The following is a 254,688-nucleotide window of genomic DNA, read 5'->3' on the forward strand; positions in this document are numbered from 1 at the left end:
GGCATACGCGTGTTTTTCCTTAGATGCGAGCCGTCTCTCGGCTGATTTTTTTGCTTTGAACTGCTAGCTAAACTTTGGGTTAGGAGCTGCTATTTACAGGCAGGCATAGCCGAGGACGGTTATTTGGGGGCCTGTGTCAGCGAGAATGGATTGAAATAGCATTAGCAGTGCTAGCATTAGCAGTGTCCTAGCTAGTCACCGGGAAAGACATCATCACACATCAGTAAAACTTACATTATAGCGATCAAAGTTATGTTATTTATGATCCACCAGAGCCACCATGTAAAAGTATGACAGGAACAACATCAAATTAAAAGCACTAAATGAAGACAGAGCCACCAGGACCAGCCTGTACTTTGTTTTTCAGAGAGGTGCGCCACACAAATATACACATTAGAACTCAATAAGGTCGTCTGTATGCATTGCCACATAGTGTCAGCATTTAAGAAAGAAAAATGAGAAAAATACAGGATAGTGGATGGTGCATTCAAGGGCTGTATAACAAGTCGTCACTTGCATTAAACATGAAAATACTGGGGGATTTCTAAGTGTATATCACTTTTTGAAGAAAATAATGGCCCATATATCCCTTTAAAAAAATTTGATTTTTTAAATTTTCACTGAATGACACTGATCTAAACATAAACAATCAAATGCTGTAAATGGTATATTTTTTATATGAGTTCAATACAAATCATTTATTCAATTTTTAATTTTAAACATAATAATTTGCAAAAATGCTCATCGATCACGACAATGTGTATTTTTTGTTGGTGAAATACCTGGAACAAATATTTGTAAAAAAGGAAAAGGAATAGAATATTTGTGATATGAATCACATACAAGCCACATCACCTGCAAGGTGTCTTAAGGAAGTTCTACGGAGAGAAACGGGAGTGAGACAAAACCTTTGACTAAGCAAGCATGAAAGTGAAATCAAAAGTTGGAGACCAAAGCTAAAAAAAACAAAAAAAAAAGAAATGGACTGAGTCGCTGTGCCATCCTTGCTCCTGGCTTTGGGCATCTTGATGCCCGTGTTTCCCGAAGGCTGGGGGGGATTTTGCTTTATTGATTTACAGATGGATACTGAAATATCGCTACTTCCAATACCTAAAACCAATTCTGCCACCAAAATATCGCTACTTTGGATCCATCAGTCAACTGAGGTCATGTTTGTCACGAACAGGAGGGCAGTGGTGAGTAACGGCCCTGTCACACCTTCATGATTTAGCCAGCTTACGCCAGCATATGAAAAATTTGGCCAATACGCTGGCGTACATCCAATGAGTTATGTGTAAGTTTTGTATACGTTAACAGCACGCGGAAGCACGCCGGCATACGTGTAAGTCATCCAAAAATGTGCCTGCATAAAACCCTGCATCCGCGGGTAATAAGTTATACCATCGTTGACACCCGTTCACACATGTTATTTGTAAGTTATGCACAAGTCGTAATACGTCAACATGCCTTGAGACAGAACTATCTTAGCTTGATCAGTACAGGGCACTGTGACACTGGGAATGGAATTAACATTTATTTTTTATTTTTTTGCGCTTTGTCTGAGAGAAACAATGCACGACTTGTACGGAACTTACAAATAACGTGTGTGAACGGGTGTCAACGATCGCATAACTTATTGCCTGCGGATGCGGGACGTATGAATCATACGTTGACGTACGTTGAAAAGTTTTGTGCAGGCACAAAATTTTTGGATGACTTAGACGTACTATGACGTATGCCGGCGTGCTTCCGCGTGCTGTTAACTTATACAAAACTTACCCATAACTTATTGGACGTACGCCAGCGTATTGGCCAATTTTTTCATACGTTGGTGTAAGCTGGCTAAATCGTCAAGGTGTGCCAGGGCCCTAACGAAATGATTGAGAGCTTGTCGAAATGATGCACTACTGTTTCTTTGGCCTGAGTGAGTGCGTAATGCGTAAGCTGTGTGTGAATTATGTGTCACGCCGTGAAATTGGTTGGACCCAAAAAGGCAGACAGGCAGGGTGGTGTCAAAAAGGAAGTCCTTTAATAGTTCGTTCACCACAGCAAGAAAGAAGAAAAAAAGGGGTAACAACAAAAATCTATGGTGCAGGGCAAACAGTAACAAAATAGCACCACGAAGGAAGGGAACCGAACATAAAGACTACCAAACTCCAAACGGGAGAAGCTACCGAACTGGCAGGAAGGCAATAGAAAAAGACAGTATATATCTACCGTGTAAGTTTAAGGATGAAGACGGGCAGCAAGAATGCGTCTGGGAAGATGACGATGGCTTGTGGCGTGAGTCCATGAAGGTCAATCAAACGACGCCTTCCTGCTGCCACAGGTGTGAATATAAAGAGGCAGCTCTGATGAGGAACACCTGTGGCTCGTTCAGTAGCTTCACCCATCAAGGTGGCCCTGCAATGAGAAACACCTGAGAAACCAAATCCAAAACAAACAGAGACCAATAGGTAGCTCACCTGCAGCACCAGAGTGGTGTCACTGCAAAGCGTGACATTATGAATAATGATGTTCATTCTTCCAGTAGTTCTTAATAATGACTCACTTTTTTTTTTTTTTTTTTTTTTCCCTTGACGGGGAAGGATGTGTATGGCAGGAGCTCTGCTGATGATACTGGAAATTTTAACTATTTTGGTGCTTTCCTGACAACACTTCATGAGCACAGGATCAGCGCTGATGGCTGAATCCCCCATCTGAATTCCTTTAACTTGGAAAGTCGAGAGATACAGATACAAGTATCGATACCTGCTAGCAAGTCTAGCTAATTAGCGAACTGCTGAAGTTCAAAGAGGTTGCTTAGCAACAATGTCAAACACAAAGGAAAATGATACTGGCTCTGAACTCAAAGAGGAAAATGATTCAGGCTCTGACATGGACATAAAAATAGAAGCCCTTTTTCCAGGATACCTGGAGTTTAAGAAGGCTTCCAAGGAGTTCCTCGAGGGTAGAGAGATCACTCTACCACAAATAATGCAAGCAATTGAGAAACTGCATTCAATGGCAGAGAAACATTCAGCTTCAAATGCAATTATAAGGAATGGTATCACAAACATTATGGCAGAAAATAGAGTACAGAGTAAGTCAATCACAAACATTATGGAAGAAAATAGGGCACAAAACAAGTATATCAAAAAACTAAGAAAAGAGGTCAAGAAGTTGCAAGATGAAACTGCAGACCTGGGTGCTGCTCTTAAGGAGGTTAAATACCCTATGGAAGATATCAAGGCTCGGCAGGACGACATTAAGGTACTGCTGAATGACAATGCTGCCTTGCGCTCTGCTCTTCAGGAAGCGATAAACCGTAAAGAAAATACAGCATTTTGCAAGGATGTTAGGGTCCTGCAGGATGATATCAGGGCATTATTGGAAGATAACGCTGCCTTGCGCACTGTTCTCAAGGAGGCTATAAACCTTATGGAAGCCACCTCATGTACTGATCTTAAGGACGCTAAAGGCCCCAGGGAAGAAAATAGAGCATTATGCAATGATATCAACATTCTACAGGATGATATCAAGGCACTATTGAAGGACAATGCTGACTTCCGCACCACCCTTGAGGAAGAGAAAGAAGCAAAGGAGAATATCAAGGAGCAAATTAAAAACTTCATTGACGAGGTGGATCAGATGGCACGAATGAATGATGTGGTCCTCACAGGGCTCCAAATCCCACCCAAGTCAAGAGATGTTCCTTCAATAAAGCAGCAGATTGCTAACTTCCTACACTCGAAGGAGGTGGATGTCGATGTCAACAGTATTGACACGTGCGTCCCACTCCACGGCAGGAACAACACCACACCTGTCATCATTAAGTTCACCAACAGGGAATCCAAAGCTGCACTGCTGAAACAGGGAAAGGAGCTAAGAGGCACCAACGTCTACATGAATGAGCATCTGACAAAACGCAGTTCTGACATCGCCAAGGAAGCACGAGACCTGAGGAAGCAAGGAAAGATTCAAAACACTTGGAGCACTAACGGGAAAATCTACATCAAACTAAAAGGAAGTCCAGGAGTCGCAAGAGTGCTTGTTGTCCAAGATATCAGTGATGTGGATGCATATTAAAGATCATATTACTATGATAATAAGCATAATGGAGGAAACAGCCTACAAGACAGAGAAGGACTACATTCCATAGCAACAACCTTGGCATCATTCATAAAAGGAACTCTTGTATACAAACCCAGCGTCACTAGCAGTGCAACACTAAAGAGGATGTGGATATCAACAGGAGAGGAAGGACAGGATAAATAGAAAGGAAAAGGAAAGGAGAAGGAGGAAAAAATGGAGATAGGGAAAAAAATAATAATAATAAAAACTTTTTTTTTTTATCATTTGTGTACCTGTATACTGTATATGTAAAAATGTGCGTACTGGTGTAGGTGCAGATGTAGGTGTATATATATGTATGCACGTGTTTGTATGTACACACATGTATTAGCAATTGATGTGCTCTGAAGAGGGGGTAGGATTAAATAAGCTCTGCTTCTTCCTCCTCCTTTTCGGACATATGCGTGTTCGAAATAAATTAAACCAAACAACCACTTATTTCAACACTCTTATTTTACTTTTTTTTAACTGTATAAAATACTGTTTTCACATATTTTATAAGATTTTGTCCTCTGTTTTTTCTGTTGTTGAATATTTCAGTTGAATTTGGCTTATTTGAGAACATAATTGTCCACAAAGCACATGTAGACCAGTTGGGCAAACTCCCAAGTACCTTCCAGTACCCTCCAAGGGTGTAGAGATGGTCCAGTGGTCCACGACCGGGACCAAAACCACATTGCACCTCCTGTAGTCGAGGTTGGACTAATGGTGTTACCCTTCTCTCCAGCACCCTGGAATAGACTTTCCCAGGGAGGCTGCGGAGTGTGACCCCCCCCCTATAGTTGGAACACATCCTCATCCTCCGCTCACCCTTGTAGACCTGGAAAAGGCATTGGACCGTGTCCCTCGTGGTGTCCTGTGGCACGCTACTACGTATCATTCAGTCCTCGTAGAACCGGAGCAGGAGCCTGGTTGGCATTGCCAGCAGGCAGTCCAGCCTGTTTCCGTTGGCCTCCGCCAAGGCTGCCCTTTGTCACCTGTTCTGTTCATCATTTTCATGGACAGAATTTCTAGGCGCAGCCGAGGCATCGAGGGAGTCCAATCTGGTCTCTGCTATTTGCAGACGATGTGGTCCTGATGGCCTCATGGGGCTGTGACCTTCAGCGTTTACTGGGGGGGTTGCATCTGAGTGTGAAGCTTCTGGGATGAGACTCAGCACCTCCAAATCCCAGGCCATGGTTCTCAGTGGGTAAAGGGTGGGTTGGGAATGAGGTCCTGCCCCAGGTGGAGGAGTTCAAGTATCTCAGGGTCTTGTTCACGAGTGAGGGGAGGTTGGAGCGTGAGGTCGACAGGCGGATCGGCGCAGTGTCTGCAGTAATGCGGTCGCTGTACCGGACCGTCGTGGTGAAGAGAGAGCTGAGCCGGAAGCCAAAGCTCTCAATTTACCCCCCCATCTATGTTCCCACGCTCACCGATACTCATGAGCTTTGGGTCGTGACCAAAAGAAAGAGATGTTGGATACAAGCGGCTGAAATGAGTTTCCTCCGTAGGGTAGCTGGACTCACCCTAACAGATAGGGGCAGGTGGCTCGGGCATCTAGTCCGGATGCCTCCCAGATGGCTCCCTGGTGAGATGTTCTGGGCATGCCCGGCCGGGAGAAGGCCCCGGGGAAGACCCAGGACACGCTGGGGGGATTATGTCTCACAGCTGGCCTGGGAACGCCTTGGTGTCCTCCTGGTTGAAGTGGAGGAGGTAGTCAGGGACTGGGAAGTCTGGACTTCCCTACTGAGACTGCTGCACCCGAGACCCGGACCCGGATAAGCGGAGGGGAATGGAATATATTGTTGAAGTGTTCATCAAAGAGTATGACAAACCTGATGACAATTATGATGCTAACAGTGCGGGTCTTTTAAACACCTGATGATGGTGATCATGATATGTTTGTATGCACGTGATGTAACTATGACACATTAGAAGATACTAGGTGGTTGGACGAGGCAAATACTTGGAAATGTAGTAGCCTAGAGAAGGTACTACTGAGGGTCTTCAGATATCATTGTCACCACAAGTGTGAGAAGAGAAGGCGTACCACCACATACCTCTGGTATGTAACAACTTTATTGTTCCCAACTTACAACTGTGTCGTCATGAGCACCGCACGTTGCAATGATGAGATAAAATGTCATATTTACGACTTATGAGATAAGAAAGTCATCATGATGAGATACCAACTCTGCATTTGGTGTGGGTGTGGAATAGGACGCACTCTCTGATGTCATCTGGCAGCCTCTTCCTCCTTCTTCTTTTCTTCTGCCGTCGCTGCTGACCTGCATGCATCCCAGGTGAAATGTTCATGTCTGTCATGTCATGCTGTTCTTAGTTGACGCATCAATGCTTCCGTATGTGTCCACACAGGTCCAGGTCAGTCTTTTTTTGGATCAGAACCATGGAGAGACTGGACGCCATCCGGCAGTTTAATTTACTCAGCTGGCTCCGAGGGGAGAGACAATCTAGGAAACTCATTCTCGTCATTGTTTTTGTGGCTCTCTTGTTGGATAACATGCTGCTCACCGTGGTCGGTAGGTGCAAAGCTCACATTACTATTACTAGCATTTGTGGTGGGGGTTTATTTAAAAACAATGTAATGCCACACTTCAGTGCCCCGCGAGAATAACGTCCTTGTGGAAAGGCCCGTCATGAGAACGTTGGAGACCACCAGCATTTTAGAGCATTTGAATGTCGTGCAGCTCTGTGGGATCAACAAAGATTGATGCAACTGTGAATGCGCGTGTGCACCATCACCTAACCTAGAGTGAAACAAAGTTACATGCTAGCGCTAGCTGCCACGTCCATCGTCAACATACGCTACACGGCGCCACACTTCACTTCATACATTCACAAGTTCATGTCTTCATTCCAGTCTATTTGAAAGTGTTCCAAATAATGAGTTTAGTTGTAATTTGATGTTTAGCATGTTTTGAAAGCATGCTAAGCACTGTTCCATCGAGCGTAGTTCAGTCGCTTGTGTTCAGCGTTTCCTCGCCCCATCGTGGCTCACTTTTCACGGACTTATGGTTTCGCTGATTTTTTTGTGTGTGTGCAATTTTAGTGCCTTTTTTTTTAAACGCTGTTACAGGCCTGGCTCTTTAAGAAGAACTGCACGGTGGGAAGTTGAGTGCTGTAGTTCTGTGCTTTAGCAGTAGGTTGCTGTGTCTCGCTCTCTCCTCTCTCTCCTCTGTCTGCACCGCCCATTGTCTTCTGCATCCTGATTGATTGACAATGGTCAACAGCCAATCTCCTTCGTTGTGGTCATAGCTAGCTGCAATCTAGCTAACTGTGTGAGCTGCTTGCTAACCGCCAGTAAACAATAAAAGAAGAAGTAGCTAACCGGATGACTCTGAATGGTTGCAAGTTTTCTCCCCGACAAAACCATTGTGCACCCAAAAGGCAGAGGAAGCCAGCCAACCCACAACGAGTTTCTGAAAGAAGGGAGACGTTACGCGGCTGTAGGGCGCCATTCCTGAATAAACGAGGGAAAGGCTTCTTGAGACGTCATCTGTACTTCTGTGAAGAAGGTGTCAGACGTTTTGCTCCTCATCCGAAGAGCTTCATCAGCGAACTAACAAGTGCTGGTAGCCTAGGCCTTAAATACAGTAAGAGTGGGCGGAATTGGTGTGCCAACACCCTCCTCCTATTGGTTCCTTACACTAAGCCTGGGCGGAGCAGTGGTATAATCCTATCCTGTTATTCACACCTACGATAAAAGGGAAGTGTCGCTCCCTGAATTGGGTATGAACGACTCTGATACTGGCTCGTTAGCATCTATTGTTCTGGCTCGGCCCTGGCTCCACCTCATTTGCAAGACTAAGAGCTGTGGGTTTTGGTCTCAGTAACCTGCTGAACACAGGGTCCAAATTAAACCTCAAACCACCATTCCGATTCAATGATGGGTTCTGTTGTTTGACAAAAATAGCTTCTTTTTCTCCTCTTTCAAACCATCTGTTTTCTTTGGCCAAAATCTTTACCTCGCTGTCCTGAAAAGAGTGATTGGTTGCTTTAAGGTGTAGATGTACTGCTGATTGAGGCCCACTAGAATTGTCCCTGCGATGTTGATAAAGCCTTTTTTGGAGCATTTGCTTAGTTTCCCCAATGTAGTGCTCTTTGCATTCCTCATCTTTACAGTGGATGGAATAAATCTTCGGATGAGGAGCGAAACGTCCGACACCTTCTTCACAGAAGTACAGATGACGTCTCAAGAAGCCTTTCCCTCGTTGGACAACTCCTGTACGACTGAGAGCCTACACAGACGCATTCCTGAATAAATGAATCTTAGGTTCCAGGAGGAGAACAAGGAAGAAAATACGACGACAGGCGCGATATCTTTTAATAAGGATACAAAAACGCTACAGTACTGCCAAACGGCGCCAGGACGAGAAGCCACGGTCAGAGGAGTGAAATGCAAACGAGTCACTTCATTTCTTGAGTCCAATCTAGGATGTTGATCATTAAAATTCAAACCAAATGTGAACTTTTGAGAGTGTTTAAACAAGAGAGAAACGTGAGAAAATGTTCATGCCTGTCTGAGAAAAGTGTATCAAGTGAGCGGTGGGGGCTTTTCCAGCCTTAAAACACATAGAATCATTGGAAACAAACAAGGGTGGCTACTAAATGAGGGTGACAGATGAATGCCAGCTGTGCCCTGCAGCTCCTTCCAGCCCAGTCAGGGGGCAGCATTTGGAACCACAACAGGAAACAGATAACAACGTAAAAGGATATATATAAGGAAACGAAGAATACAGTCGTCCCTCAGCACATCATGGTTTGAATTTCGTGGTTTCACAGGTTTTCTAAATATCTTAAGAAAACATCATTACTTTGTTGTTGCCTTCGGTCTACTGTAAACGTGCATATTTAAGCTAATCTTATGTTTGCTTGGCCTAAATGAAGTACAAAAATGACCAAAAAGCGCATAGAAAGACACGTTGTGATATGAGGCATTGTACACCGGCCACTAGGTGTCAGCAATGTTACATTGATGAGACAACGGCCACAGCAGGACGCGCTCGTAGTTCAAACACAAACAAGACTATACTCTTCCAATGCTACATTATTATTATTTTCTCTTATTATGTCTACTATATTGGGTAATAGGAGTGTCAAGGTGACTATAGGGGTGTTATGTCATGTCTGGAGGGCTCTAATCATGTTAAAAACAGCATTTAGAAGGCTGTAAGCAGGTTTCTATGGGCTAACCACCAGAATATTCCATTTATAAAAAAGGACTCGTACTTTGATTACGGTAGGGTCTGCAACCAATTAACTGCGATAAACGAGGGCTTACTGGACGTAAAAGTCCAATCTGTCACGTGGAACATGACAATGTAGTTGTGTTTGTGTGTTTGCCAAATAAACAGCCAGAACATTTTGAGTTTTAAACATATTTTTTAGACCCCCAGGGGTTAAAGGGCAAGGCCCAGCCAGCCTTTTGTTCGGTCAGCTGTTGAAATAACGCCATGAGACCAAAAATGAAGTTGAACAATTGAATCTTGTATTGGAGGGAATAGAAGAGTCTGCCAGGGCACTGAACCAAATCAGCTGATCCCAACCGAAGCCCTCAGAAGCCGCTAGCGTTTCCTCCCGGTTTACATACTGGATCTCTCCTTCCATTACAACTCCTTCTCTCCTCCCATCGGGTGGCCGAGGTTGGCAACAAGTGCCTTTTCTCCCAAGACTGGAGACATGTCCTTCAACCAAGTGATCCAGATAAGAAGGAAGCCTTGAGTGGGAGGAGATACGGTGTGTCCTTTGATGAGAATGTGTGTGCGTGAACAGGAAGTGACATCCAGGTGATATATTGTGTCTTTTCTGAGGAGAAGAGAGCGTGCGTCCATTGAGGCGTAACACACCATTCCAGTGTTTCCTGTAGCAGCACACGTGTCGGCCTGAGCGATGGAGCGCTGCACTGGAGTGCAAACCACACTTGAACTTCACAGGCGGCTCCGGCTCGCCATTGTTGCGTCGGGTTCAAGTCGAGTTATTTCAACGGTTCTTTGAAATGAAACGGGCCCGCAGCTAACGATTGTCTTCATAGTGGATTCATCTGAAGCTGATGCTTCCAGTCATCGAGTAGGTGGTTAGGCCCTAGACCGGGGGCAGCAACCTTTGCTCTAAAACGAGCCATTTTAAATATCTTATTTTACTTAAAACATGACGCTAACAGGTCTGCTTTCATATATGACTACAGAAATAACAAAATGTGCACATTTGAGCAGCTGAAATCAGATGCTATTCATATTGTTTTAAATCTAAAGACAATTCATCAAATAGCAAAACAGTCGTCCATGATTTGGATCATGGATGAATGGATTACTGTAATTTCCAGCGTATCCTGGAAGCCGCCATGTTTGTCTCAGGCTTTGAACCCTGCGGCTTATACGGCGACACGGCTAACTTATGTGAAAAGAACCACAGTTCCCAGAGGGAAGTGGAAGCTAACATCACGTTTGGAAGTCTTGTGCTGCGATGGTGTTTTGATCACACAAATAAAAAAAAACCCTGTGTTGTGGGCACCAGGCCTGGGACGACAATAAATCAATTCATCACACAATACATAAAAATGAAGTACGTCGCCATGTGCACGAGCAGGCAGGAAGAGAGTTCACTCTGTGCATTGCTTTCCATAGAACAACGGTGTGAATGGAGTGAGCCCTCTTCTCAGTCATACATCTCTTTGGCTTCAGTGTAACGCAGTAGAAATGATTACATTGCAATGTTTTGTCATTGGACTTTTCTTAGAAGTAAAGTTAACATCTTCTCATCTCGCTCTCGTCGACCCAATGTGGTGAATCCCATCAGACTCCCTGATATGCCCAACAGTGCCCATCATCCCGAGCTACCTGTACAGCCTGGACGTGTCGGCAGCCGTGGTGTTGAACACCTCATCACAGCAGCAGACACCCCCAGCGAGGTCGTCAGGCTCCAACGTCACAGCCGGGTCGACAGACGCTCCGACTTTCACCACTGCCGCCGCCGAGCCGCCGGACAACTCTTCCGACTGCCCCAACTCGACCGGCAAGGTGGCGACCGAGAATGTCAAAGTGGGCTTGTTGTTCGCCTCCAAGGCCACAGTGCAGCTGATAATCAACCCCTTCATTGGACCGCTCACCAACAGGTCAGCCGTGTTCAAGCATTCCTTGGCTTCATTGCTTCTGTGGCAGCAGCTTCTTCCTGATTGGCTGTCTAAAAATAGAAATAAATCCAGATCGCCTCATCGTGTGAATGTTGGAACGTACCGCATGTTTTTTTCTGCACCAACGTATCCGATTTAGTTCATCAGTTGTTCTCAACTTGCGTCCCAAAGCAAACATTTCCATCAAAAGCGAATGAAAGCCACAAAATTAGGACTTTGCCCAGATTTTCCGAAACACAAAGTCTCAACCGATTGAAATGATGTCAACATGGAAATGTTCAGCACATTTCGAACATTCATGTCTATTTTTTTTTTTTACATTGTTTTTCCAAGGAGTCCACATTTTCAGGCACAAAAATGCCCATTGACATTTTTAGGATATTTGACAGTTTAATACAGGGGCGTCCAAACTTTTTCCAGTGAAAAATGAATTGGATATTTTGTCTTTGCCAAGAAGTTCTACATGTACATATGTCAAGAAAAGCTTCGTCATGAAGGTGAAAAAGCCACTTATGAGCATCAACTTTGGTCTTTGCTCTTCTTCTCCTTCCTTACATTTTTCTTTCTTCATAAATAATTTTCCAAAAATGTCTTCTCATATGATGACTTTGTCTCCATAACATTAGAACTTCATTGTTACGAACGGCCGAGGCCGTGATTCAGGAACCAGTAATGCAGAGTCAAGGCCGTGTAACAAAAGTATGTTAATAGAAAAAAGGCAAACGAAAGTACAAAACAAACACAAGAAGAAAAGTACAACAAAAATAACTCCGGACCTAGTCGCGGGAATAATAACTGAAAACACTGCTAGCACGGAAGACTAAGCAGGGAAAAACACTGGAATATAACAAAAAGAGCTGCTAAGAAAAAGTAGCAGGAGTACCAAGAATTAGGGCTCCTGCTGAAGAACGTCAAGCAGGCAAGGTGGTACTTACAGGGGAGATGGACGTGGGTCAGAAAGCCAAAAACGCAAGGCAATGAGAATGCTGGAGTGAGCATGACAAGGTGTAGCGAAGGGTAACAATCTGGCACCGGAACTGAGTCTACACACAGCTTAAGTAGCTCTTCTGGTCAGTCACAGGTGATGACAACCGGCTCATCAGGGTGCTCAGGAGTGTGCTGCAACAGAGGACAGGTAAAGGCAGTAACGCAGCACACAATCCTGACCTTCATTTTCCAAAAGCGACCATTTCATTCTGTTTACTTTGTTTCTCGTGATATTGACTTCAACCAAACTGAGGCAAAATAGATTGCCCAGTGACCTGAAAGTCCTCTGTGAATCATCACTTGTGGTGGAGGAGGGGTTTGACCCTAGGACCTACCGTATGTTCCCTGGGACTAGATGCATTGGGGGTTTTGTCGGCAACAAGCTTGCAAACATACAAAGACTGCAAGCTAGCGAGCTAGCGATGACACAGGAGACTTTTTAAAATAAAGCTAATAAAAATATACTTGTTTAATATACAAAAGCTCTTTTTACAGAAGGGCTTTCTAATCTCAGTGGGCGTGGTAAGCTCAACATTCAAGTAGTGAGAACCACTAGGAGAAGCTTGTGTGTGTATGAGACGTTAAACGTTGGAACAGACGGGGGGGCCACTGCTCAATGTCCAAATATTGGGAAAAAGTGATTTGCCCCCCCCCAGGGAAAACATATCTGTGGATTATGAGACCAAAAGATCCTCAAACGTTAGACATCATGCAGAGATCTAAAGAAATTCAGGAACAAATGAGAACATATGTAGTTGAGATCTATCAGTGTGGAAAAGGTTATAAAGCCATTACTAAAGCTTTGGGACTCCAGCCAACCAAAACGAGAGCCAAACTGTGGTGAAGCTTCCCAGGAGTGGCCGGCCAACCAAAATGACCCCAAGAGCGCAGCCAAGACTCATCTGAGAGGTCACAAAAGACCCCACAACAACATCTAAAGAAGTGCAGGCCTCACTTGCCTCAGTTAAGGTCAGAGTTCATGACTCCACCATAAGAAAGACACTGGGGAAAAACATGTTCCAAGACCAAAACCACTGCTGAATAAAAACAACTTTAAGGCTCCGAAAACGGGCCGCACGGTGGTTAGCACGTTGGCCAATACAGGAACAGCCTGGAGATGGGAAGACCTGGGTTCGATTCTCCCTTGGGCATTTCTGTGTGGAGTTTGCATGTTCTCCCCGTGTGTGCGTGGGTTTTCTCCGGGTACTCCGGCTTCCTCCCACATTCCCAAAAACATGCATGTTAGGTTAATTGGCGACTCTAAATTGTCCATAGGTATGAATGTGAGTGTGAATGGTTGTTTGTCTATATGTGCCCTGTGATTGGCTGGCCACCAGTCCAGGGTGTACCCCGCCTGTCGCTCGAAGTCAGCTGGGATAGGCTCCAGCATGCCCCGCGACCCTAATGAGGATGAAGCGGTATAGAAAATGGATGGATGGATGGGCTCCAAAAACATCTTGATGATCCCCAAGACCTTTGGGAAAATACTCAAAAGTTGAACTTTTTGGAAGGTGTGTGTCCCATTACATCATAGCAAGAGTAAAACACGGTGGTGGTAGTGTGATGGTCTTCAGGACCTGGAAGACCTGCTGTGATCAATGGAAGCATGAATTGTGCTGAAGGAGAATGTTGGTGACCTCAAGCTGAAAGCAACTTGGGTTCTGCAGCAGGACAATGATCCAAAACACACCAGCAAGTCCATTTCTGAATGGATGAAGACTTTGGAGTGGTCTAGTCCAAGTCCTGACCTGAATCCTATTGAGATGCTGAGGCATGACCTTCAAAAGGAAAAGCCTCCAATGTGGCTGAATGACAACAATTGTGCAAAATTCCTCCCCAGCACTGGAAGAGACTCATTGCAAGTTATCACAAACGCTTGATTGCAGTTGTTGCTGCTAAGGGGGGCCCAACCACTTATTAGCTTTAGGGGGCCATCACTTTTTCACACAGGGACATGTAGCTTTGGATGTTTTTATCCCTTCAGAATAAAAGGTTTCATGTAAAAAGTGCATCAAGTGTTAAATACATTCAAGATTCAAGATTGAAGAGTTTTATTGTCATATGCACAGTAGAACAGGTGGTTCTGCTATGCAATGAAATTCTTGTTCTGTTCATTCTCCCAGCAGAAAGAAAAAGAAAAACACAAGAAAATGAATAAGAACAGAAGAAACATTAATAACAATAAAGACATTAGCTTTTTCAAAATGGGGACTTGGAAGAGCCTTCAAAGCACCTTTCATGTTGCTGTAGACTTGGTCCAGGATGCTATTTGCCCTCGTGGGAAAGCCTACATGCTGGTAACATTCAGGGAGAACAGTCCCGAGGCTCTGTGTCCACAAGACGCCGAAGTCCAATCGTCCCGGCAAGCGGCAAATGTCCCCAACCGGACCGCCGAGTCCGGTAAATCCTCCGTCCAGCCAGGCCTCCGCGAGCACACAGCACTCTCTGATCTCCCGTAGCTGCAATCCTTGCTCTCACCTCGTCCATCCTGTCTTCGAGAGAGCGGACGCTGGCCAGCAGCAGGCTCGGCAGCGGTGGCCCAGTGGCTACAGCCTTTAGCCTAGCACGCAGGCCGCCCCTCCTGCCTCGCCTCCGTCCCGGACGCTCCTGGGCATTCAGCTCACCAGGCCCGCAGGCTGCTGCGTCCTCCCGACGCAGAAGAAAGCCAGTCCGAGAGGCTGAACGAAAGCGCATGGTGAACCCTGCCGATGTTCAAAAGTTGTCTCTGTGCTGCAATGCAACGCAGCACGTTGAATGTCCAACACGAACAACAAAATAGCAAAAAAATAGAAAGAAAACGGGAGAGTGAAACAGACGTCTGCCACGGAGGGCGCCATCTTGCTGTTTATACATTCGATAAATGCAAATACAAATAAATAAACAATAACAAATAACAATAAATAAATAATAAATAACAAATAAATACAAATACATTCGAGTGTATGTGTTTTTTGTTTGTGGGTACAATGTACACAGAAATGTACACGATATTTTTGCATGGCTTAAAGTAATGAAGTAACCAATCAATCAGTCATGAGATTTTGTATCCAGTATACTTTTAGGAAATGGGATTAGGATGTGGGACTACAGATGACAAATAGCCTTTGGGCTAATTCTGGCACACTGACAGAAATGTCTGTTAATCTGCACAGTCCCTGCGAATAAATAAATAAATAAATAAATAACGTACTTGTTTGGTGTAAGAACAATAACAATAACAATAATTTATCTGTAGCTTGGTGAATATGTATTTATGAAGAAGTCCCAAAGGAGACTGTACTTCCTGAGAAGACTGAGGAAATTTGGCATGTCCACCACAATCCTGAGTTGCTTCTACAGATGCACTATGGAAAGTGTCCTTACCGCCTCCATCACTGTTTGGTACGGTAACTGTACAACACGTGATAGGAAGGCACTCCAGCGGGTGATCAAGACCTCACAGAACATTGTTGGGGCAGCCCTCCCCTCACTGCAAGACATTTATAAAACTAGAGTCCTACGCAGAACACACAACCTCATCAAGGACAGCACACATCCACAACACTCATTATTCACACTCCTACCGTCAGGCAGACGCTACAGGAGTTTGAAGTCCAGGACCACAAGGCTGGCAAACAGCTTTTACCCACAGGCCATCAGGCTTCTCAACGAAGCACTCTCACACACGCCGCACGCAACACACGCACACACTCATAGCACTTTATTATTTATTTTATTTATTTATTTATTTATTTATTTGTATTATTTATTTGTATTAATGTCTCTTCTGTTGTTGTTGCTTAATTTATTGGTATTTATGTTTCTTATGTTCTTATTCTTTCTTGTGTTTTCTTTCTTTTCTTGGGAGAATGAACAGAATAAGAGTTTCATTGCATAGCAGAACTACCTGTTTTACTGTGCACATGACAATAAAACTCTTGAATCTTGAATGTAGGTCACATGATGTAAATGCAGCATTGATGTTGCTTTTTGGAGGTTTTTTCAGAATGCTTTAGAGGCAGAATAGGTGCGTCCCATTAAGTGCACTCTTAGCCCACTCTTTTCATCTCTAGGATTAGGGTTCGGGTTTTGGGTTTTTGTATCTTTAGAACACACAGGAAAGACAAAGACACGTGTCTTTGTGACATGTCTCACATGTCTCACATAAGGATTGTGGATGATGGGCAAAATGACTAAAAAAGTCATTTAATTCTCCTTTAAATATACAGTAGGTAACGTGGGTTAGTTTACAAAATGTAAAATACCAACGTGGCCCCCGCCTCTGTTTGGGCACCCCTCATGCACACCATATAGATGCAGAGAGATGGTGTCTTTTTGGAGAAACATTCTTTTTAAAAAATCCATTTTTATGTCCCTAGGATCGGATACCAGCTTCCGATATTCATTGGCTTCTGCATCATGTTTAGCTCTACAATCAGTAAGTTCCAAAACACGTTTCATATCGTCAAAATGAAGAGGAGGGGGAAAAGTGTCTGCTTCATATCTGATGTGTCGTCGCCTATTTTCTGTTTTCCTTCTTCTCGTCAAGTGTTTGCCTTCTCCTCGAGCTACGCGTTGCTGTTTGTGGCCAGATCCCTGCAAGGTGTGGGCTCCTCCTGCTCATCTGTGGCCGGTAAGACCATAATCCCGATTTATGGCTCTTATCTACACATTGGTTGGTATTTGAAAATGCATGACAGTGGGGGAAATAATGACTTGATCCCAAACAGATTTGGTAAGTTTACCCCCTGACAAAGACATGACTAGTCCATCATTTTTATGGTCCGTTTATTTTAACAGTGAAAGACAGAACATCCCCCCCAAAAAATCCAGAATCCACTTTGGTATTTAGTAAAGCAACACATGCAGACATGCTAACAACTTAACTCTTTGCTCTTTTTGCCCATTTTTGCTGTCATTTTTTTTCTTTCTTCAGAAATAGTTTTCATACATTTTCTTCTCATAGTATTATGACTTTATCACCATAATAGTTTGACTTCATTCCCATAATATGATCACTTTATTAAAAAAAAATATTTTGTTTTGTTTGTTTCCCATATTACGACTTAAAAACATTTTTTTTGGAATATTCAAACTTCATGCTACTAAAATGATTTCATGATTTTTTCCTCAAAGTATTATGATGATATTGTCATCAAATTTTCTTGTTAATTACAGCTTTTTTTTCTGAATATTTTGACTTTATTCTTGTAAAATGATTGCTTACTCAACCAAATTTTCCAAAAATTACAATTTTATTTTGTGTGGTTGTTTTTCCATAAATTTTTTTCTCTGAATAGTCATACTTTATGCTACTAAAACGATGTGATTTTTTTACCTCATAATATTACGATGATATTCTTGTAAAATTGTGAATGTGCTGTGGGCCAATAAAAAAACAGCCACGGGTCGCAAATGGCCCTCGTGCCGCACCCTGGTCGAATAGTTTCTCGTGACAAACACACACTCACACAGCACAACTACAGTTGCACAACACTGAAAGTTCCTGGGCTTTTGGTGGAAAAGCGTCTTTATGGGGTAAACTTACCAAATCAGAAGAGTTTTAAATAAATACTTTCCCCACACAGATAAAATTGTAGAATATGAGAATGAAATACTCCCATGTATTTGTGTGTATTTTCAGGGATGGGCATGCTTGCAAGTGTGTACACAGATGATAAGGAGAGAGGACATGCTCTAGGGATTGCCCTCGGAGGTCTGGCAATGGGAGTTTTAGGTATGCCGACATACAACTAAAACATTTCAAGTGTAACACGCCATACAAGTATCGGGATACTTGGCCTAGGATGTCCTTGAGTCTTTGCGCTTGGCTGATCATCCAGCAGGTGTTTGTTGAAGTCATGGCTGTCCGCAGGCCAGGCTGGCTCCTCCACACCAAATTCACCTTTGCCTTTATGTACGTTCATCAAGGGTTCCTAATTGGGGTGTCATGAGATCTTGTGTCATCTCACGAGATTAAAAAATGCCACTAGTCCTGGGACCATAATAAATAAATTCATCACACGATAAATGAAAATGAACTCAACAATTTTGCTGGCCTCGACACGTTACCATGTGCATGCGTGAGGGACGTCTCGATCCACAGCTTTTGGATTCACTTTTTTTATAGTCTTGCCGATCCGGTCCGCTAGTGATCCTTTTTTATATATTTTTAATCAGAAGCTTTTGTTACAAACATGAACTCGTGGAATTGAGTATGGTTATGAAAATATCTCTTCAAAGAATGCAAGCAAAGTGTTGCTGAACGTACTTTTTTATTCCACAGCGTGAGCAACAATATTGTTTGGCTTTTGGAACAAACCTCTGTGAGTCAGCTCCCTAATCCAATAAAAGATAAAACTGGGAAAAAAAGTGTGTGCTAAATACTGTTAGGGTAGGACTAATCATTTGACATGATTATAGATCAATTTGTGGTGTGATTTTGATTTTTTTTTTTAACAAACTCTCTTCAGCGCAATAGTAATTTATTGACAGTCCCTAGTATAAACAACCGGCAGTTAGTAGCAGCACAGAAATGTTTCATGGGGGTGCCAATAAGTTGATACCTGAAATGTCTGGATGACCATTGGCTTGATCTAAGTAGATCAAAGGCATTCAGCAACTACTTCGGCAGATTCCAACCGTTCAAACATCAAACCATTCAATAATTCAGGACATTTGTGCTATTATCCACATCACAGCAATTCCTGTTTTTACAAAATGCTGAATGCCTTTGATCTAATTAGATCAAAGGCATTCATTTCTCAACAGATTCCAACCATTCCAACATCAACATGGACACTTTCCTGCTCATTTGTGTTTGTTCACCCCCTCATCCAGCCTACGCATTCACACGAAATGTCTCGTGATATTGCAGTCATCTAATTCCTAATACTCTTGTCCATGTCCAAATAAGTAATGTCGCAGTTTGGTTTTCTTGTGCTATGAAAATGTTGAGGAGAGAAAGAAGGAAGGAGAAAGTGTCATAACTGATGATCCAGTTTGTTCTTTCCAGTTGGACCCCCATTTGGTAGCGTGATGTACGAGTTTGTGGGGAAGACTGCTCCTTTCCTCATTCTGGCATTCCTGGCGTTGTTTGATGGAGGTACACAAGCATTCCAATATTTCACACCACAAAAAACAAGAATGCTTCCTCCAGACGCTTCATGCTTTGTAGCTCTCCCACTGGATTTGATTTCATTCCATTTGAAACAAATGTTTCTTTACAGCTCTACAGCTCTTTGCACTTCAGCCCACCAAAGTAGAACCAGAGGTGAGCACGTTCACCTCATTGTTGGGAATCCAGGCTACTGGACTCTTCTGTTTGTTTGTTGAAGATGCTTCACGGTTGGTCCAAAAGCCTTCTTCACTTGGAAAATGCAGGTGTGGCGTTTGCTCATTTGAAAGAGGAGTGAAGGAAGTATGTCGAACCAAACCCCACAATTACGTTTTAGAATGGAATACTTTTGGACGAAATGTGAAACGTCTTCAACAAACAAGAAGAGCCCAGTTGCCTCGGTTCAGCCCTTTTGGTTGAACTAAACGTTGGAGCTTTTGTCTTTCACAGAGCCAAAAGGGGACCCCACTGTTGACCCTCATGAAGGATCCGTACATTTTAATTGCATCTGGTAAGAGCCTAAAACCTGGACAGTATTGGCACAAAATGACAGGAATGTTCTAGTATGGAAACATGCCTTTTGTTTCGGGTCGTGCATGAAAAGGTGCATTCAATTGTCATAGTTTATAACGGCGTTGTCGTGGGAAACATATCTTTCCAGACAAAGAGGAACATGTATCCATTGAATCCTTGATCTTACTTTGCAGGGGCCATTTGTTTTGGGAACATGGCCATCGCCATGCTGGAGCCAACCCTGCCAATCTGGATGATGGAGACCATGTGTTCCAGGAAATGGCAGCTAGGTACGGTAGTTTGTCATTTGGATACGATGCAAACACATCCATGTGCGGCTCACTTTGACATCTTCATCTGGATCCCATTGACAGAAAACACAGCACACTTCCAGGTTATGTTGTCCAAAATCTGCTCCTGATGACATATTCTCATCAAGTGACTCATATTAAACATACACTGATGCTTTTTGGAAACTTTCACTTTCAGTCTTGTTAGGTAGAAGTTTATCAGTGGGGTGCAGCTTTCCCTTTCGGCCTCGCAAAGTGGCTCCAAAAATATCATGTCCCAGCCCATCTTCAGGTCACCCCACCTTGTGTGCTGGTGACTTGTGTGGAAGCTGCTGTGTGTGCTTTCACTGGTTTGCTTGTCACGTCCCCCTCAAGGTGGGCACCTCTCTTTGTGCTGCAGCCCGTGATGGTCTTCATCCCCTGCCACACCTCCTTCATGTCGTTGTTCTGCATCCTCTCTTCTATTTTCCTTCTGTGCTGCTCCTTAGCTGGACTCTTAGTTCCTTCTGTACCCGCTTCAGATCTTGTGTACCACATGTCTTCTTCTTCAGGTCCAGAAGGTCTTTGATGTCACTTGATATTCAGGGCCTGTTGTTGGCAAAGCAGCGTACGGTCCTTGATGGCACAAGTTGATGCAGTCGACCATTTCTTCCATATTCTCACTAGGGACCACTTCCTGAATGCGTGTGCAGTTATTAGTAATTTCCTCACCCTTTTGTGTATGTTGAGGTTTGAGCAGGACCAGGATGTGGTGTGCCTTCCCCAGTGCTGGCATTATCTTTGATGTTTGCATACATTAGGTGTATAGTCCTGTTGCCCCTGGTGTTACCGTCCACATACTGGAAGAACAGAGATAAGCTCCTCACACTTGGCTTGTCACCCTCCCTCTGTAACTGGGTGTTTAACTTTCTAACAGGCAGGCCCCAGTCAGTCAGAGTCCACAATCGCACATCCAGCTCAAGAATTGTGAGCACTGGGACCCCACAGGGGTGTGTGCTGAGTCCGCTCCTCTACACGCTCTTCACCTACGATTGCGTGGCCTCCCAGAACAACACCAGCATCATTAAATTTGCAGATGACACTACAGTCATCGGACTGATCACTGGTGGTGTTGAAACATCATACAGAAGAGAGGTGGCGGACCTCATAGCTTGGTGCCGTGATAACAATCTCCTTCTCAATACAGATAAGACTAAAGAGATGATCATCGACCCAAGAACAAGGGAAAAGGAGCCGCATAGACCCCTGTTTATTGATGACACTGAGGTGGAGAGGGTGAAAACCTTCAAGTTCCTTGGCACACACATCAGCGAGGACCTCACCTGGTCTCACAACACCCAACAAATTCTGAAGAAGTCCCAAAGGAGACTGTACTTCCTGAGAAGACTGAGGAAATTTGGCATGTCCACCACAATCCTGAGTTGCTTCTACAGATGCACTATGGAAAGTGTCCTTACCGCCTCCATCACTGTTTGGTACGGTAACTGTACAACACGTGATAGGAAGGCACTCCAGCGGGTGATCAAGACCTCACAGAACATTGTTGGGGCAGCCCTCCCCTCACTGCAAGACATTTATAAAACTAGAGTCCTACGAAGAACACACAACCTCATCAAGGACAGCACACATCCACAACACTCATTATTCACACTCCTACCGTCAGGCAGACGCTACAGGAGTTTGAAGTCCAGGACCACAAGGCTGGCAAACAGCTTTTACCCACAGGCCATCAGGCTTCTCAACGAAGCACTCACACACGCCGCACGCAACACACACACACTCATAGCACTTTATTTATTTATTTTATTTATTGGTATTAATGTCTCTTCTGTTGTTGTTGCTTAATTTATTGGTATTTATGTTTCTTATGTTCTTATTCTTTTTCTTGTGTTTTCTTCCTTTTCTTGGGAGAATGAACAGAATAAGAGTTTCATTGCATAGTAGAACTGCTGTTTTACTGTGCATATGACAATAAAACTCTTGAATCTTGAAGACGGTAGGACTCTCCAAGCAGGACATTTATTGATCCAGTCACGGATCACACACACCTTTGTCAACTTGTTAGAGAACAGCACGTTGTGTAAAAAGTAGTAAACCATTCAAAAGTTTAGAGAAGGTCAAATGAAGTTCACCTGGGTTTTAGCTCCATCCTGAAATGTCACCCAGAAGCCCAATATCACAAACTTTTTGTGAGTAGTGTATGTTACTTTCCCAAGTTAGTTGAAGGTGCAGCGCTTCTACAAAACAAAAGATAGTAACCAAAATGTACACCTCCCCTGCCCCACCACCTTACTAAGATAAGTCTTTGTAGCTTCAGCAAACACACATTTTGCTAAATGAATAGTCAATTCCCGTTGCTTCCCTTGAGCGTTAAACAGTGTGTAGGAGATGTTCCTGCCAGGCGTCACGGTATCCAAATAGGCAGCACAACTTTCCAGCCCTCACTTAGCTGTTCATTCACAGCTGGAAAGTTACAAGGGCGTTACTTTAGAACGATGATTCCCAAACTTCTCACTGTCCCCAGACATGTACCCCCCTACTCCTGCACACTGAAAAAACATAAACCACAATAAGCACACATGAAAACATCTTAGTTTGATATAGTTGATCGATTATTATATGATTATATAATTGATTTTTTTGGAAAAGGAAAAGGAAATCTTCACGGCTGATAGATTGGTGCAGATTTCCTACATTTTGGGGGAATCCTTACATATGAAAGCAATCTTATCCACCGATCTTATTACCACCACAAAGGTCTGAATGTCAGCCATCGTCCCCTTTTGCTCTGCCAGACTGACAGCTAGCAATCGAGTTCAAGCTAAAGCTATCTTTGCTCATTGACTTCTACTTACTTTTGTTTGATGATCTGAAACACTTAAGTGAGACAAACATGCACAAAATAAGAAACCAGGAAGGGCCAAACCCTTTTTCACACCACTGGACTCAGACAGCCAGTCCACCTTAAAAGACCTTATTTTGGACTTGAGCTTGGTGGAGCCGCACAACCGGTTGTGACCTGGGCTTAATAGAACTTCTTCTGATCCTCCATTTATTTTGATGTAGATTTTGCAGGTGGCGTGCCCCTGCTTCCCTAAGTTGCGTTCTTTCTCAGCAATGCCAACTTTTGGTCGGATGCTGATTTTGATGTAGACCAGGGGTCTCCAAGGTTCTGTCTTTTGAGAGCCACTTTTGCCAAATGAAAATGTCATTTTTATGGGTGTCCCAGAACGGGGATCTACTGTAGGACGTTCCAGAATGCTGTTCATACCTTGAATTTTCCGTGTGTCGTTATTTTGCCATTTTGCTGTTGTTATCATTTTTATGTCACTATTTGTAATCTGTGCCACCGTTTGCCGAAACCGAACCCAAAGTGACGCTGTGGGGATGACGTGGATTTTGTGACAAAACGTCGTACTACACTGAAGGCACACAACTCAAAATGCAGACTAACATGATAGTCTGTATGTCCCGATGTTTGTGGGGGGGTAGCGACTTGTGTACTGTGTGTTGTGAACGAGCTGCACCGTAGAAACAACCACATTTGTCCATGTTTACATTTTTTATTGCTTTGCTCCTTTAGTCTGCCGCATATGAAGTCTTGGTCAGATAAAAGTAGGACGATGAACAGGATATTAGGGTGTCACAAGTCTTCATTAGAACCAAGGGAAGATGCACAGCAGCTCAATGATGAAACCCTGATACAATCTGCTTATCTTCCACACCTTCAGTCTTTGCCACCTCCTGGTTGTTCTCTCTGTGTGTCCAGGAGTCGCTTTCTTGCCGGCATCCATCTCCTACCTTCTTGGAACCTACATCTTTGGAACACTGGCAACCAAGATTGGGAGGTAGGAGGGAAACAGGCCTTATCTATCCTCAGTGGTTCGTTTGCTCCCTCGGGTGGGAAGCGATATCTGTTTCCGCTTTTCAAAATTAGATTTTGGTGTTTTTAATGCTAGTGAGCCTGGCCTGCGTGACGCTTCAGTGCATCCATGATGTCTGCGTGGAAAGGTTGGTTTTGAATACTTTAGACCTGCAGGGCTTATCAACTGGTGGGTCGTGGATCCATAGTGGGTGGATTGTAGACTACTACACGCAAAATATGTAATTCTACAGAGACCACACTTTCATTAGCACAAATGATACTTCAAGTTTACTCATAGATGTCATCGTCTCACAACGGTTAAACAATGTCTCCGCAGTGTAGGTAGAACATTATTATATTACAAAATACTAGCTAATAATCAAAGACACAAATTCTGATCACTCAACATCTTTTTATGTCTAAAATAATATCTCTTTGATGAGTTTCAGTGGTACAAAATAACTTGAAAATCTCTGGAATTAACGACTCATAGAAATACTGAAGATATCATAGATATCACCCTGTCAGAGAATAGACAGGGGTGTGAAAAAGTTTTTGCCCCCTTCCTAATTTCTATTTTTTAACTTCAATGTTTCAGATCATCAATCAAATGTAAATATTAGTCAACGACAACACAACTCAACACTTGATGCACTTTTTACATGAAACCTTTTATTCTGAAGGGATAAAAACATCCAAAGCTACATGTCCCTGTGTGAAAAAGTGATGGCCCCCTAAAGCTAATAAGTGGTTGGCCCCCCTTAGCAGCAACAACTGCAATCAAGCGTTTGTGATAACTTGCAATGAGTCTCTTCCAGTGCTGGGGAGGGATTTTGCACAATTGTTGTCATTCAGCCACATTGGAGGCTTTTCCTTGTGAAGGTCATGCCTCAGCATCTCAATAGGATTCAGGTCAGGACTTGGACTAGACCACTCCAAAGTCTTCATCCATTCAGAGGTGGACTTGCTGGTGTGTTTTGGATCATTGTCCTGCTGCAGAACCCAAGTTGCTTTCAGCTTGAGGTCACCAACATTCTCCTTCAGCACAATTCATGCTTCCATTTATCACAGCAAGTCTTCCAGGTGCTGAAGACCATCACACTACCACCACCGTATTTTACTCTTGCTATGATGTAATGGGACACACACCTTCCAAAAAGTTCAACTTTTGAGTATTTTCCCAAAGGTCTTGGGGATCATCAAGATGTTTTTGGAGCCTTAATGTTGTTTTTGTTCAGCAGTGGTTTTGGTCTTGGAACTCTGCCATGCAGGCCGTTTTTGCCCAGCATCCTTCTTATGGTGGAGTCATGAACACTGACCTTAACTGAGGCAAGTGAGGCCTGCACTTCTTTGGATGTTGTTGTGGGGTCTTTTGTGACCTCACGGATGAGTCTTGGCTGCGCTCTTGGGATCATTTTGGTTGGCCGGCCCCTCCTGGGAAGGTTCACCACTGTTCCATGTTTTGGAACAGGGGGGCTGTCACTTTTTCCACACAAGGACATGTAGGTTTGGCTTTTTTTTCCTCCCATAATATTAAAAAGTTTCATGTAAAAAGTGCATCAAGTGTTGAGTTGTGTTGTCATTGACTACTATTTACATTTGATTGATGATCTGAAACATTGAAGTGGGACAAACATCAGCAAGGGGGCAAATACTTTTTCACACCCCTGTAGCTCTCTTTTCAAGTCTTTCTGGACAAATAAATGACAAAAAAAATGCAATAATATTTACAAATCCAGCAGCCTCTCAGGGATGACATCACATGCAGCAGAGTGCACTCACGCATCACGTTTGCATCACTTTCTAAAAACATCAGATAAAAAACTCCTTCCTCATAAATGTAATATTTTTGTAGTTAGAGCATGGAAAACCTTTTTATGACCTTTTAAATACGCTTTGTACCATGATTAGAGCCCTCTAGACATGACATAACACCCCTATAGTCACCTTTACACTGTGTTGTTGCTTTTGTTAGCATCATTATGATTATTATGTTTTTGTTATTGTTATATCATTCAGACCTGCCGTAAAAGCCTGTTGTTCCAGCAACCAAGTTTGGTGCTTGTGTGTTTCACCTACTGACACCTAGTGAGCAGTGTAGAGTACTGCATATCCGATTTCAATGTGTCTTCTCAATGCCTCCTATTTGTATTTTACTTCGTTTAGCCATTTTTATGCTTGAAAGTGCTTAATTTAGGCAGGAAATATGTAAGGTTTGCCTCAATATGCGTATTTGTTGCTAATAATAGGCTGCATTTAACCACAAAACAGCATGATTTCATCTTTAATACAGTTTTGAAAAACCATGTTAGCGTGAAGCTGCAAAATTGGAGTTGTGATGTGGCTAGGGATGACGGTAATATTCAAAATGATTGGCATGCTTTGTTTTTTTTAAATTTGGAAGTGAAATTGAACAATATTCCAGTCATCTTCCTCCCCAGCACTGTTTCAAATCATTTTTAAGGTGATATCGAATTTTAATGTGTGCATTATTTGTACGCAGTTTGACATGTAATACTTCAATGTAATACTTCAATGTCATACTTCAATGTCATACTTCAATGTAATACTTCCATGTGATAATTCCATGTGATACTTCCATGTAATACTTCAATGTGATAATAGCAGACAAGGTTGTAAATTGCATGACCTGATCAATTTGTTGGGTCTCCTCCCAAACAGATGGCTTTCTGCCCTCATCGGAATGGCGTTGGTGGGGGTCTGTGCGATAGGGGTAAGTACCGCTGTTTCTTTACTATCCAGGTGGTCCTCGTGTTCCGGCATTTCGTGGTTTACGTACGCATTCCCACAAGTTATTAATACTGTACAAAAAGACAACGAGAAGTACTTACAGTGCCTCCCCCACCCCCACAAGTATTGCAACAGTGAGGCAGATTCCTTAGTTTTTACTGAAAACACTTGGGTTTGACATTAAAAATAATGACAAACATTTCAGCTCTTATTTGATCGGATGCACCACTTAGAAGATAGCACCGTTTGGTTGAACCCGCCCATTTTTCATGTGAGCAAAAGAATTGGTGTGTTTTGTTGCCAGGCGTGTCCTATTACATGACTTCTTCAATCAATAAGTAACACTGAACGCCTACTCAGCTTCAGATAGTGTAGGATAGGTTTTGTCTGCATTGACTGCATTTAGAGGTGAAAACAACATGAAAACCAGAGAGCCGTCTACGGGTGAAAAACAAGCAATTGTGAATGTGACAGAAGATGTCACATCAATCAGAACATCGGTCATAGCCGACCAGTTGGAAGCCTCGGGGAAGACCCAGGACACGTTGGAGAGACCATGTCTCTCAACTGGCCTGGGAACGCCTCAGGATCTGCTGGGAGGAGCTGGACGAAGTAGCCGGGGAGAGAGAGGGAAGTCTGGGTAGGCTGCTGCCCCCGCGACCTGACCTGGGATAAGCGGTAGAAGATGGATGGGTGGATAAGGGAAGCTTTTGCGTTAACTTTGACAACCCTGGTTTTCAGCCTTCAGTAAAAGTAAGGGAACTGGCCTCACTGTCCCAACACGTGTGGGCTCTGGAGGGTACTGCACGTGCATGCGGCAGAACAATACGTGGCGGCACCTCACTACGCTGAGGACGGACGACGTCAGTCTTGTTCTTTTTAGTGAAGTGAAATAAAGGCCCTGTCACACCTTGACGACTTAGCCAGCTTACGCCAACGTATGAAAAAATTGGCCAATACGCTGGCGTACGTCGAATAAATTATGTGTAAGTTTTGTATATGTTAGCACGCGGAAGCACGCCGGCATACCTCTATGTCGTCCAAAAATTTTGTGCCTGCATAAAACTTTTTGACGTATGTCAACGTATGATTCATACGTCCCGCATCCGCGGGCAATAAGTTATGCGATCGTTGACACCTGTTCACAGACGTTATTTGTAAGTTATGCACAAGTCGTAATACGGCAACATACCTTGAGACAGAACTATCTTAGCTTGACCAGTAGAGGGCACTGTGACACTGGGAATGGAACTAACATTTATTTTTTATTTTTTTGCGCTTCGTCTGAGAGAAACAATGCACGTTTTAATCAAGCATTATTGATCACGTCAACGTAAGTGCATAGGAGTATTTCCATTCATGTATGAATCATACGTTGATGTACGTCGAAAAGTTTTGTGCAGGCACAAAACTTTTGGATGACTTAGACGTACTATGACGTGTGCCGGCGTGCTTCCGCGTGCTGTTAACTTATACAAAACGTACCCATAACTTATTGGACGTACGCCAGCGTATTGGCCAAGTTTTTCATACGTTGGCGTAAGCTGGCTAAATCGTCAAGGTGTGCCAGGGCCCTAAGACATCAGTCAAATGTTCAGAAAGCGGAGAAATCAACATCAGTGGCATACCCGCTCCAAGCTGCTCCAACGCCCATCCTGAAGGATAAAGATGGCGTCTCTGAGCTCCTATGAAATAGACAGTGATAACTAAGCCGTGTGGAGCTCTCATTATTGAGACTTCCTCCTCCCTATAAGCCTGTCTCTCCCTCCCTTGCAACGCCCCCTTCCAGTGTGCAGGACAAGTAAGGAGTAGACTGAGGACCTCCTGTTCCTTTTTTATTTCCATTGGTTGTTTTCACTTGAGCCTTTTATTGTGTCCATATTGCAGGTTCCATTTGCAACAAGTATTTATGGTCTCATTCTCCCAATGTTCGGGATTGGTTTTGCTATCGGTAAGAATGCTACCTGTTTCCAAATAAGCTCCGTATTCCCCACTGAATGTTGACTGCTTGTTCCAGGCATGGTGGACTCTTCTATGATGCCAATCATGGGATACTTGGTGGATTTGCGGCACGTGTCAGTTTATGGAAGTGTGTATGCCATTGCTGATGTGGCTTTTTGCATGGGATTTGCTTTGGGTAAGAATGAAGGCCCACAACTTCCACGCTACAACATATGGCCTCATTTCTGGACACACTTTAGCATTTTGGCCCCCGGCAGTGGACGGGAACTACACAGATACATTATCGAGGGTCTTTCTGCATGGTGCTCGACAGCGGGCAAATGTGCAGCAACGTCCAGTTAGGCAGACTACCAGGAAGTTAGGCAGACTACCAGGACGTTAGGCAGACTACCAGGAAGTTAGGCAGACTACCAGGACGTTAGGCAGACTACCTGGAAGTTAGGCAGACTACCAGGACGTTAGACAGACTACCAGGACGTTAGGCAGACTACCAGGACGTTAGGCAGACTACCAGGACGTTAGGCAGACTACCAGGACGTTAGCCAGGCTACCAGGAAGTTAGCCAGACTACCAGGAAGTTAGACAGACTACCAGGAAGTTAGACAGGCTACCAGGAAGTTAGCCAGACTACCAGGAAGTTAGCCAGGCTACCAGGAAGTTAGCCAGGCTACCAGGACGTTAGCCAGGCTTACTTTCACCTTCATGCAAGAGAAACACGATTGAATTGAAGATGTCTGTGTTGACCTCGCTGCCATATCTGATTTGTACCGATTTGTTGGATTTCTTTGGGGAAAAATTGATTTGGTTAGCATCCGTTTTGGTTAGAGTCGGTTTAAGTTTAAGTTTGAGACTCTGCTGCGTCTCACAGTAACTATGGTGCATTCAAGGATTACCAAACAGCGTATGAAATCTCAAGACGTAAGGAAAAATACTTTATGTGGAGTGAAGTATAAAGACATCAACATAAAACTTGTGGGCTTGTTTTTAACCGTGGTACATATGCAGGGGTGTGGAAAAGTGTTGGCCCCCTTCCTGATTTCTTTTTTTTTTAACTCAATCAATCAAATGTAAATATTAGCCAGTGACAACACAACTCAACACTTGATGCACTTTTTACATGAAACCTTTTATTCTGAAGGGATAAAAACATCCAAAGCTACATGTTCCTGTGTGAAAAAGTGATGGCCCCCTAAAGCTAATAAGTGGTTGGGCCCCCCTTAGCAGCAACAAGTGCAATCAAGCGTTTGCCATAACTTGCAATGAGTCTCTTCCAGTGCTGGGGAGGAATTTTGCACAATTGTTGTCATTCAGCCACATTGGAGGCTTTTCCTTTTGAAGGTCATGCCACAGCATCTCAATAGGATTCAGGTCAGGACTTGGACTAGACCACTCCGAAGTCTTCATCCATTCATCCATTCATCCATTCATCCATTGATGCAAAAGTGCATCAAGTGTTGAGTTGTGTTGTCATTGACTAATATTTACATTTGATTGATCATCTGAAACATTGAAGTGGGACAAACATGCAAATAAAGAAGAAATCAGGAAGGGGGGCAAACACCTTCCCACCCAAGTATGTATTAGTCAAAGCCGCTGTTAGCAGTCTCCTCCAAACAGGCAGCTAGGATTCTTTGTGTTTCAGGCCCGTCTATCGGAGGATCCATCGCTGAGACTGTAGGCTTCCTCTGGCTGATGACCATCATTGGAATCGTGGACATTATCTTTGCTCCGCTTTGTCTCTTCCTCAGGAACCCCCCGGGACAACAGGAGCAAGCGGTAAGATTTCAATCGTTTTGAAAACCAACCAACGTTTCCATTCACACGCACGTTGGACGCTTACCTCTGCAATTTTCATCAGGGGTGTTTGAACAGACAGCAAATGGCAAGATGATATTTACTGTCCATTCATTTCTATTTGATTGACTGAAAGGAGATCCTCACCAGCAAGAATTCCGATTGTCTGTGTGACCCCGAATCACTCCCCCAAGGCCTGGAGGAATGTGACGTGACACCAAAATGGAGCTCTTTGGCATCGAGTGGAGCGGACGCGTTAGGAGGCGGACCAATGGGGAATATGAGTGAATGAAACCCTCAGAAGCTCTTTTTAGAAGGCTCTTGACATTTTTGATAAAAGGCCGCTTTTATCGCATCACTCCACTCTTTTGGGAAAACATCCATTTTTCACCTTTCATGACTTCATTAGAAAAAAGGCATGTTTTGTTTTGAAAGTTGTGCATGGAGCACAACTGCTAGATTCCAACTGTCATCCCCAGGCAGGCCACAGAGGGACGCCCCATTTTATTCAAGAAAAGGCCGTGAGGGGGGGTGGGCGCTGGACACGATCAGACTGGATGGAACACAACCAAGTCCGAGGCCACGTTTAGCCTGTGAGTGTTCTGGGTTTTGATGTTTGCTGTGCATTCTTTTATATTGTTCTTGTTGTTCCTCTGTTGCCTGCCCGCGGACGACAGCTGGAATCCAGCAGTTGTGCTATAATCTGACATACAGTGTTCCCTCGTTTATCACGGGGATAGGTTCCCAAAATGGCCCACAATAAGTGAGGTAGCAGTGGAACCCCTCACCAGACAATTTCACTCGAATTTTAAAGATCAACCTACTGGGTTGGACACAAGAAATAATGAAGTGGCTCACGCGTATTTCACTCCCCTGACCGTGCCTCGTCGTCCCGGTGCCGTGCAGCTGTGGCGTTTTCGCAATCCTTGTTCAAACATATCGCTCATGTGGTGGTGTTGTGCTCACATGGTTAGCTTCTTCTGTTGTTCTTGTGTTCATTGGCGGTTAGCTAGTTTGGTAGCCATGACCACACCAGGACACGGCTGGAAGGAGATTGACTGACAGTGGTCTCCAGCTAATCAGGACGCAGAAGACAATGGGCGGTGCAGACAGGAGAGAGTAGAGCGACACCGCCAACTACAACACTCAACTTCCCACAATGCAATTCTTAAAGGGCCAGCCTTGGCCTGTAACAGCGTTCATAGGCTGTAAAAAAAACCCAAACTGTGAAAGGTTAAGCGTGAACATCTGTACTGGTTGCAGATGTTCACTACTGTGCATTGTCCCTCATACATGAATGGAACGTTACTGACACCTGGTGACCAGTGTGGAATACTACCCTAATGCTGCTGTTTGTGGTTAAGGAGAGACTCACCATGCACTTCTGTGACTTTAACAACTTCTTGCAACGACAGGAGACCACCTCAACACCTGACCCACTACCTCCCTCCTCGCCTGGCCTACAGGTCGATGGATGATGCAGTCAACATGGGACTGCGCTACATCCTGCATCACCTCAGCTCCCAGGGACCTACGACTTCAGCTCGGCCCTCAACACCACCATCCCTAAGATTCTCCACCAAAAGCTCCCCCTGCCAATAAACCTGATTCTGATTCTCATTTACTAACAAGCAGAGAACACGCAGTGAATATTCACACAGGAGCTGCCGTCGCCCACAACTCACGCCAGTCGCTGCACTCTCCGCACTGCTAACACTCAGTCGTGACCTCCAGCGTTTACTGGGGGGGGTTTGCATCTGAGTGTGAAGCTTCTGGGATGAGACTCAGCACCTCCAAATCTGAGGCCATGGTTCCCAGTCGGAAAAGGGTGGATTGCTCCCTCCGGGTTGGGAATGAGGTCCTGCCCCAGGTGGAGGAGTTCAAGTATCTCGGGGTCTTGTTCTCGAGTGAGGGAAGGTTGGAGCGTGAGGTCGATAGACGGATCGGCGCAGCGTCTGCAGTAATGTGGTCGCTGTACCGGACCGTCGTGGTGAAGGGAGAGCTGAGCCGGAAGGCAAAGCTCTCAATTTACCGTTCGATCTATGCTCCCACCCTCACCTATGGTCATGAGCTTTGGGTCGTGACCAAAAGAACAAGATGGCGGATACAAGCGGCTGAAATGACAGGGTGAGGAGCTCGGTCATCCGGGAGGAGCTCAGAGTAGAGCCGCTGCTCCTTCACATCGAGAGGAGCCAGCTGAGGTGGCTCGGGCATCTAGTATGGATGCCTCACGGATGCCTCCCTGGTGAGGTGTTTCGGGCATGCCCAGCTGGGAGAAGGCCCCGGGGAAGACCTAGGACACGCTGGAGGGATTATGTCTCACAGCTGGCCTGGGAACGCCTTGGTGTCCTCCTGGTGGAGCTGGAGGAGGTGGTCGGGGACCGGGAAGTCTGGGCTTCCCTACTGAGACTGCTGCCCCCGCGACCCGGACCCGGATAAGCGGAGGAAAATGGAATGGAATGGAATGGAATAGATATCTATCTATATATATATATATATATATATATATGGATGGATGGATGGATGGATGGATAGATAGATACTGTAGATAGATAGATAGATAGATAGATAGAGATAGATAGATAGATAGAGATAGATAGATAGATAGAGATAGATAGATAGATAGATAGATAGATAGATATAGATAGATAGAGATAGATAGATAGAGATAGATAGATAGATAGATAGATAGATATAGATATAGATAGATAGATAGATAGATATAGATATAGATAGATAGATCAATCAAATGTAAATATTAGCCAATGACAACACAACTCAACACTTGATGCACTTTTTCCATGAAAGCTTTTATTCTGAAGGGATAAAAACATCCAAAGCTACATGTCCCTGTGTGAAAAAGTGATGCCCCCCCTTTAAAACAAAGAGATTAAAAAGCAAAGCACGTTGGTGAGCTCCCTCGTTTAAAGCATCCAAACTAACGAGCATCCCTCTGAAAAGAACGGCCATCAAGAACGCTCAGGAAGCGGAATGGCTCAAATTCCAAGGCTGCTGAGAAGACAGGAGAAAAAGCTTTGCACCCCCAGTGTGGCCATGTTGGGCAGGTCCAGGTGCTGTTCCATGTCCCGGGGGCTCGCCTTCCTTTTCCATATTTGGATGTGACGTCATTGAGCCGCTTGGATGCTCGCTGGAAAATGCTTCATTTAGGCTAAACGTCCTTTTTGGCTTGTAAAGAATGACGCTCCAGCTGACCAAGAATATTTTTTAAATGAATCTTTTTAATTCTTGCAAAATTCTACATCCACAAATGTAACTTTGCCAAAGTGAAACCCCTTTTTGATGTTTTCATGAAAGTGAAGCTGTCCCTCCAATCGATATCGTCGAAGAAGAAGCTTCAAGACTAGAAATGTGTGCTCCCACTTCATTCCTTCATTCTTTCATTCTCATTCTCCCCTGGCGCATCTCACTATCTTCATTTGATTTACTTTTCCTTCATCTTGATTTCTGTAGGATTTGGTTTTGTTATCCAACTTAGGCTGGTTTGATGAAAAACTTCAGCAAATGTGCTCCAATGTGAATTTATTGTTGAAAAATGTTCTTGTACTTCCTTCTAATGCCTTTTTCATCCATTGTAGCATCTTTCCAACTTCCTTCCTTACATTTTCTACTCATGACGTTTAACAACTTTCATTTACATTCTTTTGCACATCATTTTCATCTTTTATTTTCCAACCAGTTCAACTTTCTTCTTGGACATTTTCTTCTCGTCGCAACAATTTGTTCTGCCGACCAATTTGCCAAAAAGTCCGTTTTACAATATTGACACTTAGAATGACCACTTTATTCAACTCTATTGATGGAAAGTTGCTGTGTTGGACTATTTTTCTTTTTTTAGGCTTTTCCTGCTCTGCAGGGTGGAAGAGGAAAAAGAGGGAGGGGGGCTGCATGGGGGTGTTAGCCCAGTACCACCAACACAATCAGGCTGATGGCCATGAGGGAAGGCAGGCCCAAACCACCACGTAGCCCCCCCACACCACTGATGCACTCCCTGGCTGTGATGTTGGTGTCCTCGCCTTGGCAGGCCTTCATGGTTTCATTGACCTTAGTTCTGCATTTGTTGTCCGGGTGGATCCAGTTGCAGCCATCAGTCTTTTCACTGTTAGTCAGATTTCAGACTTTGTACCATGCAGCCCATGTGTAGGAGACTACTTTGGAGACCTTTAGAGGGCAGACAAGGACAAAGTCAGTTAGCGGTGGCTGTGTTTCAACATGGGTGGGGGGGGTCCACTGAGAATGCCAAGTAATTCTACTAGTGTGTGTTGGAAACGCCCCCCTAAGGCCGCCTTCCATGTTTCACACTGGAACTGAACATTAGCATGAATGTGAACATGTGGAAAGTATCCAGTAGCAGTAAATGTGATATCAAGATATCAATATACAACTTATTTCACTTGACTCGTGTCTAAACCTGCATGATATACTTGTGGATATGTAGAGTACAGCTATTGTATACTTGCAGGAGTTTTCTATGTACTTCATGGCTGACATGTGGAGCAGCTTTACACTTGCTTACTTGCCACTTTAGTGATGAAGCGTTTGTCTGCACAGGAGACGCTGACACAATTTGGTTTAAAGTTCCAGCCTTTCATGGCGGCGGCGTCAAGTACACCTTGACAGCAGTTCAGAGTACTTCCTGAGAATAAAAGGCAGGATGAAAACATGAGGTCAGTGGTGTAAACAAAGCCACGACATCAACAACAGGTCCAAGTCATGTTCTAGTCAGCAAAGCCACAGTAAAAGGGAAGTGGAAGTGTGAATCGGCCTTGAAAGTCCAATGGATGTATTTGTATGTGAAACGTGTTCCTTTCTCCAAACAAATGGAAGAATGGATCATCCACACACGCACTAACATACTTGGCAAAGCTCAACCAATGGATGTCATCTTGGCACACGGCTAACGACAGCTAAGCAGACTTGTTGCTGCCATGTCATGTCTTTAAAGAGCAAAGATGGACGGATGGAACACACCAGCTCCCTCTCTTGCAGGCAGCTAGCTTAGCTACACGTCAACACTAGCTAATCATTCGGGTGGAAAGGAATCCAATAGAGCATTAGCACTCATCAAAGCCTTACTTGGTGCGTGACTATGTTGTGGATGTTGGCTAAGCTGACATCCATCATGGACAACACCTCTCACCCGCTACATGACACTGTGGGTTCCCTTAGCAGCTCCTTCAGCAGCAGACTGTTACACCCACGGTGTAAGAAGGAGAGGTTCCGCAGGTCCTTCATACCGACCGCTGTCAGGCTCTACAACACCTGCACCACCTGAACCATGTTGTAGTCACTATGTATTCTTTACTTGCGTATCTTGCTTGCTGCTGTAACAAGTGAATTTCCCCGCTGTGGGATAAATAAAGTACAAATACAATACAATACTATGATCTGATGGACTCTTTTGGACGAGTCTTACTGATATTGAAAGGACGTCTTGGTCTTACCGATGGCACAGCAGGTGGCCAGCTGCACGAGCACAGGGATCATTTGAAGAAGAAGAAGAATGGATGATGATCGGGCGTGAAGAACGAGGCTGTCGGGCTCTTTCAGGCGAGATGTAGAGTGACTGTCCGACGGTGACGTCCCTTTTATAGGCTTCATCATCCCGCATCATTTCCAGCAACGCCATGTGATGCCATCACAAGGCAGCCCGAGTGCTTTGAGTGCTTAGATGGTCTTTGAAAGCGTCTTGGAGGTTGCCATGGCAACCAGCACACAAATAAACACTCCTTTGCCTTTTCTCACAAAGACAAAGAAATGCTGACAAAGTGGTTTCAGGTTTCCTGCACGGTTATGAAGGACGAATCCACTAGTCGTTCCTTTATTGGCTTTTCACATTAAAAGCAAACTAAGGAAAACAAAATAAGGCCTCGCTTTTTCAAGACTTCTTTTCAGAGCAAAACAAAGAAACGGATAACAAATCATTTTTCCAATGTTCTATTTTGGGCACAATTGGAAAACGGACAAAACGGGTCACGGACGACTCGGCGTGTGACTCGTTTATCGGTGTTTGACATGAAAGCCCAAAGTGAAAAAGAAGTGCTCCTATTTTCCATCCATGTTTTCAGAGCAAAAGCAAACAAGGAATAAGAAACGTTTGTTCCAAAGTTGAATGTTTGCTAGTTTGAGTCCATCAAGCATCTTCTTCTTCTTCTTCTTCTTGCGTTTAAATAAAACAATAAAACTCTTGAATCTGGAATGTGAATCTGGATTGTTCTTCCTGTTCCGTTCTATGCGGTGCAACTAGAAACATGACTTGCTTCATCAAGTGTTTTTCTCTCCGACTAAACCAAAGACGTTGGCGTCCATGTGAGGACAACAGGTGACCTTGAATGTGGAATGTGTGATGAAAGAAAGACAAATGCCATGAGACCAATCATCCACATGTCAGCACATGAAGAAGAATGAAATCATGAAAGCATCCATCCATCCACAGCTGGACTACAATGACTTGCTGTGCAAAATGATGCTCATGAAAGACGTTGGAAACGTGCTGACCGTGTTCAGTAAGTACATCGATATCTCACCACACCAGGAAATGACAAAGTCACCATGATTGGGTTGCTTTCATTTGATGCATGAAGGTTCCAATGGAAAACATCTCATGAATCATCCTTTCACACGTCCACACGTCCAAAAGGAGGAGGACGAAAGCAAAGCTGATTGAATCCTACCCCCCATCCATTCCACATCTAGTACAGTACTTATGATTCACTTCCTGCCTTCCATGGAATACTATTCCATATACCAATCAGTGGCATCATCAATCATCAGCCATAAAAACAATCATGGTGATGATCAAGACTCTTCTGCTTGGATTTAGCAAACATCACCTGCTTGTATTGTTTTTAATGTGCTCATCTCGCTACTTTGTTGGACTTCCTTATCAATCCGTTCCATCATTTCATTGGGCGTCCTGAAATGCTGTGGCTTCCCAGCCTTGTTCTGGCATACAAGTGCTTTCACTTTCCTTTTCCTCTAAGATCATATTTCTCCTCTCTTGTAGACAAATATGGTACTGGGTCCCAATATGGACCCCTGGGGTACTCCACATGTAGTATTTACACCAGATGTGTATTCTCCTAGCTTCACACTTTGCTTCCTGGTTGCTAGGTAGCGTTGAACCCAATTCAAGACTAATCCTGTGATTCCGTACCTTTCTACCCTCAACTCAAATGTAAACGCAACACTTTTGTGAAAGATGTAAACGTTGTTCCACATCCACAATATCAGCATTTCTCTCCTGTACTGGTGACAAATGTGTCTAAATGTGTGCTGGTGAGCTCATCCACCCCCCCTCACAGGTGTGCATATCAACATGCTGATTGGACGCCATGATTAGTGACAGGTGGGCCTTAGACTGCCCACAATAAAAGGCCACTCTGAAACGGTGGTTTTTGATCTTTGAGTTCATCTCATAAGAAATGGGAGCAAAAACAAAAGTGTTGGGTTGATATTTTTGTTGAGTGTCATTTTGTTGCTAAAATGTTGTGATGAATCATATGGAAGGCTTTTGGAACATCCATGAATCCTGCAGCTGCACACCTTCTGTGGTCTTCAGCAGTGGTCCCCAACACCCGGGCCGCCGTGGGTCATTTGGTACCGGGCCGCACAGAGAGAAAAAATCATTTCCATGATGTTTTATTTTGAAAAGTGGCCAGATTCTTATGACTTATTGAGTGCTAATGTGCACATTTGTCTCAAGCTAATTCATGCTAGCACTGCCTTTTAGCACACACGTCAAACAGCCATGTCATCATCTCTCTGGAAACACTTGAACTGGTGGATGGGGGGGGTCACCATTCATGTCTTAGTTTTACACAATACATCATAAAGAAGATACATTACATCACTATCATGGACGACCCCCCCTGTCATTTGTGATGTGAATAAAAAAGGAGTCGGGTCTACTGTATGTCTTTTTCACATCCAATTGTTGAAGTGTAAACAAAAAGTGTCCAATTGTAGATGTTCTTGTGACATGCTCAAGCTGTTTGCCTCCATGTTGGGACACCTCGGTGTTCTTCTAGGTCCTTGATGTCTTTGACAACAACAACTCTGGCCTTTGGTGAAGGTTTTGTGTCACGGGCTGGCATGTGGCCAGTAACAGGATTCCAAAATGAAGAGTGGTCTACAACTTCTGTTGTACAAAAATATGTTTATTGATACAAAAGAAGATACGTGACAGTCCAATAACAAAAGGCGCCGGGTACATTCACAGGAAAAAGGGGTAACAAAAAATCACTGCACTAGCAGGAAAAAGTAAAACACAAGAATGTCCAACTATAAATACAAACACCAAAAACTAAGGCAGCAGTAGCAAAGTCTAAGCAGAGCAAAATACTAACAAAAAATCCCTGTGGCAAAAAGTGCACACAGGAACAAAGCAAGGGTACTTAGAACGTGGGAGTTTGACCAGAAGCTACAGAAACACGGGAAGCTAAGTCAACTGATCTGTATTATATATCTGGATAGCCCATTGGCCAATGACTTGTGAAGCTACGCGGCCGCCATATTACCACTCGCAAGAAACACTTGTCGGACAATGACTTATGTGAGAACTTGTGAGTTGTTAAGTGTGTTGCTAGTTTGTTAGCCACTCACACTAAATGCAAGGTTAGTCTCCACACTAACCTCGCACAACAGGTGTGCTTGAGCTTCGTCATAAGGACTCTATGATCATTTTTAAACATTCTGTCCATATCATACCATACCTGAGTCATAAGGGCTTTACATGGGGGGCCGTGGGGGATATGTAAACAAACAACCGCCACTAGACTACTAAATCATTTGCGGTTGCTTGCAAATATTAAAAAATATACGTTTTTTAAAATTTTGTTTACCCAAATTTCAAATGAACCCCCATATGGAGACAATGTTTATATATTATTACATATTATATTACATATTATTCCTGTGGTTTTTGTTCAAATATATTTCTATATATATTCTCCTCACACTTGGCCTGTCACCCTCCCTCTGTAACTGGGTGTTTAACTTTCTAACAGGCAGGCCCCAGTCAGTCAGAGTCCACAATCGCACATCCAGCTCAAGAATTGTGAGCACTGGGACCCCACAGGGGTGTGTGCTGAGTCCGCTCCTCTACACGCTCTTCACCTACGATTGCGTGGCCTCCCAGAACAACACCAGCATCATTAAATTTGCGGATGACACTACAGTCATCGGACTGATCACTGGTGGTGTTGAAACATCATACAGAAGAGAGGTGGCGGACCTCATAGCTTGGTGTCGTGATAACAATCTCCTTCTCAATACAGATAAGACTAAAGAGATGATCATCGACCCAAGAACAAGGGAAAAGGAGCCGCATAGACCCCCGTTTATTGATGAGACTGAGGTGGAGAGGGTGAAAACCTTCAAGTTCCTTGGCACACACATCAGCGAGGACCTCACCTGGTCTCACAACACCCAACAAATTCTGAAGACGTCCCAAAGGAGACTGTACTTCCTGAGAAGACTGAGGAAATTTGGCATGTCCACCACAATCCTGAGTTGCTTCTACAGATGCACTATGGAAAGTGTCCTTACCGCCTCCATCACTGTTTGGTACGGTAACTGTACAACACGTGATAGGAAGGCACTCCAGCGGGTGATCAAGACCTCACAGAACATTGTTGGGGCAGCCCTCCCCTCCCTGCAAGACATTTATAAAACTAGAGTCCTACGCAGAACACACAACCTCATCAAGGACAGCACACATCCACAACACTCATTATTCACACTCCTACCGTCAGGCAGACGCTACAGGAGTTTGAAGTCCAGGACCACAAGGCTGGCAAACAGCTTTTACCCACAGGCCATCAGGCTTCTCAACGAAGCACTCGCACACGCCGCACGCAACACACGCACACACTCATAGCACTTTATTTATTTATTTATTTATTTATTTATATTAATGTCTCTTCTGTTGTTGTTGCTTAATTTATTGGTATTTATGTTTATGTTTCTTATGTTCTTATTCTTTCTTGTGTTTTCTTTCTTTTCTTGGGAGAATGAACAGAATAAGATTTTCTGCTGTTTTACCATGCACATGACAATAATAAAAAAAAACTATCAGAAAAGAGCTTATTTCTATTTCATAACACAAACAAAAAAATCATCAAAATGTGAAATGATTTTAAAACTTGTCTCTTTTATGATTCATATTTTGTACAGACGAGAGCATAGTGAATCGTATGAAAGTAAGAATAAAAAGTAAAGGATCATGACCATGGATTTTAGTGGAAAAAAGGGATGGGATATGCAGTTCAAATGAAAATCTCTTTCTAGAGGAGTAAAACTATCATTGCTATAGGGGAGTGCTGAGCCAGGGTGCACAGTAGAATTTTGTCCCAAAGGCAATGAGAATTGGAAGGGGAAAAGTACATTTAATATAGCCAAAAGATAGAGAATAACGTATCAAATGGTTTTTAAGGGACGAAGGTTGCGTTACTTCAAGGAATGGGAGAATCTCCCCGCTTTTTAATGTAAAATATAGATCTGCTTTGTACACTATGTACGCTGTGCCAATGCTGCTACGTACGACATGTGAGTGCTAAGATGGCGTCTCTGTGGCTTCAGCGGCTTGCACGGGCGCGTGCGACGTATGACCTATCCAGATATATAATACAGATCAGTGGACTAAACATGAACATGACGAGACAATCTGGCGAGGACTGAGAGGCAATGCAGGGTATAAGTAGCACGTGGTGATTGAAGCGGGTGTGTCAGAGCTCCTCCCTCAAGGTAGGTAGGTGTGCTGCAACAGATGAACACAAGATGGCAGCAGAGCAGCACCCCAGCTCATGACATTTTGCAGTTTGCGCTCCTGTAATTCTTTATTCTCCACTCTCAAACCTTTAACTTCCTTCATGAAGAAGCCCATTTCTTTTTGCATGGAGGTGGTAGTCTCCATCATTTGCTGCCGCTGCTTTCCAAATTCCCCCATAACTCGCGCTGTGGTAGCCTCATGCTTTTGCGCTAAGGTTTTTTCTAGCTTTCCCTCGTGGTCGTTTAGCTTCTGCATAGCTTTCCCTGTTAGTGCGTCCATATTTTTACTCATTACGTGTATCATCGTCAGGTCTCGGCGGAGGGTTAGGTACACGACTCGCACCTCCGGATATCGGTGCCTCGGGGGTCAGTACTGGATCGGCACCTTCCGTATTTCCAACTGAATCCGGACTGCTTTGACCTGAACTGCTGGAGCCGCCGCTTGATCCGCTTCTTCTCCCTTTTGTCTTTGGCATCGTTACTGTTGCTTTCCATTGGTTGTTTTCACTTGAGCCTTTTATTGTGTCCATATTGCAGGTTCCATTTGCAACAAGTATTTATGGTCTCATTCTCCCAATGTTCGGGATTGGTTTTGCTATCGGTAAGAATGCTACCTGTTTCCAAATAAGCTCCGTATTCCCCACTGAATGTTGACTGCTTGTTCCAGGCATGGTGGACTCTTCTATGATGCCAATCATGGGATACTTGGTGGATTTGCGGCACGTGTCAGTTTATGGAAGTGTGTATGCCATTGCTGATGTGGCTTTTTGCATGGGATTTGCTTTGGGTAAGAATGAAGGCCCACAACTTCCACGCTACAACATATGGCCTCATTTCTGGACACACTTTAGCATTTTGGCCCCCGGCAGTGGACGGGAACTACACAGATACATTATCGAGGGTCTTTCTGCATGGTGCTCGACAGCGGGCAAATGTGCAGCAACGTCCAGTTAGGCAGACTACCAGGAAGTTAGGCAGACTACCAGGACGTTAGGCAGACTACCAGGACGTTAGGCAGACTACCTGGAAGTTAGCCAGACTACCAGGAAGTTAGCCAGACTACCAGGACGTTAGGCAGACTACCAGGACGTTAGCCAGGCTACCAGGACGTTAGCCAGGCTTACTTTCACCTTCATGCAAGAGAAACACGATTGAATTGAAGATGTCTGTGTTGACCTCGCTGCCATATCTGATTTGGAACCGATTTGTTGGATTTCTTTGGGGAAAAATTGATTTGGTTAGCATCCGTTTTGGTTAGAGTCGGTTTAAGTTTGAGACTCTGCTGCGTCGCACAGTAACTATGGTGCATTCAAGGATTACCAAACAGCATATGAAATCTCAAGACGTAAGGAAAAATACTTTATGTGGAGTGAAGTATAAAGACATCAACATAAAACTTGTGGGCTTGTTTTTAACCGTGGTACATATGCAGGGGTGTGGAAAAGTGTTGGCCCCCTTCCTGATTTCTTTTTTTTTTTTTAACTCAATCAATCAAATGTAAATATTAGCCAATGACAACACAACTCAACACTTGATGCACTTTTTATATGAAACCTTTTATTCTGAAGGGATAAAAACATCCAAAGCTACATGTCCCTGTGTGAAAAAGTGATGGCCCCCCTTTAAAACACAGGTACACCGTACTTGATGCTTCAGTGCCATCTAGCAGTTCAAATGTGAATTACACCTCTCATGACAATCATTCATTCAAAAATGGTCTCGAAAAATGTTGCCGATAATATCGAATAGCGATGATAATTTGTAGCACAATTATCGACCAGTGAAATTTGTTATCGTGACAGATCTATGCAGGACTGATATCAGCTGATACCGATCACATGGAGTAACGACACGTTTCAATGTATGTATCATGAGTGCTATTGGCCAGGGGTGCTGTATATAAGGGGAAAAGTCAGGACAATTCCAAGGTCCCTTGACTGCCAAGGGACCCCCAAAAATAGGAATTTACTCATTAAATTCGTAATTAATTCTTAAAAGGGTGGGGGCAACGTAATTCTTTGCATGGGGCTGCACCTCTGCTACTGGCTATATGATATGAAAAAAGGAAGCATAAAATCACCTTTATTTAGTCCAAAACATATTGGACTTACTTTTGGAAGGGAACATATATCACTGCATGGTGACACTTCCAGAGGAGGACAAGGACAAGGACGCCGTCTTCAAGGAAACTTTGGATGTGAGAGCATAGACACAGACAGACGCCGCATCAAGTGGGTTTGTCCACTGCTGCCATACGTCAACCTTGCCGCCAAATTGGATGTGTCCAGGCTGTACAGTAAATGAATACAAGTCAATGTACTTACTTGAATAAAGCGCCTTTCTACAAAGAAACTCCAGTTAATTCCTCTCGTGTATAGGTTCACACACGCACTAATATACTTGGTAAACAGTTAGGAACCAAAACACTCTGATTGCCCAATATGGCGGCGACGTTGACGTACTGCTGAGCGCTCTTTGCGGCGTCTCTCTATGTCTCTGTGGAACTTCCAGGTCCGTGAGAAAGCACTCGGCGAACTCTGCTGAGAAGGGCTGCTCATCTCTTTCGACGATGTTAATACATTTATACAAATACAGTTTGAGTTACTGTTGCACAATCGATGCCACGTTACCTTCTTTCCTTTTTAAATGTAGCTAGCGTCTGCAGGTGTCAGTGAACGAGTGAACAAAGAGAAATAACCACGAGTCACGGTTTATTAACAAACTGCGCGATCAATAACAGGGCACACCAATATGTATTTATATGCATTAACAGCTCCAAATAATTCGCCTCCCGCCAGTCTCTCCGACAGTAGCAGAAAGTTTGAACCACAGAAGGGTTGCATTCAATGACATCACATAACTTAATTTGAAATCACATGCATTGAGTGTAGATTTCCGAGCAGACTTAATTGCATCAAATTGTACTTTCGCAGGAAGAGTTACCTTCGTGATAGATACAAATATCCACTTCTTGTTCTTCGTTGTCTTTCTGTTGATTTACACCACGCAGACACGTATAATCAAGATGTTGATATGACTTCGGATTGTCAGTGAATGCATCTCGCGGTGGTATAATGGCAATGAGGAAATGTCCTTGCGAGGACTACAGAGCCGCGTTGCCAACCTGATCTGGCGACATTCCAACCCACCCTGATGACATGGTACTTTGAAAGGTGGAAGAAAGTGGCTTTACAAAAATGGACATGAGTTCCACACAGTGAAGGCATCTTCACCACCTGGAAACCCTGGCATCAAGCACGCCCACACCCATTTTTCACCTCATGAACAATGGCACAGCTACTCCTTACTCACTCTTTTTTACACATTTGATTTCTATTTAGGGGGGTTGTTTTGTTTTTTGGCTATGGTCTCAACCTTCTGATCAGCTGATGAACATTTTTATTTCACTTTAGTGCGTATTTACAATCAATTGATGACTCAAAAGCTTTTGTTTTGCGTCTCTCCCATTTCTTCTTTTTGCATTTTGAAGTGCTGCTTAGAACCTCTTTAAGGTCCAACAGTGCAAAATGTACATTGTTTTCAACTGGTCTTGACATTTTCATCAGCAGTGTATTTGCCATTTCCGCTTGGTTTTTTTGCTGTCACTTTCAAACTGCTGCTACCTGACAACATTTGCATTTGAAAATCAAGTAATTGCGGGTCTTTTTACCAAAAAAACCCAAAACCTGACTGTCGACTGAGGTGCAATTGTTTTCACTGCCATGCTTTTATTTTGAAGGCCCGACTCCACCGCTTCCAGGATGTACTCCCCCCTTAGGTGTTGTCCAGCAGACAGGATGGAAGTACAGTGGCTCATTGTTTTTTTTCATGTCAGTTAAAACACGGGAAACTCTTCACGAAAGGTCACAAGATGGGAGTTTTCTGTTGGCAGGCACGTCCTGGTTGGGTTGTTTTCACATGCGAGCTCACGTGAACCGCAACGGACTTGACTTGCTTGTCTGGTGCGTTTACAAGCGAACCGCACCAAAGCGACCCAAACGCACAACAAAGGAGCACTGATGCTCGTCTTGAGGGTGCGTGCACACTTGTCATTTTTGGTCCAATTCAAGCAGTCGGTTCACATAACTCAGGACCGGACCAAACAGGAGTGCAGAGACCCACTGAGAGACGGGTCTGGGTCCGCCTGCCAGTGGATTCTGGTCCTGAGTGAGACAAGTGTGAACACCAACCGCACCAACGTGCCAACACAGCGGGTATGACGTTACCAAATGACAGCCAGGCCATGATGAACTGATGACCAACTAAGAGTACAGGTTGGTACCAGACTACAAGTGTGCACGTACCCTAAGATGGTGGTGATGAATGAAGCAGAGTCATGTATCTTCCAAAAAGGTTCATGTCGCTGGGCAGCGTGTAGCATGTGTGCTTAATTAGCATGTTGCCAGCGCGATGGCCAAACGCTCTCTATCCAGGTCTGCAACAATCGCAGCACATCCATGCGCTGATAGATGCGGCACAGCTCGGTGAGCTCGGTGACAGGTTTCTGGTTGTAACGTAGGAGGAACTCCTGGGTGGGGCTGTTGGACAGAGAACCCTGGGTCCGGTGCTCCAGCAGAGTGACTTCATCGTAGCTCATCCCCCACCGACTGGCAAAGTTCTTCCAGTTTTTGACAGTGCAGTGGTACGGATCCAGTTTGAGCCTCAACGAGTCCAGAAGATCTTTGTCGTTCATCAGGTCGCTGATCTTGGGAGGAGGCGCAGGACGGCGGCACATTTCACATGCGTGGTTGAGGTGGAAGTGGACTTCTTTGCTGTCGTCTCCTTAGTGGACATGGAAAGACGAGACAGAATGAAGTCAAGAAAAGGCAGCATACAAAATGATCAAACGAGGGGTTTGTTCTTTTACTAAGGCGGGGTCCACACCAACGCATCTTTGAAAAAGATGAGCCACACCTCCGCACCGACACACGACAATAACCTCGACAGCAAGTTTACGTGCTCGGTCTCATCAACAGCCATGAGTCCAACTACAGTGGTCCTGGGGGGCCATAAGCAGCATGCGGCTGTTTCTTTATATGCCCGCGGTACATTCTAAAAATAGAATTGAACAAGAAAAAAACAGCAGCAGCAAAAATTGAAAAATCTCAAAAATTTTTACAAGAATAAAGTCCAAATATTAAGACAAAAACGGAATCTCACAAGAAAAAGTGGTAATTTCATGAGAATAATATGATAGTCATAATGTGATGTGGAAAAATGATGTCATTTTAGGAGCTTCAGGATGAAATCCAAAAATAAGATTTTTTCTTAATTTATTTCTTCAAGTCATAACGAGGGAAAGGCTTCTTGAGACGTCATCTGTACATCTGTGAAGAAGGTGTCGGATGTTTTGCTCCTCTTCCGAAGAGCTTCATCAGCGAACTAACAAGTGCTGGTAGCCTAGGCCTTAAATACAGTAAGAGTGGGTGGAATTGGTGTGCCAACACCCTCCTCCTATTGGTTCCTTACACTAAGACTGGGAGGAGTTGTGGTCTAATCCTCTCCTGCCATTAGCACCTCCGATAAAAGGGAAGTGTAGCTCCCTGTAGTTGGGTATGAACGACTCTGATACTGGCTCGTTAGCATCTATTGTTCTGGCTCGGCCCTGGCTCCACCTCATTTGCATGACTAAGAGCTGTGGGTTTTGGTCTCAGTAACCTGCTGAACACAGGGTCCAAATTAAACCTCAAACCACCATTCCGATTCAATGATGGGTTCTGTTGTTTGACAAAAATAGCTTCCTTTACTCCTCTTTCAAACCATCTGTTTTCTTTGGCCAAAATCTTTACCTCGCTGTCCTCAAAAGAGTGATTGGTAGCTTTCAGGTGTAGATGTACTGCTGATTGAGGCCCACTAGAATTGTCCCTGCGATGTTGATAAAGCCTTTTTTGGAGCATTTGCTTAGTTTCCCCAATGTAGTGCTCTTTGCATTCCTCATCTTTACAGTGGATGGAATAGACCACATTGCTCTGTTTTTGGTTTGGAGCCTTGTCTTTAGGATGCACTCATTTTTGTCTCAGGGTATTTACTGGTTTAAAATAGGTAGGAATTTTGTGTTGCCATAAGATCCTCTGGAGTTTTTCGGAGACCCCCGCTACATAAGGGACTACCACTCCTCTCCTTTTTGCTTCTGTGGGCTTTTGGGTTTCTTTCCCTACTCTCTTCTTTTGACATTTGTTAAAAGCCCACCACGGGTACCCACAGGTTGAGAGCGCTCTCTGGACATGTTGTGTCTCCTTTTTCCTTCCCTCAGCACTAGTTGGTATTTGTTCCGCTCTATGTTGGAGGGTCCTAATAACCCCTAGTTTATGTTGTAGTGGATGGTTTGATTGAAAAAGCAGGTATTGGTCAGTGTGTGTGGCCTTTCTAAAGACCTCTGTAAGTAGCTGTCTGTCCTCTCCTATAATTACCTTGCAGTCTAAGAAGGCTAGTTGGCTGTCTTTAGCGTCCTTGCGTTAAAGTCATAACATTACGAGAAACAAACAAAACAAATAAAGTTGTCATTTTTGGAAAATTAGGCTGCGGGAAAAGCTACAAGAATAAAGTCAAAATATTAGGGAGAAATTCCAAGAAGAAAATTGAAAGAGTTGGAAAACAATCAAAAACAATCAGAATAAAGTTGTATTCTCAGGAGAAAAGAGGCTCCATTTTATGAGAATAAAAGAATAAAGTCATTTTAAGAGCACAGGGTGGAAATATTAAATACGTAATTTTAAAAAAAGGCATATGATGAGAAACAACAAAAAAAAATTGTTGCGGGGGTATGCTGGAGCCTATCCTGGGAGACTTTGGGGCAGAGGCAGGGTAGACCCTGAACTGGTCGCCAGCCAATCACAGGGCACATGTAGACAAACAACCATTCACCTTCACATTCACGCCTGTGGACAATTTAGAGTCGCCAATTAGACTTCGACAGACAAGGGAAATTGTTGGGTTCCAGTCGCTCACTTGCAGAAGAAAAAAACACTGTAAAATAAAATGCAATGCAATGAGATATAAGATATAAGAAAATAAAAAGAATATAAGATAAATAAGAGTTGTACATTTACAAATAGTGTGTAGTATATGGTGAATACAAGTAAAAGTATACTTCATCCAAGGGTGGGCAGACAGTACAGAACAATACTGTGGTGAAGGATCTTTTACAGACAGGTGAGGTATTGTACAGCTGGATGGCGTGTGGAATGAATCAAGTCCTGTAGCGTTTACTGTGGGAACGGAACCGGAGGGGTCTGTTGGAGAATGAGCTCCGCCGCCCCCCTCTATTGTCCGATGGCGTGGGCGGGTGGGGCTGTCCACGATGGAGAGTAGTGTCCTCCTGTCTCTCACTGTTACAAACGCCTCCAACTGAGTGCCCAGAACTTGTGTGGCTTTCCGGATCGGGTTGTCCATCCGGTTTTTGTCCTTTTTGCTGGTGCTGCTCCCCCAGCAAACCACAGCAACTGGTCTTAAGACTTTGATCATTTCCACATCTCAATTCAATATCATTCTTTGGATATGTCTTTTTCTCACAAAATGGCCCAAGCTTTGGCTTCCTATCTGATGTGATTTTGCTGCCGTGGGAGGGAACGACATACCTGGTGAAGTAGACGTGGGGCAGGTGCATTCTTCAACCGCTTTAACTGGCTACAACATAGAAACACACAGTAGATACTTTTATTAGACACACAAGCTGTATTCATGGAGGACTCAACGTTTATAAGTCGCATCATGAAGAGGAAAAAAACATATATATGTCACACTGGACTAGAAGTCGTGTTTTGGGGGGAAATGTGTGTTATGAAATCAGAGACCAAGAAGAGCCATGTGATGTTTCAGAGTTTCATCAGGTTTAAATGTGTTTTTCATAATTATGAGATAAGAGAGAAGTGCAACGTTGTCATCTAATTAGTTGTGTCGTGTAAAAACGGCAGTGGTCGTTATGGCACACTGATTTGCCTTTTTCAAAAGGGCAAAAAAATTTTCTTAAAAAGGTTACGGCTGCTTTCCAGCGGTAAAATATCATGAAAACGATCATACCGACCTGACTGGTTCTGGCACAGGTGCTCAGGGATCCGGGAGGCATGGAGCTCAGGTGCAGAGTGACAGCATCTGCTGGACAGACTTCAACGTTCAACACTCAAGGTCAGCATTGGCATTTGTCCGTTTTTTTCCTCATTTTAATTGTCAGCATTTTATGAGAATTAAAGGGAATTAAAGAACGACGTCATTTTAAAAAAAAGCGGTCCTATTAAGAAAACCAACCAGAACAACAAATAAAGTTGTAATTTTTTAAATATTAGCTTATTTTACAAGAATAGAGCCAAAATATTATGGCAATAAAGCCAGTCAGAATTATGAGAAGAAAATTTACAAGAAGAAAGTTGAAATAGTTGCAATACAAGCAGTATTGGTCGATGCCAGTGGTCACTAACCTTTTTGACTTCTGGTCTTGGCTGTGAACATCGACAAGATCTACCGCCCTCCATCGTGTGTGTGACATTGTGTGTGTGTGTGTGTGTGTGTGCGTGTGCGTGTGTGTCACACAAAGTGGAACCTTGGCTAGTGTCCGTTCGGACCAACTCTAACTAAACGAAAAATCCATATTTCCACAACTGAAGGATTTTTTTTGAGGTGCACGTCACGCTACACAAAAAACAAAGTGGATTCAAGGGTCAAAATGTGTGGCGTGCATGAAAAAGGCGTCCATGTTTGGCAGGGCTGCTATTTACAAAAAGACAAATGGAGTGAAGGCACTCATGTTTGGTGTTTTGAAAAGTGTCCAGTACTTACCATGAGGATCAGTAACCTGCACTGGGTAATTGGCTTCTGAAGACTGTGACGGGAAAAAGAAAATATTTGACATTATTGTAGTTGTGGTTAGGGATGGGGTTAAGGGTTATGGCTTGGAATTAGGGGTGAGGGTGAATGGGTGAAAATCAGGCCTGATATAATAGCATTGAATTGGCCTCAACCAACAAAGTGTCTGCGTAATCAAGCAATTTCTCCGCTATGAACCACTCCTCTGACGTTACTAAAGTATGAGTGGCCACCATATTATAAACAGCCTTCCCTCGCTCCATCGTGGTTCACCTTTCGTGGACTCGCTGTTTTACAGACTTCTGAGTTCAATTTTAGTGCTTTTTTTGCTACAGGCCTGGCTCTTTAAGAAGAACTGCATTGCGGGAAGCTGAGTGTTGTAGTTCTGTGCTTTAGCACGAGGTGGCCATGTCTCTATCTCTATGCTCTCTTCTGTCTTCTGTGTCCTGATTGGCTGCAGACCATGGTCAATCAATCACTCCTTCGTGCCGTCTCCCTCCTGTTGTGGTCATCGCTAGCAAAATAGCTAAACGTGTGAGCTGTTTGCTAACCGCCACTAAACAATAGAAGAAACAGACGACGCTAACCGTGTGACTCTGTGTGGTTGCAAGTTTTCTCCCAGACAAAACCCACAATGTTGACGAAACGTTCTGCACCCAAAAGGCAGACAATGTCAGCCATTGCACAAACAGCTGGACTTGGACATGCTGAAGGAAGATAGAAGTTGAGGCTGTAGGGCGCCATTACGGAATAAACTAATCTTCAGTTCATGGAGGAGAAAAATACGACCACAGAAGCAATATGTTTTAACAAGGATACAAAAACGCTACAGCCCAACAGCGCCAAGACAAAGAGGCTCAAGTCAGAGGATTGAAATACTTGTGAGTTATTTAATAATTTTTTGTGTCTTCTTGTGCAAACACATAAACTGCCGTTGTATTTTCCTCCTCGTCATCCTACTCCTTGAACCGCAGATTCACTTATTCCGTAATGGCGCCCTAAAGCCGGTTAGCTTCTTCTTCTTCTGTTGTTTATTGGCGATTAGCAAGTTTGCCAGCAACCATTGACCACAACAGGAAACAGCACAAAGGAGATTGATTGACAATCTACAGCCAATCAGGGCACAGAACACAGTGGGCGGGTTCTCCCTGAGCCAATAAGGATTGTCGTGGCTCTATATCGAGCCACTTATTGTCTACTGGGCGTTCCTAATACGCTCGTACAGACATGTAAACACATGCTAAGACCAGGTGGAGCTGCACACGTCTTCAACGCTCACATGAGTATACAACACCCTCTACTGGTAGCAGTAGTAAATACAATAACAGACACATCCAACAGAGCACCCATAGGTCACATAGAATACACAATGCGCGTTCAAACGCTGTTGAAAAACCCCCCCAAAAAAACATGGAAAATACCTCAAAAGGTAAACTGCATTGTAGCGAGGGAGCGCTGCATAGTGGGCTATTTTGGGAACCTACCCCCTGTGATAAACGAGGGAGCGCTGTACAGCACTAATTGCACAAGCATTCTTACTAAGGGTGTCAGATTCAGACCAAAAGCAAACTTGACCTCACTTGACTGTGAAGCGTTGGGTGCCCTAAGAAGCGCGATAAAATCAAATCCGTTGTTATTATTAGTTTAAAATGTAGCTTGAAAGGTAGCTGACACGCGGCAGCCTGAAACCGTGTGAGTGAAGCAACGGCACAAAGACAGAAACGAGCATGCTGGAACTTGTTTCCTAGCGGGCCCTCGCATGCTCGTGGGACATCCTGTAGCATTTTACCGAGAGACTCAAGTGCACGTGAGAGAAAAAGCACCAAGCAAATAGGAAGGAAGTCGGGAAGAAAGAAACATAAGTAAAAAGTGCTCACAAAGGTGGTGGTGTCTGTGTCCTCCACTGGTTCTGAGCTCAATCCTTCCTCTGCCAAAAAAACAAACAAACAAAAAGCCTCGTCATCTTTGCCTGTGGTTGTCATTTTCACTTCAACATGGGTTTGTAGTACAGCGAAAGCCGACATGTCAACATTACAGAAAGTGTCCATTGCTTGAACATTAACTTGCGGCTTTGTCCACAGACATAAGGAGATCATTGTCGATAAACGATATTATCGTCAAAATTATTGAGACCATTTTTTCATGAATGTAATGATCTATGACACGGTAATGTAACGCTAATTCCCCTAAAGTCCACCACCATTTGGTCTTTGTGGTATTGAGGTGCAGGTGGTTTGTGTCGCACCAGTTGGCGAAGTCCTGGATCAGTTTTCTGTACTCATCCTCCTGTCCATTCCTGATACATCCATGATGGCCGTGTCGTCTGCATACTTCTGTATGTGGCAGAGCTCCGACTTGTACTGAAAGTCAGATGTGTACAGGGTAAACAGAACATCCTCGCTTCTAGTTTCATTTTCTACTCCTCCTTTGCTGCCCTTAGCTGGACTCTTAGTTCCCTCTGTACCTGCTTAAGTACTTGGTGTCATCGTCTTTGAAATTCTTTTTCTTCCGGTTCAGAAGGTCTTCGATGGCACTTGTTATCCAAGGCTTGTTAGCAAAGCAGCATACAGTCCTTGCTGGCACAACAACATCATGCAGAAGTGATGTAGTCTGCGGTGCAGGTGACTATTTCTTCTATATTGTCCCTGTGGGGGCCCTGAAATGCAACCCAGTCAGTGGTCTCGAAACAGGGTATCAGCCTCCGGGGACCACTTCCTGAATGAGCATGTGGGTACGTGTAACTTCCTCACTTTTGGTGTATGTTGAGGTTTGAGTATGACCAGGTTGTGGTCTGCCTTCCCCAGTGCAGGCAGGGGGGTGCACTGTATGCATGTTTGATGTTAGCATACATTAGGTCTTTTAGGCCTCTTGCCGCTGGTGTTACCGTCCACATACTGGTAGAAGACAGTGTTCTTTCAAGTGTCACATGATTCAAGTCCCTGGAAATCAAAAAATCAATCCCTGCACAAGAAAAATGTCTCGCAAAAGACATCAATACAAAGAGCTCTGGGTGGTGTTACACTTGAAAAGCACACATGGAGACTGATGTTTAGGTTTGGTTGGGTTGAGTATTGTTTCTCCCCACTTAGGAATGCAAGGACATGTTCCCACACGTTCCCACACGTTCCCAAACGCTCTTTAAGAGATGAAATACATACCACGCCATCAACCTTGGCTAAAGGGGTGCAACTCCATGCAGGTTGCCTACCGTTTGACTACCGTGTCTCCTGGCAAAACGTATTCAAGATTCAAGATTCAAGAGTTTTATTGTCATATGCACAGTAAAACTGGTGGTTCTGCTATGCAAAAAAGAAAGAAAGAAAAAAACACAAGAAAAAGAATAAGAACATCAGAAACATTAATACCAATAAATTAAGCAACAACACAGAAGAGACATCAATACAGATGAGTGTGTGCGTGTGCGAGTGCTTCGTTGAGAAGCCTGATGGCCTGTGGGTAAAAGCTGTTTGCCAGCCTTGTGGTCCTGGACTTCAAACTCCTGTAGCGTCTGCCTGACGGTAGGAGTGTGAATAATGAGTGTTGTGGATGTGTGCTGTCCTTGATGAGGTTGTGTGTTCTTCGTAGGACTCTAGTTTTATAAATGTCTTGCAGTGAGGGGAGGGCTGCCCCAACAATGTTCTGTGAGGTCTTGATCACCCGCTGGAGTGCCTTCCTATCACGTGTTGTACAGTTACCGTACCAAACAGTGATGGAGGCGGTAAGGACACTTTCCATAGTGCATCTGTAGAAGCAACTCAGGATTGTGGTGGACATGCCAAATTTCCTCAGTCTTCTCAGGAAGTACAGTCTCCTTTGGGACGTCTTCAGAATTTGTTGGGTGTTGTGAGACCAGGTGAGGTCCTCGCTGATGTGTGTGCCAAGGAACTTGAAGGTTTTCACCCTCTCCACCTCAGTCTCATCAATAAACGGGGGTCTATGCGGCTCCTTTTCCCTTGTTCTTGGGTCGATGATCATCTCTTTAGTCTTATCTGTATTGAGAAGGAGATTGTTATCACGACACCAAGCTATGAGGTCCGCCACCTCTCTTCTGTATGATGTTTCAACACCACCAGTGATCAGTCCGATGACTGTAGTGTCATCCGCAAATTTAATGATGCTGGTGTTGTTCTGTATGTCTTTGTCCTGACATTTGGAAGTAAGTGTGAGAGGGAAGGCAGCGTATCGGCCGATCCCCGCACATTCGCAATTCAGCCTTCAGCACCCTGCAAATTCACTGATTTCTGGCTGCCTTTTAAACCTGATTGCTAGTTACGTTCACGTATACAGCATGCAAGTACCACAGTTTTAACATGTTTAGGTTTTTATTAGGGTGTCGCGACATTAAAAAGTGATGAGATTTCTTGTTTAGAGGAAAGCTATCTGGCGAGAACAGGGCAATCACACTGAAGTATGTCATGGCTACTACGAATCACAATGCCGTAATAAGATATATTTCAGGCATAACTTCCACAAATGTTTTGCTTTTGTGACAGCTCAAATATCTAAACAACTGTACCACAACATAAACAAGACAAAAAGGCTTGTTTTACATCCAAATAATCTCTTCACAAATATAACACCATGACCTATTTACAATTTTCACATTTGGAACTGAGCTGTGTGCATGTGCATGCGTTAAAATTTCCCTACAATGCGTAACCTTCTGCACGCTACACTCCTCCACGCTCTTTCGCTTCCTCCTTGCTGCCATGTGTGTTTTTTCCATGCAAATTCACATGCCGAGCTCTTATTAAATGCACCTCTGCCATCTTGTGGCCGTTTTGATGGCTTAAAACTGCTCTAAAAGTGACATCCATTAGTGTGCGATTGCATCATCACCTCTTTTTTGCCATCTCGCACAAAAAAAAAACGTAAAAGATGTCTAAATGCGTCTTTGGGATCAGATGTCCGGGACGATAAAACATCTTTGGTATTGAAAGAGTTAAGTACTTTACACACACCTTGCAATCCAACGTACTTTAGTGTTACCAGCGTCAGCGAGTGAACGATAAACCAATGCAATTGGATATCCGCTTTGACAAGCAAGAGACACGGCTGCCTCCTGGATCGATAAGGACCAGCCATAAATCCTTTGATTAATGGATTGTGTAGATATATACCAGGTATCGCAAGACTAGCCAACAGTTGACATTGTGTCGCCGCTCACAATAAACAACAAACATGCAAAACTCTGGGATTTTCTTCCAACTGTACATTATTTTTTGACTGAAATAATGGCCCATATTTCTGATATTCTGATAAAACTGATATCCATTTATCAAATCTGATGTAGCTATATACGCCTGCAAGTTTAGGCGGTCGCACGTTGGACACCCCTGATTTAAGGTACGCCTCCTCTGCATGAATGGAAAATGGTTACGTTACAACATCTAATCTATCTGCAACCAGAAGACACAAATTCCAAAACACGAACGTTCAACAACCGTCACACAAAATCATTCTAACAGAAAAACAACCCGAGTTCATCCGCGAAATCGATGAAACAACAAATAAGGAAATAAAACGTGAATGCCAAACAAGACAAAGAAGAACATCGATGACGTGACTAGCATGTATGCTACTTACCCAAAGATTCTTCACAAGCTCCCAAACTGCTCATTTTTGAAGCGTCTCTAGTGCGGGTCAGCGCTGGAATGCACAAGGAAAGTAAGAGTAACTTTTAAAAGAGGAACGTTCCAATGATTGTTCCACAGCGGCGCCAGACAGTGAAGTCACTGCAGTACAACACCTTCAATGCAGGTAGCCTCCGTTCAATGCTGCATTCAAGTGCGCCTCGGAAACTACATCGGCACAGCCGTCGTTTCTTTCGTGTGTGTATGCGTGTGTGTTGCGCGCGCGCATGTGAGTGTGGCTCCTTCTAAAACCAATGAACTGCAGGCGTGTGCGAGTGAAATTAATTTAATGTATTCAGTAAAATATATTTTTAATAGTAAAATATATTACTTTTTAAAATGATTGAATTTACATTTTTAAATAATGAATTATTTTTTGTGTACAATGTATGTATATTACTAGCATATGTGTATGCTACATGTCCAGTCATTAGGGACACCCTGGAGAATTGATCAATGAATATTCGCCATCACGTGGTCTTGTGAGGAGCGCCACAGGTGAGAGGCTTCAGGGCATCAGGGCTTCAGCCATGCATTCCTTCAGCTTGGCATGTTCATGCATGTTGGGGGTGCATTGTCACTCTGCAGTACCTCATTTCAAATACTTACATTATTATCAAATTTATATACAGTCGTCCCTTGCAATATCACGCTTCCGTTATCGCTCCCTCGCTGTATCGCAGCAGTAATGCCGTAAAACATTGACACTAGCGATGTGCGATACAATTCAGGCTGCTGCCGGTGATACTGATTCGATACTTTGTGTGTATTCCCCTAATGCAGGGATGTTCAAACGTTTTCCAGCGAGGGCCACGTGCTGAAAAATGAAAGAATGCAAGGGCCACTTTGATGTTTTGTAAAGCAACACTTGGAAATATGCTAGGACGTTATACGGTATGTAGCTCAAGAAAAAACTGCTTTTCAGCATATTTGTAATAGAAGTGAAATGCTACTAAAAGTGACTCTTTTCCAGAATAATCTGAGTTTATTCTTGTAAAATTGCAACTTTTGCTCTTCATTCGATGATGACTTTTTTCCCATTTCTGCTGTTTTTTTTATTTTCCAACTATTTCATTTCAACTTTCCTCTTGTAAATGTTCTCCTCATAATTATAACTTTATATCTTTGAAAACAAAAATGCATTTTTTCATTATTTCCACATTGTCACTAAAATGATATTTTAGTTTATTCTAATAAAATTGCAACTTTTTTTCCCATTAGAAAACTATTTTTTTTCTATTAATATCTTGACTTGACTTTAATTTCTGCTGTTGATTTTTTGTGTATAATTTTCCAAATATTTCAGCTCTCTTCTTGTATATTTTCTTCTCCTAATATTTGGACTTTATTCCCATGTTATAATTTTCCCCCAAACTACGTTTTCAAAATGTACAACATTCATTGTTTTTTACTTTAAAAAAAACCAAAAACTTTGAGTATTTCAACTTTCTGCTACTAAAATGCCATTTTTCCTCACACTATGACTTGATACTAATAATAGGCTTTTGCACCTCTATCACAAAGCTGAGATATTCTTGAAATGTATATGACTTCTCAGCTTGCTTTATAAAGAATCAAAGCGGCAAAGTTGCATCCTTTCGTAGTTCGGCATGTGGTCCTCCGTGGAAACACGTTTGGACACCCCTGCTGCACGTTTTCAACCCACCGTTGCAGTAACAGGACTGGCCACACAATGGCAGCAAAGCACCGGTGTCCCAAAATACTGAACACGATGTAAAGTTTGAACAATTTATTGGTAGTGTTTTAATCACTCACCCTTGCCCAAAATGTACTTTTTCATGTGGTGTACCCATCACTTTCTCCTGCCAATGTGCCACCAGGCGTTTCGGACCTTCTGGCTGGAGATCAGTGGCACTGCGGCGCCGCGTGACCCGCTTTCAAGATGCAGCGACCAGCAGAAGAGGAAGCTCAGCGTCAGTGCAGAGACAAAGAGAGAGTCAGTCCGCTCCGTCTCGTATCAGACTCTTCACGGAGGGAACTGGATTCCCCGGGAGAGGCGTCTACTTCAGCCTGCCTGGTCCACCAGGGGTAGGTACTGTAGCAGACGACGGTTTTGCATGACCTTTTCTGTCACAGCACGCCAGCTTGATCAGTTAAGCCTCACATGTTAATTGCAGGAGCATTTCAGGAGACGTTTGCTGGTAAATGTTGACTGAAAGGGCAGGCGCGGCTCTCTGTGGCGTTGAAATGATATTCAAACATTGTCTGTGTCATCTGTGGAAACATGAATACACATAACGAGATGTCCAAAGTGCATTTTACAGGAATGGAGATGGTATTTCAAGGCAACCAGAAGAAACATCACAGCAAATATGAAACTTGCTCTACAAATCAGATCTTTGATATTATAATATTGTTTGTATGTTACATATTTTAATGTCTTCTGCCTGTAACCCACCTGTAATGGATCCGTCACCCACCTCCATCCATCCATCTACTAACACTTATCCAAGGTGGGTTGTGGGGGCGGCAGCCTAAGCAGGGAAGCCCAGACTTCCCTCCCCCCCGGTAACTTCATCCTCCCGGCGGATGCCGAGGCGTTCCCAGGCCACTTCAGAGACGTAGTCTCTCCAACGTGTCCTGGGTCTTCCCCAAGGCCTCCTATCAGGCGTGCCCTGAACACCTCCCCAGGGAGGCGTCCAGGAGGGATCCTGACCAGATGCCCGATCCACCCTATCTGGCTCGTCTGAAGGAGCAGCGGTTCTTGTCTTGCGATCTTGTCCCTTGGGTCACTACCCAAAGCTCATGGACATCGATGAGGGTAGGAAGGTAGATCCACCTTTAGGCTCATCTCCCTCTTCACCACAACGGACCCATGCAGAGCTGGCATCACTGCAGACGCCAAACCAATCCGCCTGTCCATCTCACGTTCCATCCTTCCCCCACCTCTCTGTGGGCCTGGAGATGGCATTCCACCATTGGAGAACCATGGACTCGGACTTGGAGGTGCTGATTGTCATCCCGGCCGTTTCACACCTGGTTGCAAAGTTGAAGGTCTCGGCTCGATGAAGGCAGCAGGACCAATTCATCTGCAAAAAGCAGCGACCCAATCCTGCAGCCACCAAACCAGGAACCCTCAACGCCTTGGCTGCACCTAGAACTTCTCCACATAAAAGTACTGAACAGAGTCAGTGACAAAAGGCAGTGAGTGTAACCCTCACTGGAAACGAGTCCGACTTATTGCTGCCAATGGCAACCAAACCCTTGCACCGGTCTTACAGGGAACAAACCGCCTGATCTAGGTGGGCCGGTACCCCATAGTCCTGGAGTGCTCCCGACAGGATCCTGGAGGAACACGGTGGAATGCCTTCTGCAAGTCCACAAAACACATGTAGCCTGGTTGGGCAAACTCCCATGCACCCTCAAGGATCCTGCCAAGAGTGTAGAACTGGTCCATAGTTCCACGACCAGGACCAAAACCACACAGCTCCTCCTGGATCCAAGTTCAACTGTTCTCCTCTTCAGAACCCCTGACAGACCTAACCAGGAAGGCTGAAAAGTGTCATCCCACGATAGTTTGAATAGTTCCCCTTCTTTTAAGGAACTCCAGGCAGATCATACCCATTCTTGAACATTTCAACTCTATGCTCCTAAAATTACATGATTTTTCTCATAATGTTAGGAGTTTGCAGCTTTTTCCTCGTTAGAATACAACTTTATTCCCGTACATAACTTTTCCACAAACAAATTTTCCAAAAACTTTGAGTTGTTTTGTTTTTATAATGTTACTTTAAAAAATTTTTTCAATATTTCAACTTTATGCTACTAAAATAATAATAGTTATTTTCCTCACAACATTACATTATTATTATTATTATTATAACTTTATTCTCTTATTAGCTCATTCAATCCCAGCCATTTTTCAAAAGACGACCCCTTCGGTAGTTTGTTTCTACCTTTTTGCGTTCTTCAGTAATCAGCAGTGGAACATAGGTACGTTTCAGGAAAATATCAGTTCCTGACTAAAAAAGGGAGAAACCAGCTTTTTGCAAAGAGATCCATTTCAAGTACAACTTTCACAAATGTTTTACTTTTGTGACAGCTGAAATATCTAAACAACTATACCAACACAAAAACATGGAAATAACCATTTATTTACAAATATAACACCATCAACTATGTACTGTACAATTTTCACATTCGGAACTGAGCTATGTGTGTGCACGCGTGTGCGTGTGCATGTGTTAAAATGTCCCTACAATGTGTAACCAGTTGCATGCTAGACTCCTCCACGCTCTCTCACTTCCTCCTTCCTGTCATGTGTGATGTTTTTTCCATCCACATGATCCCTGCCGAGCGCTTATCAAATGCACTGCTGCCACCTTGTGGCCGTTTTTATGGCTTCAAATTGCTCTGAAGTGAAATGCATTAGTGGGGAGTTGCGTCATCACCTCTTTTTGCCTCTCGTGCAAAAAAAGGTAAAAGGCCTATGAATACGTTGTTGGGATTCGGTGTTGATGTTTATAAAACCGTGTGAATACGTCGTTGCTAGTGAATGAATGAATATTTTGACTTTATTCTTGGAAAATTGTTGCTGATTTTTCCATTTTTGCTGCTGTTGATGTTGTTGGTTTTTTTCTTGTTAAATTATATTTTTAGCATGTTCCTCGGGCCGCACTTTGGACACCCTAAAAGAGATAGATCACGGGTGTGCAAAGTGCGGCCCGGGGGCCATTTGTGTCCGGCAGCTGTATTTTTATTGGCACCCAGAAAATATTCCAGTCACAAAATGACAGATTATGAAGGAGCATTTGGGGGCGGGGATATTTAAAGCACTGATTCACACACAGCTCGTCTTCTCATTCAAGAGCCTTGATGGACCTCCATGATGACCCGGCGGACATGATTCTGCGCCCTGCACCTGCGGCACACAGTCCAACATGAGTCCCTTGTTCGCCCTGCGGGTCTTGTACCTCCTGCTTTTAGTCTTCCAGGCATCGGTCGCGTCCAAGAACGAGAGGTCACTGGTGCCGAGCTCCGCCTCCCGCCTGGTGGCCAGGATGGACGGGGACATCATCATCGGCGCCCTCTTCTCCATCCACCACCAGCCGTCGGCCGAGAAGGTGGCGGAGAGGAAGTGCGGGGAGGTGCGCGAGCAGTACGGTATCCAGAGAGTGGAGGCCATGTTCCACACGCTGGACCGCATCAACTCGGTCCCGCACCTGCTGCCCAACATCACGCTGGGATGTGAGATCAGAGACTCCTGCTGGCACTCCTCCGTGGCGCTGGAGCAGAGCATCGAGTTCATACGAGACTCCCTCATCTCCATCCGGGACGACAGCGAGGGCGCCAGGTGGTGCGTGGACGGGGCGCCTTCCGGTCAGCCTCCGCCCACCAAAAAGCCCATCGCGGGGGTCATCGGGCCCGGCTCCAGCTCGGTCGCCATTCAAGTGCAGAACCTGCTGCAGCTGTTCAACATCCCGCAGATCGCCTACTCGGCCACCAGCATCGACCTCAGCGACAAGACGCTCTTCAAGTACTTCCTCAGGGTGGTGCCCTCCGACACCCTCCAGGCCCGGGCCCTTGTGGACATTGTCAAACGATACAACTGGACCTACGTGTCTGCTGTCCACACAGAAGGTAAGGCGCCACTGCCTGCTTCTCCGCCCTTTACCCTGTGCACGGTCGCGGCACGACCTGCAGCCAATCACAATTTTACCTGGCTATCAGCCCATAAACCTACATTGTCGCTAGGCAGAAACCTGAAAAAGGCATGTACGCTTCAGCTAGCAAGCAGTAGCACACACACAGATCAAAACAACTGCGTCCGTTTCCTAGTCCCTGTTGCCAGGCAGAACATTTCATTCACTTTCTCCCGTGAAAATCCAGTGAAAGATTTCACACGCTAGCAGGTGGACTAAGATTGGCTGAAAATAATTATATCAATTCTCTTTCCCGCTCCTTGTTGCGAGGCAGAAACTTGAAAAATGTAATTGCTCACTTACTAGCTATACATCCTAACACTTTTTGTCACATAAAGTTTTTGGCAAAAAATTCAATTCAATTCAATTTAAATACAATTGAATTGAATTAAATGGTCATGAGGCAAATGAGCTTTAGCCTACCGATGATGTGATGTTGCAGTAGTAACCTCGCGAACGTGAGCTGGGTTTAGACGCCCGAGAGAAACGTTAGTTCATCAAATCCAACCAAATGAAATGAAATTAAATACATTCATTTCCTACCAGTTGGGGCGAGAGGCAAAGCCGATGGCAGGGCACGTTTACAAACTCGCATTCCTACCTAGGAATATTTTATTTTATTTTATTGAATGTAGAGTTTGCACGTTCTCCCCGTGCATGTGTTTTCTCTGGGTACTCCGGTTTCCTCTCACATTCCAAAAACATGCATGTTAGCTTCATTGGAGACTCTAAATTGTCCATAGGTATGAATGTGAGTGTTTGTCTATATGTGCCCTGCTATTGGCTGGACACCAGTCCAGGGTGTGCTGAAGTCAGCTTGGAGCCTATCCCACCATTCTGGTGAGGATAAGCGGCATAGAAGACGGAAGTATAACGTCTTTAACAGTAGCAGAACATTTGAATCACACTTTATTTAAACCGTGTTATTATGCGCAATGACGGGCCGCGTTCAAACACACCACGTAATTGAAGTCGTATTCACATTTTGAGTGTGTTTTCTAGGATTTACAAGCATTACTTAAATGCTAAAAATTGTACTTCCGCATTTAGCATTACAAAATGAGTGATATAAATATCCACTTATTGTTTTCTTTGTCTTTCTGTTTATTTAGACGCATAATAAAGATGTTCTTGTGAAGTTCGGAGTGTCCCTGAATGCATCTCGCGGTCATGTAGAGACAATGATGAAGTGTTGTTCCGACGACGAAGGGACAAAAGACGCGTTTGTGAGTCGGAAATACATACACTGCATGTTGTTAGAACTGCACCGCCGTTGATGTGTTCAGGTGAGATCAAAGTTATTTGAGAGGTCAGACGCTGTGGGGAACTACACTGTGTTGCTTCCAGTCGTCTAAACAGTGAGAGGTGGCTCGCCATAAGGCCTATGAGTTAATTACTCTAAAAATGTAACCTAATTATTGACATTAATTGTCGACTATTTTTGACAGCCCTAGTTTTGGTGTTCTTCAAAAACCTGCATATTGTCTCATTTCAACCGAATCAAAATGACACTGAAATAAAAATAGCCAGCAGGCTGTTTCTGGTGGTCCCTGTTGCTAGACACAAACCTGATCATTGAATAGAGGTTTTAGCTAGCTTGTGGATCACCGGAAATGAAAGGAGTGGTTTTCCTGCTCATTCGTCCTACCCGAGTCCAAACATTGGACGGGAACACGAAGTCAGGCAGACCCAAATGATGATGATGATGATGACGGAGGCGCCCGTGGCTGGTGTGGCGCAGGTAACTACGGGGAAAGCGGGATGGAGGTGTTCAAGGAGCTGGCCTCGCAGGAAGGACTCTGCCTTTCGCACTCGGACAAGATCTACAGCAACGCCGGCGAGAAGCAGTTTGACAGGCTGCTGCGGAAGCTGCGCGAGCGTCTGCCCAAAGCCAGGGTGGTGGTCTGCTTCTGCGAGGGCATGACGGTACGAGGCCTGCTCATGGCCATGAGGCGCCTGGGAGTTGCCGGAGAATTCCTCCTAATTGGCAGGTTTGTGGGAAGTTCTTTTCTCTGCGAGCCGTGCTGTTGCGTTAGTGATGCATCAAAAGTTCACGAGGCTTTTGTTTCGTTTAAAATGCGCCCCCCGGGTCCCCGACTCCAAATTCGCTTGAACTAAAAGTCATGGCCTTGTTGCTCAGTGGAAATTGCCAAGTTAGCTTGCAAGGCAGTTTCCTGCTTCTTGTTGCTAGGCAGGTCCTTCTGATGGGGCTATTTCCACTTAGCGTAGACACGCACGACTTCATGATCAGTATTTACATTGATCAGCCATGAACGATCCTTTCATACTCATTAGGATACATTGCGACTTCAATTTTAATTCTTTTTAATTAATACAATCAAATGAAATACAATACCGGTAAATGCAATTAAATTCAATACAAATAAATCCAGGTAAATTAAATACGATGAAATTCAAATAAATACAATGAATGAAATACAATCCCATTAAATACAATTACAGTAATAGACACAATTAATTTAAATAAAATACAATTCAATTAAATTCAATTGACTTCATACAATCACATTAAATATCCCAATCACATTGCATTCATTGCATTCAAATACATAAAAATAAATTAAGTTAATTAAAAACAATAATATACAAGATAAATTAAATTACTACAAATAAATGCAATGCATGAAATACGGTATCATTAAATACAATTACAGCAATAGACACAATTAGTGAATTTGTCTTGGACATCACGTATCTATCATACAATGAAATACAGTTAAATGACTATACAATCACATGACATGTACAATTAAATGTGTGATATGTTTAGGTTTTCTTAAAATGTTAGCTGCAGCAACCTGCATACAGGATGACATACGATTATATTTATATATTTGAGCCCCTCTACATAATCCTAAAGTGGACTTATTGGGCAACATTTTAATTCTAATTGTATTCAAATGAATGTTTGTTGGTGGTCGGAGAGGCGAATTGGCAGCCACATTTCTGTCAGACTCCCCCAGGGCGGCTGTGTCTACAGACGTAGATTCCCACCATAGGCATGTGGTTTAGGAATGAATGAATAATGGCTTCACTTCATTGTGAAGCGCTAAATCTAATCCATTATTATTCTTATTATTAACAGTAGCAACCAGCATGGAGTCTATTGTGTAGAAAATGACATTCCAAGATGGCCCATGTAAAGTTGGAGCCAATAAAAACCAATGTTGTGTGTGGCCGCTGATCTGCCTCTCGCTGTCAGACGGCAGGCGTGAGGACGGCACACGGGGGGAGCAAAGGAAGTGTTGTGTTTCTGGGTCAAGGTGACTTGTGCTAAAAAGGAAAATGTTTCTGTGGCGCACCTGAGGTGTTGGTCAGTGTTCGTCTCCTACATTTTCTTCTCATTTATTCCCATAATATTTTGACTTTATTCTTGTATCATTATGACTTTCCTGGAACCTAATTTTCCCAAAATTCCAGCTTTATTCTGTACTTTGTTTGTTATTCACAATATTATGACCTCTTTTCCGTAATATTTCCACTTGATGCGACTAAAATGATATAGTATATTATATTATACAAAATGATATTGCAACATTATTGTGGTAAAATTACATTTTCTTGTGAATGACAGCCTTTTTCTCGTAATATTTAGATGTTATTCTTGTAAAAGTACTGCTGATTTTTCCGTATTTGCTGCTGTTGTTGTTTTCTTATGAAATGCTATTTTTCGAGTGTGCGGCGGGTCGTTAAAAAGCACTTTGGACGCTCCTGCTTGATATTTAGACGGTGCTGGCGTCAGAGCTGCAGCTTTTTGGCGCGGCAGGGGTGTGATGGCGAAGCAGATGGCCCGCGACGCCGGAGCACCATTGTCGCTTTGGTCGTCTGCAAGGCCGAGCCAACACCCCCGCCCCAAAAAAAAAGAGCTTGGGAAGGCAATCGCTATCCCCCACGCTGTTCTCATCTATGAAAACATTCCCTGGGGGGCATGAAGGCCGTGAGGTCACGATGGTGCGTGTGGCTCTTCTCAACGAGCAGCGTGTGCGCGGCTGCGGGCCCGTCTCATTAGTGACATTAAAACAAGGAAAGAAAAAAGTGCAGTATTCCTACACGAGACACGATGACGGCAACTCTCGTGCTCATTGCAGCGACGGCTGGGCCGACCGAATGGAGGTGGTGGAGGGCTACGAGCGGGAGGCGCTGGGGGGCATCACCGTCAAGCTGCAGTCGGAAGAGGTCTCCTCCTTTGACGACTACTTCCTGAAGCTGCGGCTGGCCACCAACAGCCGCAACCCGTGGTTCCCCGAGTTCTGGCAGCACCGCTTCCAGTGCCGCCTTCCGGGTCACCCCCAGGAGAACGGGAATTACGCCAGGAACTGCTCAGGTACGTGCGCCACTTCCTGCTTTCTGTCTGACAGCCGAGTGTGGAGCACGAGTACATCAACGGAAGGTAGCGTCATGTCATTTAACACATCATGTCATTTAACATTTAACATGTCATTTAACATTTAACACATCATGTCATTTAACATTTAACATGTCATTTAACATGTCATTTAACATGTCATTTAACATGTCATTTAACATGTCATTTAACATTTAACATGTCATTTAACATGTCATTTAACATGTCATTTAACATTTAACATGTCATTTAACATGTCATTTAACATGTCATTTAACATGTCATTTAACATTTAACATGTCATTTAACATGTCATTTAACATGTCATTTAACATTTAACATGTCATTTAACATGTCATTTAACATGTCATTTAACACATCATGTCATTTAACATTTAACATGTCATTTAACACATCATGTCATTTAACATTTAACATGTCATTTAACATGTCATTTAACATGTCATTTAACATGTCATGTCATTTAACATGTCATTTAACACGTCATGTCATTTAACACATCATGTCATTTAACATTTAACATGTCATTTAACACATCATGTCATTTAACATTTAACATGTCATTTAACATGTCATTTAACATTTAACATGTCATTTAACATGTCATTTAACATGTCATTTAACACATCATGTCATTTAACATTTAACATGTCATTTAACATGTCATTTAACATGTCATTTAACACGTCATGTCATTTAACACATCATGTCATTTAACATTTAACATGTCATTTAACACATCATGTCATTTAACATTTAACATGTCATTTAACATGTCATTTAACATTTAACATGTCATTTAACATGTCATTTAACATGTCATTTAACACATCATGTCATTTAACATTTAACATGTCATTTAACATGTCATTTAACATGTCATTTAACATGTCATGTCATTTAACATGTCATTTAACATGTCATGTCATTTAACACATCATGTCATTTAACATTTAACATGTCATTTAACATGTCATTTAACATGTCATTTAACATGTCATTCCTTGTTATCGTCATGTATATACAATATAACACAAGGACTTTTTACATTTTTTCATTTCCATTCCTGTAGTGTTGAATTTGTTGCGGCTCCCTCTTTAAGTCATTGTATTCTTCAATGAGAAGACATTGATGAGTATAGAAATACAAAAGGATGCATGCACATGTAATAAATACGTTGTTCCATCTCCCTCTCAGAGGTGTCTATTTTCATTGGATTAGATTTGTAAACATATGTCTTTATTTTTGCGTGCTATTATCAGGCACACATAACATGCAAGTCTTTTTTTCACGTGCTGATTTTCTTTTATCTCACGCACGGAACCGCCGGGTTCTTATTTGCACACGCGGCGTGGGTAACCCCGTTTGCTCGCCAGCACCGTAGGAATCCGTCAGCGGTGCTTTTTGTGCAGCTCAATTCAGCCTCATTACGGCAGCGATGGACGGTCTTTGGTGCTGAGCCATTTCTATGAAGCCGTGTCCAGTTGGCCTCCCACAGAGCTCTGCAGAAATGCTCCTTGTGATGCCACACGCGCTGCACACCTGAAGTCCTCGTAAGGACCCTCATTATGCCAAAGGTCACTTTTTACAGTATTTGAAACAGTACTTGATGTGTCCCCCAGCACCAAGTCACTCATGTCGTATGTCACCGCCCGAGAGTGTTTTCTAAAAAAGTAGGCTTCGCTACACTTCTTAAAAAGAAATTAATTAGTGTTAACGCTCAAGACACACAAATTCCTACTTGGAAGCAAAAGAGTACAAAGTGCGACAAATCCTGAGTGCCGCTTTCCTGTGGACAGGTTCCGAGCGCCTGGAGGACAGCTATGTCCAAGACAGCAAGATGGGCTTCGTCATCAACGCCATCTATGCCATGGCGCACGGCCTGCACGACATGCACACCAGCCTGTGCCCCGACGGCCACACGGGCCTGTGCGACGCCATGACGCCTGTGGACGGCAGCCGCCTGCTGGACTTCCTGCTCAAGACCTCCTTCACCGGCGTCTCCGGGGAGGACATCTGGTTCGACGAGAACGGGGACTCACCCGGGAGGTACAGTATAGACGCCTTGCAGCGTGCCTTCCGCTTAATGCCGCCATGTTGTGTCCTCGACGTCAGGTACGAGATCATGAACTTCCAAAGCGTGAAACCCGGCGCTTACGACTACGTCAACATCGGCTCATGGCACGAGGGCGTGCTCAGCGTTGACGATGATGCCATCCAGACGAACCGCAGTGGCGCGGTGCGCTCGGTGTGCAGCGAGCCCTGCTCCAAAGGGGAGATCAAGGTGAGCGCCGCGTCGCCGTCGCCCAAAAACCGTCGCCTGACGCTCTGCTTCGCGTTTGCTCGACCAGGTGATCAGGAAGGGAGAGGTGAGCTGCTGCTGGATCTGCACGGCCTGCAAAGACAACGAGTACGTCCAGGATGAGTTCACGTGCAAGGCCTGCAAGCTGGGATGGTGGCCCGACCAAGGATTGGAAGGCACGTTGCAAAGTCGGAACCTTGCTTAGCCTCATGAGTCCCTTCCACAGCTCAATCCATTTTTCTCTTAAGGAATCTTTCAATCCAATTCATCCCTTCCAGAAAGACAAAAAAGTTAACACAAAACACATTTTTATAGTTCTGCAACTGGAAAAGCACTCAGAAAGCGCAGACCTCCGCCAAGCGCCATAGTTCCCCCCCCATATTGTGATTTACACCATTTATTTGACCCACATATTTACATTCCTTGAGCATGGAAGGGTTTGAATGACTTAAAAATACTCATCTGTGTAAGTGCCAACCTCTGAAAATGCTACAAATGTTAGTATAATTATGTTAGCGTGCTAACATGCTCATGTTATGTTCATGTTACTATGCTAACACCTAGCAAAATAGTGTCTACCTATGAAAATGCTACAAATGTTAGTATAATTATGTTAGCGTGCTAACATGCTCATGTTATGTTCATGTTACCATGCTAACACCTAGCAAAATAGTGTATACCTATGAAAATGCTACAAATGTTAGTATAATTATGTTAGCGTGCTAACATGCTCATGTTATGTTCATGTTACCATGCTAACACCTAGCAAAATAGTGTCTACCTATGAAAATGGCTAAAAATGCTATTTTGCTCATGTTAGCAATGTTAACATGCTAATGTTAGCATGCTAACACCTAAAATGATAAGTGTTCATAGAAGTGTCTGTCTATGAATACGGCTAAAACTGCTACTACTGTATATTAATGTTACCATGCTAGCAATGCTATAATGCTAACGTTAGCATGCTAACACCTAGCATGATAGTGGGTCAGTGTTTATATACAGTATGTGTCTACCCATGCAAACGGCCGTCTGGAGTCCCTGCAGCATGAGAGTTGAGCAATGTGTCGTAAACAAAGACAATAGGAGTGCAATGGTGACTCTGCGTTGCATTGTAAGACGTGCAGCGAAGCCTGCTTTTTAGTCTGTATGCTTACAAAGTGCCAGTCAAGACCCGACCAGCTTGTCTTTTTGTGCTTTTCCCATCGTGCTCCTGCAGCTCCCTGGTTTCACGGCCCACTTTAAGGGTCCTCTGTTTTAACAGCGTCGTTCTCCCGCCCCCCCGAGGTGATTCCCTCACAGGTGAATGCACACGTCACACTGCTGTGCCTTCTTACAGTACTACTAGTATACACTGGAATACTGCTTTGGAATGAAGTATTGAACCCAGCGGAACCCTTGGTGATACCAGAAACGCCACCTCCACCCCTCCCCCGCTGGCTGCAGCCCAGACAGAGTGGGCTAGAAAAGTGGGTGTGGGTTATTTATAGTTGAGCTAAAAACCTACTTAGACTTACTTACTGCTTTTTCTCTCAACCTGCCCCCCCCCACGCGAGCTATACTTTACTTCTCTTAGCGGAAACGCAACTCACTCAGGGGTGTTCAAAGTTCTTTATTCTAAGTTGAAATATTAGCAATGACCAAAAATACATCAAAGTTATCATTTCATGTGAATAAAGCCAAAATATGATGGCAATAAAAGTCACTATTTCTACCTGGGGGGGGAGATCCAGCTGTGTTTTTACCAGAATAAAGTCCAAATATCAAGAGGAAAAAGTTCTAATGATAAGAAAAGCCTCAATTTGACAATAAACTCATAATATTATGAGGAAAAGTACACAGATGAAATATGAAGGAAGCATACATGAATGTTATTCATGGTATCGTATCGTCATGAGATGAAATATGAAGGAAGCATACATGAACGTTATTCATGGTATCGTATCGTCATGAGATGAAATATGAAGGAAGCATACATGAACGTTATTCATGGTATCGTATCGTCATGAGATGAAATATGAAGGAAGCATACATGAACGTTATTCATGGTATCGTATCGTCATGAGATGAAATATGAAGGAAGCATACATGAACGTTATTCATGGTATCTTATCGTATCGTCATGGTTATGTCATATTCAAAATGACAAGTTAATGTTTTGTTGCTTTTTCTGAATATGACATGCATTTGTAATATTTCAACTCTAAATAAGATGATTTTTTCTCGTAATATTGGTAATATTTCCAAGGATTTCAAGGTCCTTCCTGTGATCCTGGTTTATTGACATGGTATTGCTACTTTTTCCGAGACCTAAGTTCCAATGTTGTTCATTGTTTTGATGACTTTCAAAATAAAATGTGTTTTCTTTAATATTTCATCTTTATGCGCCTAAAATGATGTTTTTGCGTCATCATATTACAGGTTGATTCTCGTAAAATTGCCACTTTTTTGCTCACTAGACTTGGAATACGACTTTTTTTTCCTCTTAATATTTTGACTTTATACTCGGAAATCCCAGCTTGTTAGTTGTTTTTGTGGTAATATTCTCTTTCCCCAACGTCGTTGTCTCCAATTATGACATGTTTGTTTTGTTTCTTATCCCCGAAAGTGACTTCTTGCTTCCTCTTTTGGACTTTATTCAGTTTTTTTCTCTTTCAACTCTTCCAACGTTCGTCTTCATTGCCAGCATGTTTTCACGTCATTCTGGTACCATCGCAACCTTTTCCGTGACCTCATTTTCCAAAGTGTTGTTGTTCGTCCTGACCTCTGAAGACTTGTCTTTCATACTTGAAGGTGATGCTTCTGAAATGCAAGATGGTTTTCTTGCTCCTAATCTTGCGTTGCTCTCATCAAACGATGGCTTAGTCTGGTTGGCTGAAAGGAGTGACGGTGAGATCCAGTGGCTGTAAAAAGATGTTCTGATGGGGATGTGTTTGTGGTGTCCAGGCTGCGACCCCATCCCCCTGCGCTACCTGGAGTGGAGCGACCCGGAATCCATCATCCAAGTGGTTTTCTCCTGCTCGGGCATCTTGGCGACGTCGTTCGTGGCCTTGACCTTCGTGTTGTACCGCGACACGCCGGTGGTGAAGTCGTCCAGCCGGGAACTCTGCTACATTATCCTGGCGGGCATCTTCCTGGGCTACCTGTGCCCCTTCACCCTCATCGCCCGGCCCACCGTGGCCTCCTGCTACCTCCAGAGGCTGCTGGTGGGCCTGTCGGCCGCCATGTGCTACTCGGCCCTCGTCACCAAAACCAACCGCATCGCCCGCATCCTGGCGGGCAGCAAGAAGAAGATCTGCACCAGGAAGCCCAGGTTCATGAGCGCTTGGACCCAGGTGGCCATCGCCTCCGTCCTGATCGGCGTGCAGCTCACGCTGGAGGTCACGCTCATGGTCCTGGAGCCCCCCGAGCCCGTGAGGTCCTATCCCAGCATCAGGGAGGTCTTCCTCATCTGCAACACCAGCAACCTGGGCGTGGTGGCGCCGCTGGGCTACAACGGCCTGCTCATCATGAGCTGCACCTACTACGCCTTCAAGACCCGCAACGTGCCCGCCAACTTCAACGAGGCCAAGTACGTGGCCTTCACCATGTACACCACCTGCATCATCTGGCTGGCCTTCGTGCCCATCTACTTCGGCAGCGACTACAAGATCATCACCACCTCCTTCTCCGTCAGCCTGAGCGTGACCGTCGCCCTGGGCTGCATGTTCGCGCCCAAGATGTACATCATCATCGCCAAGCCCGAGCGCAACGTGCGCAGTGCCTTCACCACCTCGGATGCCGTGCGCATGCATGTGGGCGACGGCAAGCCGGCGTGCCGGAGCGGCGGCCTGCTGGGCGTGTTCAACAGGAAGAAGGACGCCTGTGGGGGCAGGTGGGTTCACGGAGTCTCCTGGGCGCTTCGCAGGTGCCGACCGCTCTCACGTCTCTGCCGACCTCTGACCCGCCGGCTCGCTTGACACCAGCAACTTCCGTGTGCTCGGGGAGGTCAAAGTTAGCAGTGCGCCACTTCCTGTTTCAGCAGTCGTCGTTCAGCCGCACGTAGAAATAGAAAGGAAGCTTTCACAGCTTTATTTTCACATGTGTAGCAAAGCCTCTTTTAAATGCAGTGCAGAAGGCTTTATTATAAGATGTGTAGAGAAGCCTTTTTTTAGCGAATCCTTAAAAAAACAACACAAAAAACAACCAGAAAGCCTTTGTTTTAAGATGTGTGGCAAAGCCTACTTTTAAAAGCAAAGATGCTGTGCTGAACGCCAGAAGGCTTATTTTAAGATGTGTAGAAAAGCAAGGATTTTTTTTTTGAGAAGCCTTAAAAAAACAAACAAAAAAACAAAGCCGTTCTTTTAAGCTGTGTAGCAAAGCCTATTTTTTAAAAACAAAGATTCAGTGCAGAGGACTAGAAAGAGTTATTTTAAGATGTGTAGCGAAAAATAAAACAATTATGCTGCGCAGACATTCAGAAGGCTTTATTGTAAAATGTGTAGCGAAGCCTTTATTTAAGTGAATCCTTTTAAAAAAACAACAAAGCCTTTGTTTTAAGATGTGTGGCAAAGCCTATTTGTAAAAGCAAAGATGCCAAAGGCCAGAAGGCTTTATTTTAAGATGTGTAGAAAAGCCTGTTTTTAGCTCAACTTTATTTGTTTTAAAAAAGCTTGTCTTTTAAGTTTGAAGTTTTTTGTGTAGCAAAGCCTATTTTAAAAAATAAACATTCCGTGCAGAGGGCCAGAAAGGTTTCAGATGTGTAGCAAAGCCTATTTATCAAAACTGCGCAGAAAAAATGCTGCGCGGAAGGCTTGATTTGAAGATGTGTAGAGAAGCCTTTTGTTTAGTCTTGTGTCTTGGGGTGACGCTTGTGTTTCTGCTTCTGTTGCTAGTTCAAATGGGACGTCTGTGTCATGGTGTGAACCAGGGGCAAGGCCGCCCCCCCCCAAAGGCCATCGCATCTGGCACAGACTGTCGGTTCACGTGAAGAAGCGGGAGGCGGCGTCCAATCAGACGGCCGTCATCAAGCCGTTAGCGAGCAGTCGCCGCGGCTCGGCCGGGCTTCCGTTCTCTCAGCTCGGCGCCAAGACTTTGTACAACGTGGTCGAGGAGGACGAGGGCGACGCCGTGACTCCTCCCTCCGTGCGGGCGGAGCTCTATGCGCCAGGCTGCGTGGTCTCCCAGGAAGTTGTGGCTAAATTCAACCCTGAGGCTGCGCGTGCCGCGCCCGTGTACCACCAGACCCGCCTCATCCGGCAGGACCGCCTGCGCTTCTTCGACCGGGAGCCCGCCTCCCTTTTAGGGGAGGACGTGGAGAACGAGCAGTTTGGCCTCCTCCTGGGATACTCGGACGACGACGGCCTCCGTCAAGACGAGGAGGTCACGCCGGCCACGGGGGCCTCATTGGCGCTCATGCCCCCGTCTCCTTTTCGAGATTTCGCAGCTCCCTTCCCCAATTCGCCCATATCGGAGTCCATTTTGTGCTCGCCGCTCGATACGTCGTGCACGTCGGCCGTCCTCCGAGACTTCGGGAAGAGCTCCTCCACTCTGTGATCCTTCGTGACGCACGCCGCTAATGCTCCGATTCAGGGGGGGTCCGAGTTGCTGTTTTTTCATTGGCGCCTTCTAAAAGTCATATTTCACAATAAAAGTCACAACACAGCGAGAGTGACATGAAAATGTCCTCACTTTCCGACAATAACACGATGAGGAAAAACAACCTCAGTTGGTTGCATCACAAAGAAGGCGTGACGTAATACGATGACAAACAATACATTTGTCATCTGGGGAGTCAGTTTTTGGAAATACTCAGACTACGATGACAAGAAGAAAGCTGAAATACAGTCAAACCTGTCTTAGCGGCCACCTTTATAGAACGGCCACCTGCCTATAGCAGCCACTGAAAAAATTCTCCCCCCCCCCCATCAAATTTACATGTTATAGACCCTGTGTATAGCAGTCACCTGTCCAACGCGGCCAGCGGCCACCCATTTTGTCTCCCTTGGTCAATATCTGACTGCATATAGCGGCCAAATTACCGACTCAAGTAGAAGCTTCATGCACGAAAAAGTTTCGTTTTTCAATCAATGAAGCCGTCGTGTGTAGACTTTAATTACTGAGTCCTAGCTCAGTCACAATCATTCACAAGATCCACACAAACTGTCAGTTGTTCCACATAAAAAAGCCGTCTTCTTTGGAGCTTGTTGCAGACAGTGACACCGTTTATTTCCTGGTGTGCACTGGTCAATACTGTAATGCCGCTTGTTGTGGGGAAGGAAAGACTCACGTCACCGATGCACTTTAATGGCTTTATTAACATCGGAGAACACTGCAGGACTTTACATCCACGCCAACATAAACACACTTCCCAACTCTCTCCAAACTCACAGCTAGCACTGAGCCTAGCTCTCCTGCTCGGGACTCCCACCGTCACTTCCCGTCACTTCCTGATGAACTAAAGCTGTAATGACACTCTGCCGTATAAAAAGTAAAATATTAAAAACAAGCGTAAGACATTACTAGCACAGCTTTGTTCTGTGGGTGGTGGATATATTCTATCAGTTATTATTAAGCCTCTAGCTTCCTTTTAGTAAGTAAAAACCTTGGCTATGATTGCACTACATTGTCATGTAGACCTACAAAGTACACTTGGAAGAACAAGAGGTGAATAAATGTATTGCAACTGATGTGAAACTGATGAGGGGTAGGATTAAATAAGCTTTGCTTCTTCCTACTCCTTTTTGGACATGCAAAATTGTGAAGTGTACTATGTGATGTGTTACTGTTTGACTCATGCATGTTCAGGATTAAAACCATGAACCATGATAATAACAAGCCTAGTAGTGCTGTACAACTTTTATCAGCAGTCCGCAGTGCCCTCTACTGGTCAACATTATTATTATTATTATTTTCCCTTTTTTTTCCTCTACTGGTCAACATTCAAACTGGACGCCAACCTGTCTATAGAGGCCACCTGTCTATAGCAGCCACTTTTGCAGACTCCCTCTAGTGGCCGCTATAGACAAGTTTGACTGTACTCGGAAAATAGTTGTAGAAAACAACAGACATGTCTTTTTATGAGAAGGAAGTCTCATAAAGTGGAATAAATGGGAATATTATGAGGAAAAATGACATCATTTTATAGCATAAAGTTGAAATATTACAGAAAAAAGACCTGTTTTTCTTTAAGTAGTAATATTATGGGAAACAAAAAAACTAAGAATAAGTTTGCCATTTTGAGAAATTTTGAAATTTGGTTGTGGAAATAGTTAATAATAATATAAGAATAAAGTCATCACATGATGGGAATAAGTAGTTATAATATTATGGGAATAAACAAAATAACTCTAATGAACATAAACTAGTAGTACAAATAATCTTAGTCATGTTAGTAGCATAATGTTGAAATGTGAAAGAAAAAAGAGCTCTTTTTTTTGAAGTTTTAATAATGGAAACAAAAAAGTGGTAATATTACATGAAGAAAGTCCAAATATTGTCAAATAGTCCTAATTCTGAGAAGACAATGTAAACAAGTTTGTCACTTGGCGTCCCTCCCTGGACAAACCTGTGGACACCCCTGCTGTCTGTCCACTCGCGCAACACAAACAACAACTTTTACTTGATATTCTAATTTTTTGGGTAGTACCTGTATATATCTGTACATTGAAGTCATAATAAAAGACAGTCAAAGAAAGATGCACCCGGGTGGAACCCGTGAGGCATCATTTGGAGCATGTAGCGTGTAGCTTACAGTACGTCCATAACGTAAAGCTTGGCATGATAAGTGGCCGCTGAGAGAAATGTTTGCTAAGACGTTTCTGCTACGAGCTAATGACGTGTTTGTGTTTGTGTCCAGTAGAAATGATGTTAAACTACTGTAATAGCTAAGCTAGCCAAGGCTTGGACGTCGCTCTTCATTGGTGTTGAAAATCCCTCCGGTGGGGAAGACGGACGCCACCACCGCGACAAAGCACGTTAGCTTCTGTTGGCTCGCCGTGACAACAACACCGTTGTACGGGATTGCTAGTCCGACTGTAATTTGATAAAAGGACCAGAAAGGACACTGGAGAGCTTAGCGCTTTCCAAGCGTGCTTTAGCGCCACAAGGATGTGACCGTGTCTTCCTGTCACAGAAGGGCCTTTTCCTTTGGGCCTTTTCTTAAGTGTGATTTTTTTTCTACGGGCTTGAAATGCAGCTTGGCTTGTTTTTAGAGTGACACGAGTGTAGCGCCACCTACTGTACAAGGCGTTGCGTGTCACTTGTGGACTGCATGATGTCTTCTTGATACTGTCTACGTCCTCCAAGAGAAGGAGGAGGAAGAAGCACCTCATTTTAGTCGCATCACCTTGAAATATTCAAGAAAGACGACGTTGTTGTGAGAGACGAAAACAAAAAATTGGAGACTTCCAAAATAAACGTAACTAATAAACTTGTTGTTCTTGTGACTTTATTCTCGTAATACTATGAGAAACAAATCATATTAAGAGAATAAAGTGGTAATCGAGTATTTCTTCAGATAATATGATGGCTTTATTGGCTTCATAGTTTGACTTGATTTTCGTATTACAAATGGCAACTTTTCCCCAACCTCATTTTTCCAAAATGACGCATTTATTTTTACTTTAGTTTGTTTCTCCTAATATTACATATTATATGTGCATGGCTCGGATCAAGGGTACCCGAGTGTTACATTTAAAATGTTAAACTGGTGGATAGACCTTGGTAATGTTATCAACACAAAATTCAAACATTGCAAAACACACACCCAACATACCATAGCAACCCTCCCATGTTCACTCTTTCTTAAATGTAAAGTACATAACTCGGTGTCCACTCGGTGTTAGACTTTTGTTCAAATAATCTTATTTTACTCTTTTATACACAAAAAAATCACTTTAGTTGCAGAGTTGAGTAATTATTCCATGAATATATACCATTGTAATCATCATGGGGTTTGTTTTTCCATGGAATTATGTTCTGCAAAATTTTCATCGGCAGGAGGACACGAAGATTATGTACTTTTCACTAATGATTACACAACAGTTATTAGAATATTTGAATAAAACACATTAGAAACCAATTTCAGACATCATTCTTTAATTCTAAGTAGAAATCATGACAAAATGATCAGAGAAAATATTGTTAATTTCACAACAAAAGTAGACATGCTTTACATGTAACATTTCAATGTCCAAATATAGACACTTTTTTACAACATAGCCGTGCTAGCGCAAAATAAAAACATGAACAGGCTTAATTTATGGTTTGGTAAGCTTCCTCACTCTATAAACGTCAGAGTGATAGGGATAGTACACATTGTTAGAACAACAGTTTCAAATACTACTCAAGTCAAGTTGAAGACAGCAAAGGGTACCCTTGATCTGAGCCATGCACATATATATTTTTATGAAAAGAACATGTTTTTTCTTTCATATTTCAACTAAAATGACTTTTATTCTTCATCATCATTTGACATCACATTGCAACTTATTACAATAATAATATTACAATACAATATTTTCTCATTTCTCTTCATATTTTGAATTTATTCCCATAAAATGAACTCTTTTTTTTTTCCCATTTTTGCTTTTTTTCCCCAACTATTTCAACTTTCTTCCTGTACATTTTCCTTTCCTAATATTTAGACTTTATTCCAATAATATTATGACTTTGGTCACAACTTTATTTTGTTTTGTTGGTTTCTCATACTATGACTTTAAAAAAACGTATTTTTCTTTAATATTTCAACTTTATGCTACTAAAATGATGTTTTTTTTTATTTTATGTTTTATTTATTCTCTGACTTTTTTCTACTTCATATTTTGAATTGCCATAGAATTGCAGTTGTTGTTTTTTCCTTTTTCCACATCATGTTCCACTGTGTTTTGTTTTGTTTATGCTAATATTGCGTCTTTAAAAAAGCCCACATATTTTCCTTTCATATTTCAACGGGGTGCTTCTACAATAACGAGATGTTTCCTCCTAGTCTTACGTTATTCCTGCCAAATGATGGTTTTTCCTCATTCAAGACTTTGTTCTTGTGAAATTCCTGCATTTTCGCTGCTGCCATCACAGTTTGGCTTCGTTCTCGGAAGGTTCCGGCTCATTCAATTTGCTCTTTTGTTTGTTTCTCGTAACATTGCCACTTTAAAAACATTCTGTTTATTTTTATTGGATGTTTCAACTTTACACTCCTATTTTTCCTCACGATGTTGTGATGGTATTCTTGTCAAACGGCAGCCTTGTCTTGTTTGGTTGCTACATTTTCATCTTCATATTTTGACTTTATTCTTGCTTTTCATTTTTGCTGTTTAGTCTAATGTGCTGCAGGCCACAAATGCGTGTGAACGTGAAGCGTCACAAGCGGCCAGCATCCGGCAGCGTGCGCTTTAAAGTGTGGCTGCTCGGCAGTTGGTGTGAAAGTTGTGCGCTTTACGCGCGCCGTGCTGTTGGGCTCTGTTGCTACCGGGTCAGCGGTGTGCTCCTCCTCCGTTGCTGCTACAACATCGGTTCTGTCGCTGTTTTGTTGTAGCGTATCGCACTGCAACTCTCAGCAAAGTCAGAGAAGAAGCAACCAGAGCCAAATATGTCCTCATGTCCCAGATAGCTGAGACCTCAATTCCCGAGTCCTTCATGCCATCTCACACACACACACGCACACACACGCACACACACGCACACACACACACAGATGTCGTCACTTGTGCATTATTGAAACGGGACCTACTGCATGTTATCTTGCCCTCCAGTGTGTGTTTTGTGCAGCGGCGTGCTTCATCCACTTTATTCATGCTGCAGACGTCAACATTTTCATTTTATTTCAATCGATCTTCTTAGCATTTGTCGTACTCGCTGGCCACTTAGGATGGAGTGTTTCAGCATAGACGCATGCCAACATTTTGCTTCAGTTTGCTCCGTGTTACGGCGGTCACTTCAAACGACCAGCAACATTTTAAAAAAGGGTCAGTCCAACGAAAACCAGACGAAAAAGTTGGGAGAAAACGGCGGGTGCTGTCCGTGGTGCTGACTTTGGTCCCAATAAACCGATGGAATGCTGTAACGTGAGACAACGGTGACATCTGGCGGACAAAGCATGCACGTGCACCCGAGGTTATTTGCCAGGTTGATCAATTTGTGCGTGTTTTGATTTAAAATGTGATCCTAAAGAGCACTTGCGACCTGGTATTTCATCCCACAGTTGCAGAAAAAGCAATAACACTTGCTTGTTGCACTTTTTTAACATCCTGCCATCCGACACGATTCAAAAATAGCAATAATAATAATAAAAATTCAAAATAAAAGTCATACGGCGTTCCCTCGCTCCATTGCAGTTCACCTTTCACGGACTCACCATTTTGTGGCCTTTTTTTTTTTTTTTTTTTTACAGTGCATTACAGGCTGAGCCTGGCCCTTTAAGACAAACTGCATTGTGGGAAGTTGAGTGTTGTAGTTCTGTGCTTTAGCACGAGGTGGCGGTGTCTCTCTCTTCTCTCTCTCCTGTCTGCACCGGCCACGGTCTTCCTGCCATCTGTTGGTGTGGTCATGGCTAGCAAAGCAGCTAACCGTGTGAGCTGCTTGCTAACCGCCAATACTATAAACAATAGAAGAAACGGAAGAAGCTAAAATACGTTTTAACATTGTCTTTATAAAATCCCACACATACATTTAATCATAGTTGGAGTATTTATGTAGTTTTTAAGTGGCATTGCTATTTTGGGGTTTTATTTTTGAAATAACGAGAAAGAGGATGAAGGCATGTTGAAGGCGAGGAACATAAATTAAAGCTTCAACAGGCAAGATGCGTGCTCCTTGGCAAAGTCCGCAACGCAAGCCTTGTTTAGTTTTGAACAAAACGCATGACTCAGCAATTCTCCACCTCTCCAGGCGATGTGACATCATACCTTTTACAAATGAAATACTGTACGTCGCAAGCCTGTTTCGCTATGACAAGAAGAGGCGGGATGACGTGCGCGGACAGTAAATACGTATGTCACGATGCAAGTCACTGGGGAAAATATAGGTTACCTAAAAAAAAAAGGACAAAGAACATCAATTACGTTTCCATCTGACCAGATTTTCCTGTTTTTAACGTCTCAGTGGGAATAAAACGTTTTTTTTTTTTTTGCCTCCTCGGGGAACGCGTGAGGAGGAAGTGGGGCCTACTTTCACACGCTGGCAAAAAAAAGAAGTTGTGTCAAATGTCATCCTCTGCCGTGATACACACGCCCAAAAATGTCATTCACGTTGTAGAACAGCGCTTTCAGTATCATCCTTTACCATGGAAGAATTCACAGGAAATCATTTCATGTATCATTAGGATGTCTGCTACTAGTCGAGCATCTGAAACAACCTCAAAGGACCGGGGGGACCAAATATACACGACCTCGTTTTAGATTTACTCATAACAACTACTCTGACAGTTTCCTGGCATTCTTGGATTCCTTAACTTGCGGATTTTAACCCCCAAAACTCACTCAATCGCTCCTCCCTCTATGAAACGGGCGTGTCCAAAGTGCAGACCGGGGGCCATTTGCGGCGCCTTCAGCTGTTTTTTTTACTGCCCTGGGGCACATTCTAAAAATATAATGTAACAAGAACATAAAAACAACCCAAAAATCAGCAGTCATTTTACAAAAACAAAGTTAAAATATTAACCAAAAAGGTTTTAAGTCATAATATTATGAGAAGCAAAACAAGACATTTTTAAACAGTAATAATGCTACGATAATAAATCCAAAATAAACTGGATTAAAGACATATTTACAAAAAACCCCCAGCAGAAATGGAAATAAACAGCAAATAAACTCATTTCACGAAAACCAAGGCCAAATATTAAGAGACTCACAATAATAGGAGAATAAAGTCGCAATATTCTGAAGGAGAGTCATGTCATTTTAGTCGCAGAGAGAAAAAATATCATTTTTGAAAAAGTCGTCATATTATGAGAAACAAACCAAAATAAAGTTGGGATTTTTGGAAAATTAGGTTGGGGTAAAAGAAGAACGGAAGTAAAAATGTGGAAAAATAAACAAACAGGAAGTTAGCCATTTTGGTTTGAATCGGCCATTTTGGGCTGGTGTTTTGACCCACTCCTCCAAGGGAGTGTGAGCCAATGAGCCCAAATCAAAGTCAAGCAGACGACAACATGTTGTAAAGCATTTTAGCCTATGTCAGCATACTGTACGCCAAGTAGGATTCCTTGTTTACAAATAGAATATTTTCATAGTTCCAGCATAAAAAATTGTTTACCACCTTCGAAATATGCTTTTTAACCTAATAAGAGCCCTGTGGACGTGAGATAGCACCCCCATAGTCACCTTTTGAAGATTCAAGATTCAAGAGTTTTATTGTCATATGCACAGTAAAACAGGCAGTTATACTCAGCAATGAAATTCTTATTCTGTTCATTCTCCCAAGAAAAGAAAGAAAACACAAGAAAAAGAATAAGAACATAAGAAACATTAATACCAATAAATTAAGCAACAACAACAGAAGAGACATTAATACAGATAAATAATACAAATAAATAAATAAATAATAAAGTGTTATGAGTGTGTGCGTGTGTTGCGTGCGGCGTGTGTGAGTGCTTCGTTGAGAAGCCTGATGGCCTGTGGGTAAAAGCTGTTTGCCAGCCTTGTGGTCCTGGACTTCAAACTCCTGTAGCGTCTGCCTGACGGTAGGAGTGTGAATAATGAGTGTTGTGGATGTGTTCTGCATAGGACTCTAGTTTTATAAATGTCTTGCAGTGAGGGGAGGGCTGCCCCAACAATGTTCTGTGAGGTCTTGATCACCCGCTGGAGTGCCTTCCTATCACGTGTTGTACAGTTACCGTACCAAACAGTGATGGAGGCGGTAAGGACACTTTCCATAGTGCATCTGTAGAAGCAACTCAGGATTGTGGTGGACATGCCAAATTTCCTCAGTCTTCTCAGGAAGTACAGCCTCCTTTGGGACTTCTTCATAATTTGTTGGGTGTTGTGAGACCAGGTGAGGTCCTCGCTGATGTGTGTGCCAAGGAACTTGAAGGTTTTCACCCTCTCCACCTCAGTGTCATCAATAAACGGGGGTCTATGCGGCTCCTTTTCCCTTGTTCTTGGGTCGATGATCATCTCTTTAGTCTTATCTGTATTGAGGAGATTGTTATCATGACACCAAGCTATGAGGTCCGCCACCTCTCTTCTGTATGATGTTTCAACACCACCAGTGATCAGTCCGATGACTGTAGTGTCATCCGCAAATTTAATGATGCTGGTGTTGTTCTGGGAGGCCACGCAATCGTAGGTGAAGAGCGTGTAGAGGAGTGGACTCAGCACACACCCCTGTGGGGTCCCAGTGCTCACAATTCTTGAGCTGGATGTGCGATTGTGGACTCTGACTGACTGGGGCCTGCCTGTTAGAAAGTTAAACACCCAGTTACAGAGGGAGGGAGACAGGCCAAGTGTGAGGAGCTTATCTGTGAGTTTGTGGGGGCTGACTGTGTTAAAAGCAGAGTTATAGTCTATAAATAGCATTCTGATATATGTGTCCTGGCCCTGTAGGTGAGAAAGGGCTGTGTGGATGGCAGCTTTACGCTCCTATCACTATTCATGCAGTAGAAAAAATAAGACTGGTACGTACTTGTGTGTGTTGCTGTAAATGCCTTCCGGTGGCACGGACAGGAAGTGACGTCAGAGTTTAGTTGAGTTTTTATCAGGGACATTTATTGGGGATTATTGTGCCTGTTGTAATGATCAAGTGTGGTGCTTGTGTGTCTCATTACAGTAACATGACTGACCCCTGGTGGCCGGTGTGAACAGTACATATTGTCTTTGAATGCATCTTTTCGATGCCTTACGTTTGTATTTGACTTCATTTAGACATTTTTATGCGTGAACAAAATGTAACATTGGCTTAAATGTGAGGGCTGGGAGGATTGATTGGCTCCATGGATTTATATTCCTACCATTCATGGACATCCATCTGGGTTCTCAAGTTTCCGTTCAGGACGACATACTGTACTGTGTCGATGCATCCGACATGCTTTGAAAGCTACTCAATGGATTGAATGGATGCCAGGAAATAAAGCATTGGATTGAAGCATGGCAGGCTTTATCTGGATGGATGTGTTTTTTAGCGCTTTGAACAGTAAAGACGTTAAATGTTACTCGGTAACAGTCTGCCTGTCTGGGACCTCATGGTCTTCCGTGTACGTGCTGGCCACAGGAGCTGCAGCGGACCTGGGAAACACAGTTGATTGGCTGCCTGTACGTCAGCGTCTCCGCCATATTGGGTGTGGCAAGTGTCTGAGCGGAGAAGATGCCTCGTTCACGTGCTGCATGGAAGTGCACCACTCCTTCTGGCCAAAGCAAATCCCAGGGACGTAAGACATTTCACTGCAGCACACAACTTCCCGTGTGGAGGGGCTGCCAATAAAAGCGCGTTGGTAGGTGAGTTTCCATGATTTCTTTGGTTATTTTTTGAAGTCGTTGATCATTTATGATCGTTTATACCGAATTCCCTTACAAAAAAACAACGGGAATCTCGGAAAGTTCGCCTGCACTGTCCGGGATCCAGGTATTTATTTCACCGTCACACTGGTTGAACTTGTGACTAAAAACTTACTGAAAGTTACTTTAAAGCTACTGAATCGTTTCAGATCGTATCGTTTTAAATGAACCAATATCATCCTTGATCACGCCCCTATTACCCTTAAATATGTAGACTTTTCACACCAACAATAGGCCCAATAGGCCCTCCTTAGCTTGTCTAGGTACAGCTAGACAAGCTAAGGATTTCCCATTCAAGATCCGCATCAAAAATGCTCAGATTTTAGCACACTTTGAGGTAAATAATGCATAAGTCTAAAAAGCTACTCTAGTTAAACAAAAACTGTAAATGAATTTGAAATGTACTCAAGAGTCAAGGATACTTGTTGCATTTTCTTCCTACTCAGTAATGGATGAGTATTAAAATGTAGTGAAGTACTTTAGTAACTAAACTTAGGTGCTTAAGTAAAAGTACAAATAAAAAGGACGCAAAAATGCACAAAGAAACAAAAAACTACAACACAGTAACGCAAGTAAATGTAATTTATTACTTTCCACCTCAGTAATAATTACGACGGGTCCTGTACATCCGGGTCCTCGCCGCAGTCGTCGCTGCGTTTCCATAGCCTGCTAAGCTAGCTATCTGGCAGCTAGCTTGTCAATTACTGGCTGCGTCCTTCCGGAGACGGAAGCTATCGGTCGAAGAACGCCGAAGAACACGTCGTTGATGCTGGATTGATGCCGGTGACGACGCGGGGAGCAACCTGAGTGGAATGTGCGCCAGCGGCCTTTGAGATGGAGACGGACAGGCGTTAAAAAGTGTGCGTTTATCGGAGCTAACTAGCTAGCTAACTAGCTAGCTAGCGGCTAACCCCTCCTCTCCTCTCCCCTCCCCTTCCTTCCCCTCATCTCCCCTCCCCTTCTTCGGCTTGCCACTTTACGGCAGCTTGCTCGGTGCGTTTCCTCCAGCCGTCTGCTGCTGCTGCACCGGAGGTCTCCCGCAAAGATGAAGAAGTTCAACATTCGCAAGGTGCTGGACGGCTTGACAGCGGTCTCCTCTTCCTCGTCGGCGGCCGCCCAGACCGGGGCCTCCAAGGAGAACGAAGCCGTGCAGGAGAATCTGCAGTCGGAGCATTTCCAGCTTTGCAAGGTGCTGTATTTTCTTCCCTCCTCCTCCTCCTCTTCCTCTTCCTATTCCTCTTGTTGGCTGCGACCATGAGCTGAGGGTTCTCACGTCGTGACAGTCAGATGACAGCAGGCGTGAGCAGGCGCCTTTGGCCGGTTGATTTTCACCTCCACCGCCGCAGCGACAAATGCACTAAACGGACTGAAAGGCGGGAGAGCTTGGTCTCTAAACTTACCTTCTTGAACGTTTATGTTTGGCTTGTCTGTGGTGGCAGGCTGCCAAAGCTTGTTTGCGCTGCACTGAATCCTCGCCTCCAGTCACTTTCCATCCAGGCGAGCTTGCTGAAGAGCTCCTCCGAAGCGGTCATTTCAAGTCGACTTGAACGCATACATGTGCATGGGGAGACTTTGAGGGGGCGTTAAAAAAATAGCACTTGCAGCTGTCATGTGAGAGATGTGTGGGAGCAAAACATGCTCTTGTTTCCTGGTTTGCACAATCGTGGACTTCTCCGTTCACCTCTCGAAGCGCCGTGCATGCTGTTCAATCATCATTGAACGCTGGCCCCACAATGGCAGTGAAAACCTTAAACAGATGTATATTTTCAACAATAATAGTCCCAAAGAGACACAGCGGTGCACGCGCACAAGCCCCAACATTAGGAACACCTGCACAGTGGCTGCCAGCTGTTTATTACGTTGCGTCACAGTCAACCACTCAGCTCATTTTACATGACAGCTTAGTGGTTAGCTTCAAAGGATAATTGGCATATTTTGACATGAACACGTATGGCATCCCCATCAGCAGCCCACACCCCCCACTGGATGTGCTACACTGCTGATGGGGATGTCATTAGAATTCATGTCAAAAAATGCCAACTATCCCTTTAATAAGGATTCGGACGGCATGAGAAAGTGGAAAGTAGGGAAGTCCTGATCCACATTTTTTGGCTTCTTCTTATAGTCTTGCTGTTTCGGTCTGATCCGGTACCGACCCTTTTTTAAAAAGTTTTCTTGTTAAATGATATTTTTGCAATGTGCTGCAGGGCAATTAAAAAAAAAAAACAGTCGCAGGCCGCACCGCACTTTTGACACCCTTGCTGCAGTGTATTTCACAACACAACCGATGTTGTGATAGCATTACAGAACCAACTGCTGGGTTGTAGAACACTTGAAAGTGCATGCAGAGCTAGATAAAACCTGTGGATGCTGACCAGTCATGATACTGCACATGTAGAAATCCTGTGGAGTTCAAAATCAATTAGAAAACCAAAAACTACATCAGGAGGTTGCCCACAGCCACAGCTGTAAATATTTTTTGACCCGATGCTCATTAGAGACCCCTGCAGCTATTTGCTTTGGTAGACCAGACACCCGACTTGGCGGGGAGTTGCATAGAGGCGTTACTCGGAGTGTTTACGGAACCTGGTTCCATAACAAGAGACGTGTTTCTAATATTTAGACCCTCATAGCTTGATAAAGGAGCAGCCGTGAATATGACAATAACAAGCGAAATACTGTAGCTCCCTGCCGATGTCAATCAGTCGCTGTTAGCCTTATTATCCTATAAAGGTTGTGCAGTCGTAGATAATGTGGCAAAAAGCCGTATTTCCTGCTCTAGTTAACACTTGGCCGTGCACAAAGCAGGCAGGCCTGTTGGGGCCAATCATTATGGGGGGGTGTGGCTTGTGTTGAGATTTTAGTTTGCGTCCTGATTGAAGTTGCCGACGATGCGGGTTTTTTTGACGCACGCTTGTAAAGGTGACACAGATTGTTGTACAGTGGAACCTCGCTTAGCGTACGCCCCGGTTAGCCAAGCACTCGTATGAACTTCCATCTTTACTTCTTCCCCCCCCCCCAAACAAATATTTCAGCTTTCTTCTTAAATCTTAAATCTTTGTGAATTTTCACTTTAACTTTTTCCACAACCTAATTTTCCAAAAACTTTATGAACTTTTGTTTCTGTTTAGTTTTATAAGTTAAAAGCCGTTTTCCTTTCATACGTCACCACTACACTGCTAAAGTGACATTATTGTTCCTGGTAATATAACCACTTTATTCTTGCAAAATCTGTGACTTTTTTTTCTCGCTGGAGTACGACTTTTTTCCCACATAATATTTTGACTTTTTTTCGTGTAAAAATTAGAGGTGTTTTTTCTACTACGATTTGAACTTTCTACTCTTTCTTGTAATGATCACTTTATTCCCATCATATTTTCATTTTTTTTCTCGTATCATAATTTTTTCCACAACCTAATTTCCCCAAAATGACAACTTTCTTATTTTTTATCTGATTGAATATGACCACTTCAAAACATTTCAACTTTATGACGTTATCTGTCCTCTGAACTTTGACATAAAAATCCTACAAACATTTTTCCTCAGTTAGCAGTTAGCATACAATACGGCGCTGCGTGAGTCCAACTTTGGTCGTAACGTTTTATTTTTTTAACTCGCAAAACATCCCTATTCTTTTGTCATTTACATGCATTTCAAATAGTTTTCTGCTTGTAAAACTATAATTGTACAACTATTTAAAAAAAAAAAAGTGTATTGTGTTAACATTTCTGAAACAACATTACAGTACAACATTGGTTCTGTTGCTGCTGTGTCATGCAATATCCTACAGCTATGCTTCCCTTTCCACGTCCTCAGTCACTCCAAACCAGTTTTGTTGGTTTGTCACTTGGCATTTGGAGTTTTGCGGCCTCACTGTCAGGGTTTTTCCCAATTCTGTGAATAAATCATTGCTGTTTCATGGTCACTGAATTAGTCAAAACATGCACCCTGAAACAAATGGTAAACATTTTAGCCTAAATGCAGCATTTCAAGCGTAAAAGTGTCTACACCAGGGGTCACCAAGGTTTGTCCTTGTGAGAGCTACTTTTACAAAATGAAAATGGCCAAGAGCTACTCATTTTTGTAACATTTATTTTCAGAGCTTATTTTAAACCCAAACAAAGCGACTATGCTTGTTTTTTACCAGAACATTAACAAAACGCTGGTGTCCACAACTCACATTTTGTATTTCAGAACGCATTTCTTTCTACTGTTCTTTCGTGATTAACTGAAAACCTGAATGAAAAGCAGGCTTGCGGGCACCTCATGTGGTCGTGGGGGGCTACCTGGTGCCCGCGGGCACCACGTCGGTGACCCCTGGACTAGATGAAGCCAAATGCAACTAAAAGGCATTCAGAAGACTCATTGAAAGACATGTTGCCATGTGGTGTAGTATTCCACAGCGCTCACTAGGTGTCAGTAATGTAAGACAACAAGGAAGTAAAAAAAGGAGCAAGGAGGAACTGTGTGCTCTTTCAAGCAGCGACATGCTACCATCAGATGAGTGGATGTGTGGCCACGCCAAACCCCGTGTGACGTACAAAAGGACAATTACTGTCAACACAGCAGGGCAAGAGACGCGAGTGTTAAACTTCACACCGAAAAAAAGTCTAACATAAGAAATTGCGATCTAGTATCTCATTGAGGACAATTCAAAAAATAAAAATAAAAATGTACTTAACAAGCTGCACCCCCTCACACGGCCCGTCCCCAGCGAGCCTCACAAGCCACGACGAGTTTTATTTTTTCCCCAAATTCCCTTGTTTTCGTTTGAATTCTCTAGAATTCTGTTTTTGACATTTGAGCCTTATTCTCTACCAGCACAGAGTGTGTGCTTTGTGGGTTAGTCAATAAAATGCAAAAACCCTTCCGTTTATTGGTGCAATACTCCAGCTTGGCCAGTAGGTGATACATGGATGTCACTTGGATAACTTTCCTCATGCACCTCTGCCACGACGACACTTTTATTTTGTTGACACAGCTAGACGTGGGGCAAACGGCGCTCTTACTTTGAAGGGCGGAAGTGTGCTCTTTGTTCCGTGCATGTAAAGAATGTTGACAGCTGACGCGAGCCGGTGCTTCTCGTGTTTTTCCACTCAGAACCTGTACGTCATCATCGGGCGTTGTAAAACACAAGGCGGTGAAAATACTCATCCAGCCCGCACACACACAACCGCACCATGCTAACCTACGCTAACCACGCTAGCTTCCATCCACGCTCCATAAGAGGAGGGAGGTTCCGCCAACTTTCGCCTGTATTTATAGCCATTTCCACATGTTTATGTCAGAAGGGGGCGGTCTAATAGTGTTTGTTATGACATTCCGCCACAATTGAGCCATCCGTCGGCAGGAATGCGTCCATTCTCCTCACGGTGACAACGTTCATTCACATTAGGTCAATTCCCGCCAGATTCCGCGTTAAACAGTAAATTCCGTTGTTATCGGCCAATTCCACGATTCCGTTCACCGGGCCCTAGAGTTGCCTTCGCTGCCCTGGTTCAACCCACTGATGGCCGTGGCATCAGCTCACTGGAGGAGCAATGGCATGAATGCTTGTTTTTATGACCTGCATGAATGTACTACAGAGTGTGTGCACGTGCGTGTTACCATTTTCAGTCTTTCTATTCATGTCTATTGTGAAAGCCCCCTCATAATAATAATAATAATAAAAAAATAGTGAGATTTCTTTCAGATGTAAGCTCATGGCCCTGAACATGGTGTGTGTGTGTGTGTTTATGTGCATGTGGGAAAAAAAAAAAATGTCCCGGAGAATCCCAGTCTCAAATTTAAGCGATAAAGTTGGGATTCACACATTTTTGCAGAATCGTGCAGCCCACTTTCATGCTGACTGTTACATTTGGCTTTTTGCGGACATCTTCCCGACTTTTCCAGGAAGGCTTGGTGGGCTCCAGTCTCGGATGCAGTACAAGTGCCTGCTCTCAGTTTTGGTGGAATACTTGGTTGTGGTCCTCCGTGACACAAGGACTGGAGGACAGTGAAGCGTTGTTTTACTGCTCATCTTTGAAGTTGTGTGCTGTGACAATGTCCACGCAACGTGAGGTGTGTTCTGTGTGTGTGTGGGACTGTGCCAAGGGCCGGCCCACCTGCCTCCGTCCCAGCAGGGAAGCGGAGTAGGTCAGGTCCCCCAGGTTCCAGGGGGCCCTGGTGCTACCTGTTACATCATCCCGCGCTGCTGCAAGCTGCGCTCTCGTCACGGAATCGCCACATTCCAAAGGAAAACCTGTTTTTTATGTGAAACACAAGATATGCAATATTTTCCCAAAATGAGTTGCAAAGTGGAATATTTAAGAAGAGGCAGTCCCAGCCTTGACTAGGTCAAATATTTCAGCCCTGATTTTGTTGCATTATTATTTTTCTTCCTAAGAAAAAAATCACACTAAAGCTCCTCGGGACCCAAAAAGGGTAGTGTACAGTGTTTCCTCGCTCCATCACGGCTGACCTTTCACAGACTTGCTGGTTTGTTTTATTACAGCGTAAGAATGCTGGCTTTTGAAGAAGAATTGCATTGTGGGAAGCTGAGTCTTGCAGTTGTGTGCTTTCTGTCTGCAACACCCATTGTCTTCTGCGTCCTGATTGGCTGTAGACCATTGTCTATCAATCTCCTTTGTGCCGTTTCCTGTTGCGGTCATCGCTAGCAAACTAGTTAACCATGTGAGCTGCTTGCTAACCGCCAATAAACAGTAGCAGAAGAAGAAGAAGATAACCGTGTGACTCTGAATGTTTTCTCCCTGACAAAAAGAACACTGTAGCTCATATACGAATATTTTTTTTTTACTTTCAACAACTATCCGTAGATCCAAAGAAAACCCAGTGTTTTTATGGGAAACCTAAAAAAATGCAATGTTTTCCAAAAAAGAGTGTCAGAGTGGCGTGAGAGGTTAGTGTTCCCCTGCTGATGAGCTGATGAGGGGGTGTTGCCATAGTATTTGCACCAGCGGAGGTCAATATTTGCCAAGCTACAGCTTAGCTTTGTGTTATCATTGCCAAAGCAAATTAGTGTCATGTATGTCATTAATAATCGTTGTATGTTTACAACATGCCGAGGGCTAATAAAGACATCCTTGTCTTAGAAACGATGACTGCGGTCTAAAATTAATTCTGCTCTCTCCTTAGACTGTGCGTCACGGTTTCCCGCATCAGCCATCCTCCATGGCCTTTGACCCGGTGCAGAAAATCTTGGCCATCGGGACCCTGACCGGAGCTTTGAGGCTGTATCCTTTTTGTTTTCCCCTCCTGCTTCCTTTCCCACGTGGAGACGCCAGGACACGCACAAGGAAAGTAAAAGCTTGGATGAGTCAACAGTTTTTTTTATTCTCCTTTGCCACTTGTGCTTTGCAGGGTTATGTTGCCTTTGCTACAGTATTTATGTCTTTGGGTCCCTTCCCCTAACAGGAACCAGCGGCTTAGATGGGTACGATGGATACGCACAGCACATAGAAAAGGATTATTACGAGCATCAACGTCACTCTTCCTAGAAGGGTTCCTTTAAGGCCAGTAGGCTCTCTGAGCAACCCGGCTCATTAGCAGTGTCTCTGCAGTAGCATGAACAACCCCCCCGCACTGTGACTATGTGGGCATCAGTGTTTCCCACAGGACTGTAATCTATCTGTGGTGTTGTGGGCTAGTTGACATCATTTGCATAAACCACCATGACAAGAGGCAAGAGACAGCAAGTAAGCAAAAACATGAAAAGGAGAAGGTTGAGAAATAGAAATGAACTTGACTCTGTCACCTTTTTTTTTTTTTTTAAACAGCCCCGCCTGTGAGTGCTTTTAGATGGGGTGGTGCCTGCTGCATGTTGAGAAGAGCAACATGTGCATTGATGTTAGTCTCCAAACGTGTCCAAGAAGATCAGAAACAATTGCTATATTTGTGGCCAGTCGCTTTTTTATTTTTATTTTTTTATTTGCTAAATGTAGCTAGAAAGTCCCTAAGTTGGCGACACTGATCCGTCCTGCCACTTTGTAAAAATTCTCTGGCAGACCAGGTGCATGAGGTGTGATGATAAGCACCGTTAGGATGCCATCTACTGTATGGAGTTGGAACAACGAGCTACCACTATTATAATGTGTTTATGAGCCAGGACCTCCAGCTGGGATGTCCATAGCAAGCCATGGCACCTTTGTTCTATTGCTTTATAAATGAATATGGCCCCTGGTAGGAAACTAGTTTTTGAGTGTTTAATCCTCCATGGAGGTGTCCTTAAGGCCTCAGGTCTTTATTTTAGCTTTGGGGGTCCCTCATCTTCATTGAGATTTCCCCCACGTGCCGTGATTAAGAGAGTCGTCGTGTTTACGGGGCGACTCCTTCCTGCGTCGGCCTTAATGTGTGAGCCGATGGGATTACTGTCACTCAGGCAATTGGTCCATTTATCACCAGACAGGCGGCATCGATCCCCACCCTTTACGTTTACAAGATGTGTCTCTGCTACAACCCGTTGGCGCCGCTCGCTCTCAGCTGTTGTGTTGACCTTTTACCTCAACGTCAGTTTAAAAATGATTAGAGAAGCAGTGGGATCGCCAGTACTAGGATACCCTTCATTGTGGTTCACTATGTGGTCCTCGGGTTAGCGCTTCTGTTCCTACTGTTCTACTGTCAGTCAGAACCTACACCTGAACGAGCGTGTAACTTCTTTCCTGTGAGGGGCATCTGGTGAACAACAAAAGGATGCAAGGGCCACCTTGATATTTTGTAAAGCAACACTTGCAGATAAAGCTGCTTTACCATCTTCTAAATACGTTGTTAACGTTATTAGAGCCCTCTACTGTAGACATGAAATAGCAACATAGCAGATATCATCAGAGATCTGTGTTCCGGGAGAAGGCCCGGGGCAGACCTAGGACACGCTGGAGGGATTATGTCTCACAGCTGGCCTGGGAACACCTTGGTGTCCTCCTGGTGGACCTGGAGGAGGTGGCCGGGGACCAGGAAGTCTGGGCTTCCCTACTGAGACTGCTGCCCCCGCGACCCAGACACGGGTAAGCGGGAGACAATGGATAGATGGATTGGCCGACGCTGCATTCGTACAGTGTAACAAACAGGAAGATGCCCAGTGGGGTGCATGGTGGGCGTTTAGGTTGTGCTGCTATACCTGAAAAAGCTTGATGAGACATGAAATCCATTTTTAGCTGTTTGGCTGTGTTGAGCCCGTCTCTAAGCCCCGCCTCAGTTTGTTTGAAGTGTTTTTGTTTGAGCACAGCTGACTGAGTTGTGTTTGGAGAGCACATCATGACGAGGAGGATGTGGAGCAGCAGCATGTTTGCATGGAGTTTCTGTCTTCGGATGAGTGCCGCAGTGCTTCTGCTGCTGTACCGTTTGCAAAAGGTCTTTTTATTTTGGTCTTTTTTTCCAGGGTTGTAGTGAGTGCAGGTGTCCACGTGGTCCTCCTCCTCCTCGAGGACTCCTGCGTTCTTTCCTTTCATCTCCAAGTTCACTCGCCAGTGCAGGCAGCCGACATCTAACAGCCGCGCGAGCAGGCGGCACTTTGAGCAGATGGGCATCCTCGGACCCCGAGCTGAGCCGGTCGGATTGAGAGTGAGAGTTGCATACACCCGTCTCACGGGGGACCCCATAGATTGTTATTTATAGCTCCATCATTCCATTTTGACTTGCATAGTTACATTGGAAGGAAAAACAGTCCACCTGGGGACCACTGGGGACAACTTCCTTAAAATGCGAGATGGACACATGGAATTGAGAAGACATAACATTAGGTACACCTGGCTGCACATCCTAATCGACACTGTTGGCAAGGTATTGATTGTACAATATACCTACCATCGTTTAGTATTGATTGGTCTTTCTAATGCTAATGACTCCCAAATATTTACACAAAATATTCAAAACTGCTTTATTAAAACTGCTTTTCACAATAACACACGTATTCTTACATTCATCATTGTTCAACACACATTCCACTTTGGGGTGAAATAATTCCATGAATCTTTTAAATAAACATCTTTTCTATTTTACCCACATGGGCATTTTTGATGAATAATTGGAGTATTTACTGTTCAGTTTGCAAGAACTTAATCAAATTATTCATCACATAAAGTGAAAAAAATACATCAATTTTAAAAATACAATACAAAATACTATAAATACAAAAGTAAATTCTCATTATTTTCTATCAGTACGGTCCAACTTTGAATATTTCTCATATATTCATCATATTTATAATATAATACAAAGGGACACATTTACCTGAAATATTTGTAACCTCTGCAAGCTATTAAAAGAAAAATTCAATATTGAGGTTGAAAAACGCAGTGATTTGTTAAACCATAATCTTAAAAAATATATATATTTATTTTAATTGACATGGGCATTTATGATCAATAAATAGAATTCAAGCATATCATAGTAAATGTTGTATTTCTATTCAGTTTGTTTTTTGTTTGGCTAGAAGTTGTTGTCATAACAAATGACAAATCAAGTCAACAATAAATTCTTGTTGAATTGATGGTGTTTCTAAGATGACACAAGCGGGGATGTTAGACACCTCTTCAGGCTCATTGAAAATGAGAGTTGATGAGTTTTGCTTTGCCCTGTGGACAAAGGTGAAAGGTGGGATGACCTTTTTCAAGAAGATGCTCTGACAAACTGGGGAAAACCTATGGTGCGAGCGTTCAAGTGTATTTGAGATGACAACCACCAGCACACAATGATGAATAGTGAAAAATGATGAAGATGAAGGCACACACTGCCCCCCCCAAACCTTTCTGTTTTTCTTGACCCAACTGACCAGCTTCGGCCGAGCGGGTGTGGAGTGCTATTGCCAACACGAAAGCGCCGCCGCCGTCATCCAGCTCCAGTTCCTCATCAACGAGGTTCGTCCTCTTCTCACCTCGCCCTCCCTCATTTTGCCGGCGAGGACAGCGGCGATTGTTCACCGTTTATCGGAGAACCTCTACGATGTGTCTGAACGCTGCTCTTAGCAAAGGCATTGATGAACCTGTCATGGTAGTTTTGTGCTATGCTAATGAAGAGCACCTACCGCCCTGCCCTGGACCACCGGCATGCTGCTTTGGTGGACTCAATTGTTTCTGCTCTTGTGCACAGGGGGCGCTAGTGAGTGCCTTAGCGGATGACAGCGTCCATCTGTGGAACCTGAGGCAAAAGATCCCTGCCATCCTTCATTCCCTCAAGTTCAACAGGGAGAGGTAGACCGCAGTGTTACTGATCTATACACTGTACCTGTATGGTACGCTCTATCACTGTGACGCCACGACCACAACCACACCTGATTGGTCACCGCGTCCCTACTCAGAATATTGCAACTTTTAAAAATAACATTGTTTCTTTAATATTTCAACTTTATGACACTAAAATGTTATTTTTCTTCATAATATGAACTTATTCTCATTAGGGATGCCTGGTGACCAGAACACTACGTACAGTATAATGTGTCTTTCATATGAACTTATTCTCATTAGGGATGCCTGGTGACCAGAACACTACATATAACTTGTCTTTCAATATTTTTGGACAAATAAAAGGCCATAGTCAGCCACAAAACAGCCATCATTTATTCATTGATTATTTATTGAAAACCTGCAATATGGTGAGGGACAACAGGAAATACTTCATAGCATATTTGCTCCGATGCCAGCGGATATCCGCCTTGACAAGCGAGCTATACAGTTGCTCCGGTAAAAGTCTCCTGGATCGGTAAGACTCAGCCCTAAATCCTTAGATGAATCGATTGTAAAGACATGCAAGACTAGCAACCGGTTGGCAGTGCGTCTCTTAAACATGAGAGCCTGGGCTTCCAGCGAAAGGATAGTTGTGCACGCTCCGTCGCTTACCCTGACTGAAGACGAGAATGGATTTAAATAGTAGCAAAGCGTAAATGATGGCGATCACATTTATCATATACAGTCAAACCTGTCAATAGCGGCCACTGAAGGGAGACTACATGATGTGAAATGACATGTTAGCGTTAGCTTAACGTGATACTTCACAGTCTCCAGTGTGCTGCAGCAATCTGATTTCTTTCTGTCCGCATTCTCCTCTTGGAGTGACTTTTTCCTCTTTATGCTGAGAAGTAAATAGAGGGACCCTGGTTCTCCTTCATTGTTTTTCTTTCCGACTGACCGTTTTCACCGTCAGTCACACAAAGTCCTGGTGTGTTCCTCCTCGCAGAATCACGTACTGCCACCTGCCCTTCCAGAGCAAATGGCTTTACATCGGCACAGAAAGAGGAAACATCCACATCGTCAACGTGGAGTCCTTCACCCTCTCAGGCTACGTCATCATGTGGAACAAAGCCATCGAACTGTGAGTCTCACAAGCTCAACGTTTCCCTCTTCCTCCTCCTCCTCCGCTTGCCATCCAGCCTCTTATCTGCCGCGCGCGCACATGACGTCCCTGGAAGCCAAAAGATACAAAAGAATGCGGACGCACGTGTTTGGTCACAGCACGCTCTTGAGACCTTGTTCAGGCGGTAAGAAGTGCTCGTTTTACAAGAGCCTCACGGACCACCGTCCTGATGCAACTGCTGCTTCTCTCTGTGCAAACAGGTGTAAAGATCACGTTGTCACATGACACACCAGTGCACCCGTAAACAAGTTCAGCTATTGTGCCAAAGTGACTTTTTAAAGATGTGTGCCAGAGCGGAGGCACTCAGACGCTTGCCATTCCTGAAGTCATGAAGCCTCTGACATGCCCCCAGCTAGATGAGCTCGCCCCGTGTATACACCCACCCCTTTGTAGAAAAGCAGGCTTTGCTACACATCTTAAAATGAAGCCTGGCACTCTGCCAACTAGTCGGCTACAAACGCGGGAGTGGGAAGTTTGATCAGCAACTAGGCCAGGGGTGTCCTATTCCAAAAATATAATTTAACAAGAAAACTGGAAAAAAAACTAGCAAAAATTGAAATATCAGCAGTCATTTTACAAGAGTAAAGTCAAAATATGAAGAGAAAAAAGTTGTAACCTCATGAGAAAAAGTAATTTTAAGGGACTAACGTAATATCATGAGGAAAATAAAAAAGGTATTCTTTTAAATAATTATTCTCATAATTATGAGAAACAAAACAAAAAATAAAGTCATTTTTAGAAAATTAGGTTGCAGAAAAAGTTACCAGAATGAAATCAAATATTATGGGAATGAATAAAAAAAAGAATTCTAATGAGAGAATAAACTTGTCAAATTATGAGGGAAACTAATGTCATGTGAATAGCATAGAGTTGAAATATGAAAGGATTTTGGTCATATAAAAGTGGTGATATGAAAAAAACAAACAAAAATGGAACAAACAAAAAACAAAAGTTGTAATTATGTTGGGAAATGTGAAAGTCAAGAAATTCAAGATTCAAGATTCATTCAAGATTCAAGAGTTTTATTGTCATGTGCATGGTAAAACAGCAGTAATACCATGCAATGAAAATCTTATTCTGTTCATTCTCCCAAGAAAAGAAAGAAAACACAAGAAAGAATAAGAACATAAACATAAATTTATAACATAACAATAAATTAAGCAGCAACAAAAAGAAGAGACATTCATACAAATAAATATACAAATAAATAAGTAATAAATAAATAAAGTGCTATGAGTGTGTGTTGCGTGCGGCGTGTGTGAGTGCTTCGTTGAGAAGCCTGATGGCCTGTGGGTAAAAGCTGTTTGCCAGCCTTGTGGTCCTGGACTTCAAACTCCTGTAGCGTCTGCCTGACGGTAGGAGTGTGAATAATGAGTGTTGTGGATGTGTGCTGTCCTTGATGAGGTTGTGTGTTCTTCGTAGGACTCTAGTTTTATAAATGTCTTGCAGTGAGGGGAGGGCTGCCCCAACAATGTTCTGTGAGGTCTTGATCACCCGCTGGAGTGCCTTCCTATCACGTGTTGTACAGTTACCGTACCAAACAGTGATGGAGGCGGTAAGGACACTTTCCATAGTGCATCTGTAGAAGCAACTCAGGATTGTGGTGGACATGCCAAATTTCCTCAGTCTTCTCAGGAAGTACAGTCTCCTTTGGGACTTCTTCAGAATTTGTTGGGTGTTGTGAGACCAGGTGAGGTCCTCGCTGATGTGTGTGCCAAGGAACTTGAAGGTTTTCACCCTCTCCACCTCAGTGTCATCAATAAACAGGGGTCTATGCGGCTCCTTTTCCCTTGTTCTTGGGTCGATGATCATCTCTTTAGTTTTATCTGTATTGAGAAGGAGATTGTTATCACGACACCAAGCTATGAGGTCCGCCACCTCTCTTCTGTATGAAGTTTCAACACCACCAGTGATCAGTCCGATGACTGTAGTGTCATCCGCAAATTTAATGATGCTGGTGTTGTTCTGGGAGGCCACGCAATCGTAGGTGAAGAGCGTGTAGAGGAGTGGACTCAGCACACACCCCTGTGGGGTCCCAGTGCTCACAATTCTTGAGCTGGATGTGCGGTTGTGGACTCTGACTGACTGGGGTCTGCCTGTTAGAAAGTTAAACACCCAGTTACAGAGGGAGGGAGACAGGCCAAGTGTGAGGAGCTTATTTGTGAGTTTGTGGGGGCTGACTGTATTAAAAGCAGAGCTATAGTCTATAAATAGCATTCTGACATATGTGTCCTGGCCCTGTAGGTGAGAAAGGGCTGTGTGGATGGCAGTGTTGACTGCATCATCCGTGGACCGGTTCTGGCGATATGCAAACTGTAGAGGGTCCACAGTTGCCGCCGGGATGCTCTTTTTGATGTGGGTCATGACTATTCTTTCAAAGCACTTCATAACAATAGGAGTGAGTGCTATAGGGCGATAGTCATTCAAGCAGGTCACGTTATTGGGAGAATAACCACATTCAATACCACAAATTCATGTTTGTAGTAAAAGCTTATTTAAAAAAAAAAAAAGGAAAGAATCGGTACCGGATCAGATTGGCAAGATGATATCATACCTTAACATCCAATCCCACCAATATATTTATGTTTACTTTTTTGAGCAAGAGGCTAAAGGAGGTGCTGATGCAACTCCTCACGAATGGATTAGGCCTGAGAGCAATTGAAATGGCATAAAAACGGCCACTAGGTGGCAGAAGTGCATCATGAGAGGAAGCAGAAACACTCAAGACAGGAAGAGGACGGGCGCCCTTGCATAAAGGCAGCGGTTACATTGTGTGCCGCTCGAAAAAAATGACATTGTAGAGCAAATTTTCACGCATGTACGCACACACACACACACACGTGCGCACACGTACACATGTATGCACGTGCACACACATAGTTCACTTGCAATGAGAACGTTGTCAATAGTTAATGGTGTTATATTTGTAAATAAATTGTTATTTTGAAGTAAAAAAAAAGAAAAACAAATGATTAGTGTTTATGTTGGTATACAGTGGCTTGAAAAAGTATTCATACCCCTTGAACTTTCCCACATTTTGTCACGTTCCGACCACAAACATAAATATATTTTATTGACATTTTAGATGAAAGAACAACACATAGCGACACACAATTGTGAAGTACTGTAGAAGGAAAATTGTACATGACTTTCAAATAAAAAAAAAACGTATTCAGGCCCCTTTTCTCTGAGTGCAACCAGTTGCCTTCAGAGGTTGCCTGATGATTGCTGAATGATCAGCTGTTGACCTAATGATCAAATGGAGTCCACCTGTGTGTAATCTAACCTTAGTACAAATGCAGCTGTTCTGTGACGGCCGCAGAGGTTTGCTAAGAGGACACTGGTCAGTGAATAGCATCATGAAGTCCAAGGAACACACTAAACAGGTCAGGGATAAAGTTGTGGAGAAGTTTAAAGCAGGGTTAGGTTATAAAAAGATTTCCCAAGCTTTGAACATCACACGGAGCACTGTTCAATCCATCATCAAGAAATGGAAAGGGTATGGCACAGCTGCAAACCTACCAAGACATGGCCGTCCACCGAAACTTACATGCCGAAGAAGGAGAGCACTGATCAGAGACGAAGCCAAGACGCCCATGGTAACTCTGGAGGAGCTGCAGAGATCCACAGCTCAGGTGGGGGAGTCTGTCCATAGGACAGCAATTAGTCGTGCACTGCACAAATCTGGCCTTTATGGAAGAGTGGCAAGAAGAAAGCCATTGTTGAAAGAAAGCCATAAGAAGTCATGTGGGGGACACAGCAAACGTGTGGAAGAAGGTGCTCTGGTCAGATGAGACCAAAGTGGAACTTTTTGACCTAAATGCAAAACGTTATGTGTGGCGGAAACCTAACACTGCACATCACTCTCAACACACCATCCCCACTGTCAAACATGGTGGTGGCAGCATCATGTTGTGGGGCTGCTTTTCTTCAGCAGGGACAGGGAAGCTGGTCAGAGTTGATGGGAAGATGGATGGAGCCAAATACAGGACAATCTTGGAAGAAAACCTGCTGGAATCTGCAAAAGACTTGAGAATGGGGCTGAGGTTCACCTTCCAGCAGGACAACGACCCTAAACATAAAGCCAGAGCTACAATGGAATGGTTTAAAACAAAACATATTCCTGTGTTAGAATGGCCCAGTCAAAGTCCAGACCTAAATCCAACCGAGAACTGCTGTTCGCTCTCCATTTCGCTGTTCTCCATCTAATCTTGCTGAGCTTGAGCTGTTCTGCAAAGAAGAATGGGCAAAAATTCCAGTCTCTAGATGGCCAAACCTGGTAGAGACATACCCCAAAAGACTTGCAGCTGTAATTTCAGCGAGAGGTGGTTCCACCAAGTATTGACACGGGGGGGCTGAATACTTTTGCACGCCACATTTCTCTAAAAAAAAAAAAATTTAATTTTGAAAGTCATGTACAATTTTCCTTCTACTTCGCAATTGTGTGTCGCTTTGTGTTGATCTTTCATCTAAAATGCCAATAAAATATATTTATGTTTGTGGTCGGAACGTGACAAAATGTGGGAAAGTTCAAGGGGTACGAATACTTTTTCAAGCCACTGTAGTTCTTTAGATATGTCAGCTGTCACAAAGCAAAAAATACTTGCATCAAAGTTATGCTTGAGTATCTTTTCACAACAAGCTTTTGTAGTTGGGAACTGATATTTTCCTGAAACGTACCTATGTTCTACTGCTGGTTACTAAAGAAGGCAAAAAGGTAGAAACAACCTTTTTTTCTGGTGAAAGATGAGTCTAATCTTTGTTTTGGTAGGTTCCATGTTTCTGTAGCCATAGAACACAATACTGTGAGTGCCTTGAAGGATCAGTCCAAATGGTCTAAAATGGCCGCTGCTGAAGGGGTTCTTTTGGAAAAACGTCTGGGATTGAATGAGTTAAAGGAACGAAAGAGTAACTTCCATTTGCCGAGTTGTTCATTTCAGCTATTTTTTTTTATTTTTTTGTAAATCCTGCAGCAATTTGAACAAATGACAACCAAAAATTGAAATCTGCCAAATGACAAGCTTGAGCCCCAAACGTTAAACCCTCCGGGACACCAAAGTACCCGACCACTAGCGCTGGTAAATGCCTCTGAGCAACACAGGAGAGGAGAGAGAAAATGCTTTTTGCTGTCTGACGTTTAATGTTTACAGTCTTTATAGCCAGGATTTGAGCCATGTGTCAATAGTTTTGGAGGAGAAAAGAGGCGAGAAACATTTGGAGATGAAATAGAGAACTTTTAGAACATGGTTCTAAAATGGGTCAGCTGGTCGGCTTCAAAACACAGAATGGTAAGTGGAAATGATTCTGCAGTCGCTTATCCTTCTATTATTCTTTTAAATCAGCTTCTTAATAAGCATAAAGGGATCTTATAGCCTTTTTTTTAATTGTATATTTTGCCACCACCCCCCACAGTATCGCTGTTTACAAGTACAGTCAAACTTGTCTATAGCGGCCACTAGAGGGAGTCTGTAAAAGTGGCCGCTATAGACAGGTGGCCTCTATAGACAGGTTGCTGTCCAGTTTGAATGTTGACCAGTAGAGGGAAAAAAAAGAAAAAAAGGGGGGGGGGAATAATAATAATGTTGACCAGTAGAGGGCACTGCGGACTGCGGATAAAAGTTGTACAGCACTACTAGGCTTGTTATTATCATGGTTCATGGTTTTAATCCTGAACATGCATGAGTCAAACAGTAGCACATCACATAGTACACTTCACAATTTTGCATGTCCAAAAAGGAGTAGGAAGAAGCAAAGCTTATTTAATCCTACCCCTCATCAGTTTCACATCAGTTGCAATACATTTATTCACCTCTTGTTCTTCCAAGTGTACTTTGTAGGTCTACATGACAATGTAGTGCAATCATAGCCAAGGTTTTTACTTACTAAAAGGAAGCTAGAGGCTTAATAATAACTGATAGAATATATCCACGACCCACAGAACAAAGCTGTGCTAGTAATGTCTTACGCTTGTTTTTAATATTTTACTTTTTATACGGCAGAGTGTCATTACAGCTTTAGTTCATCAGGAAGTGACGGTGGGCGTCCCGAGCAGGAGAGCTAGGCTCAGTGCTAGCTGTGAGTTTGGAGAGAGTTGGGAAGTGTGTTTATGTTGGCGTGGATGTAAAGTCCTGCAGTGTTCTCCGCTGTTAATAAAGCCATTAAAGTGCATCGGCGACGTGAGTCTCTCCTTCCCCACAACAAGCGGCATTACAGTATTGACCAGTGCACACCAGGAAATAAACGGTGTCACTTCTTACAGGCATTGGCTGGACAGCTATGTAGTGGGGCTTGTTTAACCTTTGCCTTGTGGGCAAGCAGGAAGGAGAGACGATGCTGAGAGATGTGTGTGTGTTCTGAGCTGCTGTCTGGTGGCCGCGTTCAATAAATAAAGTTGGCAGAAGCAACAGGAGAAGTTTCCTTCTTTGCTTCGGAGCTGAATAACACTGACAAGTTAACAGACTAGTAGCGAACGGAAAAGAAGACGGCTTTGTTTGTGTCGAATACAGAAGATGAGGACTTTGATGGATTTGTGGATGAGAATTGATGAAGAATAACGTGAGTACATTCTAAAATACTTCAATTAAGTACAACCCAACTCAGTTTTGCTCCCGCTGCCGCATGCATGCTAGCGTATGTTTTTTTTTTATTGTAGCGTCGCTGGGAGCACATCCTGTTCCCAGCCTAATTTGCGGTAATGTTTTGGTGCAAATGCTCTTAAAGTTACATGTTTGACCAGGAAATAGCAAGCTCAAAAGAAGACGGCTTTTTTGTGTGGAACAACTGACAGTTTGTGTGGATCTTGTGAATGATTGTGACTGAGCTAGGACTCAGTAATTAAAGTCTACACACGACGGCGTCATTGATTGAAAAACGAAACTTTTTTGTGCATGAAGCTTCTACTTGAGTTGGTAATTTGGCCGCTATATGCGGTCAGATATTGACCAAGGGAGACAAAATGGGTGGCCGCTGGCCACGTTGGACAGGTGACTGCTATACACAGGCTCTATAACATGTAAATTTGCTGGGGGGGATTTTTCAGTGGCTTCTATAGGGAGGTGGCTGTTCTATAAAGGTGGCCGCTAAGACAGGTTTGACTGTATAATGCTTTCTAGCCTTGTCGCTATCATGGAATAGTGTTTATAAGGCATGTAATCAACACATGACTTCCTCTGTTCTGTGGCATCTTTGACGTAATGGTCATTCTTGTCTTGTTTTTTTTTTTTTTTTTTTTTTTTTTCCTGTGTACCGAATAGCATCCATCAAAGTGCGTTTATAGTGTACTTTCAAGATAAATGCTGCTTCTCAAGGTGATTGCTTCCTTCAAAAGCAGTCATCAGTGAAAGGATCACTGCAAAGAACAGAACTCCAGGTGGGCGTAGGTCTGTCTCTCGTTCTATGCACTTCCTTTGTCCATTGTTGTCTTCGACCTTCCTCTTTTGGAAAAGAAAACTTATAGTATCACTGCCATGCTGTCAACATCCAGCAGCAGCGCAACCTTTTGGCATGATGACTATTTGGATGAGAAACATACTGAAGCAAGTCCATCATCTACCGCCCCTAGTGCTTGTTTACGCTGCTTTGGCGGAGAGGTGTCACTTCTGCAGCAGAGAGCTAGCTCGTCGTGGCTGGTGCCGTCAACTATAAATGTCATTTTTACAATTTTACTGTTTGCTTTCAAAAATGGAACAATGTATATTATGTATATAATATATGACATTTAAGCCAAACTGATGAATGATGTCAAGGGGCCTATGTTGTGTAAATGTGTTCATTTTGTGGGTATCGTATCCGTGGTATCCAATGATATGTTATTCCTGCTATCAATGCGTGTTGTGGTGGTGGGGAGTTGCTATTGGACATCCATGCCTGCAAATGTATCGACTCATCAGCAGCAATGAGATCATTAGCAAGTGAAGCCGGACAGCACAGGCAGGCAGCGACACTTTCTGCAAGCCGTGCCCGCTCTTTTCTGTCTGAGGCCCTCACTCTGTTGCCACGGCGATGCCATCTCCATACGCTGTAATGTCTCCTGGACCCTCATGTGACCGCCTCCGTTCTCTGTGGCACTTTCTCACATCTCGCTCTTAAATTTGGTGATTTTTTTCCCCCCAATTGGCCATCCAGCAGCTTCTGCATGTTTTTTTTTCGACGGCTAAAGGAAGGAAAGGAAGGCTGCTAACCTCACGTCTGTCTGTAGGGCTTTCTAGTCTACATGCTTCCTCGTGTTCCTTTAACGTCGTTAGCGTGTTTGTGGTGAGTCGTGCATGTTTGTCAGCAGAATGCAACAAGTGTTAATTGTTTTTCTTCCTCCTCCCTCAACCTTGCACAGATCCACCAAGACACACCCAGGGCCCGTGGTGCACATCAGTGATAACCCCATGGACGAAGGAAAGGTAACACTGTTTCCCACAGGACTGCAATCTATTTGTGATGGACGGGGGGGGTTGGGCGTCTAATTTGCATAACGTGCCGTGTCACACGTGCAAGTCATTTTTCTGGGCGCTGTGGGACGCAAAAAAACCATGAAAAGCAAAACACATACTGTAGGTTTAGAAATGCACAAGAACTTTCTTCTGTCCCTTCTCTTCGTGTGTTTTTCTGTTTTTATGTCACAAGCATGACTGAGTCTGAGTGCATGTACCCCCTCATCCCCCTCCACACACACACAACTCCTGCACACTTAAAACAAACATAAACCACAATAAAACATACTACTCTGAATTATTGCTTATTGATATGTCAATGAGTTGTATTTATTCTAGTCATTTATTTTAATGACGTAATCATTGAAGAATTCTTAAATACCAACACGTATTTGTTCATGCAGTGCACTCTGTCTGCCTGCTTCCTTCCACGATGAGATGTTCAAGCTCACTGCGTAACTCTGGGCTGGGTGTCAGGATTTCACGCACCAATGTAGTCTCGTTCTTTTTCATTTTTATTTACATACCGCCATGACAATTTGCATACCACTGGGGGGGGTATGCATTACAGCGGGGGTATCCAAAGTGCGGCCTGGGGTCCCGCAGCACATTCTAAAAAAAATCTAATTCATCCAGCATTCGCGTGACCCTCGTGGGATAAGCGACATAGAAAATGGATGGATGGAACAGGAAAACTGGAGGTGTAATTTTGCAAGAATACAGCCAAAATATTATGAGGAAGTTGTATTCTAATGAGAACAAAAGTCACAACTTCACAAGATTAAACTTTAATATGATTTACTCGAGTAAAAATATGAAATAAAGGATAACAAAACAAAGTACAGTCAAACCTGTCTATAGCGGCCACTAAAGGGAAACGGCAAAAGTGGCCGTTATAGACAGGTTGGCGGCCATTTTGAATTTGTGCGCGCACATATTAACATGTCTGTGATTAGAAGCTTGTTGTGTTTGCAGATACATGTAATTGTACTGTTACATGTTGACCACTAGAGGGCACTGTGTGACTGCGGATAAAAGTTGTGAAGAACTACTAGGTTAATAAACCGCTGTTAATAAAGTGATTAAAGTGCATCGGTGACGTGAGTCTCTCCTTCCCCACAACAAGCGGCATTACAGTATTGACCAGTGTACACCAGGAAATAAACGGTGTCACTGTCTGCAAAAAGCTCCAAAGAAGACGGCTTTTTTATGTGGAACAACTGACAGTTTGTGTGGATCTTGTGAATGATTGTGACTGAGCTAGGACTCAGTAATTAAAGTCTACACACGACGGCTTCATTGATTAAAAAAACTAAACTTTTTCGTGCATGAAGCTTCTGCTTGAGTCTGCATTTTGGCCGCTATATGCGGTCAGATATTGACCAAGGGATACAAAATGGGTGGCCGCGTTAGCGAGGTGACCGCTATACACAGGGCCTATAACACGTACATTTTCTGCGGGGGGATTTTTTCAGTGGCCGTTCTATACCGGTGGCCGCTAAGACAGGTTTGACTGTAGTTATGTTTTAAAAAAAAATTAGATTACTGAAAAAGTTCGCATTTCATGAGAAGCCCAAATGTTCTGGGAATTAAGTCATAATACAAGAACATTTACAGAGAAAGTTGAAATATGTACAAAATAAAAACAAAAAAGAGTGAAGATGATATTTCTGTCATTTTGGGTGCGTAAGCTGCTACTTCCTTCTTAAACTTGGAACCCTGTGGCTTATACAGCTATGTGGCTAATTTATGACCAAATTCCAAACGAGCGACATCTCTTTGCTTTGGAACTGCTACTAATTGTTTAAATACTGTCCCTCTTGCGAGTCAGTGAGGAAACTGTAGCTTTTTCTTTGGCAGGAGCCAATCACCAGCTATCAGTGCACTCATAGCGAGCTTGTCGACCCTTTGGAAATGGCAGGAGGTCATGGTATATACCAGTATAACAAGAGAAAAGTCCGACTCACAGTGTCGTCTTACTGTGAACACTAAATTCACCACACAGCAACTTAACACTCCAAAAGTATACCTCAGATATATCAGTAGCTGCTCATTTCTAGCAGACAATACCGTGTCAGGGAACAAGGAAGTGTGTGTCTCACGCACTTAGTTGTGAGAAGGTGTCTTCATTTTACTTTGAACACTTCAAAAACGACATATCTTCTAAAGGATATTCGTCTTATTTCTAGTCAGCCTGTCTAAGTTCAGGATTTATAAACGCACAGCCATCAGCATCATGTCATATTCCATTCAGTGATTCTTCTCATGCATTCATGTACTGTAGATGCACGTCCAGAAGCACCACCATGCAGGAAAACACACTCAATTGAAGAAATTATCTTATATTATTGAGTGAAATATTTTATTTTCTCTTATGAATTTAAAATTGCTCTTTAAGTATGCACAAATATTTTAATGGAATTGTCGTTTTCATTTTGTAAGCTAAAACCTTCCACAGCTGCAGCCCTCAATATGCGTATCATATCTACATGAGTTTACAAGTGACAAACATCCTTCCTTTTGTCGCTATGTGGCCCCCGCTGGAAAAACCTGCGTTAGTCACCACATCTTTTTGTGGCGGTCCAAATGTATGGGTGATGGGCTGCCACGAATGAATGTGTGTAACACCTGTTGGTACATTGGTACGAGGGTCATCCGCTGGCTGTAAAATTCAAGAAAAAAGGTGACATATGCCGTATAATGCAGCAGAATGTCTTCTTCCTGCAGCTCCTGATCGGATTTGAGTGCGGGGTGGTGGTGTTGTGGGACTTGAAGTCCAAAAAGGCTGACTACCGCTACAATTACGATGAGGTAAGGCATTGTTGTTGTTATTTCCTTTCCTGTTTTGTTCCTTGGAGGTTTGCTGTCATCGCGCCACTGTCACGAAACCAGAAATACGAGAAGGGAGCTGGAAAGCCTGACAGATAAGCAGTGGAGGAATCTCCGGCCTCCTGGGGCGTGTCTTCCATTGGCATGGACTTCCATGAGGCCTGTCACAATAGCGAATATGGCTGGACGATAATCGTCCTTCCAATTATTGCCGATAAACCATATTATTGGCAACATTATTTTGGGAGCAATTTGTCATGAATTTAATGATTAAAAAGTGGCATCGTATCAAAAGCCATAAACTTTAATTTCTCTCAAGTATTTAACACCATAACATATATAGTTGGAATGTCAAGAGCTTTTAAATAAAATAAATTCAACATAATAAATTAACAAACAACAAAAAAAGAAGAAAATAAAATGAACTCTTATGCAAAAATTGCACTTAACGCCACTTCCTGTTGTATGGAAAGGACGCTCACGGAAAAGCTCCGTCCACTATTACCGGAGTTTTAAACTTTTTGCAATTTTGGTGAACACAGTTCGTGATCACAACTTGTGATTACAACTTTGCAAGTGAGTGCTGAGACTTCTGCCTCAATTCGGACCTGCGAGTGGACTAAACTCACCAAAAGAGACAATCAGGTGGAGCTGACAGCCGTTAAAGGCAAGCTTTCATGCTAGCCGCGGTTTGACAGCTGCACACGAAGCCGGATTTTATAACATTTGGAGTTATCCTGTGCAGCTTTTTCCGGCCCACGAGGACTGGTGAGATACAAACTCGCTGTTATAACGAATATTAATCACCGAAGGCATTACACCACAAGCCAACGGCTAACTGACGGCGTTGCCAAGCAACAGTAACAGTGTCAAAGGCTCGAGGGAGAGGAAGCGCAACAAGCGGTGGCTCTAGCAGTTCTGGTCAAAGTACTCCAGATTCAGTCATATATACGGAAGATGTCGATCTAGAACAGATTCCTGAGACAACCGGAGGTGCTCATTTAGTACCACAACCGCCGCCGAGACACAACAAGGATGACACGGTTAATCAGATGACACAACTGAGTGGAAATATAGATAAAGCAACAGCGAGAGCCTTACAGAAGGTTAAACACCGCACAAAAAAGCAAGAAGGAAGCTTAATGGAAAAGAGTGGCGAAAAACCATGTCATGCAAAGAGAAATGCAAGGTATGAGAGAGGAAGTTCAAGGTCAGAGAGCAGAGAATAAAGCATTGCAAAATGATGTGGGGTTATTAAGGAAGGAAACGCAATGTCTGAGAGTGGAGAATAAACAATTACAGGAACGTTATGCTGCACTGGGAGCCACTCTCAAAAAGAAAGGTGAAGAAAAAGATAAAATCATTGAGCAGCTGAAAAACACCATAGATGACATGGATCAGAACACACGAATGAATGACGTGGTCGTGACGGGACTTCCAATCAAACCAAGGTCCTATGCCAGAGCAGTGGCGAATACCAGATGAAATGGATGTTGCCTCAACAGAGCAACAAGTTGTTGATTTTTTGCAATCAAAGAAGGTGGATGTTGACATCCAATCTATTGATACTTGCATCCCACTGTATGGTAGGAACCGTACTACACCCGTCATCATCGTCAAATTCACTAATAGGAAACACAAGGTTGCTCTGCTGAAACAGGGAAAGAAGCTGAAAGGAACAAATGTTTACATGAATGACAACCTGACCAAGCGCAATGCTGAGATTGCAAAGAAAGCACGTGATCTGAGGAAGCAAGGAAAGATTCAAGGAACATGGAGTGCAACCTGCAATCTTCATCAAAGCAAATGGAGGACCAGAGGCCAGAGTTTTTGTTGTCAAAGACATCAAGGACCTAGAAAGATATTGAGGTTTCCCAACATGGAAGAAAACAGCTTCAATATGCTACAAGAAAATCTACAATTGGACACTTTTTACTTTACAGATCACAAACACTTGGATATGGAAAAAGATATTGATCCGGACTTAAATGTTTTCTCTCACATTACAAACGACTGCCGTTATTATACGGAGGAGCAATACAACAACAGCTTCATCAATGACGACAAGTTATCCATCATACACATAAACAGCAGAAGCTTGAACGCAAACTTTACTAATATTAAACAATATTTGTATCAATTCAAAGAACCTTTCAAAGTTATAGCAATCTCAGAAACTTGGATCAATGCCAACAAAGGAATGGACTTTGAGCTGGAAGGATATGAAATGATGAGTGCAAACAGGAACAATGCAAATGGAGGAGGTGTGGCCGTATACGTGGACAAACATCTGAACTACAAAATGGTAAAAAATAAGTCATTTGTCATTGATAACATTTTAGAATGTATAACAATTGAAATCTGTAAAGAAAAAAACAAAAATTAGGTTAATAAGTTGTGTGTATAGAACTCCAAAGTCAAAGATTGGAATGTTTGAGGATTGGATTAAGACAACGTTTACAGACATACAGGAGGTCAAAAAACTATTTTTATATGTGGAGACTTCAATATTGACCTTCTGAACCCACACAAGTGCAAGGAAATAGACAACTTCACAGATACAATGTATACTATACAATGTATAGTTTGAGTTTCCTATGATCCTAAAATCATTAGACCAAGCAGAATAACAGAGCACTGTGCCACCCTTATCCATAATATATTCACCAATGACTTTGACAACAACACCATCAGTGGCCTGCTAATTAGTGACATCAGTGATCATCTTCCAGTGTTCACAATTTACAATGAACATTATAAGAAAAGACAGGTGCAGGCATAAAAGACTTTTCAAAGATTGCGTACAGAGGACAGCATCTGTGCCTTCAGGAAAGATCTAGAAGAACAAAGTTGGGAGAGTGTCTACAGTGCAACAGATGTGGATGAGGCATATGACAGCTTCCTTGGTACTTATATGGAGCTCTACCATAAGAACTGTCCCTGGCAAGAAAAGTCCAAGAAGCAAAAGAAAAACCAGCAGCCATGGATGACAAAAGGACTAAAAAAACGCCTGTAAGAAGAAGAATACATTATACAGGACATTCATCATTCAACAAACTACAGAAGCAGAACAAAAGTATAAAATTTACAAATAAGCTGACAACTATCTTGAGAGCGTGTAAGAGAGAATATTATAGCCATGTACTTGATAAGAACAAAAATAACATGAGAGCAACTTGGGGCATCTTAAATAGTGTTATAAAGAACAACATTAAGAAAGCAGACTACCCCCACCATTTCATGGTTGGAAACGCTAACAGGAATGACATGAAGGAGGTAGTTGAAATGTTCAACCATTACTTTGTAAATATTGGACCAAAACTGGAAGAAGAAATTCTAAAAACAAGACACAATTGATGAAGGGAATGATATCATTGATAGGAATCTTAATTCAATGTTTCTCACTGCTGTAACCAAAAAAAGGAGATTACTGACATCGTTAAACATTTTAAGGCTAAAACATCAACTGATTGTCATGGAATGGAAATGGAAACAAGAGGGTAATCAATGAGATTGTAGACCCGTTAACATATATTAGTAACTTATCTTTTCAGACTGGAATATTTCCAAGCAAAATGAAAACAGCCAAGGTGGTTCCAATTTTCAAAAAAGGAGACAAACACCAATTTACAAATTATTGGCCAGTTTCCTTGTTACCACAATTCTGTAAAATTGTGGAGAAGCTATTTAATAATAGGTTGGACAAATTTATTAATAAGAATGAATTATTTGCTAGCAGTCAATATGGTTACAGAGCCAACATTTCAACTTCTATGGCACTAATCGAAATCACATAGGAAATCACTACTGCTATAGACAACAGAAGATGTGCAGCAGCTGTATTCATGGATCTGACAAAAGCCTTCCATACAATTAATCACAATATCTTAATTTCAAAATTAGAAAGGTACGGAATTAGAGGATTAGTTTTGAATTGGGTTAAAAGTTACATAGCAAGGGGGAAGCAATTTGTAAAGCTAGGAGAATACACATCTGGGAGTTTCTACACCACGTGTGGAGTACCCCAGGGGTCCATACTGGGACCAAAACTGTTTAATTTGTACATCAATTACATTTGTAAAGTAACAAAGGACTTAAAATTGGTGTTATTCGCGGATGATACCACCGCTTTTTGTTCTGGTGAAAGCACACAAGAACTCATTAAAAAGGTCAAGGATGAAATGGTTATTTTGAAGTCATGGTTTGACAGGAACAGATTATCCTTGAACTTAAGTAAAACTAAAATAATGCTATTTGGAAATAGCAGAAGGGATACGTACGATCAAATACAAATTAATGGCGTGGACATTGAAGAAGTGGAAGAATATAAATTCCTGGGGATCATAATAGATGAAAAAATGAGTTGGAAATCTCATATTAAATATACAACAAAAGGTGGCGAGAAATATTTCAATATTGAATAAAGCAAAATATCTTTTGGATCAAAAATCACTCCACACTCTTTACTATTCCTTAATATTACCCTATCTAATGTATTGTGTGGAGATATGGGGTAATAATTACAAAAGCAATCTTCACTCACTCACTGTATTGCAAAAAAGATGGGTGAGGATCATTCATAATGCCAAGTATAGACAACATACAAACCCTCTATTTTTAAAATCACAGATATTAAAATTTGCAGATTTAGTACACTTTCAAACCGCTAGAATAATGTATAAAGTTAATAAGAACTCGTTACCCAAAAATCTTAAAGTATTTCTCTATCAGAGAGGAGAAATATGATCTTAGAGGAAAATTAAACCTAAAACATTTATATGCCAGAACTACGCTAAAAACCCACAGCATTTCTGTATGTGGAATTAAATTATGGAACGGATTGAGCAAGGAACTCGAACAATGTACAGAGATGAGCACATTCATAAACAATACAAGCAGTTGACATTCGCTAAACACAAGGCAGAAGAGTGTTGATCATCACATTGATTGTTCTGTCATGCTTGTTTTTTTGTTTGTTTTGTTTAAAAAAAAAAAAAGTTTTGTTCTTTATTCATATTTATTTAAATCATTTATTTATTATTATTATTATTATTATTAATAATGTGTGTGTGTGTGTGTGTGTGTGTGTGTGTGTGTGTGTGTATGTGTATATATATATATATATATATATATATATATATATATATATATATATATATATATACACTGCTCAAAAAAATGAGAGGAACACTTGGAAAACACATCAGATCTAAACTGGGGGAAAAATGATGTTGAATATGTTTCCTGATAATAAGTGGGTGATGTATTAGTAACAAAATGATGCCACATCATTTGATAGAAATGAAAATGATCACCCTATAGAGGGGGGAAATCAAAGACACCCCAAAAATGAAAGTGAAAAAATGGTGCAGCACACTGGTCCATTTTGCTAAAATGTCATTGTAGCAACTGAAAATGATTCTCAGTAGTTTGTGTGGCCCCCACGTGCTTGTACGCATGCCTGACAACGTGGGGGCATGCTCCTAATGAGACTACGGATGGTGTCCTGGGGGATCTCCTCCCAGATCTGGACCAGGGCATCACTGCGGTACCTGGACGCATGGAGGAGATTCCAGGAGACAGGTAGTTACTCCAGGAGAGCTGGACAGGGCCGTAGAAGGTCCTTCAACCCTCAGCAGGATCGGTATCTGCTCCTTTGTGCAAGGAGGAAAAGGATGAGCGCTGCCAGAGCCACTGGTGTGAATGTTTCTGACCAAACAATCAGAAACAGGCTCCATGAGGGTGGCCTGAGGGCCCGACGTCCTGTAGTGGGCCCTGTGCTCACTGCCCAGCACCGTAGAGCTCGATTGGCATTTGCCATAGACCACCAGAATTGGCAACTACACCACTGGTGCCCTGTGCTCTTCACTGATGAGAGCAAGTTCAACCTGAGCACAAGCGACAGACGTGAAAGGGTCTGGAGATGCCGTGGAGAACGTTATGCTGCCTGCAACATCATTCAGCATGACCGGTTTGGTGGTGGGTCAGTGGTGGTCTGGGGAGGCATATCCCTGGAAGGACGCACAGACCTCTACAGGTTAGATAACGGCACCCTGACTGCTATTAGGTATCGGGATGAAATCCTTGGACCCATTGTCAGAACCTATGCTGGTGCAGTGGGACCTGGGTTCCTCCTGGTCCACGACAATGCCCGACCTCATGTGGCTAGTGTATGCAGGTAGTTCCTGGAGGATGAAGGAATTGATACCATGGACTGGCCCCCACGTTCACCTGACCTAAACCCAATAGAACCCCTCTGGGACATTATGTTTAGGTCCATCCGGCGCCGCCAGGTTGCTCCTCAGACTGTCCAGGAGCTCATGGATGCCCTGGTCCAGATCTGGGAGGAGATCCCCCAGGACACCATCCGTAGTCTCATTAGGAGCATGCCCCCACGTTGTCAGGCATGCGTACAAGCACGTGGGGGCCACACAAACTACTGAGAATCATTTTGAGTTGCTACAATGACATTTTAACAAAATGGACCAGTGTGCTGCATAATTTTTTCACTTTCATTTTTGGGGTGTCTTTGATTTCCCCCCTCTATAGGGTGATCATTTTCATTTCTATCAAATGATGTGGCATCATTTTGTTACTAATACATCACCCACTTATTATCAGGAAACATATTCAACATCATTATTCCTCCAGTTTAGATCTGATGTGTTTTCCAAGTGTTCCTTTAATTATGTATGTATGTATGTATGTATGTATATATGTATATACGTGTATATATATGTGTATATATGTATATACGTATATATATGTATATATATATGTATATATGTATGTATATATGTATATATATATGTGTGTGTGTGTGTATATATATATATCATATATATATATATATATATATGTGTGTGTGTATGTATGTATATGTGTGTGTATATATATATATATATATATGTATATGTGTATATAGGTCTTACTGTTATCTATTATGAATTATTATTCTGATTATCATATAAAACATGAGATGGAATGCAGGAAGTGAATAATATGTACTGTACTAGATGTGGAATGGATGGGGGGTAGGATTAAATAAGCTTTGCTTCTTCCTACTCCTTTTGGACATGTGGAACTGTGAAAAAATGATTCATGAGATGTATTCCATTGGAACCTTCATGTTCAAATAAACTAAACCAAACCAAACCAAAACCAAACCAAATAAAAATCACAATCATAGCCATAAACAATAAAAACACTCCAATGAAAAGCACACATAAAAATAAAAGTACAAAGTTCCTGCTGGAAATGACGGACTCTGGCCCGGTGTTTGCTAGCGTGCTGTGCCGTGTATCATTGAGCATTCACACATGAGCCAATTAGCAAACATGCTAGCACCTGGCAAGATAGCACTAACTACCAAAAGTCCCAAAGCAGTTTAAGCAGTCCCTTCCTCCCGGCGTACGCGGTCCTATGTGCTGGCTGAACACGCAACTATAACAAACTACGACGATGGAAGTACTACCTGTCATTTCACCACTGCTACAGGGTCTATTGCTGCAGGAGGGCATCCAGGAAGTCAAAGAAGGGAGCAAAGATGGCACCTTCTGTCGCTCGAGACGCTTCCTGGTGAGCACTAACACAAGAGCTCCACGGTCTTCTTTGTTCGGCTGTAGCATTTTTGTATGGCTGTTAAAACATATTGCTCATGGGGTGGTATTTTCCTCACAGGGTTAGCTGCTTCTGTCTCTTCTATTGCTTACAGTATTGGCGTTTAGCAAGCAGCTCACATGGTTAGCTAGTTTGCTAGCCATGACCGCAACAAGTGACGACAGGAAGGAGACTGATTGGTCTACAGCCAATCAGGACGCAGAAGACAATGGGCGGTGCAGACAGAAGAGAGACATTAGAGAGACACCGCTGCCTGCACAGAACTAGAACACTCAACTTCCCACAGTGCAATTCTTCCAAATACTAAGATTTCTCCTGAATTAGCTTTCCGAGCAGAACCCGGTGCCATGTCATCATCTCGCCATCGTGAGCGATGTTACGCAAGCGTCGACGTGAGAAAGTGGAAAAACTCTGGCACCAGTTTGGCGGATTAACGCCCCCAGTGTTATTTACGCCTCGTTAGTGTGATTGTGAGGGAGAGTCGCCGCACGGCGGCAAATAAACTCAAGCCCACCGCAAACCGGCTGCAACGGGGTCGCGCCGCCGCCGCGTGCAAGGTGTCGTTGCGGAAGCACGGCGTGGACGGCGGTGAACGCAGGATGCAAAAAATGCACAGGAGACAGATTTGTTGACGTTTTCTCACACTTCCAGGCCATCCACTCGGTCGCCTGGCACCACGAAGGCAAACAGTTTGTCTGCAGCCACTCGGACGGCACTCTGACCACATGGAATATACGAGCCCCCGCCAAGCCCGCACAGATCATCACGCCGCATGGTGGGAGCACACTTGCATTATGTAAACACACGCGGTGTGATGCATTCATCACATGATGTCATGTCTCACGCCTCCTCCAGGAAAGCAGCCCAAGGATGGCAAGAAGCCGGAGCCATGCAAGCCCATCCTCAAGGTGGAGTACAAAACAACACGGGCTGGGTAAGTGCCATGGCCCCGCCCACCCTTCGCCTTCCCCGTGTCCACATCCTGTCCTGAAAGCAGCCTTTCCTGTTATTCTATTCACACGTGTGTGTGTGTGTGTGTGTGTGTGTGTGGTTTGCACTGTCTGGCTGGCTGAAACGCTGTGGAAATATTAGAGATTATCAGGACAGTCAGTTTTGCGGACCTGAAACACAGGATTGATGTCTTTCCGGCTTTACTCTATCTTCATTCATAAGTCATGCTGTTTCGTACCTGAATAGGACCTATTATTAGTCAAAGCAAGTCTTAGGTGTTTTTATGCCTAGATGAAACATATAAATGGCTAAATTAAGTCCAATACAAATAAATGTAAGGCATTCAAAGACGCTGTGATGCTGTGTAGTATTCTACACTGGCCACTAGGTGTCAGTAATGTTACTGTAATGTTGGGTGAGACACACGAGCACCAGACATGATCACCAGAACAAAAAGCTTTTATTGCAGGTTGGAATGATCTCACAACAGGCACAATCATCCCTAATAAAAATCCCGAAGAAACTGTTGCAGCCATAACCTGTCCACCACTGACTGCTCTCCTAGGGAACACACATGAGCACTCGTCTTTTTGTTATTTAGTCTTATATTATGTCTTATTTTCTCTTACTATGTCTACTGTATTGGTTGATAGTAGTGTAAAGGTAACTATAGGGGTGTTATTTCATGTCTAGTGGGCTCTAATGATGTTCATGGTGGTAAGCAAGTATTCTAGCCTCCATTTTCTAAAGAAGAAATACTACTTCTCGGAAATTCACTTATGACGGTCGGGTCTGGAAGCAGTTAACCACGATGAACGAGGGACTGCCATATTCCCGTTAGAAGAACCGCAAGGCTCCAATTCACTATTCAGCTAAACGCCGCCTCTCCGATAGTCGCCGGGTGCACGGTCAACAAAGGCAAATGGCTGCTGACGTCTGGAAATAATTATGGTCCAGAAAACATTGTGGCTGTAGCCAACCTCCTGATGTGGTGTATTTGGCTGGTCCTGCGACTTATATATCATATTATAACACACACACACACACACGTTTTAACCGCTAATTGTGAACCCTACTGGCCACAGCCACAAGGGTGCGCTGTAGGCAGTGATTCAGTGATGTGGAATGAGATCGGGAGCTTGGTGAGCTTGTGTCTTTCTTTTTGGACTCACTGGCTTGTTATGTTCATTTAGCTCATTTAGCTAAATGTTCACCATGCTCTTGTGTCGTAGAATAACTGCTGGGGTGTTACGGTATTCAGCTTGTTGTTGTAGTGGACGTCATTGGACGCATTATTTGACTGATGGCGGCTTCGCGACTTAGTCTGAAAAGACGGTATCGATATTTTTAAGGTAACGCCACAAGATGGCAGTAGCTGTGTTTGAAGTATCATGAGCAGTCAGCGTCCAGCAGCTTGATCTACCTCTGCATGCGCTTTAAAATGTGAACGTTGTTTCCAGTAGGGGTGTCCAAATGCAACTTTTTCACTTGGGATTGTGACGTTGCATATATAATATCATGTAATCCCATATTATTCTGTGGCTGATGCCAATATGGAATTGGAACACCTCTTGTTCACAGTCGATTCACCGGTGATATTAATGCTGACTCAGCACTTTGCTCGGTAAAGAATCAGAGCGTTTACGGGGTCCGTGTGTCTCCATACAAGGTGCAACAGTCAAAATTGGCGTCCCTCAATGCCCGTTCACCAGCGAAGAGTTTGATCTCAGATGCACCAAATGAGCAAATGAAATATCAGCGTGTTTCCCCCGAATCCAGGGACCCCTTCATGGTTCTGTCGGGAGGACTGTCCTACGACACGGTGGGGAGGAGGGCCTGTCTGACCGTGATGCACGGGAAGAGCACCGCCGTCCTGGAGATGGACTTCCCCATCGTGGACTTCCTCACGCTGTGTGAAACGCCATATCCAAACGGTTTGTCTTTATGCTTTACTGATCATGTTTTTTCCCCACAAGTGCTTGTTTGACGGTCCTTGAACGCACCGCCGTTGCAAAAGTGAAACTTAGCACAATAGTCCCGCGCCACTTTGCGCTTTGAATTTTGTGGCTTCACAGTATCAAGTTTTTTTTAAACGAGCTAATAAATCATTCTGTTCCATGGTTGACCTATTATTAGTGAAAAAACAAAACATATTAAAGCAAATGTATTTTTTTGGCCTAAGTGAAGCATTTTCAAGCGTAAAATGTCTAAATGAAGTAAAATACAAACATAAGGTATTCAGAAGACTCATTCGAAGACGTTGTGATGATATGTAGTATTCTACACTGGTCACTAGGTGTCACTAATGTTACACTGATGACACATTAGCCACCTCAGGAAGTACTGCAGAAAAACAACAGCAAGGAGCTCTCCCAATGCTAACAAGCCTGAGTCCACATTATGTCTTATTTACGTCCCAAATGTCTGATTTTCTCTTATTTCTACTATATTGGCTAATAGGAGTGTAAAGGTGACTATAGGGGTGTTATGTCATGCCTGGAGGGCTAGGCGGTTGGTGGCCGCAGCTGCTGATGAGCATACATTTTTACAAAGGATGTCTTGGCTTGTGTTCTAAATAGCCTGTTTTGATACACAGTCAGCCTATTATGTCTTCATGAAGAGTGGAGAGTGAAGAGTGGAGAATGACTCATTTATCAGAAGACCTGCACTTGCTTACCTTTTTCTGGGTGGGAAAAGTTGAATAGTGGGAATAGTTTTGCAATTGTAGTTTGACATGCAGAAAACAATAAAGGATGAATGAAGGGGATAAATGAAGATTTAAGGTTCCTTTTGCTAAAGACGACGTGACAGCGAGATCAAAACGGACACCAACACACTTTATATTAAGGTGCCTTAACAAGTAGCCCTTCTAGTTAATAAGACCTTTATATTAGTAAGCTAATGAATGCCAATAAGCATTTAATATATCCTCTTATTCATATAAGAAGAAGCTTGTTAACTGTAATTACAAGCATTAAACATTAAGTGTTGCCTTGACCTCAATAGTGTTTCTCATCTTAATAACCCAAAATGGAGCCAAAGAAAGTTGGACGTGCCAGCATTTGACAGAGAAGGTGTTGATCTCGCTGCCGCATTGTGTCTTTGGCAACCAACACGTCTTCAGTGAAGGTAAAAGTAGGCTTAAATGTTCAAGTGTCTCCCTTCATTTGTCATTTATGTGCATTCTGAATTGTTTTATGCATGTGAAATGATCATTTTATACGTTTTAGAGTCCATTTTAATGTAAGAATTTAACAACTGCAGAAGACATCGTAGGTGCGTGACGGCGCTGCTGCCCACTTAACAGATTGTGGGAGGATGCCTGGTGGGGTACGTTGTACTTGTGTACAACCAGGCACTGATGCTTTGTGGTGTTTGCAGACTTTCAGGAGCCTTACGCAGTAGTGGTCCTCCTGGAGAGGGATTTAGTCCTCATTGACCTCGGACAGATTGGGTGAGTGTAACCCGCTTGGTTTAGCCCCCCTGGGAGAGTTGAGAGCGCTAGCCATCGAGCTAAAAGGGCTGTCGACTTGACGTTAGGGTTGGGCGATGTGGGCTAAAACCCATATCTGGATATATACAAATGTACCCAATATTTCAAGTATCTAATAGAATAATTTTATAAAGTAAAACATGTATTTGTTTAATGTTATTAAAAGATAGAAATATGGTTAATATTATGGAAAAGGTCAGTATAAATGTTATGTTATTTGAAAAACATCAGCATCAGCATGTCTCTCTCCTGACAGGTACCCCATATTTGAGAACCCGTATCCCCTCACCATCCACGAGTCCCCGGTGACCTGCTGCGAGTACTTTGCAGACTGCCCAGCCGAACTTATCCCTGCACTTTACTCCGTCGGCAGCCGGCAGAAGAGGCAAGGTTTCAGCAAGAAGGTGAGCCTCTGTCTGCTGCATGTTGCTGTTACGCCTTTGGACCTTTAAGAACATACATGTACATGTACATGTTGATTTCACGCTGCCTGTCTTACGTGTGTCCAGGAGTGGCCCATCAGTGGGGGAAACTGGGGTCAGGGCACACAAAGTTACCCAGAGATTATCATCACGGGGTGAGCCATTTATGATCCACATATGAACACATAAGATAAAAGATGGTTCATGCTGATGCTGTTTGTCCATCAATAGGCACGCCGATGGCTCCATTAAGTTTTGGGATGCGTCTGCATGTAAGTACTCGTTGGCTTGAGCTTTAATTGTTCACAAACATAAATAGACTAGCCACAAATACATGTGCAGTGTGCTCTTCACAGCACATGAGCTAAGTCAAACTAGATGTCAACCCTGAATGAGACACTTCACTCTATCACCATTTACTAACAAATCATTGTATTTGGTGTTCTATACAACCGTTACTAGTCCAAAATGTACGTGTTTTTTTGTTTGGCCTAAATGAAACCCAAGATGCTGTGATTGTATACAGTATTCTACACTGTGTTATTTCATGTCTAGAGGGCTCTAATAATGTTAAAAAGTGTATTTAAAAGTGTATTGGTAAACCGTTCTTTTATGCTCTAACTACCAGAATAGTCATTCCATTTAGAAATAAGGAATCCTACTTCATGGAAATTCACTTATTACGGTGGGGTCTGGAACCAATTAAACCCGATTAATGAGGGGTTACTGTAAGTGCGTACACACCGCACATTGTGTATTCAACGTGGACATTGCGCGATATTCCACGGACCAGAGATACGGTAGCTACAAGATAATTTTCATCAAATAAAATGAAAGTTAGAATTGAATATTAGCCATGTACCATTCTGTTCCATTCCATTGTCTCCCGCTTATCCGGGTCGGGTCAGGGGGGCAACAGATATTTTTAGACCGGCTGCTGGGCCGCACCTCCTGCATTATTATTATTATTATCATTATTATTATTATTATTATTATTATTATTATTATTATTGGGCCGCACAGTGGTCTAGTGGTTAGCACGTTGGCCAACACAGTAACAGCTTGGAGATCGGGAAGACCTGGGTTTGATTCTCCCCTGGGCATTTCTGTGTGGAGTTTGCATGTTCTCCCCATGTGTGCGTGGGTTTTCTCCAGGTCCCACATTCCAAAAACATGCAGGTGAGGTTATATTAGGCGATATTCCACGGACCAGAGATACGGTAGCTACAAGATAATTTTCATCAAATAAAATGAAAGTTAGAATTGAATATTAGCCATGTACCATTCTGTTCCATTCCATTGTCTCCCGCTTATCCGGGTCGGGTCAGGGGGGCAACAGATATTTTTAGACTGGCTGCTGGGCCGCACCTCCTGCATTATTATTATTCTTATTATCATTATTATTATTATTATTATTATTATTATTATTGGGCCGCACAGTGGTCTAGTGGTTAGCACGTTGGCCAACACAGTAACAGCTTGGAGATCGGGAAGACCTGGGTTTGATTCTCCCCTGGGCATTTCTGTGTGGAGTTTGCATGTTCTCCCCATGTGTGCGTGGGTTTTCTCCAGGTCCCACATTCCAAAACATGCAGGTGAGGTTAATTGACGACTCTAAATTGTCCATAGGTATGAATGTGAATGTGAATGGTTCTTTGTCTATATGTGCCCTGCGATTGGCTGGCGACCAGTCCAGGGTGTACCCCGCCTGTCGCTCGAAGTCAGCTGGGATAGGCTCCAGCATGCCCCCGCGACCCTAATGAGGAAGAAGCGATATCGAAAATGGATGGATGGATTATTATTACAGTATTAGCATTAGCATTAGCATTACAGTGCCATCAGAGGATGTTTTCGTCGTATACTTGATGCACCTTGTTGTATTCTGTTGCCCCATGACAACTCATCCACTCTTTCAACTCCCGCCCCCCCTAAAAAAAAGTGATGCTGCAAGTGCTGTACAAGCTGAAGACTGCCAAGGTGTTTGAGCGGGCGCGCGCCAAGGAGGAGAGGGCCATTGCAGACATCGTGGAGGAGGACCCCTTCGCCATCCAGACGCTGTGCTGGTGCCCCGAGAGCAGGATGCTGTGCGTGGCCGGCGCGTCAGCCCACGTCATCGTCTACAGATTCAGCAAGCAAGAGGTCAGCGCCGCTGACGTGCAGGTGAGCTGCGTGGTCGCCCCCTTCTGGCTGTTTTAGGAATTACAACAAACGAGGACATGACTGAGGAGAGATTGATGTGCTGGTTCCACGGCCATGCCAGCGCGCGTCGGTGCACACCCTGCCAACCATCATTAGCAGACATTCATTGTAACTTCCTAACGTCTTTGGTGAAGGCTGGCGTGTCAAATCCTCCATATTTGCATGACATGCCACGATGACACATTACCTCACGTCTTCCTAGCTCTTGGAGGTACGCCTGCAGTGCCAGCTGAGCGACGTGGACTCACCCGACCCCGGAGGAGAGCAGACCCCCACGTCGCCCGCCTCGGCGGGGGCGCCCCCTAGCCCCCAGGAGACGGAGCCCGCCGCTCAGCCCTCCGCCGGCAGCAACTCCTCAGACGGGTCGCGAGACAACATTCCCTGCCTGCAGTAAGGAGAATGATTGATTGTTTTGCTGCGTAGCTTGCATGCTACTTAGCAGTTGCAGTAAACGATCCTCATGACACCTCTATGCAGGGTGCGGGGCTCCGCGCTGAAGCAGTCTCCGGGCTACCAGGTGGAGCTGGTCATCCAGCTGGTGTGGGTCAGCGGGGAGCCTCCTCAGCAGATCACCAGCTTGGCCATAAACTCCTCGTACGGACTGTAAGTTGTCTCCAGGCGTCCAAGAGATCTAAATGACATAAAACATCTGGAATCTTCTTCCTGAGTTGTGTGTGTGTGCGTTTCAGAGTGGTGTTGGGGAACAGTAACGGTCTGGCTGTGGTGGACTACCTCCAGAAAACACTGCTTCTCAACCTGGGCACGTCGGAGCTCTACAGCCCCTCTGAGCCCTACCAGAGGCAGCCTCGCTCCCCACGCAAAGCCCGGCAGCCCTCTGGAGGTCAGCTCCCGTCATGTGCCGTGCTACTACCCTCACTTGTTACTCTACCCATTGCCTGGCTGTCCCTTGGTCCACACTGTCCCATCTGCGTATACTAGTGTCTCCAGTCAAACTTGATCTTGGCATTGCATTTTCAGAAAGCTAAAGACCGTATTGACTCTTCTTCTTCAAAGCTCTGACATGCCTTCACAAATGCTAACTAGTTGTTGTTGTTGTTCTTCTTCTCCTCCTTTGGGCTTTTCCCTTCAGGGGTCGCCACAGCGAATCAATTGCCTCCATCTAACCCTGTCTTCTGCATCCTCTTCTCTCACACCAACTACCTTCATGTCCTCTTTCACTACATCCATAAACCTCCTCTTTGGTCTTCCTCTAGGCCTCCTGCCTGGCAGTTCCAAACTTAGCATCCTTCTACCTATATATTCCCTATCTCTCCTCTGGACATGTCCAAACCATCTCAGTCTGGCCTCTCTGACTTTATCTCCAAAACCTCTAACATGTGCTGTCCCTCTGATGTACTCATTCCTGATCCTATCCTTCCTGGTCACTCCCAGAGAGAACCTCAGCATCTTCATCTCTTCTACCTCCAGCTCTGTCTCCTGTCTTTTCCTCATGGACACTGTCTCTAGACCAAACAACACCACAGTTTTGTACACCTTTCCTTTCATTTTAGCTGAAACTCTTCTATCACACATCACACCTGACACTTTTCTCCACCCGTACCATCCTGCCTGTACACGCTTCTTCACCTCTTTTCCACACTCTCCATCGCTCTGGACTGTTGACCCGAAATACTGAGCTAACTAGTCGTTCTACATAAATCAAAGATCCTCTAAATGACAAGAGCACTTTCACTAGCATTTTCGTAGTAGATCCTCAAAAACAGCAAAGTCTCATTATTTGACAAGCGCCCTCAGCTGTTTTTAAGAAGGACCTACTGCAAAAATGCTACTCAAAGATCCCTTATATGACAGCAGCACTCTGCTCTTTTAAAGAACCTACTACAAAAATAGTTCTGAATTATCTATTTGACAAGAGCACCCTGCTGTTTTTGAAGGCCTACTGCAGAAATTGTGCTCAAAGATCCTCAGTTTGATCGGAGCACTTTGTTGTTTTTTGGAACTGACTGCAAACACGCTGGTCAAATATTCTGTACTATATATGACAGGCGCACTCTGCTGTTTCTGAGGACCTACTGCAAGCACTCTGCGTGACGGCAGCTTGCAGTAGCTTCTCTCCCTCTACAGGGGGCAGCGCTGGCAGCTACACCATCTGTTGACTTGGCAGCAGCGTGTGCAGTTTGTTGTGTTGTCTCCTCATGATGGTGTTCTTAGGAAGCCCGTGCTCACATGTGTCTGTCTCACTCTTTTCACGGCCGTCTGTAAAGACATTCCCGCTGGGACGTCTTTCGTGTCCAGAGTTTCCGTGTTGTGTTCAGAGTCTGTGAAAAAGCTACGCTCATCCCACGTCAGTAAGTCGGTTATTTTTGCCCCCTGCAGAGGTAGTGTCGATGTAGCACCCCCACTGCCATCCTCTTCTACAGCCCCGTTACATTCTAGAGTGTCCGTGTGGGACATGTGTCCAACAGATGTAATAGTTGGACTCCTTTAGCTGTTAGCTTGTAGCAACTAGCATAGCTTAAAGAAGACGGGTGCCCAGTAGAGCACGAGGTTGTCTGCAGACCAAAATATGCAATGCAGGTGTTTCCCCTCATCACGTCACAAATGTTTGGGTTCAGCTACAACAGGGGTGTCCAAACTGCAGCTCGAGGGCCTTTTGGGGCTCAAGGCTTGTTTTTTATTGGCCCGTAGCATATTGTAAACAGAAAATTCAACAAAAACCAAAACAGCAACAAAATGGAGCAAAAAGGCAGAATGTGAAGACTTTTACAGTATTTATTTCCAATGCCAAAAACCTGATGGCCGTCTTCTGGCTCCATATGAGAAATATCGTAGGTCATGGAACTTTTAATAATAATAATAATAATAATAATAATAATAATATATTACCATATTCTCATAACATTACTTTTACCCGTTGGATTACAACTATTTTTCCTCTTAATACAGTCAAACCTGTCTATAGCGGCCACTAAAGGGAAACGGCAAAAGTGGCCGTTATAGACAGGTTGGCGGCCATTTTGAATTTGTGCGCGCACATATTAACATGTCTGTGATCAGAAGCTTGTGTTTGCAGATACATGTAATTATACTGTTACATGTTGACCAGTAGAGGGCACTGTGGGACTGCAGATAAATGTTGTAAAGAACTACTAGGTTGATAAAACCGCTGTTAATAAAGCGGGGGGAAAAAAAAGCGATTAAAGTGCATCAGTGACGTGAGTCTCTCCTTCCCCACAACAAGCGGCATTACAGTATTGACCAGTGCACATTGTCTCACACCAGGAAATAAACGGTGTCACTGTCTGCAACAAGCTCCAAAGAAGATGGCTTTTTTTATGTGGAACAACTGACCGTTTGTGTGGATCTTGTGAATGATTGTGACTGAGCTAGGACTCAGTAATTAAAGTCTACACACGACGGCTTCATTGATTAAAAAATCAAACTTTTTTGTGCATGAAGCTTCTACTTGAGTCGGCATATTGACCAAGGGATACGAAATGGGTGGCCGCTGGCCACGTTAGCGAGGTGACCGCTATATACAGGGTCTATAACACGTACATTTTCCGTGGGGGATTTTTCAGTGGCTGCTATAGGCAGGTGGCCGTTAAGACAGGTTTGACTGTACATGTCCCTGTGTGAAAAAGTGATGGCCCCCCTTAAAACTTAACAGAGATGAACTGGGATCTATCAGTGTGGAAAAGGTTATAACGTCATTTCTAAAGCTTTGGGACTCCATCCAACCACAGTGAGAGCCATTATCCACAAATTGCCAAAACATGGAACGGTGGTGAACCTTCCCAGGAGTGGCCGGCCGACCAAAATGAGCCCAAGAGCGCAGCCGAGAGGTCACAAAAGACCCCACAACAACATCCAAAGAAGTGCAGGCCTCACTTGCCTCAGTTAAGGTCAGAGTTCATGACTCCACCATAAGAAAGACACTGGACAAAAACAGGTTCCAAGACCAAAACCACTGCTGAATAAAAACAACTTTAAGGCTCCGAAAACATCTTGATGATCCCCAAGACCTTTGGGAAAATACTCAAAAGTTTACATTTTTGGAAGGTGTGTGTCCCATTACATCATAGCAAGAGTAAAACACGGTGGTGGTAGTGTGATGGTCTTCAGGACCTGGAAGACCTGCTGTGATCAATGGAAGCATGAATTGTGCTGAAGGAGAATGTTGGTGACCTCAAGCTGAAAGCAACTTGGGTTCTGCAGCAGGACAATGATCCAAAACACACCAGCAAGTCCACCTCTGAATGGATGAAGACTTAGGAGTGGTCTAGTCCAAGTCCTGACCTGAATCCTATTGAGATGCTGTGGCATGACCTTCACAAGGAAAAGCCTCCAATGTGGCTGAATGACAACAATTGTGTAAAATTCCTCCCCAGCACTGGAAGAGACTCATTGCAAGTTATGGCAAACACTTGATTGCAGTTGTTGCTGCTAAGGGGGGCCCAACCACTTATTAGCTTTAGGGAGCCATCACTTTTTCACACAGGACATGTAGCTTTGGATGTTTTTATCCCTTCAGAATAAAAGGTTTCATTGAAAACTGCATCAAGTGTTGAGTTGTGCTGTCATTGGCTAATTTAAGTATGACAAACATGCAAAAAATAAGTCAGGAGGGGGGCAAACACTTTTCCTCACCACTGTATGTTTTTAGAATGTTCTGCGGACCATGAAAAGCCAGTTAGAACAGCCCTGGCACAGGTCAATTAGAGTTCAGGCGTCATTCATTCTGCTTTGTTTCCGTTCTCCCCACAGTGCTGTGCGACTCCAACGACGGGCCCAACGCCTCCGAGGAGCGTTGCAAGTCGCCGACTTCAGGTGAGCTGCTAATACTTTGCCTCAAGAGACGAGCGTGATGTGATGTGATGTCTGTTGTGTTGAACGCTTGCTGTCCATCACACACCGCAGGATCGACCTCGCCCTGCAATTCAGACGAGGACCGAAAGGCCAAGTTCATAGAGAAGGGTACCCTATTTTGTTTGAACCGTTCACGTGAACGGCCGCAGTCATGTGATTCGCCTGTCTGCACCTTGTTTCCAGTGAAGTACAAAAGCAGACGCTTTTCCAAGACGATTGCCAATGACTTTGGTACTGTATCAGCCACGTGTACCGTACACACGCGCTGTCCTCTCTCGCCGCCTGAGTGACGGCGTTCTAACACCCGTGTGCCTTCCTCTTTGGTCCGGCTGTGCATCCTCTGATCATGAACACAAAAGGAGCGCAATCAAAGTGTTTTTCCCCCACTAATCATGTGATCTTGGGGTGTTTGATTTGTGAACTTAACCACCGTGTCTTCTAAATAAATGCATGACCAAAAATCTTTTCAATACGAGGCCTCAGATTTTCTGTGCAGTTTGCCAAATTGGATTTGGAAAAGAAACAGATGGGCCACATGCTGCTATTTTTGCACAAAAAGCATAGAAAATCCGCTTAAAGCCTGACTCCTCACCATTCTGATGGGTTGAATGTGTTTCTCTTCATCTGTTATACGCGTGTGTGTGTGTGTGTGTGTGTGTGTGTGCGCGCACGCACACGTGTTTAATACCAGGGCCGTAGTGCCGCGTTAACTTGTTTGGCTACTTCTTGATTAGTGTTTCCCTCTTCCTCTTCTTGCATCGCTGTTGACGGAAGTGCAATCTCCGTACTTTGACTGCTTGTTGCTTGTGTTGGTGAAAAGGTGGTGATGGCCTGCAGGCTGGTTTATGACAACACACCAGTGCCGAGGTCACAATGCCGGGAGCGCTCGCGTTGGCCTTCACATCCAAAGCCCTCCTAGCTTGGATAATTGGAAAACTGACCACTATTTTGGGGAAAAATATGCTTCAAAACGTGCAAATTTGAATGTTAAACCGCCGTTGTGTACATGCTGTCAGATCATTCAAGACGCCAGCGTCTGAAATGATGAACTTTCCACTCCTTTCTCATTTTATATTTTTTATATTTCTATATAATATTTTATATATAATATAAAAGCACTGCACGGTCAGGCACCACCAATAAATGCTAAAGAGCCCCGAGAACCCCATCAACCCAGGACAACACCCACAATTTACAGGTACTTGCCAGAGTAGAATGGGAGTGTTTAGTTGTCAAGCTCCTCTGTTACTAAAGCATATAGTTAGGAGTGAGCCCTGATACGCTGATACTGTATGTATCAGAGACCCTCCTCAGTCTCCTATGACCGAGACTAAGACTTGTGCCATGAGATAAGTGCTGTTGTCATTTGGCGCTATATCAATCAAACAGATTGACGACCCTGCTAGCGTTTAACCATCTTTGTCCTTAATTCATGATGCTTGCAACAGGTTGGGGACCAAAAGAGTGGCCAACATTGGTGGGCCTCTCTTTTTATGATGTTCATTTTCACAGAACTTTCTCTGCAACCTAATTTCCCCCAAATGAGGGGTTACGTGCAATTGTACCCTACAGTAACCACGTGGCCGGGTGTGGTGTGTTGCCAAGCGCTTCCTGTTACCACCTTTCAAAATGAGCTGATGGGAAATGACTTTTATTTTGTACATTTTCCTTCTTCACAAAAGAGGCGTGATTTTGTTTCTGTTGCAGCCAGGATGTCGCGGAAAATTAGCTCGTCAAACGAGCAAAAGCCAAACACGGGTAAGCCTGAGCTGCTAACTTGTATTATTATTATTATTATTATTAGTAGTAGTATTATTATTATTCAGCTTATTTGGACGTTTTGCTTTGTTTGGGTTTTCATTCAAGCCGTAAGACGTGTTGAAAAAGAGCGCGATGATGATGATGATGATGAACTCACAGTTGTTTATGTTTGCCGCGTGAGCAGAGTGGCGCTCCCTGCCGTGTCGGAATGGCACTTGTCACGCCGACGACGGCATGACGACGAGCAGGAAGAGCGTCAAGCTGGTCTTCTCTAGAACCAGCTCAGATGGCAACTTCAGTGAGTGGGACCCGGCCGCCGGCGTGGTCCCACCGGGACCGAAGACCTGGGTTGACTGACACTGACACCCCCTTTTCCCCATTCCCACATGGCATGGGGCTTTTGTTCTGAAAGGGTGTCCCTCATGCACTCACAGCGATGTGGAAGTGGTCTGCAGCTTTTCATGGCGGTCCTTCGGGTTCTTTTGTTTCTTCCGCGTCTTTGCCAGAAATGTGATGGCATCACAGGGAGTCGTCCTTCAACGGGAAAAGCAAAAACACACTTTTTCATGTGGTGTTTTTTGTTGTCTTCTTCTGGAAGCTGGGTCACTTTGATCTGCAGGCCACAGACTTTCTGTGTGCAAATGTGGGCTTCAAGTTGCAAAACACCAAAGACAAACTTTTCCACGCTGAAAGCACGGGAAATTCTTCAGTGTTCATGCCAAATTCAGCAAGCATCTTGGGTATTCATGGTAATAGTCAGTGTACAGCACGGGTGTCCTAACATTTTCCAGCAAGGGCCATGTACACAATAAACTTCACTCTTTGCCAGTTTTTTCCCATTTTTACTGGGTTTTTATTCCAAATATTTGAATTTTCTTAAATATTTTATTATTCATAATATTATTATTATTATTATTTCTTAAATTATCTTTGTAATTTTCCTTCTCATATTATGATGATTGATTCTCTTCCCATAATATTTTGACTTTATTCCAGGAATACTAGCACTTTTTCCCCCCAACCTAATTTACCAAAATGACAATTTGTTTTTTTTGTTGTTTCTCACGATATTACAACTTTAAAAAACAGGTATTCTTCTGGAATATTATCAACTTTATGCTACTAAAATGATATTATTTTTTATCATAACTTTTTTCTTGTTAGAATACAATTTTTTTTGTCTTAATATTTTGACTTTTTTCTCTTCAAATTACGTCTGTTTTTTTCATTTCTGCAGGGGTTTTTATTTATTACATTTTATTCTTATAATATTATGATTTTATTCCCATATTTTGACTTTATTCCAAAAGTAGTACAACCTTTTCCCCAACCTAATTTACCAAAAAATAACTACTTTATTTTGTTTTGTTTCTCGTATCACGACTTTAAAAATGTTGTATTTTTTCTTGAATATTTCAACTTTATGCTGCTAAAATGACATTATTTTTCCTTTGAATATTATGAGTTTATTCTAGTAAAATTGCGACTTTTTTTCTCGTTAGAAAACTTTGATTTTCTTCATATTTTGACTTTATTTTCGTATAATTACAGCTGTGTTTTCATTTGGTTTTTTTTGTCTTTTCTAAATATTCCTCTCATAATATGATGAATATATTCCCATAGTATTTTGACTTTATTTTGACTTTACTTTTCCCATGACCTAATATACCAAAAATGCCAACTATATTCCTTCCTTTGTTTGTTTTTCAAAACATTACGACTTTAAAAAAAGCATTTTTTTTCTTGAATATTGCAGCATTATGCTACAAAAATGACATTTTTTTCATATTAAGTTATTTTCAGAAAATGACTTTTTCTTGATAGATTGCAACTTTTGTTCTCTTAATATTTTTCCTTGATTCTTGTAAAATTAATGCTGATTTTTCCATTTGTGCATTTTCTTACTTTTGTTGGCAAATTCTGTTTTTAGAGTAAAACATCCCCGCGCCGCACTGCGGACGGTAATTGACAATGTCAGAGTACATGGTGGCGAGTTCATGTTTCCCCGCATTGAACCGCAGCTCCCCTCGGTGCTGGCGGCACTCGTGCAGCACCAGACCGTGACTCTACCGCAGCTATGCTTGACTGTGGACAGGATATAATTGTCTTGCTAAATGTCAGTGGCTACCATGTGCATGCTGCATGGTGAGGTAGTTGAATGGGTCCAGTGTTGGTCCTTTACAAGATACAGTGGCACAACAATGCTTGCTGAATTGTGAGTGCTGTACTACTGTAATACTATAGGCAGTATCATATACAGTATAGCAGTGTGACACCTGTGGTTGTTTGTATGTCTTGTTTGTTTGTCTCTCACAAGCTTGTTTTGTCCCCCCCCCCATGTCCAGATCCCAAGGATAACTCGTTCAGCCGCTCGCGTAGTTCGAGTGTGACCAGCATCGACAGAGAGTCCCGAGAGTCTGTCTCCTCCTTTTGCTTCTGCGAGACGTTCCCCAGGAAGTGTGATAGCCTGCTCAGCCCCTGTGTGCTGGTGGGCACCACCCAGGGCGGTGTCATGATGGTGGCCGTCAGCCTGCCCCCCAGCGGGGACCAGAGGCTGCTGCAACCGGTCGGCATCTCCTCCTGCGGTGAGTAAGCAAGAGGCGGAAAGGAGCGTGGCGTGGCTCGTGCAAACGCTGTCTTTCCATCCCCAGGCACCGTGGCCAGACTCAAAGGAGGCATTCTGACCATGGCCCTGCTGGATGCCGCCGGAGGCCTGCTGCCCTCCTCCCATGAGCCCTGGTACGACCCCAACGCCGCCGACGATGAGAAGGAGAAGTGCAGGAGGCGCAGGCCGTCCTCCCTGCCTTCGTCGCAGGACGGCCAGGACTCTCAGCTCGCCATTCTGTGCTCCGAGAAGCAGGCCAAGGTTGTTGCCATGCCCTCCCAGACGCGCGTCTACAAACACAACATCACCGAGTCGTCTTTCGTGCTGAGGGCCGACGTGGTGCAGATGGCCGGCGCCAACTGCATTGCCTGCTTCTGTGCCAACGGCCACATCATGACACTAAGGTACTTGCAGATGACCGTCGTCGATGGTGGCATCTGTGGTAACGCGCGTGCATCTGCAGCTTGCCCAGTCTACGGCCTCTCCTGGACGTCAACTACCTGCCGCTGACGGACATGCGGATAGCCAGGACCTTCTGCTTCTCCAACCTGGGTCAGGCCCTCTACCTCACCTCCCCCACGGAGGTCCAGAGGATCACCTACAGCCAGGACACCTGCGACAACCTGCAGGTACCGTCACCTCGCTCTCACCTTTGTGCTGTTTGGAGAAGACATCCGTCGTGTTGGAAGTAACATTTTAGCACAGTTTACTTGACAAGGCTCTTATTTCCTAAATTTCAAAACTCATTCTATACAAACTGTAATAATGATGTCGAGTGCATGAGAAAGTGGAAACGTAGCTCTTTTTGACCGCATGGTTGTGTATTGCACAATACTGCAGCAGCAAAAGAACCAATGTTGCAATCGTGTTGTAATGAAATGTCAGCACCAAAGGAGCCATTTCTATGAAAACATGGGCGACCCGTCTGTGTGTACCAACTCAAGTCCTGGTCCAACTGTTCTTCTTACTACTAAGAAGGCAAACAGCTGGGTCAGCATGAATGGCACTGATGCTGTCACTGATTGATGACTTGACGAACAGCTTTAGTGCAGCCAACATTGTAAAGCGCATGCAGAGCTAAATAAAGCTGGGGATACTTCCCATGCAGCTACTGCTGTCTTGTGGAGTTAATAGAAAAGCTACATCAACAGGTCGCCTACAGCCACAGAACTGCAGCTATGGTTATGTACCTTGGTAGACCACGCACCCGGCGACGCTGCGGTGAATTGATGTCTTTTTTTTCATGAAGGAATGCAGCAATGAAAGACTTGTCTTCTGTGTTGTAGGAGATGCTGAGTGAGTTGTTTACTCCCGTGGAGACACCCGAGGCTCCCAACAGAGGTTTCTTCAAAGGCCTCTTTGGCGGAGGAGCTCAGTCTCTGGACCGGGAGGACCTTTGTGAGTACCGAGCAGACCCGGTTGGCGGTGCAAACCCGTACCAACGCCTCTGTCCCCGTTCTCCCTGGCAGTTGGCGAAACGAGCGCCGGGAAGGCCTCACGCAGCCTGGCCCAGCACATCCCCGGTCCAGGTAGCATGGAGGGCATGAAGGGTGCCGCGTCGGGCGTCGTCGGGGACCTGGCCCGCGCCCGGATAGCCCTGGACGAGCGAGGGCAGAAACTGGGGGAGTTGGAGGAGAGGACGGCCGCCATGATGGCCAGCGCGGAGTCCTTCTCCAAACACGCTCATGACGTAGGCACCTCTCTACCCGCAACGCAACACACTGGATGAAGACCAGAACCACTCACACAGAACCTCAAGTGCACGAGACCTCACATAGATTGCTTTGTTGTTTTATCAGTATGTCCTGCATGAGGTCATGTCGAAGAGCATTTGAACTCATCTCAACTTTGAATGTCTAAGAAATGGAGAGCGGCCTACTGGTGACGATCATGGTGCCGTTCACCCATCTGAACCATCCGTATCCGTAGCTGTACTCCGAGTGGGCGGGGCTTAAATCGGTACATTATTTGAAGTCTGAAATTGCCATGGAAGGTGCTATGTTGATTTATTATTCAGCTGTATGTGTGCAAGTCATCTGGAAGACGTTATTTTTAATGATCTGTGCCAAGTTGGTGATTCATGCCAACGTCCACTGATGGCAAAGGGAAATAATCTGTCAGCTTTGCTCACTGCAGCTTTCTCAAAAGCAGCGCGTTCAGTACGACAAGCAACATTTTATATCAACACTTTATATCACCAGACAATTTATAAGCAAGCACAAACCTGGCAGTGACTGATGCACGAGCCGCCTTGTGAAATGCACGGCGTACGTTACCAGACAAGTTTAAGATTGCCGCGTATTGAGAGGGGTGTGATATTTGGTGTACCTAATGTTGTGGCCACTTACTGCTGCCAAAGGAAAATGACGTCTGTTTTATGGTGACTTCATCAGGGGTTCAAATCTCTGTGTGGAGTTGTCCATAGCTGGGAATGAGAGTGGTGGCCATTGGCTGCCTAAAGTCAGCTGGGGTAGGCTCCAGCATACCCCCACCACCCTAATGAGGAAAAGCGGCATAGAAAAAGGATGGATTTTTTTAGTACTGTAGCACAGAGTTGGGGTGGAAAAAAAACAATTTTTAGAAGTCATAGTATGAGAAAGAAACAAAAAATAAAGTTGTCATTTTTGGAAAATCAGGTCAGAGACAAAGTTGGGAATAAAGTCAAAATGATGAGGAGAAAATTTACAAAAAGAAAGTTGGGTGGGAAAAAACCCCTGAGGGTTTACAAGAATAAAGTTCTAATATTAAGGGAATAAAGTCATAATAACCAGAAGAAAATGTACAAAAAGAAAGGTGAAGTAGTAAAAAAAACCCCAGCAGAAATGGAATAAAAGCTGTCATTTTCACAGAATGAAGTCCAAATATGAGGAGAAAAAAGTCATATTCTAATGAAAACAAGCTGAATAGAATATACTTAATAGAATCAAGTGAATAGAATAAAGTCAATAGAATAAATCCCAGACGAAGCAGCGTATCTTTCATCTTTACTCTTGTCTTGTCCTCAGATGATGGTGAAATACAAGGACAAGAAGTGGTACCAGCTCTGATGGCGCCGCCTGGCCGAGCACTGTGGACTCTATGAGCGTGCACGTACGCACACACACACACACACACACACACCGGTATGGCTGAGGAGGAGGTGCAGATCCTTTTTTTGTGGGCAGCACAGAAACGTCACCACGCAGCTCATTCTGACAAAACACGATTTCTCCATGCACGGCCTCCCCAAACCGGGAGAAAGGTCTGACGGCGATGGTTGAGTGAAGCACTTAGAAGAACGTTTGGCGTTATGAAGCAACTCCTGCCTTAAATAAGGGCTGGTAGTACCCCCATCGTCCACATGCTCACACTCCGGGCATTACTTCTGGGTGTTTATTCTTAGCATATTACACACACACACACACACACACACTGGAAGCACCCTGAAGATATTCTTCGTGTTCACAGGGCTTTGTTTGTTTATTTTGCTTTTCTTTGCTTTGCATTCTTATCGCCCCCCCCCATGTTGGTATGCTCCCTAGTGGTGGACGATACCGCACTCTTTTGGGGGGTTTTTAACCCATACTTTGGCGGAAACACTTCCGATATCAGCGGGCAACTCAACTCAAGCACCAGACGTGAACGTTAACGACAACGTACTGAGTACATGATATCAACACAATGTCTTAAACACATGTTGCCCCCAACCCCCACCACCACCACCATGTGCCAAAATATCAATGATTGTAGAACAGAAAGGACTCCAGTACCCTTGGAATCGGTAGTGTTTGAGAATCAACACCAGTGCTACTATCCATAGCAACCCCCCACCCCCACCCCACCCCACCAAAAAAAATGATGTTATTGTAGTATGAGAAATAACTCCAGTATCCTTGGTATGAGGTGTATATATGTAATATGATATCTCTTCCCCCTCCCCATACTGTAGTCTGACAATCAACACCAGTATGGGTAGAATTGATATCGCCACGCCTGGTGGAGTTTGGTCCCCTGTAGACGTTTGAAAATTATATTTGTTATCAACAGACCCCACCCCCCACCCCCCGTGAGAATTGGCATCAGTATCAGTAATATTGACAAGTTGGCATCCGTGTCTACTTTGATCCCAGCAAGGATACCTCCTCTTGAACATACATTTCATACCACGAGAATCGACTCCAGTATCGGAAAGCCTGGCATCAATATTTCGGTATCACGAGCTGTTGTGGAGGTCGGTCTTATAAATGATATCACCTGTCAGCATCTTCAATACACATTCCCGCATGGATGACGATGTTGATATCGGTAGTGTTGATATTTCGGTATCGCGAGGCTGTGCTGCTATGCTGCGTTGGGGTGTCTGTTCATCGTTTATTGGACACCAAAGAAGTTCAGTTCACAATCGTGATGATGATTGCTTCGGTGGTGGTGGTGTTCGTTTTTGGAAATGTTTGGAATGAAGCCCCGCTTTCAGCTGTGTTTCCCCCCCACTGAGGTGGCTTTTTGCACTATTTTTTTCTACTATGATTTCTTTCAACGGGGACCAAAACATGCCAGAAGCTATGCTTATTACGTCTACATAGTGTATATCTACGTCTGTCTGTGTCTGCACCTGCCAACTCTGCTCATCTGTTTGGTTGAAATGATATATTTCTATACGAAAACACATGTGTACTTTTTACTTTGGATGAGATGTGAATGAAAATCATTATTATTTTTTTTGGTCGTACGTAACGCTCGTGCTTCATGATCCTTAGTCATCCATGAAGTCGGTCACGTGATGGAACTTTCTCTTTTAACGTGTGGCCTCAGACTTTTCTTCTTCTTCTTGCACATGGACGGATGCATGATATGAAGTGTTTACAAACTTGAAATCACCGGTGTGTTTCCCTCTTTAAAAGCCGTGTGTGTGTTCGTGCGTGTATGTGTCCCGACATTTGTATGCCCAGCTGTTTACATTGTGTGTGGGTGCGCGTGTGAGGGATAATTTCCGTTGTCCACGTCCACGGATGAAAAGCTTTGGGTGCGCTGCAAAAAAGGCTTTGCTTGGCTTCCAGCACTGTGCAAGGCCCCCCCACCCCATCCGTCCATCTATCTTTCCGTCCGTCCGTCCGTCTTCTGGGAGTTGCAGTATTTTCTCATTTTTGTACAGTTTTATTAAAGATGAATTTCCCATGGACGTCCGACTTAATCTGCTGCCACAACCAATTAGACTGTAGATAAGACACTATATACAGACCCTTTCCAAAAAATTAGAATGTCATGGAAAAGTTGTTTCATTTCCATAATTCCATTCAAAAAGTTAAACTTTCATAGATTATAGATTCAGGGCCCACAATTTAAACGATTTCAAGTGTTTATTTGTTTATTTTTACGTAATTTGGGCTTCCAGCTCATAAAACCCACGAAAACAGGAATTCAAAAAATTAGAAAACTGTGAAGAAATCACCATTTACTTCTCAGTTTTTGCAGGAAAAAAAAAGAAAGAAATTAGGATCACATCAAATCAATCAAAATATGGTACTTTCAAAACGATATGTCAATCTTCAATACTTGGTTGGGAATCCCTTTGCCTTAATCACTGCCTCGATGCCACGTGGCATTGAAGCAATCAGCCTGTGGCATTGCCTGGGAGTTATGGAAGCCCAGATGTCCTTGATGCTTGCTGTCAGCTCTTCTTTGTTGTTGGGTCTGGTGCCCCTCATTTTCCTCTTGAGAATACCCCATAGATTCTCAAAGGGGTTTAGGTCCGGTGAGTTGGCTGGCCAGTCAAGCACTGTGATGGCATGGGCATCAAACCAGGTTTTGGTGCTTCTGGCGGTATGGGCAGGGGCCAGGTCCTGCTGGAAGATTAAATTTGCATCTCCATACAGATCCTCAGCAGAAGGAATCATGAAGTCCTCTAAAACATTCTGGTAGACTGTTGCGGCGACCTTGGATTTAAGAAAGCAGAGTTTACCAACACCTGCACCGGACATTGCACCCCAAATCATGACGGACTGTGGATATTTCACACTGGACCTCAGGCAGCTTGGGTTCTGTTCCTCACCCGTCTTCCTCCAAACCCTTGGACCTTGATTCCCAAATGAAAGGCACACTTTACTTTCATCGGAAAAGAGGACCTTGGACCACTGGCCAACAGTCCAGTCCTTCTTCTCCTTGGCCCAGTGGAGACGCTTCCTACGTTGGCTCAGGTTCACAAGTGGCTTGACCCGAGGAACCCGACAGTTGTAGCCCATCTCCCGGATGCGTCTGAATGTGGTGGTTTTTGAAGCTGTGACTCCCGCCTCATTCCACTCTTTCTGGATCTCTGCCAGATTCTTGAATCTTCCCTGTTTGATAATCCGCTGAAGCCCACGGTCATCTCTTTTGCTGGTGCATCTTCTCCTGCCACATTTTGCCCTTCCTCTAGACTTTCCATTGATATGCTTGGACACAGCACTCTGTGAACAACCAGCCTCCTTAGCTATGAACTTTTGTGGCTTACCCATCCTATGGAGGGTATCAATGATGGTCTTCTGGCCAGTTGTCATGTCTGCAGTCTTCCCCATATTGAACCCAATTGAGACAATTGAGCCAAACTGAAGCAATTTAATGACACCTGGGGAAGCCTGTGCAGGTGATTTGAGTTTAGTAGATGATTAGTGTGTGACACTCAGTTTAAAACATTCATGCCCTGCAAAATTTGGGCTGATTTCTTCACAGTATTCTAATTTTTTGAATTCCTGTTTTCGTGGGTTTAATGAGCTGGAAGCCCAAATTATGTAAAAATAAACAAATAAATACAGTCAAACCTGTCTTAGCGGCCACCTTTATAGAACGGCCACCTGCCTATAGCAGCCACTGAAAAATCCCCCGCAGCAAATTTACATGTTATAGACCCTGTGTATAGCAGTCGCCTGTCCAACGCGGCCAGCGGCCACCCATTTTGTCTCCCTTGGTCAATATCTGACCGCATATAGCGGCCAAATTACCAACTCAAGTAGAAGCTTCATGCACGAAAAAGTTTCGTTTTTCAATCAATGACGCCGTCGTGTGTAGACTTTAATTACTGAGTCCTAGCTCAGTCACAATCATTCACAAGATCCACACAAACTGTCAGTTGTTCCACATAAAAAAGCCGTCTTCTTTTGAGCTTGCTATTTCCTGGTCAAACATGTAACTTTAAGAGCATTTGCACCAAAACATTACCGCAAAGTATGCTGGGAACAGGACGTGCTCCCAGCGACGCTACAATTAAAAAAAAACATACGCTAGCATGCATGCGGCAGCGGGAGCAAAACTGAGTTGGGTTGTACTTAACTGAAGTATTTTAGAATGTACTCATTATTTGTTATTTTTCATCAATCCTCATCCACAAATCCATCAAAGTCCTCATCTTCTGTATTCGACACAAACAAAGCCGTCGTCTTCTCCGTTCGCTACTAGTCTGTTAACTTGTCAGTGTTATTCAGCTCCGAAGCAAAGAAGGAAACTTCTCCTGTTGCTTCTGCCAACTTTATTTATTGAACGCGGCCACCAGACAGCAGCTCAGAACACACACACATCTCTCAGCATCGTCTCTCCTTCCTGCTTGCCCACAAGGCAAAGGTTAAACAAGCCCCACTACATAGCTGTCCAGCCAATGCCTGTAAGAAATGACACCGTTTATTTCCTGGTGTGCACTGGTCAATACTGTAATGCCGCTTGTTGTGGGGAAGGAGAGACTCACGTCGCCGATGCACTTTAATGGCTTTATTAACATCGGAGAACACTGCAGGACTTTACATCCACGCCAACATAAACACACTTCCCAACTCTCTCCAAACTCACAGCTAGCACTGAGCCTAGCTCTCCTGCTCGGGACGCCCACCGTCACTTCCCGTCACTTCCCGATGAACTAAAGCTGTAATGACACTCTGCCGTATAAAAAGTAAAATATTAAAAACAAGCATAAGACATTACTAGCACAGCTTTGTTCTGTGGGTGGTGGATATATTCTATCAGTTATTATTAAGCCTCTAGCTTCCTTTTAGTAAGTAAAAACCTTGGCTATGATTGCACTACATTGTCATGTAGACCTACAAAGTACACTTGGAAGAACAAGAGGTGAATAAATGTATTGCAACTGATGTGAAACTGATGAGGGGTAGGATTAAATAAGCTTTGCTTCTTCCTACTCCTTTTTGGACATGCAAAATTGTGAAGTGTACTATGTGATGTGCTACTGTTTGACTCATGCATGTTCAGGATTAAAACCATGAACCATGATAATAACAAGCCTAGTAGTGCTGTACAACTTTTATCCGCAGTCCGCAGTGCCCTCTACTGGTCAACATTATTATTATTATTATTTTCCCCTTTTTTTCTTTTTTTTTTCCTCTACTGGTCAACATTCAAACTGGACGCCAACCTGTCTATAGAGGCCACCTGTCTATAGCTACCACTTTTACAGACTCCCTCTAGTGGCCGCTATAGACAAGTTTGACTGTACTTTAAATTGTTTAAATTGTGGGCCCTGAATCTATAATCTATGAAAGTTAAACTTTTTGAATGGAATTGTGGAAATTAAACAACTTTTCCATGACATTCTAATTTTTTGGAAAGGGTCTGTATATATATATATATATATATATATATATATATATATATATATATATGTGTGTGTGTGTGTATATATATATATATGTGTGTATATATATGTGTGTGTGTGTGTGTATATATATATATATGTGTGTATATATATGTGTGTGTGTGTGTGTATATATATATATATATGTATATATATACATATATGTGTGTGTGTGTGTGTGTATATACACAGAGCCATGTCAAAAAAATTGAATATTGTGTAAAAGTTCATTTTCTTCTGTAATATAATTCAAATGTTGAAACCGTCATATATTCCAGGTTCATTGTGCATGCACTGAACTATTCAAAACCTTTTTTGTCTTAATTTAGATTTTTATGGCATACAGCTCAAGAAAACCCCCAAATCCATGTTTCATACTATTAGAATATTCTGACAGTACTCAGTTACTCAGTCTCAAAGTACTCCGTTGGCTAATTTAAAAATCAGCTAATCAACTCAAAACGCCTGTTAAGGTTCCCTGAGCCTATAAAAACTTGTCAGCCTGGTTCAGATCACAAAACCACAACCATGGGGAAGGCTTCTGACCTGACTGATAAGGAGAAGACCCCTATTCACACCCTCCATCTGGAGGGCAAGAAACAAAAATACATTTCGGACAGAGTTGGCTGTTCACCAAGTGCTGTTTCAAAGCACATAAGAGGAAAGCTTGTTGGAAGATCAAAATGTGGGAGGAAACGCTGCACAAGCAGTAGAGATGTCCAGAAGCTGAAGAAAATTCTGAAGCAGAGCCGCTTCAAAAATTTGACTGAGCTCACAAAGCAGTGGAATGAGGCTGGAGTGGGGACCTCAAGGAAAACAGACGTATCCTAGAAATGGGCTACAGAAGCTGGATCCCCAGGGTCAAGCCACTCCTGACCCCAAAACAAAATAGAAACGTCTGACCTGAGCTTTGGATAAAAAGAACTGGACTGCTGGCCAGTGGTCCAAGGTCCTGTTCTCTGTTGAAAGCAAATGTGGTCTCTCATTTGGAAATCAAGGTCCTAGGGTGTGGAGGAAGACTGGAGAGGCACAGGACAGAAGCTGCCTAAAGTCTAGCGTGAAATTTCCTCAGTCTGTGATGATTTGGGTGCCATGCCATCTGCTGGTGTTGGTCCACTCTGTTTCATCAAGTGCAGAGTCAATGCAGCTGTCTACCAGGAGATCCTGCAGCACTGCATGCTTCCATCTGCTGAAAACCTTTTTGGAGATGCTGACTTCATATTCCAACATGACCTGGCACCTGCCCACAGTGCCAAAACCACTAGTACCTGCTTTACTGACAACGGTATTACTGGGCTGGACTGGCCTGCAAACTCACCTGACCTGAACCCCAGAGAGAATCTGTGGGTGTCGTGAAGAGGAAGATGAGTAACATCAAACTCAACAACACAGATGAGCTGAAGCCCCCTATCGAAGCATCCTGGGCCTCTGTAACATCTCAGCAGTGCAACAGGCTGATTGCCTCCATGCCAGACCAAATTAAAGCAGTGATTCGTGCTAAAGGAGCTGCAACAAAGTGTTGAATACAGGAATTAAACATCATTTTCAGTAGATTGAAATTTCTGTATCATGAATTCCATTTTTTTATTGCTTTGATGAAATATTCTAATTTTTTGACACATGGATTTTTGGTTTTCATGAGCTAAATGCTATAAAAAAAAAATAAAAGGCTTGAAAAAAATTCAGTTCATGTGTAATAAATCTAGGACATATGAAGGTTTATTTTTTTTTAATGATGTTATGGAAGACAATTAAATTTTACACAATATTCTATTTTTTTTTTACATGACTCTGTGTATATATAGATATATAGATATAGATATAATGGAAAATAAATGTTCCAAAAACATATGTACTCGTGCTTCCTGTGTCTTCTAAAGAATAAACTTGCAGAAAGGAGGTCCAACCTGTGATGGATGAGGCTTTTTCATGCGTTTATTCAGCTCATCTGCAGTTAAACGTACTTCCAAAGGCTTCCATCGACGTGTTTTATCAGAAATGCTCACTGAAATAGAAATAAACATGTTTAAGAATAGCGCATTATATTTTTGGTGTTTGAAAGCAATGAAATACAAAGATTTCAAAAATATCAATGGAAATGGAAATATATTTGAAAAATGTATTTAAAATGGTTAGAAACGCTTTTTTGAAAGGGTTTGTACTTTGAAGCAATTCAATTTAGATTTAAAACAAATATGAATAAAAATTGTAAAAAATAAAAGATGTTTTTTCCAATATTTTATAAAAATGTTAAAAGTTTATTTTATGGCAATCAAATTCACTTTTTAAAAGATTTGAAAAAATTGTAAATTGAAATTTTTTAAATAAATTATATAAAAATGTGTGTTTTTTTAATGGTAGAAATTTGTTTTAAAAAGATGATTACAAAAGTTATAGTAATATAAATACACATTTTATTATTTAAATAAAAACATGTATTTAAAATTACTAGACTTTTTTTTAAAGGCACATATTTTAATTGAAATAAAATGTTTGAAAATATTTTATAAAAATATTAAAGGTTTTTACTTTAAGGCAATGAAATTCATTAAAATAATAAATGAAAATAGAGCGTGATATAAAAATGTAAAGAGTTCACAGCAATGAAATCATTTTCAAAAAAATGATTACATAATTTGAAACATTTAAGAATAAATGTTCTAAGTACATTTTAAAAAAATGTTTTTACTTGAAAGCAACTGAATAATTAAAATAAATATATGATTAATAAGTAAATGAACACATTAACACAGTTAACTAAATAAACTAAAAACTATTAAATACTGTAGGTTCATGTAGAAAAGCTCTTCAAATAAATGGCACCGTAAAAACTATTAAATATATTCATTGTCTTTAAAATTATGATACAAATAATATCATTTTAATAATCCTAATAAAATAGTATTTTCAATTGTGGAGCTGATTTGTTTTTTGTACTCTAAGAATAACAGAACATATTTTTAAATGACCACAATAATGTTTAGCAGTGATGTGGAACCTAATTTGACGCTAGATTTGGAATTGTTCATGCATGTTTTCTTGTTAGGAATATTTACTGCACGTTTATGTATTTTTGACCGCTTTTGAAGCTGGCCACATGGCCGTGCATTTCCCAGAATACCCCGCAGGTGGCGCCAAATTCTCAGTGAACTCCCACCACCCGGAGGGATTCAAACGCTACAACAAGGCATCATCTTTATCCACTTCTTCATCAGATTCACGGCAGAGCGGTGGACGGCAAAGTTGGACAAAATAAGACGCGACGAGTGTCACCGGAGAGTTTAAGATAAGTTTTAAAAGCCTTGCTGTTTTTTAATTCTCGCCATTCCGGACCTGCTCGCCGGCGGTCTGGATGGCTCGCTAACGCGTCATATCATGTTTGAACGTTTTTGGCGCAAGACAACGTCTCAAACCGAGTAAACTGTCGAATGATAAGACGATGGAAGCAGCGCGTGGAAAAGCAACTTTTAACGTTGTCCACAGTTAAATGAAGCGTAGGGTTAAGTTGCTAAATCAGGGTTTACAAAAAGACGTCGTCTTCTGGCTGCGATTTGAACTGAAAGTAGTCGTCTCGTGCCATTTTAGCCGAACAGCTTACCTCAAAGAACTTACTTTTCATTTTGGTTGAAAGTAGAAACCCCGTGCTAGCTTCAAGGTAATGCTACATTTCCTCACGTAGGATGTCAAAAGTCAGGGCTGACAAGAGTTGCTAAAGGTCAGGGTGAATTAGAGAGGTCAAAGGTTAGGTTTAGCTGGTTTTAATCTATTGATTTAACAGGGCAGATGTACAGCGCCTATAATTATGCATCTGCTATTAATGCATACTTCTGATGTGGAGATTTGAACGGGGCTAGCATGTTAAGCGGGACTTGAGGGGCTCCAGCGCTGCCAGCAGGGATGAAAAGCACGATGGTGGCCTGTGCCTGAACCTGGTGCACCTTGCGTCCCAGGATGAGCCAGGGCCCAAACCTGGTGCTGGAGTGGCTCTCCAAGCTCCACCTGGCTCAGTACGTGGAGGCTTTTCTGGACAACGGCTACGACGACTTGGAAGTCTGCAAGCGGATCGGAGAGCCCGACCTGGACGCCATCGGGGTCCGCGTCCGGTACCACAGAAACCGGCTCCTGTCCGCCGTGCGGCAGCTGAAGGACGGGGACAAGAGGAAAGCGCCGGACATCTACTTCGCCCTGGAGCCTCCGCACGCCCCGTCTCCAGGGGCGGACCTCGAGATCTTCGGGTTGGGAGGGAGAGGAACACGCCTGCCGTCCTGTCCCGGAAACCACGACCCGGGAGTCATGGACTGTAAAGACTTTGTGAGCTATCCCAAACTGAAGCTGAAGGTCCTGATCAGGGATAAGCTGGCGAAGGATGGAATCGACCTCGGAGGAGCGCCTTCTCCGTCATGTGCCTTTGGGGAACGTCCCACACTCTGAAGGGCGTTTAGGGGATACCTGAGAGCCCTTTCTCATATCGATCACAAACTACATCATGAGGTTGCCTACTGCCACAGAGGTGAGGTGGGAGCCGTGTCCCAATACTTTCTTCTTTTTTCTTTGTTGTGGTAAAGGCATCAGAGGTCAAAGTAAAGGTCATTTCATCCACCAAGCGGTAACGGCTGTGATCGTTTGACCACAAATTCACATTGGAAGCACGCTCTTATTCTGTTAACTCTGTGGTCCGATCAGAAAAAGCATTCTTCAACTATCTGCACAAAAAAATGGTTTGCAACGCATATCCCTCAAGCCTGGCTAACTTTCTGGCAGCCACTTCCTGGTGGCTTGGCTGATATCTTGGCTAACTTCCTGGTAGCTACTTTCCGGTAGCCTGGCTTACTTCCATTATGTTCTCTGAACTTGCAGCAGTTCTCTCATGCCGTGTGTGCGTGTGTTTTGGTATTTGCAGCATTTTCTTTTGCATTGTTTTTGATCCCGCAGCGTTTACGTGATTGCAGCATTTTCACTGTGGTGTGTTGTGTTTGTGTCTTTTTGGTTTGGATGCTTTCTTTCGGTGTCGGGACGTTGTAGGGCCACCACTGTCTTCCACGGTCAGCGGTGATGATCGTGGAAGAAAGGCTGCAATGAGCCAAGATGGATGAGACGGTGGCGATGTGGAGTCGGAAGGTGGCAGGCATGCAGGCCGCCATCACGCATGAACTCAGCAGCTTCAGGCAGCACAAAGTCCACCTCGTCCTCCTCTGCTACTGTTATTCAAATGCCTGCTGCCACCACCAATAGATTTCAGCCCTGTGGTAGACGAGTGTTTGGGTCTCTGCTTCTGCATTTTACGGTGAAATCCATCTTCAACCTTGTCCCGTGTGACTTCCTCACGCACGGTTGCTCCTCACAGGCCTGCAGGATCTTCCTTGTCGCTCACGTAGCAAAAGCAACACGCTGCTTGCGTCGGCCTGAGCAGGAAGCTAACGTTGCTTCCACCATTATGGACGTCCCGTACAAGAGCAGGACTTCAACTCTGCGCTACTGGAAGGACTTTCTTTTTCTTTTTCTTGTCAAATTGCTTTTTTTTCTCACTACAATGCAACTTCTTTCTCTGAATATTTTCACTTTATTCTCGTAAAATTACAACTGTTTTTTTCACTGACCAACTTTCAGCTTTTTTCTTGTAAATGTTCTTCTCCTAATTAGGACTTCATTCCCATAATATCTTGACTTTATTCTCATGACATCTCATAACGTTTTGCTTATTTTGCTTGTTTTTCTTAATATTGCCTTTTTAACAAATAATAAGAATTATTGTTATTATTATGTCTTTTTTTCTTTCATATTTGAACTTCTTTTGACTAAAATGATGTTATTTTGTCCGTAATATTAAGACATTTTGATAAAATGCCAACTTTATATAACGTTTTTCTCTTCATATTTTGACTTTATTCTTGGAAAATGATTTTTCTCACTTTAGTGTTGTTTGTTTGTTTTTCATTTTCTTGTTAAATTACATTTGTAGGATGTGCCACAGGCAGCAAATGACACCCAGGCTGCACTTTGGACACCCCTGGTGTTAAGAAGTGTCTCCTCTAATAGTAGTGTGTGTACGATTTCAAAAGCTTAGAGCCAGCTAGTCATTGAGTAGCATGAGAAGGTGTCTCCAAACTTTTGTCTGGTACCGTGTATTACCGTAAATGCTGAGGAAGTGTAACCTCTAACAGTGTGTTTACTACTTCAAAGGTTTAGGGACACCTAGTCATTGAGTAGCATGAGAAGGTGTCTCCAAACTTTTGACTGATGTGGTATTTTTGGCCATGTGTTTCCATGACTACAAAGCAGCCAATTGGTCCTGTCATTGAGAAGCTTGCTTTTGTTAGCAGTCCGCTCCATGTAAACGCATGAAAACCCCTGCGGACCACACCCCCCCAGTCCTGTGACAAAGGAGGGCAGGCCAAGCAAAACCAGCTGGGGTTCCAATCCCGGTCCAAATGTCTGAATGGCGCCTGGTGAAGTAAGAAGCAGCGCGAGCGGCTGACAGCTGAAGGCCATTCAGACCCGACTCCACTGGCTGGACCAGCGAGAAGCCTTCAATGAAGACGTTTGGAAGTGAAAGGCTCGTTTTGGCACCGTCTTACCTCAGCACCTCCACCGGGGGGGCTGTCAAGACAGAAGGTAGAATAGAAATCCTCTGTTCCAGGGTCAAACTGTGTTATTCATCTTTTTAAGTTGAAACTAACGTTGGACAAAGCAGCATTTCAACAGTCGCAAGCGTAAAAATAAGTGAGTACGGCACAAGCCCTTTAAGAGCTCTGAAGCGTTGGAATTGGCGAGAGGCGCCTGTACGCGGGATCAGACGTGTCATTTCTCATGGTTTCCATTTTTACTACAAATGCGTCGTGTCTTTTTGTGTAGCGTTGCCATTTTGGACTCATTTAACACCCGGAAGACACCTTCTGTGCTGTTTTTACTTCAAGTCCTCTCACATTTTCGTATTAAAACATTTTAGAAAGAAAGAAACAATTGTGTGTAGAGCTGCGAGGGAGCTTTCTTACTTGCTTTCTTTTTCTCTTTCTTTTTTTTCCTTTGTTTCTTTCTTTCTTTTTCTCTTTCTTTTTTCTTTCTTTTCTTTTTTTGCTTGCTTGCTTGCTTTCTTCCTTCCTTCCTTATCATCATATCTTCTTATGTTGATGACTTTTTTTCTCGTTAGAATGCAAATTTTTTTTCTCCTTTATTCTCGTAAAGTTTCAGCTGTTTTTTTTTCCAGAGAATTCTTCTGGGAAATGTTCTTCTGGGAATTTGGACTTTATTCCTGTGATATTGTAACTTTAGTTGTGTTTTATGATATGATGTTTTGCTGCTAAAACAATGTGATCTTATTCCGTCCTGATTACTGATGATTTTTCCGTTTTAGCTCTTGTTTGTTTTGTTTTGTGAAATGCTATTTTTAGAACGTGCTGTAAGTCATTGAGCGTTTGTTTGAGGGTGTCAGTATTCCGTGCATGCTAGCATAACGTCCCAAAGCATCATCAACACAACCTGCAGGGGGCGCCACATGCAGGATATACTTTACAGTCATGGGATTTGCTCATTGTTTATATATATATATATACATACATATACACTAGGTCCCCAACTTACGAACATCCGACTTGTGAACATTCGCGGATACGAACGCAAGCTGACTGGTCTATATTTTATTTTTTTTTTTGCCTTGTAGTAGTCCCATCAGTATTTATACTGCTACTGTACATGCTTGACCAGTAGAGGGCACTGTGACACTGCTAATGGGGCCAACAGGTAGAGGAAGAAGGTGGGGAAAGAGTGTAAAGGAGAAATAGAAAGCTACATTGTTAGTTTTATGATACAACCCGGACAGAGCGTGTGATTAAGGTTTATGAAGAGTTAATAGGCCTGCTTAATTCTACAACCCCCCAGAACACTACCTCTTTTAGAAGTCTAACCACCACCATTTGTCCTTTTTTTCAATAACTCCTCCTCCTCCTCCACCACAACGACGTATGCTGGACCACTCCTCTTCAAAGGTAAATAACATTTATCATTACGTATTATTATATCATTTTTATTGTTGTTTTTTCATTAATTATCCTGGTTTAATATTACTACTATATCCAAACTCATATTTACATACATACACATATACTGTATATGTATACACGTACATGTAGTACCTATATCATTGGTAATATTACCTTTTACCCTACTTAAGAACAATTCAACTTAAGAACGGTTGTCTGGAACCAATTGTGTTTGTTAGTTGGGGACTTAGTGTACAGTATATACACACACATATATATATATATATATATATATATATATATATATATATATATATATATATATATATATATATGTATGTATGTATATGTGTCTGTGTAGGCTCTCAGTCGTACAGGAGTTGTCCATCGAGGAAAAGGCTTCTTGAGACGTCATCTGTACTTCTGTGTAGAAGGTGTCGGACGTTTCGCTCTTACTGTATTTAAGGCCTAAGCTACCAGCACTTATTAGTTTGCTGACGAAGCTCTTCGGATGAGGAGCGAAACGTCCGACACCTTCTACACAGAAGCACAGATGACGTCTCAAGAAGCCTTTTCCTCTATGTATGTATATGTGTGTGTGTATATATATATACATATATGTGTATGTATATATGTATGTATATATATATACATGTGTGTGTGTGTATATATATGTATATGTGTGTGTATATATTTGTATATATGTGTGTGTATATATGTATATATATATGTATATGTGCATGGCTCAGATCAAGGGTACCCTTTGCTGTCTTCAACTTGACTTGAGTAGTATTTGAAACTGTTGTTCTAACAATGTGTACTATCCCTATCACTCTGACGTTTATAGAGTGAGGAAGCTTACCAAACCATAAATTAAGCCTGTTCATGTTTTTATTTTGCGCTAGCACGGCTATGTTGTAAAAAAGTGTCTATATTTGGACATTGAAATGTTACATGTCTACTTTTGTTGTGAAATTAACAATATTTTCTCTGATCATTTTGTCATGATTTCTACTTAGAATTAAAGAATGATGTCTGAAATTGGTTTCTAATGTGTTTTATTCAAATATTCTCAGTGTAAAAAAAAAACTGTCGTGTAATCATTAGTGAAAAGTACATAACCTTCGTGTCCGCCTGCCGATGAAAATTTTGAAGAACATAATTCCATGGAAAAACAAACCCCATGATGATTACAATGGTATATATTCATGGAATAATTACTCAACTCTACAACTAAAGTGATTTTTTTGTGTATAAAAGAGTAAAATAAGATTATTTGAACAAACGTCTAACACCTAAATTTCGTGTTCGGCCCGTTATGTACTACACTTTGAGCTCACAGCGTAAATTGTGTATTGCTAGTAAATGATGTATTAGAAAATAAAAAGTGCCTTCTTGGGCCAAACAAATCTTGTGTCCTTCCGCCGGTTATTCGCCAAATACGCGTTCAGCAGGGGAATGTTTCGCCGAGTCCGCCATTTTGTGTTAGCGTAATGTACGTTCAGTCACGACCTCGGCAGCATCAAGCAGCATCATTCAATTCGACGAGCAATCGGCGGTTTAACAACCATTGTCAAGTCTAAGGTAAGATGTTTTCATTTTTATATATATTGGAGAAGATCTTTACGTACTTTGAAATGATTTTTTTCGTCGGGTGAGTTACAAATGTTGTGTTTATTGAGCAGTGTAACTCGTGACAGCCGTTGTTGTTACCTCTCGTAGGTCGCCGTTCGTGTCGTGTGCACGAAGCGGAAAAAAAAACACGCGAAGTGGGCAAAATTATTAATCATTACTGGTCGGATTTTACTTACTTTTATCCGTCATATTATATGTTGTTGACATTTATCCAAAACAAATAAATTCTAGCGTGTTCGTTGATAAATTGCTCCGTATTTAACCCGGAAGCGATCGGCGTGTCCCTCATGGGAGGTCAAAGACCGCCTTGTAATTTTGTCTTTTGCATGATAATTGAAGAACCACTCACTCAGTGCATTTTACTGAATCCTGGCTCGTGTTGCCACAGTGCTGCAATGATTAGCTTGTATTGTGGAGTTGATAGGTCAAAGTTGATGTCATTACAGTCTTAAGAACGGCTGATGGGATTTGTAGTCTTTGTAGTGATACAACAATGAAGGTCTATTTTTCTTTGCCATATTTTCAGAGCTTTAACTCAAGATCTAGATTTGTCACTTGTTTTTATTTACTTTATGATACTCTCTCAAATATAAGTTACTTTTCTTGTACTTTACACTTAAGAAAGAGTGAACTTGGGAGGGTTGCTATAGGTAATGGAAGATGTCTCCAGCTCTGGTATGTTGGGTGTGTGTTTTGAAATGTTTGAAGTTTGTGTTGATAACATTACCAAGGTCTATCCACCAGTTCCGAGCCATGCACATATACATATATATACAGTATGTATACTGTATATATACTGTATATATACACCCCTTCTCATTCCAGACATGCACATCACCTGACATGCTTAATTGGTAGTACGCTTTCAGCCGACACAGCGTGGAGTAAGACAACATGCGTCAGGAGGAGGATGGGGTCAAAATACTCATTTGTGGAATCATTCTGCACTGCCTTGTATGTGGGAATGCATAAAGGTACGTTTGGATGACTTTTTGAGTGCTAATGTGCACATTTGCCTCAAGGTAATTCATGCTAGCACACACGTCAAACAGCCATGTAAGCATAAATTAGATTAGCTACAATGTACAACCCAATGTACAATGTGATTAGCTTTTGGGGACGTTTTTTAACATTTCAGTTTTAGGTTTGCTGAAAAGACAAGCGGGACGTCCGGTGTGTCCTCGCCACGTGTGACGTTTGCTTTCATTTCACTCCAGAGAGTCAAAGCGGACAAACGTGCGTGCAGAAGAAACCATCTTTTTGTCCCGTGAACTCGCTGACGCGGGCCCTCCAGGACCATCTCAGCTGCGACACGGACGGCGCGGCCACATGGTGCTCCTCCAGAAGCCCCAACGCCTGACGCCTCCCACATCATCATCATCAGGAGGAGACCCCTGAAGCGGGACAGGCTGGCTGCGCCGCTGCTTCATCCCATTGCCAACGCCACAATGGCGAGGAGGCTGCCGTCGCTCATTCGCGGACAGATGGTGAGCTCCGCCGCCATCTTCTAAGCCTGCTTGGCCTCCACAGGGTGAGATTTTCAAAATAAAACACAGCGAAGGTCCTTCTCCCGCGCATCGACGCCACAGCAGCGTGGACGCCCGCTTTTCTTGACCGCTTTGCTTTCTTCCCTCGCCAGAGCGAAGACGTAGACGACATGGAGGCTGCGGCGCAGGTTACCCGCGTCTCCCTGGGGAGGAAGGTGAAGGTGAGGAAACACATCACCAGGAGGTACCAGGCGTCCCTCTCGGAGCAGGTACGTTTCACCAGCTCGCACCAATCAAACGCACTCAAATTAACGTGCTTTTGCTTTTTTTTTCTGTCCTCCTCTCCATGAAGTCGAGCCCTGGCGGCGCATGCAGCTGCCCCCCCTCGCCCCGCATGGACTCCTTGGAGAAACCCAGACTGAAGGCCGGAGGCTCTGTGGAAAGCCTGAGGAGCTCCCTCAGCGGCCAGAGCTCCACGAGTAAGCATCTCAGCACTCAGCACAGCACATCTCCTTCTCAATACAGATAAGACTAAAGAGATGATCATCGACCCAAGAACAAGGGAAAAGGAGCCGCATAGACCCCCGTTTATTGATGAGACTGAGGTGGAGAGGGTGAAAACCTTCAAGTTCCTTGGCACACACATCAGCGAGGACCTCACCTGGTCTCACAACACCCAACAAATTCTGAAGACGTCCCAAAGGAGACTGTACTTCCTGAGAAGACTGAGGAAATTTGGCATGTCCACCACAATCCTGAGTTGCTTCTACAGATGCACTATGGAAAGTGTCCTTACCGCCTCCATCACTGTTTGGTACGGTAACTGTACAACACGTGATAGGAAGGCACTCCAGCGGGTGATCAAGACCTCACAGAACATTGTTGGGGCAGCCCTCCCCTCACTGCAAGACATTTATAAAACTAGAGTCCTACGAAGAACACACAACCTCATCAAGGACAGCACACATCCACAACACTCATTATTCACACTCCTACCGTCAGGCAGACGCTACAGGAGTTTGAAGTCCAGGACCACAAGGCTGGCAAACAGCTTTTACCCACAGGCCATCAGGCTTCTCAACGAAGCACTCGCACACGCCGCACGCAACACACACTCATAGCACTTTATTTATTTATTGATTGATTGATTTGTATTATTTTCTTGTATTAATGTCTCTTCTGTTGTTGTTGCTTAATGTATTGGTATTTATGTTTCTTATGTTCTTATTCTTTTTCTTGTGTTTTCTTTCTTTTCTTGGGAGAACTTACTGTGCATATGACAATAAAACTCTTGAATGTTGAACCTGTTAGAGTAGTCCGTGTGCAGCTTTTCTAGCAGTACAGCCACTGACATTATTGTTGAACTATCTGGCAACACAAGTGGCATTGGGGGCAGAGAACATGACCTTTGTTCTTTTTTATTACATCATGGAGCACAACAGGATCCCCTCCGTTGTCGCAGCACACGTTGGAATTCATCTCTCCCACCCTCGGTGAACCATTGTTCCCTAGTGCTGGCAGCACTCATGCACACTACTGACACCACCATGCAAGACACGAGTATCTTGTGTTGCCAGCTGCACACTGGCTACTCTAAAGTATTTTATGTCTTATTGTGCAGCCCGGGGGCCATTTGTGGCCAGCGGCTGTTTTTTTTATTGGCCTGTGAAAGAAAACTAAAAACAAAAACAAAAAAATGGGAAAATCACCTTAAATGTTGTAATTTTACAAGAATAACATCAAATTATGACAAAAAAGTAGGAGCATAAAGTTCAAATATTCAAGGAAAAATATGTTATTTTTTTACGTATATTTTAAATCGTATGTTATGACAAAAACAAAAAAATCAAGGTGTAATTTTTGGGAATTTAGGTTGTGAAAAAAGTTATGAGGTGACAAGAATAATGTCGAAATATTACGGCAATAAAGTCAAAGTAAATTTACCAGAAGAAAGTTGAAATAGTTTGTCAGTCATATTGGTACATGTTTGTATATTTGTATACACACCTTGTGAGTATGAAGTTGCTGTGTGATGAATTTAGTGTTCTCTCCATGTGTTGTGTAGCGGTACGTCAGCGTCGCCGCCATATTGGGCAATCAGAGTGTTTTGGTTCCTAACTGTTTACCAAGTATATTAGTGCGTGTGTGAACCTATACACGAGAGGAATTAACTGGAGTTTCTTTGTAGAAAGGCGCTTTATTCAAGTAAGTACATTGACTTGTATTCATTTACTGTACAGCCTGGACACATCCAATTTGGCGGCAAGGTTGACGTATGGCAGCAGTGGACAAACCCACTTGATGCGGCGTCTGTCTGTGTCTATGCTCTCACATCCAAAGTTTCCTTGAAGACGGCGTCCTTGTCCTTGTCCTCCTCTGGAAGTGTCACCATGCAGTGATATATGTTCCCTTCCAAAAGTAAGTCCAATATGTTTTGGACTAAATAAAGGTGATTTTATGCTTCCTTTTTTCATATCATATAGCCAGTAGCAGAGGTGCAGCCCCATGCAAAGAATTACGTTGCCCCCACCCTTTTAAGAATTAATTACGAATTTAATGAGTAAATTCCTATTTTTGGGGGTCCCTTGGCAGTCAAGGGACCTTGGAATTGTCCTGACTTTTCCCCTTATATACAGCACCCCTGGCCAATAGCACTCATGATACATACATTGAAACGTGTCGTTACTCCATGTGATCGGTATCAGCTGATATCAGTCCTGCATAGATCTGTCACGATAACAAATTTCACTGGTCGATAATTGTGCTACAAATTATCATCGCTATTCGATATTATCGGCAACATTTTTCGAGACCATTTTTGAATGAATGATTGTCATGAGAGGTGTAATTCACATTTGAACTGCTAGATGGCACTGAAGCATCAAGTACGGTGTACCTGTGTTTTAAAGGGGGGCCATCACTTTTTCACACAGGGACATGTAGCTTTGGATGTTTTTATCCCTTCAGAATAAAAGGTTTCATGTAAAAAGTGCATCAAGTGTTGAGTTGTGTTGTCATTGGCTAATATTTACATTTGATTGATTGAGTTAAAAAAAAAAAAGAAATCAGGAAGGGGGCCAACACTTTTCCACACCCCTGCATATGTACCACGGTTAAAAACAAGCCCACAAGTTTTATGTTGATGTCTTTATACTTCACTCCACATAAAGTATTTTTCCTTACGTCTTGAGATTTCATATGCTGTTTGGTAATCCTTGAATGCACCATAGTTACTGTGCGACGCAGCAGAGTCTCAAACTTAAACCGACTCTAACCAAAACGGATGCTAACCAAATCAATTTTTCCCCAAAGAAATCCAACAAATCGGTTCCAAATCAGATATGGCAGCGAGGTCAACACAGACATCTTCAATTCAATCGTGTTTCTCTTGCATGAAGGTGAAAGTAAGCCTGGCTAACGTCCTGGTAGCCTGGCTAACGTCCTGGTAGTCTGCCTAACGTCCTGGTAGTCTGGCTAACTTCCTGGTAGTCTGGCTAACTTCCAGGTAGTCTGCCTAACGTCCTGGTAGTCTGCCTAACGTCCTGGTAGTCTGCCTAACTTCCTGGTAGTCTGCCTAACTGGACGTTGCTGCACATTTGCCCGCTGTCGAGCACCATGCAGAAAGACCCTCGATAATGTATCTGTGTAGTTCCCGTCCACTGCCGGGGGCCAAAATGCTAAAGTGTGTCCAGAAATGAGGCCATATGTTGTAGCGTGGAAGTTGTGGGCCTTCATTCTTACCCAAAGCAAATCCCATGCAAAAAGCCACATCAGCAATGGCATACACACTTCCATAAACTGACACGTGCCGCAAATCCACCAAGTATCCCATGATTGGCATCATAGAAGAGTCCACCATGCCTGGAACAAGCAGTCAACATTCAGTGGGGAATACGGAGCTTATTTGGAAACAGGTAGCATTCTTACCGATAGCAAAACCAATCCCGAACATTGGGAGAATGAGACCATAAATACTTGTTGCAAATGGAACCTGCAATATGGACACAATAAAAGGCTCAAGTGAAAACAACCAATGGAAAGCAACAGTAACGATGCCAAAGACAAAAGGGAGAAGAAGCGGATCAAGCGGCGGCTCCAGCAGTTCAGGTCAAAGCAGTCCGGATTCAGTTGGAAATACGGAAGGTGCCGATCCAGTACTGACCCCCGAGGCACCGATATCCGGAGGTGCGAGTCGTGTACCTAACCCTCCGCCGAGACCTGACGATGATACACGTAATGAGTAAAAATATGGACGCACTAACAGGGAAAGCTATGCAGAAGCTAAACGACCACGAGGGAAAGCTAGAAAAAACCTTAGCGCAAAAGCATGAGGCTACCACAGCGCGAGTTATGGGGGAATTTGGAAAGCAGCGGCAGCAAATGATGGAGACTACCACCTCCATGCAAAAAGAAAAAGATCAAATCATTGAGCAGCTGAAAACCACCACAGATGACATGGATCAGGACACGCCAATGAATGACGTGGTAGAGACGGGGCTTGGCATCAAACCAAGGTCCTATGCCAGGGCAGTGGTGGACGAGGACCAACCAGATGAAATGGATGTCGCCTCAACGCAGCAACAAGTTGTCACCTTTTTGCAGTCTAAGAGGTGGATGTAGACATCCAATCTATGGATACGTGTATCCCACCGTATGGCACTCATCATCATCATCATCATCATCGTCACATTCACTCACAGGAAATTCAAGGTTGCTCTGCTGAAACAAAGAAAGAAGCTGAAAGGAACAAACGTCTACATGAAGGAGCACCTGACAAAGAGCAATGCTGAAATGGCTAAGAAAGCACGTGATCTGAGGAAGCAAGGAAGGAGCCAAGGAACATGGAGTGCAAAGTGCAAAACCTTCATCAAAGCAAATGGAGGACCAGAGGCCAGAGTACTTACCCCTATCGCACAGACCCCCACCAACGCCATCTGTTTGGGAGGAGACCCAACAAATTGATCAGGTCATGCAATTTACAACCTTGTCTGCTCATGACAAATCTATTTGAAGATGAACATTAAACCTACAGACCTGATTAAAAATTGAAGGTAAACAGGAAAAGGACAGTGGTGTTCCAAGTGCGGCCCGGGGGCCATTGGTGGCCCACAGCTGTTTTTTACATTCTTAAAATATAATTTAACAAGAAATTTAAAAAAACAGCACAAAACGAAAAATCAGCAGTTCAAAAATGAAGTTAATTATGAAAGGAATCTAACGAGATAAAGTTTTGTGCGAGTAAATAAAGAAAAAAACATCATTTTAGGAGCCTAAACTTGAAATATGAAATAAAAAAAGTTGTAATAGTATGAGGAACAATGAATAAGGTTGCAATTTTGGGGGGAAATTGCAGTTATGTCTCAAAAAAGTCCAAGTATTATGGGAATAAAAGTCATAATTACAAGAAAAAAGTTGAAAAATTGGAAAGTGAAAAAAAAACAGCAGAAATGGGGAAAGAGAATAAAGGCAAAAATATTAAGAGACAATTGTGACTTTTCTTTACAATTTTACAAGAATAAACTCTATTATTAACTGTTATGAGGGAAAATAATGTCATTTTAGTAGCATAGAGTTGAAATATGAAAAGAAAAATACATTATTTTATTTATAATATTTTGAAACAAAAAAACAAAAAGAAATAAAGTTGTATTTCTTGGAAGATTCAGCTGGGGAAAAAGTTATAATGCCACGGAAGTAAAGTCATAACACTGCAAAAAGAACATTTACTAAGATTATTTAAGAAGAAAGTTGAAATATTTGGAAATTTAAAAAAAAATTGGATTTTTTTTATCTTTCCAATTTCAACTTTGTTCTTCTAATTTTACATTTAAAATTTGGACTTTATTCTTGGAACATTATAGCTTCTTCCGCAACCTCATTTTCCTACTTTATTTGCTGTTTTGTTTGTTTCTTAGAATATTATGACTTTTCTTCTTTCATATTTCCACTTTATGCTACTAAAACCATGTTATTTTCCCTCATCATATTTTGACGTTATTGTCTTAAAATGACAACTTTATTCTTTTAAAATTACTGCCGACTTTTCCATTTTTGATGGGGTTTTTTTCTAAATAGCTTTCTTGAGCAAGTCACCAAAAAAGGGCAGTTTTCGTCAGACTTAAGTGGATTAATGACGTTTTTTTCCAGCCAAAAGCCAGCAAAAAAGCCCCACAACGATTTTGCTACTGCTGATAATATTTACACACTCAATATACCTTGAAAAGAACAATTTTTAAGCATTTTGTTCCACACGGGAGCAGACAGCCTAACTTTCCACGTTATGGCAGCAGACGTGTGTTTCTCCTTATGTGCGTCGCTATAAATGGTCCCCCTTGCAACAAAAACCATCAAAACATAAATGCAGGTTTTGAGAATGTTCACAACAAAAAACACAGTATTTTAAATCAAAGATTTTACTCAGCTACACAAGCTGTTAACATGCTAGCTAACAATCGTGCTAGCACTGCCATTTTTGGGATTCTCCCCAAATTAAACCAGGTGGCAGTTGGGACTTAGTATTTGCTCAGGTTTGTCTTGCGGGGCGCTAGCTTTAGCATTTTCTCCTCAGCTTATTACAACGACATTTAGCATTTTTTAGGAAGAGATGTTTGAACACCGAGCCAGAGGTTAGCGACAGGTAGCAGGATTTTTTTCCCCCACTTTCAGAGAACACTTCACCACTTCCTTTTGAAACGTTTTTCAGGTCAAAACAGCAAAGTATTTTATCGTTTCAGCCTTTCATCTGCACGGAAACGGCGTTCTTGGTGCCCTGAAACGGTATTTTATGAAAACGGCTTCCAGAGTGTGGAAAATATGAAAACGCCGGCCACACACACGAAAAAGCAAACTACCGTCACGTGACCAGAAGTGAGATTTGACAACAGGCCAAAACATGTGAATATTTCGACGGACACAACTTACCCCAGTGGACGCTCTCCTGATACTTTGTTGTGGTATACTCCATCATGACTCGCACGAGTACTTCCACATGAGCCTAGGAAGGAGGAAGACGGTGGACTCTTTCGCTGTCACGTGGTTCCGTGAGTGCGGCCGTTTACAGCGCCACACGTAGGTGTGCCTCGTGTATTACGTCCTTCTCACCCTGTCATCCGTTCTGTCTGGATGAAACTATTTCCTAATCCGGCACAGCGTGAACGCCAAAAAAACAAATCCCAGGAACGTTTCGTGTGGACAGGACTAGCGTCCCTTCATAGAGAGAGTTACGACATGACGAGTCGAAAAAATACTGTGGGAAAGGGGTAGTGGTTCTTTAAGAGTTGGGACACCATTGAAAGATTCCGGTCAGAGAATCATTAATCATCTTTATTATAGAGGTGGATGTGCTCGTTAGAAATGTGTGTTAGTCCATTGAAATTGGGTTTGTCCAAAGGAGTGGATTTGTCCAAGTAGCTGTGTGTCCAAAGGCTTGTATGTGTGTGGTCTAAATAATAGGAACACATGAAATTACAACAATGCCAAATAAAGCAGCCAAATAGCACTCACATGACACAAATAAAGGCATGCACAGTACACATATCAAGTCATGCTAAGAGATGATGACCAACATGCTAGTCAGTGAGCCAGCTAGCAAACAACAAACAAGCACATGGCTCAGAAGTGTACCCCAATCACACCACATCCAACAAACTAGCTTTCATTTTAGCTTCCTACACAGCGTCAATCATGCAACAACAAACACTCCTAATGCAGAAAGAATCATCAAACTCACCTTGTTGAGTCATACAACGCACACCAAGGATGGACACTTCATACCCCACATGGGAAGCAAGCTCATACTAGCAAACTGCTACCAGTGCTCAGCTAGTTCCTTTTGTAAGAAGGTTGCATTCAAGTGCATCATGTACCTTCCAGGAACAAGTTGCTGCTGCGTTCATGGACACTTGGACATCACAGAAAAGGCTACAAATGTTCTACTTATAACAGACATCAAAGTTACACAAACAGAATTTCAGACAAATACGGTCACGTGACTCGTGGAGCCATCTTGGGGCCAAATTCGTGTCAGCGTTGGCCTTTATACAACAGTGTTCTTGGCTGTATTGTTGTTTATTCATCAAAAATGCTGGGTTGTTGTGCATTTGGATGCACAAATACGCACGACAAGGGTTTCAAGCTGGACAGATTCCCTTCAGATACCAACAGACGGACAATTTGGGAGAATAAAATCAACCCTTTGGGCTGGAAGCCGAACTCGTCTTCAAAGCTGCGCGAGGTAGGTCAGCTGAGAGTGTTCGGTCCCACGTGTTGTATTTGGTGTTGTGAATTTGTGTTTAATGTGAATGATCCTTGTGTAAATCACCTCTGGTTGCAAATAAAGTAATCCATGATCTCCAGCAAAGTTACCATGGCAACGCTTTGTCCGACAAATAAACACAAAAAAACATGTCTTGCACATCTTCATGTCAAGGTCCTCATTTCCCCTAAGTTTCATTTAAAATGCTTCAAAAGTGTAGAAGGAATTCGCAATGTTAGATGGGAAGTGCAATAATGAAAAAAAAATGATAATCGTATTATACTGTTTATAATCTGGCCCAAATTTAGATTTATTTTGATCTGTGTGGTCGGGGAACCTCATTTCGTGCACTTAATCTAAACTGCAGTTATTTTATGGATATTACATTGAATAGCTTCATATTCTTTATGCCACTTTTTACATGCATGGTCTACTGTGCACGCCTGAATTGGCCCCAACATGGCGGCGTAATCTCAGTTGTCTAACTCTCTATCAAGGGACTCTAGACAGGACCTCACAGGAAATTTTGCTGCTTTGGCAGCTCTTCTCTTTCAGAAGCGGTCCAGGTGCGCCCCCAGTGGTCTCACGTGTTAAGTACATTTCCCCCCAGCGTTATTTAGCCAAGCATTGAGTGTACACGCTGTACAGTAGCGCCTACTTGACTAGAAGGGAAGCCTTTACAGAGATCGTGGAGACATTGTGTTGCTAAAACGGGTTTATTAGTCGGGTGCAGGGGCATCTAATGCATCGTTTCCCAGGAGATGCTGCATTCAATGTCACAGTTTGGCAGGTAAGGATAATTCCTGAAGACACTTCCTGACCAGCCTCATGGTGTCCACAGCCGTCCCCCAGGCCACGCTGACCCCCCATCCTCCGTGGCCGTAGTTGTGGACCACGTGCACTCTGCCGTGCCCGTTCACCTCCAGCACCTCCCTCTCCACTCTCGGGTTCCTCCTGCCGGGCCTCAGCCCCACCCATTCACCCACCAGCCAGGCTCTGCGTAGCGATGGCTCCAGGAGGGTGCAGCGCTCCAGGATGGACTCGCTGTCTCGCCGGTCCACCTGCAGGCGCTCGTCCCCCACCTGCCTGGTGCCGCCCAGCGTGACGTATTGTGCGCCGGGGTAGATGTACGTGTTTCCGTCACTATCTCGGATGAAGTGCTCCAGCCAGGGCGCCTCCGCCCTGAGGACCTGGCCCCTGATGGGATACACCTGGCCGTCGCCCGCCACAGCTCTGGAGCCCAGACCTGAGCAGTTGACGATGACGTCGTAGTGGCGGCCCAACTCCTGGAGGCTGCTGACTTTCTTCTGCTCCATGTGACCCCTGGCCGTCTGGAACCTGACGACAAAGCAGACGTGACCACAATTTAGAATCCAGAAAGCCAAATCACCAAAAGGCTTCGCTACAAATCTTAAAATCTTAACGCTCTCCCAAGATTTCGACCGTCAGCTACAGACGTGGCAGCTGGAAGTTTTTGTTCGGTGAACAGGCTAACCTAGCATGGCGTTGCTGTTAAAATGTGAGTGTAACATTAGCGCTGTAGCATCACGTGGCTATGCTAGTGTTGCTAACCCCCGGCAGTCAACACCACAAATATGCACACAGTCCAGAGTCTTCACCTCTTGAGGAGCCAGGGCAGGTATCTGGAGCATTCACACCTGATGGTGGTGAAAGCCTGGCCAAACGTGTGACACGGGAAGCGGTTCAGCTCGCGCTCGCTCAAGAATCGGAAGCCAAACACGATGTCTGACCAGTAGGGTGTCTTGTTGGCTGGAGGTTCCTTGAAGATTTGACAGCTGGGGAGGGATGGGGAAGAAACTGTTGTAATAACGTCTGAATGGTGCGGGTATTTATTTGGAGCTTACCCTGAACTGAAGCTGACTCCGGCCTCCGGCGAGTGTGCAGACTGGGCGATGGCCAGCAGGTGCTCAAAGCTGTCCTGGAACCAGCGTCTTTGTCTTTCCAGAGGAATATCTAAGACACGTCACGTCTAGTTCTCAAACGGTGCGGACTCGTGCCCAGGGTGGACAGTACAGCGCCTACCTGGATACTCTTCAGCAAACACGATCCCAGCAGCCACGTCGCTGGTGGTATCCGGACTGAACTTGTCGGCCAGAAGCGTGACGGAGCAGACGGGAAGAGCCTCGGCGATGCAAACGGCGGCGGATAAGCCCACCACGCCCGCTCCCACCACCACCACCTTCACTTGCTTCATCCTGGAGACTTTAGCTGAGTCCAAACAGGAAGTAACCAGTCTAAGGTCCAAGCATTAGATAACATTATAAAAAATGGACAGGAAGTGGTGCACTGCACTTCCTTTTCAATTCAGCCTAGATAATAATGCACACTTCAAACACATGCAAATGCTGCAGGATCCAAATAAATGCAAAATAAAAATGCTGCTAATGACTCAAGCTCACGCAAACCCCGAAAAACTGCATGACTTCCATTTTTGCTTTTAGAATATGCAGGGGCGGAGCCACTTCTATACTCCGCATTATCCAGTGACAATCCAATTTTGGTTTCTGACCCGGAAAATATGGGAAGGACAGCTAGTTCTGCCCGCCCGCATTGTGGTAGAAAATGGATGGATGCACTAAAATGCATAACAAAGTTTTATATTTTGAACATCATTTTTAACACTGAGATTTCTGTAATGTACTTTAAAAGGTCAGTGAACAAAAAACTAAAATACATTTTTATCGTGTTAGGACATGTTTGAGAGCCAGATGCAGTCATCAGAAGAGCCACAGGTTCCCTATCTCTGGTCTAGATGGTCAGTGGAGTGGCGGCAGAGTGACCTTGGATCTCTCCGCTGTCATAAATTTTGTCCATCCATCCATCCATCCATCCATTTTCTATACCGCTTCTTCCTCATTAGGGTCGCGGGGGCATGCTGGAGCCTATCCCAGCTGACTTCGGGCGACAGGCGGGGTACACCCTGGACTGGTCGCCAGCCAATCGCAGGGCATACATTGTGTCATATCGACCACCAAGCAACTCCATACCATTTGGAGAGCAACCCTGACCGGGTTTCGAACCGCCGTCCCCTGCACCATGACCTACTGGTGCTACCAGCTGGTCATGAATTTTGTTTGGTTGTGAATTCTTTAATTTTATTTTCTATGTTGCTGAGACTTAATTTGGTCTTTTGATCAAGAAACTCCTAAATATTTCACCTCCGACTTTGCAGGGATGTGGAAAACATTTGTTGGCATTTTCGTCGGAGTAACTCGACGGAGCTTTTCGAAAGACAGCCGTGTCGTCTGCTCGTTGGCTATTATTTCTGTGCCTAAAACCTTGAATTTCGTAATGGGTAAGGTCGCCAAGCTTCTACCGGCACCAGACGTGAGGGATATTTGTCGAGTTGTCGGAATGAAAAGTTACATTTTTGAGTGTTTAACAAAAACAAATAAACCTGTACCTGCCCTTTACGACGAGATGAATCAGAGAAGCAGTGGATCTATAAATGACGTACACGGTCGTCTACTTCAATCCACGGTTTATGTAGGTTTGTAACGTTACGGTAGTCTCGTCGTGGCCACACTTCTCGCGATAACACATTCAAGCACTTCTTCCGGCCAGGCGAGCAGTGCGATAAGGTCGATAAGGTCCTAACAGCTAACTACTGCTTTAAATAACCTCGCTAAACAGCGACTGGCATGGTTAAGTAAAGGTTTGGTTAGCTTGTGATCATTTCAAGTTTTTTTTTCAGTGAGTGTTTCTTTTTGGCTTAGTTTTGTGTGTAGCTGGGAGCGGGCGTTTTGTTCGAGACGATGTAGCTTCCTTGCTAACACGAGAAGTTGTATGTAGTCTACTTAGCTGCAAACACCTTTTAAAAAAGGGGCGTCCACAAACTTGCCTGACGAAAACTTTTCAAAAGTGGTTTATTAACAAAGTATAGCTTTAAAAGATTACATAAAAAATTAGTGTGAATAAATAACTTTGAATTAATAATGAACAGGACGTGAATTACGTTGATAACATACTGTTTCAGATTTTGACTGACAAGTGTTTTTTTTTTAAATGACAGGTGGATGAATTCAATTACCACTGATTAGTTATTGCTGTAAATCTTCTTTTTCAGTCCTTCTGGGAGGAACATGACTCTGACGGCCACATCTACCTCACACAAGACCAGCATCTTGAGTAAATTCGACCGTCTCAGGAAGCGGGACGTCCTGTGCGACATCACCCTGCTGGTGGAGGACGAGCACTTCCGGGCTCACAAGGCCCTGCTGGCGGCGAGCAGCGACTACTTCTCCCTACTCTTCACGGCCGACGACCAGCTCGGTGGCTGCGGCGACGCCACCTACCGGCTGGATGGTGTGGAGGCCACCATGTGCAGGGCCGTGCTGGAGTTCATCTACAGCGCTCAAGTGTGCGTGGAGGAAGACGCCGCCAGGCAGCTCCTGGCCGTCGCTCGACTGCTGCAGGTGGGCGACCTTGTTGACATGCTGCTGCCTGCACTCGGTGAGGGGGTGGAGCCAAAGCCAGCGGAGCAGACACCGTCATCAAGGACCAAAAGAGGGCGACCAAAGACAACTGTGGTGGCAAGGAAGGCACGAGAAGAAGATGATGATGATGATGCTGTTGAAGGAGCATCTGAACATGAAGAGCAGCCCAGTCGGCGGAGGAGACGCAAGATCGCCCCGCCTCTGAAGTACAGCGTCTTCAAGGTGGGTGCTGATGCTTCAGGAGAAGGAGGAGGAGAGCCGGCGAGGAGAGGCAGGAAGAGGAAGTACCCCGACACGGAGGCGAGATGTGGAGACTGTGACAAGGTGTTCAAGAGCCATGTCTTCCTGAAGATACACCGGCGCACTCACACAGGTGGCTTCCTCCTGAACACCCACTTGACTCAATGCCCAATATTCTTATTCTATTTCTGTCCCCGCCTCCAGGTGAGAAGCCTTTTGTGTGCCAGGTGTGCGGGGCGGCGTACACCCAGAAGCACACACTGCTGGTCCACCAGCACAAGCACACCGGAGAGACGCCGTTTGTGTGCAGCGTGTGCGCCAAAGCCCTCGCCACCAAACACAGCCTGCAGGAGCACATGAACCTCCACCGAGGCAAACGCCCGACTCCCACACGGTCTTTGTGTTGGATCTCGCTAGACGTACCCTCATTGTGTCGTGTCGTCTTGTAGAAAAGAAATCCTTCTCCTGCGACAAGTGTGGGAAGAGCTTCACTCAGCAGAGGCAGCTGAAAAGTCACTACCGAGTCCACACAGGTAACCTGAAGGTGCGCCTGTGCCTTCTCATCCAATGTCTCGGCTTCAAGGCTCTGGCTCTGTCTCTACCTCTACCTCTCTACGTCTTTCTGCTTATTCCAGGCAAGTCCTTAGTGGAGTGCGCTCAGTGTCAGCGCAAATTTTTGGACACGGCTCAGCTGAAAAGGCACCTGCGCACTCACACGGGTAAAGTAGCACCAATCACGACATCACATGACGTTACGTGAAGTCATGACTAAAGTTAGTGTTTTAGGAGTGAACTACTTATTGTACAGTTTTCCACAAAAACGTGGAGTAGAAGCATTAACGAGCGGTGTCGCGGCAGGTGAGAAGCCGTTCACGTGCGAGATCTGCGGGAAGTGTTTTACCGTCAAGAGCAACTTGCAGACTCACATCAGGATACACAGGTGAGGACAGCCCATTTCCACTGCACGGTACCGACTCGGCTCTACTTAATGACAAAGCACGTCATGTCTTCCAAACCAGGGTCACGTCCCCCCCCCCCATCAACTGTATGCTACTAAAATGATGTCATTTTCCCCATCATGTTACATTCTTCTCGTAAAATGATTGTTATTCTTATAAAATTATGACTTAATTAATATTTTGACTCTGTTCTGTAGATTTTTGCAGGTTTTTTTTTTACTTTTCTTGTTCAATTATATTTTTCAAATGTGCCGCAGGCCAATTAAAAAACACCCAGAAGCGGGTCACAAATGGCCCTCTGGCCTCACTGTGGACACCCCTGAATTGGAGCACCACTTATTTGCTTTTGTAGACCACACCCCTGGCCACGAAAAGACCACTTTTTTACGTTAGAATGCAACAATTTGTATTTCTTTATTCTTGTAAAATGACCTGATTAATGACCAGAGTAGAGCAGAGTAGAGTAGACTACTCTGCTCTACTCTACTCTGCTGTATTCTACTCTACTCTGCTCTAGAATAGTAGAATAGAGCAGAGTATTCTACATTACTCTGCTCTATTCTATTCTGCTCTATTTTACTATTCTAGAGCAGAGTAGAGTAGAATACAGCAGAGTAGAGTAGAGCACAGTCAAGCGGGTACTGAGCAGTAGAAAAGCAGCATTTCTTTGTCGCGACCGATCACAAACGTTCCATTTTGCTCCACAGAGGTGAGAAACCGTACAGCTGCCACGTGTGCGACAAGTCCTTCTCGGACACCAGCGCCAGACGCCGCCATGTCGCCTCCCACTCGGGAAAGAAGCCGTTCACCTGCTCAGAGTGCGGCCAGGCCTTCACGCGTCTGGACAACCTGAAAAAGCACGTCAACTCGCACAAAAAGGAGAGAGCATCGCCGGCCCAAGAGGCCCCGCCCCAAGAAGAGGTCCGGAAGTACCATCTGACGCCGGCCTCGGAGCAGGACTTCCGGCTGGTGGTGACAGGGGACGACATGGCCTTCGTCCCGGGTCAGGCCCAGGAGATCAGCATCATCGCCTCCGAGGAAGCGTCAGCCCAGTCTAGACCCCTGACGCCGCAGAGCGACCACGCCCCCCACATCCAGATGATCAGCATGCTGGAGGGTGCGGCGGCGCCGCACGTTGAGCCCATGCACGTCATCACGCTGAGCAAAGAGGCCGTGGGGCACCTGCACGATCAGCACGGCCCGCCGCAGCCTCTCCACGGGGCGCACAGCCGCGCCCAACAACAGCAGCAGGAAACGCCGCAGCAGCACGCTCGGGCCATCCACGTCAGCAACCAGGGGTGCCAGCCCATCTCCATCAGCCAGACCAGCGAGCACATGTCCAGCCACCACATCCACGGACACACCTTCCAGATACAAGCCGGGACCGTCTCCTGCCTCTACGCCACCGCCGGACCGTTGTCGCCGAGTCCACAGAGCTGATGCTGGCCTGGCCTAGCTTGGCCTGGCAGCTCCAACACAGCTGGTAAACATCCACTCGTACAGCCACTTACTCTGTTGCACTTGGTTGAAACACCTTGAAGTAGTTCCAACGTTTTATACTGCAATACTTCTTTTGCTGGCACAAACAATAGAACACGTTATACGATGAAATAAAGTTTATTCAACGTGGAACACAAGGCTGCTTTATTTTACTAACAACACTTTGATTTCATTAATAACGTTCTTTTTAAGGCTTTTTCAAGTAATTAAGCTTCCAAGTTGGGGTTAGAAGGAATGATTGAAGTCCAACAGAATAATACTATTACATTCCTATGACCCGTTTCCCACAGGACTACTATCTATATGTGGTGGTGGGTTAGGATTTCATTGTACGATTTGCATAATTCATTTTTATACATGCTATGGACACACCTGGCAACATTTGGAAAGTATGGGAAATTCTTCTTTTATTTTCTGGAGTGATTTTTATATATATTTTTAAAACGTATGACAGATAAATAATATCTACTAGAAAAGTATATATTCAGATTTTCCCTTATTTTCTGGAAATGTTTATTTTTTGGTTTTTGAAATACATAATATATCATTAAACATTATATTTAAAAAAAACTAATCATACTAAATTGGAAATGTCCTTTTATTTTCAGAAAAGTTCCCATATTTTAAAATGCAAATGTTGGTGTGTCCATGAGCGCCATAAAAATGCATGCATGTGCATTTATTTTTAATATATAAATAATAGATTGTAAATAGTGACCGAAGGGACAAGATGGCGGGTACGAGCGGCCCAAATGAGTTTTCTCCGTAGGGTGGCTGGCTCTCCCTGAGAGATGAGGTGAGAAGCAAGTCATCCAAAAGAAACTTGGAGTAGAACTGCTGCTCCTCCACATGAGGTGGCTCAGGCATCTGGTCAGGACGCCTCCCTGGGGAGGTGTTCAGGGCACATTGGAGAGACTTTGTCGGGATCCGCCGGGAGGAGCTGGACAAAGTAGCATTTTTACATGTAATTTTGCAAATGTCATTTATAAAATCATAAACTCTGCATGCAAGTTCAGTTTCCAGTTTCTTGTGTTTTCAGCACATAAAAAAATCACATCAAAAAACACCCCACCAAAAAGCCAAACACCATTCATCCATCCATTTTCTTCCGCTTATTCGGGTCCGGGTCGCGGGGACAGCAGTCTCAGTAGGGAAGTCCAGACTTCCCGGTCCCCAGCCACCTCCTCCAGCTCCACCAGGAGGACACAAGGCGTTCCCAGGCCAGCTGTGAGACATAATCCCCCCAGCGTGTCCTAGGTCTGCCCCGGGGCCTTCTCCCGGCTGGAACACCTCACCAGGGGAGCATCCGGACTAGATGCCCGAGCCACCTCAACCGGCCCCTCTCCATGTGAAGGAGCAGCAGCTCTACTCTGAGCCCCCCCCCCCCCCCCCCCCCACCCCCATCTCCTAGGGTGAGTCCAGCCACCCTAAAGAGGAAGCTCATTTCAGCCGCTTGATGGGGGGAATTGAGAGCTTTGCCTTCCGGCTCAGCTCGCTTTTCACCACGACGGTCCGGTACGGCGACCGCAATACTGCAGACGCTGCGCCGATCCGCCCTAGAAATACTCACTGAGCTGAAGTCTTCCATCCATCATCTTCTATGCTACGTATCCTCACCAGGGTGGCAGGTATGCTGGAGCCTATGCCAGCTGACTTGGGGCGAGAGGGTCCATTTTAAATAAGATGATTGAAATATTTGTTGTCTTTCACACCCCAAACACCTTCTGTGCTCCCCCTGCTTACTTGTTGTGTTGCCATGGCGACAGCATCCTCCGTCCTTCATGTTGAGTGACTTCTTTTGACCTGGAGGGGGCTCTCATGCTTCATTGGACTCCTTTGTTAAGGCTACACAAACAAGCACTAAGGCGTGTAGACTGTGAATGTTAAAACACGCACCCCGCGTCAGTTGCCAAGCAGCCTCCGGTTTACCGTGACGTCATCAAGAAGGGCTGCGTTCCTCTCGGATACAGCGCGTGATTGGTGCAGAGTTCCGAGCCTGTGAGCCAATAGGAAATCACCTCTGTGGTGCCTGCAGTGTCTGCAGCCATGCAATTCCTCCAGGGAGAACATTTCACGCACAAAGAAAGACAAGGAAAACGGCACGTGATGGAGCGGTTCTTGAAGATTTATTTACATGCACCATCTCAAACACCACTGGCCACGTGAGCAACAGGAGGGGTGTTGGCGGTAAGTGAAGTCTTTCGAAGCACAACAAATTCCATCCAAGAAGAGGCTTCAACTGGTGGTGAAAAATGTCAGTGAGCAAAAGCGGTTTTAATTCCGCCGTACACGAGGACAAACACATCAAATAAATAAAAACCATACGTTACTCCTTGTTTTGCTTTTATAGCACTGCTCCCTAGGATCTATAGACTCTATTTCTAGCTACGTACACGCAGAAACATTTGGCAACATTTAAAACACTGTGGCCCCTCCCTTTCCGTGGTAAAATGGCTCTTAAGATACGAGCTCTTGTCACGGGGTCGCAGCACCTGCTGTAGCGCTGATAACGGGGGTGGGGTGGGGGGTCGCCGATGCCGCACCCTGCTATCTTCTTATTTATAGCACCAAGAAGTCCACTTCACCCAAACACGGCCAAATATTGCACGTCGCAAAACCTCTGGAAGCCAGGCCCAACCACCCAGCTGTGGCTGTAGGCAACCCCCTGACATGGCTTTTCTATGGACGTTGCTGCGTTTGAGGTATCCAGCAGCATTTCCTCGCTCTGCATATGCTTTAAAATGTTGCTAACGGGCTGTTGGTGCGCAGGCTGGATCATGCTACAGGCTAGTCGCCACACTGGCGTTCAAATCCCGTAGAGGGCAGTGTTTTCCTGAGAGCGAGCAACCACAAGTCTTGTTGACTACCTACTTAGCTTCCTGCGGAGTGGAGGACGTAGCAGAAGCATTCGGGTGCTCTCATGAGAGGAACACAACAGAAATGACGTTTCAAGCTCGGCCGCTGGGTTTGCAGGAGTGGCGCTGTAGCATAACTTAACCTTACACGTGTACTGTTGCTAACAGTCAACCTATCTGCGCTGTTACCACTATTACAACATTGGTTCTGTTGCTGCTGTGTTGTAGAATATACCAGTATTTTCTACAACACACTTGGCCGCTCATGGAAGCTAACAAATAGCTTGCTAGCATAATTTAGCTGTCCAAAGCAACATCCGTAGGAATATCTAGCTCTGCATGCGCTTTAAAATGTTGCTACTCAGCTGTTGGTGTGCAAGTCGGGCATGTGTTACGCTTGTCGTGTTGTTGTTTACAATCAACTCATCAGCGCTGTTAATGTTGGCCGAGCAGTTTTCTCCTTCCCGCTATTACAAGATTGGCTCTGTTTCTGCTGTGTTGTACAATATACCAGTCTAATATATTCTTCAACATACTTGGCCACTTAAGGAAGCTAATAAATGGTTTGCTAGCATACTTAGCTGTCCAAAGTAATGTCCGTAGAAATACCTTACTCTGTGCGCGCTTTAAAATGTTGCTACTCAACTGTTGGTGTGAAAGTTGTGGGCGCTTTCCGCTTATTGTACTGTTTACAATCAACTCATCAGCACCATTAATGTTGGTACCGCTATTACAACATTGGTTCTGTTGCTGCTGTGTTGTACAATATACCAGCATATTCTACAACATACTCGGCCGCTTTTGGGAGCTAACAAATGGCTTGATAGCATATTTGGCTGTCCAAAGTAACATCTGTATAAAAATATCCAGCTCTGCATGCACTTTAAAATGTTGCTACTCAGCTGTTGGAGTGCAAGTCATATGCGCGTTCCACTTGTGGTGGTGTTCTTTTACGACCAACTCATCAGTGCCAATGAATGTCAGCCGAGCGGTTTGCGCCTTACTGCTATTACAACATTGGTTCTGTTGCTGCTGTGTTGTACAATATACTGGTGCATTCTGCAACATACTTGGCTACTCTTGGAAGGGTATAAATGGTTTGAAACTAACGTTTGTATAAAAATATCTAGCTCTGCATGCACTTCAAAATGCTGCTACTCAGCTGTTGGTGTAAAAGTCGAGCGCATTACGCTTGTCGTATTTTTGTTTACAATCAACTCATCCGCCCTGTTAATCCTGGATGGGCAATTTATGCCTTCCTGCTATTACAACATCGGTTGTGTTGCATTGTTCTTTTAATTAAATTAAATTTGAAGGAATGTAATTTATTGAAATTCAAATTGAGTATAATTCCAAATGTAAATTAATTTCAATGGACTACATTTAATAAAAAACAATGCAACAGAACCAATGTTGTTAAAGTTACTTGAAGTAAATTCAAATGGAAATTTATAAATGGCCACCTGACCCACGCCTAGCTATAAACATGTGAGACAAACAAATGGGAATCGGGTGACGTGGAATGTAATTTTCAACAGCACCAACCCCGCCCCCTTCCGGCACAGGACGTGTTCCGCCGGCGAAAGACGGGAGAAAAGGGGAGATTACATGGATGGTAATAACAAACTTGGCACGGCGAGTGCGTCTTCCGATGTTGCGCTCAGCAAACTGCAGCTCACATATTAGCTTAGCCTTCATATTTGCAGGTTGGAATTCACACTTCAAGTCTTTTTGCGTCCCTCCAAGATGAACCCAAACGTCCAGCATCCTCCTCCTCCGACTTTTTTCCTTTCCGAGCGTAAACAAGCTCTCAGACAGCGGTTTGGCAAAAACGTGGACGTGACGAACGTTCAGAACGTAGTGATTCCCTGAGACCAACACATCCGGACGCACATCGCTCAGGTTCTTTGAAGACGTTTTTGCACGGTGAAGGCGGAGGCTGCGTTCACACTCGTCACGTTTGCTTGGTGCCAACCTCAGTGGGCCCGGCACAAGCGGACCGGGACCTCTTGAGAGATGGGTCCCGGTCCGCTTAATGGTGAGCATGCAGAGATGATAAATGTATGAGAAGATGTGTTGGACGTGTTGTCTCGGCTCTGCGCGTGCGCTCCTTTTAGAAAGTCTATTTTAGAAGCTTTTGGTGAAATCTAAGCTGGTTAACGTAGTAGAATATTAAAATAACCTACGTATTTCACCCAGCAGATGGCATGCTGCTTTGGAATATGTCAATGACATCACATAGTAGGTCAGAGAAAGCTTTGTTAAAAGTATGTTTTACAAGCTTTTGGTGAAATCCAAGCTGGCGAAAATAGCACAATGCAAAAATAATTTACGTGTTCAACCCAGAAGTTGGCATTTTGGTTTGAAATCGTTGAGTTACATTGGAAATCCATCACATCATATATCACAACAACTCTTTCAAAGTATGTTTTCCAGGCTTTTGGTGAAATTTAAGCTAGTAGAATATTAAAATATTATGTCACGGAAGCTCTTTAAAAGTCTATTTTAGAAGTTTTTGGTGAACTCTGCACTGATAAATAGTGCAAATTTAGAAAAAATAACCTCCGTATTCAACCCAGTTGGCAGCATTTTCATTTTGACTGTTTGAGTTGTGTCACATTATGTCACAAAAGCTCTTTAAAAGTATGCTTTAGAAGCTTTTGGTGAAATCTAAGCGGGAGAAAATGGCAGAAACGTATTTAACCCAGCAGATGGCATTCTGCTGTGGAACATGCGAGTTACGTCACGTGATATGTCTCAATATCTCTTGGAAAGTATATTTCAGAAGCTTTTGGTGAAATCTACGCTGGTAAACAGCAGAAGATAAACTCGGCAATCATAATAGTTTTTGCTTCCCTTCCCTTTTTGTGTGTACGCAAAAGGCTGAGCTCTCTCAAATAACGAATGCTCATTAGTGAGCATCCGTCATGTTGCATAAGCCCGCCTCCTCACAGGTGTGGCGTATCAAGATGCTGATGGGACAGCATGATTATTGCGCAGGTTGGCCACAATAAAAGGCCACTCCAAAATGTTTACTTTAACTGTACCGGGGGTGGTCCGTGGGGGTCCTAAAACCAGTCAGTATTTGGTGTGACCACGTTTGTCACCTGATATGTGACCAAAGCGCTTTAAAAGTGTATTTTAGGAGCTTTTGTTGAAGTGAGCTGGTGAGAAAGCGGATGATAACAAGAAGCTACAACAGTTAGACTGATGAAAGCTGTCCAATCAGGGCTTACTTGAGGCATGTGTTCTTTACTGCAGCCTTTGGTCACATGACAAAAACACCAGCGTGAACTCTAAGCACCAAAATGTACGCCAAGTGTCTTTTTTTAAATTTTATTTTGGTGGGGCCCGGAGTGTGAACGCAGCCTTAAAGTTGACTCAGTTGAATAGGATGGCAAAATAAGACTCCATAACCCCCAGGAGTCGAGTCCCGGTCGTTCTAAGCTCTCAGCTCTGGACCCAGTTGTGTGCCGAGGTCTGTTTGACGCCGGAGAAGCCTCTCGGGTTCATGTTGGCGTTCTGGGCGGTGTCAAAGCTGAGGTCCAAGCAGTCGGCCTCCATCAGCTCGTTACGGACGATGGAGTCCATGTCGCACTCCAGACTGCTGTTAAAGACCTCCAGATCCAAGTCGGAGGGAAAACGGTCCCGGCCGGGCAGAGCGTTCTTGCCGGGAGCCTTGAGGTGCTTGGCGTCGCCGTTGTCCGCACTCGCCAGGGCGGCTTGCCAGGCAGGCAAGCTTTGCGCCTGAGCGGCGCCGGCGTGGTCCTTGCGCAGCAGGAGAGCGTTGCGGCGGGTGTTCTGCAGGGCGATGGCGGTGCTGGCTTGCGACATGAGCGGGTCAGACTGCGTGAGCATGACGCCATGGCCGTGGGAGTCCAGGCTGAGGAGGTCCTGCAGCGTCTGGTGGTTGCTGAAGTGCGACACGCAGGAGAAGGTGGTCTGCTTGTTCTCCTGGATGGTCTGCATGGGTGACTGGCGCAGGCTCGTGATGGACGGCGGGCTGAACAGAGGATTTGGACCGTAGCTGCCCACGGGGCCGGTCAGTCCGCTTCCCGAGCAGCTGAAGGTGAACACGGAGCCTCCCTGACCTTTGCCTCTGCTGTCCTCCTCTCCGGGAGGAGGCTGCTGGGACGCCGTCAGGCTGATGTTGTCCAAAAGGTCGTCCATCAGGTCGTCAGAGAGACCGTCGTTTAGGTTTACGGTTCCCGCCAGGTCCGAGAGTGCGGCGGGCCCCGTGGACGGCGACACGCTGCTGGGACTGGAGTACAGCATGGGGGACAGAGGAGAGTCATCGACGGGGACCTCGTCCAGCTCCAAGTTGGCCAGGATGGGCGACAGGCGGCCGCTCAGCGTGCTGGCGTTGGAGTTGGTCCGGGAGCGGAAGTCGGTCCAGGCGTCCAGCTCGTCGCTGCTGCGGGAGGTGGGGCTCCCCGTCCACTTGGAGAGGCTGGACGAGCTCTCCGAGCTGCCGTCCTGAGCGGCCTGAAGCGAGGCCTTCTTCTTGGCGGCACGGCCTCGGGCGCTCTTGATGTACTTGCTGTTGTCCATGGAGACGGCGCGACGCCGCGGAGCTTTCCCTCCTTTGCCGCCGTCCGGGTTGACCATCCACCAGGAGCTCTTGCCCGTCCCTTCATTCTGAACTTTGACAAAGCGGCTGTGGAGGGACAGATTGTGGCGGATGGAGTTCTGTGAAGGACGACAAAACAGCAACAGTCAGGTGACGCCGCTTGGACTCTCGGGGCACGGCTCGTCTCGGCCGGAACCAAGACGCACTGCTGGACTGCAACCAGCAGAGGCGCTGTTGCTGCCGTCTGGACGAGCTGAAAAGGAGAAGATGACGTCGGCTGCTCCATTGGCACCACGGCACAACCTCACCTACCGGAACAGAACCAGGAGGTCACCTTGTTCAGGCAGATTCAAAATAAATACATCTTAATTTCATTTTTTATATCCATTTGCAAAGTTGTCTTTAAAAATAATTTGGGGAAACAAATTGATTTGTTCTTTTTTAACGTCTCAGATGAGAAGTGATTTCATTTCTGTTGTTAAACTGAATGCTGACATTTTGCAATGAAAACAAATTAAAATCATAATTTACATTTACTTTATCTGAAATATGCACAAAATTCTCCTAAAAAATAGTAGCAAAAAAATGTATTTAACCTTGAAAATCTCCAGTGGAAAGTTGGCTGTGTTGGCGGCACGTTGCTGATTTATTGGTTTCACCGGATGGACGCATTTCTGAACGTCTCAAATGAAAAACAAATAGAATTTCATTTGAACATCTTATTTTTATTTTTTGAATATTTACTTTTTCAGATAGATTTAGAAAATTGGTCTTAAATGAAATTGGATGGCAACATTTCTGAGAATCTGTTAAAAAGAAATGTAAATAATTATTTTGAATGTAACTGCGTTTAAACAAAACTTTAAAAATCTATATTTTTCTGAAATGTACAAAACTGTCAATATTGGAAAACAAAGTGCTTTGGGCGTAGTTTCTGTCTCTAAATTTCTCAAATGAAAAGTACTTTGTGTTCAGAGACATTTCCGTGAAATGGAATTAAATGTAAACAAAACTGGCTTTGTTTACATTGAATATTTACTCCAAAGCTAACCTTCCACATATTGTAGACATGAAGCAACTAGAGCAGTCCTTCCATTGCAGAGCTGCTGTCATGCTAAGCTGTGATCCGTGTCGATGTCTGATCGCTCCTGATGTTTCCTCCATTATTTACAGGATGCTTTGGTACACACGTGAAAGCAGCGTAGCTCACGTAGCTATGCTAGTGTTGCTAACGTCGGACGGGGGTTTGAATTGGATAGACTAAGCTCGTGGAACTGAAAACTTGTGTTGTACGCTGGGGATTCACGTGACGGTGGTGGAAACGCTGATATTTTATGCGACTTTAGAGTGGTTTTGGACAATAATGTATGTAAAACAGGCTTCGCTGCACATCTTAAAATGCATCTCTGCCGGGCAGCAACAGACGTGGGAGCTGTAGGTTTGATCATTTTGGTTGTCTTCAGCAAATAGGCTAACCTAGCATGCTGTTACTAAGTAATGTTAGCACTTTAGCATCACTTAGCGATGCTGCTGTTATGTATGTACTGTATGTATGTATAGTACTTTATGGAGGACAGCGGGAGCGCTGTGAGGGTCATGTTTTTTGACTTCTCCAGTGCCTTTAACACCATCCAGCCGTCACTACTCAGAGTGAAGATGGAGAGTGTGGGAGTGGACCAACACCTGACTGCATGGGTTATAGACTACCTCACCAACAGACCACAGTATGTGAGGCTCCGTCACTGTGTGTCTGACATGGTACTCTGCAGCACAGGTGCCCCTCAGGGTACGGTGCTCTCCCCTTTCCTCTTCCCCCTCTACACCTCGGACTTCACACACAACTCCACACAGTGTCACATCCAGAAGTTCTCCGACGACACAGCCATTGTTGGTTGTGTTTCAGAGGGGAATGATCTGGAATACAGGACGGTCATCAGGGACTTTGTCAGCTGGAGTGAGCTTAACCAGCTACAACTCAACACCAGCAAGACAAAGGAGATGATCATTAACTTCCAGAAGAAAACTTCACTTCACACCGGTGAACATCCAGGGAGCAGACATAGAGTTGGTAGACAGCTACAAATTCACCTTAACAACAAGCTGGACTGGTCCGTCAACACCCACGCCCTCTACAAGAAGGGCCAGAGTCGCCTCCACCTGCTGAGGAGACTGAGGTCCTTTGGTGTGTGCAGGACTCTTTTACGGACCTTTTATGACTCTGTGGTGGCCTCAGCCATCTTCTATGCTGTGGGCTGCTGGAGAGGGGGCAGCACGGACAGGGACAGGAGCAGGATCAATAGGCTGATCAGGAGAGCCAGCTCTGTCCTGGACGGTCCTCTGGACTCGGTGGAGGAAGTGGGGGAGAGATATGTTATGTTGTCGTATGCGATCTCTGGCATCTGTTATGTTGGAAAAGTGCAGTTAGAGTGTCCGATTTTTCCAAAATATGCTGCGTCATGGTTGAATCCGGCCCATTATTAGTCAAAAAATAGCAAATTTTACAGACTTTTTGTGCAAAGGAATCATTTCCAAGCATAGAAATGGCTAAACGAATTAAAATACAATTATAAGGCATTCAAAGACTCATTCTAAAAAGGGTGTTGTGACAATATGTAGTATTGTCCACCGGCCACTAGGTGGCAGTAATGTAACTGTAATGTTGGCTGAGACACACGAGCACCAGACCCGATCGCTGGAACATTACAGCTTTGAATGACCTCACAACAGGCACAATAATGTCTAACACTGGCTACCACTGCGGCCGTCACCCGCGCCAAGCTAAAACTCAACTCTGAAACCCTGACGTCACTTCCTGTCTGCACCACTGGAACACATTTACAGCAACACAAAGCAGTACGAGTCTTATTTATGTCTTATTTTCTCTTATTATGTCTACTATATTGGATAACGGAAGTGTAAAGGTGACTATAGGGGTGTTATGTCATGTCTAGCGGGCTCTAAGAATGTTAACATCCATATTGAGGAGATTGTAAACAGGTATTTTATACTCCAACTATGAAAATATTCCATTTACAAATAAGGAATTTTACTTGTGGGAGATTCGCGCGAGTCTAGGGGTGGTGAACAGTGATACACGAAGGATGACAGTATCGTATTATTGTACTGTCCAAAGTACACAGTAGAGCACCTTGAAAACACACACACACACATGCAGGGTCCCCTGAAAGCACTTGAAATGGTCTCAAATATTAATTATTATGAATATTATTATGTTTATTGTGCGTGTAGTCTGCGCTGCATTGTGGTACTTCAAGAAATTCCCGGGAATCAGCCCATGTCCCACATGCAGTTGTGTAGGATTACAAACCTAGTTCTACTTTTTTTATGTCCTACCACACACACACACACACACACACACACACACACACACTTCCAGTAAACATCTAAATCCTGTAAAGCTCCAAGCTGTCCTGATCAGACGAGACTCCCCGACACATGAATTGGTTTTCCAGGCTGCATTAATCCTTGAAATGAGGAGCAGGTCTGTGTGCAACGTGTAGCGTTGTCCGTGCTAGCTCATCACCACAACAGTCACACCACATCAGGGGTGCCCAAGCTGCAGCCCACGACTGTTTTTTATATTGGCCCGCGGCATATTCTAAAAATAGAATTTAACAAGAAAACAAAGAAAAACACAAGAAATGAATCATCGGCAGTCATTTCACAAGAATAATGTCAACATAGTCCGAGAAAAAAGAACCATTTGAGTCTTCTTTGGTGAGAATAATGTTGCAATATTATCATATTGTCATTTTAGTAGCATGAAGTTGAAATATTAACGAAATATGACTTTTTTGGTTTCTTTTTTAATATGATGGGAACAAAGTCAGAATTACCAGAAGATTTAACAATTTACACGAAGAAAGATGAAACTTAAAAAACACAGCTGTAATTTTACAAGAATAAAATGAAAATATGAAAACCAAACAAGTTGTATTCTAATCAGAAAAGAGACTCGTGCTATTGTTGAGAATATGAACGATAGTCTGTCCTAATCTTTGATCACGTTGGGAGAACGTCAACGATGCCCGTGGGAAGATTGATTGGTTGATTAAAGTTTAACGACACTATCAACACAAAGTGTCATGTAAGTGTCTGGACCGTAATATGTCAAGTTATTAATGACAAAACCTGTTTCTCGGGAGTGTAATCTATCAGTTTAATTAGGGAGTAGAGCTTGTAAGATAGAAAATGTGATCTACTTTACTGGGAAAGATTCCCTACTCTTTTCGAACAGAAAAGTAGGTTCTTTAATGTTCAAATGGTGTGGCTTTTCTTTATACGGGATGACGGCTTAAAGTCTCCTCTGTAAGACTAGATGCTGAATAAAATGGCCTGCCTCAGGGCCTGTTTCCATTATCTAAAACCTAATAAAAAGATGTATTTCTTTAAGAAACTCTATGATGCATGATCGCTGAACTTGGCTGAACAAGGTTTTCAGATGAGGAACATTATAAAAATGGACACGGATGTGAGCAAACTCACTGCATTCAAGAAGGAAATGTTTACCTGAGAGTGTACTATTACATGAAGTAAATAGGAGTGTGATAAGCGAGAATGACCAATTCAAATACGAGTTAGCACAGCGTCTTCCCGTCGCTTAGCTAACGGGATCGTAGTACGTGGTTCGATTCTAGGCTGATGTTGGTAGAGTCTGTTACCGGGATTTAAATCCCATGACGTTTGCCACTTTATCTTTATGCATTCATTCATCTTTGGTTTGAAGTCTGTATGGGGTATCTTCATTTCTGTTCCAGCCATATTAAGGGCCTCTTTTGCTAACATATCAGCTTTTTCATTCCCTTTGATGCCTACTGTACATGGCTCGGTATCCAAACAAAAACTACCAGTTTAGATAATACACCGACTTTGTATAATGATTGTAGTAAGTGTACAATATAGGGATGTTTAAGATCTCTACACTGTAAAGCCACCAGACTAGATAGAGAGTCTGTGAAAATAACAAACTGTTTTCCATCAGTGTTTTGTATTTTACCCAAAGCCAACAACTGGGCAGTGTATATGGAAGCACTGTCTGGTAATCTAACCTGTTCTTTTATTGTGCCACTAATACAGGCTGATCCTACTTTATTGTGATCTTTTGATCCATCTGTATAGATAGCATGGTAGTTCCTGTATTTGTGTCTTATTTCTCCAAATCTATCCAGGTAGACCAGATCACTTGTAATGCCCTTTTTGAATGTTGCTAATGTCAAGTCTATTAAAGGTTCGCTGATCACCCAAGGAGGAATATTGGGTACTAAGGATGGAGAAATATCAGTGGTACCCCGTGGGAAGAAGCCGTGATGTGATGGCAATAAAGTCACAATATGACAAAAGCAACATTCACAAAGTTGCAATTCATCCATCTTCTACCGCTTATCTGAGGTGGGGTCGGAGGGCGGCAGCCCAGGCTTCCCTCTCCCTCACCGGCCACTTCGGGGAGATGTTTGTACTCGTGGGGCCTGTTGCTGATGTTTGATGTTTGTCACGTCCGTGTGAACGGCACAATTCAGATGCAGCTGTGACTCATCCGTGCGTGGCGATGAATCGGATGCGTACGCCACGCTACGAACACTCACGTCGCACATGTGCGGCACCCAAAGGCGTGTTTTGCCGTGCTTACCAAAACTTGGATAAAAAGGTGCTCGCCGATGTTGGAAAAAGCTCTTTTCGTCACGTGAAAATGATTTTTAAGACATGTCGTTGAAGCGGTGATGTCCCGGCACCGCCATGTGCCCACATGACCCTCCTTGGAACACATGTGAAGAAAGTATCCCTCCCTCTCGTAATCTGCTACACGGGATCGTTTGGTGGAGGAAATACTGACACCCGCTGCACAAAATCCTTGAAGTTGCCACAAATGCCGGTGGGGGGGTGGGGTGGGGGGGGTGTATGTGTGGAGGCTTGGCTAGCGTAAACACGGCAACGCGTCCACTTCAGACACTCTGCGTTCACATTGACAAGTCGCGTTTTTTGGTAATGTGAACGACCACATCAAATATCTAAAATGAATGTTCAAATCTGGTCTGGTTCTCGTGGACCCAATCTCGTGCATCGCCGGTCTCGTGACGCCCCTGGTTGAAAGATTACAGAACAAAACTTGGCTTTTAAGTCCTAATATCAGAAACATAAAATAAATGTGGTATTTTGGCAAATTGGGTGGGGGGGGGGGAAGTTCTAATATGGGAATAAAGTAAAACTGGAAACTGTGTGACGATTATTGAAGAAGAAAGTTGAAATGTTTGGGAACAAAAGGGCAGTGATGGACGTTCACCCCCCCAATGTGCTTTTCCACCAACATCACCAAGTTCCTTCTTGAAATGTACAAAACCTCCAAGTGGCATCCTTTCATTTTTCAGAAAGTGGCTCTCGCTGCAAAAACATTTGGACACCCCAGACACCCCAGCACTAAACTTTACATTGACTTTCTGGAATGAATACATGAATGAATACACCGTACATGACTTGTACATCTTAGCTGAAATACACAATCAGGGACGTCCTGATCCACATTTTTTTAAATAATCTTCCTGAACCAATCCTTTTTTTTTTTTTTTTATAATCTTTTGTTCCAAACATGAATTTGTGGAACTGAATGTGGTTCTGAAGTTAGCATTAAAACGAATGCCAGCAAAGTGTTGCTGAATGTACTTTTTTATTCCTCAGCATGACCAACAGTATTGTTTGACTTTTGGAACAAACCTCTGCGAGGCAGGTCCCTAATCCAATAAAAGTCCATACAATAAAAGATCAAATTGGTAAAAATAGGCGTGCAAAATACTTGTAGAGTAAGACTAATCATGTGACATGGTTATAGATGAGTTTGTGGTGTGATTTACAATATATGACTTTCTTTTTTTAACGAACTCTCTTCAGCACAATAGTCATTTATTGACGATCCCTAGTATAAACAACCAGCGGGTAGAGCAGCACTTGTGCACCTGTGCCAGCTCCCCGCACCATGACACAGCAGTCTGGGCACAGTGAGGGGGAACTAGCGCTGTGGCTACAGAGCCCAATATCCAAAACTAACTTGACCACGGTACATGGCGGACATGTCTGCATGGCGGTGTTGCCTTTTCTTCTTCTTGCGGGTGGCGGGAGTAGAGTGGCAACCAGCTTTGAGGCACATGACCGCACCTGCCGTGTTGGAGTTACCAATATCATACGGCAACTGGATCGGCACGATCTCGTGGAGGAAGCTGATATTATCTGATCTTCAAAATACAGCCGATCGGATCGGGACATCCCTACATGCAATAGAGACCGACATTTATAGTCATTTTTGCAAAAAGTAGAATATATTTGTATTGTATTTGTACTTTATTTATCCCACAGCGGGGAAATTAACTTGTTACAGCAGCAAGCAAGCAAGATACGCAAGTAAAGAATACATAGTGACTACAACATGGTTCAGGTGGTGCAGGTGTTGTGGAGCCTGACAGCGGTCGGTATGAAGGACCTGCAGAACCTCTCCTTCTTATACCGTGGGTGTAACAGTCTGCTGCTGAAGGAGCTGCCCAGGGAAACAACAGTGTCATGTAGGGGGTGAGAGGTGTTGTCCATGATGGATGTCAGCTTAGCCAACATCCTTCTCTCCCCCACTTCCTCCACGGAGTCCAAAGGACCGTCCAGGACAGAGCTCACTCTCCTGATCAGCCTATTGATCCTGCTCCTGTCCCTGTCCGTGCTGCCCCCTCTCCAGCAGCCCACAGCATAGAAGATGGCTGAGGCCACCACAGAGTCATAAAAGGTCCGTAAGAGAGTCCTGCACACACCAAAGGACCTCAGTCTCCTCAGCAGGTGGAGGCGACTCTGGCCCTTCTTGTAGAGGGCGTGGGTGTTGACGGACCAGTCCAGTCCATACAGTACTAAAATAAGCTGTAGCTACACTATGCTAACTTAAAGTAGCTGTGACTGCTGGGATGTTAACCAGATAGATTTTTTAAATCACCTAAATCAGCCAATAGGAAGTGTTAAGACAAAGCTAAAATATTGGGAGAGAAATGTAAATAGCAACATTGAAGTGTCAGATAGAAAGCTACACCGCTGCAGTTCTTCCGGTAACGTATAACGTGTGCAACAATACGACAACATATGAAGCATTTAGCTTGTGAGCATCAAGAAAAGCAACCAATTATATGTCAGGAGTAAGCGGTGGCACCAATCAAAAGTTTTGGGCCGTGTTGACATTCAACAGCACGAGCAAGCGTGTGCAAACGTTTGACTGTCGGGCCCGTGCGTGTTTAAAACGACAAATAAGACAAATACCACACAGCTGCACGCTGAGCACCTGAAGAAATAAAAAGCCATCAAAAGTTTGGACACACTCGCTCATGCTATTGAATGAGAAAGCGTCCTCAAACTTTTGACTGCTACTGAACATGTTTACTAATATCCTATCTATGTTGAAACATTTGCACAAAAAGTGCGGTAAAGTGTAGTTTATGCACTTATTACACCTAACCCTAAAAAAAGCATCTATTGTAGTGATGGCCACAGCTACAGTACCAATCAAAAGTTTGGGGACACTTTGTCATTGTGCAGCATGGCCAAGGGTGTCTAAACTTTTGACTGGTGCTCAACATGTTTCCAAATAAAAAGGTGGCAGAGTTGCAGACTAAATGTCCTTTATGCCCACAAATACGCGCTAATTGTACACGTGGTGTTGTAGTGACGTCACGTGAGAATGAAAGCGCTAATGGAGATGACTTTATTGTGGGGACGTTTGACTTTGTCGGGACACAGCTTTGTGCACGTGTGCGTGTTCTTTGCTGTGTAGGGACGGTCGCTCACCTTCCAGCCGGCCGAGCTGTTGCTGTCTCCCTTGTCCTTGAAGTAGGGGACTGAGCGGACCATCCAGTCGTAGATCTGGGACAAGGTGAGTCTCTTCTCGGAGGACGACTCTATGGCCTGCGTGATGAGGTCTGCGTACGAGTAGTTCCCCCAAGCGTTCCTGCGGGCCGAAGACTTCCGCGGCTGCTGCGGAGCCGCCGCCGCTGCGGGCGCGAGCTGAGCCGAGGAAGGCGACCCGTCCCCGGCCTCGTCGCCGCGGAGCCCCCGCGGCTGGACCTCCGCGGGCCGCGAGTGGAGGTGGAGGCGGCTGCCGCTTCCGCCGCTCGGGGTGAGAGCACCGGCGGCCTCCCGGGGGAGCTCGCCACTCCTCGCGCTGCCGCCGCCTCCCTCGTCGTCATCATCTTCCTCGGGGATGACGTCAGCGTCATTTGCCCCCGGTTTACCCGCACCACAGTCCGGACGGGGCAGGGGCCAAGTGCACGACCGCGGCCGCTTCTGGGGCTCAAAGTCCGGGTCGATGTCCACATTCGGCGCCTTCTCGGCCATGTCAACGGCGGTAAGCGGGTCGGTGCACGGACGGTTCCAAAGTCACTCGGGTCGCATGCCATCAAGTGCGGGCGTTGGGTGCAGGCTATTTGCTGGAATGTCAGAACATCGCCCCCCCTTCTTGTGGTCCTGTCCTCATGCGGCGTGCACCGAATGGCGAGCAGGGGAGGGCGGGGGTCGGGGGAACTCTCTTGACGGAATCCAGGCGGCGTTCCAGCACAAGAAGCCCGGAGCCCATTCACAAGATCGAATCGCTACACGTCATCTTCATTCTGCAGCCCTCAGCTGCCATCTTGACGATCTTCTCTGCACTGCACGGTTCATCTTCATCGTGCACAGCAGACCTCCTCCACTGGCTCCTTCTTTTTCTTTCCGCAACAAAATGACTGCAGAAATGTGGCGCCGCCCACTCAGCAGCTAGCAAGAACATTGGCAGGAACCTAGCGTGGTCATAAAGCAAACATCTTATTCAAGATGCAGAATAGAAGCTGCTGCTGCTGGAAACGTCGCTGCACGTCGTCTTCCTCCTCTGCTATGCTGCCTCCAATTACCGCGACGGTAGGGAGATGACCAGTGACGTCATCCACCTCGCACTGCAATACACGGGGATGCCCAGCAGGGGTCATCAAGCCACAACATAGCACAGGAACCAACGTCAAAATATTAGAAACAGCTCTCGGTAGGACGAAGGGTAAACATAATTGGCACGTGACATATGTCACTTTATTTAGTTTTGCCTTTGATGCTCGGCCCGCTTTATTTTTAAAGCATTCCGAGGTAAAATGACGACCAAATGAAGTAGCGCATAGCGATAGCATCTGTCATCATATTAGCTTGTCAATTTGTGTTCGTAGGCGGAAGAGTTGCGTCCCATTACGTGCATTCTTAGCTGCCTCTTTTGAGCTGATTTTATAGCTGTAGAATGCACAGAAGAGAGGAAGCCGCGTGTTCATGTCTCACACATAAGGATTGTGGATGATGGGCAAAATTCCCCCCCCACACACAAAAATTGCACTTTTCCTTTAAGAAAGTGTTTCAAACTGAGTGGGAAGAAGGACAAAGACTTACCACTTCCACACAGAATGTGAGGAATGCCAGGGCATGTCCGCTCAGTAGCCAGTCTCCATGCAGTGTGAAAGGTCAGGTGATCTGACGTTACTGACACATAGAGCTGGTCTTTCTATGTTTTTTGGCCAACAGGCCATCCAACCACAACACAGCCATCATTTATTACTTACTTTTTGAAAAATGGTGATATAGCGAGGGATGAGTGCATTGATCAAATGTTCTTGAAAGCGTTGGAAGCAAAGGTCCATGCTGTGTAAAGTTCAACGTCATGGTAAAAAATTGCAATAAATACTTTCTGTACAACACGGAGTCTTTGACGTAGTCGCAGTCAGGGGGGGAGGGAGTGAGCAGTGCTTCCCTTTGCTTTCCCCACCACGTGTTAGGATTTGGACTTGGCGCTGCGGTCGCCCTCCAGCCAGTACTCCTCAGTCTGCATCTCAGTAAGTCTGGAAACGGTCCTCTGGAAGGCAAACTTCTCCTCTTCTCCGCTGAAGATGGACAGGCTGCTGGCTTCTTCCTGTGAGGGACAACCTGGTGGTAAGGGTTTGTGGTCGCGTCAGTCAAGAAAAAACTTCTCCTACTCGTTTCAGTCCCAGGTCGTCCATGAGGATGTGGCTTTCGTCGTGAGCGTGGTGGTCGCCCTCGTGGACAAAGAGCTCCTCCAGTGGGTGGTCTGCCAGGACCACTACACGCACCTGAACAACACAAACCTTCAGAACCTCCAATGAAACAGCTTGTTAGCGTGTTGTACCGAGGAGGGGGGGGAAGTGCTGGAGATGACCTTGTGGTCGTACAGGGCATCCACAAGCGTGATGAGTCGCCTAGCTTGAGTCTTCTTGTTGAGCGTCAGGAGCGGAATGTGGCGGATGAAGAAGGTGTCAAACAGACGGGACATCTCCAGGTAGTCGCTAGCTCCTAGAGGCTGGAACACACATCACATGACAGTCAAAAAATGTAAAATACATCCATAGATGGGAACACCAGAACATATTTAACAAGTGCCCGTTCACGTCCTACATCCCTCCCAGAAGGTCCGACTCAAACCAACACAGACTCGTAGAAAATCATGTAAATCCAATTCATCTGTTCCAGACACCCAAAAACGTTACCACAAAACACATTTAACAGACTGTAATTATAGTTGGACATGCAAAATCACTACAAACAAAAAATGAACGGACAACAGAACATTTAACGTCACGTTTTGTTGGGAAAAACCCACAAAACCACCAATGAACTAAATCCAACCCAATCCACTTTATTTATATGCCACATTTTCTAAACACTTTCCAAAGAAGTACAAGTACAAATAAATAAAGTAAAAACATCTCAAAGAAGAGAGTAAAAGACTCGCCCAGTTCAAGGCAGAGAATAAAAGTGGCTTTTAAAGGGATAGTTGTGGTTTGTTGACATGAAGATGTAGGACATCCCCCCCCAGTTCTGGTTAGATTGAACGCAGTTCCGCTTAGTTTCTGGGTCATGTAAGTCAAGAGTAAAACAATATGCGTTCAAGAGTCATACATTTGCATCATAAAAATAAAAAGAGCTCACAAATGGCTCTGTGTTGTTTGTCTGCTGCTGTACCCCTGCACACCTTCGCCTGTGCATTCTTGTGTATGAACACTGGCGGTCATGCCACTCTTCTTTCGCAACACAGTGCAGCGGCCATCTTGTTTAAGTGGATGAAGATGCCAGCGTCTTCTACACATCCACATGAAGGATAGGGCGGGAGACAAATAGAACGCCAGGTGTTATTGGAGGTGTGATTTTTTTTGAGGAGGCATTTTTGGGATGCAAATGTATTCCTCTTTTGAAGGCATATTGCTGGGAGAAGACAAACTCTTCAGTTCGATGGCCCCAGCAACTAAAGCAACTAAGCACTACAGTACACTGAGACAAAAAAAAAGATCAGTTTCTTCCCTCCCATTCCACGTTGGTGTCTTTTATACGGAAAAGTGAGGAGGAAAAAGCAAAGATGCTCATAAAAGCCCCAAATGTCTCTATTGTTGATATTATATGCAAATGAAAAGACAACACATTTACCATCAAACTAAGTTTCAGATGAAGGTAGTAATGTAAATGTAATGATAGTATAGTATGGCCATATGCTGTACTCGTCCCTTTAAGAGGGAGATGGACGTTTGCCATACAATTGGATTGATTGAGTTATTGAGTGATTGATTGATTAGTCTTACTCTGTCACACAGCTCCTCAAAGGTGCAGTCTGCAATGGTCCCGCATGCTTTGCTCAGACGCACTTTCCTGTTGTGGACGTTCAGGACTCTCGGCCGCGTTACTGTAGAGGTCATTGACATATTACTCCATCATAATAATAATAATAATAATAATACTACATGAGTACTAATACTGCTTACTTACTGTCAGTGGAGGTCATTGACATACTACTCAATAATAATAATACTACATGAGTACTAATACTGCTTACTTACTGTCATTCTGCTTAAAGGCCAGCTCATCAAACATTTTATCCAGCGCTGCTTCTGCATCAGGTTCACTGGAGCTGCAGTCAACATAACACCATCATTTTCAGACGTAAAAACATTTTCGACATCATGCCAAGACATCTTACAGGAAGTAAAGTTTCCCTGCGGAGGGTCGGTTCCTCTTGCGGTAGTCGATGCCAGAATCCAGACGAAGAGTTTGGCAATATTTCTGCGCATGAGGGAGAAACCATTTAAAATAAAACACACAAAAAACATGCAAAATCTTTTGCTGGCGGAACTAAAAAGATGTTTTCTTGTGGTTTGTTACCTGCTGTACGGCAATAAAAGGCACAAAGTTGACCCTCTGAAGCCCGTTTTTATACAAGTCTGAAGGAAAGAGAGCACATACGTTACAGCTATGCCTCCTTTACTGCGAGTAGTTGGCTGCAGACTCGACCGTGATACGTTATTTTCCATGAAGTAGGATTCCTTAGTTCGGAATGGAATATTCTGGTAGTTAGAGCATAGAAAACCTGTTTACAGCCTTCAAAATACACTTTTTAACATGAGTAGAGCCTCCAGACATGAAATAACACCCCTATAGTCACCTTTACACTCCTATTACCCAACATAGTAGACATAATGTCATTTAAAAACACAAATTTACTAACATGTATTAATAAAGAAGCCTGGCCTGACCTGACCTGATCTAAACTCGCTACTCCATCGCGGTTCACCTTTCTTGGACTCACGGTTTCGCAGATTTTTTGTGTGAAGTTTTAGTGCTTTTTTCCAAATGTTACAGCGTATGAACACTGTAACAGGCTGAGCCTGGCCCTTAAAGAAGAACCGCATTGTGGGAAGATGAGTGTTGTAGTTCTGTGCTTTAGCACCATGTGGCGGTGTCTCTCTCTCATCTGTCTGCACTGCCCATTGTCTTCTGCGCCCTCATTGGCTGTAGACCATTCAATCAATCTCCTTCCTTCCATCTCCTGTCGTGGTCGTGGCTAGACAACTAGCTAACCATGTGAGCTGCTTGCTAACCGCCAACAAACAATAGAAGAAAGAGAAGACGCTAACCGTGTGACTTTGAATGCTGTGTGGCTGCAAGTTTTCTCCCCAACAAAACCCACAACGTCGACAAAACGTTCTGCACACAAAAGGCAGAGGAAGCCAGCCTTCGCACAAAAGTTGGACTTGTGGACAAGCTGAAGGACGGTAGAAGCTAACCGGCTGTAGGGTGCCTTTATGGAATAAAGGAATCTTCGGTTCATGGAGGAGGACAGGAGCTACGGTGTACGTTAACAAGGATACAAAAACGCTACAGCCCAACGGTGCCAGGACAAAGCACGGTCAGAGGAAATGGACACGCTAAGAAGCAAAGGCAACAAGGTTTCAACTCTTTCAGCCACCATTTAGCTGATTTGATGAGGATTTCATTGTGATGTTTATGTTGATTCGCTTGGCTTCTTACCTTCAGGGGGCCTATTGGACGTTGCCACGACGACAACGCCGTTCAGGAAGAGATTCTCAAAGAGCTGCTTGAGGATCATGGCGTCAGCGATGTCTGTGACCTGGGATAACATCGGCACAAACAGGTCAGGCCTGTCAAAAACAGCACGCCGACGGCGCCAACTCATTTATTTCATGAATTCCGTTCACATTTTTTGCGCAATTGACGTATGCACGCCATGTCAAGCCACCCTTCTCTGTTATGACGGCAGACGGAGGCACGAAAGCGTCCCCACACTTAGTCTGCAGCTCTTTTGTAACCTCAATTCCAACACCGTATATCTGTATGCATCTCCAGCTCACCAACACGTCCCTCGTCCTCCTGGGAACCACACGTCCTCATCGTCGCTAGACTACAGCGAGGTGCGCAAGTGGATATTTTCATCTCTCACTAGCGGAACTCTTACTGCTGAATTTGCTACATTTAAGAGTGCTCAGAAATCCCAGAAAACCCAACTGAAAGTGTGATTCAAATGTTCTGCTACTAATGAAGAGACGAGTGTCAGTTAGGCAAACAGATTTATAAACAAATGACTTGAATTAGTCATTGGGCACACAGATACAATATACTCGACCACTGTGTCCACCAACCCCCTACAGGAGAGCAGTTTCACTGGCAGATTACTATCACTGCCCTGCTCCAGCAGATCATTCCTCCCCCCACGCCATGCGGCTTTTCAACACAACAGAGGGGGAGCCATAAAAGGACTGCACTTATTATCTTATCATGCATCTGTTCCGCATGTATTTATTGACTTATCTCCTATCTCGCCTTCTTTGTTTTATTTTGAAGTGATTAAGTTGACTATGATATTGTGGAGATCAATAATTTATCTATCCATCTAAAATGGGCATATTAAGTCTGTGATGAATTACATGAAAATGTGTAACCATTTGACAGCCCTAATGGAAAAAGGTGAAGGCTAATGGAAGTTGTTACCTGAAACTCGTCAAAGCAGAGCAGGCAGGCTTCCTCGCTAATCTCCTCGGCGACCGGCGCGATGGGGTCGTACGATTTGGCCATTTTCCCCGCTTTCCTCTTTGGCAAACTCTGCTTCAGTCGATGGATTCCTAAATACATTTGAGTACAAGTCACTATTTGAGCAGGACATGTCACCATGGTAACAGCATGTTAACCTTACATGGCGCTCAGTGTTTCCCACGTGACTGCTATCTATGTGGAATTGGCCGTGATGTCATCCAAAAATAAATCCACGTCATGAGGAACCAGAACGGAAACAAGGAATCGTTCAAATTCAAACGAAGCCTCAACTTAATGACCTTCACCGCTCTACACCACCTCAACCCCAGGACACATCTCACACTTTTGAAAGCCTCTCTGTTTTAGTCTCGTCACTTTTTGGAAAATAGAATCTGGGGCGGGTCTTATTGCTCACTAAATATAGCGACACATCCCCCGTGCTACATCTTCTTATTCACTGGCCTAGTAGGTGCATATGAGGTGTGTACGCCGACAGTCCCAAATAAATGAATGCACATTCGTCTCGTGCTACACTGCGGTTGGAACATCACAACGATGAATAAATGATGGCCGTTTCGTGGTAGACTATGAGCTGGTATTATATCTACTGTATTGGTGACTATAGGGGTGTTATGTCATGTCTAGAGGACTTTAGTAATGTTAACAAGAGTATTTAGAAGGTGGTAAACAGGTTTTCTATGAACTATAAAAACATTCCATTTGTAAAGAAAGACTCCTACGTTGCTGGAACCAATTACCCACAATAAAGGAGGGAAACACCAGAGCTACCCACACACTCACTGCCCACTTTATTAGGTACATTCTGCCGTTACACACCATAGTGATGCTTGCCTTTGACAGCGACGGCGTACTTAATGAAATGGGCGGTGAGATTTTGCTGAGAGCAACACCACCAGGACAGCAACATCTGAGACAGCTACGTAAGTGAAGAATGTTAAAAATACACTCCTCAAAGTTCCCATCAAGGAATGGGACATTGCCACCGCATGCACAAGTCTACACGCTTGCATCAAAATGCTACAAACAAATGAAAAAGCACACACTGACGTTTATGCACGTCCAACATGAAGCCGTGAAAGTGCACCCGCTTCTTCTTGTCCGTCTCCACGTGCGAATAAAACATGTCCATCACCATCGTTTTGCCCGTGCCTGAAATGACACGTAGGCACGTCGTCAGTTGTGGTTTGAAATCCGCTACAAAGTCTTCCAATTGTGGTGTGGATCACTTGCCGACATCCCCGTAAATGTAGTAACCCTTCGGGGGCTTCGGCTTGGTGAAAAACTGCAAGAAAAACGTTACATATTATCCCATACCGGTGCCAAATCGATACTTCTGAACTGGTGGTAGGCGGCCTGCGGAGCCGCTGGGGGTGGGGATGGAGGCGGCCTCACGACAAGCGGAAGCACGGTTGTAATGCTAGCCTGACAACCAAGGCTGTTTTACCCCCCATTCTAAAATTAGAATTTAACAAGAAAACTTTTAAAAATGGAAAAATCACCAATAAACGAACAAGAATAAAGTCAAAGTACCGTAAATCACGGTGTATAAACCGCACTTTTTTTCCACCTCTAAGAAGCAAAAAATCGGGGTGCGGTTTATACACGATGACAGGTCTGTGACCAGACTCGGACTGAAAAATAATATCAGACAACGCTTCTACAACGCTTCAGCGGAAGATCACTCGTACTACAAGCCCGGTCACACCGCCTGAACTTTGCTGTAGCGTTCCTGGAGCGGTGAAAAAAATTAATCACCACTCGTTCACCATCGTTTAACAGAAGTTGGACCCCGTTAAGGCAACGCTGTATCCGCTCGGCCGCCGCTGATGGTCCCTCCTACCGCTCCGAAAGTTTTAAGCTGCACAAAATATTACGAGTGGCCAATTTTCCGCCACGGCAAAGTTCATCACTGCTCCAACAACGCCCAGTCAAAGTTTGCCGCCGCTAGACGCAAGTTCATGGACGCTTGGGTCCGCTAGGCCAGAATTTGGCTATAAATACCGAGAAACATTGACAAGAAGCGCATTTGGAAAGCCGTCTGTGGGTCAGACAGTTGCTTTGACTTTAGCGCCCTCTGCTGTACAGTTGCTGAAAATGCTTGTGTACGCTTGAATAAATGTTGGAGTTTATTCAAATTCACACTGAAGCAATGCAGCATTATGTAATTCCATTGCAGATGAATTGATGGACTTTCTTCTTCTTTTTGAAATTGCTTAGTACCTTTACGCATGTTGATTTGAGATGAAAGAGTTGGCAAGCATTTATCAGCTAAAAAATTTTTTTCGCCCGCTGTGAGCCTGAAAATGGGGGTGTGGTTAATACATGGGTGCAGTTTATACACGGTGCTTTACGGTATTAAGAAAAATTTGTAAAGTGAGAATATGTTGTCATTTTACAAAAATAACTGATGACTAACTGGAAAAAACAGCTATAATTTTACCAGAATAAAGTCTAAATATTGACAGAAAAAAGTCACAGTTTTATGAGAAACTTGTAATATTATGAGGGAAAATAACGGCATTTTATAGCATAAAGTTGAACTATTAAAGTTGAACTAGAAAAAGACATATTGTTTAAAGTCATAATATGATGAAAAACAAATAAAACAACAAGTTGTCATTTTTGGAAAACTTGGTTGCGGAATAAATTATAATCTTACGAGAATAAAGTCCAAATATTATAGGAATAAAGTCACAATTACCAGAGGAAAATGTACAAGAATCAAGTTTAAATAGTTTGAATATAAATAGTAGGATTAAAAAACAAACAAACAGCAGAAATAGAAAAAAAGAGCTGCAATTTTACAAAAATAAAGTCAAAATATTCAGAGAAAAAGTATTCGAGATAAAAAGGCACAATTTTACGAGAATAAACTGGTAATATTATGAAGGAAAATAATGTCATTTTAGTCACACAAAGCTGAAATGTTACAAAATTAACATCTTATCATTTTAAGTCATAAACTGCAAAATAAAACACAATACAGTTAAAAGATTACGAGAATAACATCAGAATATCACAAGAATGATATTTATAAAGCTTTTTTTAAGAAGAAAGTTGAAATGTGTGGAAAATATCAAAAATAATCAAACAAAGAGCAAAAAAGTGAAGAAAAGATCAAAGAGTGTTGCTAGTAATAAGCGTGGGTGTAACAATACGTGGATTTCTAGTCAACCATTCAATACACACCGTGACCCCCTCTATCCAACAATACGCACTTTCATATTTATCTCATCAACTTCTGACTCCACTCTGTGCTGAAAGCTCTGTGTATCTGCGATCGACTACTCTGGCTTGGGTTGCATGTCAAGCACAGAGCCACTGAGCTCCACCTCCCACATTCATACCATGCTGAAAATATAAAGTTTAAATTAAAAAAGGCAAGGTCATTTATATTTTGTATTGAAAAAATGTTAAACCATAACACAAAAGGTACCGAACCGACCCGTGACGTTTGTGTATCGTTGCACCCCTAGCAATAAAATAGATATCATACTTTAGGGTTAGGACACCCCTGGGATAGACCGTGACTCCGATTCCATCATTTTCATCTTTGTTATCATTCATTAGTGGGGAGTGTAAGCTAAGTACATTGTATTGTTTCTAATGTGTCCAATAGGTGTGTGGGCCATATTTAGGGTTAGTCCTGGATAGTTTGTTAGTTAGTTAGTGCGTTTGGCATTTAGCTGGTTGGCTGGTTAGCTGGTTAGCTGCTTAGGGTTGTCAAGCTAATAGTAGGGTTTGGAGAGGAAGGAGCATAAGCCAGGCTTTCTTAGTGTCAAAATCTAATGCGTCTGTGTAGGCTCTCAGTCGTACAGGAGTTGTCCATCGAGGAAAAGGCTTCTTGAGACGTCATCTGTACTTCTGTGTAGAAGGTGTCGGACGTTTCGCTCCTCATCCGAAGAGCTTCGTCAGCAAACTAATAAGTGCTGGTAGCTTAGGCCTTAAATACAGTAAGAGTGGGCGGAATTGGTGTGCCAACACCCTCCTCCTATTGGTTCGTTACACTAAGCCTGCATTCCTCATCTTTACAGTGGTATAATCCTATCCTGTTATTCACACCTACGATAAAAGGTGTTTTATCGTAGGTAAACACCTTTTATCGTAGGTGTGAATAACAGGATAGGATTATACCACTGTAAAGATGAGGAATGCAGGCTTAGTGTAACGAACCAATAGGAGGAGGGTGTTGGCACACCAATTCCGCCCACTCTTACTGTATTTAAGGCCTAAGCTACCAGCACTTATTAGTTTGCTGACGAAGCTCTTCGGATGAGGAGCGAAACGTCCGACACCTTCTACACAGAAGTACAGATGACGTCTCAAGAAGCCTTTTCCTCGATGTCAAAATCTAACTTGTTTTTTTATGGGCATCTCAATTACTTGTGTTTTTTTTTCCTATTCGCTGAGGTCTGGGATCGTAACCCCCGCACATACAACCTACTGTATTCATCCCATCTTGGAATCTTAAAATGTAGTACAGTTTTGACGTGTTGGCACAGCTAACGGATTGGTGGTGTACCTTTTGGAAGATGGACGTGGGTGTGTTGCTGTATCCTCGGAGTGTTTTGTGCAGCTGGTCCAGTTTGAGCAGCACTGCTCTCTGATGCTCGTCCTCCCGCAGGGCGCCCTCCCGAATCAGCCCGCTGTAGTGGTCCAGGGGGCCGCTGAAGCCGCTCGTGTCCACCTCCGCCGCAGCATGTTGAGCTCCCACGGCGTAGCCTTCACGTGGACAGCAACACCACAACGAGGTCAGTCACTTTCACTGCTGTCTTTCCAAGTGACGACTACAAACTAGCGCTGGACGGTTGAAGCTAAACATTGATAGTATCGTTACATTCACATATTGTTATATCCTTTCTCAACTCAAGGACTACGTCCTTGGACACAGGAGGGCTTTGGGGGAAAACAAAGGAATTGAAAGACAACCTGTAGTAGTTTTCGCTTTCCTTTGTGTTATTTTGTAGATATCTTTACATCGTACTATAAAATATAGCTGTAGTTACATGTTGTAAAATTGCTCACACGTAAGTTTTTTTTTTCCTCTATCGTGTGTGTGTGTGTCAACATTAAAATGACATGTAAAGAGTACTGTATTGGTAACATTTTCCCTGTAATGACTTAGTATCGTATCGACACCCGTACAAACAAGCTAGCAATGTTACTCCGAATAATGTTGCTTTTTTGGGTCAAGGGGCAAAGGTTAGGCAGTGACAGCTGATCGCGCAGGAAGTAAGTGAATAACTGTGTTAATTTAACATCCTAACCATCGCTTTATTTTCTTTTTCGCTAAGAAATCAATGTAAAGGTAGCCGACTTTCCAAAACTTGAGTTTGGCCAATTTTGAACGAAGCGGACTACAACGCTACTCGTCTCACACGATCACCACACGAAGTCACCCAAAACACGTCTCACCTCGTCTGAAAAGGCCCGGCAAGGTTTTCAGCAGCTTTTTGGAGAACTGTTGCTCTTTCCGAAGCAAAACGCAGCCCAAAGAGGCTGAGGGTGACATCTTAACAGACAGCGGCGTCCACACCGCCATCTTGCTTTAAATCAACTTTATTGGTATACAGACAGTTAACAGAAGATCCTCATCACCAGCAGGGGGAGACATTGAATCCAGTTTGAATGACGAGACTAAATAGGTTGTATTATAAAATTATAATATATATATATATATATATATATATATGAAGAAATATTTCCAGTGAGGATATGTATTTATAATTAATGAATTAATGTTAATTTAATTACATGTAAATTTTAATAAAATGTATAAAATTAACATTTAATTAAAAAAACAGATACGCTAACTGTAAATATGTATTCATATTTTTATTTATTTTTTAATATTGTTATAATACAAGATACAAGAGGAAGGGAGATGTCAGTAAATGAAAAGTAGGCCGTATACTGTATACAAAAACGATTCATCAAATAGAAAAGAGAAAAAAGAGACAGTGCTAAATAATAGTAGATAATTATGTGGTTGTGCTGTGTTGGAGCGCGAAAGAGGGAAAATGTGATATGTATACAGTATACATGTATGTGTGTAATAAAAAAGAAAGAGTAAATTAAAGCAAAAACCAAATTAACAATTAAAGAATAATACAAATAATATTGAAAGCATTTATTAATAATAAATAATAATAAGTACAAGTAACATTTTTATGTATGTTTATGACAGAGAGATGATTGATTATTGACTATATCAAATGACGAATGAATGAATGAAATAAAGAAAGAAAGAGTAACAAGGGTGCTATAAAATGCATGTCAAATGAAATAACGCTTGCATATGCTGGAAACGCAAGATGGATAGAAAGATAATGGTTTACCAAGTCACACGTTTACACATTGACAATTCACCGATTCATGTCCGAAAAGGGAGGCAGCAGATGTTATTCATTGTCTGAGTCTCAGTGAGTGACAGTTGTTTAGGATGATCACATGATTAGCAGGAAGAAGGTGTGATCCCAGATAGTGAATTCAGCAATGCAAACTAAACCGAGGCTATGTGCTAAATAACACAAAGGTTCAATGAGCGTGTTCTGAAACGATGTGCGGCTGTACGTACAGTACAGTATGACTACGCAGCATCTCGTGCTCCAATTTTACCTCCACGTCAGCGAGCTGCAGACAAAACATGGGAGGGTGCTCGCAGGCTTACAGGCTTGTTGCCATGACAACAAAGGAACCCCACCATCACCACCGCCACGACCCCCTAGAGGCGCATACGGTCTCTCTCGCTCTTCCTCTCGCTGTCTGCCTTTTTTGTCCACGCAGCGTTACGTTACGGTGGAATCACGAGCGAGGGGTCCATCCGTGTCGGGTGGTAAGTGGCTGACGGTTTGTTGACATCCTTTGTGCATGACTGCTCCAAATGCTGCTTCTGAAGCTGTGGTGGTAATAGTACCACATATAGCTGGGTCGCCATGGTGAAGCACCCCTCCCCTGCTGGATGCATTAGTGTAATGAGACGTCTGCAGCCTGTGTGCAGGCGCAGCAAGAAGTGCAGCAGGAAAAAGATGGCTACATGTGAATTCTGACACATTTCTGTGATTGAAGAAGGTGTCCTCTGCTTCCATGGCGGCCATGCATTCGCACCATCCTTCGGTGGATTGATTTCATCTTGTTTCTGCTCTTTGTCCCCCGTTGTGTTCCAGCTCCAAATGAGTGTACCTGCAGCGTCGGCGCAGAAAGCAGACGACAACATCGGTGAGATGCAATCAGCTGCAGTGGCGCCCTCCTCCTTCATGCCAAGCCAGTCGGGGAAGATTCCCGGCAGGAAGAGAGGGAGACCCCCGCTCCGCAACGTCGCCAAGATGGATTTTCCCAGCCGGTATCCCAACTCGCTCCCTCCGCTCAAGGTGCCCAAGAAAAGGGGGAGAAAGCCGGGCTTCAAGGTCAGCAGTTTCATAACTGACGCCTGAGCTAAGTGATTGGCAACCGTGAATGAGTCGTCTTCTTCCTGCCGCAGCTGAAACCCAGGATGGTGATGACGCCGCTGGCCATCTCCCCGCCCAGCAGCACCCCCGAGCCCGACATGAGCTCCATTCCTCAGGACGCCGCCACCGTCCCCCACTCGGCCACGCCCCAGGTGCTCACAGGTAGGACGGTCGGCACACATGACGCGTTGGGCACGTCAGGAAGGGCATCCGGTGTAAAAACCGAGCCCAACCTTTCATGTGCTATGGCGACCACTGACAGGGAAAAGCCGAAAGTGGAAATAAAAATACTGATTTGGTTAGCATCCGTTAGAGTTGGCCCTTCTGGAACAAGTAGATGCTGTGTTAAACGTTGTGAATGGATTTGGATGACATTTTCAGGAATTTCAGCCAGGATCTTTGTGCTATTTTTGTGCGTATAAATCCATAAAAAATACAGGACAAGTTTCCAGCAGCTTCTACAAAATATCAAAGACTGATCCAAAAAATGTAGGATTATTATTTTGGTGTGAATGACAGTATGGGAGGGGGGACTATGGCGCTTGGCAGAGGTCTACGCTGTCTGAGTGCTTCTCAAGTTTATAAATGGAATATTTTGGTCGTTAGAGCATAGAAAACCTGTTTACGACTGTCTAAATACATTCTTTAAACATCATTAGAGCCCTCTAAATGATGAAATAACACCCCCATTACCCAATACAGTAGACATAATTAACAGGAAATAAGACATTTTAGACATAAATTAGACTACATTGGTGGAGTACCTGTGCTTCCTGTGGTGGCTACTGTCTCAGCCATGTAACATGACTGCCACCTAGTGACCAGTGTACAATACTACATATTATGACTTTCAATACATCTTCTGAATGACTTATATTTGTATTTTTGTTCATTTAGCCATTTTTATGCTTGAAAATACTTCATGTAGGCCAAAAAGATGTAAAATGTGCTTCAGTATGCTTATTTGTATAATTAATTATTAAGCAGCGGTAATTTGTTAATGAATTTATTTTGAAAAATCGTGATAGAGAGAAGCCGCGAAATTTGAACCGTGAAGTGGCGAGGGACCACCGTACCCGTTATACGCTATTTTTGCCAGAAGCTAGGTACACTACCAGTCAAAAGTTTGGAGACACTTTCTCATACAATAACATGATAACGTGTCTCCAAACCTTTGACTGGTATATAAAATGCTGTCTTTTAAAAGTCTTCAAGATGATCTTTTCATGCTTTCTGTGTGTGTTTGTGTGTGTGTGTGTTCCTTGTCAGTGTGCATCTACATCAACAAGCAGGCCAACGCGGGCCCCAACCTGGACAGGAAGAAGATCCAGCAGCTGCCCGATCACTTTGGACCCGACAGGCCTTCGGTGGTGTTGCAGCAGGCCGTGCAGGGCTGCATCGACAGCGCCTTCCAGCAGAAGACCGTCTTTGCGCTCCTCACTCAAGGCTACGGCGGCGAGAAAATTTCAGGTACTCAGGATAGACGTCATAAGATTTCATTGTAAAACTGAACGCCCACTTTCAGTTCAATGAGTGCTTCCAACATTCCAGCCAGCTAGCATGTAGAAGACAACAATTATACATGGTAACCTTCTTTTGAACTCTTATTGTGAAAGATATTGACAGTTTGGCCTCATCTTCTACCAAAGCTGACATTAGAAAATAACAACTGCTCTCATTCAGTGATATTTTATGTGAAGAAATGGAAGAAAAGCACTATAATCTGCTATCTTTGCTCTTACCTTGCTAAAATATGCAACATTTATTGTAAAAACGAAGATATTCTTCAGCAGATAAACACAATTAATCAGAATTATTTCCCTGGTTGCATCACATGTTAGGTGGCGGTTGAGGGCAGCCAAATCTGGTTCTGGTTAATGGACTCACTTCTCTGCTGGAGAAAGAACCTGACCTTCAGACATTCCGACTAGACATAGTTAGACTCACCTCAACCTACAGTGTGGGTGGGTTAGGGGGTCAGGATTAGGGCTAGGGTTAGGGGGTCAGGATTAGGGGTAGATTAGGGAGATTTCAACAGCCAATGACAATGGCGATGACAGTGTGACCTGCAGGGGCGTGATTGGAAGGAACGGCCTGGCCTCCTCGATCTTACTGTTCGGTTTGATGTTATTGGACTTCTGTGCTAACCACAGTTGGTCCATAACAAACACCATGCATAAACCAACATAAAGATGTCCATTAGTGCACCTGGCACCAGGACAGCATGGGCCACAAGTCTATGTTGGACTTTATAGTCGTATCATCACACCTTCATCCATGTTGGAGACTTCACAACTGAGACTGCTGCCCCGCGACGTGGACCTGGATAAGCAGAAGAAAATAGATGGATGGATGGATAGGTGAGTGGATGGATGGGTGAGTGGATGGATGGGTGAGTGGATGGATGGATGGATGGATGGATGGATGGATGGATGTGTGAGTGGATGGGTGGATGGATGGGTGGATGGATGGATGGATGGATGGATGGATGGATGGGTGGATGGATGGATGAATGGATGGATGGATGGGTGGATGGATGGATGGATGTGTGAGTGGATGGGTGGATGGATGGGTGGGTGGGTGGATGGATGGATGGATGGATGGATGGATGGATGGGTGGATGAATGGATGGATGAATGGATGGATGGGTGGATGGATGGATGTGTGAGTGGATGGGTGGATGGATGGGTGGGTGGGTGGATGGATGGATGGATTGATGGGTGGGTGGATGGGTGGATGGATAAATGGATGGGTGGATGGATGGATGGATGGGTGGATGGGTGGGTGGATGGATGGATGGATGGATGGATGGATGGGTGGATGGATGGGTGGGTGGATGGGTGGATGGATGGATGGATGGATGATAGGTGGGTGGATGGATGGGTGGATGGATGGATGATGGGTGGGTGGATGGATGGATGGATGGGTGGATGGATGGATGGATGGGTGGATGGATGGATGGGTGGATTGATGTGTGGGTGGATGGATGGGTGGATGGATGGGTGGATGGATAAATGGATGGGTGGATGGATGGGTGGATGGGTGGGTGGATGGATGGATGGATGGATGGGTGGATGGGTGGGTGGATGGGTGGATGGATGGATGGATGGATGATAGGTGGGTGGATGGATGGGTGGATGGATGGATGATGGGTGGGTGGATCGATGGATGGATGGGTGGATGGATGGATGGGTGGATGGATGGATGGGTGGATGGATGGATTGATGGGTGGGTGGATGGATGGATGGATGGGTGGGTGGATGGATGGGTGGATGGATGGGTTTGGATGGATGGATGGATGGATGGATGGATGGGTGGATGGATTGGTGGATGGATGGGTGGATGGATGGATGGATGGGTGGATGGATGGGTGGATGGATGTATGGGTGAGTGAATGGGTGGATGGATGGATGGATGGATGGATGGATGGGTGGATGGATGGATGGGTGAGTGAATGGGTGGATAGATGGATGGATGAATGGATGGATGGATGGATGGATGGATGGATGGATGGATGGATGGATGGATGGATGGGTGGATGGATGGATGGGTGGGTGGATGGATGGATGGGTGCATGGGTGGATGGGTGGGTGGATGGATGAGTGGATGGATGGTTAGATGGATGGGTGGATGGATGGATGGATGGATGGGTGGATGGATGGGTGGATGGATGGATAGATGGATGGGTGGATGGATGGATGGATAGATGGATGGATGGATGGATGGATGGGTGGACGGGTGGATGGATGGGTGGATGGATGGATAGATGGGTGGATGGATGGATGGGTGGATGGATGGATGGGTGGATGGATGGATAGATGGATGGGTGGATGGATGGGTGGATGGATGGGTGGATGGATGGAGTTCCTCATCTTCTCACAAACCTGATATTAGAAAAGAACTACTCGCATTCTCTGATCATTTTATGAGAAGAAATGAAGAAAACCAATACAATCTGCTATCTTTGCATTTACCAATTCAATTTTTTAAATTTCTCATATTGATTTTCTTTGCAGATGCACGTGTTGCTAGGCACGGAGCACGGCATGCCCAATCATACCGTTCCTTCTTCAAATATTGTCTGATGTGAGCTACGCCCACTAGGCTACTATTCTGTATTAAGTATAAAAACATACCGGAAGAAACGGAGGAAAACGGCACCATCTGCTGGATGTGCTGCTGCACTGCAGCGTTGAGGAACTAAACGGTGGGGTGGGGGCTTTCTGTGTTCAATTGCAGCCACGTTCGATGGCAAGCAGCACCTTCTCAGCCTTCCTGTGGTCAACAGCATTGACTACGTGCTGCGCTTCCTCAAGAAGCTGTGCCGCAGCTTGCACTGCGAAAACCTCTTCAGCGACCAGCCCATCAGCCAACGAACCTCCTACCAGTCCGACGGTACCCACACCACACCGCACCGCACCAGACCACACCACACCACACCACAAGACATCACACCACACCAGACCATACCACATCACACCACACCACACCACATCACATCACACCACACCACACCAGACCACATCACACCACACCACACCACATCACATCACACCACACCACACCAGACCACATCACACCACACCACACCACATCACATCACATCACACCACACCAGACCACACCACACCAGACCACACCACACCACACCACAAGACATCACACCACACCACACCACACCACATCACACCACACCACACCACATCACATCACACCACACCACACCAGACCACATCACACCACACCACACCGCACCACACCACACCACACCAGACCACATCACACCACACCACACCACATCACATCACACCACACCACACCAGACCACATCACACCACACCACACCGCACCACACCAGACCACACCACACCACTTCACACCACACCACACCACACCTCACCAGACCACATCGCATCACACCACACCGCATCACACCACACCAGACCACACCACACCGTACCACACCAGACCACACCACACCGTACCACACCACACCAGACCACACCACATCACACCAGACCACACCACACCGCACCAGACCACGCCACACCAGACCACACCACACCACTCCAGACCACACCGCATCACACCACAGCACACCACACCGCACCAGACCACACCACACCAGACCACACCGCATCACACCACAACCGCATCACACCACACCAGACCACACCACACCGTACCACAGCACACCAGACCACACCACATCGCACCAGACCACACCGCACCGCACCAGACCACACCACTCCAGACCACACCGCATCACACCACACCACACCACACCACACTACACCGCATCACACCACACCAGACCAGACCACACCACATCAGACCACACCAGACCACACCGCACCGCACCAGACCACACCACACCACTCCAGACCACACCGCATCACACCACACCACACTACACCGCATCACACCACACCAGACCAGACCACACCACATCAGACCACACCAGACCACACCACACCACACCAGACCACACCACACCACACCACACCACATCACACCAGACCACACCAGACCACACCACACCGCACCAGACCACACCACACCACTCCAGACCACACCGCATCACACCACACCAGACCACACCACACCACATCACACCACACCATATCAGACCACATCACACCAGACCACACCACACCACACCAGACTAGACCACACCACACCAGACCACACCAGACTAGACCACACCACACCAGACCACACCACACCACATCACACCACACCAGACCACACCACACCACACCAGACCAGACCACACCGCACCACTCCAGACCACACCACATCACACCACACCAGATCACACCACACCACACCGCACCAGACCACACCACACCACTCCAGACCACACCGCATCACACCACACCAGACCACACCACACCACATCACACCACACCATACCAGACCACATCACACCAGACCACACCACACCAGACCACACCACACCACATCACATCACACCACACCAGACCACACCACACCACACCAGACCAGACCACACCGCACCACTCCAGACCACACCACACCAGACCACACCACACCACACCGCACCAGACCACACCACACCACTCCAGACCACACCGCATCACACCACACCAGACCATACCACACCACATCACACCACACCATACCAGACCACATCACACCAGACCACACCACACCAGACCACACCACACCACATCACACCACACCATACCAGACCACATCACACCAGACCACACCACACCAGACCACACCACACCACATCACATCACACCACACCAGACCACACCACACCAGACCAGACCACACCGCACCACTCCAGACCACACCACATCACACCACACCAGACCACACCACACCACACCGCACCAGACCACACCACACCACTACAGACCACACCGCATCACACCACACCACACCAGACCACACTACACCGCATCACACCACACCAGACCACACCACATCACACCACACCATAGCAGACCACATCACACCACACCACACAACATCACACCACACCATACCAGACCACATCACACCAGACCACACCACACCACATCACATCACACCACACCAAACCACACCACACCACACCAGACCAGACCACACCGCACCACTCCAGACCACACCGCATCACACCACACCAGACCACAACAGACCACACCAGACCACACCACACCGCATCACACCACACCAGACCACACCACACCAGACCACACCAGACCACACCAGACCAAACCACAACACACCACACCACACCAGACCACACCACATCACACCAGACCACACCACATCACACCAGACCACACCACACCAGACTAGACCACACCACACCAGACCACATCACATCACATCACATCACACCACACCACACCAGACCACACCACACCAGAGCAAACCACACCACATCACACCAGACCACACCACACCACATCACATCACATCACACCACACCACACCACACCACTCCACACCACACCACTCCAGACCACACCGCATCACACCACACCAGACCACACCAGACCAAACCACACCACACCAGACCACACCAGACCACACCAGACCACACCACACCACACCAGACCACACCGCACCACTCCAGACCACACCGCATCACACCACACCAGACCACACCAGACCACACCACACCAAACCACACCACACCACACCAGACCACACCAGACCACACCACACCACACCAGACCACACCACACGCTGCCCAGCTGCTGCTTCTGACTCACATGCGCGTGCGTCTCACCTCCAGCTGAAACATCTCTGGCGGATGATTACCACCACGAGCAGTCAGACAGCAAACGCTACCAGGTGGACCCCGGGGAGTCTGCTTTCAGCTCCATAAGCTCCTCCTACTCGCCAAAGTCCTCCTACGGCTTCCGCTCTTCGCAGCAGTTCCCCAACGGCTTGGCCACAGTCAATGCGTGCAGGCAGTCGCCCGCTGGCCCCAACGCCTTCCCTGAGAGCAACAGGACAGGTGAGAGGTCTTCACAACGTTAGCTCCACCTGGCAGATCACACACGAGAAATGAAGCTCAAAATGACACCGTCAGAGATCCTCTATGTGACAGGAGCACGCTTCTGTTTGTTAAAGAACTACTGCAGAAAAAACGCTAGTCAAAGATCCTTAACATGACAGGAGTGCTCTTCTGTTTAAGTAACAACTGCAAAAAAACACAAGTCAGACAATGTCTATCTGAGACGAGCACTCTCTCGTGTTCAACGTCCAACTGCAGAAATGATTGTCAAAGATTCTCTATATGACAGGAGCGCTCCTCAGTTTATAAGGACCTACTCCATGTAGCTTTTAAGGACATAGAGTACTGCAAACCTGCTCATGCTTTGCTGTCTTTAAGGACCTACTGCAAAAATGTTTGTCAAAGATCCTATCACAGGAGCACTCTTCAGTTTTAAGGACCAACTCCAAACATGTTACTACTTGGCTGTTTTAAGGGCATAGTGTAATAAACACTAGTCAAAGATCCTCTATATGTCAGGAGCGCCCCTCCATTTCTGAAGGACATACATTACAGGAGCACTCAAGGCTAGTCAATGATCCTCTATTTGACAGGAGGGCTCCTCTGTTTCTTAAGGACCTACTGCAAATATGCTTGTCAAAGATCCTCTATATGGCAGGAGCACTTTTTGGTTTTTAAGGACCAACTCCAAAAAGCACTGCTCTGTTTAAAGACATACTGCACAAAGGCGGCGTGCGCGTGAGGCGTGTGACGTTGCGTGCACGCTCAAGAAGAGATGCTGTTGTGGTTTTCAACTCAGGAGTTTACCCCGCAGAGTCCCAGGAGTCCAAGGCTCCCCCCAGCAAGGACCCGTCTTCGTGGACCGTGGATGACGTGGTCTGGTTCATCAAGGACGCTGACCCCCACGCCCTGGGCCCTCACGCCGACATCTTCAGGAAACACGTGAGCTTCCTCTCGCCACCGCCGACTGGGGAGGCAGCCCGGCGTCACGTTTATTTTGTTCCCCCCCCCACCAGGAGATCGACGGGAATGCGTTGCTGCTCCTGAAGAGCGACATGATGATGAAGTACCTCGGCCTGAAGCTGGGCCCCGCCCTCAAGCTGTGCTTCCACATCGACAAGCTCAAGCAGAGCAGGCTGTAGAAGCGGGAAGGTTGGAGTGTCTGAAGAACAATCATGGCGCTCGCTTGCCCGGACTGTCTGAAGGCCAAAAGGCACTACGGCAGTCAGCGTTCTCTCAGCTTCCGTCCAATCCAGAAGAAAAGAAAACATCTCCACATGTTTACACCCGCCCCCATCTTGTCCTCATGAGCTACCGTCCTGCACACACAATAGCAGCAGTGCTTCCCATAGGCCTGCAGTCTATGCGTGGCAGTGGTGGGCTGCGTCGTCGTCCGGCCGGCACGACTGGCCATGACGTGTTTGCAGGAAGTCAGTGAAAAGCAAAACCAATACTGTATGTTCACAAGCTTTCTTTCTCTTGCTGCTTTTTCTTTTTAACGCCATAAACAAGGCGGAGCCTCCTGTGAACGCTTATGGAAAACAACTGCATGCCAGCTTCGTCATACCGATGAAAAAGCCTTTTATTAGAAGCAGCAACCTCTCGCTTTGCTCTCACCCAAACTTTTGAAATTTGCTTCTCACGATATTATTACTTTATTCTCAAAATATTATGACTTTATTCTCAAAATATTATGACTTTATTCCTAAAATATTATGACTTATTCTCAAAATATTATGACTTTATTCCTAAAATATTATGACTTTATTCTCAAAATCTTATGACTTTATTCTCAAAATATTATGACTTTATGTTCAAAATATTATGACTTTATGTTCAAAATATTATGACTTTATTCTCAAAATATTCTGACTTTATTCTCAAAATATTATGACTTTATGTTCAAAATATTATGACTTTATTCCTAAAATATTATGACTTTATTCCTAAAATGTTATTACTTTATTCTCAAAATATTATGACTTTATTCCTAAAATATTATGACTTATTCTCAAAATATTATGACTTTATTCCTAAAATATTATGACTTTATTCCTAAAATATTATGACTTTATTTTCAAAATATTATGACTTTATTCCTAAAATATTATGACTTTATTCTCAAAATATTATGACTTTATTCCTAAAATATTATGACTTTATTCCTAAAATGTTATTACTTTATTCTCAAAATATTATGACTTTATTCCTAAAATATTATGACTTATTCTCAAAATATTATGACTTTATTCCTAAAATATTATGACTTTATTCCTAAAATATTATGACTTTATTTTCAAAATATTATGACTTTATTCCTAAAATATTATGACTTTATTCTCAAAATATTATGACTTTATTCCTAAAATATTATGACTTTATTCTCAAAATCTTATGACTTTATTTTCAAAATATTATGACTTTATTCCTAAAATATTATGACTTTATTCTCAAAATATTATGACTTTATTCCTAAAATATTATGACTTTATTCTCAAAATCTTATGACTTTATTCTCAAAATATTATGACTTTATGTTCAAAATATTATGACTTTATGTTCAAAATATTATGACTTTATTCTCAAAATATTCTGACTTTATTCCTAAAATATTATGACTTTATTCTCAAAATATTATGACTTTATTCCTAAAATATTATGACTTTATTCCTAAAATATTATGACATTATTCATTAAATATTATGACTTTATTCATTAAATATTATGACTTTTTCCCCAACCTAATTAATTTTTTGGGTTTATTTTTCATAATATTAGGACTTTGAAAAAAGAACAGACAGTATTTTTTCTTGAATATTTCAACTTTATGCTACTAAAATGTATCAGCCCAGCTGGTCAGGATGCCCCCCCAGGGAGGTGTTCAGGGCTCGTCCGACCGGTAGGAGGCCTTGGAAAAGACCCAGGACACGTTGGAGAGACTGTGTCTCTCAACTGGCCCGGGAACGCCTCGGGATCCACGGGGAGGAGCTGGATGAAGCGGCCGGGGAGGGATAGGGAAGTCTGGGCTTGCCTGCTTAGGCTGCTGCCCCCGCCCAGCGTGGGATCAGCAGAAGAAGATGGACGGATGGCTCCTAAAATGACATGATTTATTTCAGTGTGTTCTTGCAGCGATGTGACTTGTGGACGTCTTTGCCATGAAATGACAGCTGGACGTTTTCTTCTGCTAATATTTTCACAACATGATCGCTTTTTTTTTTTTTATTTTGTTTGGTTTGTTTCTCATAACATGAGGAGTTGAATAAAAGCGCCAACATCCTCACAGTAGCATCTATGTAGTATCTTCCATTGCTAACGTCATGTTTGGCCTCTTTGCCACTGAAGTGACGTTCTTTGTCCTCATATTCCAAATGATTCCTGTACAATTGCAACCTTTTTATTTGGATTTTCCAACAAATTCAACTTTTTTCTTGTAAATGTTCTGTGTATTGTTCTGTTCCCATAATATTGGACTTTATTCTTGTCAAATGACAATTTCAGTTGTCGTTTTGCTTGTTTTTCATAACATTGCCATTTAAAAAAACATTCTAATATAAATATAAATATATATCAAATATAATAATGGAATATTTCAACTTTACGCAGCTAAAATGCTGTTGTTCTTCCTGTGGCTCAGGAGGTAAATAAAGCAGGTGGTCTTGAAAACGGAAGGTTGGCGGTTCCATCCTCTCTCTCTCCTCCCAGTCCCTGTGGACGAAGCTTGCCCCACCTTGCCCCCGGTAGTGCCCCCAGCAGTGGTGTATGAATGTTTGGTGGCGGTTGGAGAGGCCGTGGGTGTGAATTGGCAGCCACGTTTCCATCAGACTCCCCCGGGACAGCTGTGTCTACAGATGTAGTGCACCACCATCAGCGTGTGACTGACTGACTGAATGAATGAATGAATGAATGAATGAATGAATAATGGCTTTGGGTGCCTATGAAATGGCATTCATTGTTATTTATTAGTCTCCATATTTATTATTTATTTATTATATTGATATACTGTACCTGTAGAGGTTTGGAAGTGTCTAGGAGAGGTGGCAGTAGAGTTCCTGACTGGGTTGTTCAACAGGATCTTAGATCATGAAAAGATGCCTGAGGAATGGAGGAGAAGTGTGCTGGTGCCCATTTAGAAGAACAAGGGAGATGTGCAGAGCTGTGGCAACTACAGAGGAATAAAGCTGATGAGCCATACAATGAAGTTATGGGAAAGAGTAGTTGAAGCTAGACTAAGGGCACAAGTATGGTTTCATGCCAAAAAAAGAGTACTACAGACGCAGTATTTGCTTTGAGGATGTTGATAGAGAAGTACAGAGAAGGCCAGACGGAGCTGCGTTGTGTTTTTGTAGATGTGGAGAAAGCTTATGACAGGGTGCCCAGAGAGGAAGTGTGCTATTGTATGAGGAAGTCTGGAGTGGCAGAGAAGTATGTTAGAGCGGTGCAGGACATGTATGAGGACTGGAAGACAGTGGTGAGGTGTCCTGTAGGTGTGACAGAGGAGTTCAAGGTGGAGGTGGGACTGCATCAGGGATCAGCTCTGAGCCCCTTCTTGTTCGCTATGGTGATGGACAGACTGACAGACGAGGTTAGACAGGAATCTCCATGGACTATGATGTTTGCAGATGACATTGTGATCTGCAGTGAGAGCAGGGAACAGGTGGAGGAGAAGCTAGAGAGGTGGAGGTTTGCCCTGGAAAGGAGAGGAATGAAGGTTAGCCGCAGTAAGACAGAGTACATGTGTGTGAATGAGAGGGACCCAAGTGGAAGACTGAGCTTACAGGGAGAAGAGATCAAGAAGGTGGAGGATTTGAAGTACTTAGGGTCAACAGTCCAGAGCGATGGAGAGTGTGGAAAAGAGGTGAAGAAGCGTGTACAGGCAGGATGGTACGGGTGGAGAAAAGTGTCAGGTGTGATGTGTGATAGAAGAGTTTCAGCTAAAATGAAAGGAAAGGTGTACAAAACTGTGGTGGTGTTTGGTCTAGAGACAGTGTCCATGAGGAAAAGACAGGAGACAGAGCTGGAGGTAGAAGAGATGAAGATGCTGAGGTTCTCTCTGGGAGTGACCAGGAAGGATAGGATCAGGAATGAGTACATCAGAGGGACAGCACATGTTAGAGGTTTTGGAGATAAAGTCAGAGAGGCCAGACTGAGATGGTTTGGACATGTCCAGAGGAGAGATAGGGAATATATAGGTAGAAGGATGCTGAGTTTGGAACTGCCAGGCAGGAGGCCTAGAGGAAGACCAAAGAGGAGGTTTATGAATGTAGTGAAAGAGGACATGAAGGTAGTTGGTGTGAGAGAAGAGGATGCAGAAGACAGGGTTAGATGGAGGCAAATGATTCGCTGTGGCGACCCCTGAAGGGAAAAGCCCAAAGGAGGAGAAGAAGAAGAAGATATTTGTTATTCTTGTCAAATGTTTGTTTTCTATGAAGATTTTGCCTTCATTCTCCTGAAATGACTTTTCAGTTTTTGCTGTTGTTTTTTTTACTCTTCTTGTGAAAAGATATTTTTAGGGTTTACCGCAGCCACACTTTGGACACCCCTGATCTTGAGGGGTCGGCAACACGGGTCCCTCCTGCTACGTCTTCTTATTCTCTGGCACGGCGTTATCATGTGCTTATGAGCGAGGGCCGACACAATGGATCTGTGGCGGTCCTAATATATTTCATAATAAACGCGGGAATATACGGGAAGCAGCGCACGTGTTCGTAAGCTTCAAAGAACACAAACACCTGCAGTACTTTGTCTGCCAATACAACATTAGCATCGTAGTAAGATGGTACTACATCATCCCGTATCAGCACGTGGTTCTTTCCTTCATCTTTTATTCTGGAATGGAAAGAAAGAATAACCTGGGAAGTGAAAGCTGCTGTCATGGAAGCCACGGTGGCGTTGATGCCGAGACGTTCCAGTGTTTGCTGTCGTGTCCAGGAACGTCCTGTATGTGACCGTTGAAGTCCAACAGACACCCAACCCGCATGAGCTGGCGCTGTGTGTTTTACTGTACTATACCGTACCACACCGCACCGTACCATACCGCACCACACTGCACCATACCGCACCGTACCATACCGTACTGCACCGTACCATATCGTACCACACCGCACCGTACCGCACCATACCGCACCGTACCACACCATACCGCACCGTACCGCACTGTACCATACCGTACCACACCGCACCCTACCACACCATACCATACCATACTGCACCACACCGCACCATACTATACCATACTGTACCATACCGCACCGCACTGTACCGTACCGCACCACACCGCACCCTACCATACCGTATTGTACCATACCGCACCGTACCGCACCACACCGCACCATACCATACCGTACCACACCACACCGCACCCTACCGCACCATACCATACCGTACCATACTGTACCGTACCATACCATACCGCACAGTACAATACCGTACCGCACTGAACCGTACCATACCGCACCGTACCATACCGTACCACACTGTACCGTTCTGCATCGTACCGTACTGTACCGTACCGCAACGTACCATACCGTACTGTACCGTACCGTACTGTACCGTAGCGTTCATCCCTGCGCTTTTCCATTTGGCTTCACTCACGTCCAAGTCACTCCGCTTGTGTACATTTTGGGGTGGACATGATCCATTTGGGACAAAAGACTTCATTCGTGGAGGTGGAACAGAACAGCACTGGCGCCCCCTGCTGTTGCTAAACGTCATTTACTTTTAAAGCGCTGACCTAGCATTTTTCATTTCTGCTGTTCTTTTTTTGTTTCAGAGGGTTAGGGTTGTATTTGTAATTTTAGAATGTGCCGCGGGCCAATAAAAAACAGCCACGGGCTCTAAATGGCCCCCGGCCCGCACTTTGGACACCCCCGGTATAACAATACAATTATTCTCTTTATTAGATGCAACTGAGTAAAATAATTAAAAACTACTAGAATAAACATATTTATGAGTGTTGGAGTTCTGTGCTCTCTCTTCCCTCTCTCTCTCCTGTCTGCACCGCCCATTGTCTTCTGTGTCCTTACTGTCCTTGCCGTCACCTGCTGTGGTCATGGCTAGCAAACTAGCTAACCGTGTGAGCTGCTTGCTAACCACCAATAAACCATAGAAGAAAACAAACCGTGTGAGGAAAGTAGGACGACAGGAGCAATGTTTCATCAAGGATACAAGAACGCTACGGTACAGCCCAACGGCGCCAGGATGAAGAGGCACGGCCAGTACCATAGTGTACAAGTACTGTATGGTACTATACTACACAGTAGTGTACCAGTACTGTATGGTACTGTAAGGTACTATAGTACACAGTGGTGTACAAGTACTGTATGGTACTGTATGGTACTATATTACACAGTAGTGTAGTGTCGTATGTGCGCATAGCAGGTGGAGGTGCATCGTTGGGCTCGTGAGCAGGCAGCAGGGATGCTCGTGCAGGAACAAGCTCATCTTCCTTCCATCGGCAGGTTCCTTGTGGAGGAGGAGAGCAGCGCTGCTGAGTGTCACCCCCCCCCCCCCTCCCCAAACACCCCCCCACCCCCCTTTTGGAGCAGCCTCGCGAGCGGAGGGGAGTTTTTCCGTGTACTTTGCAGGAGGAGCACATCGACACACCGAGCGCGGAAAGGTAAGCTGCTGCACGAGACGCTACTGTTTGCCATCCATGTCATGAACGGATGGAGCTCGAGGAGGCTTCTGCGTGCACGCGAGCGAAGATTTGCGCATTACGTCTGAAGGCGACTCATCGTGTGAAGGGGTTTGTTTTTTTTGGGGGGGGGGGGGGGGGGGGGGGACACTCGCATTTCGCAGGAGGTTATGTGGCCTCAGTGCGTCGTTTCCATCGGAATGTGTGCACGCGTGCCCACGCTGAGACGCGGTCACTGCGCCAAGTGCTTGACGACACACCAGCCTGTGTTTCTATTGAGAGGCCTGCGTTTTATTTCACCCCCCCCCCCCCCAACCCTCACCCTCCACTAAAAAACAGTTGCGTGATGTGGCGCGGATGCTGCTGCCATGCTGAACGATTTGCTTGTGTCATCCTCCTCGTGCGAAGTGTTTGTCCTTCAAGGTCATCCGCCGGGAGGCAGCCGATGCACACCTTCAAGGTGCTTTTTTGGCCGGTGGGGGCACCCTTATCTCGTGCCGTGCTTTGGGGGCCAACGCAGTCGGCCCGCCCGCCGTCGTGCTGCGGAGAAGCGGAGCATATGCTCAGCGTGCACGCTCCTGCTTGCTGGATGCTCAGCGTGCACGCTCCTGCTTGCTGGATGCCGCAAAATTGACGCATTGTGGCCGCTTCCTGCACAAGGTGTCATGCTGCACGTGTGACAGGGATGGTGATCCAGGTCAGTGCCACAGACCGGCACAAACAGAACTAGAAAGGGGGGGCCAATTGGGGGGGGGCAATTCAATGCTTTCACCCCTCCTGATGAAAAGAAAGTGCAGTGGCGGAGCCACAAATGTTTGACTGGGGTGGCCAAGGTGAGACCATTACTCACATGGGGGGGCAATAAGTTGGTACCTGAAATGTCTAGATGGGGAACGGGGTGTCGTTGTTTGACTGCCACGCTGGTTGGCCTCTGATTTGTTCATATTTGGACTTTCCCACAGGAAACAATGGAATTTGCATGTTTTATCTGTCATACAAGTGTAAAAAGAAGTGTTCCAGATGGATGGGAAGTTGCACGTTTGTAGGAAAAGTGCATTGGAAGGTTGTGGCTTCCAAAATGATGTGTTGAGGTTGCACTGCCGTGTGATGCTATAAGCTAGCCTGCATGGGCTGCAATCACACTTCTTCTCTTTTGTGCTGGAACCGTTCACGTGGGATGTCCATCTCCACAGCCATGTTGGACTGAGCAGCCAGGACAGGGACTCCCGCATCGCTGTCCTGCGTTGCGGTGAGCTCCATCTGCAGCTGTCATCACATTTTCACACCGTCACCGGTGGCCTTGACACAGAGAAGCCAAAGAAAAGCGAAACGCACTCGCAGAATGGATGCTTCTGATGTCGCAGGGATGGGAACTTTGTGTTTTGCGTGTTTTCCGACTGTTCTGCTGGCAGAAATGGTTCTACTTTAGAGGTAGGGCTGACTTGATGTGATGTGCCGTAATTCTCCCTCTGCCGCCGCTCATGTGCGCATGAAGGCACCGCAGGAAGCATGGGGAAGCAAAACAGCAAGCTGACTCCTGAGGTGATGGAGGATCTGGTGAAGAACACGGAGTTCAACGAGCACGAGTTGAAGCAGTGGTACAAAGGCTTCCTCAAGGACTGTCCCAGTGGCAGACTCAACCTGGAGGAGTTCCAGCAGCTCTACGTCAAGGTGGGTCCACACGCAGTCGCCTACGGCCCCCAGATAGTGGGTCTTTGACTCTCCCGTCTGAATGCTTCCATCCAGCCATCTTGCTCAGGGTGTCCAAAGTGTGACCCGGGGGCCATTTGCAGCACATTTTCAAAATATAATTTAACAAAAAAAGTAAAAAAAAAAAAATAAAGCAAAATTGAAAAAAAATGTCTTTTTTAAAAAACAAAGCCAAAATATGAATATATTCCTATTAAAGACGTAAGTCTCTGAGAATCATGGTGAAAAAAACAGCATTTTTGGAGCATGATATTGAAATTTTAAAGAAAAAATGTTTTTTAAAGCGGTAATATTATGAAAAACAAACAAAATAATACATTTGTCATTTTTGTCAAACTTCTAATGTTACAAGAATGAAGTCCAATATGAAGTCAGAATTACAAGAAGAAAGCTGAAATAGTTTAAATGAAAAAAACAAGCATAAGAGGGAAAAAAAACAGCTGTTATTTTATGAGAATAAATAAAAAATATTACGAGAAAAAAGCTGCAATGGAATTTTACGAGAATAAACTCGTAATATTACAGGGGAAAAAAGGTCATTTCAGCAGCATTGACATGAACTATTCAAGAACAAATGTGTTACTGTTTTTTTAAAAGTCATAAAATTATGAGAAACAAAGCAAACTAAATAAAGTGGTCATTTTTGGAAAATTAGGTTGGGGGAAAAGTTCTAATGTTACGGGAGTAAAGTCAACACATGATGGAAATAAAGTCAGAAAATGATGGAACAACATTTGTGAAGATGATTTAGGAAGAAAGATGAAATCTTTGGGGGAAAGAGCAAAGAGGGAAGTTGATGGTAATAAATATCTGACGTTGCTAGCATGCTGTATCTGCATGTGTTGCATGTGTGGCCCCCGCTGGAGGAAAGGTGTGGACACCCTTGCTCTTGCTCCTTCCTCTCTTGCAGTTCTTCCCTTACGGCGACGCCTCCAAGTTTGCGCAGCACGCCTTCAGAACCTTCGACAAAAACAGCGACGGCACCATCGACTTCCGAGAGTTCATCTGCGCCTTGTCCATCACGTCACGTGGGAGCTTTGAGCAGAAGCTCAACTGGGCCTTCAACATGTACGACCTGGACGGGGACGGCAAGATCACCAGGGTGGAGATGCTGGAGATAATTGAGGTCAGTGGAACCACGTGGTACGCGACAGAACCGATGTTGGAATAGCGATGATGATGAGGCAGCAAACTGCTGAGTCGACATTGAGTCGGCGTGTCTAACTCGTGACTGCCGAAAAACAGGCCGAGCGGATGTAGATGCGTTGTGCACATGCGTAGGAACAAGTGGTATCGCGCATCATGATCACCAAGATTGGAAAAACCTCACAGATCATCTAATGGTGAGGAGAGCACTCACTCTTGCAGCGATTCTTTCTGTAGAAGATGTCTCACTTGAACTTTTTAAGCATAGCCTTTTACCATACACGTTGAACTTATTTATGCACCAACTATCAATTTATTTCCGCATTTTAGAGGGTCCCTGACACGATTCATCCGCATTTATAGTTGATGGCGCCACCCATGACAAGCTAGCCTCGTTTCCGGACGTGACGTCATCGGGGTGACGCCCTTCAGCTAAAGCAGAGCAAAGAAACGCTTGTGGAGGTACAGTAGATGGTGGACTTGCTTCGGTATAGTTTTCATCCCAACGGTAGTCATGCCAAAATGTCGTGTTGCTGCTGGAAGTTCATAGCATCCCAGTCATACTGTACGTTTCTTTACGTCTCCAAAAGAGGAAGGTTGAAGACAACAATGGATGAGTCAAGTGCAGAGAAGGAGAGACAGATGGACGGCCACCTCCAGTTCTGCTCTTTGCAGTGATCATTTCACTGACGACTGATTTGAAGGAACACCTTTAGACTTCGACTTAAACAGACTTTATTGATATATGCACAGCTGGATGGCGTGTGGAATGAAGTCCTGTCGTGTTTACTGTGGGAACGGAACCGGAGGAGTCTGTTGAAGAATGAGCTCCACCGCCGCCCTCTATTGTCCGATGGAGTGAGTGGGTGGGGTTGTCTATGGTGGAGAGCAGTTAGTCCAAGAGGCATTTGGCTTGAAAGTACGCTAAAACGCATTTTTAAAAAGGATGCTATTCCACCAGTACAGAAACAAGACAAGACAAGAAGATGTCAAAGTTGGCACAAGAGACTAAGTCAGGTCTTGTTTACATAATGTCTTGTAAACACTACTCCATGAGAGCGACAAGGCTGCACAGCGTTGTACTGTACATGTCACATAAACATTTTTCACAGCCATATGTTTACCGTGGGGAGCGGTGGTGGCAGGGGCAGCCACATGTACAATCAAACAGGCTACAAAGACCCTCTATGCTCACATAGACGCTGAGTTGAAAGAATAATTGAAGGATCAGCAACTTCAGAGTCATTTACACTTACCATTCTGTGTTCTGAAGGCCACCATTCTTCATCTCCATGTCTTAAGGCTTAAGTCCATGTTCTAAAAGTTCTCTATTTCATCTCCAAATGTTTCTCCCTTCTTTTCTCCTCCAAAACTATTGTTGCCTTCAACCTTCCTCCTTTGGAGAAGAAAACAAACTTACAGAATGCGATGAACATCCAGCAGCAACAAACATTTTGGCACGACTACTATTTGGATGAAAAACATACTGAAGCAAGTCCACCACCTACCTCCACAAGCGCTCGTTTGCTCTGCTTTAGCTGAGAGGTGTCTCTTCCGGAAACGAGGCGGAACAGCGAGAGCGAGCTCGTCATGGGTGGCTCATCAGCTATAAATGTGACTTTACTGTTGAACAATGGAGAGCATCATTGCAAACAATAGATAGCATATTTAAGCAAAGCTGATGAATCATCTCAGGGACCCGTTCAACCAGGGGTGGGCAAACTCCGGCCCGCGCGTCTTAATACGGGCCACCATTCCCAAATGTTTTCAACATTTCATATCAGAACTGTAGCTGGCAGCATGGCTGGCAGTGCCCTCTGTAGCTTGCAGAAAAAACAACACGACAAGTCAACACTCGGAACGCACAAAGCAACCTACCAGCTGCACCGTGTGGGCATGCATATCTGTGCCCACATACCCAATACCAAAGCCAAAAAAACACCAGTACATTCCCGCCGCAAGGCATGCTGAGTAGCTTGTGGTAGATTGCTAAATATGTTGAGCAGGTTGTAAAGAAGAAGGAGTTAACATAGTCTTGTCATCCAGTCTTTTATTGTTCACAGCTCATATTGGACTACCCAGCATGCCTTGCGGGGATTTGGAAATGTCAGTTTGAAGTTACGTGTCATGTTTAGCACTTAGCTGATTCATGTGATGCGTTCATTTGCTGTGGATGTGTTGTGTTTTTGTTTTGCGTACGTCGTTCTGCTTGATGCCACCTGCACGGTCAAATCCAACAGCACACTCAACTCAGACACGCCAATAAGGAGAACAAACCTCATCTCCTCCTCCCCCCATCACATGACACCACTGCATGTCAGCTTTGTGGTTTTTGTGGCGGCCACCCTCCGTGCAGATGGGCTGTCACAATAAAAGCTTAACAAAGCACCCTCGCCCCCGCAGGCCATCTACAAAATGGTAGGCACGGTGATCATGATGAAGATGAACGAGGACGGCCTGACACCAGCCCAGCGGGTGGACAAGATCTTCAGCAAGATGGATAAGAACAACGACGACCAGATCTCGTTGGAGGAGTTCAAGGAGGCGGCCAAGAGCGACCCGTCCATCGTGCTGCTGTTGCAGTGCGACATGCAGAAGTGAGCCCCCCCTCCTGCGACCGCCACCGACGCCGCCCTTGTCCTCCAAGCCCCGCCTCTGCTCGCTCCCTGGCCCCGCCCCCCCAGCCTGCATCCACACACACACACACACACACACACACAAACACACGCTGGACGGCAGCACGTGTTCATTAGGTTCTCTGCCATTTCCACAGGAAAGAAGAAGAAAAGAAAAAGAAACAACGCTTGGACTATTTTTCAATGGACTCGCTTCTTGTGGTTGCATGCATGAGAATGTCAAATATGCTGACTCATCTCCAATATGTTAAGATATCCTGACACTTCTACTTCCCGACATGCCAGCGTGTTTTGTGCACAGTAAACCCCGCCCTCATCCAGCCTTTTCAAACTTGCGGCATTCCCTCCCCAGCAAGGCAAGTGTTCACGGCTCAAACCACCGTACGCTTTCAGTCCTAGCAAGGAATACGGTAACCGGTAACCGTCTCTACATGACAGGACAGGGAGGCTTCTTCCAGAAGTTACCCACAAAAAGTATTGCATGCATATATTACGTGTCTAAAAAATATATCGATATGTATTCAATCTCTTACCTGTTTTTTCATCTTTAGATGGTTATAAAAGAGAAATCATCCTGACATTCATTTAGTATACGGGTGGTCCCCGGCTTACAAATGTGTTCCCATTGAAGAGAGTTTTGGTGCACGTCGGATATTAGGCCTAAATCAGAGGCACATTCTAAAAATGTCATCTAGCTAAAAAAAAAAACAGCAGCAAAAGTGGAAAAATCAGCAGTCATATTACAAGAATAAATTCCAAATATGAAGAGAAAAAGAATGTGCTTATTTCACAAGAATAAAGTAATAGTGCTGGTAAAAACCATCAAAGTCATATTAGCTGCCTGTTGAAATATTCCAGAAAAAAACGTTTTATCAGAACGAAAACAAAAATGAAGGGGCAATTAAGTTGGGGGAAACATTATGGGAATAACGTCAAAATATTATGACACGGAAGGAAGCTGAAATATGAAGAGAAAAACGTCTGTTTTAATAAGGAAAACATTTACAGAATTAACTTAAAAAATCAAATGGGAAGGGAAAATAATGTCATTTTAGTAGGTTGAAATATAAAAAAATATATACATTTTTTAAAAAAGGAAGTAATATGAGAAACAAAAAGAGTACAATTCTAATTTTTGGAAAATTAGGGTGGAAAAAAAAGTTCTAACATTACGAAAATAAATGCAAAATATGATGAGAATGAAGTCGTTATTACAAGAACATTTACAAGAGGAAAGTTGAAATGAAAAAAGTCACAATTTTACAAGAATAAACTGGTAATATAACGGGGGAAAATAATGTCATTTTTAGTATCATTTCACCTGTGTCACAAAGCAGAAATGCTTTTCTTATTGTCAAAACATAATATCACGAAAAACAAACAAAACAAAGAATAAAGTTGTCATTTCTTGAAAATTACGCTGGTGGAAAAGTTCTAATAATACCAGCATAAAGTCATAATATGATGAGAGGAAAATTTACAAAGAATATTCAAGAAAAAAACAAAAAAATGGGAAAAAAGGCCAATTTCTAATAATAGCTCCAATAATAAACTTTTTCACGTTTATGACAAAGCTGAGGTCAAGTTTTTTCTTGAAATATATTATATATACTTCTTTACATGTCTACTACAACATTTCAGGCCCTCGCTGGAAAAAAGTGTGGACACGCCTGACCTGAATGAACAATTAAGTCTCTCACGTGTGAGAGTGTGAAATGCAGTCATAAAATGAGTGAACAGAAGAATTCGATGAAACGCTATTAAAAAAGGGACCTGATTCTGGTTCCATTTCAATACTAAGACCACTACACTGCCTAGTTGTTACTGTCACTTTCATGGGAGTAGAGCCTTTAGCATGCTTGAGGATACCATCTTTATCCTTAAAGACGGTCGCAACAGTCCATCGGTTAATGCCAAAAGTGCAGCCGATGTTGGTGGGTTTGTTTCCATGGTGATATGGCTTTGCTTTTCCTTGTCGCATTTCCACCAGAAGTCCCTGCCTTACAGACAGAATGAAGACTTAATGACGTGCAGAAAGTGAACTAATAAGCAATGTTATCCACTCTAACGACTTCTCCAGCGTTTTGACATTTTTGATTCATTCACGGGAGAGCGTTTGTATCGTAACCACGGAACGCCGTAACCCGAGGACCACCTGCAGTTGCATGGGATGTACAGTGTGTGACGACGCTCACCTGACGTGGGAGCGTGACCATCCCCCCCGCCGTGCCCCCCCGGCCTCCATTCGCACTGTCATGTTTGTTTTCTGTCCGCTTCTGATCCTGGTTGCTTTGTTTACACGGTACATATCAACATACTTGTTTACAGAAACAAAGAGCACTACTATGATTAAAAATGATTCCTGTGGCTTTTGACCTTCGTGCTGAGAGCTCCCTCATGACAGGGACGCATATTCCAAGAAAAAAAAAAGTTTACTGGACACACTGCATTCCTACGTCGACAACATTTAATATCTTCCAGGCAATGCAAGCATGTCTGCTTGTAAGTCCACTCCCACTGGTGGACTCCCGGCAGAAGAGCTTTCTTTTTGCTGTTTACGCCCCCTTTATTCATATTGTTTGCTTTACTGTCTGCACACAATTCAAGATCTTTGTCAAAAGTAAATGTTTCTATCAAATATGAAAAGTCAAGATACAAGTGACTGTATTCTTTTATACATGTGGCATGTCTTTGCACCCCTTGAACAAATACGTTCTGTAGTGATTAAAATCAATAAACCACAAACGGGCTTTTTTCCAAGACACTGGAGGTGATGCGATTGGCTGATGACTGGAAAAATATCATGTGAGCTGTATTGTTTGTAAACTACCGTATGTTGCTGGAGTAAGGTTAGCTAACAATAATGGTCTTAAAGAAATCATATCAATAATATCAAATCTTTATTTTCATATCTAAACGCGTAAATGACAATTAAAAGTATACAACAACAGAAGTTCACCTCAAGTAAAATGTGAATTTCGAAATGATTTATGCAAACGTACTGAATGGTAAAGAAAGTGACGCTAACGAGACTTCTGTTTTTTTAACTTCCTGGTCAGAGTGTCGATCGCCTACAGGGATTGGACCACTGATCTGTACGAAAAAAATCTGGATAGCCCATTGGCCAATGACTTGTGAAGCTATGCGGCCGCCATATTACCACTCGCAAGAAACACTTGTCGGACAATGACTTATGTGAGAACTTGTGAGTTGTTAAGTGTGTTGCTAGTTTGTTAGCCACTCACACTAAATGCAAGGTTAGTCTCCACACTAACCTCGCACAACAGGTGTGCTTGAGCTTCGTCATAAGGACTCTATGATCATTTTTAAACATTCTGTCCATATCATACCATACCTGAGTCATAAGGGCTGTACATGGGGGGCTGTGGGGGATATGTAAACAAACAACCGCCACTAGACTACTAAATCATTTGCGGTTGCTTGCAAATATTAAAAAATATACGTTTTTTAAAATTTTGTTTACCCAAATTTCAAATGAACCCCCATATGGAGACAATGTTTATATATTATTACATATTATATTACATATTATTCCTGTGGTTTTTGTTCAAATATATTTCTACATCAGAAAAGAGCTTATTTCTATTTCTTAACACTAACAAAAAAAATCATCAAAATGTGAAATGATTTTAAAACTTGTCTCTTTTATGATTCATATTTTGTACAGACGAGAGCATAGTGAATTTTATGAAAGTAAGAAAAAAAGTAAAGGATCATGACCATGGATTTTAGTGGAAAAAAGGGATGGGATATGCAGTTCAAATGAAAATCTCTTTCTAGAGGAGTAAAACTATCATTGCTATCGGGGAGTGCTGAGCCAGGGTGCACAGTAGACTTTTGTCCCAAAGGCAATGAGAATTGGAAGGGGAAAAAGTATATAATATATAGTATAGTATATATGTATGTAGATGTAGATGTAAATGTAGAAATTATTTAAACGCATTTCCGTCCATGCACTTTTAGTTTTCAGCTTTCTGAAAGACGAACAAGAAAGTGGCGCTACCAGTACCTCCTGTTTTTTAGACTTCCCGATTAGAGTGTCGATCACCTGAGGGGATTGGACGTGATTGTCTCCGCGCCCACCAGAGAACACGCCCCGCCTACCTCAAGCCACTCGAAAAAAGCAGCTCTGCTGCCTAAAATGTCAATTTAGAAATGATTTGAGCGCATTTATGTCCATCTACTTTTAAATTTCAGCTTTCTGAATGGCAAATAAGAAAGTGGCGCTATCAGTACTTCCTGTTTTTTAGACTTCCTGGTTGTTATCGTCTGACAGGATTGGACGTGATTGGCTCCCCGCCCACCGGAGTACACGCCCCACCTACCTCAGGCAACAGGACAATAGAAGCTTTGTTGTCTAATATGTGAATTTATAATTTATTTAAACGCATTTCCGTCCGTGTACTTTCAATTCTCAGCTTTCTGAAGGCAAAAAAGGCAGTGGCTCTATCAGTACTTCCTGTTTTTTAGACTTTCTGGTTAGATTGTCGATTCACCTCGGGGCTTGGACGTGATTGGCTCTACGCCCACGCCCCGCCTACCTTCACGTAGCAGGCCCAGCAATTTAACGCAGCTTCAAAGGCAAGGAGGGCCATTAAAAAATCAGAACCTGATGCTATATGGACAAAACATGGTAAAAGTAGATCATTTGAAATACCTTGGTGTGTGGCTAGATCAGAAAGGCACATGGAAGACCCATGTGGAAAAGGTAGAAGAGAAATGTAAGAGGATAATAAACTTAATGAGAGCTGTTACAGGTAAGGAGTGGGGAGCAGATAAACAGTCACTAATGTTTATATATAGAGCTTTCATGAGAACAACTATAGATTATGGAAGTTTTGTATATGAAGCTGCAGCTAAAACACATTTAATGAAAATAGAAAGAAATATTCACAAAGCATTTAGGATAAGTACAGGTGCAATCACATCAACACCAATGAAAGCAATGCAGGTTGAGTTAGGAGAAGTAGCGTATGACCTGAGAAGAGATCAACTTATGTTGGCATCCTGGAGTAGACTTAAGGGATGTAGGCATGGACATCTGGCCAAGGATGTGATGGAGGAATGTTGGGAGTATAACACAACAAAAAGTAATAGCTTTGGGTGGGTAATTAAAGATAAAATAGATAAATATAACATAAAAAATATACATATTAATAATTCTACACCCATAAGCAATATTCCTATCTGGCTATTTCCTAAACCTGAAGTAGCTATATATATAACAGAGTTAAAAAATAAATGGAAAGATAGTGAAAAAGGACAAAGGACAAAAACAAATATTATAGTTACTTAGATATGTATACAGATGGATCAAAAAGCGAAGAAGGGAAGGTGGGGATTGGAATCTATGTACCAACAATGAATTATAGCATCATTAAAAGATTACCTGACCAGCTCTCGGTTTATCCAGCAGAAATGATGGCAATGATTATAGGCTTGCAATGGATAGAGGAAATAAAAGCAGATAGAGTGCTACGTTGTGTGGACTCTCTGGCAGCATTATATAGTATTAAAAATATGGAATCATGTCGAGAGGATTTATTATTAGAAATACATCAAAACTTATTCCAACTACACATGTTAAAAATAGACATAAGATTTTGCTGGGTGCCTGCACATGTAGGGGTGGAGGGGAATGAGGTGGCAGATAAAATGGCTAAAATGGGAATTAGAAGGAATGAAATTATAGATATACCTGCTGGTAAAGGCGAAGTAAAGGCAATAATCAAAAAACAAATGATGGAGAAATGGCAAAATAGGTGGGATGAGGGGAGTAGCGGGAGAAAGTATTTTAAAGTACAAAAATCTATCAGTGTACAAGGGGTGAAGAGAAAAAACAGAAAAGAGGAAATAGTGTTAACTGGGATGAGGCTCAATCACACCGGGTTAAATGACAAGATGTTTTTGGTAGGGAAATGTAAATCAAAAGTATGTATGTATGCAAAAGTATAGAGAACGTAGAACACATATTACTACACTGCAAGAGATATAGGGAAGAACGTGTAACGTTAAGGAAAAGAATTAAGAAGATAGGAAGGGAATGGAGCATTGAGGGTATCTTAGGAACAGGTGGGGAGGGGCTAAGAGATATACAGAGGGCAGTGATAGAATATTTGAAGGACACAGGATTTTATAATAGAATATAGATAATTATTAGAATATTTTATTATAGTATTATTATTAGGATTATTATTAGTAGTAGTATAAGTAGTCTCCTCATTATCTAAGTTAGTATGAAGTAAGATACTGTATATGGCCCATGTTACATACTCTGGTACAGTAGGTGGCGGTATGCACCTTTTAAAGTCATGGTTGCAACCCGCCATTAAACTAAAAGAAGAAGAAGAAGAAGAAGAAGAAGAAGAAGAATAAAAAGAAGAAGGAGGGCCATTTAAAAGCTGCTGTTTAAACAGACACGAACATTACGTTCGTTCTACTTCCTTACGGAATGTTTTGAAGCGACCTAAAGTGAAAGAATCGCGTTGTATGTGAGCCCGCTTCCTGTGTGTTTAAGTGCTGCCATTTACGAAGAAGTTCAGGTAAGTGAGCTTGCTAGTTCATCATCTTTTAGCTAGAGTTAGCAGTTACAGTCAACTCATATGAATGAACAGTTGACATTATTCTAAAGTCAAGTCTTTGGTTATGTTTCAGAGTGAGCCAAAAAGTTCCCGAAATGAACACTGAATGGCAGCATGTATTAAACTAAAGCTTTTGTGTTTTGACATGCAAAACGCTGTGTCCTGTATTTATGATTTAGTAGTAATTTATTCAAATATTGTTACAATATCTACCATTTTGACACTAATTTAAATTGACCCTGAACAGAAGACTTTACGCGGGCGAACATACTATCTTATATTTGGGTCAGTTTGGTAATAGGACTTTATGTAGCTCTGACTATGACTGTCAAGTCAATTTGTAGCTAATCCCACACAAGAAGCTAATATAACCACAGCAGGGTTTCCCACAGGGCTAAAAATCTATTTGTGGTGGCAAGTTGCAGGGGGGCGAGGGTATATGATGTCATCTAATTTGCAGAATTGTCCATGATGCATTTGCATGTAACAAATGCTGTGGGAGACAAAGTTACCAAAAAACCTGAAAAACAAAACAAGTGTGTTTAAAAATGCAAATTAACTTTCTTCTGTTGCTTCTTTTTTGGTTTTCTGAGCTACGTTCACAGATGCAGTCGCTCTGTCACAGTTGTTAACATTTTGTTGTATTGTTGGCCTAAATTAAGCATTTTCAAGCATAAAAATGGCTAAATAAAGTCAAATACAAATATACAAGGCCTTCAGAAGACACATTCAAAGATATATATATATATATATATATATATATTTTTTTTTTACAGTCAAACTTGTCTATAGCGGCCACTAGAGGGAGACTGCAAATGTGGCCTCTATAGACAGGTTGGCGTCCAGTTTGAATGTTGACCAGTAGAAGAAAAAAAAGGGGAAAAAAATTAATGTTGACCAGTAGAGGGCACTGTTGGACTGCGGATAAAAGTTGTACAGCACTACTAGGCTTGTTATTATCCACGACCCACAGAACAAAGCTGTGCTAGTAATGTCTTACGCTTGTTTTTAATATTTTACTTTTTATACGGCAGAGTGTCATTACAGCTTTAGTTCATTGGGAAGTGACGGGAAGTGACGGTGGGCGTCCCGAGCAGGAGAGCTAGGCTCAGTGCTAGCTGTGAGTTTAGAGAGAGTTGGGAAGTGTGTTTATGTTGGCGTGGATGTAAAGTCCTGCAGTGTTCTCCGCTGTTAATAAAGCCATTAAAGTGCATCGGCGACGTGAGTTTCTGGTGGCCGCGTTCAATAAATAAAGTTGGCAGAAGCAACAGGAGAAGTTTCCTTCTTTGCTTCGGAGCTGAATAACACTGACAAGTTAACAGACTAGTAGCGAACGGAAAAGAAGACGGCTTTGTTTATGTCGAATACAGAAGATGAGGACTTTGATGGTTTTGTGGATGAGGATTGATGAAAAATAACGTGAGTACATTCTAAAATACTTCAATTAAGTACAACCGAACTCAGTTTTGCTCCCGCTGCCGCATGCATGCTGGCGTATGTTTTTTTTTTTTTATTGTAGCGTCGCTGGGAGCACGTCCTGTTCCCAGCCTACTTTGCGGTAATGTTTTGGTGCAAATGCTCTTAAAGTTACATGTTTGACCAGGAAATAGCAAGCTCAAAAGAAGACAGCTTTTTTATGTGGAACAACTGACAGTTTGTGTGGATCTTGTGAATGATTGTGACTGAGCTAGGACTCAGTAATTAAAGTCTACACACGACGGCTTCATTGATTGAAAAACAAAACTTTTTCGTGCATGAAGCTTCTACTTGAGTCGGTAATTTGGCCGCTATATGCAGTCAGATATTGACCAAGGGAGACAAAAGGGGTGGCCGCTGGCCGCGTTGGAGAGATGACAGCTATACACAGGGTCTATAACATGTAAATTTGCTGCGGGGGATTTTTCAGTGGTTGCTATAGGCAGGTGGCCGTTCTATAAAAGGTGGCCGCTAAGACAGGTTTGGCTGTATATATATGTATATACACATATACATATACACATATACATATGTATATACACACATATACAAATATATATATATATATATATATATATATATATATATATATATATATATATATATATATATATATATATATATACATACACAGACCCTTTCCAAAAAATTAGAATGTCATGGAAAAGTTGTTTAATTTCCATAATTCCATTCAAAAAGTTAAACTTTCATAGATTATAGATTCAGGGCCCACAATTTAAACGATTTCAAGTCTTTATTTGTTTATTTTTACGTAATTTGGGCTTCCAGCTCATACAACCCACGAAAACAGGAATTCAAAAAATTAGAATACTGTGAAGAAATCACCATTTACTTCTCAGTTTTTGCAGGAAAAAAAAGAAAGAAGTTAGGATCACATCAAATCAATCAAAATATGGTACTTTCAAAACTATATGTCAATCTTCAATACTTGGTTGGGAATCCCTTTGCCTTAAATCACTGCCTCGATGCGACGTGGCATTGAAGCAATCAGCCTGTGGCATTGCCTGGGAGTTATGGAAGCCCAGATTTCCTTGATGCTTGCTGTCAGCTCTTCTTTGTTGGGCAGGGGCCAGGTCCTGCTGGAAGATGAAATCTGCATCTCCATACAGATCCTCAGCAGAAGGAATCATGAAGTCTTCTAAAACATTCTGGTAGACTGTTGCGGTGACCTTGGATTTAAGAAAGCAGAGTTTACCAACACCTGCACCGGACATTGCACCCCAAATCATGACGGACTGTGGATATTTCACACTGGACCTCAGGCAGCTTGGGTTCTGTTCCTCACCCGTCTTCCTCCAAACCCTTGGACCTTGATTCCCAAATGAAAGGCACACTTTACTTTCATCGGAAAAGAGGACCTTGGACCACTGGCCAACAGTCCAGTCCTTCTTCTCCTTGGCCCAGTGGAGACGCTTCCTACGTTGGCTCAGGTTCAGAAGTGGCTTGACCCGAGAAACCCGACAGTTGTAGCCCATCTCCCGGATGCGTCTGAATGTGGTGGTTTTTGAAGCTGTGACTCCCGCCTCATTCCACTCTTTCTGGATCTCTGCCAGATTCTTGAATCTTCCCTGTTTGATAATCCGCTGAAGCCCACGGTCATCTCTTTTGCTGTTGCATCTTCTCCTGCCACATTTTGCCCTTCCTCTAGACTTTCCATTGATATGCTTGGACACAGCACTCTGTGAACAACCAGCCTCCTTAGCTATGAACTTTTGTGGCTTACCCATCCTATGGAGGGTATCAATGATGGTCTTCTGGCCAGTTGTCATGTCTGCAGTCTTCCCCATATTGAACCCAATTGAGACAATTGAGCCAAACTGAAGCAATTTAATGACATCTGGGGAAGCCTGTGCAGGTGATTTGAGTTTAGTAGTAGTAGTAGTAGTAGTACTTTATTAATCCCACAGCAGGGAAATTCATCTGTTACAGCAGCAAGCAAGATACACAAGTATGTACACAAGTAAAGAATGCATAGTCATTGACAATGCATGCAATGCATAGACATAGTGAATAAAAAATGGTTCAGGTGTTGTAGAGCCTGATAGCGGTCGGTATGAAGGACCTGCGGAACCTCTCCTTCTTACACCGTGGGTGTAACAGTCTGCTGCTGAAGGAGCTGCCCAGGGAAACAACAGTGTCATGTAGCGGGTGAGAGGTGTTGTCCATGATGGATGTCAGCTTAGCCAACATCCTTCTCTCCCCCACTTCCTCCACGGAGTCCAAAGGACCGTCCAGGACAGAGCTAGCTCGCCTGATCAGTCTATTTATCCTGCTCCTGTCCCTGTCCGTGCTGCCCCCTCTCCAGCAGCCCACAACATAGAAGATGGCTGAGGCCACCACAGAGTCATAGAAGGTCCGTAAGAGAGTCCTGCACACACCAAAGGACCTCAGTCTCCTCAGCAGGTGGAGGCGACTCTGGCCCTTCTTGTAGAGGGCGTGGGTGTTGACGGACCAGTCCAGTTTGTTGGTAAGGTGAACACCCAGGAATTTGTAGCTGTCTACCAACTCTATGTCCGCTCCCTGGATGTTCACCGGTGTGAAGTGGGATGTTTTCCTCTGGAAGTTAATGATCATCTCCTTTGTCTTGCTGGTGTTGAGTTGCAGCTGGTTAAGCTCACTCCAGCTGACAAAGTCCCTGATGACCGTCCTGTATTCCAGATCATTCCCCTCTGAAACACAACCAACAATGGCTGTGTCATCGGAGAACTTCTGGATGTGACACTGTGGGGAGTTGTGTGTGAAGTCCGAGGTGTAGAGGGTGAAGAGGAAAGGGGAGAGCACCGTACCCTGAGGGGCACCTGTGCTGCAGAGCACCATGTCAGACACACAGTGACGGAGCCTCACATACTGTGGTCTGTTGGTGAGGTAGTCTAAAATCCATGCAGTCAGTTGTTGGATGATAATGCAGGATAATCCTCTCCATGGTCTTCATCAGGTGAGAGGTCAAGGCAACAGGCCTGAAGTGGTTAGGCTCCTTGGGACGTGGTGTCTTTGGTATCGGGACCACACAGGAGGTCTTCCACAGGGCCGGGACTTTCTCCAGGCTCAGGCTGAGATTGAACAAGTGCCTTAACACTCCACAGAGCTGGTCAGCACAGTCCTTGATGATTCTTGGGCTGATGCCGTCCGGTCCCGGGGCCTTCCTTGCCTTGATCTTCTTTAGTTGACTTCTCACCTGATCATCAGTTATGGAGAGGGGGGTAGAGGATGGCTGGGATGTGGATGTAGGGGTGAAGAGTGGTGAGTGGGTAGGGGATGGAGGGGGGGCAGACTCAAATCTGTTGAAAAACAGATTGAGCTCATCTGCCCAGATTTTGTCCCCACTGGCTTGGTCTCTCCCCACTCCTTTGCCATGGCCTGTGATGGTCTGCAGGCCTCTCCAGACTTCCCTGGCATTATTCTGCTCCAGCCGCTTCTCCAGTTTCCTCCTGTAGCAGTCCTTCCCCTTCCTGATCTTATGCCGGAGTTCCCTCTGGACTCTGCGCAGATCCTCCTTGTCCCCCGAGTTGAAGACCCTCTTCTTCTTGTTCAGCAGGGCCTTGATCTCAGAGGTCATCCAGGGTTTGTTGTTGGAAAAACACCGCACCACCTTGGAGGGCACAGTGTTCTCCATACAGAAGTTGATATAGTCTGTGATGCAGTGCGTCATGCTGTCAATGTCACTGCCATGGGGACTACAGAGCGCTTCCCAGTCTGTTGTCTGGAAGCAGTCTCTGAGCCTAGCACTGCTCTCCTCAGACCACTGCTTCACAGGCCTCTTCACAGGGGGTTGTCTATTCACTACTGGAGTGTAGTCTGTGACGAGATGGACGAGGTTGTGATCAGAACGACCCAGCGGGGGGAGGGGGGATGAGGTGTATGCATCCTTGATGTTTGCATACAAGAGGTCCAACGTTTTATTGTCTCTAGTGTGGCATTTGACATACTGGGTGAAGGTGGGGAGAGCAGAGGACAGGGAAGCATGATTGAAGTCACCGGAGATGAGGAGGAGGGATTGGGGGTGCTGGTTCTGAAGTTGAGAGACGATGGTGTGGATCTGCTCTATAGCTGCAGCAGCGACCGCTGAGGGGGGGGATGTACACAGTCATAGCAATAACATGTGAAAACTCCCTCGGAAGGTAGTACGGCCGCATGCTAACCGCTAACAGTTCCACATCTCTGGTGCACAGTTGCTCCTTCACACAGATGTGTCCCGGGTGGCACCATCTATCATTCACAAACACAGCGATTTCCCCTCCCTTCTTCTTACCGCTCTCCGTTGCATTCCTGTCCGCTCGTACCAACTGGAATTCGTCCAGTGCGACATGTGAATCCGGAGAAAGCTCACTCAGCCACGTCTCCGTGAAGCACATGAGGCTGCATTCCCGGTACTCCCTCTGCAGTCGGGTCAGCGCCGTTAGCTCTTCCATCTTGTTGGGGAGAGATCTTACGTTCCCCATGATGACAGACGGTAGACATGGCTTGTACCGTCTTTTCCGCTTCTTACACTTCACTCCCGACCTGCATCCTCTTCTCCTCCTCTGCAGCTCCTTGGGGATCTCCGGCCTCTCCGTGCAGAGAGGGGGTGTGTGGCACAGGGCTAACAGCTGATCCCGGGTGTAAACAATGGAGCCTTGGTTGAATGGGGAGCTGTGGCTGAAGAGGTTTCCCACAGTTGAACTGAAAAGTTCAAAGAGCATCAAGGCGCAGATTACAAAAGTAACAATATTAACCTCCATAGCTGCACACTCGACAAAATGCGACCAAAAAAAAGTAAAAAGAAAACTAAAATACTATACAAAACCCTAAAAGGTGGAAGAAAAGTACAGAGCTGCTGTAACTGGCAGCCACTCAAGCGGCGCCATTTTGAAAAAAAAAAAAAAAAAAAGTAGTAGATGTTTAGTAGATGATTAGTGTGTGACACTCAGTTTAAAACATTCATGCCCTGCCAAATTTGGGCTGATTTCTTCACAGTACTATAATTTTTTGAATTCCTGTTTTCGTGGGTTTAATGAGCTGGAAGCCCAAATTACGTAAAAATAAACAAATAAAGACTTGAAATTGTTTAAATTGTGGGCCCTGAATCTATAATCTATGAAAGTTTAACTTTTTGAATGGAATTATGGAAATTAAACAACTTTTCCATGACATTCTAATTTTTTGGAAAGGGTCTGTGTGTGTGTATGTATGTGTATATGTATATATATGTATGTATATGTGTATATATGTATATATATGTATATGTTTATATATGTATATGTATATATATGTATATGTATATGTGTATATATATATATATATGTGTATATATATGTATATATATATATGTATATGTGTCTTTGATTTCCCCCCTCTATAGGGTGATCATTTTCATTTCTATCAAATTATGTGGCATCATTTTGTTACTAATACATCACCCACTTATTATCAGGAAAGATATTCAAGATCATTTTTCCCCCAGTTTAGATCTGATGTGTTTTTGAAGTGTTCCTTTAATTTTTTGGAGAAATACAGTCAAACTTGTCTATAGCGGCCACTAGAGGGAGTCTGCAAAAGTGGCCGCTATAGACAGGTGGCCTCTATAGACAGGTTGGCGTCCAGTTTGAATGTTGACCAGTAGAGGAAAAAAAAAAGGGAAAAAATAATAATGTTGACCAGTAGAGGGCACTGCAGACTGCGGATAAAAGTTGTACAACACTACTAGGCTTGTTATTATCATGGTTCATGGTTTTAATCCTGAACATGCATGAGTCAAACAGTAGCACATCACATAGTACACTTCACAATTTTGCATGTCCAAAAAGGAGTAGGAAGAAGCAAAGCTTATTTAATCCTACCCCTCATCAGTTTCACATCAGTTGCAATACATTTATTCACCTCTTGTTCTTCCAAGTGTACTTTGTAGGTCTACATGACAATGTAGTGCAATCATAACCAAGGTTTTTACTTACTAAAAGGAAGCTAGAGGCTTAATAATAACTGATAGAATATATCCACGACCCACAGAACAAAGCTGTGCTAGTAATGTCTTACGCTTGTTTTTTATATTTTACTTTTTATACGGCAGAGTGTCATTACAGCTTTAGTTCATCAGGAAGTGACGGGAAGTGACGGTGGGCATCCCGAGCAGGAGAGCTAGGCTCAGTGCTAGCTGTGAGTTTGGAGAGAGTTGGGAAGTGTGTTTATGTTGGCGTGGATGTAAAGTCCTGCAGTGTTCTCCGCTGTTAATAAAGCCATTAAAGTGCATCGGTGACGTGAGTCTTTCCTTCCCCACAACAAGCGGCGTTACAGTATTGACCAGTGCACACCAGGAAATAAACGGTGTCATTTCTTACAGGCATTGGCTGGACAGCTATGTAGTGGGGCTTGTTTAACCTTTGCCTTGTGGGCAAGCAGGAAGGAGAGACGAGATGTGTGTGTGGCCGCGTTCAATAAATAAAGTTGGCAGAAGCAACAGAAGTTTCCTTCTTTGCTTCGGAGCTGAATAACACTGACAAGTTAACAGACTAGTAGCGAACGGAAAAGAAGACGGCTTTGTTTGTGTCGAATACAGAAGATGAGGACTTTGATGGATTTGTGGATGAGGATTGATGAAAAATAACAAATAATGAGTACATTCTAAAATACTTCAATTAAGTACAACCGAACTCAGTTTTGCTCCCGCTGCCGCATGCATGCCAGCAGATGTTTTTTTTTTTTTTTATTGTAGCGTTGCTGGGAGCACGTCCTGTTCCCAGCCTAATTTGCGGTCATGTTTTGGTGCAAATGCTCTTAAAGTTACATGTTTGACCAGGAAATAGCAAGCTCAAAAGAAGAAGGCTTTTTTATGTGGAACAACTGACAGTTTGTGTGGATCTTGTGAATGATTGTGACTGAGCTAGGACTAAGTAATTAAAGTCTACACACGACGGCTTCACTGATTGAAAAATGAAACTTTTTCGTGCATGAACCTTCTACTTGAGTTGGTAATTTGGCCGCTATATGCAGTCAGATATTGACCAAGGGAGACAAAATGGGTGGCCGCTGGCTGCGTTAGACAGGTGACTGCTATACACAGGGTCTATAACATGTAAATTTGCTGTGGGTGATTTTCAGTGGCTGCTATAGGCAGGTGGCCGTTCTATAAAGGTGGCCGCTAAGACAGGTTTGACTGTGTATGTATGTGTGTGTGTATATATATATATATATATATATATATATATATATATATATATATATATATATACAGTATGTCACAAAAGTGAGTACACCCCTCACATTTCTGCAAATATTTTATTATATCTTTTCATGGGACACCACTGAAGAAATGAAACTTTTCTACAATGTAAAGTAGTCAGTGTACAGCTTGTATAACAGTGTAAATTTACTGTCCCCTCAAAATAACTCAATACACAGACCTTAATGTCTAAACTGCAGGCAACAAAAGTGAATACACCCCTAAGTGAAAATGTCCAAATTGGGCCCAATTAGCCATTTTCTTTCCCCAGTGTCATGTGACCCATTAGTGTTACAAGGTCTCAGGTGTGAATGGGGAGCAGGTGTGTTAAATTTGGTTTTATCACTCTCACACTCTCTCATACTGGTCACTGGAAGTTTAACATGGCACCTCATGGCAAAGAACTCTCTGAGGATCTGAAAAAAAGAATTGTTGCGCTACACGAAGATGGCTTAGGCTATAAGAAGATTGCCAACACTCTGAAACTGAGCAGCAGCACGGTGGCCAAGACCATACAGCGGTTTAACATCACAGGTTCCACTCAGAACAGGCCTCGCCATGGTCGACCAAAGAAGTTGAGTGCACGTGCCCAGCGTCATATCCAGATGTTGTCTTTGGAAAATAGACGCCTGAGTGCTGCCAGCATTGCTGCAGAGGTTGAAGGGATGGGTGGTCAACCTGTCAGTGCTCAGACCATACGTCGCACTCTGCATCAAATTGGTCTGCATGGCTGTCATCCCAGAAAGAAGCCTCTTCTAAAGATGATGCATAAGAAAGCCCGCAAACAGTTTGCTGAAGATAAGCAGACTAAAGACATGGATTACTGGAACCATGTCCTGTGGTCTGATGAGACCAAGATAAACTTATTTGGTTCAGATGGTGTCAAGCGTGTGTGGCGGAAACCAGGTGAGGAGTACAAAGACGAGTGTGTTTTACCTACAGTCAAACATAGTGGTGGGAGTGTCATGGTCTGGGGCTGCATGAGTGCTGCCGGCACTGGGGAGCTACAGTTCATTGAGGGAACCATGAATGCCAACATGTACTGTGACATCCTGAAGCAGAGCATGATCCCCTCCCTTCGGAAACTGGGCCGCAGGGCAGTATTCCAACATGACAACGACCCCAAACACACCTCCAAGACAACCACTGCTTTGCTAAAGAAGTTAAGGGTGAATGTGATGGACTGGCCAAGCATGTCTCCGGACCTAAATCCTATTGAGCATCTGTGGGGCATCCTCAAACTGAAGGTGAAGGAGCACAAGGTCTCTAACATCCACCAGCTCCGTGATGTCGTCATGGAGGAGTGGAAGAGGATTCCAGTGGCAACCTGTGAAGCTCTGGTGAACTCCATGCCCAAGAGGGTTAAGGCAGTGCTGGAAAATAATGGTGGCCACACAAAATATTGACACTTTTGGCCCAATTTGGACATTTTCACTTGGGGTGTATTCACTTTTGTTGCCTGCAGTTTAGACATTAAGGTCTGTGTATTGAGTTATTTTGAAGGGAGCAGTAAATTTACACTGTTATACAAGCTGTACACTGACTACTTTACATTGTAGCAAAGTTTCATTTCTTCAGTGGTGTCCCATGAAAAGATATAATAAAATATTTGCAGAAATGTGAGGGGTGTACTCACTTTTGTGACATACTGTATATATATATATATATTTATAAATAAGGAATCCTACTTTGTAGTGCCGCACGGTGGCTGAGTTGTTGGCATGTTGGCCACACAGTCAGGAGATCTGGAAGAGCTGGGTTTGAATCTTTGCTTTTGCATCTCTGTGTGGAGTTTGCATGTTCTCCCCGTGTGTATGTGGGTTTTCTCTGGGTACTCCGGTTTCCTCCCACGTTCCAAAAACATGCATGTTAGGTTAACTGGCGATTCTAAATTGTCCATAGGTATGAATGGGAGTGTAGATGATTATTTGTCTATATGTGCCCTGCCATTGACTGGCAACCAGTCCAGGGTGTACCCCACCTCTCGCCCGAAGTCAGCTGGGATAGGCTCCAGTATCCAGTGAGGATAAGCGGCATAGAAAATGAATAGAATCCTACTTTGTGGAAATTCACTTTTCACGGTTGGGTCTGGAACCAGTTAACAGCGATAAGAGGGATTACTGTAGTCCCATTGTGTTTTATGAGCGAAGGCAAACAGGTGGAACCAAAGCTATTTGTGGCCACCACAAATAAATAAATGAATGTATGGCAAACACTGCACTACATTGAAATTTTGAGCACTGAAGTGTAATCTGTTTTATAATAGGGCCATTTTGTTCTATAATGTTTTAATACCTGTGATAGAGCTTATAAGCAAGCTAAAACTATCAATGTCAACTAAAACTATCAAATATTAATAGTCTGATTTAGTTTAATATTCCATTGCTTTCCAGAGTCATTTAAGCCCCACAATGTGTTCAATTCCCGGGCTGCCGACACCAGGCTCAGAAGTAACTGTTGACATCAAGAGAGTCAACACAAACCCCAAATGTGGACTTGTGGAACTGTGGGTCAGCATGCAATTGGGCAGGAAGCATGCCTACGAGCAAATGAAGGAGCAGATCCAACTCCCTAAAAGAATGTTTTGTGGAGCCGAAGGAAAATCGGGCGATCTGTGTCTGGTTTGCATCGGTGACAAGTGGCACAGGGCTCGCATTATGTCCATCCAAGATGAGACTTGCCATGTCTTTCTTATTGACCAAGGACAGCCCCACGTCAGCAATTGGGACGCTCTAGCATGGGGCCAGAGTGACAGTTTCTTCCTCCCTCCTGAAATCGAATCCTGTATCCTGGCCACCGTCATCGCTCTTAAGGAGAACTGGCCCGAGGAAGCCGCAAAGTTTTTGATGTCTCTTCCTGGAAAGACAATGAGCGCAGTGGTCCAGCATGTCTTGATGCCAGACAGGACGATTCTCTTAGACATACCTTTCATCTCCAAGCAAATGTGCGCCTCTGGGGCTACAAGGAAGCTTCCAGTAGATGAGTGTAGAGGACTTGTGCTGGAATATCTGCATCCATCCAAAGAAGATGCACCCGTCACCTGTAATGAGATGCAGAGGAGTCTGAATGTCGGTGTCCTGTACAAGACCGAACAGTACTTCTACCCAGAACTGCTCTGTGGCATACTTGAAACGGTTAATGTGACTGAAGTAATCGATCCCCATAACGTATTTTGCAGACTACAAATTTTTGCAAAATCGTTCAATAGGCTGTCAGAAGAGATCCAACAGTACTATGAGGAGTCCTCGGACCCTGGAGAGGAACAGCCAAAGACCACCGGAGAACCGTGCGCTACCAGAGGAGACAACGGTAGATGGCATCGCTCGTTGCTACAGCAAAACATCTTAAACGGTGATGAGCTTGTACAAGTCGTGCGCATAGATGAAGGGAAAATGGAGTTTGTCCCCGTGGGACTTATCAGACCTCTGCAGAGAGAATTTCTGAGAATGCCAGTGGTCACATATCGCTTTTCCCTACACGGTGTGGAGGATGGTGGCAGTGGATGGACAGACAACCAGATTGAATATTTGAAGTCCTTACTGCTGAATAACACGTTTGCGGCCTGGCTTGAAAGGCGGCCCACACGTGAGGGTGCCTACAATGTCACGCTGTACAGCCCAAATGCTACGTGCATGAACACTTGTTTTTTGGAGAAAGTAGAGCTTTTCGTAGCCACTGAAGGGACTGAAAGACCGTTGAACATTCAGATTGAACCCCCATCAGATCTCATTGCAGAAGAAGAGCAAGGTGTTGATTTTCACAACCTTGTCAACTTAAATGTTGAAAACGTGGAAAGGCAAACCTTGGCCATTACCAAGAATGGACCGGTTAACAGCCGAGAAGACGCCGCGCCCACTTCTGGTCCCAGTGACCGAGATGCCCTTGAACATCCCCAACCGCTATTACCCACCAATAGGTGTCTTTTGACTTCCAAGGTTCAAAGTTTTCATCATGAAGATCGGTTTTGTGTGGGAAGCACCTTCAAGGTAAACGTATCCTGCATTGAAGGTCCGCACAAGTTCTGGTGTCAAAAAACTGAAAATGAAGAAACATTGAGACTGATAATGGAAGGTCTCCAAGACCAGTATGCCTCCGTCCACCCTCTGCCCCTTGTTGAGTCGGCCTGCGTTGTCCGAAACCCAGACGACGGCATGTGGTACAGAGCGAGGATTGTCACGAGTCGCCACTCCCCCGAAGTTGAGGTGCAGTTTTTAGATTACGGTGCGACACAGAGAGTACCCCTGAGGGACGTACACACTATTGACCCGGCGTTCTTGCAGCTTGATATGCTGGCCTTTCAGTGTTGCTTAGACAGCCCGAAGACTGCAACTAATACCGCCTGGACCGATGCTGCATCAGCTGAGTTTCAAATGTTTGTGGAATCTGGCAAGTGTGAAATCAAATGCATCGTAAAAGCCAGAACTTTTGATGAAGAAGGCCAACTGGTTAATGTGGTAGATCTCGAAACGTCATCCGACAGTGCTTGCAAACTGCTTACCCAGAAATGTGTTCAAGCCCTCCCTGTAGTCCCCGTGGATACGTATCTTTATTCCACGTATGATATGGAGGTAGGCAGAAAAGAGAAAGTGTGGATAACCTCATCGGAGACGGTGCATCACTTCTTCTGCCAGCTAAACAGAAATTCTCATTTGTTTGACAAAGTGATGGCAGATGTTCAGCAGGTCATTGGCAAGTCTCAGTGCAGAGATGGCCTCATCAGACTCAACACTCTTTGCCTTGCTAGGTACACAGATAACGAGTGGTATAGAGGTCAAGTGGTGAAAATGTCTCCAAATCCTAAAATTCTATTTGTGGACTACGGCAACACCCTCACAGTGAACGAGTCTGATATTCTCCCCTTGTCTGCCAGTGCAAGCATCACAAGGTCTGTCCCAATACTTGCGGTTCCTCTTGGACTCTTTGGCGTTCCAGGGGATGGACCAGAGGAGGTCAACCAGTGGTTTGCAGATCATGCCGTTGGCACAACTTTGACTATTTCTGTAATGTCAACAGGGGATGGAGGGAAGCTAATTGTTGAACTGTTTGACGGGTTGCTGAATGTAAACGTCATTGTCAGAGAGAAGATAGCAAATGTAAAACAACAAGCGATGTCTCATCAAGTTGTGCAAGCTAACCAGGTCTCAAAAGAGGAGGCTCCTGGACAGGATGAGGACTTTTTAACTGAAGAACTTGTGTATATATCAGAACTACGGGAGATGCTTGAGCAGAGCAGCAATGGAACACAAGAACAAAACACAACCCTGGCGACAATACTGGAGTGTGGCCCTCAAAAGACTCTTGAAGAGGAACTTTCAAATATCACCCTTAACGACAATAAAGATATGCTCCAAATGAACCAACAAAACACTGCAATGGCTCAATGTTGCCCTCCTCAGTGCCCCAAAGGACTTGAGAAGAGCTTTGCTTACAAGACGCCAAATGTTTCTCCTTACACATCTGAGGAGGTGTATGCCTCCTGCATAGTTGGGCCTAGTTACTTTTGGTGTCAGTTCGCCAACACTGAAGACTTGAACGCAGTGTCAACACTTGCTCAGATAGTTGGAGAGTCCCTACGAGACATAACTTCTCCCAAGACTTTGAACCCCGGAAGTCCATGTCTTGCCCCCTTCTCCAGTGACTCCCAGTGGCATCGAGCTCAAGTTATTCGGAGGACAGACAACATGGTCTGTGTTCTGTTTGTGGACTACGGAAACGAGTCTGAGATAGACATTAAAGATGTGAGGGCCATCCCCCAGTCTCTGCTGGAATATGCTCCTCAGGCCTTCTTGTGCGCTTTGGATGGATTTGAAGAGTCCAAAGGCTCATGGGAAGATCAAGTTTATGATGACATCTACAGTCTTCTCGTTGATAAACCCCTCAGAGTGACCGTTTTCAATGCTGAAGAGAATTCAGAGATTGCATTTCCTCAGCATTCAGTTAAGCTTGAGTGTGGAAATATGAATGTAAACGAGGCCATGCAGAAATATTGGAAAGCCAAGATTTCCACCGAGTGTGAGACTGGAACGATACGAGAGGCCACCCCGCCACAACCCATGGAGTCCAACGTGATTGTCATCAAGGAAAGTGCCAAAGCATTCTCATACAGGCAACCAAATATTGACAAAACAGAGGTGGTTTATGCGTCATGCATCGTGCAACCTCATTTCTTCTGGTGTCAATTTGCCAACCCAATGGACCTTCGCAAAGTGGCGAGCCTTGCACAGGAAGTAGGGCAAGCAGAGCTGGACCCCTCATCCTTTGAGACCTTTAGAACAGGCAGTCCTTGCCTTGCACTCTTTCCCACAGACAACCAATGGTATCGAGCACAGATCCTGAGCAATGAGGAAAACAAAGCCCACGTTGTGTTTATTGACTATGGGAATGAAGCTGACGTTGACCCCCAGAATGTCAGACCCCTGCCTCAGAGTCTGCAGAAATACACCCCCCAGGCCTTTTTGTGCACTTTGGATGGATTCGATGACTCCAAGGGCTCCTGGGAGGACGAAGTTTATGACTACTTCTACAATCTTCTAGTTGATAAGCCCCTCACAGTGTCGGTGTCTCATGCTAAAGGCCATTCAGAGATTGCTCTTCCTCATCATGTGGTGAAAGTTGAGTGTGAAGGATTGTCTGTGAATGCAGCAATGCAGAAATACTGGAAACCAACCACTGAAGAGCGGGAATCTCCCCTTAATAATCAGACACACTCTAGGATGCCCATAGTAAATGCAAACATTGCCAAGTACAAAAAGCCAAACATTTCCAAAAACAAGTCTGAGATGGTTTACGCCTCTTGTCTTGTGGACCCCAATTTCTTCTGGTGCCAGTTCACCAACACAAAGGATCTCAAGCAGCTGTCTAGCCTTGCCCAGGAGGCAGGAAAAGCCGAGCTGGATGAGAAGTTCCTGGAAACTCTCATTCCTGGGAGTCCCTGCCTGGTTTTGTACTCTGTGGACCACCACTGGTATCGAGCTCAAGTCATCAGTAGAGTGGGTGACTGCGTTAATGTGGTGTTCATCGACTATGGGAACAACTCGGACGTCGACGCCCAAGATGTCAGGCCGCTGCCTCTGGATCTGCTGGAGGTCGCTCCTCAAGCCTTCTTGTGCTCGCTGAGCGGATTTGAGTTGTCTAAATGCTCCTGGGACAAAGGTGCCTGCCAAGAATTCAGCAGGCTTCTGACTGACAAACCACTCAAAGTAACAGCGTTTGATGCGGAAGACACTTCAGAGATTGCTCTACCTCGGTATGCAATAGAAGTAGAGTGTGAGGGGGTAAGTGTGAACGCAGTGATGGAGAAATACTGCAGTGAGAAAGCCATCAGCTTAGTTGCTCAAATGGACTCCTAGAAAGTATCTCTTACTAACTAGAACCGCTAATCTCACTGAAACTGTAAAGTACTATCTTTTGTCAAGGCCAAGTTGTCTGCGTGTGTTGTTCTTGTAATTGCTGCGTTTCACGCGATGTCACATTCCCGGGGGGGGCGCACAAACAAGCATTTTCCAATGACCTGCACCGTTCCTTGCTTTAATCTGTATTTTGAACTAATAAACATCAAGATTTAAAAAAAATGTCACGATGATGTCCAAAGTTGCCCTGCGCTAAAACACGTTTTTCAAAAAAGAATTAAATGATTTCTGTTCTGGCATCCTGTGGCTGTTTTAAAGGAAAACTGCACTTAAAAAAAGTGCCCATCATCCACAATCCTTAGCTAAAAAGCTTTTATAAAATTATTATTATTATTAACATTGTTACGCCCAAGAATTACGTTAGTGGTGTAGTGACACCTTGCCACACCACAGCAGCTAGCTACTAGCTGGCTAGCGACTAGCTTCACCACACACTAGCCAAAGGTAACGCTACAGATTGGAGCTGTGTTTTTGACGCTAGGTGTAGCGTTCCTTTCTAAGTTTATGTGAAATCAATGCACCCAGGTACGAAGTTCCCAAAATACTCCAAGTATTCTATGTTATGATGAATATACCTGTTACTACATGCTCACAGCATGGATGGAAAACCTCTAAACCTTGCTGGAGGTGTTTTCATAGGTGTGTCCCATTACGTGCAGTAATTAGCTACCTCTTTTTTACCCGTTTTCATATCTTTAGGACTCGCAGAAAAGAGACGTGTGTTCATATCTCACATAAGGATTGTGGATGATGGGCAAAATTAAAAAGAGAGAGCAGTTGTCCTTTAAAATCAGGCCTTCAAAATAAAAGAAGTCCAGTAAAATAACACGGTCGCACCTCAGCAGGCTGTCCCATCTTGGTTAGGTAAGCTCTCATCTCATTTGCCAAAAAGATTGCTATCAAAAGGCACCATTACTGGCATTAGTGTTTGGCCCTTGTTGTTGTTGTCAGTTGCCTCGGCAACCAGCATAGCCATGTCAGAGTTGCACCAGGCAGCAGCAGCGGCAGACTTGGATCAGGTTGAGAAGCTTTTGAGGCAGAAGAAATGCAACCCCAATCAGAAGGACACGGACTGGGGCAACAAGACACCTCTGCACTGGGCTGCATCCAAAGGTAGGACAGCATATGGGTAAATGTGACCCACACACACATACGCCTACTTTTTCTCCCCTCCCCCCTCTTCAGGAGACGTGGAAACGGCGAGGCTTCTCCTCGACCACGGAGCCCGGCCCTGTCTGAGGACAGAACTCGGGTGGACCCCGGGCCATTTTGCCGCCGAGGCCGGGTCCCTGGCGGTGCTGAGGCTGCTGCACTCGGTCCACGCACCCCTCGACAAGGATGACGCCAGCGGGGAAAAGCCAGTGCGAATTGCTGAAATATACGGACACAAGGAGTGTGTTTTATTCCTCAGGCGGTACGACGTCAACTTGTGAGCCTTTTGGAGTCACGCTAGACGGCGCCGTGACTGAAGTGCTATGTCATCAAGTGTTTTTGTTGCAGGGCAGAGGTGGAGGGTTGGGCGTACCGCAAATGTGCAGCTGACAAGGGAATCTCTGTGGACGACGACGATGAGGAGTGGGAAGGGCAAAAGAAAGATGAAGGAAAAGGCCATCAGTGAATCTTGATTGCAAGTACAGAATATTGTAAAAATATACTAAACTATTCCTAAACGATGGGTGAACAATCTCTTCTCTCACGTTTAACTTTATAATCATAACAAACCAAACGAATAAAGTTGTCATTTTTGGAAAATGAGTTTGCATGAAACAGTTATGTTGACAATGAAGTCAAATTATTGTTGGAGTGAAGTCAAAATTACGTAAAGAAAATGTACAAGAACAAAGTTGAAATGGGCGCATTTTTAAATAGTTACAACAATAGTTACAACAGCAGAAATGGGGGGGAAAAAAGCACACCTCCTTGTCTACTGGCACCATTCCTTCTCTCAAAACTGCCTCGGTTACACGCTAACATATGCTAACATGAATGGAGGCACAGGAGTGATGGTTTCTAAGGTGAACAAGGTGAGCACATGAACACACTCAACTGGGAAAAAACTACCAATGGAGGTGCCTTGGGCAGCAGGGCCTTTGTCCAGACGACCAACGCTTACTGAGGTGTTTGGCCGGATAATGTAAACAAAACAGTGCAAAATGGTGCACACTCACATACGTTGCTGGCTATGTTGCAAAAACACATACAGGCAGCTTGTGTGTCAAGCTAATGTCCGTCACAGGGACACCGTACACTATACTTGAGTACCATCTAGTGGTTCAAACGTGGAATTCACCTCATGACAATTAATGATAAAATGGTCTCAAAAAATGTTGTCAATAATATCAAATATCAACAATAATTTGTAGCACAATAAATTTATTGTGACAGGCCAAGTAGCCGCTCAACCCCAGGACCATCTACTCACAATGAGTTTGAGCCCCTCCAGTCAGGTTTTTGGCCCAACCACAGTCCTGAAACAGCTCTCATCACCAACAACCTCCTCCTTGCAGCAGACTTCTCTCCGTTCTCACTGTCCTCGAGCCAAGTGTACCTTTTGACATGTCACACTGCCCTCCCGGATGGGTTAGCCTGCATTGGGGTCTCTGGCGCACGCAAGTCCAACCGTTTGCAATTTATTCAAGGTCACCATGGAAAATCTTCATGCTCACCAATCATTCACGGTGTCCCCCAAGGTTCACTCCTTGGTCCCCTACTTTTTATGATCGATGATCTTCAATATTTTTTGTTATTTTGGCATTTGTTTTCATTGTTACGCGGATGACATGCATCATCTTGCAACCAAGCCCTGCTGCCAGTCCAGACTGCCTCCAGGCCATCGCTAACTGGATGTCCATGAATACGCTCAAACTCCATGGCAATAAAAGTGAAGTTCTTCTTGTAGGCTCCAAGTCATCGCTCTCCAAGGCCCGTTCCCTCAACAATGAAACAGATGGTTGAATAGTTTTTCTCAAGACAAGAGCCTCAGCGTCACCTTGACTGCAGCCTTTCATTCCAATCCCGCATGAAAAATATCTCACGCACAGCCTTCTTCCATCTTCGCAACATCTCCTAACTCCGACCCTCTCTCTCCCAGCACTTGACAGAAATTCTCATGAATGCTTGGGTCACCTCCCGCCTTGATTAACGTAACGTCCACAGAAACTAACCCGTTACCTTCCGCTTATTCAAACTGCGCTGCCAGAATGATTATTACACCAAATACTCAGACCACATCACACGCGTTCTCTCTTACCTCCATTGGCTTCCTGTCCGACAGCGCTTTCAATAGAAACTCATCACCTTCAAAGCACTCCATAAGCTGGCGCCCCCACACCTCCATACTTGCAGGACTTGACTTTTGCTTTTTATTTTATTTTTTTTAGTTGTCCTGTTATTTTTAGAATGTGCTGCGGGTCACGCTGTGGACACCCCTGGATTAAACCGTCCTTATTAATACTAAAACTAGGCTGGAATCCTATGGGTATTTGTTAAAACTGGTAGGGTTTCTTACTGAAATGTTTCATTAAAATAATACATAGAGGACAAATCATTGCAAAAATAAGTGGTTTTAATTTTCCCATATGATTGGACAATAAAAACAAGTAAGGCACTAGAAGCAGCAGACACGGGCACATGTACCAGCTTGCTCTGAAAGTCCCCCAGAATGATCATGGAAACATACCAGTAGAGTATTTTCATTTACAATCTGCATAAATATTCAAGTCATTCACGTTGTTTTGATGACAGCAGCCAAGCTGCATAAGTAAATAGGCAGGAAAACCTAAAGCATTGGCACAATCTTTGGCTTGACGCACATATTCCATTTTGGGATGTCCCGCTCCCATCCATCCTGGGATCGGCTGCCGAGCCGCTGTATTCTGAATATCGGACAATAACGAGATCGGGCTGATACGGTTGCTTATCACGTTGGTAACTCTGGGCCACACTCCAACACGGTAGGTGCGGTAATGCGCCTCAAAGCCGGTCGCCACAGACTCCCGCCACCCGCAAGAAGAAAAAAAGACGACACCACCATGCAGACATGTCCGCCGTGTACCGTGGTTAAGTTACTTTCACGTTGGACTACAGCGCTAGTTCCCCCTCAACGTGCCCGGACTGCTGTGTCATGGTGCGGGGAGCTCACACGGGAAGTGCCGCTCTAACCGCTGGTTATTTATACTAGGGAACATCAATACTGTAAATGACTTTGGTTGAAGAGAGTTTGTCATATATTGTAAATATACACAAATTGATCTATAACCATGTCAAATGGTTAGTCCTACCCTAGAAGTATTTTGCACACTTATTTTTTCCCAATTTGACCTTTTATTGGATGGACGTTTGTTGGATCTTTTATTGGATTAGGGACCTGACTCTGAGGTTTTAATGCTTTGAAGAGCTATTTTCATAACCATATTCAATTACACAAATTAATGTTCGTAACAAAAGCTTTATTATTATTTTTAAAAAATCACATCTGATCGGAAGCCAAAAAATGTGGATGGGGTCATCCCTAATTTCATCGACATCCGATGTTTTTACACCGATGATTCATGCTCCACGTAAGTCGTGGCAGGAAGTAAACGCTCCTGTGTTGCTGTGTCGTCTGCAAGCGTTGTGCCGTTGGGGTCTTTGTCACCTGACACCTGAAACAAACTTGAATGAACATGTTCGCTTAGGTGACTTGACTGCAAATTCAAAGGTGGTTCAATAGGAGATATCTCTTAAGACAGGGCACTCCAAAGTGCGGCCCGGGGCCAACTATGCCCCGTGTTTTCTTATTGACCCATGGTGCATTCTAAAAATACAATTTAACACAAAAAAAAAGCAAGAAAGGGAAAACCAGCAGTAATTTTACAAGAACAAAGTCAAAATATTTAGAGAAAAAAGTCGTATTGGAATGACAAAAAAGTATCAATTTAACAAGAATAAACTCATGAGGGAAAAATGTCAGAGTAGCAGAGTTGAAATATTTTTAAAAAATAGTTTTTTTGTGGTCATAACATGAGAAACACAAAGTTGTAATTTTTGGAAAATTTGGTTGTTAGGAGAATAAAGTCAAAATATGATGGTAATAAATTCAGAAGCACAAGAAAGAAAGTTGAAATAGTTGGAAAAGGTTAAAAACAGCAGAAAAGGGGAAAAACTCAGTTTACAGGAATAAAGTCAAAATATTATTCTAACAAAAAGTAGCAATTTTACGGGAATAAACTGGCAATATTCTGAGGAAAAATAATGTCATTTTAGTAGCAGAGTTGAAATGGTAAAGAAAAAACTCTTTTTAGGAGTTGAATTTTTTTTTAAATTAGGTGATGTGGCGGTGGGGGGAATTACAACATTATGGGCATTAAGTCACCTGGCTGTAAAACGCTGGGACACCCGTGCCTTAAGAGATGTGACTAAGCGTACCTAATGGAGTGTCCAGTGAGCATACCTGTCAGGTATCTGACGACCTGTGGTGTAACCTTATGTTTGCTGGTGTGCCTTTATTTTGAAGACCGGATGTTACCGGAAGGGGGAAGCAGTTGGATAGAGTGTGTGACGTGTGAAGCGAAAGGGGAGAACTTGCATGTGGAGAATATCTTGCTGTTTGAGCCCACATATTAAAAATACGACATGGTGTCAGAGTCGCGGCAGTGGAAGACTGTTGGGAAAGTGTTTTGTGTTTTTCTCGGTGCAGTCGGCAGGCGAAGAGAGAGGAAAAAAAAAAAAGAAAAAGTGCACGGCGCGGGAATGGATGGCGCGCAGGCCCCCCAGCTAGCATCTAACCCTGCTAATCCACCACCTAATGCAACGTTCACGATTCAGCCTCCGGAAGCGTTCGACTTTACAAAGCCCCAGGAGTGGGAGAGACGCTTTGAAAGATTTAGATTGGCCAGCAATCTGCATCTCAGCTCGCAAGCTAACCCGGTAAAAACGCTAATTTACTGCATGGGCGACGAAGCGGACGATATACTGCGTGGTCAAGCTTTAACTGAAGTACAGAGGCAACAATATGACGACGTTAGAAAAATGTTTGAAGTATACTTTGTGCCCAGAAAGAATGTGATCTACGAAAGAGCTAGATTCAACCAACGTGTTCAACAGTCCAATGAGAGTGGATTCATTCGTCACTGCTTTGTACTCCCTGGCGGACAATTGCAATTATGGAGCACTCCACAACGAATTGATAAGAGATCGCCTCGTGGTAGGACTCAGAGACACTAGTCTTGCAGAGCGCATGCAGCTGGACAAGGATCTGACACTGGAGAAAGCTGTGAATATAGCAAGACAGTCAGAAGTCATTAAGAAACAGCAAACTGACCTCAGGGGTGAGGCGAAAGCAGAAGTTGATGCTGTGACAGCTCAAGATAAGAAACAAAAAAGTACACACCACAGACATCGTTTCAACAAAAAAGCACGTCCATGAAAACAAAAATGACAACAGACCAAAAATGCTACAAATGTGGAAAATCCCCGCTACATGGGAAATTCCAGTGTCCAGCCAAAGATGTGATCTGTCACACTTGTGGAAAAAAGGGACATTATAGTAAAGTGTGCAAAACGGCAAAAGCAGTGCATGTAGTGGAAGCAAGTGCAAGGTGCGGTGAGGAACTATTATTTCTTGGAGCACTAGATGTCGGCATAGACCCCTGTTATGCGACGTAACCATCAGAAACCACAAAGTCAGATTCAAGATCGACACAGGTGCAGACGTCTCAGCTATTTCGGAGCGGACATATCTCAAGATTTCTAATCGTGACTCCAAGTTTACAGACGCCAACAGACCGTTGATTGGCCCAGGTGGCACAGCACTCCCGGTGATAGCCAAATACACGGCTTCACTGCGCATAGGCGAGCAGGTGGTTCAAGAACCAGTGTATGTCATAAAAGGCCTACAGGTGAATCTGTTAAGTAGACCAGCAAGTGTGAAACTCAACCTTGTTTGTAAGGCGGACAGCATCGACAAGGGAGTGTTAGCTGAGTCATACCCCAAACTGTGCAAAGGTCTAGGTATGCTGGAGCAGCCATACTCGATCAAGCTCAAGCCAGAAGCAGACCCTTTCTCACTGGCAACACCAAGGCGTGTTCCTATTCCTCTTCTAGGCAAAGTGAAGGAGGAGCTGGAGAAAATGGAAAAGTTGTGTTCTGGAATGGTCCCGGTGCCATCAAAAAACGGCTCTGTGAGAATCTGTGTTGACCTCACACACCTCAATAAAGCAGTGTGCAGAGAGAAATGCATCTTGCCTTTGGTGGAACACACACTTGGATCTCTTGCAGGAGCGCAGGTCTTCAGCAAGTTGGATGCCAACCGTGGATTCTGGCAAATCCCTTTGTCACCAGAGTCAGCAAGATACACAACGTTTATAACCCCGTTTGGACGTTTCCATTTCAACAGGCTACCATTTGGTATAGCCTCAGCGCCTGAACACTTCCAACGGCGGATGTCCATGACGCTCGACGGGCTACAGGGAGTGGTCTGTCACATGGATGATGTTCTTGTATGGGGCAAGAACCAAGAGGAACATGACACCAGACTTCATGCAGTGCTACACAAGCTACAAGAAACCGGTGTCACACTTAATATGGGCCAGTGTGAACTGAATAGGAGCGAGGTCAAGTTTTTGGGACACATCGTGTCAGCAGAAGGTGTGCAGCCGGACCCGGATAAAATTAAAGCTGTGAAAGAAATGAAAGAGCCATCGAACATAAGTGAAGTTCGTAGTTTCCTTGGCATGGTAAACCAGCTTGGAAAGTTCATCCCAGGGCTAGCAGAAAAGGACAAGCCACTGAGAGACCTGCTTTCAAAAAAGAATCAGTGGATCTGGAGTTGCGCACAACAGGCAGCATTCGACCAACTCAAGGATGACCTCACCCCGACCCCGGTGCTGACGCTTTATGACCCCAACAAAGAGCTGAAACTGGCGGCGGACGCGTCATTGTACGGACTCGGCGCTGTTCTCCTACAAAAAGATACAAAAAGAGAGAGAAGAGTGGAGGCCGGTGGCGTTTGCATCTCGATCGTTGACGGACACAGAACAACGATATGCACAAGTGGAAAAAGAAGCACTGGCACTGACATGGGGATGCGAACGATTCAGAGACTTCCTGATTGGTAGACATTTTTTACTTGAGACTGATCACAAGCCATTAGTTAGCCTGTTAGGACAGCAAGCTTTAACAGAGTTACCCCCAAGAATACAGAGATTTAGACTCAGGCTTATGCGGTACAGCTATGACATCTCACATACACCAGGCAAAGCACTACACACAGCAGACACACTGTCACGTGCACCAGTACCCTCACACTCCGATCTAGCCAAAGACTTAATGAAAGAGACAAACATATATATTGAAGAGCTAGTAAGCAATATGCCAGCTAGTGACAGGTGCATGACACAGTTGAGAAAGCAACTAAAAGAGGATGTTGTTTGTTCTGAAGTCATGTCATATTGCTAAAGTGAGTGGCCAGATTATGGTAGACTTTCAGGTACAGTAAAAGCGTACTGGTCAGAGAGAGCAATGTTGACTGTGCATGATGGTGTGCTGCTAAAAGGCTCCAGACTTATTCCCACAGCATTGCGCACATCTGTCTTGGAAGCCATTCATGAGGGACATCAAGGGATGACGAGATGTAAAGAGCGAGCAAGAGAAGCGGTGTGGTGGCCAGGCCTGAGCAGCCAAATAAATGAGATGGTAACAAATTGCACAACATGCATGAAAGAACGAGCCAACCCGGTTGAGCCACTGTTACCCAGTGAGCTTCCAGAGAGACCGGGGCAAAAACTAGCGGCAGATTTATTTATGCTAGATAATTCTAACTACTTGCTAGTAGTAGACTACTACTCCAAATTTGTGGAGATTGCCAAATTAACGCCCACACGCTCAGAGGAAGGGATTGTGCACCTAAAATCTATTTTTTTTCTAGGCATGGCATCCCAGAATTATCCTATACGGATAATGGGCCACAATTTGTAAGTCAGCAGTTTGCTGATTTTTCCAAAACATAGGGATGGGCGGTTTAACACAGACGCTTCGGCGCTTGTTTTACCTTTGTGAAGCAGAGTGGTTCGGCGCAATGTTCCGGGGCTTGTGTCAAATTTCACTGTCACGTGACTGATGACGTCTGAAGCGCCGAATGCATTGTTTGGCCAAACCACGGTTCTGACGTCACCGGAACTCGCTCACCTGTTTGAACACTTTGGCGCGCTCTTCTCTTTAAAAAAAAAATGAATCCAAAACGACGATTCCCGAACACTAGTTCTTTTGCCCTGTCTGTTGCCCTGTTGGATTCGAGTGAGTTCATTGCTCTTTCTTTACCACGGCTTCCGGTAAGAAACGTTCTATGGCTTGGGATCACTTCACCTTCGTTTCTCCTAATAAGGTAATAGTATAGTTATAGTACAATATACTATTGTGTGATGAAATATATTTGACTGTTTTTTGTTTTCAACTGTAAATTTGTTTTATAATATAATAATAATATAATAACAATTATTATTTTTATGTGTATGACTGCTAAGAGAGAGTGCAAAGTGTCTCTGAATTCTTTAAACCAAATCAAGTTTACTATAGTTAGCTATAGTAAAGCTATAGCTATAGCTTAGCTATTGATGATGTTTTTAACTAGAAGTAGGTTTGTATTTCATTTTAAAAAGTAAGTATTTGTTTTCTTTCTTTTGAAGGTGCGGTGTTTGATTTGCCCACAAGAGTTGGCATATCATGACAACACCTCCTCCATGATGCGGCACCTCCGGTCCATCCATCATGTTGGAACACCTCAGATGTCAAACCAAAATTTCAATCCTCCTCCTGCCGGTAATTATTTCTGATATGATGTGGATGGTGGGTGCAAATGGTGACATAGCTTATAGCTCAATGGTTACCATAGTGGCTTTAGATCCAAAGGTTATGGGTTTGAATCCCACATATTACAAATTTCCACTGTATGGATTTTCTTGACATGCTAATTTTTTTTTTGCAGTGTCAAGGAAGCAAAAACTTGATGCTGCATTGGTGGACATGATTGTTGTTGATATGCAACCATTTTCCATCGTGGAAGATAAAGGTTTCAAGGTATGGTGGTTCATGGGTCTCTCCCATTTTGAGTATCAATACATGTTTACCTAATGTGCTGTATTTCATTTAATGTCACCCTTAGGCCTTTGTCAACCTTTTGGACCCCACCTACATTATCCCGAATAGGAAGGCCTTGGGAAAAATGGTGGATGACAAATACAAGGCTACCAAGGAGAAGGCTATGGCTCTTGTGAGCAAGGCCTCTGCTGTTAGCCTGACAGCAGACATGTGGACTTCCATTAATATGGACGCCTACTTGGCTGTAACGTGCCACTTTATGACTGAGGAGGTAAGTATCAGTCATACTGTAGCATGTACTTCCTTTCTTTGAACTACTTTGTGTATTGCTATGGTTCTTGTGCCTCACTCTGATTTTGCACATTGTAGGTGCAGCTTTCCACAGTGGTTTTGGGGGTTCAAAAGTTTCCCCAAACCCACACTGCAGCTCACTTGGCTGAGGCCAAAGATGTCCTCATGGAAGAGTGGGGAATTAAGGGGAAGGTGAGAGACCAGTCAAAGACAAGATTATCCTGCAATATTGTCTACTACTAATTGCTATATGTGATTTGTGCACATGTAATCTGTGCTACAGGTGACAGGCCTGGTCACAGACTGTGCTCCCAATATGATTGCATGTGCCAATTTACTACATCTTCGGCACATAATGTGTTTTGCACACATGCTGAATTTGGTGGTAAAGCGGTCCCTTGCTCAAACCCCAGAACTAGAGGACATCCGGAGTCGGGGGCGCAAGATTGTTGGGCATTTTAAGTCCAGCACTACAGCCAAACAAAAGCTCTCTGAGATGCAGCGACAGCTGGCCAGGCCGGAACATAAATTGATTCAGGAGGTGATTACTGTTTGAACATTGTTACTCTTCTTGTAGTTACTGTAATTGTGATATTCTCTTTATAAAACTTGCTTGTTATCTTATCTTAGGTGGACACAAGGTGGAACAGTACTTTTGCCATGTTGGAAAGGCTGTTTAATGAAAGAGAGCCAATGGGTACAGCTCTGGCCAGCCTCTCTTCAGACCTTACCCCATTCACCTCAGAGGACTACCAGGCGATGCACCAGTGCCTGGATGTCCTGAAGCCATTTCACCAGGCCACAGTGGAGCTTTCTGAGGAAAAACAGGTGTCTGCCTCGAAAGTCATACCACTAGTTAAAATGCTAAAACATTATATCTCGAGCAGATGTGGCCATATCACCCACCCACTGGGTATGAAACTGGCCACCAATTTAAAAAATAATTTAATTGAAAAGTTTGCAATGTTGGAGAAGGTCACAGCACTTTCTATGGCAACCTTACTAGACCCGAGGTTCAAGGAGCTGGGGTTCTGCAGCCAAGTCTGTGCCCAAACGGCCATAGAGAGACTTATAAGGGAGTGTGCAGGAACAATGCATATTGAACTGCCTGCTCAGTCACAGCCACAGCCACAGTCACCAAGAGCAGGCCCTTCAAATCGACTGGAGGATGACAGTCTTTGGGCACTCCTGGACAGGCATGTTGGTGCTCAACAACAGGTGACCAACACAACTGCCAGTGCGACAGTGGAGGTTCAGAGGTACAGTAAACATTATAATCTGCATCACTATTGAACGGTCATGATATGCTGCTGAATCACATAGAATTATTGTTATTGTTATTCTAATAATTATTGTCAAGGTACTTAAAGGAATCCCACATTCCCAGAGCAGAGGACCCACTCAAGTACTGGATCACCCACAAAGTACTTTTCCCACACCTTTACAAGCTGGCAGTAAGATTTTTATGCACACCAGCCTCCTCTGTGCCATGTGAGAGGATTTTTTCCAAGGCTGGTGAAGTCGTCAGCCAAAGACGGAACAGGCTGAAACCAGCCACAGTTGAAAAAGTCCTGTTTTTAAATAAAAATCTTTGAAATATATCCCATGCAGTCATTTTAGCCCTGTTTCACAAGCACAATCCCTTGTCACTTTGTTTATTTTCAAGTAACACAAGCACTTCCCACATAAATCAATCACAATTTGTTTTGTTTTACGCTTTTTATTGTGTACAAAAACAAGAAAGCTAGTTGAAGTAGATGACATGATATACTTGCAGTGCACCACCAGATGTCACTGTTCTGTGTGGTTCAAAGCCCCAAAACGTTGGTTCATTTTCCGGCACAATCAGATGAACCCTGTGGAAGCTTCATGAGGCTTCAGCTGCCCATCCCTACCAAAACATATGGGTTCCAACACATTACTAGCAGCCCAAGATTTTCCCAGAGCAATGGTGAAGCAGAGCGTCACATTCAAACTGTGAAACGCTTGCTAAAGAAAGCTAGTGACCCATATCTTGCTTTGTTATCCTACAGAGCTACTCCATTGTCTAATGGCTATAGCCCTGCCCAGTTGCTTATGGGCAGAAGGCTTCAAACTCAGGTCCCTCAACACCCTTCTTTATTCCGCCCTGAGTTGCCTGACGGTGCTATTGTGGTACAAAAAGATAGGGAGGGGAAGTTTAAGGACACATTAATATTCAACAGGAGACATCAGGTGAGAGATCTACGAGAACTCAGTCCAGGACAGCCAGTGTGGGTTGTCGACACTAAGACTGAAGGATCTGTAGAATCAGCTCATGCCACACCACGATCTTATCTGGTGAACAGTCCTAAAGGTACTATAAGGAGAAACAGGCGTCATCTTGTTCCAATGCCAGACAGGGACGAGAGAAAGATTTCCTGCCTTTCATCTTCACCAGAGGGGTTCTCTCTTCAACCACCGGAACGTCTGGATTGTCCAGAGCAGTCAGAAAACACCCCTACACCAGTTCCCATGAAAACTAGGTTCAGTAGAGTGGTGGTAAAACCCAAGGACTGGACTTGTAAAAAGAAAAAAAAAAAAAAGAAGAAAAAAAGTTTTTTTTTTCTTTGTAAGAAGGGGAGAGAAGAGAAATGTGTGAAAAGTTTATCATGGGTTATCTGAAGGTTAACAGGTATAAGTGTAGCCGGTCTGTACTGACACTGGCTATAAATTAATTCTGCGTTGTGTTCTTTGACGTGGTGAATGATGAGGAGACAGCTGCAGTTCTCTTGCCATCCAGAGGGGGCGTTTATTCTCTGTGCACAACACATAAAATGTACAGCAACCTGAATAAGCTTCATGCACACGTCTCCTCTCTTCAGCAGTCCAGAAGGCGACTGAAACATTTTAAATAAAATATACAAAAAGAGGGAGCCGACATACCTGTGCACAACACATAAAATGTACAGCAACCTGAATAAGCTTCATGCACACGTCTCCTAAAAAAAAGAAAACCACATGAAAAACGAACTCCCCAAAACTAGCTTAATTAACAGCAATAACTTTCGTGAGTTGTCTTCAAATACTGTACATTATACAGAGTACACAATGGCATGAAATGTCTCTTATATTCACATGAACACATTCAAACATTGTTGCCACCAGACTAACATACCTCTCTTCAGCAGTCCAGAAGGCGACTGAAGAGGAGCGCGCCAGAATGGCAGGAAATGACATCACAGCAATGTCAAAGTTCACACAACAAAAAGAACACAAATAAAATAAAGACTACCCATAAAATGTGCTTATATCAACAAATACATACGTGAGAAATGAAAAATGAATTATTGGTGAAATTAAAATAACAGAATTAACACATCGGTTACATAAGAATACTTGGGTTAGCGCCAGTTTCTTGTGTGTGTTTTTTTTTAAAAGGGGAGCTGTGGCGTAACCTTATGTTTGCTGGTGTGCCTTTGAAGACTGGGTGTTACCGGAAGAGGGAAGCAGTTGGATAGAGTGTGTGACGTGTGAAGCGAAAAAGGAGAATATCTTGCCGTCTGTTTGAGCCCACATATTAAAAATACGACAGACCAAGCCAAGACAAGTGAAATGATGACGAATTGGGGTTTTAAAACAATCCACATATGATTTGTTAATCGCATCATTTAATCCACCTTCCTCTGCTTCCACGTGACACCAATGTTTGCGGAGCTTTTCCGGTAAGGATGGGCGGATCCATCCAAACAGCAATACCACGGGTGGTATCAGTTTCAGAGCCATACTAGTGTGATGACATCGATAGACGTTCGCTTCCCTCCTGTTTTAGTTCAATTTGTGTTTACTGCCGTTAATCATGTAGTTACATTCAAAACATAATAAAATCGATGTCCTGTGTTTTATTGGGATCATAATATAATCAAGAATAAAAGAAGTATTGGCATCTGAAACACTGGCTATGTACAGAACTTACTTGGTATCGCTTACTTCCGTTTTTTTGTGTGAGGGGGCGGATCCTGTCTGCCTTGACGACCACAGTGACGACAAGCAACCGCCAAAATCAAGCATTTGTCAGCGGAGGAGCCACAGTTTCATTCTCCGGGGACTGTTTGTCAAACATAATCAAGATATCGAACATCTCAAAGGATGGAGGCAGCGGGAGATAACACTGTGGAGCTAGCTTAGCCGTTAGCTTGTTTTTTGCGCACTGCTAACGCCAGCTCGTGCACCCGTCGTCGACGCTTTGGTGACAACATGGCGAATAACTTGACTTCCGCAGGCGTTTTAAGTCAGCTGTCTGCGCTGGAGTTGCAGGCAAGGAGCCGGAAAGCTCAACTCGGGCAGCGGAGTCGCGTGAAGGAGCTGAGGGCCCGAATGGAGGCGCTGACCGCCCGGAGAGACCTGCTGAGAGCGCACATCCAGACGCTCAAGGTGGGAATGCGATGGCAACGACGCTAGCGCCTCATCTTTGCACTTTGGCATCACATGTTTACTGTTACTATTTTTACGCCTCATTAAAGCTAAATATTCCAGATATTAGAGACAATTCTGTGTTTGCATGGAGGTGCGTATCAATTTTAAACATATCTTTAAAAACAAGTGGTGTCCAAAGTGCTGCACTGGGCCGTTTGCAGCCCGTGGCTCATTTCTTGTTTGGCTGGGTACATATG

At 44.0% G+C, this 254,688-nt stretch overlaps 16 protein-coding genes across 56 annotated transcripts in view; 12 read left to right on the forward strand and 4 right to left on the reverse strand.

Moving 5' to 3' along the window:
• The first annotated feature begins 6,326 nt into the window (after positions 1-6,326).
• On the forward strand, positions 6,327-38,959 carry LOC129192775 (synaptic vesicular amine transporter-like). 4 transcript variants are annotated; one of them, XM_054797097.1, is made up of 16 exons: positions 6,327-6,395; positions 6,469-6,632; positions 10,909-11,224; positions 16,588-16,646; positions 16,758-16,841; positions 17,853-17,945; positions 19,224-19,313; positions 19,438-19,481; positions 19,776-19,836; positions 20,033-20,128; positions 23,898-23,976; positions 26,676-26,727; positions 28,632-28,695; positions 28,762-28,881; positions 30,349-30,482; positions 30,637-38,959. In XM_054797097.1, exons 1-16 carry the CDS (start codon positions 6,385-6,387, stop codon positions 30,790-30,792), a joined length of 1,623 nt encoding a protein of 540 aa, XP_054653072.1. In that variant the 5' UTR covers positions 6,327-6,384; the 3' UTR covers positions 30,793-38,959. The 4 variants fall into 4 exon arrangements, with proteins under 4 accessions (XP_054653072.1, XP_054653071.1, XP_054653074.1 ...); XM_054797096.1 differs by lacking the exon at positions 6,327-6,395 and having other exon boundaries at positions 6,409-6,632; XM_054797099.1 differs by lacking the exon at positions 6,327-6,395 and having other exon boundaries at positions 6,409-6,632; positions 31,916-38,959.
• A 3,889-nt stretch (positions 38,960-42,848) lies between these two features.
• On the reverse strand, positions 42,849-57,572 carry edaradd (EDAR-associated death domain). 5 transcript variants are annotated; one of them, XM_054797497.1, is made up of 7 exons: positions 57,497-57,572; positions 55,674-55,736; positions 51,965-52,014; positions 50,061-50,103; positions 49,312-49,379; positions 48,866-48,914; positions 42,849-46,067 (listed from the first exon to the last, which is right to left on the reverse strand). In XM_054797497.1, the coding sequence occupies exons 1-7, from the start codon at positions 57,519-57,521 to the stop codon at positions 45,676-45,678; spliced, it is 690 nt and encodes a 229-aa protein (XP_054653472.1). In that variant the 5' UTR covers positions 57,522-57,572; the 3' UTR covers positions 42,849-45,675. The 5 variants fall into 5 exon arrangements, with proteins under 5 accessions (XP_054653472.1, XP_054653471.1, XP_054653470.1 ...); XM_054797496.1 differs by having other exon boundaries at positions 42,849-46,070; XM_054797495.1 differs by having other exon boundaries at positions 49,312-49,391.
• Positions 57,573-57,634: 62 nt separating this feature from the next.
• On the forward strand, positions 57,635-76,449 carry grm1b (glutamate receptor, metabotropic 1b). Its single transcript, XM_054797402.1, has 9 exons — positions 57,635-57,769; positions 60,550-61,321; positions 63,125-63,374; positions 65,493-65,728; positions 67,570-67,819; positions 67,886-68,054; positions 68,122-68,248; positions 71,019-71,946; positions 72,947-76,449. The coding sequence occupies exons 2-9, from the start codon at positions 60,622-60,624 to the stop codon at positions 73,605-73,607; spliced, it is 3,321 nt and encodes a 1,106-aa protein (XP_054653377.1). The 5' UTR covers positions 57,635-57,769; positions 60,550-60,621; the 3' UTR covers positions 73,608-76,449.
• Positions 76,450-84,188: 7,739 nt separating this feature from the next.
• On the forward strand, positions 84,189-136,330 carry stxbp5b (syntaxin binding protein 5b (tomosyn)). 12 transcript variants are annotated; one of them, XM_054797756.1, is made up of 31 exons: positions 84,673-84,728; positions 90,674-93,094; positions 93,177-93,273; positions 94,308-94,389; positions 94,622-94,722; positions 95,705-95,839; positions 104,211-104,274; positions 107,032-107,115; positions 114,631-114,711; positions 115,405-115,528; positions 115,609-115,687; positions 117,484-117,638; positions 119,086-119,158; positions 119,454-119,601; positions 119,707-119,774; positions 119,851-119,891; positions 121,559-121,779; positions 122,021-122,208; positions 122,296-122,421; positions 122,508-122,659; positions 126,547-126,609; positions 126,700-126,756; positions 126,832-126,879; positions 128,356-128,406; positions 128,594-128,707; positions 130,755-130,994; positions 131,061-131,418; positions 131,478-131,643; positions 132,301-132,412; positions 132,484-132,704; positions 134,020-136,330. In XM_054797756.1, the coding sequence occupies exons 3-31, from the start codon at positions 93,233-93,235 to the stop codon at positions 134,059-134,061; spliced, it is 3,435 nt and encodes a 1,144-aa protein (XP_054653731.1). In that variant the 5' UTR covers positions 84,673-84,728; positions 90,674-93,094; positions 93,177-93,232; the 3' UTR covers positions 134,062-136,330. The 12 variants fall into 12 exon arrangements, with proteins under 12 accessions (XP_054653726.1, XP_054653728.1, XP_054653737.1 ...); XM_054797751.1 differs by lacking the exon at positions 93,177-93,273 and having other exon boundaries at positions 84,189-84,728; positions 90,674-90,771; XM_054797755.1 differs by having other exon boundaries at positions 90,674-93,273.
• A 5,858-nt stretch (positions 136,331-142,188) lies between these two features.
• LOC129193106 (sterile alpha motif domain-containing protein 5-like) lies at positions 142,189-147,869 on the forward strand. The gene has a single exon (XM_054797764.1). The coding sequence runs from the start codon at positions 143,556-143,558 to the stop codon at positions 144,033-144,035; it is 480 nt and encodes a 159-aa protein (XP_054653739.1). The 5' UTR covers positions 142,189-143,555; the 3' UTR covers positions 144,036-147,869.
• Positions 147,870-148,148: 279 nt separating this feature from the next.
• Positions 148,149-153,934, forward strand: LOC129192066 (SAM and SH3 domain-containing protein 1-like). 3 transcript variants are annotated; one of them, XR_008573340.1, is made up of 5 exons: positions 148,149-149,164; positions 150,041-150,189; positions 150,433-150,746; positions 150,855-150,971; positions 151,055-153,934. XR_008573340.1 is itself a non-coding variant. In XM_054795555.1 (4 exons), the coding sequence occupies exons 2-4, from the start codon at positions 150,664-150,666 to the stop codon at positions 151,229-151,231; spliced, it is 333 nt and encodes a 110-aa protein (XP_054651530.1). In that variant the 5' UTR covers positions 148,151-149,164; positions 150,433-150,663; the 3' UTR covers positions 151,232-153,773. The 3 variants fall into 3 exon arrangements, 1 of the variants encoding a protein (XP_054651530.1); XM_054795555.1 differs by lacking the exon at positions 150,041-150,189 and having other exon boundaries at positions 148,151-149,164; positions 150,433-150,702; positions 151,055-153,773; XR_008573339.1 differs by lacking the exon at positions 150,041-150,189 and having other exon boundaries at positions 148,154-149,164; positions 151,055-153,769.
• On the reverse strand, positions 152,900-163,362 carry ddo (D-aspartate oxidase). Of its 7 annotated transcripts, XR_008573336.1 has the most exons (7): positions 161,000-163,361; positions 160,822-160,930; positions 160,576-160,752; positions 157,624-160,294; positions 155,607-155,636; positions 154,630-154,693; positions 152,900-154,563 (listed from the first exon to the last, which is right to left on the reverse strand). XR_008573336.1 is itself a non-coding variant. In XM_054795554.1 (4 exons), the coding sequence occupies exons 1-4, from the start codon at positions 161,169-161,171 to the stop codon at positions 159,733-159,735; spliced, it is 1,020 nt and encodes a 339-aa protein (XP_054651529.1). In that variant the 5' UTR covers positions 161,172-163,361; the 3' UTR covers positions 156,261-159,732. The 7 variants fall into 7 exon arrangements, 1 of the variants encoding a protein (XP_054651529.1); XR_008573338.1 differs by having other exon boundaries at positions 152,900-155,636; positions 161,000-161,185; positions 162,381-163,362; XR_008573337.1 differs by having other exon boundaries at positions 152,900-155,636; positions 161,000-161,211; positions 163,008-163,361.
• On the forward strand, positions 162,528-166,576 carry zbtb24 (zinc finger and BTB domain containing 24). 4 transcript variants are annotated; one of them, XM_054795542.1, is made up of 7 exons: positions 162,528-162,670; positions 163,044-163,786; positions 163,858-164,025; positions 164,103-164,186; positions 164,289-164,372; positions 164,512-164,593; positions 165,320-166,576. In XM_054795542.1, the coding sequence occupies exons 2-7, from the start codon at positions 163,060-163,062 to the stop codon at positions 166,050-166,052; spliced, it is 1,878 nt and encodes a 625-aa protein (XP_054651517.1). In that variant the 5' UTR covers positions 162,528-162,670; positions 163,044-163,059; the 3' UTR covers positions 166,053-166,576. The 4 variants fall into 4 exon arrangements, with proteins under 4 accessions (XP_054651517.1, XP_054651520.1, XP_054651521.1 ...); XM_054795545.1 differs by having other exon boundaries at positions 162,537-162,558; XM_054795546.1 differs by having other exon boundaries at positions 162,559-162,621.
• On the reverse strand, positions 165,220-183,466 carry foxo3a (forkhead box O3A). Of its 5 annotated transcripts, XR_008573331.1 has the most exons (4): positions 182,358-183,466; positions 167,856-173,656; positions 167,683-167,765; positions 165,220-167,052 (listed from the first exon to the last, which is right to left on the reverse strand). XR_008573331.1 is itself a non-coding variant. In XM_054795547.1 (2 exons), the coding sequence occupies exons 1-2, from the start codon at positions 182,901-182,903 to the stop codon at positions 172,418-172,420; spliced, it is 1,785 nt and encodes a 594-aa protein (XP_054651522.1). In that variant the 5' UTR covers positions 182,904-183,466; the 3' UTR covers positions 167,524-172,417. The 5 variants fall into 5 exon arrangements, 1 of the variants encoding a protein (XP_054651522.1); XR_008573332.1 differs by lacking the exon at positions 167,683-167,765; XR_008573329.1 differs by having other exon boundaries at positions 167,683-173,656.
• A 128-nt stretch (positions 183,467-183,594) lies between these two features.
• afg1la (AFG1 like ATPase a) lies at positions 183,595-194,488 on the reverse strand. Its single transcript, XM_054795548.1, has 13 exons — positions 194,346-194,488; positions 193,453-193,652; positions 190,161-190,212; positions 189,978-190,079; positions 188,868-188,998; positions 187,890-187,989; positions 186,744-186,802; positions 186,562-186,644; positions 186,422-186,492; positions 186,167-186,267; positions 184,753-184,893; positions 184,553-184,666; positions 183,595-184,488 (listed from the first exon to the last, which is right to left on the reverse strand). Exons 1-13 carry the CDS (start codon positions 194,470-194,472, stop codon positions 184,351-184,353), a joined length of 1,419 nt encoding a protein of 472 aa, XP_054651523.1. The 5' UTR covers positions 194,473-194,488; the 3' UTR covers positions 183,595-184,350.
• Positions 187,537-205,894, forward strand: LOC129192064 (sex comb on midleg-like protein 4). Of its 4 annotated transcripts, XM_054795552.1 has the most exons (10): positions 187,537-187,807; positions 187,896-188,013; positions 193,555-193,681; positions 196,097-196,336; positions 196,411-196,540; positions 197,648-197,848; positions 200,618-200,773; positions 203,640-203,864; positions 204,664-204,806; positions 204,881-205,893. In XM_054795552.1, the coding sequence occupies exons 4-10, from the start codon at positions 196,103-196,105 to the stop codon at positions 205,004-205,006; spliced, it is 1,215 nt and encodes a 404-aa protein (XP_054651527.1). In that variant the 5' UTR covers positions 187,537-187,807; positions 187,896-188,013; positions 193,555-193,681; positions 196,097-196,102; the 3' UTR covers positions 205,007-205,893. The 4 variants fall into 4 exon arrangements, with proteins under 4 accessions (XP_054651527.1, XP_054651524.1, XP_054651525.1 ...); XM_054795549.1 differs by lacking the exons at positions 187,537-187,807; positions 187,896-188,013; positions 193,555-193,681 and adding an exon at positions 195,611-195,765 and having other exon boundaries at positions 204,881-205,894; XM_054795550.1 differs by lacking the exons at positions 187,537-187,807; positions 187,896-188,013; positions 193,555-193,681 and adding an exon at positions 195,611-195,765 and having other exon boundaries at positions 204,679-204,806; positions 204,881-205,892.
• Positions 205,895-211,309: 5,415 nt separating this feature from the next.
• Positions 211,310-219,753, forward strand: vsnl1b (visinin-like 1b). Its single transcript, XM_054796991.1, has 4 exons — positions 211,310-211,479; positions 212,993-213,168; positions 214,118-214,333; positions 216,757-219,753. The coding sequence occupies exons 2-4, from the start codon at positions 213,007-213,009 to the stop codon at positions 216,952-216,954; spliced, it is 576 nt and encodes a 191-aa protein (XP_054652966.1). The 5' UTR covers positions 211,310-211,479; positions 212,993-213,006; the 3' UTR covers positions 216,955-219,753.
• Positions 219,754-223,220: 3,467 nt separating this feature from the next.
• LOC129192569 (tudor domain-containing 6) lies at positions 223,221-239,634 on the forward strand. 2 transcript variants are annotated; one of them, XR_008573444.1, is made up of 2 exons: positions 223,221-223,552; positions 223,665-225,548. XR_008573444.1 is itself a non-coding variant. In XM_054796726.1 (2 exons), the coding sequence occupies exon 2, from the start codon at positions 234,695-234,697 to the stop codon at positions 239,630-239,632; it is 4,938 nt and encodes a 1,645-aa protein (XP_054652701.1). In that variant the 5' UTR covers positions 223,224-223,552; positions 234,677-234,694; the 3' UTR covers positions 239,633-239,634. The 2 variants fall into 2 exon arrangements, 1 of the variants encoding a protein (XP_054652701.1); XM_054796726.1 differs by lacking the exon at positions 223,665-225,548 and adding an exon at positions 234,677-239,634 and having other exon boundaries at positions 223,224-223,552.
• Positions 239,635-240,662: 1,028 nt separating this feature from the next.
• Positions 240,663-241,332, forward strand: LOC129192571 (ankyrin repeat domain-containing protein 66). 3 transcript variants are annotated; one of them, XM_054796730.1, is made up of 3 exons: positions 240,663-240,805; positions 240,878-241,121; positions 241,193-241,332. In XM_054796730.1, exons 1-3 carry the CDS (start codon positions 240,667-240,669, stop codon positions 241,308-241,310), a joined length of 501 nt encoding a protein of 166 aa, XP_054652705.1. In that variant the 5' UTR covers positions 240,663-240,666; the 3' UTR covers positions 241,311-241,332. The 3 variants fall into 3 exon arrangements, with proteins under 3 accessions (XP_054652705.1, XP_054652706.1, XP_054652707.1); XM_054796731.1 differs by having other exon boundaries at positions 240,878-241,106; XM_054796732.1 differs by having other exon boundaries at positions 240,878-241,106; positions 241,198-241,332.
• LOC129192570 (zinc finger BED domain-containing protein 4-like) lies at positions 241,135-251,625 on the forward strand. Of its 2 annotated transcripts, none has more exons than XM_054796727.1 (8): positions 241,135-241,319; positions 249,355-249,487; positions 249,654-249,745; positions 249,831-250,037; positions 250,136-250,249; positions 250,341-250,598; positions 250,688-251,316; positions 251,450-251,625. In XM_054796727.1, exons 2-8 carry the CDS (start codon positions 249,409-249,411, stop codon positions 251,550-251,552), a joined length of 1,482 nt encoding a protein of 493 aa, XP_054652702.1. In that variant the 5' UTR covers positions 241,135-241,319; positions 249,355-249,408; the 3' UTR covers positions 251,553-251,625. The 2 variants fall into 2 exon arrangements, with proteins under 2 accessions (XP_054652702.1, XP_054652703.1); XM_054796728.1 differs by lacking the exon at positions 251,450-251,625 and having other exon boundaries at positions 250,688-250,885; positions 251,064-251,240.
• A 2,377-nt stretch (positions 251,626-254,002) lies between these two features.
• cenpo (centromere protein O) overlaps positions 254,003-254,688 on the forward strand; it is a 9,055-nt gene continuing 8,369 nt past the window's right edge. The window contains exon 1 of the mRNA XM_054795702.1: positions 254,003-254,449. Within this exon, the coding sequence (XP_054651677.1) occupies positions 254,273-254,449 (177 nt within the window). The 5' untranslated portion in view covers positions 254,003-254,272. The remainder of the gene's footprint in view (positions 254,450-254,688) is intronic.

Source organism: Dunckerocampus dactyliophorus, chromosome 13 (assembly GCF_027744805.1).
Source record: "Dunckerocampus dactyliophorus isolate RoL2022-P2 chromosome 13, RoL_Ddac_1.1, whole genome shotgun sequence".
Classification (NCBI taxonomy): Eukaryota; Metazoa; Chordata; class Actinopteri; order Syngnathiformes; family Syngnathidae; genus Dunckerocampus; species Dunckerocampus dactyliophorus.

Coding starts and splice junctions, on each gene's coding strand:
- LOC129192775 (XM_054797096.1), top strand. CDS start 6,455: ATGTGTCCACACAGGTCCAGGTCAGTCTTTTTTTGGATCAGAACCATG. Junction 19,482..19,775: donor CCACCAAAGTAGAACCAGAG/GTGAGCACGTTC, acceptor TGTCTTTCACAG/AGCCAAAAGGGGACCCCACT. Junction 30,483..30,636: donor CGGGACAACAGGAGCAAGCG/GTAAGATTTCAA, acceptor ATTGACTGAAAG/GAGATCCTCACCAGCAAGAA.
- edaradd (XM_054797494.1), bottom strand. CDS start 57,521: ATGAAAAAGTACATTTTGGGCAAGG. Junction 49,392..50,060: donor GCAGGTTACTGATCCTCATG/GTAAGTACTGGA, acceptor TGAACGTTGAAG/TCTGTCCAGCAGATGCTGTC. Junction 48,915..49,311: donor CCTGTGCCAGAACCAGTCAG/GTCGGTATGATC, acceptor TCTATGTTGTAG/CCAGTTAAAGCGGTTGAAGA.
- grm1b (XM_054797402.1), top strand. CDS start 60,622: ATGAGTCCCTTGTTCGCCCTGCGGGTCTTGTACCTCCTGCTTTTAGTC. Junction 61,322..63,124: donor GTCTGCTGTCCACACAGAAG/GTAAGGCGCCAC, acceptor GGTGTGGCGCAG/GTAACTACGGGGAAAGCGGG. Junction 67,820..67,885: donor AACGGGGACTCACCCGGGAG/GTACAGTATAGA, acceptor CCTCGACGTCAG/GTACGAGATCATGAACTTCC.
- stxbp5b (XM_054797751.1), top strand. CDS start 84,585: ATGAAGAAGTTCAACATTCGCAAGGTGCTGGACGGCTTGACAGCGGTC. Junction 117,639..119,085: donor TGAAACGCCATATCCAAACG/GTTTGTCTTTAT, acceptor TGGTGTTTGCAG/ACTTTCAGGAGCCTTACGCA. Junction 131,419..131,477: donor GGCCACATCATGACACTAAG/GTACTTGCAGAT, acceptor GTGCATCTGCAG/CTTGCCCAGTCTACGGCCTC.
- LOC129193106 (XM_054797764.1), top strand. CDS start 143,556: ATGAGCCAGGGCCCAAACCTGGTGCTGGAGTGGCTCTCCAAGCTCCAC.
- LOC129192066 (XM_054795555.1), top strand. CDS start 150,664: ATGGCGAGGAGGCTGCCGTCGCTCATTCGCGGACAGATG. Junction 150,703..150,854: donor CGCTCATTCGCGGACAGATG/GTGAGCTCCGCC, acceptor TTCCCTCGCCAG/AGCGAAGACGTAGACGACAT. Junction 150,972..151,054: donor AGGCGTCCCTCTCGGAGCAG/GTACGTTTCACC, acceptor CTCTCCATGAAG/TCGAGCCCTGGCGGCGCATG.
- ddo (XM_054795554.1), bottom strand. CDS start 161,171: ATGAAGCAAGTGAAGGTGGTGGTGGTGGGAGCGGGCGTGGTGGGCTTA. Junction 160,931..160,999: donor GTTTGCTGAAGAGTATCCAG/GTAGGCGCTGTA, acceptor GACGTGTCTTAG/ATATTCCTCTGGAAAGACAA. Junction 160,295..160,575: donor CTGCCCTGGCTCCTCAAGAG/GTGAAGACTCTG, acceptor CTTTGTCGTCAG/GTTCCAGACGGCCAGGGGTC.
- zbtb24 (XM_054795542.1), top strand. CDS start 163,060: ATGACTCTGACGGCCACATCTACCTCACACAAGACCAGCATCTTGAGT. Junction 164,026..164,102: donor GCACATGAACCTCCACCGAG/GCAAACGCCCGA, acceptor GTCGTCTTGTAG/AAAAGAAATCCTTCTCCTGC. Junction 164,594..165,319: donor ACTCACATCAGGATACACAG/GTGAGGACAGCC, acceptor TTTGCTCCACAG/AGGTGAGAAACCGTACAGCT.
- foxo3a (XM_054795547.1), bottom strand. CDS start 182,903: ATGGCCGAGAAGGCGCCGAATGTGGACATCGACCCGGACTTTGAGCCC. Junction 173,657..182,357: donor ACAGCTCGGCCGGCTGGAAG/GTGAGCGACCGT, acceptor CGTCCTTCACAG/AACTCCATCCGCCACAATCT.
- afg1la (XM_054795548.1), bottom strand. CDS start 194,472: ATGGCGGTGTGGACGCCGCTGTCTGTTAAGATGTCACCCTCAGCCTCT. Junction 187,990..188,867: donor TCTGCTTTGACGAGTTTCAG/GTAACAACTTCC, acceptor ATGTTATCCCAG/GTCACAGACATCGCTGACGC. Junction 186,493..186,561: donor GCAGGGAAACTTTACTTCCT/GTAAGATGTCTT, acceptor TGTTGACTGCAG/CTCCAGTGAACCTGATGCAG.
- LOC129192064 (XM_054795549.1), top strand. CDS start 195,613: ATGACAACAAAGGAACCCCACCATCACCACCGCCACGACCCCCTAGAG. Junction 196,337..196,410: donor GGAGAAAGCCGGGCTTCAAG/GTCAGCAGTTTC, acceptor TTCCTGCCGCAG/CTGAAACCCAGGATGGTGAT. Junction 197,849..200,617: donor CGGCGGCGAGAAAATTTCAG/GTACTCAGGATA, acceptor GTTCAATTGCAG/CCACGTTCGATGGCAAGCAG.
- vsnl1b (XM_054796991.1), top strand. CDS start 213,007: ATGGGGAAGCAAAACAGCAAGCTGACTCCTGAGGTGATGGAGGATCTG. Junction 213,169..214,117: donor TCCAGCAGCTCTACGTCAAG/GTGGGTCCACAC, acceptor CCTCTCTTGCAG/TTCTTCCCTTACGGCGACGC. Junction 214,334..216,756: donor AGATGCTGGAGATAATTGAG/GTCAGTGGAACC, acceptor TCGCCCCCGCAG/GCCATCTACAAAATGGTAGG.
- LOC129192569 (XM_054796726.1), top strand. CDS start 234,695: ATGTGTTCAATTCCCGGGCTGCCGACACCAGGCTCAGAAGTAACTGTT.
- LOC129192571 (XM_054796730.1), top strand. CDS start 240,667: ATGTCAGAGTTGCACCAGGCAGCAGCAGCGGCAGACTTGGATCAGGTT. Junction 240,806..240,877: donor GCACTGGGCTGCATCCAAAG/GTAGGACAGCAT, acceptor CCCCCTCTTCAG/GAGACGTGGAAACGGCGAGG. Junction 241,122..241,192: donor AGGCGGTACGACGTCAACTT/GTGAGCCTTTTG, acceptor TTTTTGTTGCAG/GGCAGAGGTGGAGGGTTGGG.
- LOC129192570 (XM_054796727.1), top strand. CDS start 249,409: ATGATGCGGCACCTCCGGTCCATCCATCATGTTGGAACACCTCAGATG. Junction 249,746..249,830: donor TGGAAGATAAAGGTTTCAAG/GTATGGTGGTTC, acceptor TGTCACCCTTAG/GCCTTTGTCAACCTTTTGGA. Junction 250,250..250,340: donor AGTGGGGAATTAAGGGGAAG/GTGAGAGACCAG, acceptor TCTGTGCTACAG/GTGACAGGCCTGGTCACAGA.